Raw genomic sequence first — 248,514 nt, 5'->3', positions numbered from 1 at the left:
GTATGTGTACAATAGTATCTTCAATTTACTACAACCCCCTGAACATACTGATTGCAAATGAATCAATAATAAAGTAGTGGATAACCCCACTGGGAGATAATGATACAAACATCAGAACTTCGTTGAAATTGAACCGTCTCCATGAAGAGTTTCAATTTTGACAAGTCTGCAAATTTTGATGAAAAATGTTTCACTGTAATTTTTCCATCTCCCTCTTTAGTTATATAAAAGTAAAACTCCTTAGACAATCTCTCTCTTTCGGAACTGACACCAATAGCAGCAATACCAGAGTGGGAGAAAGCATCAGGAACCACCATCCCTAGCCAGTCTTATCTCACCCACCCTCAAGGAAATGTTTAGGTGAGCAGATTTGCCTTGCATGGAAGCCTGAATCATCTCAGTTAGACTCACAGAATCAGAAGGGGAATAAATTCCGGAGTTTAAGTTATTCTGGAATCTTATTGCAATGAAATCGGAGCAAGTTTTCAATGATTTGCAGTAAAGCCGGCATGCAGCATTTTTCTTGGTTCTCATATACATTAGATGTTATATGCAAGATTAGTGACATTGGTTACTTCCATTTTGGAACATCCAATTTGGACTCTTTAAAGGAACCTGGTATTCAGAAAGTACTGAGCACCAATCCTCTGGACCACTTCAGCGTCATCTTGGGCATCCACAAATTAAGATGCTCAAAATGTGACTAGCAATTGAGTCTTCTATGTCTTGGTGAAGTGTTTTCAAAAGTGACTAGTCATTTTACGTGCCCAAGATGAGACATCCCTAAAGGGGTCTGATTTTCAGCGGGCGAGTGCTCAGCACCGAGCACCAGGCCCGTTTGAGGAGTCCCGGAATTGAGATACCCCAAAATCACTAGTCACGTTTGAAATTTTAGCCAAAGCTTTTAGTTAAATGGACAGTAAGATTTCAATCTGACACCAATGATAAATGATACATGCTGCAAATACTATAGTTACTTAACTGAGAGGAGGTGTATAGAACTCTCACCTCTTGCTGCTGGGACAGCTGGGGGGAGCTGCCATTTTGTTTCAATTCAGATGCAGAATATTAGGGAGAGTTGCTATATTCTGTTTTTCTTATTGAAACTTTAAGAGAAAACAATACAGAACAGATAATCTCACACAGGAGTCACCTAAAAAATAGCATACATGTTTTGCTGCACAGATTTATCATGCCAGCCAAAAATTATAGAAGTCTGATATCTAAGCCAATTAACACCAATGCAGTCTTTTTCAATACCAGTTGGCATGCTTCTGTAAGCACTAAATGGCTGAATTAGACTCTTCCTCTACAATACTTGAGAAAAATTACAACTCTTTACTGAGGCAGGAAGCTTCAAACAAGTGTACAAACAACTGATGTACCATAGGTATATCTCAAATTATTTACTTTGTTATATATCTCATAGAACTGGAAGGGACCTTGAAAGGTCATTGAGTCCAGCCCCCTGCCTTTACTAGCAGGACCAAATACTGATTTTGCCCCAGATCCCTAGGTGGCCCCTTCAAGGACTGAACTCACAACCCTGGGTTTAGCAGGCCAATGCTCAAACCACTGAGCTATCCCACCCCCTACAAATCTTTAAGATCATGCAAGGATGTTTTTAGCTATGTTCACTGTCCTATATTATTAGTCTTATTTTGTTTAGTTATAAGCTGGATATTTCAGGCTAACTTCCTTTTTTCCACCCCTTAGGGAAAAATACTTTTAAAAAAAGTGTAAGCATTTGCACCACCGAGACATAGAACATTCTTTGGATTAGTTAAAGAAACATCACTATGATGGATGAACCCACACTGATTAAAAGGTATATTATAGGCATGACTCTACAATCTTTCCCAGGAGAAACACTTAACCTATTTCCATTAGTTATTTTGAAATACCATTGAGAAATTTATTCCTATTGACTTATAAATGCAGGTGAAACATTAACATTATCAGCTTAAAAATCAGCGCTTGATTAGTTAGCAATTAGTACAATAACATTAATGCTGTTACTTGCTGCAGTATATAAGGGTCAAATTCTGAAGTCATGGGAGTTTTGCCTACATAAGGACTGTAGCAAAAAGCTAGATAAGGACAACAAGACTTAACCCTATGAATTCTCTTATGCCCTAATTCAATGCAGTGTTCAAGCATGTGTCTCACCTTAACCTGAATCCACAGAGACTTAAGCATGCTGTAAGCAGTTCCACACAAAGCTATAGCAGCCTCCAGTATCAGTTCCTGGCATTGCAAGGATATTCACCTTGAGTGCTCTTTGATCACTTTATGGCCTTGTGATGACCAATTTCTGTCATAACGTAGCCCTCCAGTTAAGCCACATCTGTCCAGACCTCTTCCAGGGAGACAAAAGTCCAACTAGAAACCTAAATGTCCTAACAAGAGATTGTTTCATTTCTCTTGGGTACTTCTCCATCCTTCCTCTGTGATCAGCACTCAACCCCATCACTGGCTCAATAGTCCTTGTGCTAGGGCTTTTACACCCCTTCCTTAAAGCTGGTAGCAGAACCCAGATCCACGCTCTGCTCTAGGTTGCAGCTTGGTCTGCTCCTTTAGATGCAGTGCTGTGTCCCCAGGACACTCCCTACCTCTTAGCCCCTGGTGCTGTTTCCCAGGAGCTTTGTGTTAATAAGCCTCTCCTCAAGTTCCCAAGCTTCTCTCTAAGTCCTTCTAGCTCCTTCCCTGGAACACCAACCCACAAGTATGGCTCTCTGGGTCTTACCCCATTTCCAGGGTCCACCACTGGAACTAAACAGGCTCTCCCCAGAGATAGAGAGAGCAAGCATGCACACTCACTCATTCCTGAGTCTCCTTTTTCTGACACTATTCTCCTATCTCTAGATAGAGAGTCCACCCTGATCCCTTCACAGTCTGTGACACATGCTTCGGTGCTTTGTGGAATTGTGGCCTTAACAATCACTCTTTTTAAAACAAATCCTTTTGGAGGATTCTCCCTATTCTTTTATAAAAGGGCCTCAAAATTAATGATTGTAATTTTCATTTATTAAAAGCACCTACTTTGTCACATAGCAGCTGTTCTTGTTTGTATCATTATCGCCCAGTGGGGTATTCCACTACTTTATTATTGATTCATTTGCAATCAGTATGTTCAGGGGGTTGTAGTAAATTGAAGATACTATTGTACACATACTGTCCCAGCAACTAGTTACACAAAAAGTCTGATTAGTCATAATGATTGCAGGAACTAGTACATAAAAGCTAGACTGATTAGCAATAATGATTTCCAGATGTGCACTAATGACTCACTAATGCAGTAGTCTCATGTCCTGCTTTATTAGAAAACTAGATATCCATCACCAACTGAGAGGGAAGATAGCAACAGCTACAGCAATGCCTTAATTTCTAGAAGTGCCAAACTCTCTGGCCAGCTGTTATAAACTAAAATGGGAAAACAGGCAGAGACTCCATGAAATCTACTAAGCACTTTGCTATTGCCAATCAATTTTATATGGAAGACACTCAGATACTATGAGGAATGGTGGCAGTATAAAATCTGAAAAGGGCACTCTTCAAAATAGTACTTGAGAGAAAAACAGGCAGTGACACACGTATGTGCAGTAAAATGGTTAAAGTATGCCCTGGAATTTATACATCAACCAACCTATATAACATTATGTAACAAAATACAGCCTGCGGCCTTATTTACAGCACACCTTTCAAACATTGCACTGAATACAAAATTACTAGTTTCTTAATGAGACAAGGTGGCTGAGGTAATATCTTTTATTGGACCAACTTCTGGTGGTGAGGAATTGTCCCTTGGCCTGGCAAGAAGGGATGCCAGGCACCCTTAGACTCTTCTGGCAGCTGCTTTCCCCTGTTTCTTTCCTCTCTAGGACTGGAGGGGTAACAGGCCACTGCACATTGAATGGACCCTTGAAATATGTGTTGACTACTTATGCTAAACAATATTGTATTTATCTGTGACACCCTGGGTAAAAGTTTCCCAGATCTGAAGAAGAGCTCTGTGTGTCTAGAAAACGTCTCTCTCCCCAACAGGAGTGGGTCCAGTAAAAGATAATACCGCACCCACTTGTCTCTCTAATATCCCGGGACTGACATGGCTACAACACTACATACAATAATAATTTCTTCCTGGGACTCCTAGGCATTTCTATGGGTTTTGCACCATAGGGTCCAAGCTCTTTAAAAACCACTAATGAATTTATATTCACAATACCTCTGTGAGAACAGGTGTATAATTCCAGATGAGGAATTGTGGCAGTTTATGTGTGCAGGCATTGACACTGTGGTCAGGCTGTCAGCCATAGAGTTGGCCTCCAAAATGTATGGGACGGTTGTCTTCTTCCTGGCATTGGAGACTGGCACCCAGGAGCGAAAGACATCTCAGTGGGGAGGGCTTCTTTGTTTCCCTTGAACCCGTGGAGGACCTGGGCATAGGGGAGGTTCTCACTTCCATCTCATCCTTCCTATCCAACATTATCCTGTTTCTCCTATTCAACTGGGGGAAGCTGGTCTCCAACCCTCTCCTGCTGGGGTGAAAGGACTCCAACCTCTGCCAAGTCACCGTTCAACTGCCAGCAGTGGTGTGTGGCAGGAGGAGCTTGGAGGGGTCTTTTCTAGTGCCCTATCAGGGCTCCTTGTACCAGGTTTACTACTCTTCAGGGATGCTCGGTGCTGCTTCTGCCAGACTTCAAGGCACATGCTGAGAGACTTTGGCCTGGCAAGGTGGAATACCAGGCACCCCCGAGACCTAGGAGGGTGTTGGTCCTGCTACTGCCAGCGACCCTACCTGCCCAGTTCCCCCTCCTCCTCCACCAGCCAACAATCCTGTTTGGGTGCCAGGGGTAGCCCCCTGGTGTGGCCAGCTGAGTGGACGGGCCCTGCTGCTGAGAGCCATTGGGCGAGGTCTGTGGAGGAGGGGGTTGCTCTGCCATCCAGGAGCAGGTCTATATCGGGGGAGACCACCCCTCCTTCTATGCCCCATCCCTGCCTCCCCAAGCCACAGTCTCATTGCCCTTGCACACTGGAACTACCCCAGCTGGCTGGCCCTCCAGTGAGAGCCGTGGAAGTCTGGGTATTGGTTATCAGGAAGGACAAGGAGGAAGCGTAAGTTGTGGGCCTAGCACCTCCCCCTCCTTGAGCGGGGGATGCCTCCACAGGACATCTAGGGGGAGCCACCACTGAGCCTGATTCTGGGTCCCCAAGAAAGTCCAGTTGGTGGACCCCCTCCTGAATCAGGGCAATTGTTGCCAGAGCAGCTGGAGAGCCCCAAATCAATCAATGTTCAACAAGATATTGAGGCTGTGGGTGCACTGAGCCCATCCCGGTGCCTGAGCATGGTGTCCTATAAGGGGCACCTCACGCCTGCCCTCAGTGCAGCACCATCCACAATGTAGTTTCTGCCTCAGCCCCCGACACAGGTGTGAACAGCAGAGGGAGTACAGCAGCTGCCCGTGAAATGAGGTAGGGGAATAGAAATACCAGCTGCACAAATGCTCCTGCCTGAAGGCTGTGGGGCCACTGATAGAGCTTAGCTGGACGATGACCAGGAGTCTGTGGAATTGGCTGGGTCTACAGAGTTCTTATCCCCTACCGTGCTGCAGGATGATCTGCACCAGTTCCTGGTAGATGCCTTTGGCTCCAGGGGGAAGGTACAACTCACTCTCCTGTGATGGTGGTGGGGACTTTAATCTTGTTCTTCAGGCCTCAAGGGCCTTAATGGGGGAAGGAAAGGGGACCAGGAAACAGGACATCACAGATTAGCAGTGGACAAACAGTTTCCCTGATTCCCTGATCTACTTTGGGATGGACTATGGATTGCTGTGGGGGTGGGTGGCACTCTTGACTGTGAGAATTCTCGGCCTTCAAATGATACCAACTACCATCACCTCACTTAACACCAGAGGCTGTAGGGTGAGTCTTCACAGGTGCCAGGTGTCTCGCCTTCCTTCAGAAAGGGGGTGGGGAGAGGGAGAATACTCTGTGATCTTCCTGTAGGAGACTTTCACTGATCCAGCTGCTGAAGCCAGATGGCAGCTGGATTCGGGGAATTGGGTGTACTTCAGCCACTTCTTGGGTGGGGTAGCCACCTGTTGTCCCTGGACCTATGGACTAAGGTGCGAGGGGTTGCTGAGGTCATGCTGGGATGTCTACTGGACCTCTGGGTCTGTGTGGAGGGGATTCTCAAACTGGTTAACATCTCTGTCTTGATGCTGTGCCCAGAGTGGGTGTGCTTCTATTGCCAGGCATCTGCCTTCCTCACCACTTTGTACCCTCACCAGGGGCTGGTCCTGGGTGGGGCTTCTAACATCACCCTGTACATGTGGGACTTCCTTGCGACAGAGAAGTGCCAGGCCACCATGGACGTCCTCATGGAGATTGTTGATCATCAGTCCCTGGTGGATGTCTGGCCCAACCACCTCCCGGACACCACCACCTTCACTTAGGTCCATGTGGAAGACCCATGGCTGTGCCACTCCTGGATGGACTGCATCTATCTTTCTCGATTTCACATCTTGCATGCCCACTCCTCGAGCACCAGTCTTACCCCATTCTCAGACCACAATCCGGTGGCCATCACGGCCTTGCTGACACCTGAGCCACTAGGGCTGACCTACTCCAACAGGCTGTTACTGAAATGACCCCCCATTTCAGTAACAGCCTGTTGGAGTAAGTGGGTTTTGCAGTGTTCTTCCAAGAGTTCTGGAGGGCCTGGCAGAGGTGTGTGGGAAAGGCCCATGCCCATCTCTTCTGCCATGACTACACCCGGGGACCAGCCAGAGAAGGGACACAGCAATAAAGCAGCTGGAGTAGGATGTTTTGGAGCCAGAGAGGAGCCTGGCTGCTTGTATTGGGGATCTATCCCTCTGGAGAGGGCATCAGAAGAAGCTGGATGAGTGTATGCTGACAATGAGCTCCTCATGGCCCAGGACCTGGGAGATCTCGCACAGGTGGAGGCTTGCAAAGCCATTTATTAGTCAGCCTCCTCCAGCTGGGTCAATTGGGTCATGAACTCTTGCCTGATGGTCAGGGATGGGTGGCGGGTGGGCTACCTCTCACCTGTGCTCCATGCCATCCAGTGGGGCACAGGTCCACTGCTCTATCTGGCCATGTACCTTTCTGCCACCAATCCCTCCCCACTGGAGAATGGGATTGACCTAGAGGCCAGGGTGTCTCACTGGTTGTGGAGGTGAATGGGCCAGCTCCAGAGCCTTTCTCTTAAGGAGAGGGCACCGGTGATCAACCAATTAGTCCCATCCATGTTCTGGCATCACTTCAACACCCTAAGCCTGCCCCCAGGGACTCTGGCCAGCCTCCAGCAGAATATTCTGAAGTTTTTCTAGCTGGTCTCTGTGGGTGATCTGAGCCTCCTCCTGGGAGAGGGCGGACAGGGCCTGCTCGGTGTCTGTAGCCAGGTTCACGCCTTCTGCCTCTGCAGAGACTCCTTTACAGTGCAGGTAGTCCAATTTGGAGCATGCTGGCACACACTTTCCTCTGCTGCCTCTCAGTGCTCCAATATGTCTGGCAGCTCTTTTATCTCCACTTGCGGTGTCTCCCCCAATACCTCTCTGACTGCTGGTCTTTTACCAGGACCTCCTCAGGACCTGGAAGCTAGTTTCAACAACCAGGTCCATAGCAGCCATCAAGGGGGAGAATCTCTTCATAGAACTCCGACTACATAACCCCCACTTCCATGTGCAGGTGGTAGAGTTCCCCCATGATGTACCAGAGGTTGGTCTTGGCTGGCACCACCAGAATCGGAGACTTCCTGGACTATGATCAAAGGAACTGGGTGGACCTTATGGCACTTGGCCAGCTCATGGGGCTGCCCACCCTGCATGTCCCTTCATTTGCTCCAGGAGGTGAAGGCAACCTTGCCTCCCACATCTTTCGCTTTTCTTGAGTGGGTCACATGGGAGGGTCCTTCCTGTGGATACCTCATCTCTGGCCCTCTGGAATTTATCATTAGGTCCCTGCCCTGCAAGCCCCCTCAGCTTCCTCTGACAAGCAACCTAAGTCAACTGAAGAACATCCAGCCAGTTTACCTCCAAACTGCATCCCGAGAACATTCTTGTGCTTCATACCACCTACTTCCTTGTCCTCATGTCTCACCATAATACAAAGTGGTGGGACCTGCTGCTACCTGAGGAGGGTGAGGAATCCCAGTGAGTGACCCTGCACTCCATTCTGGCTCCATGGCTGACCAGGGATATCAGTTGATGGTTGATGTGGTTCACTTATCCTTTCTGTGGAGAGAGGGAGACCCTTGCATGTATCTACATAGGATGCGTCAGACTGTGGATTTTAGGGTCCGTTCAAAAGCGTCTGATGGTTTGGATTGGACCAGTGGTCTGCCTATTGACTACCCTGGTCTAGGTTCATTTGGTCCTGCTACGGTACAAGGGACTGGACTTAGTGACCTCTCAAGGTCCTTTCCAGCCCTATATTTCTAGGAGTCTATGATTCTATGTGCAAACTGAGATTTTTTTTCAATGGCTCGTAACTTGGCCAAAAGTTGAATGTTGTTTGTTTGTCATGCGAGAAGAAAAAGCACATCCCTGACACCAGGGTAACCCCCTTCAAACCTCAAATCCCAGCTCCTAAGCATGGAGGCACTAGAGCGTCTGAAAAAATTCTTAACACTTAAAATGGGTAAAAAATTAATTTTTCCCTAATCTCATTCTCTGAAATGGCTGAACCGTTTTTACTGAAACTTAAAAAAACCCCAAAACACAAAACAAAACACAACAAAACAAAAAACATCCAGCCAGGGGCAAAAGAGGAGCATGGAAAATTTCTTATAGTGGGAAACATTGAGCGACCCTAACTATAGTCACCATTACCAACTACCTATAATAAAAGTCATCTGAACTGACCACTGGCATGGGATTAGCTGTTCATTCTCATTTAATGTATAGTGAGGTTTCAACAAGATGTGTTTTGCCAAAGGGCATGTTAAAGAATGATAAAAATAGTTTGACATAGAAGCAGAAGACGTTCTTAAGTACAACCACTGTAATGACTTTAAAAATCACTTTTAGTTTTAATAATCTAGGTATTATTAAGTAAATGATTAAATAATTTTTAATGCTGTGTATAATATTTGTAGCCAAACCAAGCAACCGACTCCATCAGCACTGGTTTGATTTCAACAGCTTTCTTGGTACGGGCATTGTGACAGGGTGGGACTCACCATTGCGGTGCCTCCTGCTGGCTGTTCTGGGAATTAGCTCTACGCCCTCTTCTGGTGGTGTCTCAACTGCCGTCACCTCTGTTCCTGGACCTGTGGTGCTCCAAGATCACAGCCCTCTGGCTGTGCTGCACTCTATGTTCCCCCCTCAGGGGGAAATGTACTGCAGTCCAATGTTCTAGCCACTTCCTCACTGCAAGTGGGGTGAGGGCAGGGACCCGGGCCCACCCACCAATGTTCCCTCTAATTTTTTATATCTATGTGCAGAATGAACTTTATTATGTGCATCAATATGGAGGTGATGTCTGGTGGGGCTGGGGCTGAGGAGTTCAGCGTGTGGGAGGGGGCTCAGGGCTGGGGCAGAGCATTGGGGTGCAGGGGAGTGATGGCTCCAGCTGGGGTTGCAGGCTGTGATGTGGGGCTGCAGATGAGGATTTGGGGGTGCAGGCTGCCCCAGGGCTGAGGCCAGAGGACTCCCCCAGCCCTCTCCCCCTGTCGACAGCAGTGAGCTCTGGGGGAGGGGCCCCTCTTCCCCCACTGGCAGCAGCTAGCTCCAGGGCCGGGGGAGAGGCCTGTGGCAGCCCTGCACGCCCCAACTCGCTCCCCTCGCCAGTCCCCACCCACCATCTACCTCTCTCCACTCCAGGCCCCTGTGGCTGCGCGGCCCTTTATAGCCTGCTGCATGGTCATGCAGCTTATAGGGAACTTAGTCACTCACTATTCTGGGTCCCAGCCAGTCCTATAGATGGCAGCCACATGCTGCGTCTCCTCAAACCTCTCAGTCTACTTCTCTGGGCCACTTCCCCACAGCCCCAGCACCATCTCTGCCCTTATCTCAGGGCCTCAGCGTGCAAGCAGTCAGCTGGGAGCTTGCTCTCTTTCCCCTGATCCCGGTTGGCACTATGCTGTCCAAGGTGCTAGCTTTCTTCCTCCTGCAAGGCAGGCAGGCTTCCTTCCTCAAGCTCCAGGGAGCAACTGCCTCTGCTCTGCCCTACAGTTCTTCTTATATTGGCCTGCCCAGCCCTGATGGGCTGCTCCTTTCAGCCTCTCTCCTATTGACTGCTTTTCTCACAGCCTCCCTAGGGCTCCATTAACCCTTTATAGGCCAAGAATATTGTTAGGATGGAATCCGAACAAATTACGAAGTGTGTTTACCATGGACTATCACTACAGGGTTGGTCAGTGCTGCAATAAGATAACCAGTGACAGAGATAGACTGAACATCCAGACTGTTTTAAGGACCCACTTACAGCTTGCTCTTGACGGTGCTCCATCTGTAAGGAGGCTACGTTCCTTTGGGATTATCCTCAATGATGACATATATGATATTGAACCTGACAGTGCCCTCTTTAAAATGTTTTCACTATGCATGCTACTTAGTATTCTGTAATTTTAAATTACGGATACATTTGTAAATTGTTTATAACATTTATTATCCTTTTATAAGCATGTTATGGACATGAGCATTATGTTACAGATGGTTATATGCATATTTGCCTAAATTCATACAATTGGTCATTAGCCATGGTTACAGGGAAGCTATTAACCTGTTGGTTATTACAACTGATTAACCATTTATTAAAACATTTATTAGTTATTTACCTTTATAAACTATTGATAATGTACCCTTAACATAAAGCCTGACTAAATATTCTCCAGAGCTCTACTATATGCTCAAGAAAATTGAACAGCTTAATGCTGGCAGCAATTCCTTCCTCTTCCGCCCCCACAAGGTCTTGATTAAACATGGAGAGGTAACATCAGGAAAAGAGTGAATTCCAGATGTTCTTGCCATCAGTGACCAGTTCCACTAAAAAACATGACCATTTAAGTATTAATAAATTGCAGTCAGATACCCATGCCCCCCACCAGGTGCAGTCATAATACTGGCAAAGAAAGTATAACTAGCATTAGTTAATATGAATAGAAAATGAATTAATGATGAACTCCCATGAAAAATCACTGCCCCTTTCAAGATGCATGGATACATCTGCAAGAAGTTAAGACAGCAAGTGCTGCATGCAGCACTCCTGATAAAAGTCTGGTTTTGCGTATTTGTTACAAACTTTACAAATGTTATTAATTCTCTGCCTACTTCAATACTTAGTCTTATTTATCATAAATTACTGAAATGAAGGCAAGAAAAAAAACTACTGATTTATTAAGGATCCTGTGGTATAAAACTATATTATATTAGCATAATACTAACTAGATTAGTAGAGCATACTATGGAGATAATTCCTCCAACTGTTTAACATATTGTCTTTTCATAAAACTTGGCATCCTTCAGGAAAAAAAACATCTATTTTACATTTAACTTGTCATTGTAATTACTCATAAGAGCATTTTAAGTATGTTTCATTCAATTCCTGTTTCTTCACACATATGTGCTCAAAAAGTATTCATCAATTTTAGATCAATGGAAATGCAATGTGACACCTATCCATATGATCTAGGCCCCAGCTAGTGCAGCTGAACTGACCCAGCGGGAGAAGTAAGCTACACCAGGAAGAGGGCTGGCACTACCTATTCTCCCCATCCCTCCTCCAGCCCAATTAAGCAAGGAGAAAAACAGGGACAAAATTGTGACTGAGCCACTATTCAGAATCGACTCTGCTCACTCCCCATTATTCAGGGAAGATTGTAGTCTTAGGCCTGGTCTACACTAGGAGTTTATGTCGAATTTAGCAGCGTTAATTCGATTTAACCGTGCACCCGTCCACACCAGGAAGCTAAATAGTTCGACCTAGAGGGCTCTTTAGTTCGAATTCGGTACTCCACCCCGACGAGGGGAGTAGCGCTAAATTCGACATGGCTATGTCGAGTTAGCCTATGTGTGGACGGAAATCGACCATAGTAGCTCCGGGAGCTATCCCACACTGCACCACTGTGTTGACGCTCTGGACAGCAGTCCGAGCTCAGATGTTCTGATCAGTCATACAGGAAAAGCCCCGGGAAAATTTGAATTCCTTTTCCTGTCTGGCCATTTTGAATCTCAGTTCCTGGTTGGACATTGGGGCGAGCTCAGCAGCACCGGCAGCGATGCAGAGCTCTCCAGCAGAGGGGTCCATGCAATCTCAAAGTAGAAAGAGGGCCCCAGCATGGACTGACCGGGAAGTCTTGGATCTGATCGCTGTGTGGGGCGATGAGTCTGTGCTTTCGGAGCTGCGCTCCAAAAAACGGAATGCAAAGACCTACGAGAAGGTCTCCAAAGCCATGGCACTCAGAGGATACAGCCGGGATGCAAAGCAGTGCTGCGTGAAAATCAAGGACCTGAGACAAGGCTACCAAAAAATCAAAGTGGCAAACGGACGCTCCGGAGCCCAGCCCCAGACATGCCGCTTCTACGAGGCACTGCATGCCATTCTCGGTGGGTCTGCCACCACTGCCCCACCAGTGACCGTGGCCTCTGAGGATGGGATAGTGTCGACGGGCAGTTTCTCGGCGATGTTCGCGGATGGGGAAGATGAGGAAGGGTTTGTGGAGGACGAGGCAGGCGACAGCGCTTACAATACTGATTTCCCCGACAGCCAGGATCTCTTCATCACCCTCACAGAGATCCCCTACCAACCCTCCCCGGCCATTAACCCGGACTCTGAATCAGGGGAAGGATCAGTCGTAAGTGCTATAAACATATAAACATTTATTTTTTTTAAATCAGGAATAAAAACTATACGAAAAGAAGGTCAATACATATAGTGATCGAATAGAAATCCTCCTGGGACACTTCCACGAAGCTCTCGTACAGGTACTCGAAAAGCCTACGCAGGAGGTTCCTGGGGTGAGGTGCCTTATTAGGTGCTCCGTGGAAGCACACTCTTCCGCGCCAGGCCATCCTGAGGTATAGTGGGAGCATTGCCTCCACCAGCATGGCAGCATAGGGCCCTGGTCTGTGCAGGGATTCATGCAGCATGCGCTCTCTGTCTGTCCTAGTGACCCGCCTCAGGGTGATCTCGCTCGGTGACTGCTGCATCTAATTAGGGGAATTAATGTAATGTTACTATTGTGAATGCTTGACTTTTCCTTTGCATAACAATGACCGTCGTTTAACAGCCACGTGTTGGAGGCTGCAGAGGGAAAGCATACAGGGATCTTTCCCGGGGACAGCCGCGAGGGGCTGGAACAGGGTCAGACTTTATGCTTTCCAGATTGCCTGCAGCAGGAGGCCACTGCTATCCATTAACTGTTAAGCAGCCTAAAGTTTACGGCTTACCAGGCCTGGCTGCTACACGGATTCTGCTGTCCTGCCCCGCTTGTCCAATCTCCAGTGCAAGACCCCAGGCAATGAAAGCGAATGCCGAAAATTCGAACTTGTCCTGAGAGCACATGAGATAGGTGCCCTGTATGGTCTTGTTCACAGAAACTGAGTAGACTGTGTTCAGTGTTCGCAAACATGTATCTTTGCAAGGAAATCACTTCCTTTTTCCCATCACACAGCTGCGGCTGTTTCCCGAACTGCCCCGGCATCCCCCTCACAGAGGCTGGCGCAGATTAGGCGGTGAAAGAAAAAGACTCGGGACGAGATGTTCGCTGAACTGATGGCCTGCTCCAGAGTCGAGGCGGCCCAGCAGAGCCAGTGGAGGGAGACCCTCTCTCAGCAGCAGCGCTCACACAGCGAACGGGAGGACAGGTGGCGGCAGAAAGACCAGCAGGCGACTCAAACGCTGCTTGGACTAATGAGGGAGCAAACGGACACGCTCCGGCGCCTTGTGGATGTTCTGCAGGACTGCAGGCAGGAGCAGAGAGCCCCCCTGAACTGTATCTGCAACCGCCCTCCCCCGCCACAAAGTCCTGTCCCCCCCTCACCCAAAATCACAAGAAGGAGAGGCGCTAGGGGCCGTGAAAACTGTCACTCCACCCCAGCAGAGTGCTCATGTACCAAACAGCTCTCATTCCCTAAAGTATGAGAATTGCTTCCCTTCCTGGCTCACCCGATCCAAAATCCCAGTTTCATCCCCCAACTGTGTAGTTGAGTATTAAAAATAGTTTGCTGTTCATTACTGTTTCCGTCATGTTTCTTTGCAGAAGACTTTGTGTGATGGGGAGATAGGGGTTTGTTAATTGCATAGGACAGCCACCATTACCAGGGTACAGACATGGGGGCAGGATCAACAGCAGGTCACACACAGAGTGCAGTCACTAGGCACCCGGATCACTCTGGGAGGTGTCTGCTGCCCCAGGTCAGTCTGGGAGGTGTATGCTGCCCCAGGGTCCGAGCGCCTGGCATCCACAAATGGCAAGGCAGGCTGCCCTTACCATGCCCTTCCACCCTAGCCATGAACCTCTCCGATGCCCTGAGCCCCAGACAGAGCCATCATCCCCCTACACCTACTCACCCTTCCCACACACCCCTCACCCCTTCCTGCAAACCCACCCCTTCCTGCACACCCTCCGGTAACCGTCCTCCCCCCAGAGACCGCTGTAGGAGCAGGAGCCTGTCAGTCCTCGAGTGTAGAAGCGGTCTGTACATCACTGCACACCGTACCCACCACAGTCTGCGTCCCTGTTTGAACCCTTTAACGTGAATTCGTTAGTAAAGAAAACTTTGTTAATTAAAAATGTTCCAATAACTTTATTTTTAAACGTCTGTTGGAAGGGGGGAAACCTGGTGAACGGGGTATGTAACCGCTGAAAAAAGTCAATAGTAACTGAAACAGGGGCAGGTTCAGCTTCTCTGTAAAGAGACTGGACAGTCATAGGTTACCCTGCTCTCTGAGGAACCTAGCTTTCAAAGCCTCCCGAATGCACAGCGCTTCCCGCTGGGCTCTTCTAATCGCACGGCTGTCTGGCTGAGCGTAATCAGCAGCCAGGCGATTTGCCTCAACCTCCCATCCCGCCATAAAGGTCTCCCCCTTGCTCTCACAGAGATTGTGGAGCACACAGCAAGCTGCAATAACAATGGGGATATTGGTTTCGCTGAGATCCGAGCGAGTCAGTAAGCTCCTCCATCTCCCCTTGAGACGTCCGAAAGCACACTCCACCACCATTCTGCACTTGCTCAGCCGGTAGTTGAAGAGCTCCTTGTCACTGTCCAGGGCACCTGTATAGGGCTTCATGAGCCAGGGCATTAGCGGGTAGGCTGGGTCCCTGAGGATCACTGTAGGCATCTCCACATCCCCAACAGTTATTGTGTGTTCCGGGAAGAAACTACCTTCCTGCAGGCGTCTAAACAAACCAGAGTTCCTGAAAACAGTGTCATGAACCTTGCCCGGCCACCCGACGTAGATGTTGGTAAAACGTCCCCTATGGTCCACCAGTGCTTGCAGCACCATTGAAAAGTAGCCCTTTCGGTTAATATACTGGCTGGCCTGGTGGGCTGGTCCCAGGATAGGGATGTGAGTGCCATCTATAGCCCCACCGCAGTTTGGGAATCCCATCGCGGCGAAGCCATCTATGACGACCTGGACGTTTCCCAGGGTCACTACCTTTGAGAGCAGTAGGTCAACGATTGCGTGGGCTACTTGCATCACAGCAACCCCCACGGTAGATTTGCCCACGCCAAAGTGGTTCGCTACTGACCAGTAGCTGTCTGGCGTTGCAAGTTTCCAGAGGGCTATGGCCACTCGCTTCTGCACAGTCAGGGCTGCTCGCATCTGGGTGTCCTGGCGCTTCAGGGCAGGGGACAGCAAGTCACACAGTTCAAGGAAAGTGCCCTTACGCATCCTGAAGTTTCGCAGCCACTGTGATTCATCCCAGACCTGCAGCACTATGCGGTCCCACCAGTCCGTGCTTGTTTCCCGGGCCCAGAATCGCCGTCCCATAGCATGAACGTGACCCATTGCCACCATGATCTCCGCGGCGCGGGGTCCCGTGCTTTGTGAGAGGTCTGTGCCACTCTCACACTTCATGTCCTCACCGCGCTGCCGGAGCCTCCTCGCCCGATTTCTCAGCAGCTGACTGTGGAAGAGGTGGACGATAAGGTGCGAGGAGTTGACAACGGCCATAAGTGCAGCGATGATCGCAGCGGGCTCCATGCTCGCAGTGCTGTGACATCCGCGGTGTCACTGACCAGAAAACTGCGCAAACAGATTTCCCGCCGGCGCTTTCAGGGAGGGAGGGCGGGAGTGACGGTTGAATGACGACAGTTACCCAAAACCACCCTCGACACATTTTTCCCCCAGCAGGCATTGGGGGCTCTACCCAGCATTCCAATGGGAAGCAGGGACTGCGGGAACTGTGGGATAGCTGCCCAGAATGCATCGCTGCCAATGTCGACGCTTGCCCCGTTAGTGTGGACTCACAAAGTCGAATTAGTGTCCTTAGTGTGGATACACAAATTCGACTTCATAAGGTCGAATCCACAAATTTGACCTAAGTTAAATCGAACTACTCTTGTAGTGTAGACATACCCTTAGTGAGCTATGTCTTTGAATTTGCAGACTTTCCACTACTAAAACATACCTGATTAGATAACCTTCTGGTATTTGTGTGCAACACAGGCAAGAGACTGACCCACTCAGATACAGCAGTCCACCCACGCTGATCACAATGCAGGATGTGGGAGCCTAAGGGGCTTGTCTAAATGGGGAGTTAGTTTGCAGCAGGATAGGATGTAACATTTACAGCACACTAGCCTGCCTCACCTAAAAGGTCTCATCCTGCTACCGCATACTGGAAGTTCCATAGTGCCCTTTGATCTACTGCGGTTTGAACAGCAGTCGAGCAAAGCTCACTATGAAACTTTTAGTGCATGGCAGCATGGTCCACAAAAACATGTATGGGGTAGATTTACATCACCACTTACTGCTCACTAGCTCTCAATTTAGCCAAGCCCCAATTCTTGACACTGCTGTCATGCAGCATTCCACTATGATACTTCATTGTACCATAAAGTAGAGCAACTTTAAATGCTGAGGTTTCTTTTAATCAACATTATACAGTGTCTGGGCTCACGAGATCCTGCATTTCTTGAATATCCAGCATTTCTATTGGCTTTAGGGATACAATGCTACCACGTTGCTTATTTCCTAATTCAATTTAGGCCTAGAACTGACAAACACTTAAAACATTCTTAACTTTACACAAGAATAATCCACTGAACTCTTTGTAACTACTCATATGGCATGTATAATGTTAAACATATCTAAGTGTTTGCAGAATCTGGACCTTAATTATTACACTATTATTAATAAAAGTGATACAGTTTGCATTTAAAAACAAGTAAAATACGTATTGGATTTTTTTTAATAGTGGGAAAAGTGAGCACAAGAGAGGTTATAAATCATAAGGACACATTCAAGAATCACATCATTAAAAACTCTGTGTAACATGAGCCACAAGGGAAAATATGAGATAATATAATATTAAGTCAAACAGCAATACTTCATAATGACTACAACCCAAACTACCAGCAAAGTTCATCTATAATTTAATGACAAAGATAGCCCTATATTTCATTGGGCTAGATTAGCATATCTTAATAGATTTATGTACAGTGCCTTGAGCCAACACAGAAACATTTGGAAGATAAAACTGAAGAAAACAATCTCAACGTTTCCATGTGTACCTTTAGTAATTGCTACAAATATCTGTGTTAAGACATTAACCCCAAATAGTGTTCAGCAGCTGCTCAACTACCGACTGAGAATCTCCACAGGACCTGAGTGAATACTAGGAGAGAGAGAGCGCGCAAAATAACCAGCCAGTCCACAAATGGACTCAGTCTATTGCTTAGGGAAGGGGCGGGGAACCTTTTTTCTATCTTGGGCCCTTGACCCGCAATAAACATCAATTGTGGGCCACACACAAGTAAAAAGCAACTTAATTTAGGGTGGGTTGTTTGTTTTTTTTTATGAGAGAGAAATATAAAATGTTCCACTCACCTGCCTGGAGGTGCACGGAAGTTCGGGGCAAGCTGGCACTTGTGGCTCCAGCCCTGTGGGGTGGCACCGAGGCTTGGGGCTTCCCGCCCATGGTGAGGCAAGCCAGTGCTTGCGGCTCCAGCTTGGGGTGGGGGTGCCGAGACTTGCTGTGGGCCAGATGAAATGAAGCAATGGGATGGATCCAGCCTATGTGCCATAGGTTCCCCAGCCCTGGCTTAGGGAGACCACCCAGCCATCAACCCAGGTAGAACATGTGTTGCACTCAACAGCAAGCACTGCTCCAGGTGTATGCTGCTGTTGATTAATGCACCAGCAAAGAGAACTTGCGAATCTGTACTCCTGGCCTGCCTGGACGACTGCTTTCACCAGCATGTTTCTTACAGCAGAGGACACATCAGTGTTATCTCTGCTTTTCTGTGCCCCCATGGGAAGGATTTGCCCCCCAGTTTGTAGATACTGAAAACCATCCCCCATGGCAAGATACTGCTCCTTTGGTTCCTGCAGCCTATAGCCCAATCACACACAACTGATTCTTCTGTTTTAAACATATGAACTCACTAGCAATCCTGTGCAATTTACACATCTTGCCTTAAGTGTTACCCTCAGGTGGTCAGCATCACACTAAATCATCGGCACAATTCATGAAGCAAGAGCCTCTGGTTTGCCTATTTCAAATGGGGAAATACCTCAAGAAAATAATAAGAAAACAGAAATGATACCATCATCCAGACAGGCAGAGGAAAAATACATTGGACTTTGGCATCACTTGTATAGCTTGTCATAGCAATAAAGTGTTATTGAATGGCCCTGAAATTGTGATAGAGTCCTTCAGGGCTACTTACATCAACTGCAGCTGTTGGGAAGAGAGCCCTTTCATTTATACTGAGGCTGAGTTTAGCTTTGCCTGGGGGTTTGTATAGCTGTAGAGAGTCTGGGCTAGAGTTTGCTGCTAGGGACCCTGCTACTCTCTGTTTAATAAGTGGGTGGAAGAGCAGACCATGGAGGTTTCTGGTGAACCATAGCATGTCTGAAATTCCCTACTGCTGATATAGGCTGATTCAGGGTAGCTGCTTCTGATGAGCTTCTTATAAACAGGTCAGGATTATTGCTCTAGGCTTGTCCTCACCTGTGGGGAGGTTCCCCTGGGAGAAAAATATAGCTCCTACAGCAGCTGCACCATACCTGCAGCTGTGAGTTCACTAAGAGGGAGGAAGTTGCCTGCTCAGCCCTTATATGGGGCCTAAAATCACCCCTCAGAGCAATGAAGCTATAACTAAGGTCATTGGACATTGTAGGTGAGCAGGCGCAGTTACACTGATGCTGGAGAAGAATGAGCATCTAAGAGGAAGCAACGTTCCCAGCTACTGTCTCTAGCACTAGGATTATCACAGGCAACAATAGTAAATGTTTGTGCGAGTCTTTATTTATTGCTTTAATTCCTGTTCCTTTGTTCATACCAATAAATCACTCTGCACTGAAGAGGTTGAGTTTGAGTCTCTGCTCCTCCCCTACCATTTGGAACATCTCCATGGCCACAATTTCCATATTCAGAGCCCAGATGAAGGCTTGGCTGCTAAATCCCTGTTTCTAACCAGTGCTTCCTTAAACATCTGTTCCCAAAAAGTGTGCTCCTCAATGCTCCATTGCAACTGATAATTCCAGGTCCCAATTCCCCTGCTGTAACTACTATTTTTCCTTCCACTAGATATACATTTTGGGTAACATGTTGGACAGACCTGTGGCTGTGTCTTAACTGCAGGATCACCCTGGGTTCTTACCTGGGGTTCAGCCCATGCCCTCCTATTGTCCTCACCCAAAACCTTTATGCTTGGGTTTATATGTGGCTTTGACTCCGGGATTGCTTGCCTGGCTGGAGCTATAGGTTAGGTGACATAGGAGCCTAAATCCCATTTTCAGAAGCACTTAGGTACAATGTTACCTGCCAAAGGGAGCAAGGAGACCTGCACCAAAGATTAAATCAATGGTAAAGCTCCCACTGATTTCAGTGGGGTCAGGATTTCACCCACAGTCAAACACAGGATATGCCATGCTGGATAAGATCACTGGTATAGTAAGCCTGGCTTCCTGTTTCCAGCATTGGCCTATACCTCCACCCTCCGATGATGGCAAGGGAAGAAGGACTCCTGCTTATCTTGAATATAGTCTATGCAGGGTTGTTCATGAATGAAAGAAATTCCTTCCTGTTCCCCACAGCGATCAGTTTATGACCAGGAGCATGAGATTTAATTACGCTTACTACTGTAGCTTGCACTGCTACAAAAAGGTTTTGGTGGTCAAGAAATTTCCCATTGGTTTGTCAATCCTGACATAGCATCTAACTCAATGACCCCCCTGCAGCGTGAATTCCACAGACGCAGAACCCAAATGCCAGCCCTTGAAACTGACACGTACGTCCCCATATGTAAAACAGAAATGCACCAGTTACTCGCACAGGAGAATGGAAAAGCCAGTTTATCTAAATTATGTAAACCAAACGTTGAGAGAAGGTTTAAAGCCGCAGCAGTTATTTTTAACAAGTAAAATATAAACTGCAACACAGCTTTAAAATCTGCCTTTGAATTAGCTGCCTTTGTACGATAAGCAGTTGAGCTATTTTAAGAGCTGATCCTGAGAAGGAGCTGAGTGTCTGCTGCTCCCATTGAACGCAGCAGAGTTGTGGGTGCTCAGTTCCTCTCAGGCTTAGGCCCTGCAGGCCTCGGCCTCCTAATTCTCTGGTGTGCTCTTATTATTCTACATGAGAGAGACTTGAATCATTGTGGAAGATCTGAATGTGAAGTTAATTTGTATTTAACTTCTGCTCACTAAGAAGAGGGGGATGATTGCCTTTACTACAATTTTATCTCACTTATTTGCATTAGAGATGAGTTGGAACCTGAACACAGGAGCAATACCCACTGATCTTTGAGGACCTTTTACCTCTGTTTACAGCTGTTACTAAGGTATCCCTATAGCATTGGACAAGTCAGTAAAAAGGGAGATAAAGGTTCTATCCACTGGATCACATCTGTCTTAAGATTTAGAGACCTCGATTCTATTCCTAGCTCTGGCCCTAGCCTAAAAGATGGCCTTGAATAAGCCTTTTTGCCTCAATTTCCCCTCTGTAACACACAAGATGAATGACACCTCCTTTGTAAAATACTTTGGGATTGATAGAGGAAAATTACGTAAAAACTAGATATTGTTTACAGCCCAGGAAAGAAGGTGGCTGTAGCAGCCTTAACACTGTTTTATTGTTAGGCTAGAGAGGGCAGGCAAAAGCTAGTTCCCTCACTATTCCATGTTTCTAGAACTTGACAAGGCACAGATGAATGCTTGTGAACAGTGCTGAATGAAATGGGTGAAAAAACAAACATCCAGAAACTTTGGGTTACATTTCTTAGTTCATTTTTACAAGAATTTTTTCTTTTCTTTTAACCCCTGGAATGTTGACCTTTGCAAAATGTGGAGGGACTGGGTTATTCACAGCTGAGTGGGTGAAATCTCAAAAGCCCTTTTTTCATGTGTGCAAAAAATTTACCCTGGGCACAAAAGGAGGAGGATGACAACCATGGTATAGTCTTCCCGCCTACACCAAAGCCAGGTAATCTTCTAGTGGAGTAAGTACAGGGCTGGGAGATTGTGAGTTCAGCCCTACCACTGACTAACCTTAATGTCTTGCACCTTAGAAAAACAAACACTCTTAGCAGGTGTCATTATCTTCATTTAACAGTGGGGAAAAACAGACTAAGAGAAGGTAAGTGACTTACCAAATGTCACAAAGAAATTCAGTGGCTCAGCTTGTAAGGAAGGGCTGTATTCTGGATATTCTTAAATTGGACACAGCTAAAAATTAAGGGGCCAAATTCCTCCCTGGTTTAACTCCATCAGATCTACACCAAACAGGAATTTGGCCCAAGATATCTAATATGCAGCAAATCAAGTCATATGATTTAGCATAGAAGGACTACGGGCCAGATTTACAAACGCTTACTATCAGATGCTATACTTGCTACTGTGAGTAGTCCCATTAGGAATGATCTTGTAAACACTCATGACTAACTTTATTAACATGAGTTAGCCCCATTGTCCACCCTTTGATTACAAGGTCACATGTTTATTTTCAGGGACTACTCCTGGTAGTAAACACTGCTCCTAGTAGTAAGTAGTTGTAGGATCAGGTTCTATGAAAGTAAGCCCTTACTGCAACACGCCTTCTGTTTCTTGAATTGGATAGTTGTGGTCCCTAGCCAGATTGAAAGGAAAAACATGTAGACAGCACCACTGGATGCTAAACTGTTATTACATAGGGTCTGATTTTCAGAGGTATTGAGAACCCACAGCTGCCACTTAAGTCAATGGTCCTGTAAATCAGAACCTTGGTGTGCCCAAACTTGAACAGAGCTTGAAATTCCTTATCTAGCAACACATGGGGTGATTGTAACTTTTCTCCTTAAGGTCTGACTCCTGGTCCTACTGAAGGCAATGATCAAACTCCCATTTGACTTCAGTCGATGCAAGCTCAACCCAGAGAACTAAAGTTTACTGCTTTCCCCCTGGCATACATTTAAATTCATTAAAGTCTCTGGATTGAGTTTCTTTTAAGGCAGAAACCCTTTCTATAGTTTCCACTTCTGGCTGGCACAGACAGTCACGGCATTTCCTCCCTCGTGGTTCTCCCACTTGGGTTAGGCGTTTAGTCACAGTTCTCACTACCAGCCCCTGGCACATTTTCTTGCACACCACGGCTTGCTCCGCTCAAGCCAGCCTCTTGGTTTCATGTGATCGCGTAGGCCCAGTTCCGATGCTACACGTTGAGAAGGGGGAAGTCTCCATTTCACCTGCCCCTATGCTGTAGATGAAACGCCTCATGCTCACCACCTCTCACACACCCCTCCGCCTTCAATGCTGGTCCTGCTGCAGCCCGTTCCGCGCCCTAGCGCCCGAACACCTGCAGGGGGCGCCAGAGAGCTTCCTTGCGGCGGCGGTAGCCGGCAGGAGAAGGCGGCCGCGGGGAGCGGGTCCTGCCTGGGGCGGTGTGAAGTCTCCGCATTCTGCGGCAGAGGGACTAGGCGGGGGAGCAAGGAGACTACGGGCAACCCACCATGGCTGAGGTCGGCTCCCTTCTCTGATCACCCGGCTAGGTGAGCTGGCCGGCAGCAAAGACCAGGGCTGAATCCCCGTCCTCCCTCGCGCGGCTGCACTGGTGCGGAGAGGTGAGTTTGATGCATCTGGGCTAGCGCGCACATAGCCAGGGGCTGCTGCAGCAAGAGGGGGACCCTGGCAAAGCCAGCCGCTGTCTTCGCGCTTTGCCAAGAGCAACAAACAAGCTGCCTAATTGTTACCGGTTTATCTCTTCGGCGAGTCCCCACATCGGGCAGAGCTAGAAGAGGGTGGGCTTCCTGGGATCCTCTCCGGAATCTGCATGGGAAGGTATTAGGGGAGACACCTCCACTTCTGGGGTTCCCTCCTGGCTGCTAATTTTAACAAGAGTAGCGAGGTGGCGAGCACATTGCGAGCGTGTCTATCTGCCCGGCAGTGGGGGAGGATTCCTTCAGCCCTTTCATTAGGAAAGCAAAATATTACCTGTTGCACTGTATTATTTAATCAGTGACAGCAGTGGGCTTGGAGCAGCGATCTGTAATTATTTCAGGGACTGTCCTGATGTGCTCGTCACATATGGAAAGCCAAACATTTGCAAGCTGAAGGTCAGAAAACTAGAGAGAACAAAAGTATCCCTTAGATCACACTGTAGATCGATATGCTTCTCAGCTCTTTTGCTGTGATGACAGTGAGGCAGAGACCTACAGAAAATCGGAAGAGAAATTAATGTGTAGACTAGTATTTGTTTATTGAAGAGGGGATGGCAGTTGTGTGGTTGACTTAAACCAAATATACCTTTTTTATTTTAATGCATGAGCCTGATTGAGAAGGAAATCTTTGCTCATAGTTTTTTTAAGACATTCTTGGTGACAAACCAGCATTCATACTTTTTTCAATGACATTTGAGTATGAAAATGAATATTGGATTTCTTTTGGAGCTAGAGTACACCCAGTAGTATGTCAATCTTTACTTAAAGAGAGTTTGTTATATAGCAACACGTTGTCTTGTTTTCTTTCTTTTGCTCTGATATAGAAATATGAGGTTCAGAGTCTCAACTCAGTTGCTGTAGTGTAAATAAGGAACAAATCAAACTGTTGGAGTTACTCCAGATATAGACCAGATTGGCATCTAGCCCATGTGTTTTAGAGGAAGGTAGCATGTAAATATAGAAAAGGGACACTTGCAACCCTCTAATTTACAGTGTGCATTTATAGTCATCTAGAAATAAGCGTCCATCTCTTTAAACAGTAAGGGTCAGATTCTCAGTGTAAATTGACATAGCTCCATTGACTTCAGAACTACTCTAGTTCACACCAGGTGAGAATCTGGCCCAAGCTGCAAGGCGGTTTTTAGGGTTGTCAGCAGTTATGTGTATTAGAAACCCCAAGAGCCATTAAAACTAGGGATTATATAGTACAGATTGATTTTAAGTACTTTCTTCTGCCAGCATACTATAGCATTTTTCATTTCCTATCTAAAGCTGAAAGTGAGAGGAATGTATTGGCCGCATCACATTTATGTCTTTCTTCCATGAGCAGAACTAGAGTAAGAAAAACAAGTTTTGCTACAGATGATTTTACATGACTTGCTTTTGACAAAGCACACAACTGTGACTTTATTAGGTTAGAAATTGGAAGGCAAATATGTGCATTTTTTGGAGTTAAATTCCTGTCTCTCTGTTGGTAGATGAAACAATTCATAAAAGATGTTGCCTTTCTAAATGCTTGTACAGGATGAATATGATTTGCCGTTTACTCCTCTGCAAAATAAATCAGAAAAATGAGATTTCAAAAATATATTCAGATCCTTCTCTAAATAAAGTACATTGGACAAGATTTGTGCAACATATTGTATTCTGAGAAAATTTAATAAAACATTATTTTATTTCTCAAAGTTGCTTGAAACATGTTATTGCTTTAGTGTGGGTAATGCTAATGTAGCAATTAATATATGTGATATTTATGATTAAAATAATCTTACGTCTTTCTATAGAAATATTGGCAAACCTTTCTAACAAACAGAGATTGGTATTTTTTGTGAAACATGCTGTGTACAGAAGTAAAATTATACTAAGGTGTAATTGGTGAGATGAATTACCCACACTAAATGGTAGTATTGGTACAATACTAATCATCTATAGTGCCTTCATCCATAAATCTCAAAGCACTTTACAAAGGAAAGTAAATGTAGTTATCCTTAAATTCACAGATGGGAAAATTGAGGCACAGAGAGAGGTGACATTACACGCTGAAGATCATACAGGAGGGCAATAGAGGTAGTAGGAACATTCTTATATAAAGAGAAACATCAGTGTCCCTTTCTAGCCCTGTGCTTTTCTGAATATTTACATCTGAGCTGAGTCATCTTACACAAAGAACATCAAGGAATTTTGTGTAAAGATTTTGTTTACTGGAATGGGCAAGGTGCAAATATTTAGAACCGTTGAAGACTTTTAAGTAACTGCTGCTGAGTAATTGGGGTTTTGAAATAATTGAGGATTTGGGAAAGGGAAAGAGAGTTCAACTATCTGCAAATAGATTAATGAATACTTATGGTTTTTAAATGTATTCTGTAAAATAAAATTCATTAAAGTTAGTTTGGCCAAAAGCTATAATATAAGCTATCCCAGCTGGCTTTAAAAAAAAGTAATAGGGACCCTTATATGGCATTATGAGCTGAGTGCTGAAGATTATTGAATAAGAACCTTTGTTCAACAAAGTGTCACAGGGGCATGTCTCAACAGCTGAGCTAGAAAACTAAATGTTATATATATTCTACACGAATGGTGACAAACACCAAAGGTGTCAGTATTGTTACCTCTGTGTTTGAGGACATTAGCGTATGGTTTAAATAAAGAAATATTTAGGAAGAGTCTGATTTCTGCCTACTCACTATATTACACCACTTTAAGGTTCCGTGCAGAAGTCACAATGACGTGGTGAAGCTGAAGACGGGACCTGGGAACCTTCCGTCTGCTCAATTTGGGGTAATCCAGCGAATTCTCCAGCGTTCCATTTTCCCACCATGGCTAAAAGTGCAGAAGTGAAGCTGGCGATCTTTGGTCGAGCCGGTGTGGGGAAGTCAGGTATATTTGTTGTCTGTTTTTCTTCTGTCTTTGATCAGGTGGCTTTTTCCTCACTCTGTCCAGTGTTCTTTTGTGTATGCAAAAAACAGCTGGGACTTCCTCTGATTTTATGTATACCAGTGTGAATCATGCAGAGCATCAGAGAAGCCAGTGGGGTGATATGGGTGTAAAGCTGGTGTCAGAGAGATCAGCATCAGGCCCCTAATTTTTAATTTAGCTTTCCAAACTATTTTTCATGCTCTAGGCTCTGCAAATAAAAGGAATAGTATAACAATGGAAGTGGGATCAGGCTTACTGTTTGAAGTCAATGCCAAGACTCCTATTGATTTCTGTGGAGATAGAGATGGACTAGCATTGTTTAATTTGTCCCTACATAGCTTGCTCAGATTACGACATGTTGATTATTATTTTTTAATTCCCTATACAAAAGGAGGTCAGAGCCCAGGTAGAATAATGCACTTGTCCCGAGCAGTATTGAGTGCTGCAGTGCCTATTGATTCCAGTGGGGATTTCTGGTGCTCAGCAACTCACAGGATCAGACCCTAGGAAAGTGCACTGGAAGCGATGTGGAGCTAACAACCAGTTGTGTGATATCACAGCAGTTTTCACAGGATTCTAAAGAGAAGTGGAAGGACCAAACCAGATCAGGGTGACTTTTTGGATGACCCAGCTTTGCCCTGTTTTGAGGAGGATAAAGCAACAACTGACTTTATTCACAACATCCCTATTTTAGCCTCCTGCAGGGTGGAGAGGAAACAGCTGGCGTCTGTTTTACATGGAATATCCCTCCTTGTTGCTTCCACTTAAAATTAGATTTGAATGAGCAAGTTAAAAAAATGTAGGCTCAGAGGAATCACAGAACTCCCACCCACTTCAGCACCCAGGGAACAACTGAGCCCCTTAGCGAGCTGCTGGCCAAATTCACCTGCCAACTCCATTGGTGTGCCCAGTGGAACAAACCCCCATCAGCAAGTGACAATCTCAGTAGAAAATTAAAGTTTACACACACACACACACACACCCCTTTTCTACCGATCTATTCATTCCAGGCTCGATCATCTTAATATTGTCTGGGATTTTGACATCAGAAGGTTTGCATGAGATGCACCATTTGTACTTAGAGCAGTACAATGGTGCATTTATAGAAACAAGTACTGACTGGTAAGTGATATGAGGTGCACAAGTTACCTTGAATAGTGCTGTAGTCTTGCATTTACTTGACAACTTTAGGGCTACCTTAATATACACTTCAGACAATAGGACCAGAAGGCAAGGCATCTCTTAGCCTAATTTACCTCCTGTGACAGTTTGGGACCTTGCAAAATATAAGGCTGGTCTCCACAGGTACCATGTATTATAGCTGTTTGTTTGAAGTGTGAGCAACATGAAGTTACAGTGTGTGCTTTTAAGAACATAGGGCTAGATAATCAGCTGTTGAAAAATCAGTGCAGTTCCGTGGAGGTATATTTTAGTTTACAGCAACTGAGGATCAGGCCCATAAACATTATTATTGTTTAGTTAATTTGGACCCAAGTGTGTTTATTCAGAAAATACTGTACCAGGAAAATATCTGTGAAATAGCTCACTTCCATCAGCCTACAAAGGAAGATTGTACATGGGACAGAGGACATTATAGCGATCATATCACAAAGGCAACACAAATTTAATCGTATCTACTTACATAACGTATTTAAAAGGGGACTCTTAAGATTAAAAACAAAGATTTAAATTGCCTTATCTGTGTTATAATGCCACAGACTGTTAACTGGAAGTGCTGTAATAAATCTGCCTTTACTTTCTACCATTTATCCTATTTAAGTTTTGCAAGTCAGTTTGGACAGTGCAATAAGGCCAGTTAGTTTCACTTTTTGTTTGTAGTCAAACTCTGTTTATGGTTGTGGTTGCCTAGCACAATGCTTTGTCTGGATTCAGAATAATGAAGGAGAATCTCCCTCCCAAGTGTCCCCTCTCCCAAAATTAACGCCCCCCTCCACACACAATATATATTTCTCTTCATATGAGGTTTCGTAATTTTTATTTTAAAAAAGAGACTTTAAAAGTAATCAGCAGTGTCCTTCGTAAGAACATCTAGCATGTGAGCGGTACAGTTTTCACATTTGGTCTTCCCTTTATGGCCTTCACTACACTAAGGTTTTCTGGCAATTATTCCCCACTGTGCTAATATCAGGACAGCGTCACTGGTGGTAGCAATACTGAGACTGTTATTGTGGATCAACTATGAGCAGGATGAGAGACAAAATAGTCCCCAGAGAGCAAACTACAGTGGACAGAAAGGCCCAGTGTTAGGATGTAATAGATGCTGCCTTCTAAGTGGCTTTTTTGTGAAAGAGATGTAGATTCTTGAGCGTGTCCATATAATTTTCCATCAAGATATGTGTCCAATTTATGATATGTAGTGTGTGAAACCCTGGTTTCTCTGACTGTACAGTACTAGACTTGACTAAGCCAGACAGCTGGAAGTTAAGCCAAGTTCTAAAAGCCAGAACATGACTCAAGACACTGGAGTGGACTAGATGCATATGAAGAAGGAAATACATGTGGCAATAAATAGGACTGTTTTGATTACCAGAGAGTCATTCCAAAATAAGGTCACTGGCTTTCTCTCTTTTTTGGCTCATCCTCATTTAACGAGACAGGGCAAGACATTAGATTCTAGTCTGTCTTAAGCCTTTATTGGCTTCCCTCCCTAAAAGCAGAACATTTGTGAAGTTACAGAAGCATATTGTAATGTCCTGGAAAGATTCCCCTCCCAATTCTTGATCAGGGTTTGGGAATGATTGAAGCTGAGGTAGCCATAAAGAATTTTTTGCAGAAGAAACAAAGTGTGCTGGGACAGGATGCTTTGGGAATTTTAGGCTTCCATCCAGGGCCGGCTCCAGGCACCAGCGAAGGAAGCAGGTGCTTGGGGCGGCCAATGTAAAGGGGCGGCATGTCCAGGTCTTTGGCAGCAATTTGGCGGCGGGTCCCTTGGTCCCTCTCTTCCTCTTTGAGCTGCTGCCGAAGAGGAAGAGAGGGAGCTGAATTGCCGCCGAAGAATGAAGCGGCGCAATTGAGCTGCCGCCAAAAGTGCCACCGATCAGCTTAGTCTTTTTTTTTTCTTCTACTTGGGGTGGCAAAAAAGCTGGAGCTGGCCCTGCTTCCATCATGCAACAGTGAAGCCAATGGGAGTTTTACCACTGATGTTACTGGCAGTAAGATCAGGGCTTTACTCTGATCTACGTAGTAGTCCACTTAATAGGATGTGTTCAGTAAGACTTCCTATTCTTTCCTTCGGTATATTAATTCAAGGCTCTCAGAAAGGTGGGATGGAGCATGAGTGATGAAGTCTCAAAGAGCTAAAGCCAGACAAACTTCTACACTTGCTGCTAGTTGTCAGGTTTCCTTGCCCTTAGGTTTTCTAGGCTAGAGGTTTTTTTGTTTGTTTTTTGTTTTTGTTTTTTAAATGGTTACATAAAATCTGTTCTCAGACATAGCCACCATTTACTTATCATCCTAGCAGATTAAGGCCAGTAGATTTCATTGCTAATCTACCTCACCTATTTTATTTTCCTCTCTAGATGTAAACCCTTCAAAGATAGAGGACCAAATCTACTCGCACAGGTGTAAATCAAGAGTACTTCCACTGAAGCTAAGAAGGTTACTTCAGAATTACACTGAGCAATAAATGAGCATTCGGTACACAGCCTCTCTGTCTTGTGCAAGTTAAACCAGTGGAAGTGTTCCAATGCACGAACACACCGGGAGCTGCATTCTCCATTTTGCTAAGGCCAGTTTGCACTGCATAAACAATGCAAAGTGGCCTTAAACTGGCTGCGGATAATGGATAGAGAATTCCTTCTGAGCAGCAGAACTGTTTGCTGTCTCCTGTGTCAGCCACACACCACCCCTACTGAAGGGGAAGAAAGGCAGTGGCATTTCAAAGGCAGGGAAGGGGCATGGCAGAGCTCTACTCTACCCAGTCCTCCACTGGCATAAGTTAGGGTGCACTTGCCCTGGAGCCAGGCAGCCCTGAATGAGAATGGCCACCAGCTCTCTGTGTCCTCCCCTCTCCACAATGTCTTGGATGGAATGGAGAATTAAAGCTCACAGTAGTTTACATTAGGGCTGTCAAGTGATTAAAAAATTAATCATGATTAATCGTGCTGTTAAACAATAATACTATTTATATAAATATTGTTGGATGTTTTCCACATTTTCAAATATATTGGTTGGTTTCAATTACAACAAAAAATACAAAATGTACGGTGCTCACTTTATATTTATTTTTATTATAAATATTTGCACTGTAAAAATAAAAGAAATAATACTTTTTAATTCACTTTCTACAAGTACTGTAGTGCAATCTCTTTATCATGAAATTTGAATTTACAAGTGTAGAATTATGTACAAAAAATAGCAGCATTCAAAAATAAAACAATGTAAAACTTTAGACCCTACAAGTCCACTCAGTCCTACTTCTTGTTCAGCCAATTGCTAAGACAAACAAGTTTGGTTACAATTTGCAGGAGATAATTCTGCCTTCTTCTTGTTTACAATGTCACCTGAGAGTGAGAACAGGCATTCACATGGCAGTGTTGTAGCCGGCATTGCAAGATATTTACAAACCAAATCTGCTAAAGATTCATATGTCCCTTCATGTTTCAGCCACCATTCCAGAGAACATGCTGATGATGGGTTCTGCTCAATAATGATCCAAAGCAGTGCAGACTGAAGCATGTTCATTTTCATCATCTGAGTCAGATGCCACCAGCAGAAGGTTGATTTTCTTTTTTGGTGGTTCGGGTTCTGTAGTTTCTGCATCGGAGTGTTGCTCTTTTAAGACTTCTGAAAGCATGCTCCATACCCAATTGCTCTCAGATTTTAGAAGGCACTTCAGATTCTTACATCGAGTGCTGTAGCTATCTTTAGAAATCTCACATTGGTACCTTCTTTGTGTTTTGTCAAATCTGCTGTGAAAGTGTTCTTAAACCGAACAACATGTGCTGGGTCATCATCTGAGACTGATATGACATGAAATATATGGCAGAATGTGGGTAAAACAGAGCCGAAGACATACAGTTCTCTCCCAAGGAGTTCAGTAACAAATTTAATTAACACAATTTTTTTTTAACAAAGCATCATCAGCATGGAAGCATGTCCTCTGGAATGGTGGCCAAAGCATGATGGGGCATACGAATGTTTAGCAGATCTTGCAATGCTGGCTACAAAAGTGCCATGCGAACATATGTTCTCACTTTTTGGTGACATTGTAAATAAGAAGCAGGCAGCAGTATCTCCAATAAATGTAAACAAACTTGTTTGTCTTAGCAATTGGCTGAACAAGAAGTAGGACTGAGTGGACTTATAGGGTCTAAAGTTTTACATTATTTTGTTTTCGAGTGCAGTTATGTAACAAAAAAAATCTATATTTGTAAGTTGCACTTTCATGATAAAGAGATTACACTACAGTACTTCTATGAGGTGAATTGAAAAAAATACTATTTCTTTTATCATTTTTACAGTGCAAATATTTGTAATAAATAACAAAGTGAGCACTGTACACTTTATATTACGTGTTGTAATTGAAATCAATATATTTGAAAATGTAGAAAAACATCCAAAATATTTAATAAATTTCAATGGGTATTTTATTGTTTAACGGTATGATTAATTGCGATTAATTTTTTTGAGTTAATCACATGAGTTAACTGCAATTAATTGACAGCCCTAGTTTACACACTGCTGTTCTAATCACTGTTCAGTTTGATTTTACACCTTCATTCCTATTCCAAAGAGAGCTGGGATTTCATAATGCAAGTGGCTATTTTAAAACTGTGATATTAACAGCCATTAAAGAAAGTCACAAAGGTCTGATCCCCCAATGGTTGCAACGAAGGTCTGCAATACATGCATGGGTGGGAGGGGGAAAAGAAAGGCTGGAGAGGAATGACCTGTACGGAAGGGGAAGAGCATGAATGTGTGTGTGTGAGAGAGAAAAAAGAATGGATGGAAGCATTGAAATGGTTGAAGTCTTTTCCAGCTCCCAATTTAATTGGCCTTTAAATACAAAGTTCAAAATACAGTATCTATGCCTAGGAGACTTTTTTTATTTTGACCTTGGAATGATTAGTGTCCAGCTAAGGCAGGGGTTGGCAACCTACGGCACGCGTGCCAAAGGTGGCACACAAGCTGATTTTGATGGCATGTGGGGTGGACTGAGCCACTCAGCCCGCCGCCGCTCTGGGGTTCCCGCTGCTGGCCCCTTGCCAGCCGGGATCCCACTCAGCACCCGCTGCTGGCCTGGGGGAAGCAACTCCAGGCTGGCAGCGGGCTGAGACGCCAGCTGGCAAGAAACTGGTGGTGGAAACTCCAGAGCAGCAGTGGGCTGAACAGCTCAGTCCGCCACCGCTCTAGGGTTCCCGCTGCTGGCCCCTTGCCAGCTGGGGACCCCCCCACCACAGCCCCACTCAGCACCCGCTGCTGGCCTGGGGGAAGGAACCCCAGGCTGGCAGCGGGCTGAGACCCCAGCTGGCAAGGAGCCGGTGGTGGAAACCCCAGAGCGGCGGCGGGCTGAGCTGGTTCTGGCTGCTGGCCCCTTGCCAGCCGGGGTCCCCGCCACAGCCCCACTCACCTTGCTTCCAGTTGGAGTTCCAGCGCAGGCCCCCTGCCAGACAGGGTCCAGGCTTCTGGCCCTGCTCAGCCCTACCAGCCGCCAGCTCCACTCACCTCAGCTGCCGATCTGGGGTTCCAGCTGCTGACCTCCTGCCAGCCGGTTAACAACTTATAACTCAGAAGCCTGTGTGCAGCTTAAACTATCTAAATAGGTGCCACCAGACATTGGAAAACTCAGCAAGGAAAAGCAAGGGCAAGGATCACACTAAACTAATAAGATCTGCATTTTAATTTAATTTTAAATAAAGGTTCTGAAACATTTTGAAAAACCTTATTTACTTTACATATAACAGTAGTTTGGTTATATAGAGACTTATAAAGAGACCTTCTAAAAACGTTCAAATGTATTACTGCCACGCGAAGCCTTAAATTAGAGTGTATAGATGAAGACTCGGCACACCGCTGCTGAAAGGTTGCCGACCCCTGAGCTAAGGTATGTGCTAGCTTAGCTTTCAAAAGTCTGTATAGCTTTTACTTTGTATGGCCCCATCTCAGTGCGGCAGATTGCAGGGTTTTGCACTGGAAAACAGAGCACTTCTAGGTCACTAGGATGAAGAGTTATTTCAGCTGCCTCATGCTGGCAAGTGACTCCCATCAGTTTCAAGCCAGGATGGAAGAACCTGCCTGAGAGAAAGGTAGTTAGGGATACAGAAGCCCTGCAGAGAAAATGCTAGGAATAGCCATGCTCAGGCGAAAAGCCTAGACAAAGGTTTTGGTATTTTGTTGTGGCTATTTAAGTGAACAGCAAAGGCAAACCCCTGGAAAGGCCATGATTCAGCAAAGGCTTATGCACATGGTTAGTTTTGCACACTGTGACTGGAAGGGCATAAAGTTAAGCACATGCATAAGTTTGGACCATATCCAGCATCTGCTTATGCTGTGTTTGGAGCAGTGTCAGAACTGCACTTGTGCATGGGGCCCTATGCTACATTGACCCTACTGACTGCAGCGTGCAGATCCAGGTCAGCATATGGCCCTTGTTCAGTGATCACTTTGTTGCAAGAGATCTGCTTTATTCTGGGTTCAGTTTCAATGGGCTGTATCTAACCGGAGCTTCACAGTGCCCCATTCAGACTAGGTTTGGGAAGGTCATCCCTTAAAGGCATAGTCCCCAATACTACAACCATCACTACCAAAGCAAAGCTGTGTGAAAAATGAAATGGATGAATCTGGGCTTTTTTCTGTGAGATGTGGCGGTGGTCTGAGGAGATCCTTTTGGGCTGTGTGATTTGTGCATGTTTTAAGTTTTATCAAAAGGGAGATACTTTTACATTTGCCAAAAAAACCTGAGTGAACAGAAATAATCTCTTCACTAGAGCCAGTCAAAAACAAGAGGGCAGGCAGGGAATCCACTAAAGTTGTTTATTTGTGTGTGGGGAGGGGGAAAGGAGGGTTATGAAATTTTACAAGGTGCTGAACACACACAGCATCTGGTGGAATCACACTCTAACATCAGAAATGTCTTAAACCAATTCCCTTTTTGTGCCCAGTATGTAATTAAGTACAGAATAGAGACGCAAAACAGTGCAGTACAATTTTTTTTGTTTTGTTTGCATAGTAGTTTTCATCCAAGTTTATAGGATAAAATGTTTGTTATATAATTGGTTGGGAAATGGTGGGGCACACACAAAATTTTCCCATTTATATTTTTGAAGTCTCAAATTTAAAAACATTTCAGCCAGCTCTGGTTTGTTATGCTACAAAGTTCAACCTTCAAAACTGGATGGCAACAAGTTACTGAACTCAATACTAGAGTAATTGGGTGAAGTTCTACATCCTGTGTTATACAGGATGTTGGACGACATGATCTAAACATCCCAGCTGGTCCAAACATTTTTGAACCTATGGATGAAATAATAGCAGGGGAGGAAACCAAGTGGTTGAGGCAGGAGACAAAAATATATGTTCAGAGAAGATTTTAAATCTACAGTAGGAAACTCTTGTAGATGATCCAGATAGAAGGAGTTTCAGAAGAGAGGGCTCTCAGACCAGTTGTGGCCAGATTCAGCAGAGAGAGGGGAAGTTGATGGTAGACATAGTTGCAACACCAGGGAAGGGTGTAGCCAGACAGTGTATGGAGGCAGGCTAGAATGAGTCCATAGAGAGTTGTAGACACAAGAAGGCAAGCTTTGAACTGAGTTCTACGCCCTCCCCACTCATTTTAGATTTTAACTCCACCTCCTTTTTTCCAAAGCTGCACACACAGTTATCAAAGCTGTCTCTTTAAAAGTGATTTTCAGCCTCACAATGCACATTCTTATGCGCCCAACCCCTTCTTTTACCATTTTTAGTTCAGTGTATTTACTAGGAAATGTTAAATTATTCTTCAACAGCAATTACTCCTCTAGTTATCAGTTCTGTCAGGGGAAAAATCCTCATCACACAACAGCTTTAAAGTCAGGTTTTATACAGTTGACACGGCCAGGGAAAGTTACCATAACAGGTTACTTCAGAAGTCCAAAAAATGGGGTGGAATTTCATGGTGGTACAGTGGGACAATTGCTTTCATTACTTATCTAAAGACACTCCTATTATAGTGCTTGTTACGGGATCAGCTGTATTCATTTTTCCTAACATGCACAGTATTTGTTTTTCCTAACGTGGTGCTGGTGAAATGTTATTATTTTTCCATATTAAACAACTCCTGCTTCTTCTGTCCTCTGGTTTGATGCCATGGATGAGAGGATGTGCTTATTGGAGGGTCTTGTGTACACATATTTAACTCTTGTGTATTACTAGGAATAGAATGTTACCCAGTGCAAGGAGAAGGGGATGGGAACAGGCCTCTGGCCATGCCCCCAGGCTACTCAAACATGTTCCTTTTTGATGTACGTAATGCTCTAACCTGTGATAGGACTCCTCTGCACCCTTCATCTGGGGTGCAATTGATCCCTTTGCACCAATTAAGCCCCTGAAGTAGATCAGTTTCACTCATGAAAAGCATGTACAGGGATTCTGGCCACTCTTTATCCCCTGCTCACACTTGCTCGCGAGCAGCCAGTATCAGACCACGGAGGAGACAAAGCTTGTTTGCTTGTGAGTCTGTTTGACATTACATCCTCCTCCCGGCTAACACAAATCAAGGAGTAACTAATGCAGGAATGTACTAGCCTAAAACCAAAGATTGTTCATATAGTCTTATCCCTCCTCTCAGCTTCATCTTCTTTACTGTTCACTGGCATCTACTCTACCTGCATCTTCTCAGAGCAGCTGGTGACAGTTGTCAGAATTAAGTCTTGTTCTGCCATTTTTGGTGTCTGTTTAGGTTGTGCTAAATATAACCGGCTGCTTGACCACTGGGGAAAGGATGCCAGACTCCAAGGTTTGTATATACTGCGCTGCTGTCTTAACATACACAAACAAACCACAGTGCTTGGCTTGGTGAGATGGGGACCTTGATTGTTTTTGGCCTCCAGGAATTACTGCAAAAGATAAGCAAAGCCTCCTCGTGGGGTGGTCAGAGGACTCACTTGCCCGGTTACCATAAAATAGTATACAGTATTTTACCACTAACTGCGCAGTAACTACCTGAATGTATCATTCAATGCAGTGATGGCTGACAGAGGTATAACCCCAGTATTTCTTTTGGGTAATTACAAATGCTGGCTTGAGGATTTGGGTATCCCCCAGCGAGGTTAATCTCATTCCCTAATCCCACCCTGAGTGCTTGCAGTTCCTACCTTCCCCTTGTTTCCCCATGCCTATTCACATATGTGTCTCTCTGCCCCAGTTTTCCACCACTTCCCCCAACTGATCAGCTCCCATTTCTGGTCTTCCGCCTTCACCCACTAGCTCTGTAAGGCTCCACAGCCATCTGCTGAACCTCTGCCTTCATTCACAGCTGCCTCTCTAGCCTCCCCATTCAGATAAGAGAGCTGGCAGCTGGTGGTGTGGAATGGCACATAGCAGCTCATCACAAGACACTCATGCTGTCCTAGCAACTATGATCCAGATTTGGATTTGTGGGTGCTCAGAACCTCTCAAAAAATCAGGCCCATTGGTTACCTGGAGACAGTTTCTTGCTGGGTGGGGTTAAAAAGGGCAGCAACACATCTGTTTACATTGTGCAATGTTTTTAGCTCAGGCAGCCCAACCTGGGGAGTGAATATAGGGGCTCACTCCTCAGCTGTAAGCTGCATGCCATTAAGTCAGCATTCTTGCATATCATTAATAGACTCCTGCAAAGCATTCCACGGCTGTGGTGATGAGGCTAGTGTAAGAATGTGATTAGACTGTAAGTGAGCATCAGCTGACGTAATTTATCACCTGATTTGCAGAGTTGCTGAGTTTGCAGAGTCAGTGGGAGCTGGTGGGCACCCAACACTAGTGCACATCAAGTCAGTAGAGTACCTGCTTTCGATACAAAGGATAGGATTATAATGAGAAAAAAACAACCTTGTCATTCCCTATATTTCCACACCCACTTCACTCCTGTTGGTCACTTTTTCTGCTACATCTTCCCCTTTTGTTCTCATTGGGGCCTGATACAAAGCCCAGGAGAAAGACTCCTGTTGACTTCAATGCTCTTTGGATCAAGCCTTCAGTGCCAGTGACTTTCACACCAGCGTGTAGCTTATACGGTTTATGTCACCTCTGAATTGCTCTGTTGTTTGATCTAGTATTTCCTGCCATTTGCCCAAGATTATACCAACTATTGCTTTAACTGAGTCACTCCTTTTTTTGAAATAGAGAGGAATGCAAAGAAAAAAGGAGAGATCATTCTCCTTTTCATAATTCTGTATGCACACAAACACACACAGACACATGTATGTATTTCGAACGGGTGAAGTACTGTTATGATTCTTATGTTCCCCAGTATATACACACCAGTCCCTTTGCTTGGAGTTACTGTCTGGCAGTTTTTATTATTGTTTCAAATGCATTTACCATGTACATTTTGTGAAATGCTTCATATTATGGTGGTAACTACATAAATTAAAGAACTCGTGATCATTAGCATTGTATACTCTATATCTGCAGGCCAAAAGATAATGGTGAGAGGTATGAAGCCCAGGAAAAAGATGCAATGGATATATTAAACATATGTGCAGCTTTAAAGTTGAAAGTAGGGGGAAAAAAGCCATACAAATTGGCCTGAGTGGCAGATCAGATTTCCAGAAATGTTAGATGTAGTTGGAGTGCAGCAAAATGAGAGTATGATGAAATCACCACCTTGGTTTCAAGAGACCATGAAATCCTTGATGCTCAGAGGTCAGAAAGCTGCTTCCATGCAGGAGTTTGCAGAAAGGAAGTTGTGGATATGTAACAGAAACAGCTTGTGTCAGAGGTGCATTAAATAGCTGGAAATGTTTATATAATGGTGCATGAAAACCTTTCAAGTTGGAAGGAAGCAACTGGTCTGGAGAGTGCAGGATTTGCTACACTAAAAAATGATGAACATATTTAGTGTTTATACTGTGGGTTACATTTCCAAAGTGCAGTGGTAACATTAATCCGCCACTAAGGCACTCCTGTGAGGTAGGTCAATTAGTGGGATTATCCCCACTTTACAGAGGTGGAAACTGAAGCAATGGGAGAGGGTGCCCAGCTTGCTCAAGGCCACACAGTGAGTCAGTGGGACTATCAGGACTCTGTTCAGGAGTTCCTGATGCCCAGTTCCATGCTTATTCCTCTTGGCAAAATCCTTCTCCTCAGAATACCTGAAGCCAGTTGTAAAGGGTTCTGTGCGATGGTGAATCCTGTGTGGTGATGTACACTTGAGGAGGTTTAGAAGCTTTCCAAGGGAACTTCAATAATAGCTATTCTGTGCTGTAACATGTGGGAAAAAGCAAAAGCAAAGTGAGCTATTTATTTGTTCACTGGAAGAACACTGCAGCCTATCGACAGGAATACATTTGGGAGTCATCCCAGAAGAATGCATAGTCTGTCACTCATGGATAGATTAAAAAAATCCCCACAAAATGGGGCCCCACATTGCAGTGCCAAGGAAAATACTGTGTTAGAGTTCTGCAATAACACACCTGACTCCCAAAACTATTGCTTAACCCCTGATTGTACGTTAGTGGTTGCTGCATTCTGGCATTGGCCAGATGCCAGGCTCAATTCCTACATTAAACCATTTTGACCTTATGAGCATCAGAATGAATTTGTCCCATGAGTCCACGTCTGACATATCCGTTTCTAGGCAAACAAATTTCCTGAAATTTTATTTTAAATTAAGAAAAGCTTGATCTACATCTACTAGAACCATTGTAATTCACAAGAGATGGAAGGGAAGTGGGGAAAACAGAGTCACTTCGGTGAAACTATGTACACCAGCTGAGGTTCTGGCCTAGGAAACTCTCGACAAAGCTGGGAATAGACGCCAGATCTCGTGCCTCCAAGTACTGTGCTTTAGGCACACCACAATTTTTCCCCATGCTATTGTGGGTACTGAAGAAGAGCATTCCTTGACTTCAGAGGGCAATTAACTTATTCCCTAAGGCACAAGGAATGACAGCACTTGTAACTTGTAGTAAGTGTAACTGCAGGTTCTGGTCTTATTTATAGCTAATCCTTTGATTATTTAAGTCTACTACTCTATTTTGTCTTACTCTTTGGACAGATATGTAACTCTGGAAGCAGCCCTGATGCCAGAAAGGAGTTGCTGGAAAAGTGGAGGGAAAGGCAGCAAGATGTGATTGAATCCAAAATAGTCAACTTGCTATATTTTAAACCTTATATTGGTTTTTTTAAAAAAAACAAATTCACGCTCTACTGAGGATATTTTGGCCACAGGACTGTAGCAGACATGGGGCTCTGACTGTACATTAGCCAGGGTAGATTTGCCATGGAGGAAGATGGTGGAAATTGAGTAGAAAAACACCAGTTCTTGAACCTATAAAGGTGAAAAATATGGATAGATGTTCTCCTGGGCTTAAGGAGAGAGGATTCATTTTCAAACTGAAGTGGAAAGGCTTGAAAAGCACTGATCTTCAACGGTGATCCAGGCTCATTTTTCAAACTGAGAGGAACAGAGCAGCCAATAATGTGGAAGGGAGAAGGAGAAGTGGTTGGGGACCACTGGTGTGGGCAAAATCTTCCTCTGTTCATCTCTAGGCAATGCTCCAATTGAAATGAATGCAAGTGTTACCCAAGTAAGGTGGTCAAGATTTGGTCCTTCCCAATTCCCTATCTACCATAACATAAATTCTTTGTAGAACAGGTACATAGACAGAAATAAGAGGCCATGGGGGGAGCCCCTTAATTCCAGGTGAATGTTCCTGAGAGCTTCTTTTTCAACAATGTAACTAGGAGGCTCACAATCTGGTTCAGACCATATGCCCCCTGGCATCTCCATATAATCCAGTGTCACTTCTGTAGTATTTCTGGGACATTCTTTTCCCATTCCTATGGAGCCTGCCCCCTAGTGTAGACATACAACCTAGATTGCAAATTCTCTGGGGAAGGGTATGTTTTCTCTGTTACTGATCTGTACAGTGCTTAACACAATGGCACCCTGATCTTTTATCAGGATTTCTAAGCACTACCACAATATATAGTAACAGGGTTTTACACAGAGTCCAGTGCATGTTGGGGGAGGCCTTTGGGAGTTGAGTCAGTACTTTGGGAATACTTGTGCAGTATGAACATCATTAACAAGCCTTGTATAGTTATCACCTCACTATAGAATCTCAGTGCTATGATGTAAGGAATCACCAATTACTTCTATTTCCCTTCTGTTTGGGAAAACAAGCATGCGTTATAGATTCATAGATTTTTAAGGTAAGAAGGGACCATGATGATTGTCTAGTCCAGGGGTTCTCACAACAAATTTTTTGGTGGCCTCAGAGTGCCGCCACTAACACTTGCTAGTGGCCGCACTGACACTTTTCCCTAAAATTATTTATTTTCCTAAATTAATAAAGTAATATATACATCCAAATCATTGTAATTTATGTATGTAATGTTTTGGGCTTTTTTTTTTTGGCAGACTCAATAATAAAAATCACGCACAGTTATCTCTACAGGACCTAACAGAATAGAAACACAAATCAGGTGCTTTGCATGTTCTTGTCTTTTTTTTTAATTATTGTTTCTTTTGCTTTTTTAGTAAAAGCGGTTTTATAATTCTGAAGTAAATTTAAAAATGCTTTGACATAATAGAAGTCCAAATAATAATGAAAAACATCTGGGTGACTTGGGTCTGGGGAGAGGAGGAGAGGTACCGCTGTGGCTGCAGCTGACCCAGGGCTCCTCCAGGCAGGTGGCGGGGCTCTGGCCAGCCCTGAGCTCCTCTGGCTGGGGGCGGGGGACAGGCACTTGGGGCTTTAGCCAGTCCAGGGCTCCTCTGGGCAGGGGTGTGTGTGTATGTGTGTGCGCGAGTGCGGGGGAGGGGGGAGAAGGGGAGGACACTCAGGGCTTCAGCCAGCCAGGGGGTGGTGGGAGGGTGCTTGGGGCTTGTGGCTTCAGCTGCAGGGAGGGCAGGGGGTCTTGGGGCTCTGGCTGCCAGGGTTAGGGGTGGGCAGAGAGGGTGGAGTCAGGGGCTACCCTCCCCAAAGGGGAGCTCCACCTGCTGCCCATGTGCCCGCTGCCTCCTGAACCCCCTGCCCGCCCTCAGCTCACCTCCTGCATCCCTCCTCAGTCCCCCACCTGCTGCCCGCCTCCGCTTACCTCTTCACTCCCTTGCCCCAGACATCCCCGTGCCCACAGCAAGAACCCCTACTTGCTGGTGGCTCACCTCCTTACTCTCCCACCAGGCTCCCCCACTGCTCGCCTCCCCCCACTGCACCTTACTCCTTAAGCATTGTGTCCCCCATCTGTCTATCCAGAGAGGCGGCGCATGCAGCATTTACAGTGTTCCCTCTTATTTTTCCAAGCCATGTGCACCAATATGGAGGTAATGGGTGGTGGTGGTGGCACCGAGGAGTTCGAAGTGTGGGAGGGGGCTCAGAGTTGGGGCGGAGTGTTGGAGTGCAGGGGTGTGAGGGCTCCGGCTGGGGGTGCAGGCTCTAGGGTGGGGCCAGGGATGAGGGGTTTGGGGTGCAGGAGGGTGCCCCAGGTCTATGGCAGGGAAGACTCCCCCCAGCTCTCTCCCCACAGCAGCATCTGGGCTGGAGGGGAGAGGCACCTGTCCCCGTCGTGGCAGCTCTTTTTGCCCCAGCAGGGCCGGGGCTGGGTTCCGGGAGGGGTGCCTGGGCAGATTCGCTGAGCACCTGTGCGATGCTAAAAAGGTTGCTATGCAGCCACACAGAGTTACAGGCAACTTGGAGGGGCTGATGCTTCCTCCCCCCACCCAGGAAACTGGAGTGGCTGTAGGGAAACCCCCTAGTGGATGCATGTGCCCACAGTGGCTGCATTTGAGAAACGGTGGTCTATCTGGCCTCCTGCATAACACAGGCCACAGAATTATAGGGGAAGGGAGTCTTTTACTGTGCATGTTTTGATGCGAAAAGCTCAATAAAAATGAATTTAGAAGAAGAATACCACCCACAAGGTACAGTAGGCTATAAAATTGTGGAGGGAACAGCTTCTTAGGGAGTTAGCAGATTTACTGTGCATCAAAACAATCGTCAGTACCCAATGTATGTGGAGTACTGTATCTCCCTCATTAACTGAGATGATGCAATATGAGTGCATTGCAGTTACCACATTCCTGCTATTTATCAATGTCTGGAATGAGTTTAAAAGGAGTTTATGCTCCCCACAAGCCTGTTCTTTTCCACCAGAAGGTTACGTTGTGATCCTGTATAGTAGATGTTCAAGAGTTTCATTACAGCATGTTTGAGTCACGTAATTTTCAGCAGTGGAAGCAGAAACAGTCTAAGTATTATTTGTGGTACCTTAACGTCACTCTCTTACTGCTACAGTGGGGGAAATGACTTGCTGCATAGAGGACAAAGGGCTACACGGGAGTGCATGATTTTCAAGGCTACGTTAAAATAGTCTGTTAACACTCTGATGCTACTTTTAGGCTTTGCGCAAAGAGACTTCTGACATTTGTGCCATACAAAAGGTTGGAAAAATAGTGACGGCTGTTGGGTTCTCAGAACAAGGCTTTAGCAAATACATTCATGATTAAAGCATCTTGAAGCTGGATTTTGTTGTGGCATCTATTCATACCATAGGCTGCTGCTACATGATAAGAATCTTTTGTCCTGTGGGGGTGGGAGGCAGAGAGGATTAAGAAGGGGTCTTTATGGTATCCAGTGTGGGCAGGTTGACTTCATGTGTTAAGAGCAATGAACTAGCTGTGTAATTGCTAGACAGCTGTGCTTACTTTGTTATTTTTGGTACTTTAGGTGTATAGACGATTAGATGCAATTGTTCTTGGTTGTATAGCATCTTGATTTTTTAAAAATATATTTCTTATGGGGGTATAAATCATTTTGCAACAGTCATTCTGAAGTGCTTGTATCAAAGGCATCTCAGATCCCAGGTGACAGACCAGGGCAGCAACCTCCCTCTGATTAATACCCAAAAGGGCATGGGATTTACTAGTATGAACCTTCCACCCCTGTTCTGGTGGAACACTACTGCATAACCTAGTGTAGGTCTGGAACATAGGTTTACATTTCATAACCCCTGATTAGAAGTTCCCGGGGGGCAGGATAATCTGGTTAAGGCACTGGACTGCAACCCAGGAGATCTGGGTTTGATTCCTTCCTCACTCAAGGAAGCAATGCCTCTCAATCTCTATACTTCTGTTCCCCAGTTGTAAAATGGGGCAAGTTCCCTGATTCACAGGGGTGTCGTGAGGATATTTATATCAATATTTGGAGCTTCTCAGACATTACTGTGATGGAGACCATGTAAGTAGGGTAAGACCTGCAACTTGTCTTTCACCTACCATACAGTTGGTGCTTAACAAATAATGACCACTATGGAGCTATTTGTGTCCTTGTTTCTCCAAAATTGGATGAGTACTGCTGGGATAAGCCATGTGTGCTAAAAGCATCTTGGAGGGAGGGAGAAGGAGAGGGATATGAAACTCCGAAGTGTTGATGGAGGCATTATGCCTCAAGAAGAGTTCAGTGAGCGTGGACAGAGCTGGTCTTTGCTACTCCTTTACAAGGATGTCACCAATGCTCCCCTTAAAACACAGTCATCTTGGCAGTCTGCCCAGATGAAGTAGGACTATGGCTACGTGCCCAGCTCAAGGCCAGCGATAGTTCAGCCTCAGATGATCATAGAGGAAGTGAGGAATGGAAGTGGTATGATGCCATTTAATCCATCCCTAGGGAATCAATGCAGGACTGTATAGCAGTACTCACCCATATTTTGGCCATCCATTTTTAAGTTACTCATAGAATTTCTATTCCCCTTGGGATTCTATTCCCTAGCTAATAATTCTCTCCCCTACAGGAATTCTATGGCCTGTATTATGCAGGAGGATAGCAGACAGGATGATCAAAGATTTTTAAAGTCACAAGGGCCACTATTAATCTAATAGACCTCAGTTTGAGTAAGTGTTTCGTGATCTCACTTTTCCCTTTGCTTAATTTCAGTTCTTTACTCACAATCACATCCCCTTGGATCCCACTCCGAACAATCCCTTTCCCTTTGTGGAGTTTACGCCCTTCAGATACACAGAGATTGTTATAATTTTGGGGACAAAGGTTTTTTTCATAATGTCATAACATCTTTTAAATGTAATATTCTCTAAATACCAAAATATTAAAGATGATTCCTGTAAAATGAATGTGAAAGAAATGCATTCAACTTTATAGCATGAACGTATATGCATTAGTTCCATCACATTTTTGATTCCGCTGCAGCTACATTTAATAAAACTATCATACAAACCCTGATTCTCATGAGTAGTTCCATTGAAATCAATGGAATGCCTTGTGTGCCTAAGGCCTGTTTTCAGGAGTAGTAATTGACAAAACTGGGCTCTGAAATCATTTCAGTGAAATGGGAGACAGGTGCAAGTTCTTCTCTAGAATCACCCTAAGCTCAGCTGCTGAAACCCTTTGGAAAGATGTAGTACTTTCTGCAGACTCATGCTAGCAAGTGGATCTTGTTAGTTTTAATCAGGATATGCGATGGAATTGTCCTGGAGCAAAGGGAACTAAGGCCTGGTCTACACTAGGACTTTAATTCGAATTTATCAGCGTTAATTCGAACTAACCGCTCAACCGTCCACACCAGGAAGCCATTTAATTCGAACTAGAGGGCTCTTTAGTTCGAATTTGGTACTCCACCTCGACAGGTGGAGTAGCGCTAAATTCGACATGGCTAGCTCGAATTAGGCTAGGTGTGGACGCTAATCGAACTTAGTAGCTCCGGGAGCTATCCCACAGTGCACCACTCTGTTGACGCTCTGGACAGCAGTCTGAGCTTGGATTCTCTGACCAGCCACACAGGAAATGACCCGGGAAAATTTGAATTCCTTTTCCTGTCTGGGCACTTTGAATCTGACGTCCTGGCTGGACATCGGGGCGAGCTCCACAGCACCTGCAACGATGCAGAGCTCTCCAGCAGAGGAGTCCGGCCAATCCAAGAATAGAAAGAGGTCCCCAGCATGGACAGACCGGGAAGTCCTGGATCTGATCGCTGTGTGGGGCGAGGAGTCTGTGCTCTCGGAGCTGCGCTCCAACAAGCGGAATGCAAAGACCTTCGAGAAGGTCTCTAAAGCAATGATAGAGAAAGGATACAGCCGGGATGCGATGCAGTGCCGCGTGAAAGTCAAGGACCTGAGACAAGGTTACCAAAAAGTCAGAGCGGCAAACAGACGCTCCGGAGCACAGCCCCAGACATGCCGCTTCTACGAGGCACTGCATGCCATTCTCGGTGGGTCTGCCACCACTGCCCCACCAGTGACCGTGGACTCTGAGGATGGCATAGTGTACCTGGACAGTTCCTCGGCGATGTTCGCCGATGGGGAAGATGAGGAAGGGTTTGTGGAGGACGGTGCAGGCGACAGCGAACACAATACCGCTTGCCCTGACAGCCAGGATCTCTTCATCACCCTCACAGAGATCCCCTACCAACCCTCCCCGCCCGTTAACCCGGACTCAGAATCAGGGGAAGGATCAGGCGGTAAGTGCTATAAACATGGAAACTTTTATTTTTTAAAAAACGGGTATAGAAAAAATAGAAATACTATATACAAAATTTTACATGTCAAACTATATAAATAGTAGGTCCACACATATAGGGATTGAACAATAATCCTCTTGGGACAGTTCAACAAAGCTCTCAGAGAGCAGCTCGAAAAGCCTCCGCAGGAGGTTCCTGGGGAGAGGTGCCTTATTCGGTGCTCCATGGAAGCACACTCTTCCGCGCCAGGAGATCCTAATGTAGAGAGGAATCATCGCCTCCACCAGCATTGCTGTATATGGTCCTGGTCTGTGCAGGGCTTCCAGTAGCATCCGCTCTCTCTGACTGCGAGTGACCCGCCTCAGGGTGATGTCGGTCTGGACAGGCTGCATCTAAGTCAGGCAATTAGTGTATTGTTACTATTGTTAACGGTTTACAATTAGGTTGCATAACAACGACCCTCGCTTAACAGCCACGTGCTGGAGGCCACAGAGAACAAGCAGACATTGATCTTTCCCGTGCACTGGCAGGAGGGGCTGGAAAAGGCTCAGCCTTTCTGCTTTCCAGATTGCCTTTAGCAGGAGAGCACAGCTATCCACTAACTGATAAGCATGATCTACTTTAAGGCTTACCAGGACTGTCTGCAAGACGGATTATGCTGTATCTCCCCGCTTGTCCACTCTCCTGTGCAATGGCGCCGCCAATGAGAGCGTATTCCGAAATCTCGAACTTTTCCTGAGATCTCGTGAGACTTGGTGCCCTGTATGGTCTTGTTCAGAGAAACTGACTAGACTGTGTTCACTGTTCGCAAACATGTATCTGTTCAAGGAAATCATTTACTGTTTCCCATCACACAGCTTCTGCTCTTTCCCGGACTGCCCCGGCATCCCCCTCGCAGAGGCTGGCTCAGATTAGGCGGCGAAAGAAAAAGACTCGGGAAGAGATGTTCGCGGAACTGATGTCCTGCTCCAGAGCCGAGGCGGCAGAGCAGAGACAGTGGAGGGAGAGCCTATGTCAACAGCATCGCACACACATCGAACGGGAGGATAGGTGGCGGCAGGAAGACCATCAGGCGACTCAAACGCTGCTTGGGCTAATGAGGGAGCAAACGGACACGCTCCGGCGCCTTGTTGATGTGCTGCAGGACCGCAGGCAGGAGGAGAGAGCCCCCCTGCACTGTATCTGCAACCACCCTCCAACGCCAAGAAGTCCTGTCCCCCCCTCACCGAAAATTACAAGACGGAGGGGCGGTAGTGGCTGTGAGAACTGTCACTGCACCACAGCTGAGCGCTAATGTTCCACACACCTCTGACGCTATAACTGTTTAGAAGTGCTTCCCTTACAGGATCACCCAGTCCCAAATCCAAGTTTCATCACCCCACTATGTAGTAGATTAATAAAAGCTGTTTGCTGTTGTTCACTCTTTCCGTCACGTCTTTCGTGTCAGAAGACTGTGTATGTGGGGGGGGGCAGGGGATTTATAATTGCACGGGATAGCCTACATTAGCAGGGTACAGACTATCGGGGGCAGGATCAACTGCAGGTCACACACAGACTGCATTCAGTAGTCACCAGGGTCCCTCTGTGTGGTGTATGCTGCCCCGGGTCATTCTGTGATGTGTACGCTTGTCCACGGTCCTAGCGCCTGCCACCCCCTAATGTTAAGGCATGCTGCCCTTACCATGCACTTCCACCGTAGGCGCGATCCTCTCCGCTGCCCTGAGCCCCAACAAGAGCCCTCATCCACGGACAGATACTCACCCTTCCCCCACACCCCTCACCCCTTCCTACGCCCAAACCCACAGCCCAGAGCCTGCATCCAAATCCCTATGCAAAGACGGCACCACTCGCCCCTTCCTGCAAACCCACCCCTACATGCACAACCACTTGAAACCGTCCCCCACCCCAGAGACCTATGTAGGAGCAGGAGGCTGTCCGTCCTGTATTGTACAAGCGGTCTGTACATCAGTGCACACCGTACCCAGCACAGTATGCGTCCATGTTTCAAACCCTGAACAGAAATGCAAAGTAAAGGAAAGATTTATTAAAAATAACTGTTCCATTTAATTTGTTTAAAAACGTGTTTTGGAAGTGGGGGAAACTTGGAGAACGGGGTATGTAACTGCAGATCTCACTCAACACATAGAGACACAGGCCCAGGATCAGCTTCTCTTAAAATCAAGTGTAGAGTCATCGGTTACCCTGCTCTCCGAGGAAACTTGCTTTCAAAGCCTCCCGGATACACAGCGCTTCCCGCTGGGATAGTTTTTCGGCACGGGTGTCTGGCTGAGCGTAAACAGCAGCCAGGCGTTTTGCCTCAACCTCCCATCCGGCCAAAAAGGTCTCGCCCTTGCTCTCACAGACATTGTGGAGCACACAGCAAGCAGCAATAACTACGGGGATATTCTTTTCGCTGATGTCCGAGCGAGTCAGTAAGCTCCGCCACCTCCCTTGAGACGTCCGAAAGCACACTCCACCACCATTCTGCACTTGCTCAGCCGGTAGTTGAAGAGTTCCTTCTCACTGTCCAAGGCGCCTGTATAGGGCTTCATGAGCCAGGGCATTAGCGGGTAGGCTGGGTCCCCGAGGATCACTGTAGGCATCTGCACATCCCCAACCGTTATTTTGTGGTCCAGGAAGAAAGTTCCTGCCTGGAGGCGTCTAAACAGACCAGAGTTCCTGAACACACGCGCGTCATGAACCTTGCCCGCCCACCCGACGAAGATGTTGGTAAAACGTCCCCTATGGTCCACCAGTGCTTGCAGCACCATTGAAAAGTAGCCCTTTCGGTTAATGTACTCGCTGGCCTGGTGGGCTGGTGCCAGGATAGGGATGTGAGTCCCATCTATAGCCCCACCGCAGTTTGGGAATCCCATCGCGGCGAAGCCATCTATGATGTCCTGGACATTTCCGAGAGTCACTACCTTTGAGAGCAGTTGCTCAACGTGGCTACTTGCATCACAGCAACCCCCACGGTAGATTTGCCCACGCCAAAGTGGTTCGCTACTGACCGGTAGCTGTCTGGCGTTGCAAGTTTCCAGAGGGCTATGGCCACTCGCTTCTGCACACTCAGGGCTGCTCGCATCCGTGTGTCCTGGCGCTTCAGGGCAGGGGCCAGCAAGTCACAGAGTTCAAGGAAAGTGCCCTTACGCATCCTGAAGTTTCGCAGCCACTGTGATTCATCCCAGACCTGCAGCACTATGTGGTCCCACCAGTCCGTGCTGGTTTCCCGGGCCTAGAATCGCCGTTCCACACCATGAACTTGACCCATTGCCACCATGATCTCCACGGCGCGGCGTAACCTGCTTTGTGAGAGTTCTGCGCCACTCTGTGAATTCCTGTCCTCACCGCGCTGCCGGAGCCTCCTAGCACGATTTCTCAGCAGCTGACTGTGGAAGAGTTGGACGATAAGGTGCGAGGAGTTGACAACGGCCATAAGTGCAGCGATGATCGCAGCGGGCTCCATGCTCGCAGTGCTGTGGCGTACGCGCTGTAACTGACAAGAGAAGGGCGCGAACAGATTTCCCGCCGGCGCTTTCAGGGAGAGAGGGAGTGACGGTTCAATAATGACAGTTACCCAAAACCACCCTCGGCACATTTTTTCCCCCAGCAGGCATTGGGGGCTCTACCCAGCATTCCAATGGGCAGCGGGGAGTGCGGGAACTGTGGGATAGCTTCCCACAGTGCACCGCTTCCAAAGTCGACGCTGGCCCCGTGAATGTGGACTCAGAAATTCGAATTAGTGTATTTAGTATGGATACACAAATTCGACTTCATAAGGTCGAATCCACAAATTCGAACTAAGTTGATTCGAAATAGTCTTGTAGTGTAGACAAGGCCTAAGGGTTCAGATAGAAGAGGCCTTAGGGGAAAGTCCAGGAACAGCCAAGCTTGGGGAGAAAGTCTGAAGATTTGTTATTATTTCATTTGCCAATAAAGCTAAATCCCAGAAAAGTGACAAGTCTGTATAAGTCTTTGGAGCTAGAGGGGAACTTCACCTGTTTATTTATAAAGCTGAAGGCATTAGTTATGGGAAAGTACAGCACTGATGGGTAGAGTCATGGGTGAAATTAAACAACAGCTACATCAAATATTGCATCTTGCATTGTTTCCTGAAATTGAGTAGACACAAACTGTAGTGAGCAAGAAGGAGGCTTTTTCAATGATAGAATCATTCAAATGGACAGGAATCAATGCTGGTCATTGCAACTACTTCTGTGCTGCCATATTCCTTTGTAGAACTAATGATCCATTAGAAAGTTCTTGGCTCCATGGAGCTGTTCCTTGGTCAGGTACAGCACTGGAGGGTTTGACAAGATGTGGCTTAAAAAATTCATTCTGCCAAAAGGTGAAGTTCAAGTCATTTCTTATTTGATTATGAACAAGTTTGCTTAGCCCTATTTCTTTAGGGCAAGCAATAAGAAGTTTTTTCTTGTTCATTTTCTGTGACAGATCTGTGATTTACAAGGAGATTCTTTCCACCAGACAGATACTATTTTCAGCTTCTTCTCTGCATTGCCAGTGTTACATTTTCCCAGCAATATTTCCACAATTGAAAGGGATTGATAAACATCTGGGGCCTGACCCAAAGCCCACTGAAGTCAAGGGAAAGACTCTTTGGGTTTGGGGGCAGATCCATGGAAAGAAAAGAAATCTCACTTGTTCTTTGGGCTCAATCCCACCATTTCTCTGTGGGAGTTCTGCCGCTCATTACTGGAAGCTGAACTGAATTCTGGTGACAGGAGTTCCATGCACAGAGTGTTAGCAGGGTCAGTCCCATAGAAAGTAACTTATGATAAAAAGTTAGATAGTAATAAGTTCAAGATAACATCATTTTAAAACAAACCTTCTAATGGGATTGCAGTAGACTGTTGAAGCAAAGGATCTGTTCTCTGTCTTACTCTGTGCTGTAACATGTATTGTATTAGAGTTCAAACTATGTGGGGGGCATTCTACAACCCCCCCAAACACACACACAGATTTGTCACCTGAAAAGCTAAATGTCTGACTTCCTATCTGTTCCCCACCCCCAGCCCACATCAGTAATAGAACCTGAGCATGTTAATTTATCCTACCAAATATCCTTGTGAGGTGGGGAGTACTATCATCCCATTTTACAGAAGGGAAATTCAGGCACTAGGTGACTGACCCCATATCACAAACGTTTATAGAGCTGAAAATGCAGATCTCCTGATTCACAGTCCCATTCTTCCTCAGTAAGCAATTTGATTCAGGTAGTCACTTGTAATTAGGTTCTAGGGGGAGATTTTTCAAAGACTTAAGTACTATAGGGAGACTTATCATGCACCTAATAGCCTCACCTCTTAGAAGCAAAGACCTGTTAAGACACAACCAGTTATCACAGAAACAGAAAACACATACCGCCGGTGTCACTCCTGTATGTGGATTCTCATTTGGAATGTTGACAGGCAGCAGTGATGTGGTGTTTCTGGTCCTGTTTCACAAATGCTGCTATATGATCAAGGAAGAGGTGATTTGTTTAGAGGTTTGTACCATTCATATAATGAGCTGATAGTGTTCGTTATCACAACACAGGGCACCAGGGTCAACTTTGAACTAGGAGAAATTAACAGCAGCCACAAAATGTGCTATTTACACTTTGGATAAATAAAGTCTACTTGGCTCCCATATTTCATTTTCTAATAGGGATGAATGTCTATCTGTCACACTAACCCTCAGTCTTCAGCACTATTGGTGGAGCTGGTACCACCACCTTTAATTAAGGTTGCCTAATTAAAGCTGTGCAAACAGCAATTTTTTCAGTTTGCTGGCCATACCAAAGGGGGAAAAATGTTTCTGGTCAAAGTAAAAGGAAATTGTTTTGGTGAAATGAAAAGTCGAAGTATTTATTTTCAGTTCAATTGAAGCACATTGTTTGAGTTTAAAAGGTTTATTATTTAAAATAAAATTGAAATAACTTGTGAAGCAAAGTAATTTTGAATTTAAAGAAATCAAAATGCTTCATTTAAAAAAATGAAACAACAAAACATTTCAAGTTTTGGGGATTTTTTTTGTTTGTTTTTTTTCCCTGACCAAGACAATTCAGTGAATTCAAACACAAATTCATGAAATGTTTCAATTGACCCAAAGCTGTAGTTCACTGCATGGACATTGCTTTGGTCGATGGAACCTGCATTGCTCAAGGGGGGTGACTTTTTCACAACCCCAGCGACTAAGTTACATTGACTTAAGCGATAGTGTAGACAAGCCCTAAATGCCTAAGTCACTTCTGAAAATGAGACTTAGCTAAATGACTTAGGCTTCCTGCTTTTGAAAATTTTACCCCATGACTGACTACACCTGGGCTGGATGGAGGCTAAACCAGCCTCCAGCACACCTGAGGTGCTCCTCTCTAGGACTGGATTGAAAGATGATGGCAGAGGAAGCTTCCAATGCTGTTTGGATAAACAGAGGCCTTCAGTCTGCAAGGCTCTCAAGCCAGCCAGCACTTTTCACCAGCACTAAAACTAAACTAAACACTAAGATGAGGTTTCTCTCTTTTCAGTCAAAAAATGTTAGCTCACAAATCCAAATAGAACTTGCTTTTTTGTCCGCCGTGAAGGTGACTTCATACTCGCTGCATTTGGCGTGGGCCCAGAAGAGACTGCGGTACGGGGTCCAGCTTTTTGAACAACGTGAGGGTTATATAGACTATGTGAATTTGAGAATGTGGAATGCTGGTAAGAAAGTAAAGCCTTTCTAATAAGACTTCTTCTTATACCCAGGCCTCTTAGGGGATATCAGTGTTTCATATGTTTTTCCATTCAGTCCAGTGGCCTACACAGAAACCTTTCCAGAACGGTTATATTCCCCAGCCTTAGCACTCCCTCTTTTTTTTTTTGAGGAGGGGGGCGGGGGAGGGGAGAGAGAGAGATCAGTTTTCTTGTGGCCTCTGAATGATCTTTTTTCTTTCTTCCTTCCTTCTTTTTTTTTTTTTTTTTTTTTGCAAAGGCTGGAATGCAGTGCTCAAGGGAAGCCAGTGAGTAGCTTTGGAGGCAAGATTTCACACACTGAATACAGTATATACACAATGTAGCTGCAGACCTAGCTGCCTTTATTGGTGCATTAAATTATCATTAGGGGTGTACCCTCACAGGACTCCCAAAACAATCCAAATTCTTTGCACATGATTTCAGTGCTTGTCACTTTTCAGCTTCTGGCTAACATTGCAGATGCAACAGAAAATGAAGGTGGTTTTGTTTTTAAAGGCTCAGTTAGCCATTTCATGGACCCAATTAATCATTGTGTAGCCATTTATACCAGTGCAAAGGGTGTGCAAGACATGTTACCATTTTGATTTGAAAGCATGGGTTAGATAAAACACAAAGGGGGTGGGTGAAACAGACCGTGTGGAGAGTGAAAATTTTGCAGTTCAGGCTCATTTGTAACTGAAACAGGAGAAGGGCAAACTGAGTCATTTAAAAACAACAGTCCCGCATCTTGTGCTCTTCCAATGAGCCAAACTCCCAATTCAAACTTCAAGGTTTGAAAGTGTTCGTTGAGCTCACCCCACCATTTATAGTCCCCTCTTTGCTTCGGGCTGGAAGCAAGAGTGCTGCACTACTGAGAGGGATTGTTCTAATGGCATTTCTTACCTGACCAAAAATGAGAATGACCAGCAAGCCTACTGCCCAGTGAGTTTTCCAGTCCAATATTGCAGGCCCAGAAGGTTCAGATAAATAAGAACGTGTGCCTCTGGGAGTTTATCCAGACTCAAGCTTTTGTTTGTCCATTGCTAAGTGAAACCCAGAAAAAAAAAAGAGAGGCATGGGTTGGTATGTACCCCCTAGATCGCATGTGCTGCAATATCTTAATTAAACTGCACCTTTGTTTACTCAAGCCCTTAAGCATGTGAAACTGAAAACTTAGTAGAATTCTGTTTATATGACAGTGTCGCTGTTCTATACAGCCACATAGTTAATCATTTTTTTCTGTTGCCTAGTGTAGCTGGTAGGTGGGGCAAATTCCCCACCAATGTAGGTCAGTGTACACAGCAGTCATGGGTCTGATTCCTTACTGGCTTGCATCTTGGATAGTCATTTACACCTAGCAGCATTTTACACACACTTGACTTGACACAGAGACGAATGACTGCATAGGTTAGAAGCTAGTAGATAATCAGGACCATTGGGTTGCCTACTGAAATACTGCAGAGCTCAAAGATCTACTACAAAATATAGAGCTGGTGATTTAGAGCCCAGGTGATGGTTCGTATACCTGTGAGCCAGTGTCTGATGTCACTATTGCAAATAATGCCAGATCAAGGTGCCATATTAGCATAACTGGATTGAGGCAATGGTGCTACCCAATCCCCAGTCAACAAGGGGTTAACTCAGCACTTAGTTTCCCATGGGACAGGCACTCAGAGGAAGGTCTAACAACAAAACCTAGTTCTCATATAACACATATCATCCCTAGATCTCAAAGAACTTCGCAAGGGAGGTCAGTCTAATTATCCTCATTTTACAGATAGGGAAACTGAGGCACAAAACAGGGAAGTGACTTGCCCAAAGTCATGATCTGGGGAGATCCCCTGGTGGGAATCACCTCTCTCTCTACCACTCGTCTTTTATGACGGGAGAGGATGTTGGGACTTCTACTAAGGACCCTAATAAGGTCAGCTTAGAAGAGCTTGCCTTTGGAGAAGCTGGGCTTCACACCCAGTGATGAAAGGCCTGGTTAAATCCCAGGCACCACCCTCTAGAGGAAAAGGACAGATACTTCCCATGTATGAATCAGACAGCATGCTTTCCTTGAAGTCAGTTGAGTTATGCTGGTTTCAACTATTCCATCATCTCACATTGGCGTGCATGATTCAAGGGCATGTGGTGGTTGTTGAATATATGTATTGGGTTGGTTATGAGGGAGGGGTGTTATGCTCAGAGCACTAGAGGACTAAGCCTACCTCCAATTAGTAGATACAAAAAATGAGGGTGGGGCAATCCCCCGGTTAAAGTCACCTTCCTCCCAGCACTCATCTGTTGTGATGGGAGAGGATGCTGAGACTTCTGTCCTGGACAGCAATATCAAAGTGACATGACTTTTGACAGTTTCACTAAGGCTTAAGGGTGCCAATACCTCAGCCATATTAACCAGTGACTCATTACTTTCACTCTGCCTGGCCAAGTTCTGAGCAGCAGCAGCAGAGGCACTAGAGCTGTATGTCTGCAGATTCAGAGTCAATACAGCATCAATTACACTGCATCTGTGTTTGGAAGGTCATTTGCACCAACATAAGGACAAGAGACATTTTCCCCCTCTTTAAAATGAAAACTTAAGTTCTCAGTAATCAATGTTTAACCACCACCACAAAAGACCAAGCTTCCCATACCTCCAGGTGAGTGGATTTTCTAAGCCCTGGTTATGGCCTTTTAAAGATAAATCCATAAAATGGTGTTACAAAAAAGCCACTGGGAAAAAAAGTCTGTTCTGCAGCTTTGTCATCATGTTTTCAAACACTGTATAATGAAGAGGAAGAGAATTTTCCAAGTGTAGTTGAGAAGTGCTCCAAAAGTGGCTTATTAAACAATAAGCTTAAAAAGAAAGTGACAAAATATATTGTTTCCCCTTTCGTTATTTTGTTCGTTTCAAGGACATTAAATGTGATGAAACAGACAAAACAGATGTGGGCATAATACAAATAATGTCCTTGGAGATACAAAGAGGCTGGAAGAGTTAGGATCTGACCTGCAATAGATGAGAGTTGTATAGGCTTAAGTGCTAGTATGTGGCTGTTTGCGGTAATATGCCAATCTACCCTAGCGGTACATTTGAAACGTGGTGTTTTTCTGTAGCGTAGATGTGCATATGAAGTGTCTGTACACACAGTGATGAACAATCATTAAAAGCCTATATCTTATCCACTTGTACAAACAGTCTTCACAGATTTTTTTAACAGTTTGATATTTAACCTTAAAACAATAGAGTTGGATTAAAGTCCTGAAACAAGGTTATATTAAACAACATCCATAAACTCGAAGTGTTGGAATGAGCCAAAATGATCTAGTGCTGACAGCACTACAAACTGGAACCCAGGATTTCTAGGCTGTATTCTTAGCTCTGCAACAGATTTATGTGGTCTTGAGAAAAGCAACACCATTCTGGGTTTCTAAGCTCATCTACAAAATAAGCATTCTTAAACATCACACCACAGTGAAGTACAGAGAGGAGGCTTAATTAATCGCTCTTAAGTCCTCAATATCCTTGAATGAAAAAAGCTATATAAATACAAAATATGAATGATTCAGATAGATTTCCCGTGAATAAAATCTTGGGACTCAGTCCTGTAAATTTATTCACATGACTAGTCCCGCTAAAGTCAATGGTACTACTCGTGTGTAAAATTATGCAGGTGTTCAAGCCTTTGCAAGATCAAGACTTTAGTGCTAATTAAGTTACACTGGATACCATGCATCCCAGTAGAGATGCAGCTCTGTGCACCGATTTCCTTCTTATGTGAACTACTTTCAGTAGAACAGCCTCAGGCTTTCAGATCTCATAAGTCAGGATTCCCTCTCCCCATCCCATGAGATTGGCTTAAAGACAATTATATTTTTAATATACACACTACCTTGAGGGAGGGAGAGAATCTTTTTATTTACCTTCTGGTTTCTGAGCCTTTAGGACACACTTACTTCATGTTTTCAAGCTCCACAACCATGAAGGATAAAACTCTTTTCTTAAATAAAAGCTGAGTTTCTCATGCAGCTTCTTGATACTATCTGATGGAGCTGTGATAAACTACTGATAGCATAAGACTTGCAATAAAATGAGGAGACACTGCACTTCAGTTTTGCTTAGTCACAAAAGTGGAGCAGGCTGTGAGCAATCTAGAAGTTTTTATATGTATTCGAGTTCCACAAATCAAGGAGATGTCTGGCTTCAATCCAGTTGCAAGTGTCCACATCAAACAAAAAGAAAATCTAACCCACTGTCACCTGAAGTCTCAGTACAAAGGTCAAAGGATAAATAAGTAATGAGCTAAATATCCATTTTACCCCGAGTGGCCCCTTCTTATCGGGATCAGGGCACATGGCCATAGCAGTGTGGGGAACTTTCCAGAGATGTACTTGTGCTGGGGCTTAAACAGAGGATTTTAGTCTCAAAGGCTGCCAGTTGGAAACCTTTCCAGAGTACCAGATAGTTGCATGGATGGACATCAGTGTACCAGAGAAAAGAATCTAATCCATTGCTTTTCTACTTTCCATGATTCCTAAGTGCTTCTTATGTTTGATTGTCCTTCCATATGGTATTTGCTTTGCAGAATCCCTTTATTCCATAAAGTGTAGTTCTTTAGGTTATGTGCCAAATGATGGCTAACCATATTCCCTCTCTTTTCCCATGACTGCTTCAGAAATAAAAGACAGCAGCCATCAGAACAGATGTGAATAAGTGTTTGCATCTTTGTCAAAGACCAATAAGATTTCAATCTAACATTTAAAAAAAATGTTTAAAGTAACCCCACCCTCCAGAAGTAATTACCAAACCATAAGAAATACCACTTGGGAAGTAACAAAAGGCAGGAAAAGTCAAAATTATCTTATTGTAAACAAATGTCTACTGTATTCCTGTGTTATGAGCTATTCCAGTCTCTTTAGAAGTTAGTACTGAGCTAAAGTACCCCTGCACCCTACTAAGACATGATGCCTTTGTCCTCTAACTCTCTGGATTAGAACAACTATATCTTCCATATTGAAATTCAGGTGTTTAGTTCTTAACCCAAGAGGGTGAAACCTGCTTCCACCCAGGGCATGTTACATGGTGGCTTTCCCAATTGAAAATCCCAACCAGAAGAGATTCTTTGCCAGAATCGCTTGTTGTCATGATGAGGACAGATAGCCAAGAAGACATTTCAGGGTAATTGGAGTCTTAACATGCATAGCATGAATGTTTCAGAAGTGGATTGCAGCTGCCTATAGTGCTTCCTGTAACAGCTGCATGACAGCTACAACTCCCTGGCCTACTTCCTCATGGCCTCCACCAAACACCTTCTTTATCCTCACCACAGGCCCTTCCTCCTGGTGTCTGATAACACTTATACTCCTTAGTTCTCCAGCAGCACACCCTCTCACTCTCAGCTCCTTGCACCTCTTGCTCCTTTTTAAACCCAGGTGACCTGATTAGCCTGCCTTGATTGGCTGCAGGTGTTCTAATCAGCCTGTCTGCCTTAATTGGTTCTAGCAGGTTCCTGATTACTCTAGTGCAGCCCCTGCTCTGGTCACTCAGCGAACAGAAAACTACTCAGCCAGTGACCAGTATATTTGCCCTCTACCAGACTCCTGTACCCCACTGGTTTGAGTCTGTCACACTAGCTATGCCACTGACTCACTGTGTAAACTTGGGCAAGTCATTTAACTGTCCTGTGCCTCAGTTTCCTCAAACTGTAGGGTACATAATGCTTTCCTATCCCACACTATTTGATTGCAGTAGCAATCCCAGGCACCAGTCAAAATCGGGGGACCCATTACTGTATGTGCTATACAAATAATGATGATTTGTAGCTTAATCAAAGAGCATTTGTAAACTGCTTTGGGAGTCTTGACTGGAATGAACCATATAGATGCAAAGTACTGTCTGGCATTTTCTGAGAGCTAGAGGAGGGCTGTACAGCTAAACCTCAACTGTTTAAGAAAACTTCCATTCTATTTCTGTGAGCCTCTTCTCCCTTCCACCCCCACTTTCCTAACATATGGAAAGTAAGGCAGGTTATGGATCAGGGAAATGTTTACTTGTGAAATGAAAAACTCTCGCTGGAACGCACTTTTTGCAAGTGGGTAGCTTTTTGCTTCTTTCATGGAAGGTTTGTGTAGCATATGTACATTAAATCTTGTATTTCTGTAAAATGCCATTTGATTTGTCTGCACCAATGTTATTAGACTTTTTATTTTTATGTTTGCCTTCTTAACTGGTTGCAAAATAAAGACCTAGATTTAGTTTTCCAACCAACCAAAGTGTTTTCCCCTTTTGTGTTTGTTGACAACTTTGCATTTGTGAGGTCAGTTGTACTATATAATACTCAGTAAATTAGAGGTAGGGCTGAGAGGCAGGATTGTCCAGTGATTAGGGCACTAGTCACAGACTTTGGAGATGTGGGTTCAAGTCCTTTCTCTGCCATGACTTCTTGTGTGACCTTGGCTAAGTCACTCAGGAAACTGAGGCACAGAGGCTACCTGTACTGGGGTGAGGGGAAGATTAACAGCACTTTCCTACCTCACAGGGGTGTTCTGAGGGTGATGCATTCTCAGAGTTATGCAGGATATACTTTACCATGAAGAGAGAAAGCCTGTCATAATTATAAAGATGCACTCAGATTTCCCCTACCACTTCCCATTTGTTTATCTCACCATCTTGTTTTAAGCCTGTTGGGGCGGGGACCTTCGTTTCAGGTATTTGTACTGTGAAGCCGTGACCTGGTTCAGATGCTACTGACACATCAGTGAATGAGAAGTAACTGGTTAGGGGCTGCCATCTTTCGGAGAAGTCAGAATGCAAAGGATGTGACTATTTATGGGGTCTTTAATTAAAGTTTTCCAAAGTACCTATCTGACTAAGGAGCCTAAGTCTCATTGAAAGTCAACAAGACTTATGCTTCTTATGCTCTTGAAAATGAGACATCCTAGTTACTTCAGTGTTTTTGAAATTTTTCCCCTCTGGTGTTTTTTTTTTTAAATTAATTAATTAAATAGAAGTGGAAGTGTCAACTGTAGTGTCCTGGCCATATACTTCCTAACCAGGTTCCCCCTGCAACTTTGATTGGATGTGGTATTCTTCTCTTCTTGTGTTGTGTTTTGTTGGACTTTGCTAGTAGACAGTGGTCCCATTCTACTTCAGAGGTGGCTGCATGTCAGTGATCCCTGTATATATGGCTTGAATGTATAAACACCTTACACATCTATGGCACAGTATAAATAATTCTCTCTCTTAAATTGGTTAAGTTTGGGGTTTACCAAGACAAAAAGGCAAAAGTGTGAGTTGCTATTATTGCTCCTCCTTTTTGCTGGAGGCAGAGTTAATGGTGTTGTAGAAGTAAATTTGAACCCCTGATCCTCCAAGATGGTGCAGGCCTTGTGAAAAGTGCTAAGTACTCTCCACTCTCATTGACTTCAAATGGGAACCCTTCTCAGGTTATGGGTCATGATTAGTTCATGCACCCTTTGAAAAGCCTGGAAGATAGATCGTGCCTCTTAAAGAGGCTTAAGAATCTGCGGCTATCCTGGTAAGCTGTTAAAGAAAAAAAAAATCACTCTACTCCCCTTGATCCTTTTTTAAACTTTCCCTGTATTCCTTCCATAGGCACTGAAAGCACTCAGAACCCTGTCTCATCTGTGATACGGCTAAAATTTTATTTCACTGTTTCATTCAGGGCCAGCTCTAGACCCCAGCGCGCCAAGCGTGCGCTTGGGGCAGCATTTTGCCAGGAGGGCGACAACTTTGCTGTCACACTTGAGAAGCACACCAGATATGTCTAAGAGTTAATGAATGTGATTGTGGGGTGACTTGTGTAGCGTGAGACTCTTGTCTCACAAGTGGCATGAATGAAACCAGGGGCAGCTCTAGGAATTTGGCCGCCCCAAGCACGCCGGTCCCGCGCTCCGGCGGACCTTCCGCAGTCATGCCTGCAGAGGGTCTGCTGGTCCCGCGGCTCCAGTGGACCTTCCACAGTCATGCCTGCGGATGCTCCACCGGAGATGCGGGACCAGCGGACCATCCGCAGGCACGTCTGCAAGAGGTCCCCCGGAGCGCGGGACCGGCGTGCTTGGGGCGGCCAAATTCCTAGAGCTGCCCCTGGTTTCATTCATGCCACTTGTGAGACAAGAGTCTCACGCTACACAAGTCACCCCACAATCACATTCATTAACTCTTAGACATATCTGGTGTACTTCTCAAGTGTGACAGCAAAGTTGTGTAGAGAGTTAACAGCTCCTTATAGTATTGCAGCTTTTTATTGACATCAGTGAATTAAGAATTTCTAAACTTCAGAAACAAATGTTCTAAATAGAAAACCAATAAGAAGTCACTCCAAAACAAGTATTTAGAGACTAACACTTCTCCAGTGTGTTACAAGAATAGACAGCCATAAAATGACTACTAATTTAGGGCATGTCTATATAGGGAAGTCATTCTGGATTAAGGTAGGGAGTGAATTTAGAGCACAGTAGCTAGTCTGAAATAGTTCCCACGTGAACATTCTTATTCTGAAGTAATAGTATCCACATGGGGAGCTATTCCAGAATTGCTATTCCAATTAATTTCCCCCATGTAGACAAACTGTACAAAGTCAAGCTGTTACTCTTCATCTTCTAACATCAAGGACCCAGGAGTGAACTACAGGCTTGTAATACTCCCTGTGTGGAAATGACTCAAATATACCATACCATTCTCCCTACAGATTCTGTATTAAGGACTACAAAAAGTGTTTGGAACAATGAGACCGTAGCTTGTTTAGTTACAGGGATAAGGACAAGAGAATGATGTATTGTCACTTCAGATAGCGTTGCTTATCTAGCCAACACTGTCGAGATCATGCATTTTAGCAGAGAAGATCGAATATGGTTACTGAACCAGATTCTCAGCTGCACCCCAGAAGTGCTGCCCACAGCTGAAGGGGTGCAAAGGAACCACTTAAAGCACCTCTATCCTAGGGCTGATTCTATGCAAGCCCATCTCCTAGGTAGCAGAGATCAGTCTCAACCTTGTGCCAGCTACCTCCAGCCCTCAGGGGCTAAGAAATCTGGCCATAGGAGTTTAAGGGAGCTCCTTGAACGGAAGTGGATAGGGCTGATTGATGTAGCCTTCTTAACTGCAGAGGTGCCGCTACCAGCAGTGACATAATACTGTGGCTTCCATTAATCGCTTAGATCAACTGGCACCCATTCAGGCCCTGTACTGTGTTTCACTATTCCTCTTTTCCAGCGCAGATCTGATTACACCTAGTTACCACCATAATGAGTGCTTTGCAGTGATAAGCATTTGAGATAAATGGGTGACTCTTATGCCATTATGATTTGCCACCACTGGAATCAAGCCAAAAAGTTGATGATTTCTAGTGAACACATGCAGGTTATGTGCATGGGTTTATGGTGGCTCCTCTGTTAAGATATGGGATCCTAAGAAGCTGCTAATACAAGTGGCATAGGGATCCCCTAGCATGCAAGAGAAAGTGGGGAATATTCAATCCTGGAAAAGCTGGCTTTCTCGTTGTTGTGTATCCCATAGAAACGGAATAACATTTTCATTGGATAAATGCCATCGACAAAGGATTCCAGCCAAAAGTCTACAAAAAACAAACAAAAAAACCCACACTGACTAGTGTAAGCTCAAGTGCCAAGTCTTCAGGACGGAACATTTTCTACCTAGGTTGGTTGCTCAGTGCACTTCCCGCTAACTGAAACAAGGCACCACCTCAATTTCAGTTGTCATGGAACAAAATCCTGGGCATCCTTTTTACCACGTGCACAAAGTGGTGTCCCAGGCTTTTCTCTGTTTGAGTCAGACAGACAATAGAAGGGGTTTCAGTTGTTGGGCAAGTGTCTGTCCTCCTTCTCTGGGATTCCCTCACACTCGTTCCCTTCTCTCAAACTCTTGAATCCTTTGTGTTGCTCCATCCTTCCTATTATGATAGCTTTGGTTGTGGTTGTGCCTAAGGACCCAGATGACAGCCACATTGTGCTAAGCTCAAATAAGTAACACAAATACAGGTCTTGCCTCTCAATGTGCCCTCCTCCAGGATCTGCATGCTCTCCTTCCTGTTTCACTTTTTCCTCAGCCACCCTTTCCTCCCCTCCACTCGCCTTTCTCCTTACACCATGGACACACTTCTCAGAAGCTCCTAGTCTGCAGGGTTTGTCCCTTCCCCTCCAGTCACCACTTTGCTGTGCATCCTGCTATGCCTGTATCACACAGAGAGCCAGGCAGCAGTCCTAGTAATGGGGGACAAGGAAGCATTGCACTGGTCCCTAGAATAGAACAGCAGAAGCAGCTGATATCTTATTATATTGCAGAGACATGGAACAAAGTAGAAGACTATCTAGGATAGAAGAGAGAGCAGAAATTAAGAGCTGTTGAGAATAGCATTGCAATACACCAGCTAAACACACTAAATATTTGATATATTGAAGAAAGCCAAATATATGTCATCCTTAGGTGTATTTGGCTTCAACTTGTGCAGGGCATCTGTCCATCTCTCACTAGTGCCGGTATACATGGTGTGGCTAAAACCCCGTGCACCCAGTGGAAAATCATCTTAGCTAAGTTAGATGACAAAATTGGCCCTTCCTACTTACCTAGTGGGACTGTGCCTTTGAAGCAGAATTCTTAGATCAGTCCCAGAAGTGTGGGAAGGAAAACAGTGCTGAGTGAACATGTTGGTGATCCGCTTTCTCTAGCAGCGAGGTCTCACCAGTCACCGAAGCACAAGGACCTTGTCACACTTTAGTGCTAGTGGGCTTCCCTTCCTAGGTGATGGGAGAAGATCCAGAAAGTCTGGTGGCTCCAGCCTCTCATTCAGTCTGAATCCAGCCCTGACCCTGCACTGCACACAAGAACATTAAGTACCTTGTTTATATTTCTAGTATGAAGTGGCATTTCTATATGAATAACCATCTGCATCTTGATAAAACAGTTTTATGTTAATTTGACTAGAAATCAAGTTCATTGCCCTAATTATGCTGAATCCAAGTGAACAAAGGAAACACATCCAACCCAGAAGGAGTTCATCACAAACATCTAAATGAACAAAAAGCACGTTAGTCTTCAAAGATGTTTCATGTTCAATGCAGGGTCCTGTCCTCAATGACAAGCAAATCTCCCTTGACATTTATTGCAGTGTTTAAAAATCAAAACCCTACACTTAAAAGAAAAAAAGCAGCAGCTGCATTACATGGATGCTAAATGTCATTGAATTTGCTTTGCCTTATCCTTGAGCAGAAGCTGATGATTAAAAAGAATAAAATGGATGGAGAGCTAGTTTTATGACATCTCAGAATGACAGATTGTCTGATAAATGCTCGTTCAGCATGCACAACTGCTCATGTAACATATTCGGAGGCATGCAGGCCACAGTTTAGGATTTGTTATAAAAAGCCATCACCACAATATGCAGGACTGAAATTTAAGGAATAAGTATTAGTTTTGGAAGAGAGAGTGATAATCTAGGTTTTTAGAGGAGTCTTTCCTTGCATAGGGTTATCTTCTCCCAGAACTTGTGCATCATGGATTGATGAAAGGCATTAGTTACTTACAAATGCAGCCTCAAAATCTGAACTGTGATTCAAAGCAGTCTTATAAGCCCACCAGTTTACAATGGTGGCATGCTATCTCCCTGGCACAGGAAGGAACTAGTCCATTTCAGGGCACTTTTTATTAAATACACGCTCAAAAGTAGAGCTGGTCTAAACATGGATTTTCCATTTAGCGGGAAATTCTCACATTTAGAAGTGTATTTTCATTCTGAAGTTGAACATTTCTAAATTTCCCATTGATATTTGTGAAAAATGTTGGTTTGGGTCAGTTGAAATGGATTGTTTTCATTTTGAAATATTTTTATTTTATTTATTTTTCTTACACATTATAATACAATTTCAGAACAAAACCTTATCAAAATGCTTGGATTTCAATTTTTTTCTTCTTCAGAACTAGAGATTTTATCAAAATTAACACCTTCCCATGGAACATTTAGATTTGGATGAATCAGCAGTTGAAAATTCTCTACAGTTCTACTCATGAGTAACACAAAACAAAGTGATTTTCCTGACCAGCCTGGGCTGCAATCCCCAGAGCCTTTTGCCTTGCCTCTCTCAGCTTCTGGAAAGAGGACACATCCTTCCCTTAAATCCCCTACTGGGTCACGTCACAGCTCATAACTCTTCACTGGCAGTTTTACACTGCCTCAGCCACATCAAAGAAAATTGGTACCAAGCAGAAGATCACCACAAGTCAGCAGGCACCGCAAATGGGAGTGTGATTGGTGGAAATATGGGAGAAGACAGAAAAAAAACCCATTACCATGTATCAAATCCTGTAGACAAATCAATTTTGCTACAGAAAAGGCACAGCAAGACAAATTACTGCTGCAGTGACAACAACGTGCATCTTAATACATTGTAAAAACAATGGATTTTCAAAAACAGTGAGTGGGGAGGCATAGGGCAGGGCACTGGAAAGTATTGTAGATATGGGTGCTTCATCTCAGATAGCAAGACACTTGAATAGTTTCTGGGCACTTATGCCTATTTTGACCATCTCCTACTATTGTACACATAATATGGAAGCTCCTAAGATTCTCATGAATACTTTCCATAGGTTCAACTCTTTAGTTTTCTTAGTCATACACCCCCAATGTAGACTTTTGCTATTTATCATGTACTGTACTGGGTTCTTACCTTTCCAGTGTCATCATCTCCAATTCCCTTCTGGTCTCCCTCAGTGATAGATAGGTTTGGTGCTTTTTGGTTTCCAGACAAAACAACAGTTCACCTCTTCTGGAGCAAACCAAGCCCCTGACAAAACAAAGAACCCCCCCCCCCCGGCCCCACACGGGCTCATTAATCTTCTACCCAATTGACACAATGCTCTTTACACTCCCCAGGCTAAATATTCTCTTTACTGTTGATGCAGGGCTAAACAGTTCTTTCCTTGGCCTTCCACAGGCCATTAGCTTCATCCCATGTGAGGCAGAGGAGTGAAGAGGGGGCTTCTTCTAACCTTCTCTGGAAGCCCCAGTCTGGAGCCTCTAAATAATCCAAGATGTCAACATCAGGCCTCTAGTCCACAGAACTACTGCATAGTCCTAGGCCTTTTACTTCACTAGCTCTCTCTCTCTTTCCTTGGATTTCTTTCTTTTCACCAGCCTCATTCTAGGTTTCTTCCCCCAAGCTCTATACGTGCCCTTTTCCTGTGCTGTTTCACTCATCTCACTTGGTGGAGAAATACACTCCAGGTCTGATCTTTCCCAAAGAGAGCAGTGCTTGCAATATATAGTCCACCCATCACCTGATCTTTGTCACATGACCCATTGCCTACACTTCCCATCAGCCTCTTCAGACTACATCTCCTGGAATGCTCTTATTTGGAACTTCATGGGAATCAGGACTATGCCTGGCCTATAGGATCCTTTAGAGAGCACATTTACACCCTGTTACAGATGCCTATCAATTTGGTATCTAAGTGCAATGAAATAGATGGGAGGCAAAATAACATCATATACAAATATATATATATATATATATATATATATATATATGCAATCAGCTTTGGCTTCTGAAAAAGGGGAACATACAGTTCTTACAATTAAAGTTGATATTAACATATTGAGTTGGTCCACAAAACTTGAGCCTTTCAACTCAGAGTATATGAAGTTATGGAGGCAATATATCAGTTCCTCAATTAAGACTGTGCTGAGATTTGCATTTAAAACAGAAATTCAACCTATTTTTTTAAAAATGAAGAATAAAGTGTATCTGCCCAAAATTATAGCACGTACTCTGTGAGTGAAGACAGAATTTTCTGAGGATTTATAAGTAAATGTATTATTTAGCTTATTAATAAATTTCTGCTATAGTCTTGCATGCTGCCCAGTTTTCAGTTTTGCCCAGTAAAGTCAATCAGTTTGTACTGGATGTACCTCAACATGGAATTTGGTCAAATGTGTGCAAAGACAGATCTGCCTTGAGAGATTTTGAGCACTCACCCCTTGATCCATACTCCACTTGAGCCATGGTGAAACAATTTCTAAACAATGGTCAACCATTCACTGCTGTGGTTAAATATGTTGCCTCATGGTCTTCCCATCACTGGGCAAAGTCTCTTTGGCCTCATTTACTGAGGTCTGTTATTCTGAGATGCTGTCTCAGAGTGACATTCATCTTGGTTTAAAGGCCCATGCACCATTTCAGCCCTCAATGTAGAACCGAAGTGGTGATTTGGGGGAGGGATAGCTCAGTGGTTTGAGCATTGGCCTGCTAAACCCAGGGTTGTGAATTCAATCCTTGAGGAGGCCATTTAGGGATCTGGGGCAAAAAAATTGGTCCTGCTAGTGAAGGCAGGGGGCTGGACTCAATGACCTTTCAAGGTCCCTTCCACTTCTAGGAGATTGGTATATCTCCAATTATTACCTTTACTACACCAGAGCAAATTTCACCCATCAAGAATTGATAGCTGGGGCTGTGGAAGAGGGAGAGGCCTCAAAGTCAATGACAAGGAAAAAAATCCCTGCACATTGGTTTAGCAAACAAACAAGAAATCAAAATGCAAAAAAAAAATGAATGTTCTGCATCTAATTTTGTTATGAAATTCTCATCTTCCTACCAGGAGAGATTTTACTAGTAATACATGAACCTCCAGAGGGCTGATTCAAATAAACAGCCAAAAGTTCAGATGTTTATCTGAAGTAGTTGGACATCTCTTTGGGCTGTGAAATTGGGTTGGAAATCACACAAGAATACCCTTCCAGTGTGGTTTCTGGTGCTTCCTGCCTATGGTTGAACTGGAACATGGAAGCACAGAAGTTCATAACAAAAAATGATAAACAAAAATAACCAGACATTTTTTGAGCCTGAAAAAGGTTTGGCTTGAGTTCTGAATGTAGGTTTGGGTCATTTCGTATTTTCTCCATGCTGTCTCACTCATCCCTGAAGAAGCCTATATCTATTTGAACTTCTAAGAGAATGTAAGTTGGCAGAATGGAAGGTACCTGATGGAATTTGGCCAGGATTGACACCTCTATTCTCTCTCCCGCTAAAGTGGCCATCTGTTAAATTCTCCCCTTCCAGCTTTAGAATTCTGGTGTGATCTTTGGCAACCTCCTTGTTTCAGTTTCCTATTTGTAAAATGGGAATTGTAGTCATTCCCTGTCTCACAGGAATTTTATGAGGTTCTAAGATGGATAATGCTCTAGAGGTATAAAATATAATTGTTACTGTAACTTGGAAAATAATCAGGATCAGTTTAAACAGTAAGAAGCAACCTAGTAGAACCAAGATCTAGCTAAATGCATTCACTTCCAGCTAGACATCACATTGATTCAGTACCTCAGAATACGAGGTAAAGCCTCCTTCTTCACATCAGCTCTAGATCCCACTGTCACTTGTCACACTAGCAAGTGTTAGGTAACACTCCAGACTGGACTTTATATTTCAGTGTTTCTAGCACCGTTAAGTGGATAAACAGGAAGGTGTGATTGTTCCAGCTACACAAACAGGAAACAGCATCCAGCTGCACAAATCCACATTCTGTAGCAATGTAAAGGCCAGGTGTATGGGGCCCGAAAGACTTTGAATTGTAGGGTGTCTGTAAGTACATTGGGAGGACGTGCTGCCTAACAGTTAGAGTCCAGGACTGGGGTTTCTTTCAAAATCTGCCTGCGACATTGGACAAGTCATTTGATTCCTGCCTCAGTTTCCCAACTGTAAAATGAGGATAATTATACCTTGCCATCTTTGCAAAGTGCTTTGATATCTATACAGGTAAGGTCTTATAAGTGCACAATATTACTTAAACATCCAATAGTTTCTAGCATACCTCTACATTACTCTACAGGAGTAAAGGGCCATCGGGGGCTGGGGAAAACCAGAAATAACAGTCCCATGCCCCTACTCCTATCCCAGTTTAACTATTGTTCCTATTTCAGAACACTTTGCAGTGTTCTAGCCAGTTATGAACTTGGCCATGTTCCTTCTCTGCCATTTTCTGTGAATTATTGCTTTCAGGACAGTCCTTAAGCACATGCCTAATTTTAAATTTGTGCCTAACTTTAGGCACATGGCTAGTCTCACTGACTTTTTGAGGGCACTGACTTCAATGGAACTACTCGTGCTTAAAGTTCAGCCTGTCCGTAAGTGACTTGCTGAATCGGGACCTAAGTGATCACATTTAACTCTGAACTCTCTCTGAAGCAAGGAGATCTGTATGTCGTTTCTCACACCCTAGGTATTTTACAAACTAATCACTGCCCTTTACTATGGCCAATACATCTGGCCTTGAGTAATTAAAAGGATTAAGTTCACCATAGCTGTCTAATCTAGATAGTTGTACTTTTCGTTTTGTTCTTTCCTTTGGGGTTATTTTTGGAAGAGGAGTGGGTTACTCTACTCCGACTTTTGCTGCTTGAAATTCAATGTGGAAAGCTTGCTTGTGTTTTTTAAAAGCCCTCTCTTTAAGCCTTGCTTTCTGAAGCCATGCAGCACCTTATAAATGTTTCATCAGAAAGGAGTTCCTCTGCAGAACCTCTTGCACTTTCCGATCTGCACATTAACAAGGCCAGACTGTAGGTTTTTAAAAATGGAAAATACCTTGTGGAGGAAAGAACTGGATTAGGAATTATTTATGCAAAAGGAATGCAGAGCTAATGGGAGAGGATGACGTTCTCTCAATCCAGGCTTTCACTAGCATTAGGATTCTGAGCCCAATCTGAGACACCTTGAGCCTGATTTCAGAAGTGACAAGCACCCGTGACTCCCATTGGTGTCAGCTGAAGTTATAAGTACACAGCACTTCTGCAAATCTGGCCCTTGGTGTCTCAAATTGGGCTCTTAAAAACAGAGGCACCCAATATCTGCAGCTGCTTTTGAAAAAAGCTGGGCCGTATTCATTCTGTTTGGGGCTGAAATGCCAGTGCTTTCAACATTTTTGTGTGTGTATGTTTTTTGGCCAAAGCAGGGTTGTGGGATAATCAAACTTTTAAGAATGAGTTTGGCTTCTGGCTGCCAAGTGGTAGCCAGCCACACTTAACTAGTTAGAGTCCCTCATTTTCAGTAAACACCTAGCCTCATTGAAGTCAATGACAGATTTGCCATTGACATCAGTAGGACTAGGGTTTCACTCTTGGGAGCTGGTCTTGCTCCTCAGTGGAATTCCACGAAGAATGAATTTGTTCCACCATGTGTATGTAGCATATGTCATTGTAGTGGGGGACACAAACTGTCTGGGAGTCTCATGGTCAATAAAGGGCTGCTATCAGGCATGTTTTTCCTAGGACTGGCTTGACCATAGGCCCCAGGCAGGAGAACCACTGATAATTAGTGAGGTTTCTTTCCTCCCCTCACCCAGCACTTCAACTGTCCTGGCTGGTGGTATTATACATATATTTACGTCTTGTCCTGTGTTGTGTAAGTTGTGGCTACAGCCCTATGACCACATACAACAGATCTAACAGAGGAGCTAAAACAAATAAGAACCCAAGTGCTTCACAGGCTGCACGTTTGCTACCACTCACCTCACACACACTGGAATGTAGCTGTCTCTGGGGTTGAACACAGACACCATATGAGCCAACACCACTCCAGGTAAGATTTTAAGGAAGGAAGATGAGAAAAATGGATGATTTTGGGGTGAAGGCAATAAACTGGGAATCAGAAATTCTAGGTTGTGTTCATGTCCCTGCCGGCTCACGTACTTAAAGTTAAGCATGTGCTTAAGTGCTCTGCTGCATCAGGGCCTTAACCTGTCTCTCAGTTTGCCTCTGCAGAAATGGAATGATCCCTACCACATATGTCCAGAATATTAAAAGACCTCATCACCCACAATCAGTGCTAGATTTTTCCAAAGAACTCAGCTCCCATTTAGCCAACAAAATAAGTGGACAGATTTACAAAAGAGTTTAGCACACTGGATACTGAGCTCCTTTGAAAATCTGGCCGTAAGTGTCACAATGGGAGATTCCGAGTGTTGGGAACCTTTGAGAATCTGATCCTTATTTATGTGCCTCAGTGAAGGATGAGCTCTTGTGAAATATTGACCCCCAACTGTGGGTTTGGAGCAGTCAAAAATCTGGCCTTCAGCTCTTGAAAATCTGGCCCATAATACAGGAGGATTGTGAGGATAAATAATTAATGCAAATGAGGTGCTGGGATAACATAGAAAAACCTGTAAATAAGCAAGGAATAGCTTCTTGAGTTGAAACTTGAGAGGGAATGTCAAACAGGCAGAATGTAATTACCCATTAGAATTATGCCACAACACATCCAGGACATGAGGTATTGCAAGTTTCAGGCAGCCATTTCATTGGCATGCCATTTAAAAAGCTTTAAAATATTAAAAGGCAGGCTTTTAATAAAGAGGAGAAGCACATTGTGAATCTGTAATGCTGGCTTTATGATGAGAAAGCATAAAGGGTATTTAAAACCTGCTCCTGCAAACTTCACCTGAATATCCATGTGTTGTCAGCTGGTTTTACATTTGCCAGATGATGTTGAAAAATGAAAGGAGATGGAAATGAAATCTATGAAAGCCAAAAGCACGTTGCTAGCATGTTGCTAGCTCTCAGTTGTTCCTTCCCATAAGAGTTCTTGAGGGATTTTCATGACTTCTAAGTTGCTGGGAAACAGAATCTGTAAAAGAGTAATGAAAATACGGTGATCTCAAGCAATCATTTAGTTCTGTTTTTATTATATATTCCCTAGAAGGCAAAGAGATGAGACACCGAGGCCCTTCTATACCTCAGTGAAGTTACACCTGATTTAGACCAGTGCGTGAGAGAGGATAATCAGGCTGTGTCAGTTCTATGCTTTATTCCTCACTCAGGCAGGTATTTCTTAGGTTCCCTTTTCTTACCTATTTCTCAGGCATTTGGGACATTTTCTTTCATTTTCTCAACAGTTTCTCAAATGTGCCGCAAGATTTTGGCCTGATCCTGCAAGTCTTCTTCATCTTGTGGAACTCCCACGTCTTCGCTGGGAGTTCCGTGTGCTGTAGCAGAGGGCCTGCAGGATCTGGCCCTCTCTGAGATGTAGTGATTGTAGCTTCATGGTCCATGGATGGTGTCTTTCACTTTGTTTTTGCAATGTTTATCACATGATATTCGAGCTTAACAAATAATGGGCCAGATACTCAGCTGAGGTAGCTCTGATGAAGTTAATGAAGCTACCCCAATTTACATCGATGGAGGATCTGGTCCATTAAATAATCCTCTTCCAAGTACTCCAATTGCGCACTCTCTTAGCACAGCACTGCAAACCTATGGAAATCATGATAATTCTAGGGCTGTCAAGTGATTAAAAAATTAATCACGATTAATCATGCAATTAAAAATTAATTGCAATTAATTGCACTGTTAAATATTTTTGGATGTTTTCTAGATTTTCAAATATATAGATTTCAGTTACAAAATAGACTACAAAGGGTACAGTGCTCATGCTGTCATATAAGTCTTGGAACTGAGACTTCAAGACAAGCACAAAAAATAAAATTATAAGAATTGGAAACACAAACTTCTTAGGCTGGAAGTCGGGTTCTTTCTTGAGATTTTTGAGGGTTCTTTGTCCTGGTTTCATCCAAGTGAGAAATTCCAAAAAAAGTAGCTATTCTCATGGTATTTTCACATTTCTGCTTCCAGCTTGAATTGCTGAGTGTAATAGCATGTGGTATTCTTATTTACATTAATCGTACTAAGGTTGTTTATGCTAGTCATTCCTGAATCACTCTCTACTGGAGGGTGTGGCTTCCTCTTTGTTGGCCAGACTTAAATTTGTGGTCAGAGAGAGCAAACGGAAATAAAAATATATTCCCAACAAGGGTATGCTTGTGTGCTTACATAAGACTGAAAACATTACAGGCCAAGGTGCCCAGGAGAATACAGAAGTTATTTGAACTTTAAACCTCAACGCACAATTGTGTTCATTTTAATTTGAGGCTTTGATGAAAGGTCCAATCATTTTCTGTTTCATCCTAACTCTGGATGATGGCTGGAAACTGTCTGGTTTCAGTGTTATATGCCTGTGCTATGCAGTGGGATAAGGGAGTATTTACTAGGGTTGGGACACTTGTCTTAATAAGTCCATAACCAACCACCCCACTCAGTAGGGCTGGGAACTAGTAGAGGAAGTTGAGCCATGTGGAGGTTGAGGTCTAGGAGGGAACAAGCTGGGGAGCTGGTACAGGGAGATGGATGAATAGAGGAGGACAGAGACAATAACAGGGAGCAGGCGAGACAATTTGTAACAGTTTCTGGGAGGAGATGCATGGAGAGTGATCAGGGAGAGGGTCAAGTCTCTAGATGGCTCTAAGGAGGAATCCACAGACATAACGAGGGTTGGGACAATTTGTGGTCAAATTCAGTGCTGACATAAGCAAGTGTAATTCCTCGTCTTCTACAGCGTTGCATCTACTGATGTCCTCAATAAGAGACATCCTTTTTGGGAAAGAGGCAGAGCCGAGGCAAATTTATTCTTCATCAGTTCCTTAGTTCTAGGGCATAAATACAGACTTAAAAATATACCCTACCTTTTATTACTCACTGATTATGACTCACCTTTCACTGGTGCCAGCAGCCATTTTAATGCCTGGAAACAGCATGCAGCAGAAGCAGTACAAAAGAGAGCCAAGTAACAAGATGAGATTACTGATTCATGCTGTGGATATGTCATCACTTCAGAGCTGCTTGCCCTCGCTTGGTGCTATCTAAAGAATGACACAGTCCATTGTCCCTAGCTTGTTCAATGTGTTTCAAGGAGAAGATGAATAATAAATTTTGGGTTGTAAATAACAGACCTAATACATTGCACTCAAAGAGGCACTAGTCAGTCTCCTTCCTGCCCTGCTTCTCCACCTCCTCATCTCTTCCAATATTATTCAGAAATAAGAGTACATTGTGTCATGTGCATACGGTAACGAGAACAAACCATATTCCAAAGCAAAACGCTCCACTGCACATATTTCTCTCCCTGGGGAGAGGATGTGAGAACAAACACGGTGACAGATGTTAGTCATGTTGCTCAGAGAACCACTGGAAGGTGCTCAGATACTACGGTGATGAATGCAGCATAGGAACCGATGTAGAATAGAATAGACTATGTGACCCAAAACTAGTAGTATTTTCTAAAATCTTCAAACTAGACACTTACATATCTTAAAAGAGAGAGGAAAAGTAGTCTTATTTTTACATTAAAACAAAGCTCATCCTTAAACTGTCCATTCATGACGTCTCTCATAAGAGTCCCACATGCTGGATTCGAACCTTCTGTATAATAATATTACTACTACTCATTTTCAGTAATATGGTTGTGTGTAGTATCTTTCATCAGAGAAGCTCAAAAAGCTTTACCGACACTGATTCATTCTCATAGCCCTCTGAGAGAGAGATGTTATTGTACCCACTTTGATGATGGGGAAACTGAGGAACAAAAATTGCAGCGATGTACCCAAGATCACCTAGTAAGTCAATGGAAGACCTGGGATAAGAAGACAGCAGTCTTGTCTCCTAGAATCCTACTCTATACATTAGACATGTTAGGTAAAGCTGGTCAGAGAAACTTTGAGGGAACCATATTCCATCAGAACGTGCAGTTCTGTCAAAATTGAAATGCTTCATGAAATCAGGTTGATTTTGCTGGAATTCTCTTTTGGGAGAAGACGGGGGAGGGAGGGGAACAGTTCTGACAACATCAAAACATCCCATTCTGACATTTTTGGAATGAAACATTTCCATTTTTCATTTTCAAATGACTTTTCATTTCCATTTTTTTAGTTTGTATTATAATACAAAATAAAACATTTTTGAAATCAAAACAAAATGCTAGGAGAGAATCTAGCTTATGGTTGGGCTTTAATATACAAAAATAACCTTGCTAAATGTGGGAAGTTTAAATGTTTTCATATCTCCCTGATTCTTTCCTGGAACCAACTGTGGGAGCTAGAACGGCTGCCTAGACCCAGAGTCCCAACACACTGCAGTGCTCTGCTCAGCAGAGCTTGTTCCAACTTGGCTGCTTATCACCTCTTATACAAGGGAGAAAATTGTCTAAAAAAGATATGAGGCAGCCAATATGTAGGACACAGAAATAAAGATGAGTCAAATATAGATGTTGTTCAGTTATTGATGGATTTATAGCACACAACCCTCCCAAAACTTTTAACTTGCCATTTTCTTTCTGAGAGCATCTGAAAGTTCTGTTTAATAAGTGTGTGTGTGAGCATGTTAGTGAGTGTTACACATACTTCTGCACTTAGGGAAAAAGATGCTATAGCATTCTCCACTATAGTGAGAACTTTACTACGTCAATTTGTACAAATAAGGTTTGAAAAAAGCTGTTTTTTCTCCAATTGCCTGAAACTTGCCCATCTCTTAACACAAGTTCAGAGCAATGTGGACAGGGTTTAGAAAAGGAAATAGATAGCCCATCAAACTGGAAAGCCTAGAGAATGAGAAAGAGGAATGGGGTGAAAAAGGTGGATTTAGGGTGGGTAGAAAGTACAGAAAGAAATAACACACATAGGTGTGATGGTGCCAGTAGCAGTAATGTGTCTTTTCTCCTCATGCATTGCCTTCCCATTATTTCATTCTTCAAGACTTCTTGTAAGATTAGTCTGCTCATTCACCAAACAGAGCCACAGACTGGGCGAGCGAAAGGCAAAGGCGGATGCAGTAAAGTATCCAGTGAGGCCCCGGGATCAAACTGCCTGAGCTCATGTATTTAGGACACTATTCAGAACTCAGGAGGGGAACTTTGGCCACATCATTCATCAGGGAGTGACATCAAAGGAGATAAAGGCAAAAAAAAAATTAAAAAAGCTAAGTGTTAGGAATTTGATCCTGCCATGTGCCCACCACTTTAGTTCAGTCTATCATAGAATCATAGAATCTCAGGGTTGGAAGGGACCTCAGGAGGTCATCTAGTCTAACCCCCTGCTCAAAGCAGGACCACACCCAACTAAATCATCCCAGCCAGGGCTTTGTCAAGCCTGACCTTAAAAACCTCCAAGGAAGGAGATTCCACTACCTCCCTAGGTAACCCATTCCAGTTCTTCACCACCCTACTAGTGAAAAAGTTTTTCCTAATATCCAACCTAAACCTCCCTGTAAACGGGTCGGACTCATCCCTGCAGCGCCTCCTGCTGGTTGCTCTCCCAATTTGCTCTGTTCAGCCCTGGAGCACCCTCTGCAGGCTGGTGATCCCCCTGTTCGTAGGCCCCCGTGTCCCTCCTCGGACCCGGTGCCCCTTTCTCTGGGGTGCTGCCCCCTGGCAATAACCCCTTTCTTACTCTGTCTGGGTTTTCCCCTTCCTTGGGAACCCCCCACCCTACTATCCCCACTTCGCCTCAGTAGTGGCTACTGCCCAGTCTCTATTTAGCCCCCCTTCACTGGGGCAGACTGCAGGATCCAGTACTCATCATTGGCAAAGGGGGTTTGGACCTGCTGCCTTGGCCTAACCTTAAGTTGCCCTCTGCAACCTCCCAGTACCTTCTGCCCTCTGCTAGGCCGCAGCCTGGGGCTTTCCAGGCCAGAGCTCTCCAGCTCCTCAGCCTGTCCCCAGCCCTGCTTCACCCTAGGTACCTTGTCTCGTCTACCAAGCAGCTAGGCCCATCTCTCTCTATCACCAGCGAGAGACTGTCTGGGCTCCTGGATTCCCTGCCTTTTATAAGGCCCTGCTCCTCAGTTTGGGGCATGGCCCCAGCTGCAGCCACTTCCCTAATCAGCTCAGCCCTGTCAGGCCACTTTTTAAACCCCTTAAAACCCCGGAGCAGGGGTCCACCCTGCTACACTCCCCCTCTGCAACTTGAGACCATTACTCCTTGTTCTGTCATCTTCTACCACTGAGAACAGTCTAGATCCATCCTCTTTGGAACCCCCTTTCAGGTAGTTGAAAGCAGCTATGAAATCCCCCCTCATTCTTCTCTTCTGCAGACTAAACAATCCCAGTTCCCTCAGCCTCTCCTCATAAGTCATGTGCTCCAGCCCCCTAATCATTTTTGTTGCCCTCCGCTGGACTCTCTCCAATTTATCCACATCCTTCTTGTAGTGTGGGGCCCAAAACTGGACACAGTACTCCAAATGAGGCCTCACCAGTGCTGAGTAGAGGGGAATGATCACATCCCTTGATCTGCTGGAAATGCCCCTACTTATACAACCCAAAATGCCATTAGCCGTCTTGGCAACAAGGGCACACTGTTCACTCATATTCAGCTTTTCGTCCACCGTAATCCCTAGGTCCTTTTCTGCAGAACTGCTGCCCAGCCATTCGGTCCCTAGTCTGTAGCAGTGCATGGGATTCTTCCGTCCTAAGTGCAGGACTCTGCACTTGTCCTTGTTGAACCTCATCATATTTCTTTTGGCCCAATCCTCTAATTTGTCTAGGTCCCTCTGTATCCTAGCCCTACCCTCCAGCGTATCAACCACTCCTCCCAGTTTAGTGTCATCTGCAAACTTGCTAAGGGTGCAGTCCACACCATCCTCCAGATCGTTAATGAAGATATTGAATAAAACCGGCCCCAGCACCGACCCTTGGGGCACTCCACTTGATACCGGCTGCCAACTAGACATGGAACCATTGATCACTACCCGTTGAGCCCGACCATCTAGCCAGTTTTCTATCCACCTTACCGTCCATTCATCCAGCCCATACTTCTTTAACTTGCTGGCAAGAATACTGTGGGAGACTGTATCAAAAGCTTTGCTAAAGTCCAGAAATAGTACATCCACTGCTTTCCCCTCATCCACAGAGCCGGTTATCTCGTCATAGAAGGCAATTAGGTTAGTCAGGCATGACTTGCCCTTGGTGAATCCATGCTGACTGTTCCTGATCACTTTCCCCTCCTTTAAGTGGTTCAGGATTGATTCCTTGAGGACCTGTTCCATGATTTTTCCAGGGACTGAGGTGAGACTGACTGGCCTGTAGTTCCCTGGCTCTTCCTTCTTCCCTTTTTTAAAGATGGGCACTACATTAGTTTTTTTCCAGTCATCCGGGACCTCCCCCGATCGCCATGATTTTTCAAAGATAATGGCCAATGGCTCTGCAATCTCATCGGCCAACTCCTTTAGCACCCTCGGATGCAGCGCATCTGGCCCCATGGACTTGTGCTCGTCCAGCTTTCCTAAATAGCCCCGAACTACTTCTTTCTCCACAGAACGCTGGTCACCTTCTCCCCATACTGTGCTGCCCAGTGCAGCAGTCAGGGAGCTGACCTTGTCTGTGAAGACAGAGGCAAAAAAAGCATTGAGTACTCTAGCTTTCTCCACATCCTCTGTCACTAGGTTCCCTCCCTCATTCAGCAAGGGGCCCACACTTTTCTTGACTTTCATCCTGTTGCTAACATACCTAAAGAAACCCTTCTTGTTACTCCTAACATCTCCGGCTAGCTGCAACTCCAAGTGTGATTTGGCCTTCCTGATTTCACACCTGCATGCCTGAACAATACTTTTATACTCCTCCCTGGTTATTTGTCCAATCTTCCACTTCTTGTAAGCTGTTCTTTTGTGTTTAAGACGAGCAAGGATTTCACTGTTAAGCCAAGCTGGTCGCCTGCCATATTTACTTTTCTTCCTACACATCGGGATGGTTTGTTCCTGCAACCTCAATAAGGTTTCTTTGAAATACAGCCAGCTTTCCTCGACTCCTTTCCCCGTCATGTTATTCTCCCAGGGGACCTTGCCCATCAGTTCCCTGAGGGAGTCGAAGTCTGCTTTTCTGAAGTCCAGGGTCTCTGTTCTACTGCTTTCCCTTTTTCCTTGTGTCAGGATCCTGAACTCGACCATCTCATGGTCACTGCCTCCCAGGTTCCCATCCACTATTGCTTCCTCTACTATTTCTTCCTTATTTACTTCCATCAAAGTACTTAAGCATGAGTGGTCCCACAGAAGTCGCTTCGATACAAATAATAATAAAAGCTGAATAGCAACCAGTCAGCCTAAGGCCATGTCTACACTAGAAGCACTATACTGGCATAGGAATACCTGTATACTATACTGGCAAAGCACTCCTACTATGGGCAGAGCTATACCAGCAAAGCTGTGCTTTGTACAAGTACAGCTAGATGACCCCACCCTGAACAAAACAAACTATACACCTCTACCCCGATATAACGCGACCCGATATAACACGAATTCGAATATAACGCGGTAAAGCAGTGCTCTTGGGGGGGGGGGCAGAGCTGCGCACTCCGGTGGATCAAAGCAAGTTCGATATAATGCGGTTTCACCTGTAACTCAGTAAGATCTTTTGGCTCCCGAGGACAGCGTTATATCGGGGTAGAGGTGTGCCAGTAAAAGCACAGCTTTTCCAGTACAGCTGTAATACCTACACTAGGGACTTCTTGCCAGCACAGCTGTGTCAGACAGGGATCACACCTAGGGTGAGCAGATAGCAAGTGTGAAAAATTGGGACGGGGTGGGTGGGGGGTAATAGGGGCCTATAACAAGACAAAGCCCCAAATATTGAGACTGTTCCTATAAAATCGAGACATCTGGTCACCATAATCACACCTCTTAACACTACTGACTGACAGCTATGCCGACAAAAATCTGCAGTGTAGACATGGGCTTAGTCACAGATCTCAAATATGTTTACATTTAATTTAAATAGGCAGTTCGTATATGAAAATATACCACTTAAACCAGAACATCTGAGACAATCATGTAGAGTTTGTAGCTGATTATTTCTAAACACATTATTAAAGTACATTAACAGTCTAACTAAATCTAAATTAAATGTATATTTGGGAATCTTACTTGAAGGGATTACCCAAAATGTTTGGATGAATCATCATTAATTACAATCTCCTTTATTTCATCCAAACAGCTGCACTATCACATGTGCAGGATTTATACAGTGTATTGTTATAGATTTTGATTCAGCAAGGTATTAGAACACACGTGTTTAACTTTGAGTAGTCTCATTGGCTTCTATAGGATGTTACTCACATTTAGTTAGACTCTTATTGTACCTTAATAAAATTATAATAAATTGTTAAAGACTTATTTATGGAAGTTTAATTATAGTATTAGGTGTTTAAAAATAATCTATTACAAACTCTACTTGATTATCCCAGATTATCCCTGGTATTCTAGTTTCCTATAAGAGCTGTCTATTAAAATTAAATACCTTGCTGAATCCAGGCCATAGTTCTGAGTAAATGTCAAGAATGTTCAGATGTCATCAACAGTACCAGCTTTGGTGTGTACTTTAATAAACAAAGCATAAGCAAATTCTCAATTATATATGCAGTTAGTGGCAGTGACAGCTGCTGAACTGATAGCCCTGGAGAGTGAGGTCTTCATACACAACATACGTACTGTATGAGAAATGCCAGAGCAAGCTGCCCCTTGTGGCAACTGCTACTATCCTTGGAGGGATCCTCTGAATGGGTGAGAGGCGAGTTCCGTCTTCATACCAGTGGAAGCCTTGGACTCTCTGCTGAAACTGCCAACTCGTGCTCGTCGTAGTTGCTTTTTTGTTCCGTAGTTTGGATTGCTCTCTTCTAGAGAGGGGACTAAACTGAAACCCTGGGTCAGAGTTGGTGTCTCAAACCAGTCTTTACAAGGGGCTTAATCAAAATACCATGAACTTCAGGAAGGGTCAGATTTAGAGCTGGACTTCAAACTCCCAAGGTGACGGCCAGTAGATTCTTAGCCAGCTCAGGGTCACACCAGTCTCCTGGAGCAGATTAGAACGGCCTGACCTGTGCCAGCTGGGAACGGTCCCCAAGGATCATTAGAGCAGCCAAGGATCTCTGGGGCATAGATATGCTTTGCTCATGTCCCTTTTCTCATAAACTAGGGGCCCTATGCTGTGGGAACCCCTTCTGGCTAATTACACCAGCTTTGAGCAACTTTGGCTCAAGAGACTTTCGCAAAGCTGCCCTAAATGGACAGGAACATTTGGCCTATGAAGTTCAGATCTGAGGTTGTGGCTCCCGCCTATCCTAATATCTATTTGGAGCTTGACTGAGCTTCAGCATCTCACTTTATGTAAACCATCAAACAACCATCAGACAGTGGTGACTCGTTGAGTGAGAAAGAACTGGCCTTGTGGCGAAAGACTCCATATCCTGTTACCAATCCCCCTGCATTTTTGCTATCTCCAATGCCAGAAGGAAGAATTGGGTCTAGAAAACACATTCACAACTCACATAAAACTTTAAACCTGAAATCTTAATTTAACTTCGCTTTTCCTTTAGGTCTTACCGATTAAGAACTTTATTGAGTAATTTATGCCCTATTATTTCACTGTATTGGGTAACATGCTAACATTTATTTTAATAGAGGAAAATACATGTAAAGTGTCTCCTAATATATTTCCCTTGAAATACACGAAGATTACAGCTGCTGCAATAAACTCCTAATCTCTGAATGCTGGACTGGAAATATTTGACATTAACTGGCTGCTTTTACAAATGAAATATCTGCAGCAAGGATATCGAGAAATTAAGAACTTTGTACTAGAATTTGAACTATATTGACCCCAAAGTGGGTGGTGGGTGTTTTGTGGGGGTTTTTTTGGTGACATTCAGAAAAGTTCAGCGAACTTTTTAAAAGTTTTGCACATGCCTCTATACTTCTTAGTTTCAGCCAGAAACAGAAGCAGCAAAATACCACAAGAGGGACTGCTCTCATGATTATTCATAGCTGACTGAATCCAAGTATGGGAAATCTTTTGAGAAACTCTGATCTCTTGTATTTTCCTGCCTGTAAAACTGCCATGAAAATCCCAGCTTCTGGAGACTGCATTCATAGAGAGACTTACATCCAGACTGGAGCATAGACTGCAAGAATATGAAGTGGTGTGAACTTTGAGAATATTTGGGCTTGAAATAACATTGAGTTCCTAACACTGTGTGGTTAATTTATCACTAATAGGCAGGCGTTTTAAGATTAAGGGCCCAAACTCTCAGTCCCTTTGTCTCATGAATTATCTCCTTGCTTTTAGGACTATAGGAGCGGGTCCTCCATGTTACTGTGAAGTGACAGACAAAGCAGAGATTGAGGAGGATCAAATTTTCTGTTACAACAGTTTTACACCTGTGGGATTTTACTGACTTTGCTGGCCATAAAACTGGTGTAACAGAGTGTAGAATTAAGCCCAGAGTTGGGTTATTAGACACAGCTGAAATTAGAGAATATGGTAGATTTGTACTTTATACCTGCTATGAGATTAATGAGATTCATCCCTTTTAAATAAAATGGGGCCCAATCCTGCACTCCTTGCTCACCTGAAACACCCATTGAAGCGAGTGTGAGTTTTGTGTACATTGGGAATGCAAGATTTTCTTTTCTTCTCTTACATATTGTTCTGCTTCCGCTAATCATGCCCCAGGAGAACACGGCAGTAGAACACAACTTAACCAAATGTTCGCTCATTACCCTGGTGACTCATTATTTTGTTTCATAGTTGTAACCCTTTAGTACTGTTACACTGAACTTATTTCTCATTTTTTGAAAGGCCATAACTAATTATCAAATTCAAGCAACATTGCCTACTGTGAATTCCTCTTTCCAAGGGACTAGATCCTTTGTCATGATGAATGGTAGTTATTAAAACTCCTCTCTTGAAAAGTGTATTCAACGATGGTCTAAAAAATTAGAAGAAAAAGCATACCACCTCCAGCCCCCTTGAGTTGTGAAGCATATAATAAGGACCATTCATCTTCTGAAAGTCTTTTGTTTGCACTGTAGAGTGCAGCTTAGTTACAAGAAGTGGCTGTGTCAGAAGTGAAAAACGATACCCCCTACTTGCCCCATCATACTTTATCAGCTGATGGAAATTCAGATCTAACTAGCAGCAGAATTTTAAGAAGTGAAAACATTTTTTTTTGTTTTCAAAGAATCGCTTACAAATAAGAGTATCCATTTTGCCATGGAAGGCAAAATACATTAATACATACTGTATTACATTTGCTTTCCATAGGGGAGAAGGAGCTTGTTTAGAGTTTAATTTAGGTGTATGTTTCACTTTCCCGATACATATAGCAAAATGTAAACAACCCACTTACTTATAATAGTCCAATGAGGTCAGTTGAAAACCATCTAGTCCTTAATCCTGATGAATTAATACATTTATGACAATGTGCCAAAGTCTATTGTCAATTCTACCAGTATAAATCCAGGGTAATTTCAAAGGAGTCAATAGAATTAATCTCCAATTACTTGTGTAACTGAGAGCAAAATTGGGTCCTTTTCCACTGGCCAACTGGGCAAGTCACTGTCGCTTTCTGTACCTCAGTTTCCTCATCTATAAAATAGGGATAATGATCCTGACCTCCTTTGTAAACTACTTTGAGATCTACTGAGGAAAAGCACTATTGTCATAAACCAGACAGTTAAGGGTTAATTCCTCTTTTACCTGTAAAGGGTTAAGAAGTTCACCTAGCCTAGCTGACACCTGACCAGAGGAACAAATGGGGAGACAAGATGTTTTCAGCTACTAGATCTAAGCTGGTAAATAAGCTTAGGGGTTATCTCATGCAGGTCCTCACATCTGTACCCTAAAGTTCAGAGTGGGGGTGACACAGGGCTGCCCAGAGGGGGGGCAAGTGGGGCAATTTGCCCCAGGCCCCGGGCTCAGCAGGGGCCCCCAAGAGAATGGCTGAGACTCCTGCCCCAGCCCGACCCAACCCCATCTCCGCCCCTCTTCCGGAGCCTCAGCGCGTCCAGGGCTGCCCCTAAACAGCTGCAGCCTGACTCTGGCAGGGCCTGAGCTCAGCCCCGCTCAGAACCGCGTGGTAAAGGGGAGGGGCTGCGAGCTCTGGGCTGAGCGGTGGAAGCTCACAGCCTTACCCACTTTCCCCCGGGTCTCTGAGTGGGACGGAGCTCAGGCCCCGCCGGAGCCACGCTGCACCACTGTTCAGGGACGGCCCTGGATGGGATGCGCTGAGGCTCCGGCTGAGGGGTGAGCCGAGGGTAAGGGGCCGGGGGGGGGGGGGGTTGCTAAGGGGCAGGGAGTCTCAGGGACAGTCAGAGCACAGGGAGGGGGCAGAGGTTGGGGGGGCGGTCAGGGGACAGGGAACGGGGAGGTTGGATTGTGGGTGTTCTGGGGGGTCTGTCAAGACTCAGTGGGTGGGGAAGTGGATAGAGGTTGGGACAGTCAGGGGACAGGGAGGACGGGTGGGGTCCCGGGGTGGTGGTGGTGTCTCTGGGGGATGGTGAGAGGACAAGGAGCAGGATAGGTCGGGGATTCTGAGGGGGGCAGTCGGGGGGCAGGAAGTGGGTGGGGGTCAGATGGGGGCAGGGCCAGGCTGTTTGGGAGGCACAGCCTTCCCTACCCTGAAGCTCATTCAGCAGTTTGAGGCTTGCAGAAGAGCCAAGCTGTTAGCATTTCCATTAGGGCTACCATCCCTTTCACTTCTCAAATGCCAAATTATAGTCTATATTTAATGTCAGTGCCATAGGGAGATTCATGTCAGGGGAGGGTAGCTTCATTTAAAATTAGCCACTGGGGGAGGGATCACATGAGAAGAGCAATATCCTTCCCAACCCTACGAAGGGAGACCCCCCTCCCCTGCATTCCCTGAGGCTCCAGAGGGGTTAATTCAGTGGTTCTCAAACTTTCGTCCTGGTGACCTCTTTCACATAGCAAACCTCTGAGTGCGATCCCCCCTTATAAATTGAAAGCACTTTTTTATATATTTAACACTATTATAAATGCTGGAGGCAAAGCGGGGTTTGAGGTGGAGGCTGACAGCTTGCCACCCCCAGTAATAACCTCATGACCCCCTGAGGGGTCCTGACCCCCAGTTTGAGAACCCCTGGGTTAATTTAATTTTAGCACCCTGTGTCCATTCACATGCATGTGCTATTTTGAGCATTTCAGTTTTGACAACATAGGCTCATCCCAGATTCTGGACCAAGCTCAAATGCTCAGTTCATGGAGTATGTACATAAGCTATACTAAAGACAAACCCACAGTAACAGTCTCCAGTTTGTGAAGGACCCCATGGAGCCAGTCTCTAGGAAACAGATAAATGCATGGAGGTTAAGTCCATTAATGGCTATTAGCCAGGATGGGTAAGGAATGGTGTCCCTAGCCTCTGTTTGTCAGAGGGTGGAGATGGATGGCAGGAGAGAGATCACTTGACCATTACCTGTTAGGTTCACTCCCTCTGGGGCACTTGGCATTGGCCGTTGTTGGTAGACAGCATACTGGGCTGGATGGACCTTTGGTTTGACCTAGTATGGCTGTTCTTATGTTCTAACCTAAATGAACCCAAAGTTATGGAGAAGATATGAGTTAAGGAAGCCAGCAGAGTATCAGAAACCTGGAAAAATCTCTGACTGGATGGGCTCAGGCGTTTGGTCACAAGCTGAGGTGGTTCAAAAGTTTTGGATTTTTTTTAAGCAGAATTTTTTATTGTTTCTTTAAATAATCAAACACAGCAAGCAGCAAATATTTGGCCACACACTTCTGAAACCCCAAACCATATTCAGGTTTTGGCAGACTAATTTCAGCTTTTCAATTAAAAAAAACCACAACAAATTTTGAAGGAAAGCAGACATTGTCTGTGATTTTTTTCTGCTTTTTAAAAACCCCTAGTTTTCGATCCAAAAAAAACTTTTGATGGAAAATATTTGTCCAACCCTTTTAATGAGCTTTAGTGCTTTTTAGCACTAGCTGATGCAGAGAACCAGTGATACGTTGTAAAGGAATTTTCTCAAAACTAGGTTTGTGCTGAGATGTGGAAGGTTTATTTTTCCCAGGGCTGCCCGTGAGGGGGAGCAAGTGGGGCAATTGGCCTGGGGCCCCGCAGGGCCCCCCACGAGAATATAGCATTGCAATTTTTTTTATGGAAGGGGCCCCTGAAATTGCTTTGCCCCAGGCCCCCTGAATCCTCTGGGCGGCCCTGGGGTGACACCTTCACATGAGATAACCCCTAAACAGTTTTCCTTGAAATTGTTCACAATTTCCTGAAAACATTACTATTTCCTCTTGCACTTTTAGGGGGATGATTTGAAAGACATGGTGCTCTTCCAGTAATGGGGGGAATTACGTTTCTGTACTCATAAACCTAAAAAAAGCACAGAGCAAAGCACCTATTCACACAATTTACATAGCAAATTGTAGAAGCTTAATAATGCAGCCTGATAATACAGCTCACAATGATAATCAGGTCAACAGAGCTTCTGCATTCATAACAGACACCAAAAGGCTTTGTACACTATTATTAATTATCATTATTATTATGTTTAATACATGAAAATGCAGATAAGGATGTCCTTTGATTATATTCATAAGTATATGATACTGAAGAGTGCTAGACCTGAAAACACATCAGATTAGGTGGAATAGACATCAAAATTAAATAATAATAAAATACTTCAGCACTTTTTCAGATCCTGATTGCAGTGGGAATGGGAGGGATACCATTCAGTACCTTTCAGGCGAAACTCAGTATCTCGCACAACCAAATTACTATTTTACTGTATCATCATCTTTAGTTCTGTTCAGTATTTGCCAATTCCTAATGTTCAAAAATCAAACCAGGCTCCAAAAAAATCATGAGTGTGTCTTCAAAATCATGAGATGATTAAAGAATATGGATGTTGGGTGGGGGTTATTTGCCTTCCTGTTTCTGAGCCTTTAGGGTACACTGAGAATAACATGTTCAAGCTTTTATCTGCAGCCATGAAAGCTAGAAACTTACTTAAAAAAACAGATTCTCACATAAACATATATCTCTAGGTGCTGGTGGATTGTAAAATATGAGATATCATGAGAGTCATGATAAAATCACTGCTTTTGTGAGTTACATTTTAAAGACCTGATATGCTGTTCCTAATAGAGCTCACAGATTTCCCCCAAAGAAAATTTTGACTTTTAATTAAAAAATCAAACACTGAATTTTTTGTCCAAAAACCATTATTGAACATTTTGATTCTGAAATGCTGCCATGGTGCCTCATGCCCACATTCTTCTCTATGAGCCAGGGTTCCCGGCCAGACTACATCATGCATGATGCACTTTGGTCTCCCCTCCTGCTAACCCACTGCATTTTTTTCATGGGAAATGTAGTCCATCTGGGGAACCCAGCTCACAGAGGCAAGTTTTCCACAGAAAGCACACACATAATGAAAAATGTTGTTCCTTCAAAACCCCAATTTTCAGTTGAAAAACAGTTGTGATGGAAAATTTTCAAGCAGCCCTAGTTCATAACTATACAAAACTGTCCAACTTCTGCAACAAATGATTCAAGTCTCCTACAGCCAACAGTCTCACTTGATACAAAGCCCTCTCGGTCACCATCCAGCCTGTGTATTGACTGAGGATGGGGTCTTGAAGGGGGAAATTAAAACTACACGGGCATATAACTAAAGACGATCATAACACGTACATATAAGCAATCCGAATTACGTTTCCACAAGCAACCTTAATTCTGGCATTTCCAAATGTTTGAGTGCTTGACTTTGCAACTTGAACAACAGTCTTTAAAGTAGATTTTTTTGTACTGAAATACATTAGGGCTGGTAAAAAAACCTGTAAATGTTCCACAAAAAAATATGTGTGGGGGATCTTTTTATCAAAATGTGAATTTATATTCTATATGAATAAAGTTTGTGTGTATCACACTCTCTCTCTCTCTCTCTCTCTCACACACACACACTTCTTTAGTGTTTCTTAAACAAACTAAAGAACCTGGACAAAGATTGTACATGCATCTCACCCATATAAAAAAAATTAAAAGACAATATTGTGGCATTAGTACTAGAAAGTGCAGATGTGTACAGCAAACATTATGATGGCCCCTGGTGGGATGATTGTAAAGGGATGAGGAAGCATGTGCAGCATCAGGAAGTGTTAAAGGTACTTAGGTTTCTCCTTTGTTCACATTGTAACAGGAGGCAAAGCTTTCCCTCATGCACATCAGTCTCCTACTGCTTATCTTTGAGCTTTTAAGGTGTAATACTATTGATTACAATTTTTTTTTAAGACTACCATGATAGTGTCCTTGGAAAGCAGCTATTCTCAGTCAAGAACATTGCATTAAACTCTGCCTTTGCCCTCTAGTGTACATAGTGTCTTTGTGTCAAACTTGAGATCTTTACTTGGTTAAATTCCTATAGATTTTAATGGAATTTTTGCCTGGGTAAGGATTGAGGAAAGACTGAGTGAGGAGCTCATGATTTTGCCCATTATGCATATGTCAAATATCCACTAAATCAAGTTAACATAACACATTTATCTTCATGAGTGTGGAGAGGTCATCAGCCTAACAGGCTATGACATTCATCTGTAATTGAAAGATTAAAATGCCCACTCTAGCCTCTATTTGCTGTAATTGATTGGCTTTTCTATTTATAACTCACACCAATGGCTCTGCGTTCAGAAATGACATTTAATAACTGGGGGACTGTTGCCCAGGAACCTAATTTTCAGGTGCTTGTCAGAGCTTGCTCTTATTACTGACCTGTCTGCCAGAGCCCCAGGCCTGCTGTTTCAGGATGGTATTGGAGGACTGCAATAGCTGCTGAAGAGGGAAACTGACAATTCTGGTCATGGACTACCACTTTGTTGTGTAGCTTTTGCAGCTGCACAGTAAGTGTCTGTGATGCACAGCATTAGATTTCTAACTGAAAACTGTGTTAATTATTCAAACACCATACTGTATGTTAGACACCTTAATGCACCCAGGCCTGCTTCATGTACAGCATCAGCTCTGTACACAGCATTAGTCCATGTATGTTGTGTGTACAGCATTGGCTTGTCTGCACACCATTAACTCAGGTCTTTGATCCACTATGATTCTTGCAGCATAATCTAGCTCTCAAATTCATCCCCTGATGTCAGGTGGGGTCATTCTCCTGTTTGAATGTTTTATACAAGCTTGCCATCTTTAGACTAGGTATATAGCAAGATTCCAGGTTGTGGTTGGATTTTTGTTTTTCTGTCTCTTACTTGCTCCCTCTTTAGAGTTTCCTGCTAAGCATGCTAAATTCAAGTAGATGACATATTTATTTATTTATTTATTTATTTATTTATTTATTTATTTATTTTGAAATTTAAGAGCTGGGATCCCAGTGAGTAAGGCGTTGCTAGAAGTTAAAGACATACAGTACTGAACAAAGTGTTTTAGATAATTTGATAATATGAATAAACTGTTCCTGTTCTTGTACAACTGTAACACTAGATAGTGGGAGTTATCTGGTTCATTTCGTGCAAGTAATGCTATAAATTTAAAACTGAGATGCAATAAGGTGATGATGGAAATGAAATGTCATACCCAGGTGCTTGCTGTCTGCTCAGAACTTACTGCTACGTGATATTTAGCCAGCATGATAAACACTCAGGACTCCACTGTGCCATTTGGGGGTTGAGGTATACTAGCCCAGTGAGAGCACCTGAGGTACTTTGCCTCACAGAAACTGAATGCCTCCAGGAGAGCCCCAGTGCACAGGAGGGAGTGTGTGCACTGCTACACTCCTTTAAGGGATGCAGTGTACTCTCTCTCTCTCCCTCTGACATGAGAGTGGTCAACTCCATGGTTGTGCATAGTGGGTGGAGCCATGACTTTGCCTACTCTATGCCCCTCCCTTGAAGTGCCTCATATAGCTCTGCAACTAACTGGTTTTTGGGTTCGCTGACCATGCTGAAAAGTTAAAAAAAAAAATGTTCCATTTTGATTGAATGAACATTTTGTTTGACGTGAAATTAAACATTTCCTGTCATGTTCAAGCTTCATTAAATGTTTTTTTTATAAACAAAACTTAGATGGAGAAGGAAAGGCAAATCCCCAAATCCCTGTAGTTGTATAAAGACTCCTCCTCCTTTGGGATAAGACCTTACAATCAGATTTTGGTTTGTACATAGAGTAGATTTTACCGTATCTGTCTTCATCAAGTGTCAGATGCTGATCTGAATTGCTTCAAAACAGCATGTTTGGAATTCTAAAAGTTTAGAAGACTGTAACAGGACAAGACACAGGGGATGTGTAAATTATATCATTACATATAACCAGAGGTCAGCTAAAGTTCATACTGGAATGTCTGTGGAAATTTAATCTCTATAGAGATTTTTAAAATATGTAGATATGTGGCGCATATGAGTTTTCTAAAAATCAAAGTATGTTTTATATACATATTAAGAAGACTATCCTATATTTTGACAAAACTGTGAAAAAACTCTTATGGAGCCAGTAGTGAAGACCACAGAAGTTGATCCTGCAAAAATCATCTCCTGAACTTCTATCGAAGTTCTATCAAAACTGGTTTGAGTCAGATTATGCTTTGAAGGCACTGTTTTTTGTTGGGAGCTGTGCAGGACTCTGCCAGACAGGAGTGCATGCCTGCGTGGGGGAGCTATTGACCAAGAAGAATGGGATGTTCCTGTAACCCATTCCTGGGTCATTGGGAGGGGCGGGGCAAATGGTAGAGAAGAGAAAGAAAAGGAGCCCAGGTTAGAATTTACAGTAGAATCCATATCCAAGCATCTGTGTTTCTTCTTGCCCAGAGGGAAATACTCTGCTGTCATTATCCTGAATTTTATGGTGGTAGGGTGATACTGTGAATACGTTAGTGACTAATACAATGAATACAAGAAGTCTGCATTTGGGGAACAGTGTTAAATTCAATGTGCTCTTAAAATCAATGTGCCTATTGAGAGTTAAATCCTTGGGGTCAAATTTTACCTGTAATGCCCAGAAAAAACATCAGTGGGGTTGCTTGGGTTTATCTGAGAGAAGAATGTGGTCCACTGTAATTATGCTCAAAAATATCAAAGCACTTTAGAGGAAATTACTTATCACTGGAACTATGGTACTTACCACAAGACCAAGTTTCTGCCTTGATACTGGTCAGCTTTGGCGGCCTAAGATATACATGTTGTAGCTGGATTTTCTACCTCTTTGTGTGGTATTTTGATGGCAAATAGCCTATCATTTATGTAGACTCATAGACTTAAAGGCCAGAAGGGACCATCAGGATCATCCAGTGTGACCACCTGCACGTTGCAGGCCAGAGAACGTCACCCACTCACTCCTGTAATAGACTGCTAACCTCTGGCTAAGTTACTGAGGTCCACAAATCATGATTTAAAAGCTTCAAGTTACAGATAAATCACCATTTACACTAGTTTAAACCTGCAAGTGACCGGGCCCCATGCTGCAGAGGAAGGCGAAAACCCCCAAGGTCTCTGCTAATCTGATCCAGGGAAAATTCCTTGCCAACCCCAAATATGGCGATCAGTTAGACCCTGAGCATGTGTGCAAGACCCACCAGCCAGACACCCAGGAATTCTCTGTAGTGACTCAGAGCCCTCCCCATCTAGTGTCCCATCACCAGCAGTTGGAGATATTTGCTGCTAGCAGTCACAGAATGGCTACATGCCATTGTAGGCAGCCTCATCATACCATCACCTCCATAAACTTATCAAGCTTAATCGTGAAGCCAGTTAGGTTTTTTGCCCCCACTGCTCTCTTTGGAAGGCAGTTCCAGACAAGCCGCCATACTGGGTCAGACCAATGGTCCATTTAGCCCAGAATCCAGTCTTCCGAGAGGGGCCAATATCAGGTGCTTCAGAGGGAATGAACAGAACAGGTAACCATCAAGTGATCCATACCCTGTTGCCCATTCCCAGCTTCTGGCAAACAGAACCGAGGGACATATCAGAGCATTATTTTGCATCCCTGCCCATCCTGGCTAATAGACACTGATGGACCTATCCTCCATGAATTTATCTAGTTCTTTTTTGAAACCTGTTTTAGTCTTGGCCTTTACAACATTGTCTGGCAAAGAGTTCCACAGGTTGACTATAAGTTATGCAAAGAAATACTTCCTTTTGTTTATTTTAAACCTGCTGCCTATTAATTTCATTTGGTGGCCCCTAGTTCTTGTGTTAGGAGTAAATAACACTTCCTTATATATTTTCTCCAAACCAGTCACGATTCTATAGACCTCTATCATATTCCCCCTTAGTTGTCTCTTTCCCAAGCTGAAAAGTCCCAGTCTTATTAATCTCTCCTCATATGGAAGCTGTTCCATACTCCTAATAATTTTTGTTGCCCTTTTCTGTATCTTTTCCAATTCCAATATATAGTTTTTTGAGATGGGGCAACCAGATCTACATGCAGTATTCAAGATGTGGGTGTAACATGGTTTTATATAGAGGCAGTATGATATTTTCTGTCTTATCATCTCTCCCTTTCCTAATGATTCCCAACATTGTTCACTTTTTTGACTGCTGCTGCACATTGAAGGGATGTTTTCAGAGAACTATCCACAATGACTCCAAGATCTCTTTCTTGAGTGGTAACAGCTAATTTAGATCCCATCATTTTATATGTACAGTTAGGATTATGTTTTCCAATGTGCATTACTTTGCATTTATCAACACTGAATTTCATCTGCCATTTTGTTGTTCAGTCACCCAGTTTTGTGAGATCCCTTTGTAATGCTTCGCAATCTGCTTTGGACTTAACTATCTTGAGAAGTTTTGTATCATCTGCAAATTTTTCCACCTCACTGTTTACCCCTTTTTTCAGATCATTTATGAATATGTTGAACAGTACTGGTCCCAGTACAAACCCCTTTTATCTCCCTCCATTCTGAAAACTGACCATTTATTCCCATTTTTTCTTTCCTATCTTTTAACCAGTTACTGATCCATGAGAGGGCCTTTCCTCTTATCTCATGACAGCTTCACTCCTGTGATGGTTAGAAACCTTCATCTAATTTTCAAGCCTAAACTTTGTTGATGGCCAGTTGATATCAATTTGTTCTTGTGTCCACTTTGGCACTTAACTTAAATAACTTCTCTCCCTCCCTGGTATTTATCCCTCTGATGTATTTATAGTGAGCAATCAGATGTCCCCCACAACCTTCATGTTGTTAGGCTAAACAAGCCACGCTCCTTAAGGCTCCTCTTAGAAAGTAGGTTCTCCACTCCTCTCAACATCCTAGTAGCTCTTCTCTGCATCTTGGTAAATAAAAAGGTGTACTTTCTATTGCTGTTTCATTTAATTCCTTCTGTTTCAAAGGTTCTATGTGACTTTCAAACCCATTATCATTCTTACATGAAAGGCCTGAAATAATATACGGTATTAAAATATAGAGAGGAAAACCAAGCTTGTAGGTTTGAGTGCTTAATTGCTTCAAAAGTGGCTATGACCATCTTGCCTGGGCTTGGATAATGTCTCATAAGAAACAAGGTCAGGCAAGACAGATGAGTCATTGACTAAGTATCTCTCCTGCATACAATGCATTCAACAGAGACAGAAAAAACACTTAGTGGGGTAGCTAGGAAGCCTAATTAAGGCCAAATTCTGATCCCAGATGCAGTTGTGCAGTACTTAATGATTTCTGTGGGAGTCTTTAATGCTCCCAGAAGAGCAGAACGTTGCCTTAGGCATCTCAGTACTAAATAATAAAAATACCAACATTTTATATAGCATATTTCATCAGAAGATCTCAAAGCACTTTATAAAGGTGGTAAGTATCATTATCCCCATTTTACAGATGGGAAAGCTGAGGCACATGGATGGCAGTGACTTGCCGAAGGTCACCCCAAAAGCCAGTGGCAGAGCTGAGGTGTGTATATGTGTGTGAGGGATCTTTGTGGTGGGCAGTTGTGTTTTGCCATCTCTGTGAAAATCTGCCCAAATTTTACCAAATGATAAGCCTTGGAAAATCAGTTTGCAAGTGTTCAGTAGAGACTTCAATTCTAGCAGCTAAAATCTCCAAAGATTCTGTCCTCACCGAGCAGGCACAAGCCTCTCTCAGCTCCTAGTGCTGACCAGGCTGTGCATGCACCATCCCCATCAAGCAGATGAGCATGCTTCAGCCCAGAAAGCCAAAGCAAAGACAGACTTTCACTAGAACAGCTGTTGTGGGGCAGGGTTGAGGAGGGTACAGGAACAGAGAAGCGGGAGCCAGTTTTTCCTGTGCTCTCATTGATCCCCCTGCTGGCATCCAGGCAACATGGAGGAGGTAGGTGGCTAATCTGAATGCACTGGGATCAAAAGTCTGATGAGTGGGGAGGGAAAGGAGTTGGGACAAGGTGTCAGGTGAGATTGGGACTGGAGAGGGGACTGGGGCTGATTGGGACAGGAGACTAGGTAACCATCTCCATGTGGGGACGAGGCTGGGAATGGTTGCGCAAGGACACTGGGAGCTGGCGGGGGAGGGGGACTGGGAGCCAGTGAGGGAAACAGGGGGAATGATGTGGAGTCAGTTGACTGTGAGGACTTGGGGAAACTGAAATTAGACAAAGTGGGTATTCACCCACGAAAGCTCATGCTCCAAAACGTCTGTTAGTCTATAAGGCGCCACAGGACTCTTTGCTGCTTTTACAGATCCAGACTAACACGGCTACCCCTCTGATACTTGAAATTAGACAAGGAATTGCGAAGAGAAGGATTGTCTGGACAAGGAGACCCACAGCCTAGGAGCTGGAGTCGGAGAGGGGAGACTGAGACTGCTTGGGCAAGGAGCTTGAGATTGGAAGACAGCAAGTCTAGAGGAGGAAATTAGGACTGGGTAGGAAAGGAGAATGGGACTGGAACCAGGAGCCAAGAATAGGGAAGGGACAAATACATTGAATGAGACAGGGGCCCTGCAGAAAAAAAGAGTATGTAGTCATGTAACTAAAAGCTGTCATAATGCCTATGTACAAGGGGGCTGAATGAAGGTTGCACCAGAACTGTCAGTGCTGGCATTTCCTACCTTCTGAGGGCTTGACTTTGCAACCTCAACAATGTTCTTTTAATGTAGTTTTATAAATGGTAAACGTATGAATATAAGAATTTCTTCAAAATGGCATCGATTTTGGACAGGTGTTTTGGTATAGGCAATACTTGTACACAGTGGAAACATCTTGTGACAGTTACCCTTGTGAAGAGGATCCACACAAGGTCTATGTACTACCCTGAGGGTTTCAACAGGATGTAAGTTGTGCTGATTCCTTTGGTTGCCTCTCTGCCCAAAGATTAATTCCCCCCATCCCACAAAAACAATCTCACTATGGTGAAAGTTCACCATACCTTGACCTACAGTTTTCACGTGGTAATGTCCTGAAACAGTTCAAGACCTTCATTCCACTAAGCTATACATTGTTTTGTTCAGGGGCGGCTCTAGGAATTGCGCCGCCCCAAGCAGGGCGGCACTCCGCGGGGGGCACTCTGGCGGTCGCCGGTCCCGCGGCTCTGGTGGACCTCCTGCAGACGTGCCTGCGGAGGGTCCGCTGGTCCCGCGGCTCCGCGGGAGGACCACCGGAGCTGCCTGCCGCCCTCCCGCAGCACGCCGCCCCAAGCACGCGCTTGGCGCGCTGAGGTCTTGAGGCGGCCCTGGTTTTGTTATAGCCAAGTCTAGGCTAGGCCAAATCCCTCAGTCCTTACTCAAGCAAAACTCTCATTAATGTCAATGCCAGTTTTGCCTGAGTCAGACCCGGCTTTCTAAGCAGATCCCAGTGAATATTAGAGATACAGCATACTGGAACTATTTATGTTATATCCTCTTTCTAAAGTTCCACAATATACCATCTCTCCCCTTTTACCTTCATTTCTTTTGTATTGACCCAAAACCTAATAAAATAGTATTTTTAAAAAGAGAGATCTATTCCCATTATATTTGGTATGCCTATAAAAGACACTACTTCATTGCATGCCACAGTTAAGATAGATGGAAATAACATTTTAAGTTCCATTTATCTTTTGAATAGATCATTAATTATCCAAATATGATGGATGGTTAGTGTGGCAGTAAAACAATCTTGATTTTTTTTCCCCTTCTTTCCCTCAGATATAAATTATGTAACAATCTGAGATGGAATATAGTTTTCAAAATGAATTGAGCTAGTAGAAATGAGATACAAATTATGATGGATGTTTTAAGAATGTAAGTGTAAAAACACTGTAGGCCAGATGCTCTCCTCATTCCATGTGCAGAATTCCCATTAATATCAATGGAAGATCTGCAGGCAGAGCGAAGGTGGTATATAGCCTGTGGGCCTAATTATCTTCTCTGTTGCAGTGGTGTAAATCAGAAGCAGCTCCACTTAAGCAAATGAAGTTACATAAAACCAGCATGGGGGGGAGAATTAGTGGTTACAGTGGGGTTACACTGGTGTAAAACTGTGGCGTAAAATATCCCACATTGTTTTTCATAGAACTATATCTCCACAATATGTTTTATTGTGGAATTTTCAATATCACTTATGCCCCTGGGAGCCGCTTCTGTATGTCTTCTACACAGAACAGCATTACATAGCTGTTTGGAATATTTTGCTACTGGCTCAGAAGTTTACAGTATGTTCTTTCCAATATCATCAGGGGAGCTGCTAAATACAAGGGTGTTGATAGATGTATCCCACGGGGCACAAGTACTATTTCCCTGGGGGAAAGAGTTTCTGATGGCAACAGACATGGCTTATTTTATTTTTTTCCCATGTCTGGCTTTCTATCAAAGGTGAACTGAAAAGGTTTTGCTACAGGCTAACCAGGGGAGGTGGTCTGGCTCACTGGGTGATTAGTAGTGGCATTATGGAGCCTTTCATTATTAAACCATTGGTTCAAATCTAGTCCAAACAATTTTTGATCAAAAGTCATTTTTGATTTGCTTGACAACTTTTGTAAATGAGCTGATGATTTCAGTCCTGCTCCTAAGAGACACATGTCTGTACCACAGAAGAACCACCATAACTGGCTTGCACTGGAATCTTTGCACACTGTTTTAACCCAGACTAAGGAGAGGGTCTGGGTTACTCTGAGGGCTTGTCTTCGCTGCATCACTTAGCTTGCATTAATGTAGTTGAGTTACCCCACTTGAGCTCGCCTAGCTCCAGTGAGGAAGGCAACATTGTGAAACAACACTTGAGTCACCCCATGAATTTGATTAGCAGCACAGTGTTTGGATTAGCATCTGATGAGTTGCACTAACTCATGCTGCAGCCCGTAGCTGCATCCCCACTAGCTCAAGCACCACCAGCACTCGAGCTTCAACTCATAACCCCTGAGGGGCCAGTTAGCTCGAGTTTAAAATAAAGCCCCACTTAACGCAAGCTAGAGATGTGTGTATGTGCATGGGCATCGGGTTAGGGGCAACACTAAAGTTATACCTCAAGCTAAAATCGTAGCAAAAGGCAAGCCCTTAGCAGTGACTCCCCCCACCCCTCGCCCCAGTTCAGTATAGATACACACTAGTGGAGAAAAGTGTAGGGAGCCATTGTACACATAGTGCCTATTCTGTGGATAAATAGAGAGCTTCATGTTCCAGCACTGCCTACACAGCACCTTTCAGCAGCAGTAAATTCACTCTCTGGTTTGTGAGAGCCCCAAATAGGATAAAGTACATGGTTGTAAAAATGCTTGCCTCCATTGTACCAGGACAACCCTTGAGGCTGTAATTGCTTCCTTGATGCAATACTAACCTCCCTAACAACATGAGAAGTTTAATATACACATTTCCTGGCCGTGGCCAGAGTGAATGAATTCACAAGTATCATAAACAGAGGACGACTGAAAGCACCCTCTGTTCTAATGAACTCCAATTTTCAGTCCTTCATAACTTAAAAATTCAAACACCACAAAAACTTTGAGACTGAAATTCTCACTCCTACTTTCAACCAAAAGGTGAACTCCTTTAGAAAGCTTTGAGAAATTAGAAAGTTGAGCCATTTTTAGGTCAGGTGTGTGCCTTTTGAATTATCTGAAGGTGAAAAATGTCTCTTTGAAAAAAAGCAACACACACACACACACACACACACAATGTGCTAGGTCTTCAGGGGGTATAAACCACCAGAGCTCCACTGACTTCCATGGAGACGTGCCAATTTACACTAGCTGGCCCAAAGCTTTTTTTGGCAGTCAGATAATTCAGAAGAAGGCTAAGCTTGCTCTGTCCTTAGTTCCTAAATGAAAATGGATGCTTGTGGTGACACGGTTATGGAAATTTGGTTCACAAATTAAAGGCTACAAGAGATTGAAAAAGCTACAAATGAAATACTGTGCATGGCCAGTGCATCATTTCCAATCTCCTTTAATTGTTTTTGTGAACCACATTTTCCACCCATTCTAAATGGGATTTTTTTCTCATCGAGTAGAAAGACTGGAGAGCTATTGGTGATTCCTTTATAGGACTAACGACATGGGCTTGAGAGCCAGAAGAGAAGGAGCAGTCTATTTCAGCTGAAAGAGATTAGGGTACCAATTGGAAGAGATAGAGTTAGGCCATGGGGTTGCTGCTGCAGGGTAAGGAGTGAACAGAAGACCCAAATAAGTCTGGAGGAGGATCCAAAACAAGGATGCTTATCCAAACAAGAGGCCAAATATACCAGTGGTGTTAGTCTGAGTAACTCCACGAAAGTCAATAGAATTGCACCCACTTATGCCAGCAGTGAATTTGGCCACCCAGCATTTCAAGGTTTGTCCAGCACTAATTTCCAACCATTGCGTATAGACTGTAACTGTGGGATGTACTCAAGAGTATTTGCAAAGCATTAGTAGGAAGGAGTTTGGCATAACCCAGATCTCAGTGGCCTCCTTAGAAAAGAAGCTTGAAGGTTCTGACTCAAGATTCTAAGAAGCAGAGAAAAAAAATGAAGATATAGGTGCCATGACACTACTAGAAGTGAAGTTACCAAAGTTATCACTTCTTGAGCAATCATTAACAAGACATGGAAAACAAGCTCAGTCTGAGACTTAAGTGAGAGGAAAGTGCGGTTTATGATGGTGCGGAGAATGGATAATTTTGGCTCTTCTTAGTTTTTTACATAAGTGCTGGAGTGTTTGATTGGGCACCCTTGTTGTTGGACATCCAGTCTTTGCTTTCAAGAATGTAGGAGAGAGGCATAACAGGGAGAAGAGGTAGTAAGCATGTGAAGGGAAGTGGAGCAGACAGAATGAGTGTATCCAGAAACATGGAGTACTGTGTGACTGTGTACCATACTTGTCATGTGCATTGGCACAGCTCTACTTTCTGATCTCATATCAGAGACAAGATCTGCTGGGTTACTGTCACTGCTTGTTTTGGGTTTTAAACGTCCTGCCTCCAGTTCAGGGCCCATAATCCCAGCACTTGCTTCCTCCAGCACTTTGCCATATACTCCAATTTGCAGTGTGATACCTATTTGTTTGACCAGGCTTTTGACTAACTTTTCCAATAATAGGAAACTGGAGGGGGGGGTCTGTATTAACAAGCGAGGTTTTATTGAAATTATAAAGCAACAGAACATACCAGAAATACCGTAGCTTTAAAAGTTGGTGATGGAGGTTGCTGATATAAAGAGCCTATATGCCTTGGTGCTTAGCACCAGATATACATTTCTAAAGTCTAGATTGTGGCATTAGGCAGAACCATAATCAAATGTTAGTGCATAAGAAGTATCACTTCAGGAATAGCTTAAAAGGCAAACCTGAGTCGTTTTTCCACTTCTACTATTTTCTTGATCTGCTGGGGGTTAGTGATTTAGTGCTGGTCAATGCCTATAGCAAATTACTAACCCTATCACCACTCTGCCCTGACTCTGCTACTCAACCTTGTGGGACTAGACCCACAGCTCCACCCATCCCCCACCCTTCCCACCCACCTGTGCCTCAGCGAAAGAGATGAAGCAGTTGAGTAGCTTCCCTTACTTTTACCTGCTCTCTAGGGAGCCTACGTAGGGGTGTAGCTGGAGCTCTTATACCCTTGCACAAGAACATAATCTAAGTCACAGTCTAGCTTTAAATCGATGAATACATGTGATGCTTTTACATTTGTATGCGTTTCCCCTTTCCCCAAACAGATGTTGCCAGACAAGAAGTAATGTATAATATGATAGCTGAACAGTAGTAGAAATAACCTTGCAGTATGTTCAGTTACTCTTGTTCCCTGTCTGACCTACTCCTCCTTTGCTCAGGGTTTATTTTAAGGAACAGGAATATACTACGATTAATGCAGTGTCACAGATGCTGATGTTGAGCACTTGCAGTGAAGGTTTCTGTTTGATCTCACTGGTACAAGAACACGTATGTTCTTTTTATCAGGAGCTTTCCATTCAGTTGATTCATTAGCCTTGCTAGTGCAAACCAACGGAGTTGTAACAGTGGGCAAGGATGGTGTTGTGCAAAATACAGTTGTAGCAGTTGCTTTATTTCCTTGCAAACAGAAGCTGGTTGAAATTTCTCGCTCATTTTAGGAAAGATTCATATTTTCCATCAGTGGATCATAGTAGGGAAAAAGCAGGGGAATACAAAGCCTGCCTTGTCTATATCCAGATTTGTTATCTAGAGTAATTTTATAGATTTGCCATTTCAACTACCCCCTGCCTACTTTTCTACCAATTCCTGGTCTTGTTAACTTTGTTTCCAGGTGGCTCTTCCTTTCTATACTTTGTGACCCTGACAAAAGAATTTCCATATTTCACACTCTGTCCTGTTTTCTTAGTCTGTTTTATAAACAACCAACCAACCAAACAGCCATTTGCCCTGGATCCCTGAAAAAAAGTTATCAGCTGAGCTAGAGACACTGACAGCAAGTGGGCCAAGTGCATGTACACCTCATGGACCAATTCCTTCAAGGCCAATCGGATGTTCCAGCCCTGTTCCACCTCTCCCAATACACACCTCTGACTTTGTGCCAGCCCTTCTCCCCACACAATCAAATCTATACAGAGCAAAAGATACTCTGTGCCTGGACAGCGTGGTGAGTGGTGAATGGTGAACCTAAGCAGATTGGCTGTATTGCCACCACCAGCAAGTTCTATTGTCCCAGCTAGGGCTTAACTGTCCTCGCACGTACGCTGATGCAAATGAGGAGTATCCTCATTGAAATAAATGGAGTGAATCCAGTGTGAAGCAGGTGTCAGTGGGAGGAGAATCAGATTCTTGGTGCCCCAGTTCAACCACCTGGAAAAAAAATTACATCACATCACATGCCTCACAGGGGCCAGGGCCGGCTCCAGGCACCAGCTAAAGAAGCAGGTGCTTGGGTTGGCCATTACAAAGAGGCGGCACTCCAGCCGCTATTGGGGCAGCACATCCAGGTCTTCGGCAGCAATTGGAGTGAAGGACCTGCCACTGAATTGCCGCCAAAAAGTGGAGTGGCGCGATCGCACTGCTGCGGCTTTTTTGTTTATTTTGCCGCTTTGGGCGGCAGAAAACCTGGAGCCAGCCCTGACAGGGGCAGCAAAATTAAAGCTTGACACTTAATTAAAATGCCATGTTTACTCCCAGGTTATTCTGCCTTTGTGGATGTAAACCTGAGTGCAGGGTCTTCAGGGAAGAAAACCTGCCAGAGAGAGCGGTTGAGAGAGAGCAAAGTGCCCTTAACCGCCCATGTACAAGGGGTAGAGGGACAAGTGGAAGGGCTTCTACAGCCCCCAAAGTGGATGGCACTGGCTGTGGAGGTGGTTTGGCCAACATTACCAGGAAAAACACTGATTCAGCACATCCTCTTGGCAAATGCACTCAGAAGGGCTCCCTGGGAGTCACTGGCAGAAACTAAAGATGCCCCCAGCTGGAAATTCCAAGAGATCTGTGCCTGACCTGCCTACAGGAGAACACTGCCCCGTATCCAGGCCCTTGCTGCCAGGCAGAATGAGTTAGGCCCAACATTTGAAAAATTATTTGAGATGCTGGGATGACGGAGAGATAATTAGTGAAGTCATGTGTGTGCCTCAATTCATTCCCTGGTTCCTTTGGCTTTCTCAGAAATTCTTTGTAATGTCATCAGTGAGGTTGTATTTGCGGCTTACTTTAGTATTAAACACATTTTTTTTACATTACTCAGAAGGGTTTGTGTCATGATTACTCTGGTACTTCATGGAATACAAGTGCTTCAGAACCTAGAAGCACATTGTTTGCTATGCTAGGCTCCTCGTATATCATCTCCTTCGTAAATATGTGACTCATTCATCCCACATCAGTATACAACCATAAACAGCAGAGGTTTAATCACTTGAGAGAAGGCCATGTTGATGTGTGAGTGATGAATGCATGTCTCTAGATATTAAATCATTAAGCTGAAAAACAACCCAAACTTCATAACCAAGTAAAAATGCGTCATTGTTTTAGGGAATTTAATTTTAGCAAGAGGGGCCTTGCAATTTTAAGCTAAAAAGGAATAGTCCCTGCTGAGATTTTTGATTTCTTCTTTTAAAAACAAACACATATAATGATAACTATTAAACAATACTTTTTGTTCCTGTCTTAATATCCTTTTAACAGCCAAAAATACATTCATTGTGATGCAGGCTGCTTCCAGTCAAAATGTGCCTGACAGATCATAATTAATACATAGAAAGAGACAGTTTTAGTGCAATTTCCCACAGACACTTCTATAGGAATTGTGTTTCTAGGGAGCAATAAAACCACAGGGAGGTTTTGCAGTATAATAAAGCTTGGCTGTTTAACTGAGCTTGCAGTTATTTGGTCACTGCATGTTCTTACTCAGTGGTTGGGGACTGAATTAAAAAATAACTAGCCTTTCACCTTTGGGGACCTTGAGCTAAATCGAGTTAGAATATTTTCAGTGAAACCAATATGGTGGTCTGAGCTTTGGTAGAGTTATATAGAATCTAGGGTCACATGTTGCCCCCATGCACTCCTGTAGTTCCCACTGACGCCACCGTAGCTCTGCAGCAAGTTAGATGCAGTACTGGTGACTCCATAGTTACAATTACATTGAGATTTGCACTGAATGCAGGATTAAAATCTCTCTATGTTCCCACTGGAATGACAGAAGTTAGATTCCAGATTTAGTTTCCACAAGAGCTTTCCAGAGGACAACTAAACTTTCTATGGATGAAATACTTATGATCTCTTCCAAAGGAAATAGTTTTAAATGACCTTTGTTGTTTTAATTTGGCTTTAACAATGCCACTTGTTTGGCCTCCCATCAGCTATAGCAGTCACCTAAAACTGTACATTTCATATATGTACACATTGTCATAAAATCCAGATGTGGCACTTTTCAAATTTTTAAACACAGACAGTAAACATTATTCCTTTTTATTCATCAAACTAATAGAAAACTAAGAGAGTTTTCTGAGAAGCTGAGCTTGCAGCGCCACTTATGTAGGCAGCTTCTCTATCTGATGACCCTCCTGAGCTCTAGGTACACCAGTGTTGGCCTCCCTGAGCTGCAGTTTATCTTGTCTGGTAGGTGGGTGGTGACACTAATGGGGGAACAGGGAGACCCAAGATACACAAGGGCTACAGAGCAGTGCTGAGGACAAATGAGTAGCAATGCCACAATATCAACAGGGAGCCCCTCACACTGAAGATGGGAGTTCTCCTTAGAGCTGGATAATATTTTTCACTGAACTCAGCCATAGCCAGTGATGATGCAATCATTTTCCTGAGCAATACAAGGCCCCAATTCTGCAGTTGGTGAGTATCTATGCAGTCATAATGGTCTGCAAACAGGCATTTGATTGCAAGACTGGGGCCTAATTAATTAGTTAACTTGTGCCTCAGACCTCAGGAGCATTTACCTGGATAGAGGTAACAACAGATGTCTACTAACTCATCACACAATTGTTGTCAGCCATTCATGAGCCTGTGTTTTCTTATTACAGTGTTTGTAACAAAAGCTAATGCTGACTTCATGCCTGCACTTTCTAAGCAAAATATGTTTTAATGAAAATTGTGGGCTACGGTAGGTTAAACCACAAAATCTCTCTAAAGAAGGACTGCAATTTCATCTTCTTCAAGCTTTGCTATAATTGTAGGAAAATTATTACTGGTGTCTAAGTATTATAGGTTCCAGAAAACCTCCATTGCTTGGGTACAGTAGACAAGGGTTAGGAAAATAACCAACTATTATAATGAAATTATACTGAACAATGGCTCGTCTTCATTATTATCTATTTGCCAAATGCTGAACTGCACCCTGTTTGAGTGGTTTCATTTTAAATAACATATAATTGAGTTTTAAAAGGTTCAGAGCAGAGCAGTAAAAAATGTTGGCTGTACAGCAGAATTTGCATTGCAAAGGTTAGAGATAATTAAGGGATGGGGATCTGAAAAGGATGTGAAATTATAAAAGGCAAAGTGAAATTCAGTCAGTTCTTCCTTTTTGGCCAGTACTATAATGTGAGAACAAAGTCTCATTAGATAAGATTAATAACTGGTACGTATAATTTTAAAGCAATATAAAAGAAAATGTTACTTACCTGGGGGTTGCATATCCACAGCGAGTCAGAACATCAAATTCTCTAATTTTTTAAAAGAGCTAGGAGATTTTACAACCTGCAATAACATTTGTAATTGTATATGCTAGGACAAGGGGCATTTTTATAAGAAAAGATCTGTATTACACTGTGAGCTGAACACTGTCAGAACTGGGCTGTCTGGTTTCTGTTGGCAGGGATTTCTACAGCTGGGATCCCCCCACCAAGAATGCTCTGTTCCCAGTGCTTGATAGTCAGAATCTTGGTCTATCCAGCTACAACATTCCTCTCTGGAACATTTTTATCTTCAGGGGGACTATGGAAGGTAAAGCAAGAGCAAGCCCATTTCTTAATAACAGGGATTCTCCAAAAGCTCAGAGATTGAGGTTGGGATAGGCACCTAAAATGTGGATGATCATCAGAATATATTTAAGCTAGAAATCAAACTGAAAAGCTCACGCTTTCTTAAGAGATGATTGTCACTTTTTCTTCTGGGTTGAGTCAAAGATACACAAGAACATTCTCTTTCATGGTATCTCCTGGTTACTGCTTCCAGGCCCAGTTGAACACGGGAAAATACAGAGGTGCACAAAATTGGGAAAGATAAAAGTTGTTCACCCTCTCCAACTTTACTAACTTTTTTCAAATCCCCCAAAAGTTTTGGTCTGAGTTCAGGTTTGTGTGAAGAAGGTAGGGGGTTAGTTCTTAATATTTCTGAATTGGACAACTCATTCTTCTTCCAGTAAAAATTATCCAGTGTTATTGGGCCAGATCCTCAGCTGGTATAAATCATCACATCTCTGTTGACTTCAGTGGGAACCCAAACTCTTGACTTCAGTGGAGCTATGTGGGTTTACACCAGCTAAGGGCATGGACCATTACTTCAGATAGTTAAATGCTGATCGTGCTTCACCTATTTCCCTGCACTCAGGCAGAGCCATTTGAGCTCCTATCCTACTCTTCTTTGGCTTCCCATAATCCAGTAGGGAAGCAGGCAACAGAACAACCAGAGTCTCTCTCATCCTCACCTCTCCATGGAACTACTGAGCAACTGCAACAGGGAATAAAGAGCAGCTCACAAGAGCATTCCCAACTCAGACCAGAGCTGCTCCTAGAGCTGAAGGAGAACAACAGGGAGGCAGCTGGGGAGAAAACACTCCCAAACCACCTTCCTGTAGTATCTGACCTGACTCAAACAGCTCTGTTTGCAGGGTGTAACTGTTACACCATTCACCAGGTGGGTCATTAAAAATGGGGATTGAACCTGGAACTTCTGGATTGTAAAAGCACGAGTCTCTACAGCCTGAGCAAAAAGATCCTTCTCTGTTAGCCAAGGCTATAGCAGGGTCAACCACCTCCCTATATGGCCCAGCCACCACTATGGGGGGACAGAAGACCACATTGGAAAGGTGTGGGTTACACAAGTGAGAGAACATGCTTCCTATCCATAACCAAATAGATATTTTATTTTTAGCATAATGGCTCTGATAGGTTACAGCTTAGAGTCTCAAGGGACGCCACTGATCTAATTTATCTAATCTTCGATGGCCCCAATCACCATACTATGTGAGTACTCAAATCTCTGAACAGCTTGGGGGACTCAAATTCAGATAATCAGAATGGCCAAAGTAAAGACAGTCAAGAGACAGGGAGACATACTTTTAGTTTGTTAGATAGGGCAGTTCAGATACTGGGGATATGTAAAATTAGGAACCTACTGTATTTTTTTCACACCTTGTACTACAGCCTTGTTTTATATAACTTCAGGTGTTCACTGCTTTAACTGAATGTTAATGGTACAAGAGAGTCAATTCTAAGCACTGTGATTGAAGTTATTGACCAAGCATCCTTGATGTTTTTGAGCAAACTATGCAAAAACATGAAGAAACTCTAAATGAGATAGATCATAATTTGTATTTGTTCATACAATTTCCTGTTTTGTACAGACAAAATGTGTATTTTCACATATAATTGTAAGCTTTCCATTTCTGATTGTGCAGACATTTACTCAATTCGCATATACAATTGCACATTGTATGTAGTCAACTCTTGGAAAACTAGTTGTGGAAAAAAGACTGAAAAAGAATGAGAAAAATAAGACCTTAAAATAGAGACAGGAAGAAGAGAAAAAGGATGAAGGAAAGGAAAAACTAAAATTCAAAGCAGAGTAATTGTCAAAATGTTTTGCCACATTTTTTCCAACTTTGAAAAACATTGTTTTCAAACCTGAAAAACAGTGTTAAAATCTGTTAACCACAATGGAGTGGGAGTGGGCAGGGGAACTCTACACCACTCACCTTCTATAAAATCAGATATAGAAAGGCAAATAGAATATTTTTGGGGGGTTGTCTGCTAAGGGAAGGAGTAGAGCTGGCCTCTGGATTGGTGGTAAGCACAGCTCTGGTTCCTCTGCTAAAAGCAGGATTGCTCCCCCTCCTTAGATTCTCCTTAGCTTGAGGGAACTCAGTTTCCTCTCCTTTCCTCTACAACTGAAGTGAATCCTAGAATCATAGAAATGTAGGGTGGGAAGGGACCTGGAGAGGTCATAAAGTCCAGCCCCCTGCACTGAGGCAGGACCAAGTAAAATTAGACTGTCCCTGACAGGTGTTTGTTCAATTTGTTTTAAAAAGCTTCCAGTGATGGGGACTCCATGACCTCCCTTGGAAGCCTATTTCAGAACTTATCTGCCTTTATAGTTAGAAAGTGTTTTCCTACTATCTAACCTAAATCTACCTTTCTGCAGAATAAGTCCATTACTTCTTGTCCTACCTTCAAGGGACATGGAGATCAATTGATCACACTCCTCTTTATAACAGCCCTTAACATATATGAAGATTGTTATCAGGTCCCCACTCAGTCTTTTTTTCTCCATACCCAGTTTTTTTAACCTGTCCTCATAGGTCAGGTTTTCTAAATCTTCCATCATTTTTGTTGCTCTTTGCTGGACTCTCTCCAGTTTGTCCTCATGTTTCCTAACATGTGGTGAGGAGAATTGGACACAGTGCGCCAGCTGAGGCCTCACCAGTGCCAAACAGAATACAACCCAGGATGATATTAGTTTAATTTATTGTTTTACTAGGACGGGGAATCTGAAATGGAAGTACGTGGAGGTCCATGAATGAGAATTTCTCTTAGCCTTCTGCCAGCATGTTTCCACGTGGGAGAGCAGCAATAAAACATGAGAAGCAAAGACAGGTTGTCTCAGCTGGGAATCCCTTATTCAACCTGTTCTCCCTAAAGGGGAATCTGCCCGCAGCCCCTATTCCATATCCTGCAGGGGGAGAGAAGACAGGAACAACCCCCAGCTGCCTCTTTGCAAAGAGAGGGAAGGAAGGTCAGGTTACACTTCCCTACAAGGGAAAGGAGATACCAACCTCCCCTCTTCCCGCACACATACCCTCTCTCATCTGGATGGTTAAATTAAACCGGAGACGTAAATTCTTCATAACATCTGTCTTTTGAAATATCACTGTTCTGAAATGGAAGAAATGTCATAGGGCATTCCAAAGTTTTCTGGGGACAAGCCCCCAGAACCTCAAACTTTTTCTTTTACAGTCATACAGATTTCACACCTTGGTATTAACTGGGGTGGAGAAGCACCGGAGACCTTCACATCCTAGCACGCAGATGCACACCTTGGCTAGATACCTGCATGAGGACACACTGTTTGGATACAATCCTTCTCTTGTCCCCTTTCTCATGCCCTTGTTACGTCCCACCTCCACAAGCTGATCCAACCCTGAATTACCGCATAATGTCGAGACCTATGATGAAGGGCACTTTACACTTGTGAGCGCCCTTCCTCCCTTGATCTACTTTAACCGTTGCTCTGGCAGGCAGGCAGATTTGGCACTCCTGCCACAGGTAAGAGTGGGGCTGCAAAGTTGCAGGAAGCACTAGTTTCTCCTGCAGCTCAATATACAGTGTTGTGTGGGTGTAACTAAGGGCAAAATCTGGTTTCTTTCTGGTTATTTGTCCTCTGTTCCATGCCAAGTTCTGTGCAGAAGCCCCTCTGACTGATATTAGATACAGTAAGATGCTGATCTTTAAAAAGCAAGTGCAATTAACCAATCCAGCCACCCACACATCAGTCACTAATTCTAGGCTAGGAGAGGCAGGAACTAGACAGATATATTCTAACAAATATTATTAACGAGGAAAGGGAATTAGCCCCAGCTGCATAGTGCTTAGTCCATCTGCTAATCCTGCTTATAAGTCTATTATGATTAACATCAAAGACTAAAATCTGTTGAAGTCAGGCTAGAGCCCTGGGGCCAGATCTGAAGATGCAGCGCAGCCACTTTGTGATGTATTGCCGCAGAATATGGTCATACAGCTGGCAAAAAAAAAGCCCAGAGGAATCACTCAGTGTAAGAGAGATTTTCTGATGGCATAAAGCCAGAACAGATGCCAGCTCTTTTCCCTACTATCAGCAGGGCTGGAGCAAAGGAATCTTGGCCAGGATACTGCATTGATCACTACTATGGTTGGCCATTTGGGTTTGTCCTAATTTATGCCTGGGAAATGGCCCTGTACAGCAGAGGTCTCAAACATGCGGCCCACAGGGCTCTTGCGTGTGGCCCGCCAAGCTCCCCACCCCTCTGCCTATCCTTGGGATTGCCCCCTGTGGCGCTGCAAGCCCCGCGCCGCTCTCTGAAGCAGCTGGCAGCACACCCCTTCGGTCCAGGGGGGCGGGAGGGGGAAGGAGGCAGAGGGTTCTTGCATTGCCTCCTTCCAGGCACCGCCCCCCACAGCTCCCATTGGCTGGGAACAGGGAACCGCGGCCAATGGGAGCTTTGTAGGAAGTACCGGGAGGAGCGGCAAGAGCAGCAGAGACACAGAACTCTGAACCCCTCCCCCTCTCCCAGGGGCAGCAGGGACACGGTTCCAGCTGCTTCCTGGAATGGAGTGGCGCGGGGCCAAAGGCCAGGGCAGGCAGGCAGGGAGCCTGCCCTGGCCCCGGTGCGTGCCGCTGCCATCCCGGAGCCACTCTAGGTAAGCGGCACCGGGCTGGCACTCGCACCCTGAACCCCTCCTGCACCCCAACTTCCTACCCTGAGCCCCCTTCCACATCCCTCCTGCACTCCCTGCCCTGAGCCCCCTGCCACATACCGCACTCCTCCTGCACTCCCTGCCCTGAGCCACCTGCTGCACCCTGACCCTGTGCCACACCCCTCACCCTCTTGCACCCCACACACCAACTCCCTGCCCTGAGCCCCCTGCTGCACCCTGCAACCCTCCTGCACTCCCTGCCCTGAGCCACCTGCTGTACCCTGCACCCTGACCCCGTGCTGCACCCCTCACCCTCTTGCACGTCAACTCCCTGCCCTGAGCCCCCTGCCGCACCAACTTCCTGCCCTTAGCCCCCTGCCGCACCCTGCACACCTCCTGCACCTCAACTCCCTGCCCTGAGCCCCCTGCCGCACCAACTTCCTGCCCTTAGCCCCCTGCCGCACCCTGCACACCTCCTGCACCTCAACTCCCTGCCCTGAGCCCTCTGCCGCACCCTGCACCCTTTCAGCGTTGGGGTGGGGACTTCGGTGAAGAGGTTGGAGTGGAGCAGGGAAGGGGTGGGAAGAGGCAGAGCCTAATGGTATGGGTGGAGTAAGGGCAGGTCAGAGGCAGCAAGGGGTGTGTGTCAATGATGCGGCCCTCGGGTCAATGCACTAGTCCTCATGTGGCCCTTGCGGTCATTTGAGTTTGAGACCCATGCTGTACAGAGTGCCCCAGGATTAGGAAAGTACATGGGTAATCTTTGTTCCATCTATAGACACATAGCTCAACTTGTACTATATACTTCTCAGCTGTAGCTGAAGACATAGCCCTTAGACTCTTGTCAGCATAGGTTGGTATTAGGCTACAAGGTCAATTCTCTCTATTCCCTGCACATCCTAATTAGAGATGGGCTCAAGTTGCAAAATGTGGATCCAAACTTCTCTGCTGTTTAGATACAGGTTTTCGGCTTTCCCTTTTGAAGAGAGAGGAAACATTAGTGAAATTGATCCATAGATTAATCACCTTTTAAACACTTTCTTTTACTCAACCCCTATATCAATACTTTTTAAAAATCTGTGCCTCTTCCTCCCCACTGACATCAATGGAAGCTTATTACCATTGACTTCAACAGGACTTGATCCTGTACCCAAGTGTTTACATGGGAGCTAAGCTCCTGAAAACTTGGCCTCACAAGACTGATTGTTCCTCCTTCACAGGCCTTTGAAGGATTCCCAATCTAATCTATTGGATTGTTCAAGTGTCCAATCAATTTTCTTCTTTTTAAAGTTCAATTTCACATCATTTCTGTATGAAATGTCACCAGCAGTATGAAATGAAATTAAAGATATCGTTTATAATAGAATTCAACTGTTAGATTTATGGTCTATTGAGATTCTGAATGAGTTTACACTTATGCCATCTAAAGAGTTATTGTTTCACAAACTAAAAATAGGGAGGAAGAAAATACATGGAAAAGTACTTGCAGTGAAAAGAAAAACAGTACTTAGTATGCAAATATTTTCCCACAGTCAGGGGCGGCTCCAGGCACCAGCATGGCAAGCGCGTGCCTGGGGCGGCAAGCCACAGGGGGCGCTCTGCCGGTCGCCGCGAGGGCGGCAGGCAGGTTGCCTTCAGCGGCATGCCTGCGGAGGGTCCGCTGGTCCTGCAGCTTTGGCGGACCTCCCACAGGCGTGCCGCCGAATCCGCAGGACCGGGGACCTCCCGCAGGCAAGCCGCCGAGGGCAGCCTGCCTGCAGTGCTTGGGGCGGCAAAATACCTAGAGCCGCCGCTGGCCACAGTTTACATATTTCATGATATTTAATAAGAGTAATCCATCATGAAATTGATATTGATCTCATAGGTCCATCGAGTAAACATTATATACCAAAATAAATATCATCCCTGACAAGTTTGTAGAAAAACAGCTTCCTAAATCCATTTCAACTCAATTCCATATAATCATCAATACTGTAGTTGCAGTTCCCATCCAAAAGTGATGTAGGAATAATAAGAGCAATCAAATACCTTTGTCTAAAATCTGTGATGGAGCAGCTACTGAAATTGTCATTTTCTTTCCTTGATATACAGTTTCCTTATACATTATTCACCTTGGCATATGACAGTTTCCTAAATTTACCCCAATGTGCCTGAAAATTCCTTGTCTTAAACTTACATCATCACTGTCCCAAGTGGAGGAAAACTTTTTTTTTTAAATACAAAAATTACAATTATTTTGATCTTCAGGACGTCATTAAAGCCAAAAGAGTCTATAGGAGCCAGCCCAAAATGAAAAGGCCACACACTGTGTCATACGATAAAAGATGGCCCACTGTGTTCTCAGATGATTGCAGTGTGTATGTGTGTGTGCGCGTGCGTGGAGAGAGAGAGAGGAAGATATGGGTCCTAAAGGTGAAATTTACCCATCTGCAGGGAGTCATCACAAGGCCTTTTCACCACTTAAACCCTCAAAATAGAGCTTAAGTGGGACATTAGTTGTGCATAGATCTTCTGCTGGCTCTCGGCATGGTTGGATTTGAGCCTGCTTACAGTGTCACGGTTATGAAAGATTCGCACAATCTAATGGGAAGTGAGGAACATTGGGAAATGGGGTGCTGCTTATTTGATTGATACAACCACTCTATTTTCTATCTACTTTTAACATCTATATGATTGAAGGGAAACAATCTACAGTGATACTACTAATTAAAGCTGGACAAAAATATTAAGTATGTTTCTCAACAAAATTCAGAAAAGTTTTTGGTTAAAAAAAAATGAACTCCCCCCCCTTAAAAAAAAAAAGCATAAAACCCCAATTTTTTCCAAACCATTTTTTTTCTTCAGTTTTTGGTTTTTCCAGGGGAGAAGAAATGTAGAGAAAAGAGAGGAATAGCAATAACTGAAAACCCAATTTTTTTCTGTTTTTCAGGCTTTCGATTTTTGTAGAAAAATTGGAAATGTTCATTAAAAAAATCAATTTTTTATCAATAGAAAAATGTCAACCAGTTCTACTATTAATGATAATGTACAATAGTTGCTATTAGATGGCTTTAGTTTTTTTTTACCATATGCATGATTCTAGCTACCTTCTCTTTATTCCTGCTCTCATTTCGGCCTATAAAAGAGAGCCCTGCACCGGACTATTTGTGAATCCCACATCCACCTGCTCCCTGGATTATGGCAGTGGGTCCTGCAGGACCGATGGGATCCCAAGTCCCACTGCAAGGCTCTACAAGGGTCTTGCATAGGGCTCTATTATACAATAGCTGTAATTTTACCTTGACCTCTTTGGCAAGCAACCCAGCAATGCAGACTACCTTTTGGGATTCATTAGTCATCTGCAGATTACAATGTGTCCATCTGCCATTAATTAGGCAGTCTCTTAGCTGCTATAGAGAAACCAGCAATCAGCTTGATGAAATAAGTAAGTATCAGGGCAACAACAGTGTCTGTAATGTAAGACTGCTCTATGGGCTAAGTATCATTAACTTTGTGTTTCTGCGTAGGCGATGCTGTTTTTGTTTAGCTACACATTATCTTTAGCAATTAGTATAGTTTGAACAAAAGATTTGCTGGAATAAATTGATGATGCCTGGTAATTGAGTTAATGAGAATGGAAGGTAAACAGCATGAGTGACATATTTCACCAAAATAGGCCAAACATAAAATACAGTTGCAGAGGATCAGGTGAGAGCAGGGACCAATCACATCAATATTACACAGTAGTTGCCAAAACATAGCACTTTAGTCCTGCCACTCTGGCACTCTACCTCTGGCAACAGTCAGTAACTTTTGCCTTCTCTCTGTTATGTATCTAATCAGTTGTGTAATGTCAGACATAGGTGAGCAGATGGGGTTGGGGATTCCTTTCTGATCTCAAGACATCTTAGACTTGCATGGCATTTGAACGGTTGCTTTTGAACCCCACTGAGAGCACCGAAATCGGGAATCCATATTGCAATTTAATGGTCTGATGATGCTCCCATTGAAATCAAAGGCATGGTCTATCCATTTCCATGGGAGTAGGAGCAAGGCCTATGTCCTGAGGTTGTAAGGATTTGTTGACACAGGCACATTAACCAGAACAACTATTCTTCATTAGCTATTCCAGAATAGCCATTATACTTTAAATTCACACTCTACATTCACACCCTTTCAAGCTTAGACAAGCCCTAAGAGCCTTGAATGGTAAAGCCAGGTCAGTCTTAAAATCAGTATCTGGTGAGGGTGTAAGTACTCACTTGGGGGTGGGGTTCACAGGGGAGATCAGAATTTTTTTAAAAAAACCTTTCACTCTACAATGCAGGAATTTAATACTCATTCTGCAAGCACCAGCTTCTTAGTCTCACTTTCTCTTTCTTCATGTGTGGGTGGGGGAGGGAAGACCACTGCACACTCCTGACCACTTACACACAGTCCCAACAAAGGCCTGATCCAGGGTTCACTGAAGTCAAAGGACTTCAGTGGGTTTGGGATTAGGCTACAACAGAGGAGGATGGATTCAGTACAAAAATCAGCCTATAAATTCATGGCCAAGAGCAAGCAATGACAGGATACTTCCCAGCTGTTGAACAGCTTAAGAGCCTAACATAAAACTGCCACTTGCTGTAAGATCCTCTAAGAACAATCTCTGTGGCACTTGAAATCCTCTGTTCCTGATTGCTGGAGTTTTCTTTCCAAGGATTTCTGTCCTGTTTTCTAGCCGTTAACAACATTTTCACTCACCGTGGCTTTATCTAGTGGAATGGGTAATAGGCTATACTGAACGCCTTCTGATCTCTCTATTCCTCTACCCACATTATATTTCCTAAAATGGGAATGTTCCAGGATTTTTAAAAAAGTCTATTTTATGTAGCCAATGATGAGAGTGTAATGTATGCCTGTGCCACACACACCCCTCCCCCCCCACACTTACCCATTTAGACTAGTGGATTTTCCATGACTTCTTGCCATTCCTGGTGCTTGCTCTGGGCTAGGTTCTCACAGCCCTTATTTGGCTGCATGAGCTCGGGATGGCTAAGGGGCAATAAAACCCCTCTTTACTGCCCTGCTCAGACTTTGATTCTGGTTGCAGTGGACAGAGAAGGAACAACTCATCTGATTCTCCCTGCTTTGAGAAAGTGGGCAGGAAGTGGGACGAATCCTGGCTATGCCCCTGCACATTCACAAGCGCATGAGACAGAATAGCCGGATTGGCATCAAAACTGCTCCAAATAAAGGTGTGAAATAGCTTAAACTTAACGGAGGATTCCTCTACATGCCCCCCACCCAACTCCCTCATCCCCCCTTAGTGGTCACAGTGTTGCCAATGTAGTCATTTTCCTGTATATTCAAACACCCCCTCTAATTTCAGTTCCTGGGGAAAACACTGATTAACTCAGCAGGTAGAGCGCAGGTGTAGAACTGTGACTCTCTGGATCACAGTGTGTCCTCTAGGCTGCTCCTAGGGCTGTGAGACCATGTACTGCCCCCCCTAGGTGCTGGAATTAGGGGTATTGCCTCACCTCCTGGCTTGGAGTGGTTTCCATTATATACAGGGTTTACAGTTTGGCTCCCAGCACCCCCACTATACAAACTGTTCAAAAGCCACTGGTTGCCCCTTGTGCAGGGCAGATTGTAACATTATAATCTAGCCCTCTGAAATATTCTATAGTCTGAACCGGCAGGCCAGCCCTGTGGGGGCAATGCCCATCAACAGAGTTAAAGGGGCACATCTTTTTTAAATAACGGCAGGTAGATAATGAGAAGATGACACTGCTTTAAATAATAATAAATAAATAATAATAAACTGATCCAGGGAAGCATTGAGGAAAGCCCTCAACTCCCCATGAAGCTCTCAACACCCATCTGGTGGCGGGGCGGGGGGTACTCTGCACTTTGCAGGTGATCCATTTGTAAGATCTAGCCCATAGTCATTGCCTTCTGTGGAGGAAGTTTCAGGATGTACCAGTAAAAAGGAAGAAGCCAACATAGAGCCTGTGTTTAGGACAGAGGTTTTCAACCTTTTTTTCATTTACAGACCCCTAAAAAATTTCAAATGCAAGTGCGCATCCCTTTAGAAATCAAAGACATATTCTGCAGACCCCCAGGAGTCCTTGGACCACAGGTTGAAAACCACTGTTCTGTGCTAACGACAACCTCTCGTGAACCCCTTAGATAGTCTGCAGACCCCCAGGAGTCCATGGACCACAGGTTGAAAACCTCTGGTTTAAAAAATATTAGAAAAGAGGTGGCTGTAGAAGGCTCTCACTGTCTATAAATATCTGATTAAAATGCAACAAGTTCTGACAAAATGCAAGTCATTTAAGGAAACTGAAATCCTTTTTAAAATATACGCGAAAAACAAAATTATTTTAGCTTCCAACTCAATAAAAGAATACACCCATTATGTTAGGTAGTTAGACGGCCCTATTACCATAGTATCTCACCATCTTGAATGTCTTTATCCTCACAACACAATGTGAGGTGGGGAAATTCTATTATCCCCATTTTACCAGATTTTCAAAGGTATTTAAGTGCCTAAAGTTGCAACTAGGCACCTTTTAAAAAACATCTACTCATGATAGGCACCATGGGAATCTTTAATCCGATGATACAGTGTCTTGCATCCGACGAAGTGGGTATTCACCCACGAAAGCTCATGCTGCAAAACGTCTGTTAGTCTATAAGGTGCCACAGGATTCTTTGCTGCTTTTACAGATCCAGACTAACACGGCTACCCCTCTGATACATGGGAATCTTTAATGTCTATTCAGCAAAGACAGAAACTTGGTTTTGAAAGGTCTCAACCAAAAGGAATGATGAAATCCCATTGTTTGGATGAGGTAAAACTAAACTGGACACACCACTAAATGAGAAGAACAATACTGCCTGTGTGGACTAAATAGCTTGGACATCTATAATTTCCATGGGCTTGATTCAGCTGTCCTTCCTCAAGCTGATTAGAATCTTCCTATGCAAGTAGTCCCACTGAGGACTGCCCATGAAGTAAGGTACTGTTCAGCATGAGTACAGGTAACAGAATTTGACCCTGAGGTGTGAACTACAACATCAACACAGCTGGAAAGCACTCCCTAAAGTCTAATACATTCGGCTTTGTTTGTAGCGCCGCAATTTGCACCGCTGCAGCGGGTGTGTTTGCACACCCTGCTGCAGCGCTGCAAATTTGTAAGTGTAGCCAAGCCCTGCAGAGCCAGGTCTCCTGGCAGCTGTGATGAACATTATGAGCCAGTGATTTTACAACATTCATTGTGCACTACTGTGGATTTTATTTTGTTAGAAGATTTATGATCTTTATTAACTAAATACCCTTCACTGTTGAAAATGAAAGCAGGCTTTAACATCCTAGAACTTTACAATTTAAATTTAGATCATGTTTTTCCCCCCACCCCATTTAAAAGTTTACTCTGCAAACTGTTCCCAGGCTAGTGAGTCCAGATCCCAAACATGATGCTAATAATAGCACTCGCTTTGCTAAATAAGTGCTATACAAAGTACAAAATAAGTGCTATAAAGTGGTGCTTGCAGACTGAGATCTGAGATTATCGCTGTTTAGTTTACTGGGAAAATTAAGAGAATTTAGCACTGTTACCAGAATAAGGTGCCAGGCTCCTAGCCCTGGAGCCTTAAGTCCTCCATTAATTCACAGCATAGATGGTGTAAATTTCACTACATCACTCCCCACCAGTGTGCCTCAGCTCTGATCTGAAGGAGACTCCTCCACGTGGGAAGGGGTAGTTCAGACTTCATGCCAGTTTGGGGTTTTTTGTGAGATGAACACCTGCCCATTAGAGACCTGATTAAGACCACAAATCTCATTCAGCATAGCTCACCAACCAGACATTAGGTTGTAACAAAAACATTCAGTCCCTATTCACCTATTGTTAGATACTCTATCTTCCCCCATCCAGCTGCTTCCAACCGCTCCACAAAATAGTAGTCCCAGTTTTTGAGAGGGCATTATCAGGTGCTAGTAATTTCTCATTTTACTTCCCTGCCCTCATTGCACTAATCACTCCTGTTTCACTCTGCAGTGGAAGTCTTGTGGATTGTGCACACGTTGCCTTCTGGAGGTCAGGATTTGTATAGCATCTTACAGCACAGACACTTTTATCCTGTGCAGAGTATTTTGCGCCAGTCTTTTATAAACCTTACAACTGTGGCACTCAAGACAAAGAGACATATGGCCCGTGATATTTAAAAGCAATTTTGCTTTTATTGTTGATCACATCCTTTCTGTATTTCTCTTCTCTTGTCCTTTTTGTTACCAGGGACCTTTGCATGGAAATGAGATCTGTTTCTTAAGAGATCGTCTGCCCCTGCCGCTGAGTCCCCTAATCCTCTGTGTGTGACATTAAAGTTATTTCCTGTGTAAATTGTTACATTACAGAGGACTTTTGGATACCAGGTGGTAAACAAGCAGCAGGAGCAGATGTCTTAATAATAAACAGAACAGAAAAAAATAAAGCTATAAAAGATCAGGTATGTGAGCAACATGCAGAGCGGTTATCATAGTTTTCCAGAGGGTGTAACAAGTTGTTTTAAGAATATATATTGGCAATAAATACTGACAGACATCTGAAGATCACTGTGGCCTACATCACGCTCTCTCCTCTTTTTGCTCTTTTGCCTCTCTCCATTCATTACTTTTGGACTCCCTTCCTCCCCTTGCAAGTTTCATATAGAGGGCTGCTAGCCCCTCAGGTCAAAGAGGTCACACAAAGCAAATATTTATATAATCTGCCTCCAAATTTCCAGTTAGACAAGGAACTGTGATATGAAATGAACCAACTGCATAATCAGAAATGATTGATTCCCAAAACTCTCCTACACACATACTCGGCGCAAGGTAAGAAATGGTGCTGTAGTGTTTGTGAAGAATCTCCTTTAGGGGCAGGCTTATAAAAGGGGAAGGGGAATCAGGAAAAATCCATAATGTCAGTTTTCAATACTTTCATTGTTAGCCTAAAAACGTCCCCTGCCCCATCACATGTCCTCCGGAGTTCACTCTGTGAACACTATAGAGATGTGTGGGATTGTGAGCAGTAGTTCTAGAATCTTTAACATTCTGATGTTTATCTGAACCTCCTTGGCCTTTTATAGTGCTGGAAAACTTGGAAGACAGATGCTTTTTCAGGACTTTCCAGCACTTCCTGCTTACAGTTGGGCTCTAACTGCAACAAGGAAAGGCTGTCTCTTAATAATTTGTTACTTCCCTGTCTAATTCCAGCCAAAACCAGGAAGCAATGGGGCATGTGAAAAACTAAACACAAAAATTAACCATTTCCAAACCTTAGAAAAGGTTTGGATGTAGATCAGTTCTCATTTGCTTCAAACTTGCAAAGGATGCTAGTGGATGTAAGGAATATGAAATACTAAAATGGTCAAGGTCAGATTAGTGATGAGAAGTTGTGGTGTTCTACTCAGGCTCTGGTCACAGTCCAAAACAGCTGGCTGTTTCTACTAAAATAAACAGTAGTGAATTATGTAGCAAAGTTGACCTTAAAATTGTTATTAGGTTTCAGCGTCAACACCTCAGTACAATGAATGGGAGCAGTCACAGTTCATGCGACTCTCAGTTAATGTATTTTGGTCCATCTGTCTGCAGACTCAATAAGACCCTACTGCATCAAGAACCATTCAGAAGGTTCCCTTTGCAATCATGGAAAAATAAAAATGTAACATGTGATACCGCCTTCAATTCCAGTTGATTTTAATGGGACATAAGAACTCTCCATCCCTTGAAGGATAGACCCTCAAGGAGCCTAAATTCTGCAGATGTGGCTAGAACCAGCAGAGGAGCGCTGGTATTGCATGCTGCCACCTACCAACTTAATTCAGAAAGAATGGTACAAATCAAAAGCCCCATTTCTGATCTACAGTTACACTGAGACTTTAACACAGCACTGAGCAAGAGGAGATACGTAAGCTGCACCACTCCAGAAGTAGGCCTGGGAGACTTTGTATCAAAAAATCATAGAACCATAGGGCTAGAGGGAGCCACAAGGGTCATCTAGTCTAACCGCCTGCCAAGATGCAGAATTTGTTGTCTCTAAACCATCCAAGGCAGATGGTTCTCCAACCTTTTTTGAAAACATCCAGTGAAGGAGGTTCCATGGCTTCCCTAGGCAGTTTGTTCCATTTTCCTACTGTTCTTTCAGTTAGGAAGTTTTTCCTGATATTTAATCTAAATCTGCTATGCTGTAGTTTGAACCCATTGCCTCTTATCCTGCCCTCTGTGACAAGAGAGAGCAATTTTTCTTCATCTTCTTTATGGCAGCCCTTCAAGTATTTGAAGACCATTATCATGTTCTCCTCCCGATCTCCTCTTTTTTTAAACTAAACATGCACAGTTCCTTCAGCTCATATGGCTTCCATTCCATCCCTTTGATCATCTTTGTCACTCACCTCTGGATCCTTTTCAGTTTCTCTACATCTTTTCTATACATTGGTGACAAAAATTGGACACAGTACTCCAGCTAAGACCTAACCAGAGCTGAGCAGAGCAGTATTATCATCTCCCATGCTATGCCTCTGTTAATGCAACCCAAACTTGAATATTTTTTTTTGGCAACAGCATTGCACCATTGACTCATGTTGTGGTTGTGATCCACTACAATTCCCAGATTCTTCTCAGAGTGCTGCTGCCAGGTCAGTTATCCCTCATTCTGTATTTGTGCATTTGTAAGGTGTAGCACCTTACATTTGTCTTGGTTGAATTTTATTTTGTTGTCTACAGTCCAGTTATCCAATTTATCAAGATCCCTCTGAATTTTAGTTCTAACCTCCGAAGTGTTTACAACCCCCACTAGCTTTGTGTCATCTGCAAATTTGATCAGTATGTTCTTTATTTCTACATCCAGGTAATTAATAAAGATGTTAAACAACACCAGGAGATCCCTCTGGAACCCCACTAGAGACCTCCTTCCAATCTGATGTCATTCCATTAATGGTTACTCTGTGTTTGCGGTTATTTAACCAATTATATATCCACTTAATGGTAGTTCAGCCGAGGCAGTATTTCTCCAGCTCACTTCTGAGAATGCCATGTGAGACTGTGTCAAAAGCCTTGCTAAAGCCCAGGTATATTATGTCCACTGCATTCCCCCATCCACCAAACCAGTTACCTGGCCAAAGAACGAAGTCAGGCTGGTTTGCATGATTTGTTCTTAGTAAATCCATGCTGGCTGCTAGTGATCACTGCTTCATCCTCCAGGTATTTGCAAATTAAATGTTTTATAGATTGCTCTAGTAGTTTTCCAGGTATGGGTCAGGCTGACTGGTCTATAGTTCCCTGGCTCCTCCTTTTCCCCCTTTTTAAAGATGGGCACTATGTTACCCCTTCTGCTGTCTTCTGGGACTTCTCCTGTCATCCGTAAGTTTGCAAATGTTATTGCCAGTGGCTCCAAGATTTCTTCAGCTAATTCCTTCAGCATCCTGGGATGAATAGCATCAGACCCTGCTGACTCGAATTCATTCAAATTAGTCCAGGGCTGCCCAGAGGATTCCGGCGGCGGGGGGTCCTTCCGTTCCGGGACCCGCCACCAAAGTGCCCCAAAGACCCACGGCGGGGACCCCCCTCTGCCGAATTACTGCTGAAGCGGGACCCGCCACCGAAGTGCAGCCCCCACCGCGGGTCTTCGGGGCACTTTGGCGGTGGGTCCCGGAACGGAAGGACCCCCCCCCCCGCCGCCGAATTACCGCCGAAGACTTGGCTGCACTCCGGCGGTGGGTCCTGCTTCGGCGGTAATTCGGAGGCGGGGGGGTCCTTCTGTCCCGGAGAGGAAGGACCCCCCGCCAGTGAAGACCGGGAGCGAAGAAGCTCCGGGGGCCCGGGCCCCGCGAGAGCTTTCCGGAGCCCCCGGAGCGAGTGAAGGACCCCGCTCCAGGGGCCCCGAAAAACTCTCGTGGGGGCCCCTGCGGGGCCTGGGGTAAATTGCCCCATTTGCCCCCCCCCTCTCTGGGCGGCCCTGAATTAGTCAGAAGATCTCTGACATGTTCTTTACTTATCTCGATCTGCATCCCTTCCCTTTTATTATCTATAACTTCATTAGTCATCTGATCACATTATTTTTTGTGAGAAGTCTGAAGCAAAGCAGTTACTGAGCAGTTCCGCCTTCTTATCATCTTCCGTTACCAGTTCGTCTTCTTCATTGAGCAGCAGACCCAAACCATCCCTGAACTTTCTTTTTTGTCTGACAGTTATAGAACCCCTTCTTGTTGTCTCTAATATTTCTTGCCAATTGTAACTCATTCCTTGCCTTGGCTTTCCTGACTTTGTCCCTACATACTCGTGCTATTTCGATGTATACATCCATAGTGACATGCACGTCCTTCCATTTCCTGTATGTATCCCTTTTGGTTTTTAGATAGCTAAAAACTCCTTGTGCAGCCACATTGGCCTCCTGTGGCTCTTCTTATCTTTCTTCTGCATCAGAATAGATTGATGTTGAGTCTCTAGTATCACATATTTTAGGAACTGCCAGCCCCCTTCAGCTCCTTTTCTTCCTAATTGGTCTCTCCATAGTACCTTGCCTACTATTTCCCAGAGTTGGTTGAAGTCTGCCTTTTTGAAATCCAGTGTCCTTGTTTTGCTATTCTCTTATTCTCCTTTCCTTAGGATCTTGAATTCTATCAGATCATGATTAAGGCTATGTTTACATCATAGAAGTCACATGACATTCTACGCTTCAGCCCAGGGGCTGCGAGACTCTGGAGCTGGCAGCCAGTGGGGCCCTGGCAGGGTTCTAGTGACAGGCCACAGGGGGCCCCCTAAAAGGTTCCAGCAACAGGTGACAGACTCCTGAGGGGGCCCTCCTCAAGGTTCCAGCGATGGGCGACAACCTTGCGCAGGGAGAGAGGGAAAGGCATTTTCCCCTTCTCTATACAACACAAGCAGATCTTTAAAAGTACATGTGGATTTCTGGATACTGGAGCAAAGGAAGGGATCAGTCAGAACTAGTTGGAATATGTCCCATTTTCTTTTGGGGAAATATGGTCACCCTACAGCTTCCAGCCACCACGGGGTGGGGGAAACTATGCAGCCACAGCAGCAAAAGTCACAGGCAAGTCCTGGCTTCTGTGAATTTTTGTTTATTGCCTGTAACCTGTCCATGATTTTTATTAAAATAACCATGACAAAATCTTAGCCTTAATCATGATTAGGTGTCAGACTGCCAACCCAGTGAGGGGACAGTTTGACTGAAAAGAAGCCACTGAAAGCATAGCCAGCAGGTGGTTGAAGAAATGGCTAAAACAAAACAAATAAATTGGCCTATTGTTCCACGGGTGTCCCTCAATCCATTCCACAGTGGCAGTGTGGAGTTTGATTGATGAGAGGCTGCTAAGAATCTAAGGGCCCAGAAAAATGACAGCCTTCTCAGTGTGTACCTACAACTCCAGGACACTGACAAGGGATGACTTGATCAACCATCTAATGGAGGATAAGGCAAGGACATCCTGTGACATCCTTAATTTCTGCAAAACACAATGAAGAAAGGAGATGGAAGCGAAGTGAAGAGATGGAAGCACCATTGGAGGAAATTGGTTTTATCATCAACAAGGAATGGTCTTAAAAAATCATCTCCTGCAAGTCCAAGTCATCACACATCGGAGTCTTAAAACTCCAACTGAACAAGAACTGCACCCTCAAGATTATCAGATCTACACTCCCACAAGCACAAGTGAAGATGATGATGTGGAAGAATTCTATCAGGAGTTCGAGAAAACCCTCGCTCAAAAATCCACATATACAATTGCAATGGGAGATTTCAGTGCCAAGGTTAGAAGAGGGAAAGAAGGCAAAACGTTCATTGGAAGGTATGGCATTGGTGAACTGAATCCACGAGGAGAGCGACTGGCAACTCAGGACTGGAGACAAAAGAAATGTTCATTGGTAACACCTGGTTTAAGGCGGCGGCCAAGAGGAGGTGGACATGGATTGTGCCCAATATGAAGAAAAAGAATGAGATTGACTATATTCTGATCAATAAGTGGCACATTGTACAAGACATCTTAGTAGTGCCATTATTCAACACTGGTAGTGACCATCTCTTGCTCAGAGTGAGGCTCAACTTCAATGAAAAGGTGGAGAAGAAAGTGCTACAGATGGCAATCCTGAAAGTGACATTTCCAAGAAAGACTAGCCTCATAGATAACTGTGACGAGGGCTAAAAAAACTTTGCTGATAAACTGACACAGTGTATGAAATTAGCCAAGAAAGAAAGATGGAAAAGAGTGATGGGAAGAATCTTGGAGGAAACGAGGAACTTGCTAGAGAAGAGGAGGAATAAGAAGTGAAATGATAGCAACAAATTTGAGTACTCGCTCCTCTGCAAGCTGATAAGAAGAAGACTAAAGAAGGACTTTGAGAGTACTGAAATGAAAGGCTCTCAAAGATGGCTGAAGATCGCAGAAGCCTCAAAAAATGCTAATGGGAATTGATGCTGTACAGGTTGATAATAACGGCGCTGAAGAACAAGGATGGAAAAGCAGTAATTGACAGAACAGAGATGGAAGCTGCCTGCAAAGATTTCTACACAGAACTGTTCGCATCTCAAATAAATGTCTCATTACCAACATTTCAACAGACCAACGAGCACATACTTCCGGTCCAATAATTTCACCCAGCATTAAAATGCAGCCATCTCTAGGATGAAATCCAACCATCATTTAGCATTGTACAACACTGCTCACCACTTTAGTACAGAAAGCAAAAGAATAATATCATACCAGATTGAACATACAGGGAAACTTTCAAATAAACAGAATATAATACCCAGTTTGGAGTTTGGCAGGGCACTAGGATGAACACTCAGACCTTGTGAAAAGTGCTCTAGTCTTATTTATAAACACATCGCTTTACATTGCATCTGTAAGAGCCCTGTGTCTCCTAACACCCTGCTGGAACATTGCTTCCCTTTTGACTCCGTGCGAGAGCTACCTGCTGAACTGCTGACATTCTACTATTCTCCAAGCACTCCCATGTCCAACTTTGTTTAGCCTAAAGATGGACCCAAGATACAAACTTAAGATCTGTACTTCAAATATCTTAAAACCTGGAGGTTCTTGGATGTGGGATATTAGCTTGGGCCCTTATAGAATTGTGGAACAACTGTGGAATTCAGCTTGAGGTCTGAGGTTGGAATTTCAATCCCTCTATACCACTTTCACAATTCAGGGGTGGTTGAATCATTGTGTTGTCTGGTTTTGAGCTCATCTCTAGATTAGTTTGAGATCTAATAGAATCATAGCCTAAGCTGATATGGTTGGACAAATTTCTTGGATAACAGCGATAGGGTGAAACAGCCAGGATACGATTAAGGGCTGCTTGTCACACAATTCAGCAGGGATTTAAAGGAAGGGTATGTCCTCTTTCCAGGTTGGACAGAGATGCAGGGGGAAAGCCTCTGGGCCCGTTCAGCTGGCTGTGGGTCAGGGTTAAAAAAAACCACCTGAGTATTATATTCAAATAATAAACTGTGCCCTGAGATAAGAGCCTGAAAGAGGCACCAGTGTGGCATTGCTTCTTTCCTGGTCTGGGAAGGGAGTTCACCAGCTTACCCTAAACAATACACTCTCCTGAGAAAAAAGAGCAGCCCAGCAGCTCTCGGCACATAGCAAGCTAGTCCCAATCTGTCTGCATTTACTATTCTTATTATTTATGTCACGTATATTATCATAGCCTCAATAAGAACTGAGGGCCTTGTTGTGCTGTCATTGCAAAAACATAGAAGTAAGCAGTCTCTGGTCCTAAAGCGTTCACAATTTAAGACAATGAGAACATAACATAAGAACATAAGAAAGGCCGTACCGGGTCAGACCAAAGGTCCATCTAGCCCAGTATCTGTCTACCGATAGTGGCCAATGCCAGGTGCCCCTGAGGGAGTGAACCTAACAGGCAATGATCAAGTGATCTCTCTCCTGCCATCCATCTCCATCCTCTGACGAACAGAGGGTAGGGACACCATTCTTTTACAATGAGTAAAATGTATTAGTTAGGGGAACAATGAGACAACGTAATATGTTCAATTTTGAGGTTGATAATGTTTTCTTTTCATTTTTCCCCTCTGATCTCACTCCATAAACCTCTTAAATTCCCCTTTTTATTTATTACAGCCTGCTAAACCTCAACAATGGGATTAACCACAGTGCATGTCCTGAAAGAGATTGAAATGCAGAGAAAAATGTTCCCTTAGTGTTTGCAGCACCACCACTGATCTCTATGTCTAGCTTTGAGTTAGCTGAAAGAATGTCAGACAAAGACACTCCAGAGCCACGAATGCTGGGCAGATGTATTTACTCTATACTGGTATAACTGAGATCAGAATATGGCCCTCTGTACTTGACATTCATGCAGATATTTCTCCTGAGGGATCTGCACTTTTAGAAGCAAAGAAAATGCTTCTGCATATTGGTTTAAAACCATCCATCCTCTTTTTGGATTGAATGCAGTGCCCTTTTCTGACCACATTGCATTCCACAATACTGTACAGCTGCCATCTTACAGGGCTTGTCACGTGCTATGAGTCAGGGGAGATTTAGATACACAGGAGGCCACTAAAAGGAAAAAATAAGAAATGGACTCAAAGAAAAATATTTTTTAAAAATGAGTAGATTAGTTTACATAAGTGCCCTTTGATCATTATAGAAACTAGTTTTACCATGTCAGCTTCTCTTACCAAATATAGTTTAAAGATGATATACCATCATAACAACAACAACAGACTTGCTGATGTTTTAAATAATGTGATTACTTTTAGGCCATCTTTATGGCTTCAAACACTCACTGTATAAAAGAATCATCATTCATCAATTATTTCACTAGAGAGAAATGTAATTTTTCTTAGTGTAACTCTAAGCTCTATAGCCTTTATTTAAAAAACAAAACAAAAATCCTAAATCCATTTTCTCTGTCCACTAAAAGCCCAGCTTGTATTAGTTGGCAAGATAATAAATTCATGAAGTCATGTATTCAGGCAGATTGTAAATTTAGCAGAAGCCAAAGCATTTGTATGTCACTAAATCCAAACAGAGATCTAAGTACAACTGAATGATTTAATATAATGGGTTGAGATTTTTAAAGCTGAGTAGGGGACTCAGTCACACAACTCCCAGTGAAATTAATTAGTTGTGTGGCTAAATCCCTGAGCTGGTTTTGCAATTCTCAGCCCAAGTGCCAAATTAATTCATGGTGTAACTTCCTTGCCTTCAGTGGAGTTACACTGCGGATGACAGATGCTCATGTTTCTTTTCCAAGAATAACTTGGCAGGAGACTTGAAAGTGAGTGAATGACAGTGATGGGACAGATTCTATCCTCACTTAAACCCTGCACAACACAAATGACTTCAAATCAGTTGAATGTGGTGACACTGATTCTTTTTTGTGGGTGTTGTGTCTATGAAAGGAAAACCAAATTCTAATCTGTCTGGCTTTTCCTTCCTGACAAGTCTGAAAGATGAAGCACTTCACAAGCAGTAAAATGTTTTGAGGAAGCGGCCCGAATGTTCTTTGTGGTGGACCCCGATCTGTGGAACTCGCTGCTATTAGAGACCAGGCTGAGCCCGAGTCCTACAACCAGAGGCAGATTAGGGGTTTATGGAGCCATTGACCACAGGAAGTGGGGTCCCTTCCCCACCCTTTCCACCTGCAGTCCCGCCTCCAGCACTCCAGATGGAGAGCTGTGTCAGGGCACGGAGGCTTGCCCTGCTCTGCCTGCCTGGCGCTCCTGCTGGGGAGCAGGGTTGGAGTGCAGGGGCTTGCCCCGCTCTCTGTCAGGAGTATCGGGTGGGCTTGAAGGGGAGTGTGGGAAGCCTCCACACCCCACTCCTCGTCAGGAGTTCTGAGTGGGATGCAGGGATGCCCATTTTTCCAGTCCTCCCTCTCCCTAATTGTCCAGGGCCCCTGGGCATGGCCCCACTGCCCCAGTGGCTAATCACCACTACCTGCAACTTTTAAGATGCATTACAGGGAGCATCTCTTTTTGCAGGCCTTTGGAACTGACCCCATAACATTATTGCTGGAAGTAATCACCTAGATTTAATTTCTCATACGTGGCTTCAATCTGAAGAAAATGGGAGCAGACATTGGTCCCTTTTTTAGAAGGAACTGATGTTCTTCTAAATATATTCAGTAGGGCCCAGTTAGATCCTACAGTGATAGATGCCTTAGAAATGCTGGTACCAGTAAAATGTATCTGATGGTTGTCAAGTATCAGAGGGGTAGCTGTGTTAGTCTGGATCTGTAAAAGCAGCAAAGAATCCTGTGGCACCTTATAGACTAACAGACGTTTTGAAGCATGAGCTTTCGTGGGTGAATACCCACTTCGTCGGATGCAAGTCTGATGGTTGGTTATCATATCTAAATAAACCTCATGGTTCAAGGCAAAGGGTGACTCCTATCTCTTTTATTATCACCATCAATGGATAAGTGGGTGAGTCACTGTCCTGTCCTTCCTGCCAAGAGTGCAGGTGTCTTAAGACATGGATAGGGGAAACTAAGACAACAGGAAGGAAGTCAGTCAGTCATCACAGTGTGAAGAGAGGCATCTTGGGGGGAAGTGATGGGAGACTGGGAAAGGGAGGTGGGAAATAGCCACTCAGATCCATTCACCTGGCTTTACATCTGCCAGCTCTCTCCCCACCTTCCCTCCTTGCATTCTGTTCCCTCCTGCATGTATTACTATCTGTTATGTCTACAGAATCAGAGGACTCTATGGAGACAAATACAAGACAACTTACCCCACTTTCTGTCTCATCCCCAGAACTCACACGGATCTTTTATTTATCAGCTCCCTTGTGCTTACCAAAACCTGTCTCTTTCCTTTCTCTGCAGCTAATGTTGCCATCTCCTCTCACTCTCTAGGTTTAAGGCCATAGTGGTGGCATCCAATTCTTCTCTCCTTTTCTTGCGACTTTTGGCCTCTTTGACTGCACACCTTGGTTATCTTTGAAGTCCACTCCAGACAGCTGCTCTCTATCTTTTCCTTCAGAGTAGCTATTTCCCACCTCTCTTTCCCAGCCCTCACCCCACTGCTCACCCCCAAGCCTCCCCTTCTCAGACTCTGATGCTTGACTGACTGACTTCCTTCCTGTCACCTTAATTTCCCATACCTTCATCTTAAGATACTTCAGTTTACATGGTAAGTGTGAAAATGAAATTTGTTTAAAAGGGAAAACAAGTGCATAGATTCCCAAGACCCTCATCCTTCCTCTTTGTGAGCAAGCCCAACTCAAGACATGGGCTCTCTCACAAGTTGTGACAACATGGCAGCACATCGCCGCCTTGGTTGGTAATAGCGGATCCACTTCAGTGCAGAGATTTTGTAACAGTGAGCCAGGTATTAAACTCTAAACATTCTTTTTAGTGTAGGATTGCAAAAGTCAGACAGGTAAGAAAAGTTTCCACCTCAACATAAATCACACATTGGGCTTTCAACTCTTCTCGAAGGTTTAATGTACAGCAATAATTATAAGTGACCTCAGCAAGAACTCCTATTCTCAGCTGAATAAACAGACGGGGCAGCAGTGCTTAGTGTTGTTACCCTGCGCTTCTCTCATTGCACAGTATTACACAGATCATGTCTTTGTGCCTCTTCTGAGGCTATACAAATAAGTGATGAAATGCTGCTGCTAGCCGTCTATGATTATGCATCCCAGGACCACTTGCCCAGCATGTGTGCTAGTGCCCTCATAATTAAGGTTGCATCTAGATTTTCTCTTTGACGGAATAGGTGTATAGTGCTCTATTTAAAAAAAAAAGGGAGTAACTATTGAGAAGGTCTTTAATAGAGCTGTTTGGAATATTACTTGTGAAATTAAGAGAGGTATTGAAATTTGCCCCCTTTAAGGTTCACTGAGTTACGGTAAAATTATTTGGCCTGTTGCATGAAATTTCCTATATTAGCAAAACTTTCATTGGCATATGGAATATATACCAATTTCTGAATAGATGTGGAATCTTCATGGCAACTTTTCACATTATATATTGAATTTCAGGCTGGATTGGTTGTGATGGATCACATACTATTAGTTCTGGATTCATGACTGAGTGAGAGTCTACTCTCTTAGAAGGCTACAAGGTTAACATAAACCATTTGAAAGCTTTTTGCCGAAGAAGAGATTGTAGTTAGGATGCTTTCTGGATGATTGTCAGGAAAACTCTGTCCATTTATTATTTACCCAGTCCAATATAAACTTTCTAAAAAAACCAAAACCAAACAATTCAAAGTCAAGGCTAAGGTCTTGCCTACAATTAAGAGTTTTTCCTCTTTAACTATGCCATAATTAAGTGGCCAAAACCCCATGGTGCAGCTGCAGTTATACTGGTACAAAAGTGCTTATAATATGAGTATAGTTTATTCTAGTTCAGCAAAGTGAAATAAGTGATACCATTATAAAACATCTTATACTGATGTAACTGCATCTGCATTAGGGCTTTTATTGGCATAATTATGCATGTAAAAAAATCACACCTTTACTGACATAGTTATACTAGTAAAACTTGTTAAGTTTAAACCAGGCCTAAGAAATGAAGCAGTCAAATATCAGGTATTTTGAGAAGTTAAGATTGAGCCTTAAACTTTAACTTCAGCCCTTGTGCCCACATTTTCTAGAATTAAATTTGCAGCTTGCTTTCATCATAAAACCCTATTTAACTCTGAAAACTTTTGGCCTGGAAAATTAGTTTGGCCTGAAAATTGCCATATCCACTCTAATCAACTTTGTCTTTAATTTTCTTTATACTTCTCAGAAATATTCTAACAGCTGCTTTAAAAAAAATTATCCAAAAATTACCCCAATTTGAAACTGACTTTTGTGCAATGTTGTCATCTCCCTGAGGAATGTCTTATTAATATTACCTCTCCAAACTTTTATGTTTAGTTAAGTGTTCTTGAAAACTCATGGTCTGGCATATTTGAAGAAAATAGGTTGTAATTAAGCAAAGTTATTAACTATATTTTTTCGATCAAGAACTTTTTGAGTAGGAACAGAAATTGGGTATGTGTTGCCCTATATTGATTGGTTGCATCTTAGAAAGAACATAAAAATTATAGCTTTGGCTAGCAGCCAGCAGAGCTTTTCCTCTAGTTCAAATGGAAGAAGCCTGTGTTTTTCAGAGCTAAAGCAACAGGGTTTCTGTCCCCGCTCTCAAAATGTGTATTTCATTATGGAGAAAGGATTTTAATTGTCTGTTGTTGGTGAATGGCCTAGAATTGTCACTTCTAGAACTATGGATTCAAACCATTCTTTTGTTTCAAGTTAGATTGCTTGAATTTCATCTATACTAGACTCAAACCATCTTAGATTTTTAAAAAAAGAAATAGACAAAATCAGGCATGATCATATAGTATATAAGCATTAAGATTTTGCTCCTAAAATTGAAACTTACTGTGATTCATCTGATGCTCTAATGTATTTATTGCAGGATGCATGTATAGAATTACAATTTCATTAATTGAATTTGTTAAACAAGTATTTGGGAAATGCTATAGCTGGATACACAAGATGGCAAGTAGACAAGACAAAGAGGGTAAATTGTTTCAGGAGAATGGTGGTGAGAAATGCTCACACCCCAAGCGAAAAACCAAACTATTTATCAGATTTATAGATTTGCTTTATGATATTTAAAAGACCTAAGGCAAGGGACTGGTTACTTTGAGTGCCTCAGGTTTTTCTGGACACTGAACTTGAAATGCCTTAAAGGGGCCTGATTTTCAGAAGGTAGGTGTTTGGAATACTCTAAGGCATTTCAAGTTGGGAACCCAAAACAGCTAATCCCTTTTAAAAATCTTGGGTCTCCTGGTCACTACACTGCCAATATTCAGCAGCCAGGCCCTTCACTGGTGTGTGTTTCTGAGAATTTTTAAGCTACTTGGGAAAGATAAATTTAAATGAAGGAGTGCCATCTCAACCTTATCAGTAGCATTTTCACTGCAATATTATATGATGGAGTAAACACAAGCAGTTAAATTCTGTATATTTTTTGCAGAATTTTGAGGGATTAAGTGGGACTTAGGTGGTTCACAGGCCTAATGTTTTCCCTATATGTAGAGATTAATTCTACTCACAAATAATTCTACTCACTTAGTGATAAATACAGGCAAGTAGTCTGCATTTAACTGAATATCTGAACCTGCAATGAGACATAACTCAAGAATTGACACGGCGGGATAAATGTATTTGTACAAAGGTAATTACCAAAGATACCCAGGGACATAGCACAGTATTCAAAGTTCATCCGCTTAAGTGAGCATTTTCCCCATCTAAAACATCTATGCTGCCATGGCAGTAGATAATTAAGAAAACAATTAAAACTACTCACTGCTAATTCACCACTCTGAAGGAAATTACCTACAGAGGTGCAAGTGAAGCTTTGTTCCTAGTCATGCCACATCCATCCAAACTCAGAAGAATAGTACATCAGCTGCTGGAATTTAGAATTCAATCCTATGTACAGTGGATGAAATTCATCCTTGTGCGGATGGCCAGGACACAGAGTATGTACCACTTAAAGCCAAGAGAGGGATTTGATACTTTTCCTCTGTAGAGGGGTGAATTTCACCCAAAGCAAGTTTTGCCTGGATAACTCCTACAGGATCAAGTCTTTTATAAATTGCTTGTGACCTTGTCACTTGTGTTTCTTCTAATATAATACAGGTTATCTAAAATGAATAATTTCCCATTATGAAATGAAAACTAAACATACTTTACTCCCCAAATATATTCAACTGCATGAATAGGGATGGGGGAGGGAAATAAAGATACCAAAAGCTCCATTGGCTATTACTCAAGAAATAGTTTGAAAACAAAATTCCAGCACATAATTTTTACTGTACTACCGAACAAGGATTGTAACATACTGTAGCTTAAAAATGGAGGAAACGAATGGTTAAAGAGATGCAGAGCCTGTTGATCTATTTATGGATACACAGGTTCCAGTATTGACACCCATCACAGCAGTATCCCAGTGCCCCCAAGAATAAAACGCCAACAAAGTGCCCAATTTACCATCTTCCTGCATTTGTGCAAAAAGAGTTTAAAATGCTATTGAATCAGAATGGTAGTTCTTTTTACAACTGCTTTTCACTGGCTACCTCAGGAGCAGGGCAAAGGAGGAGCAAGCCTGATATCTTTCTCTTTTCCTTCTTTGCTGGGAAGAGCCAGGCTTATGTTTAAAGCCAGGATTGGGATTGAAAGTTACCATCTGATGGTTCTTCAGTAGCTTATGTGTAGTTTATGAATCTCAGTCCTGTTGTCAATTGGTACTTTTGTTGGCAATCTCAGCAAAAAAGCTGGGCACTAAAATAAGCTCTTGCTCTTATGGCTGGTCCCAGAAGGATTGAGCCCATAGGCATGAGGGGAGCTTGCTTTGCCACTGCCTTTGCTTTAGATGTTCTGTAAATAAACCAAGAAATTCAGTTTCCAGGGCTGTCAATCAGGCATCTTTCAAAATCAGTAAATTCCTCTTAAAATAAACCCCAAAAGAGCATGTACTATTGACACTAAAATTTATGGTGTTGCTCACCTTAACTGCCATAGAGCTGGGCTCAAAATAACATTCAAATCAAGATCTGGATTTTGAACAAAGACATTTAGGGAAAAGTCAGATTCAGGCTTGTCCTGTTATAAAGATAGAGGTGCTGTTTGTACAATTCCGATCCAGATCTGCATTTGGATTTAAGCCTTCCATTGCCAAAGCTTGCAGGTGTTTGGATTGTATGTGTTGGTTCAAGTCTATTCTACGAAACCTCTGCACTGTCTCCCCAGGGCTCACCATTTCTATATGAGCCTACAGTCAAAAGACCCTCCCCTCTGAAGTGAATGAGTCAGAGGTTTTAAAATTTCATGTGAGATATTTTTGTCCCCCCAGCTCTCGTCGTGCGCTTCCTGACCAAACGGTTCATCTGGGAGTATGACCCCACTCTAGGTAGGTTACATTTTATTCTAAATACTTACGGAATGCTGCAGGTGTTGGCTTTGTAGAAGCAATGGAAAGGCACGGTGTAAAAATTCCAAAACCTCATTTATCCCTTAAATATGATGTTAAAGCTTCTCTGAGGTAAATCCCTAGCTTGAATGAACAGCCAACTGATGTGGCACAATCAACAGATACAAATACATTCAAACAAAGGCTGTAGGTGGGGTTAAAACCTACCCCTATTGAAGTTAATGGGAGTTTTGCCATTGATTTCTGTGGGGCTAGAATTTGACCCATGGAAATAAAGATGTTAGTTTTCTGCTTGGGAGTAACCGCCCACTGTTTGTGGAAGGTAGAAGGGCTAGGGAAGAGTGCTCAAAGGGGTAAGGGAGGAATAATCCTGTGGACAGTCATTTCCTGTGTAAGATGGTGCAAATCACTTGGGACCACTGCAATGCACAGAACGCCTGCTGAAACGCTGGAGGTACCTAAACTCACTCAATGCCTACATTTTGGCAGTAAGTCTACATTTCTGCCTCTGAGGGCGCACTCATCTCCCACCTAAGCCCCTCAGCGATTTACACACCAGGAGAAGACAGATGTTCAGCTTGAAGGACTCTATCCGATAGGTATGAGCAGAGGCTGCCCACTGGATCAGGCCCTCATAGGCAATCTTACACAAACCAGTTGGGGGCAGGGGAGGGAGAGGAAGACCTCCCTCATCACTTCTTGCCCAGTGGTGAGTGTACTCACCTGGGAAGTGTGAGACCCCCCAGTTCCAGTCCCCCTGCCTAAGAGGGAGAAGAGATTTGAACAGGGATCTGCCACTTCTCAAGTGCCCTAACCCTTGGCCTATGGGATATTCTGATGTGGAGATCCCTTCATCTCTCCTGTTGCACTGTGGATAAATAACAAAAGTCACTGGAGCAGAGGGGTTTCCCACATCCTGGGTGAGTGCTCTAACCACCGGGCAACGGAGTCGTTCTCATGCTTGCGTGCGCTCTCTCTCTCTCTGTGTCCCAAACAACCACTCCGCCCTCTGGCTTCTTGCTAAAATGGCAGAGGCACCCTAACTCCGTGGCTGAGAATTGCAAGCAGAAATAGACACCTCCCTGCAGCCTGGAATTGGGTGCTTATCTCTGGAGAGAGAGGGGCAGAGCTTGGCATACACCAGCTCTGGTCAGCATCTCCCATTGGCTAGCAGTAGGCCGCTCCCCACCTCGCTCCCTGCTGGCTTTTGTGGATCACATTTCAAGGTGCCTAACTCACTGAGTGTCACACCACCTAAATCCTTTTGAACATTCAGTCCTTAGCCCCCAGTTTTAAAAGGGGGCCTCTCATTTTGGGGGCCTCTACCTTTGGGTGACCACCTTGAAACACCCAGGTCCTTATTATAGCTCTTGAGCACCTACAGCTCCCATTGACTTCAATCTCAGCTGTGCTGGTGTTTGGCACTTCTCAGAATAGGGCCCAAAGTGTCTCAGATTGGCCCCCAAATAGCAAAGTACCCTAAATTACCCCTGGGACCTGATTTTTAAGAAGTGCTAAGTAATTACATCGTTGAATGCGCAGCACCAGTGAAAATCAGGTCCTAGATGTCTGAAGCTGGGCACCCACAAAAGTAGAATCTATCTTCAGACCTGTACAACTAAGTGACTTGTATTGGGTTACACAGGAAGTAAGTGGCCACAAGATCACCTGCTTTCCCATGATCCTTTGATGTCTCCTTCCTTCCACAAAAGGTACTCAGCATCCAGGGCTGCTACTCCTTTGATTGATTAAATTCTACATATTCATCTAATTTTGGAGATAACTATCCAATACAGCTGTTGTGAAGCTAAGCACTTTGAGATGTTCAGATGGAAGAGATTACAAATGCAAAAATTAACAAATGTCATCAATTGGACATTAATCAATGCTAGGAGCCTCTGGTGGAAGCAGTTAGATTGAGGAAATGAGCACACACATGCATTCTCTAAAGAGAATACTATATCTATCCTTATCATAATGGTCTTCCTTTGGTGGCTTATAGCATATAGGCATCTCTTTAGATACTACATAGCTGGGTTTACTATGGCTTTTTACGGAGAGAGGTTTGTTTTGTTTGGTTTTGTTCTGTTCTTCTGAAGAATCATATCAATCTGTTTCTTTGTTTAAAGCAACATAAACTGTGTCAGTGTGACATATTTACCCTACATTGAGAATAAGCATGTTTGTCAAGTGACTTTTCAAATATAGAACTAAAACAGATGCATACCACACGGCTACTAAGCAACAAGAGATTTTGCCAGAAACATTGAGGCTGCAAGCGACAAAAAAAAGTAATGTTTACAGCTAATTTTCTATATCAGATCCAATGGGATCCATTAATTCTCCCATGCTAGAAGCTGGTTTTCCCTTGGCAATTCCCATTTCTACCAGGACTTACATCAAAACTTCCAAGGCACAGGAAATTCACTAGGGTTCTATTTAGAGTGAATAAAACAACATAAAATTCCTTGTCCTCCTGTAATTCCTGAAAGGGATAATACATTTTAGATTAAAAGGAATTTATGGGATTCAGTACCACTTTAAGCTTCAAGACAAAAACTAGAGACTTCATGTTACCTCTCAAGTATCAGAGGGGTAGCCGTGTTAGTCTGGATCTGTAAAAAGCGACAAAGAGTCCTGTGGCACCTTACAGACTAACAGACATATTGTAACATAAACTTTCATGGGTGAATACCCACTTCGTCAGATGCAAGACACTGCGTCTGACGAAGTGGGTATTCACCCACAAAAGCTTATGCTCCAATACGTCTGTTAGTCTATAAGGTGCCACAGGACTCTGTCGCATGTTACCTCTGTGTGCAGCGTATTATTATGTCTCCAGGACCCAAGTTATAATGTTCAGCTGCCACACACATGAAGAGGGAGCATGAATGAGTAGCATGGCTTTGCTGAGGACCGTTGGTGCATGGAACTCCCATTTAAAGTGAGGGTCTTGCAGCACTAGGGTTGCTACACAGGGTATTATTTCTATACATGTGCCCTGTGTGACAGCTTGGGCAATTTCCTGGACAAACCATATTGAATTAAGCTAACCCTTATTGAATTAAGTATATGTATCATTGTGGGCCAGGGATTGTGTGTAATTTCATAAGGGAGGGGGACCACAACCCACTAAGAACAGTTGGGAGTGGTTTGGCAAATTCATTCAGGTTGTAACACCTCCAGAGAGCTGCTACCACCATCTGGAGAGAGGCTCACATACACTGGTTCATACTGGAGTTTCCAGGCACAAACAAAGAAAGGACGTTTAGTTAAATAGCCTGAGTTAAAATTTACTCGTGACCTTTTTTCTGAACCGACAAATTGACAGGACATTCTGTGCAAGGGGAGGTGGGTGTAATCTTTCCTGGGAAGGGTTGGATGGATTTAGCTCAATCTGTGTTATTGTTCTGAGAAAAGGAGTTATGAACTCGTAATCATGGGATAACCCCTGGGTGGGATTTGAAGGATGGTCACCAGCCAGAGTGAACCCTTAAAGTGAGGGGTTGATTTCTGGTAAGCTTATTAGCATGCGTGTAGGTTCTTTTATTGTTTTTAATATATTTTCTCTTTAAGGCTTTTACCTTAAGAATAAATGTGCTTGCTTAGAAAGAGCTGTGTGGTAACAGCTTTTGCAATTACACTGTGCACTGTCTCTAGGAGAAAAGTAATGCAGGCCTGCTTAGGAAACTGGACTTCACTGAGGAATTCTTATTGTAGGCAAGGAGCTGTCAGCCTTGAAATATCCCAGTCAAGAGGGAGAGAGACATGTGTCTCCATCTAAGAGTGGAGGCAGCTGGGAGCCAGAAGCCTAGTGGGTGCCCTTGCTGGACCATAGAGGAGGAATAGACATGTAGCTGCCTTGAACTATGACCCTGTACAACTGTATCACACTTAATATTTTAATTTTCCATTCTCAACTTACTAGGAATGACAGTATCAGCAGAGCTCATTACCCAGAAAGTATTAACTATCAGCCAACTCTTGGCTGCCTTACATCTTGTTCATTATTGCTTAGTTAAGCACATTCCTCTATCATTTTCTTGGTAGGTGTTTGCTACCTTTAAAAAAAAAAAAAAGGTACCAAGCCATTGAAGCTAATTGCTAAAACCCTATGCAGATACAAAATTTGTATCCACATCAGATCCTCAAACATGGTCTGCGGATATCTGTGGATATCGGCACATTTGCAGGGCTCTACTAATTCCTTACCTGCCTGGGTATATGAGGCATATCAATCTCTGTTTATAACAAATCAAAACATTGTGCTATATATGCACACCGAGGATACAGAAGGTGCATAGAAAAAGAGAGAGAGACCAAAGTTGCAAACTTCAAGAGCTAGATCCAGATCCACAGTTTTTCCAAGTTTGGGGTGTCTGAATTGGGTGTTTCAACTAGATTTTTTCTAGTTAGGATACAAGCTGGTGGGAAGGGGAGGTTTGAGCACCAGGAGGCTTTTAACATACATCTGTATCTATAACAAGCTCACAATTTTCACTAAACAAGAAAATGTGTTACGGTTTAAAAAAGTCTAAAGACACTTGGCACATCTAGGACACATTTTAACTAGCAGTCTAAAAGTGCTTCACAAACATTAATTATCAACAACACTCCTCTGTGGTGGGTGTTGATGTAGAACTGGAAATATTTGCTCTCCATTTTATTTTTGCTCTATTTACAGATTTAAAAATATCCATCAAACCAAACATAACAGGGTGAAATTCACCTCTGTGGAGAGGACCAGCCCAAGTCCTAAGTACCACTAAATCTGATGCTTTCTGGTTGCTAGGCAATGGTAGCATGAGCATTTGTTTGCCACCTCGCTGGCCTAGCATAGGTATAGCACTGTGGCTTACAACAGGCAGGCAGAAGTGTTCACAAGGGCACAGCTGCAGGATGACCCTTTGGGGCAGCACTGCCACTGCCTGTTGCCATGACAGCAGAAGGACAAGCACATCATGCCTGCCAGACAATATCTTCTCAGGAGCAGAATTAGTCACACGTATGCCGAAGCCCCGTGTCCCATGCAAGCCCTGCAGGTGCGCACAGGCCTTGTGTTGGCCCTCTGTAATAGGGATCTATTTCACCCCAAAGACCATATTATGACCTCTCAGTGATATTGGTGAGCAGTTATTCACATGGGTAGCCTCAGTGAGTGAAACTCCATTTCAAGTCAATTTGAGTTTTGCCAGGATTTTGCTCATTGGCTTTACAAGGATTATTTGTGTGAGTTTCTGTTCACAAGTGTTGATAAGGAGGGATCACAGTCTGAAATCTATGACTCTTCCTCAGAGTATGCTGTGACCTGACAGTTGTGATAAAGGCCTAAATTGATGGGAGCTGCAAATATTAGTAATGAAAGAAAAACAACATACAAGAAGATTAGTAGTATGAGAAAATAAAATGAGATTCACCCAGGGAAAGTGCATCCCAGGGGATGGAGGGGAATCCAAAACAAAAAGGGAGGGCATAGGGTTGCCAATTTTGGTTGGATGGATTCCTGGAGGTTTCATCAGATGGCATAATATTTAATTAAAGATTAATCTTTAATTCCTGGGGACTCCAGGACAATCCTGGAGGGTTGACAACCCTAGGAGGGAGAAATTAGGGATATTGCAGTGTCAAACAAGACCTGCTGTGATAGTGGCAACAAATGAGTTTGCAATGTGACAGAATAACAAAGGCCAATGCAATTTTGGGCTGCATATTTACAGGATATATTTTGGTCCAGAACATCTATATGTGAAAAATCCATGCCCTGGGGACACAAAGATTACCGACCTAACCTCCAGATTAGATAGTGTTAGGTCGACAGACTGATTCTTCTGCTGACCTAGCTACCATCTCTCAGGGTGGTGGATTACCTATGCTGATAGGAGAACCCCTCCCGTCAGCATAGGTAGTGTGTACACTGAAGCACTACAGTCTAAGAATAGACATACACTAAAATTTCCAAAGTAATCTATATATTATACGTAAACTGATATCAGAGAGCTAATAATCTCAAACAATAGTATCACTAATTCTAGTAGTCTGTTGTATCAAGAAACCTTAAATGGTAACATAATTAAAATGTAAGGGTATGTCTACACTGTTAAATTAGGTCGATTTAATAGAAGTCAATTTTTTAGAAATTGATTGGATACAATCAATTGTGTGTATCCCCACTAAGCACATTAAGTCAGAGGTGTGCATCCACAGTACCGAGGCTAGCGTCGACTTTCAGAGCGTTGCACTGTGGTAGCTATCCCACAGTTCCTGCAGTCTCTGCCACCCATTGGAATTCTGGGATGAGCTCCCAGTGCCTGATGGGGCAAAAACATTGTCGTGGATGGTTCTGGGTACATGTCGTCAGGCCCCCGTCCCTCCCATCCTCCCTCCCTCCATGAAAGCAATGGCAAAAAATCGTTTCTTGCCTTTTTTCCTGGGTTAGACATGCAGACGACATACCATGGCAAGCATGGAGCCCGCTCAGCTCACTGTCACCGTATGTCTCCTCGGTGCTGCTGGCAGACGCGGTACTGCAGTGCTACACAGCAGCATTCTCTTGCCTTGCCTTGCCTTGCCGACGGCAGATGGTACAATATGACTGCTAGCCATCATTGTTGTCCCATGGGTGCTCCTGGCCGACCTCGGTTAGGTTGGTCGGGGACGCCTGGGCAGACATGGATGCTCCTGGCTGGCCTCGGTGAAGTCGATCGGGGGCATCTGGACAAAAATGGGAATGACTCCAGGTCATTCTCTTCTTTAAGTTTCATCTAATGGAGATTCAGTCCTGCCTGGAATATCATGCCAGCTGGAGGCTTTTCCCTCAGGTTGCTTTCCCAGTCAGCAGCACCACGCAGTCGCATCTACCCCAGCCTACCCCTTGCTCCCATGGCTCATGAAGCTTGGACAGTAGTAAGGAGCAGTTCAACTATAGGCTGAGCAAGTGCATAATGGTGGTAGAATGTGCCTTTGGATGTTTAAAAGCTCGCTGGCGCAGTTTACTGACTCGGTTAGACCTCAGCGAAACCAATATTCCCATTATTATTACTGCATGCTGTGTGCTCCACAATATCTGTGAGAGTAAGGGGGAGATGTTTATGGCGGGGTGGGAGGTTGAGGCAAATCACCTGGCCACTGATTACGCGCAGCCAGACACCAGGGTGGTTAGAAGAGCACTGCAGGGCATGCTGTGCATCAGAGAAGCTTTGAAAACCAGTTTCATGACTGGCCAGGCTACAGTGTGAAAGTTCTGTTTGTTTCTTCTTGATGAAAACCAGCCCCCTTGGTTCACTCTACTTCCCTGTATGCCAACCGCCCTCCCCTCGATCTCTGCTTGCAGAGGTAATAAAGTCATTGTTGCTTCAAACTCATGCATTCTTTATTAATTCATCACACAAATGGGGGGATAACTGTGAAGGTAGCCCAGGAGGGGTGGGGGAGGAGGGAAGCACAGGGGTGGGGTAGTTGCAGGGGCATCCCCTAGAATGGCATGCAGCTCATCATAGAAGCGGCATGTCTGGGGCTCTGACCTGGAGCGGCCATTTGCCTCTCTGGTTCTTTGGTAGGCTTCATGCGGCACTGCTGCAGGTCCCTGTTATAACCTCTGTCCTTCATGCCCTTGGAGATTTTTTCAAATATTCCGGCATTTCGTCTTTTGGAACAGAGTTCAGATAGGACGGATTCGTCTCTCCATACAGCGATCAGATGCAGTACCTCCCGTTCGGTCCATGCTGGAGCTCTTTTGCAATTCTGGGACTCCATGGTCACCTGTGCTGATAAGCTCTGCATGGTTACCTGTGCGGATCAGCTCACTATGCTGGCCAAACAGAAAATGAAATTCAAAAGTTTGCGGGGCTTTTCCTGTCTACCTGGCCAGTGCATCTGAGTTGAGAGTGCTGTCCAGAGCGGTTACAATGGAGCACTCTGGGATAGCTCCCGGAGGCTAATACCGTTGAATTGCGTCCACACTACCCCAAATTCATCCCAGAAAGGTTGATTTAAGCGCTAATCCCCTCGTCAGGGAGGAGTACAGAAATCAATTTTAAGAGCCCGTTAAGTCAACAAAAATGGCTTCATTATGTGGATGGGTGCAGGGTTAAATTGATCTAAGGCTGCTAAATTCAACCTAAACACATAGGGGTAAGACTCAAGATTCTTTACCAGCGTCTCCTGTCCTTCACATCCTCCATGAACATGATTTTTTTTCTTATCACAGTCAAATAATACAGTGAAGGTAGAGAAATGCTACAGACAACGGAGTTTGTATTATTTACAAGCAAAATATCACTCCATGTTTTTTTAAATATTACATTGGTAGATTCTTGCCCAAAATACAGCCTTTGGATAAATACTTTACATTTCTATGCACTTTTCAAACATGGAACTTAAACAACTTTACAAACATTAATTCATTAAAACTTGACCACACTTCTTTGAGGTGGAGGATTTTACTAGTGAGGAACTGAAGCAGAGAGAGAGAGAGAGGCTATGCAATTTGTCAAAAGCCACACAGCAAGTCAGTGGCACAGCTAAGAGAAGTATCCAGGAACCTTGCCCTGCTGCTCTTACTAAACAAGCCACAAACACTATTGCCTTCTGTCAGAATAATGAGTGCGCACATTCACCCTCCCATCAAGGTGCTGTACATAAAGTCATATTAAATTATGTTGCTTTATAGAGTATGATACCAAAAAACCCAGTTCAGCCATACCCTGGTTAACTGAAACTCACGATCAATTCAAGTGCAGTCATGGTGCCTAAAAGATCAATACGTTCATTGCATTTCACCACCGATCATTCCAAAGTCTGTCTTTTGTGAACATTTTCATAGATTCCAAGGCCAGAAGGGACCATTGTGATCATCTCATCTGATCTCCTGCATAACACGGACCAATGGACTTCCCCAAAATAATTCCTAGATCAGCTCTTTTAGAACATCATCCTACTTGGTTTAAAAATTGTCAGTGATGGAGAATCCACTATGACCCTTGGTAAATTGTTCCAATAGTTAATTAGTCTCATTGCTACAACTTTACTCCTTATTTCCAGTCTGAATTTATCTAGGTTCAACTTCGAGCCATTGGATCATGCTCTATCTTTCTCTGCTAAACTGAAGATCAGGGGTGGCTCCAGGCACCAGCACGCCAAGCACGTGCTTGGGGCAGCAAGCCGCGGGGGGCGCTCTGCCAGTTGCCGAATTCACGGGACTGGGGACCTCCCGCAAGCAAGCCGCCGAAGGCAGCCTACCTGCTGTGCTTGGGGTGGCAAAATGCCTGCTGAAGATCCCATTATTAAATATTTGTTCTCCATGTAGGTACTTATCGACTGTAACTGGTCATCCCATAACCTTGAGTCTATCACTGTAAGGCAGGTTTTCTAATCCTTAAATCTTCTGTGAACCCTCTCCAATTTGTCAACCTCTTTCTTAAATGGTGGATGCCAGAACTAGACACAGTATTCTAGCAGCAGTTGCATCAGTGCCAAATAGAGGTAAAATAACCTCTCCATTCCTATTCAAGATTCCCCTGTTTATGCATCCAAGGATTGCATTAGCCCTTTTTGGCTACAGTATCACACTGGAGTTCATGGTCAGCTGATTATACACCCCTCTCCAAATCTATTTCAGAGTTACTGCTTCCCAGGATAGAGTCCCTCATCATATAAGTATGGCCTACATTCTTTGTTCCTACATGTATACATTTATATATAGCTATAATAAAACACAGTGTTTGCTTGCACCCAGCTTATCAAGCTCTCCACATCACTCTGAATCAGTGACTTGTCCTCTTCATTATTTACCACTCCCTCAATTAGGGTGTCATCTGCAAACTTTATTAACGATGATTTTATGTTTTCTTCTGGGCCAATGATACAAATGTTAAATAGCCAAAAAACAAACCCTGTGGACCCCATTAGAAACACATCCACTCGATGATGATTCCCCATTTACATTACATTTTTAGACCTGTTAGCCAGCTTTTAACCCATTTAAACTGTGCCATGTATATTTTATGTCTAGCTTTTTAAATCAAAGTTTCAGGCAGTACCAAATCAAATGCCTTACAGAAGTCTAAATGTATTACATCAACACTGTTACCTTTATCGACCAAACATGCAATCTTATTAAAAAAAAGATATCAAGTTAGTTTGACAAGATCTATTTTCCATAAACCCATATTGATTGGCATTATTTATATTACTCTCCTTTAATTCTTTATGGAGCAAGTCCTGTATCAGCTGCTCCATTATCTTTCCTGGGATCAAAGTCAGATTGACAGTCATATAATTAACTGGGTCATCCCATTTACCATTTTTAAATATTGGCACAACATTAGCTTTCTTCCAGTCCTCTGGAACTTCCCCAATGTTCCAAAACTTACGAAAAATCAACATTAATGGTCTAAGTGAGTGCCTCAACCAGTTCTTTTAAAATTCTTAGATGCAAGTTATCCAGAATTGCTGATTTAAAAGTGTCTAACTTTAGTAGCTACTGGATGAGAAAGTGCACCATATCAGCTGAGTACCTGAGGTGTTCTGACTGTGCATTCCAGTATAGAAACTGTGAAAATCTTTAGAGAGAGCAGCATTTGCATCCCTATAGACCAATACCCTCTCCTTACCCCAGTGCCAATTTGGGAGGAATCTAGCAGTGACACTAGACTTCCCTAGTCCTTGCACTCAGGAATTATAAGCAATAGGATTCTGGTTGGCTCCTAAGCAAGGATGTAAGGGGAACAACCTTCTCCACTTTGGCTTGTGCTTAATGCTGTGCTGGAATGGGTCCTTATGGTAGGCTAGCTGCAATCTGCTTCCTTGGTGTCATCTGTGAATTTTATTAATGATGCTACTCACTCCTTCTGGATCAAGAATGTTAAATAGGATGGGACCCTACACCATTCCCTTTGGTACCATGGTAGACACCTCTCCTAGACTTAATTTTCCCATTTTCAAAGAAAAATTAACTTGACCTCATACAAATTTAAAATATCTTCTGTTGCCTCCCACTGTGCTCCTCCGTAGTGGGAATTTATATAAAATGTATTATGGAAATGAGCTGTGGAAACATTCCTGGTTTCTCTGAAGTAGCCATAAGGAAGCAGATGGGCATGGCCTAGAACTTTTTTAATCCATGACACTGGCCTTTAAAGAGCATGGCAGACTCAAAAGCGAGAGGCCACAATGAAGAACAGCAGAGGGAAAAGCTTGGAACAATGTGGGAATCATTTATTGAATATATGTTTTATGTTTTTTTTAATATCAGTCTCAAGATGTAGCATTCTTGATGGCAGTGATAAAATACAGCCTGTTTTATAGCAGCTTTTACATATATACAGTATCCCAAAGCACTTTACAGCAGGACAGCAGGAAGTATTATACTGGGCACTAGCTATGCCCATGGTAGTTATGATTGCAAAATACTTTCCCTATTTATACTTGCTCATTTTCTGAAACATTCGCTGGCCGGACTGAAATTTCCCCAGGCTTGCTCTATGCCTCAAAGTGATGAAAAAATAATAAATTGTGAGCAAAATCTCTTTGGCTAGTTTCCATTTATGGGGGAAAAGTACACACCTGCTCTCTAACGACACTTTTAAAAAAGGTAAAACTACAGCAAGAATGGCTTATTTAACTTGAAGCTTGTCGTGGACATAACTCGCACTGAGGACTAGTGCCTCTGCTTGGATTGAGGCAGGGGAGAATTAAAAAGGAAAAGATAAAAATTTGAAAATTTCTGAGGCTGGTCAGTACTGACACAGCTAAATCATTTAACGTAGCCTAGCGAATCCCACACTCTTTCTGATATCATTGTGTATCTCCCTGACTGGCCTTAGCAAGGTGTTGGTTGGGGCAGAGGCTTCTTCTCAGACAGTTGGCATGAAGGGGGTTGTAAAATTCAGCCTTAACTCCCATATTTTCTAGACCCACATTTCTGTTTTTTGTGTGGCTTAATATTGCTGTGGGTGTTGTAAACTTTTCACTGAGAGACAAGCATATGGAACATAGAACATGACCTGTTGAAGCCTTAAGTTTTGTATTTCCTGACTTTTTGGGGGTAAAAATTTTAAGTGATTTAAGAACTTAAATCACATTTTCAAAAATAACTTAGGAGCCTAAGAGCCTAAATAATGAAGACCCAGGTTTTTAAAGCTATTTAGGCATTGCAACAGTAAGAACCACAATGCTTAACTGATTTAGGAGCCTAAATCTAATTTCCAAAAGGGATTTAGGCATTTAGGAGTCTAAATTCTATTGACAGTCAATGGGATTTAGACTCCTTAGTGACAATACCTTTTGAAAATGAAATTTAGGCTCCTAAACCAGTTAGGCATTGTGACACTGAGCATAGCAATGCCGAAATAGCTTTAAATACCTGGGCCTAAGGGCCTGTCTATAAAAACACTGAGTTCACAACAAGTTGGGGTGTAATCTACCACACACTAGCCTGCCATGCACTAAGCATCCATGTGGACCCTGTTGCTCCCCACTAAAATTCCCCAGTGTCCTTTAACCTACTCCCATTTCAACGTGGGGTAGATCAAAGCGCTCTAGGGAACTTCTAGCATGCAGCTGCTAAGGTCCACACTGACACTTGGTTCGCAACAAGATGAGGTGTAAATCTACCCCACACCAGCCTGCAGTGCCCTAAGTGTTTATAGAAACAAGCTGTTAGGTGCTTTTGGAAATTTTACCCTTTGCGATTTTTAGCGTGTAACTTTAACATAGCATGAATGGAAAGCCCCATGCATATTTATGGTTCTGCATATATGACAACAATAAAAAGAGGGGAAGAAATGCATTCAACATAAAAAAACCAACCTGTTTTATAAGCATGTAGGGCCAGATCCTCCACTAGTGTGAACAAACATTAGCTCCACTGATTCCAGTAAAAGAAAAAGCATGTCATAAGAGCAATAAGAGATGGAGTAGGCAATTACGAGTCACAGGCAAGGAAGAAAAATATTTTTAGATGAGGTTTGACAAAAGATGGGTGGAGGGGGAAGAGTCAGAGAGAGAGACACACACACACACACACAAAGTCATGCTCTAGATGGTAAGTGCTAAAGAGAAGATGTCCCTGGTCCCAGTAGTGGTAAGATTGAAAAGGGCTGAGAGGAAGCAAGTGAGTAGATGCAGAGAGCAGCGAAGAGAGACAAAATTTACTCATGCAGCTGGAGCAAATCCATGGAAAACAATATGAGACAATACTAGGTTTTTGTGGAATGGAGGTAGATTGGGTGTGCCATGATTCACGGTTCTCAAATCAGATGGGGACGAATTCTGCAGGCATATACACCATGCAATGCCTGTGACCTCCATGGAGTTTCATGGGGGTAACATGAGTTTTTGGCTCATTACTTTATGACAAGTAATTATGGCAAGCCCTAGTTTCCTATGCATATTTCTTCATCCAAGGGAAGATAAAGTTTTTAAATGATGGTTTGAAAGTTCAGTGCAATTAAGCAAGCAGAAGTTAAGATGGTTGCATCTCATTTCATCTTATCTGCATCTCATTGGTCTACAGACTGGTCTGAAAATTTCACAGAACAGGATCTCTCGCTAGGTCTCCAGTGCTTCCAGGTTGCATGGGGTGGAAGACACCATGAGCATAAGCTTTTTCACACTATTTCTATATGTCTCCTTCCAGTGAGGCTGTCTTTTTTGAACATTGAAACTAGAGAAGAACATGAGCCAAAACTCTGGATAAGAAAAAATTTGGGCCCATCTGTACTCAAAACAGACCTGGCTACCATTCAAAGTTTGGGCATAAAGTTGTGGAGGTATTTATTTCATCCAAATTGGTTTGCCTATTCCTACGATAAACATGTTCCTAAAAGCATAAAGCGAAAATCTCCTTTCAGAGCTGTAAGACAACGCTTTACCCCTATTTTCTGCTCTCCCCATATCCATGGAATTTGTACTGAGCAAGACATTGGAGTCAAGAGACCAGATCAGCTGGTGTAAGTTGGTGTAGTTCCAGTAAAGACAATTTATGCCAACTGAGGATGTGGTCCAAGAGCTACAAAGTGGATCTCAGAGGAAAAATTGAATTGAAATATGCTCTTCTGGAACAAATGTGTTGACCAATTCAGTTTTATTCAGGACAAGAAAATGTGTTCATTCTTCATGTAAATACAACCCAAATCTCCCTTGAATGTATTATAACCACAGCACAGAGATGCTATCAGATTTATGAAAACCTCAGGCTTTGTAGGACATTCAGATTTGCATTCTGTGGATCATATACTTCAATATTTTCTCTATATAATTTTAATAGTATTTTTTTTCATAATGACTTTTAATCCATTGTTCAGAAAAATACAGTGATTATATAATACACTTATTAACAAGATAGCACAAATAAGCCCAGGGGAAGCTTTCAATCTGTTTTTTGCTTCTTCTTGTAAAGGACTCTCCGCATCTGGGAATTTAGAAGTTCATTAGTTAATGGGGACTGAATAATTGTGCTAATATACTGTAGGCTAAAAAAAATAAACTGACTAACGTTGCTTCAGAAATCCTTTTGGGGCCCCTTGGTATGGTCTAAATATTTAAAGGATGAGCTTTAATTTTTCAAATGATGAATCTTGAAAGAGTTACGTGTGTATTATTGAAGAAAAGTGCTGCAAAATGAACTATTATACAAAGTGAAACCATCAGAGAAATAAAAACAACAAGGAGTATTCCTGGCACCTTAGAGACTAACAAATTTATTTAGGCATAATTTTTGTGGGCTAAAGCCCACTTCATCAGATGCATGGAGTGGAAAATACAGTAGGCAGAATATATGTTTTAGCCCATGAAAGCTTATGTCCAAATAAACTTGTTAGTCTCTAAGGTACCACAAGGACTCCTCATTGTTTTTGCTGATACAGACTAACATGGCTACTACCACTCTGAAACCCATCAGAGTAATGAGATCAACTGTAGGACCAAAGCAATATGGTCAGCAACCCTTTTTCTTTAAATTACCAAAAACATTATATGACGTGCAACACCCCAATAGTTAACAAGGACTTTCAAAGTTTATGTAACCCTTCTGCCGGGCCGAAACGATAGCAGCAAGGGCCGGGTTCAATACATAGGGGTCCCTTCCCCACAACATAATGCAAAACCAGCTCGCGCCCCCACCCAGTGACCTGGGAAAATCTTACACACACCCCTGGGCGCCTCGAAGAGGCAATACTTCCCCTCTCGCAAGCACAGAGTCTTGGTGTAGCAGAAGAGATTTAATTACATGACAAACAACAAGCATTAAATTGGGAAAATACCTCAGCTAGAGTTCATAGGTCAAACCTTGAGCAAAGACCCACTCCAGCAAATTGGGCCATGTCCTTCTCTCGGGGCCCTTGAGTCCAGCAACCCCCAAATCACCCACAGTCCCAAAAGTCCCACAATCCAAAAGTCTCTGTCCCGGGTCAGTGCAGCCCCAGAGCTCAAGAGTCTCTCTGCAGAGGTCCCCCTCCCCAGCCTGGGTAGAAAGGGGCACCTTACGTGGTTTCGGGGCCAACTGCTCTGCCTCTTCATGGGGTTCTGCTTCCACTAGTCATCTCCACAAACAGCTCAGCTCGCTTGCTCTGTGGGCTGCTCCGCTCTGCCAGCTGCTCTGGTCCACCAGCTGTCCTGTGAGCCACTCCAGCCGTCCTCACGAGCTGCTTGGCTCCACTCACCCAGTGGCTGCACAAACTGCTCCACTCCGCTCTGCCAGCTGCTCTGCTCCACAGTATGGCTTCAGGCTCCCCCACTCATTAGCACAGTACTCAGTGCTCTCAGCTCAGCAAATCCAGCTCTTCAGTGATTTCAGCTCTTAGTGATTCCAACTCATAGTAGGGGAGCCCAGTGCCCATGAGTTCAGCTCAGTAACCGGTATCTCGATTCTTAAGGGAATCAAAAAATTAACTCTGACATTCCACAGTGGAGAGAGGCATAGGTGGAACTGGTGCTTCTGGCTCACACAAGGAGCCTGCACCACCAAGTACAGACATCTGTCCCCAGCCTCTCTCTTTTCAATGGGTTTTGGAACCCATGTGCCCCATCTAGCAAGCGCTATCCAGCTGACAATGAAACCTCCCATCACAAGACAATTTTGTAGTTCCCCATTTACTCAATCAGGGTGACAACATTTCATTCCTCCTGCCCCAATAACAAAGAAATTGGGGGTCCCACAGCAGTGAAAATAGCCATCCGAGGCTGCTGTGCGCTATGCTAATGGGAGTGGGAGTGCCAATGCAAATAATTGAAATACCAGTGCGAATACATGAAACTTCTTTCTGCACTCCCCATAATTTACCACCAGATGTCAGGGTAGAGCTCATCCTGACTCTGCTTACATTTATAACAAATTGGAGTCAAGTGGTAAGTTTTACAGCTCCATTTCAGCGTTTCTGATGTTGATTGGCTTACCACAACTCTGACCACAGTAGCTGACTGGCTCCTTAGAGGTCAGCAAAATCCTTCTTTGATTCAAGCATTTATGGACAGAGAAACACAACTATAAAATTTTCCTTCCACTTAGTTGGTGGTAGCTATATAATTACAGTATGGAATTATTACCAGGTCATATTGTGCGTGGTACAGGCAGAAAATCCAAGGCTCAGGAAATTGCCCATGGTCACCTGAAAAGTCCATATCATAACCATGATTAGAAGACCACTCTCTTCTGTTAGACCTATGCCTCCGCAACTAGATCATGCCAACTCCAGTCAAAGCACTTTAACATCTCTGTCGCAGTTTCTCTATATGTAATGATATTGAACTACTGTAAAGCAAGGTACTGTACTGTGTGAAGTACTACAGAAATGCAAAGTCAAGACCATTTAGTTTCAGAAAGGTAATACAACTCAAGATGCCATGATTGGCAGCCCTGTGCTTTAATCAACTGGGCTTTTAGGAGGCTCCACCCCCTTAGTCGAAATTCATACTTGTCAATTTGAGACTAATAATGGCTATTTGCTTTTTCACAAACATCCAGACAGTGCTAAATGACATTAAAATTGCCCCAAATCCACAAACCTTACTCAAGCTCAAAACCAGATACATCTTTATCCAAAACAACTACCAACATTTCACACCTCTCTTACCCCTATCAATGCTACACATCCAAGATAAAACTCACCTTGGGCAGGCGGCCAGAACAAGATATATGCCCTGCATAAATCCCACTTAAGTCTTATTTTGAAGGCTAACCAGGTAACTGAACTTCTGGAGTGGACCCGGATGCAGAAGAGATGGAGATGACACCCTCCTCTCTGCCACCTCTTCACTTATGGCCTACTTTTCTGTATTTGTTGCTCTTTTTCCTATTCTCCCATCCCCAATATTAGCCTGATATTACCCAGAAAACTGTGAAGTTAATTTTTGCACCAACTTTTGCCCATTTTGACAGTTTTGTAACAAACACCAGTAAGTTCCTGGGAAATTTTAAACAAAATAAAAACTGAAAACAATGGGACTTGCCATTTGGCTTCCACCTGCCTGACTGATGGAGGGACTTGCCCATTTGTCCATATTGGTGACAGCTGCACCACTTAAAGCAATTTGAGTGATGAGGGCAAGTTACTTTTTGGTGGGGGAGAGGGTGTTGGGTGGGAGAGAATAATGTGAGAGTTTAAACACATTATTCAGGAGAGGTGGCATCCCTCAGTAGGGAAGAGAGACATTCATAGAACATAAAACCTTTCAGAAGTTCTGGTTCAATAAATAAGTTTCCTTGAGCACATCCTCCCATTCCCATTGAAGAGATTTGCATCAAATAAAATGTAAATCTCTGACAAGTGATCAGAATTGCTGAGTACAGTTTTACATCATGTGCATTTGACTTTTGATATAGACCATCTGTGAGTTGGCAACAGTAATAAATCTGAATGTTAGCAAGAATCATTTTCCAAGTTGTAGGTCAAATGCTATCACACTTAAGTATCATCTACTCATTAAGATAAAACAAGCGTCCTTGTGTCATTAATTATTTGATTAGTTGCCTATTACCAGAACTTCAGAGGCAGCAAATGCACCCTTATTTTCCTATAACATGGATAGTGTGTATATTTAACTCTCCTTGGCAAGTCTTATAAATCATACACATTGCTTTGAGCCTTTGCTAGAAAAGTGATGATTTCAGCATGTTTCAAAGAAACATGCCGAAAATAAATCCCGTTGTTCTGTAATTTTATCACAGTGTAAGGGCTATGCTTAGTGAGTAGCTTGCGTAGATCCCTGGTCTGCAGCCACACCACTTTCAGCTCTGAGCTGGTCAGATTTCAAGCTAAGCAGTGACAGGCATGGTCAGTTTTTTTATTGGAGACCTCCAAAGTAGCAGCATTGGTGTTTCAGGAGGTGGCACTCTTCCCTCCAAATCAGTAGAGAAAGTATCATCACAGCATGGGGTTAAAAGGCTCCCTGTTGCTGGAGTTGCGGTGCATTCAGTGAGGCACAAATCCAAGATCCTGACCACTTAAAAATCATCCATACCAATGGACTCCAACCCCCATATGTAATACTAGCAAGTAAGATAATATCTGTTGGAACAAGCGGGAATGTGAAGGGTACATCAAGTATTCTAGGAAGAGTTTATAAACAGGCTAAATATGGTTCTGAGAGATATCCCGAGTGATCCCAGGATTCTACTTTTAATTACAAGATCTTACACCAAATTCATGTCTGCTGTAAATCCATCTTATGCCATGTGTGTGCATTTAGCTTTTTAATCTAGCAGTAACAATAATATGTATTGCAGAAACTATTTTAACTGAGAACTTTTTTTTAATCAGTCTAATATATTGAAATATGGAAGCCTGCATCTGATTTCAGTATTATTGGCTAGTTTGATATTATAGAAAAATCTTTTGAAAAGAACTTATGCTGATTGTTTGAAAGATATTTTAATATGATTTAGCCCTTTTCCCTCTTAAAAAAATAAACTGAAGGGGAAAAAATCCATTAAAAAAAAAGAATAAGTGTGCCATGTTCCAGTCTGAATAAACAAATTGGATCAAATTCAGCCCTGATGTAAATAGAGCTATAGTCATTGCAACCAGTTTCATTTTTGAAAGTTATGATTTTTTAAACATTCCATCACAGAAATGTCTTGGGTTACATGCTCCAGATATTGTTTATATTATTGTCCAATAGGAAGACCCAGGCCTGTGAATATTACTGGATAGCTGGTTAACTTTTTTAATTTTTCAGTCCTTTTGTGGTAATTGCAGAGGTCCCATGTATATAGTACAAAGGCTGTGTCTATGGACAGTCATAGTTCTAAGATGTGGTATAAAAGAAGGTTATGGGGTGGCACATGGGGAGAGATGGGTAGGTCTTAGCCGTGAGAAGAGGAGCAAGGATGTTCTGTGCATGAAAAAGCTCCACTTCATGGATGCTGGGGAAGCTTTACATCACATCACAATACACAGGGGCGGCTCTAGACATTTCACTGCCCCAAGCACGGTCCCGCGGCTCCGGTGGACCTCCCGCAGGCAGCGGCAGCTCCAGGCCCCAGCACGCCAAGCGTGTACTTGGGGCGGCATGCCACGGGGGGCGCTCTGCCGGTCGCCGGGAGGGTGGCAGGCAGGCTGCCTTTGGCAGCATGCCTGCGGAGGGTCCGCTGGTCCCGTGGCTTCGGTGGAGCCGCGGGACCAGCGGACCCTCCGCAGGCACGCCTGTGGGAAGTCCACCGGAGCCGCGGGACTGGCGACCGGCAGAGCGCCCCCCGCCGCGTGCCGCCGTGCTTGGGGCGGCGAAATGTCTAGAGCCGCCCCTGCCCACAGGCGTGCCTGCGGATGGTCCGCTGGTCCCGTGGCTCCACCAAAGTCTGCCTGCCGCCCTCCCGGCGACAGGCAGAGCGCCCCTGTTGCATGCCGCCCCAAGGACACGCTTGGCGTGCTGGGGCCTGGAGCCGTCCCTGACAATACATGATAGAACAGTAGCAAGGAACATATAGAAGATTCTGCTCTAACAATCTGCATTTAGATTTTAAACTCTTTTCAAACTGTTTTTATTATTTTTAAGAGTCTACCTATCGTCATCAGGCAACTATTGATGATGAAGTTGTTTCCATGGAGATACTAGACACAGCTGGTCAGGTGAGTGAGAACAGCCGAGACGATCTGATTCTTATACATAAATTAACAGGAGAAAAGGGGTGAGAGTAAGGCAGCTGCATGACACTTCTGGTGACTAAATTCAAGTAGAGCCCATGCCACTCTGAGCAGCGGCTGCCAGACCCGGGTGCTGCACACAGATCGATGTTTAGAGTTTTGTAATGTGGAAGAGTGGGTGGAGATCGTGTGAGACCATGTGGAGAACTCTTTATTTTACATGCCTTAACTGTAACAAAGGCTGCATAAGGAACTTCAGCTGGTGCCCCAAGGTACTCCACTTCATCATCTGGAAGCAACTGTCTCTGTGCACAAGGAGCCTCCCACATAAATCTGCAAGATGAAGGCTCTACATGAAATCAGTGCAATGTAATCTATGGTAACAGTGACCTGCCTGGCTCAGATCACATTTCCAGATTTCCCTAATGGGTTATCGCTCTTGCCCGGTGCCATTATCCAGAGGAGATACAGACAGTCTAGCAGTATTCCTCTAAGTGACCTATGTGGACACACAAGTGCACCCCATGAAGCTAACCCCTTAGAAAGGAATCACAATACCTGGATATAGGTGGCAAACAGACACGTCCTACAGCCAGCTGATCATACACTATGGTCAGCCATGCACAGCCAGAACACAAGTATAACTTGTAAGCTACATCCACCAAAACAAACACTAGATTCTGCCTCACCATGGCCACCATTCACTCTTACCAAACGCTGGCAGGTGCTCACACTGAAAACCACCAGAAACCCATCCAAACCTATCAGACTTTTCCTCAAAATCTACTACAGGGGCACACAACAACATTATTCTGCTCACAGCTGTAGATCCTTAGGATCTGAGTCTCCACTGCCTTGCACCCTGTGCAGTCAATCTCCGCCTTTGCAGAATGGATGTAAAATCTGAAAAGTTGTAGTTTTACATCCACTTTGCCCAGGTGTAAATGGCTTGCACCCTGCTCAGTCATTGAGAGGCGAGCATATGGGACGGATGTCTGCCTGAAGGGCTCGTATTAGTTTCCCACTGTATTCAGCCAGTGTATGATCTTCTCCTTAAACTGTTATCCTTCTTTCCAAACAGGAGGACACTATTCAGAAGGAAGGACACGTACGATGGGGTGAAGGCTTTGTGCTAGTCTACGACATCACCGACAGGGGCAGCTTTGAGGAAGTGCTGCCACTTAAGAACTTGCTGGATGAAGTTAAAAAACCCAAGAATGTTACTCTGATCCTAGTGGGGAACAAAGCAGACCTGGACCACTCCAGGCAGGTCAGCACAGAGGAAGGAGAAAAGCTGGCCACGGAACTGGCATGTGCGTTTTATGAGTGCTCCGCTTGCACAGGTGAAGGCAACATCATGGAGGCCTTCTATGAGCTCTGCCGTGAGGTACGGCGTCGTAAGATGGTCCAGGGCAAGACTCGGAGACGGAGCTCCACCACCCATGTCAAGCAAGCGATTAACAAGATGCTCACCAAAATCAGCAGCTAAAAGATTTGTAACTAAGTAGAGAACCGGTGTAGAGAAGATTAGGTTGGGGTGGGGAGGAGGCAGCCAGGACATATTAAAATAAAAGATGGTCAAAGCTTTACTTAAAAAAAAAATCACATCATCCCTTTTTGAGTACATGGAGCAGATTCCTTTCTACTTTATTTAAATGGTTTTTGAGTGGTAGCATCCACTCCACACCATTTCTGTCCAACATCATAGAGACATTCTAAAGGACTGGATGACTCAAGGGACTGGTAATGAGACAGCTAGGTTGCTGGCTCCAATCCAGCCCAGATTGGTAATGACTGAAAATCATTATCTTCTGATGGCTGCTCAGTGGCCTATGAGTAATGAGTCTCAGTCCAGCGAGGCATCCTTACCAGAAAGGCCAAGGACTGAATCACCTGGGAGACTGCTTTATTGTACTCTCCAAAATTGTTATTCTGGCACATTTCACTAACACTAACTTTACACACAATTTCTTTTATTATAACCCCTCTTTTATTGCATTATTTTTCCAGCCCAATACTAGTGCCTACATTCTTAGGTATGTATTTAAAATAGGAAAAATATTGCATGACAGTAGAGATTTCAACCGGTGATGGGTGAATTTCAATAGGTCTGAAGGACATAAATGTGGCTGGTTTTCCAGGTCTCTCAGACCTACAAAAGTGGGCAGGGAATATTGCATAAACAGCTTTTCCGAAGGCAATTTCAGCATTCCACCTCAAAGAACAGAAGTTTGCGGGGGAGGGAGGGCGGGAATCAGACAAAGATAACAAATCTACTAGTGAAGTTCCAGAGATTTGGTTATGGTTAGTTATGAGTTTTTGATGAAAGTTCCACTTTGCTGCTTTATCCAAAATCATGCATCCACTTTTACGTTAAACTAAAGATAGGCCCAGCCCAAGCCTCAAATTCTCGGAAGGTTGAGAATTCAAAATCCAAACTCATATGCAGATATAATTTAAATGGCCCCTTTCTTTACAAAAACCCCCAAACTTTCAGGTGTTTAGAACACAGATCTACATTTTATGGCTTGAGCCAATGGTTAGTTTAAACCAGCGGAGAAGAAATTTTTAGGCTTTCTTGAGTTTTTAATAGTATTGATCTGATTTTTTAATTTTTTCCTTTCCTCCATCCCTATGGCTTCAGCCAGCTCTTAGCTTTCCCTCTACTTCACTCACCTATTGGCTGCATTTCTGGGGCCTTCTTGAGGGGGAAGAGGGAGGAGAGAGAGAGAGAGAGACAGACAGACAGACAGACACACATATATACAGGAGCTAGAATTAGGAGGTAGTTAAGAATTTTCAGATTATGCTTCTTTCTTAGCAGTTACATCACACCCTTTTAGGCAGTTAGCAATGGAACCAAGACTAACATCATGCAGAGTCATAGGCAACTGGGTGGACCCACTAATAGGAGTCTGAGCAGCTCTTTCCTTTGATTAACATCCCCCTTCTATGCAAATACCCAGAGCTTTATTCTCCACTGCTTGGCATCTTGTGTGGTCATTTACGCCTGTGCAAGGAGAATGAAAAATGGACAGAGGATGCTATCATAGGGGTAGGCAAGTGGTGATATTCGATTTGTTAGCACTTTGCACAGGTGTAATTGACCACATAAAGGGCAACATAGTGGACTAAGCCCTCTGCTTCCAGGCGAGCAAGAAACAGGAGTCCTAAATCAGTTTTTAAACCAGGAATAACTTAAAGAGACTCTGTCAAGTTCATTTTCTTTTAAACAATGTCACTAACACTCTCTCTGATGACTGTCATTGAAGGAATTCATACTCAAATGTACTTTAAAGACCTATATGCTCTTCATTTACTTTCTGAACTTCATCGCATTTGGGACAGTAAAATTAGACTGTTGAATGTGGAGTAAGATTCTTCTTTTTGGTTCTCATACGCTCAAATGTTATGATGTTTCAGTTGCAAACACTACAATAGAATCTTCAAAGCATGGCTCTGGTCAGAAGAGCAACAAATTGTTACCTTTTCATTCAACAGATCTTCCCAAAATGTGTCAGTCATATTGCTAACTTTAGTGACAACAATCAGTTTTTGCCTTTTTTTACTCCTGTTAGCAATGCAGAGCCAACATAGCTATGGGAGAGTGAGCCAGATTCTGTTCTGGCTCATGCATCAACACTTGTTAACTATGGCACTGATCTTGCAAACATGCATGTGATTAACTTAATATGTATGAGAAAGTGTTGTCAGGTTCAGGACCTAAGTTTTTCCTGTAATCTTTAATAATGTGATGTCACAGGAGCCCAAAAGAACAGACTTTACCTTTACATCCCAGGGCAAGATTGCTGACTTGGCAATGGGTGTGTGTGGAGTGACATTATTTTACTTGTACACTAAGGAAATTTGATTTGAAGATCAGCGAGAGAGAACATGGGATGTCATGATGCTCTTTGCATAGACTACATTTTCAGTTTAAAACTGCAGATGAAAATACACCCACAAAAATGACTTTTTAAAAGGCGATGACCATGTTTGTAGTAGGAAGTTGTGTCAGCTAAAGAAATAGTATATTATCATCTTACTTCTTGACAATGTCCCTTGAAAATGTGTCTTTCCTTTTAACATTAGTAATGAAATTCCTTTTGAAAGAACACATCATGCTGAGCAAACGTGTTTTACTTGTTAAGGAGAGACCCTCTAATAAAAGTAGCAATGTTTATTTGTGAAGATTGAGGTTGGAGACTACTGCAAATGACAGACAACTGGACAAAAAAAATGGGGGCTATTTTGTGATTTGGATATTGTTTCTATTTGGTTTTAATTAAGAGTGCTGTTGTTTTTCCTCTGTTTAATGGGCTGATTGTCAAGCCAATTGTAACACAGTATGACTACAGTCTAATTTACTGCTTCTCAAGCTGTTGTAATTTATTATTGGCTGTTCTGTAGAAGTTTCCTATTTCTACAATTTCTCAAATGAGCCAGAAAATGCCCAAGTGTTGAAAGGCCCAAATGCAAAGTGAACCCATATCCACTGATCTTTCAAGCAGGAAACAGGGTAATTAAAAGCCTTCACTTGTATTCTTACTGCCAATTTTTCTTTTTTAATGGTATTTCCCCTTCCCCTTTTTTGCACTTTCCCCCTGAAGAAGTTTCCTCATTAGTTCAACATCATTGATCGTGATTCATTGAAGTCACAAATAAAGAGTTAGAGATGCCCATACTGCAAGATTTGGATCAGGAGCCAAACTTTCTCCAAGTTGGGATGTTCATATCTAGCGGATTGGTGCAATCATTACAGAAAAGCGCGGGGGGGCGGGGGGAGCGGGAAGACCATGATGGTTGGATTCATATCAAGATAAACTTTCCCAAAATTTGGGGATGTTTGTATGTGGGGTTTGGGTACATATATACTCGGCACATATTTTGTACCAAATTATATATAACTGTATGTATTTTGACATACAAGAATATGAAGGACCACATCTATAGATAATATATAAAAACAATATAAAAATAAAGAAAATCAGTGCTCTGTGTACTGAACTCTTACATGTTCATTTTCTTCCAGATACCTCTGATACTCTGTCTTTCAATTAACAAGGGTCCGAATCCTCAAGTCCTCACTCAGTTTTTATTTAGACAGATTTTTAAAGATATTTAGGTGCCTACCTCTGGGAGTGCAGCACCTAAATACCTTTTAAAATATGGCCCTTTGTTCTTACCTTAGGTAAACTCAAAGTGAATTTTGCCTGAATAATCTGTTCAGGATTTGGCCCAGAGCGAACAGATCAGTTTAACTGGCGTGAATCACAGATATTTCACCAAAACACCTAGGCATCCAATAGATCCAACAGCATTTATAAGGGAATATGGAGCCTTATCCCATTAGCAATTATAGCAATTCAAAGCTGATCAAAAGTGTTATAGCAATCTGGCTATTTGGTTGCCTGCATGAAATTGGCTAACAAAGGTCTGTGCAATCATTATCTTGCCACGTAAGTGATAACTGGGTCAAAGCCATAGAGTTCAGGGTGGTTGCCATTGACTTCATTGGAGACAGGATTTCCCCCAGATATGGCTGTTCCTAAATATCAGGGGTAATTGGAATTCAGCCTCCAGGGCTGTCACTCTGGCAACACCTATTGTTAGCACTAAATTTGGTAAGGAGGAGGCAGAGGGATGCCAACTACGCTGTTCTAGGGCCCTAATCAGTTTCTGTTACATGTAAGGTAAATTGTCTTACCCCTATGAGAAGAAATGGGATTTTCCTGAAACAGTGACTGGCATTTCCCTAGGAAACGTTGTGGAGATTTTATTCAAATATGGTCAGGCTAAATCCTAAGTTGTAGCTGAGATAGGCTCAGTAAAGTTGAAGGTTAGGCACGGGGGACAGGAAATGGCGCTCAACTCCTTAGTGTTTCTCCCAGTCCTTGGTCCATTCAGGCTATTTCCCATGGCAACTAAGGATCACCAGGGCATAGGGATGCCTAAGCCATGCCCCCTTCTCCTGGGAGCACCCCCTTTCATAGGGGCGGTGTAGAGCTTCTATGCTTGCCCTGTGCCATAAGGGGAATCCTCCAAGGGCCAGGTAAGCCAGCTTTCCAGTTTTGATGTGCCACTAGGGCAGCGCAAAACAGCTGGAGTAGAGTCAAGAATCAGGCTCTTAAACTCTAACTGCCCCATCAACTAGACTCAAAAAGTTTCCTGCAAAATAAATTACTGCAATTCTTAGCTTTCCAGGGGGAAAGATCCTAAAGGTTACGTATGCATAGACTTTCTAGTTCTTCTCTCTTTCTCTAACGGCTCAAACTATTTACATAACTTTCAAGAGGGAAAAAAAAGCATTTGTAAAGATATAGAGGCTTTAATTCAACAATACTCCTTGACAGCTTGGTGTAGCTGATTTATTTTCTTTGAAAAAATAAATCTATAATAAAAACAGTGTCATTTTAGAAGCTCTGGTGTTATGTGCTTTATTTCCATTATATATGCCAGGCAGGAGCTATACGGCCATTAAGATGCAAAGGGCTTGAAATTCAACCCCTTACTTAGTGATGTTACTAACTGCCTGGGATGGTGGCCTATGGGAATTGAGTTCAGTCTTGATTCTAGTGGGCATAGGTCCAGATCACAGAAGCAATTTAAATGATTTACACCAGTAAGCTTCACCTTGGACTAAATTCATCTCTGATGTAACTCTACTGACTTCAGTGGGGTGACACTAAGGATTAATCAAGCCCTTTGCTGGCAGTCCTAGTAGCATCAATGACTGAGTGGACAGGGAGATAGCTACCCTATTCCCTGTATCCTATAGGCAACCCTTTTCCACCTTGGATTTGAGGCAGATTGGTGGGGTATTATGGAAAAATCATCAGTAGTGCAAGCTTACCATTGAATGGCTGTGGTTAAAATGGGACTTCAGTCTCCAGGATTGTCAGGCTAGCCCCTTTCACCAGCACTAGACTCACAAAAGTAGCATTTATTGTTGTTTCAAAAAAATGTTGGCCTATCACCATGCTTTGATGCGCAAGTGATTCTGTACCTGTAAAGAGGCTATGGCTACATAGCAGAAGTATTCCATCATGAGAGTACACTAGGTAGACATTGCGTTGCAGTCAGATTTTGAAAGTTTAAACATTAACACGTTATTAGTCCACAGGCTTTGATATGAATATTCATTATGAAAGAATGGTCTTCTGGTTCAAGTAAAGGACCTTTGTCAAGAGAACTGGATTCTGTCCCAGACTTTCTGTGCGATCTTCGGTGAGCCACATAGCTACTCTCCACCTCAGTTCCTTAGCTATAAATGAGGAATAACATTTCCTCAAACTCCTGGGAGGTCTGATGCTTAATTCATTGATATTGGTAACACTTTCTGCACCCACAATAACAACTTCTATTCATAGATCTCCAAGCTTCAGTGCTAGAATTATAGCTTTGCAAGTGGGTCAGTTTTATTGGAAGTAGCATTTATTTGCTCAGGAACAAGAAGTTATGGTCACATCTTCACTTCCAAGGATTTGTCTACATGGTGCTTTGTTGTGCACAAGCTGAACTAGAAATTCTAGCACACACCTGCAGGCCACGCACTAACTGCCCATGGGGACGGTGCTGGCACGCACTAAAAGTTCTCTAGTATGGGTTGACTTACTGCAGTTCGAAATGGGCAGTGCTTGGGTCCTGCCAGAACACCATTCCTGGACTCTTTGGGGGACCTAGAACATCATTCTGGTACTTCTGCTAATTGTAGCCACCTCCCAGCCTCCATGCAAGGGGTGAGCAGGGCCCTGGTGCCAGTGCCTAATGTGGGGAGCCAGTGCCAGGAAAGGAGCCCCTTTCCCTCCTTAGCTGCAGAGTGTCCTCTGAGCCGGTAGGTGCTGGTACTAAGCCTTGTTAGGGGGCGCTCAGTAGGGGGCAGTGCAGAGGGAGTGGGGGACCAGACTGGGTAGGCAGCTGAGGGACTGGAGTTGCCAGGAAGCTTGGAGCTGGACCTGGGAAGCAGGGCTTCCCGGACAGCGGAGCCCCCCTGCCAGGCACAGATAGAGGGGACACAGGAATGGGATGGGCTCTGTGAGGAGTCCACTCCCCTGCTCCCCATGGCCTGCCCCACTGCTGCTATCTTCCTCCCAATTCCCACCACTACTCCCCACCTCCCCATTGCTTCCTCCCAGGGCCTCTGTATCTCTGGCCTCCCCCCTCCCATCTTAATATTTAGAACAAGCTTCTGCCTCCTGCAGCCCTTTTTTTTTTTTTTGGAGGGGGGTACTCCAGCACTAGAAATGGGACTATGTCATCATGCGCTAGGGAACTTTTAGCATGGACCAGCAGACATTTAATGCAGGACGTGCTGATACGCGCTAGAGTTTACACCCAAGCTGGTGTGCAATAACATACCCTCCCTGTAGACAAGTCCCAAGTAAGGCAACCCCCGAGTTAAATCTATCCATTGCTAGCTATGTACTTTCAGTTAGTGGCTGATTAAAAGCTCTGTCTAATAGGCTTGGTCAGTATTGTTGTATTTTATCTATAGCTTCAACCTACCTCTTCTGCCCTAGTTAAGTTATCATGGTAAAGATCACTGTCAAATATATTCAGATGGAATAGCTAAGAGTATAATCAAATAAAAACAAACAAGGGATATTAACCTGTACACAGGTTAAACTCCCACTCATTTCAATGGGAATTTTGCCCGAATAAGGAGTTTAGGATTTTCCACATAAGCATTATCATTTATTAACAGCACATTGGTATGCTGATGATCCACCCAGAAATATAATTAGAAAGATAAAATGCATGACAGTTTTCTTTGTAAAAATATTTTTACAAATCTAATCCAAAAGAAATGCAAATATTATTATTAATGCCAGTTGAAATTTGAAATTAATGTCAGGCTTATGGTGTCCAAGTTTTAATTCCAGTGTGGAAATACAGCTTCTGGATCATTCAGTATTTTAGAATTAGTTTATGTTGAACTATGAGAAATGGCTATCCCTAAATCATTTAAAATAATTTCCTAACAACTCTATTACTTGGCTCCATGCTCTATCTACATGACAAGCTACAAATGTATAGTGGTTATTAAAAGAACAGGATGGCACATATTTTGTCTTTAAATCTTTAGAAATTAGACAAGATAAATACAATTACCCAAGATATCTTTTGGAGTGAAAAGGTCCCATATTCACCTCTACATTCTGAAATTTATTATATTCTGATGCTAATACACCACCACCTACCAAGCCTTTCAGTGAAGATATAGAACTCTGGACCTTTAGAACCAAAAGCATGGGCCTCTATCACATGAACTAAGAGTAACTCTGTTATCTGGTACTAGTAAATGGCTTTTTTCACATGTCTGGTCCAGCCACTTATAGGGTGACATGACCAAACATACTTAGCCAGTGTGTTACATAATAACTTCAGCCTGATTTTCAAAGGCACTAAGGATCCATGTGGATGTCACTTAGTTTCGGTTGCTCAGTATTACTACTAATGTGTCCCTTAGAATTCAGGGTCTGGGTCAGATAAAACCTCAGAGTGTTTACTCTGAGCTTCTATAGTATCATCCATTCAAGAATTCCAAAGCACTTTAGGTAGATGAATGAATGAGGCGTCATAACATTCCTGTGAAATAGGGAAGTATCATTATTACCTATATATTGATAGGGAAACAGGGGCACAGAGAGGTTAAGTGACTTGCCCTGGCAGAGCCAGGAATACAACAAGCCTTGTGACTCTCATCTTTGTACTTTACCAAAAGCCTGTATTCTTCTCTCAGATTATCAAAAGTTTATCTACAAAATTGTGTTGAAAAACCTCATAAGAGCAGGTTCCATTTCTAGTTGCCACCCCATTCCTGACATGTGCATTCATGCTTGCACGCAGGTTATTGTCCAAACTTATTCCCTTCCTGAGGAATCCCCTTTATTCTTAAATCACGTAGCAAAGCTCTAAGGCTAGGACTGTGCTTACAAGCACAAATGTTAGCCCTCAAGGTTCTTCCCTGAGGGAGGAAGGGAGGGGTGTGTGTGTGTGTCTGTCTGTCTGTCTGTCTGCCCTCTATATTGCTCCGGAAAAGACAATCAGCATTTAGACTTCTGAGCTGGAGGTAGCGAGATCCCACATGGTCTGGCTGCCAGAGTGAGTCAGCAGCACAGCTCTGCGATTACACACCTGATCATTTGTTATAATATCTGAATACTTCCACATAGGGTCTGAAAGAGCTGGAACCAAGAAGTGCCAATATATATGGAAAAGAAAAGTTAACCACACTTAAATAAAGGTTTAACTTGCATTAAGTTCAAGGGTTTAGGGCAGAAGTTTATATAATCTTTTATCCAATCTATTTCATTCATCCTGAGTGGACTCTGGGGTGTGCCTAACATTTGTAGAGTAGAGTTCAAGGGCACATGTGAAATCACCAGATGTTATTAGAAATATTAGAAGAGCATATTTTTACCATGCCGCTAATATGCTTAATACTAGCCCAGGAGTAAAGAGGAGAGATGCCTGCATGAACTGAAAAGAGCAAAACAGGGGTGAACATGCTCTTTAAGAAAAAAATTGCCCTAGGCTGCCTTTTATTTCCTCTCACTTATTTTCCCAATATTGCAGTAGATGTGAAGCGTACAACCTCCATCAGACACTTTCATTTAAAGACAATAGTTCTCTAGAGGTACAGTTAGGACATGCACATTTTAAAAGTTAAGCACAATAGGGAAGATATCAGAGGAGATGCCAATGGTACAAAAAATAGTTATAGACAGGGACAAAAAAGAGACAGATCTCTACATGACATTTTTCAGAAAAGAAACCACTTAAAGACCCTTATGAATTCTGACATTTATACACAAAGATATGGTGGGCTAGGTGTACCCAGGATCCCCTGAAAATAATTAGCATTCTCCTGGGATGGGAGAAGTAGGGATAGAAGAATAGAGAGATTTAGTATGAGAATACCAAATCTTCACCATTAGGATCAAATCTAGCCTAGATTGCTACTAAGTGAGGTGACCATCATGAAGAGAGTTAGTTATCAGTTCCGAAGGAACTAATATCCACATCACAAAATATCACCATGACTGGTACTAATTGGCACCTGTAATTGGCAGGTTCAAATTAAAAGTGAGGATCAAATGGTCACACTGATTGATTTATTCTCTCAACCCTAGAAGTGGCTCATCACCCTTACCATACCCATAGGGCTTTCATTCTAAACACTTCTCACCAGCAGGACACTTCATTGAAAATGGAAAGAAGAGAAGTAGAATGGCTATTATCAGAGAGTTATTAAAAATACTTGCAAATCATGGGCCAAATTTATTTTCCACTGAAGTTAGTACTGAATTTGGTTCATTGTGAATAGTCAGACCCAATCCACAAACACCAATAACTGGCTTCATGGTAGGCAGGTAGTAAGTAAGTAAGTAAGTAAATAAATAAATAAATAAATAAAAGAATTACACATTTTTAAAGATCTAAATAAAGCTTAAAATAGTCAATCACTTTGTGTTAAAATTTTCAAAAAGCTGCATCTTGTTAGGCAGACATTGAACATACGGAATAGGGTCTTTTTTCTTGGCTCTGTATCTGTGGCCTTTTGAGGAACACAAACATCACATTCTACATTCCCAGCCAGGCCCCTCTCTCTATCCCTGATGCCAACACACACAACCTCTGCCTCATTCCCTGCTGTGAGTGTCTATTTCTCTCCTCCAGGACTTTTCTTAATTTCCAGCTGGGCATCTCCTATTGCTCCCTCTTTACCTAGTCTCTTGTTCAGCCTTTCCCTCTCCTCCCCGAGGCCTTCTGAAGTTAACTCCTGAACTTGCCTGTGCATCCTCCCACCCTCAAACCAAGACTTCATCTTTATTACTCACAAAAACTTACTAAGGCCCTCATCCAAAGCCCACTGAAGTCAATGGGTATCTTTGGATTTGGCCTCTCTTTTTATGAGCCCCGACATATGCACACTACATAGGGAAACAGTGGCTCAAAGTGTCACTAGCTTTCTAACTCTCTCTTTCCCCTCAACAGGACTTTGGCAGGTGGTTGGGAATGACAATTATTGTGGCGTTTGAGGGCCAGTTCCCTCACTGCGAAAAGCTGGTGTAGCTCTCTTGACTATGCTGACTTTCACGAGCTGAGGATCTGGCCCAAAAAGTTTTACAAAACCTAACAATAATACTGTTCTCTCTATGAAATGTCATCTGATTCCCCCTGAAATTTTGTTTTGATTTCAACGATTTTACATTAAAAATATATTTTTTAAGACACTTCAAAATGTCAGGTAATTCTGAAACATATACCTCAAAACTTTGGTTCTGGCAACTTTGAAAGATGACTTTTTTTTTTAATATCCCCACAATTTGGGGTTTTTTAAAACTAAACGTCATCCAAATCAATAAGATTTCATGAAAAAAATGTCAGTTTTGTCAAAATAACGTTTGTTCAGTGGAAAACTCCTAAGATGAAAATTTTCTGACCAGCTGTAGCCTGGTTTACATTATGCAGAGTATTGCCGTCTTGGGGGACTGGAGTCTGAGCACATGCACACCTTGATTTTATGGTTTTCATTCCTTTCTCCTGTTATTGCAGGTAGTAGCCTTGCTGTGTAGCTGCTAACTAACTACCTTTTTAGAGCTCAGGAGTGCAGGAGATGCTGCTTAGCTAATGTCCAGACAGTTGTGGCAAGCTCACAAAGTAAGTACATGTGGCATGGAGTCTCTGTGTTTGTTTGTGTGCATGTGCACAAAGGGTATGTGTCAGTGCCTCGGTTAACTACCCATCAGCTTTGTCCTTAAGTTTATCAGGAGACTCCTCAAGGACCAAGAACAGAAAAAAATGTTAATTGTTAAGAAGGTGATAATGTTTCAAAGGTAAAATGCTGCTAAAGTCATCTGTTTATTATGTTTTTGATAAGCAGGGTGGGAGCTGAGGGACTGGGATGCGGTGACCAGAGTGGGAGTTGGGAGCTAGGCAGAGTCAAGAAGAAGAATGCAGTCTCAGATGGTTTTGGGTTTTCCTAGAATAGGGTGGTCTGGGGCTTGGGCGCACCAGAGAGAAGACATTCAAATATTGGCTTAGGTTCTCTCAGGCTCACCCAGAACTCAGGCCTGGAGAAGGTATGTAGAGCCAAGAGTATCCAAGGCCTGCATGCCGCCATCTTGACAGGTGACAATGTAATATTACTAACAGAGAATATTAATAAGGATTTCTCAATTAACACCAGCACATTAGAATGCAAAATATGTACAGGAGGTTTTCTGTAGGTTAAAGCAGGACGTTATGGGCCCGATCCTGCTTCCATGGAAGTCAATGGCAAAATTCCTATTAGGAATTCAGCCCTAACTGTATAGGAGGCCAAGACTTTCTAGGACAACTAGAGATTTGGAGGGGCCAACTTTAAACAGAAAGAGTTGTGCACCTGTCCTTTGAAACCCTGGACTCCAGCTGGGCACCCCAAATCACTAGTTACTTTGGAAAAATCTTGGCCATAGTGTATAACGGTCCAAGTGCTTCAACCTGGTGAAAGGCACTTTGAAAAGTCAGTAGTTAATATCAGTGTCTCACTCCAGAGCTAAGCCAGTAAGGGACACGGGCCTTTGAAAACAGACTCACAGCCTCAATGAACTTTTCAAGCCTCTGATCCTTAACACCACAGAACTTGCATGTGGATTGAATAGACTTGTTCTTGGCCATCCCTCCCCACCAACCCACAGAAAGGAGCCTCCAGCTGTAGCTGATACCTTTTAAGCTAGCATCTGGATTTTATTTACAGCCACTGCACTGGTTTCAGTTGGGGGAGGAGGGTGCTATGGGTTGCACTTTTCACACGTCTTCATGAACTTGATCCACTTGGTTCACTGATTCACTTGAAGCATGAAGCACAAAACAGCAATGTTTTAAATAGGCGAGGGCTCCAGCTGTGCATTTCCAAGAATGAAATAAGGTGTTTTAAATTACCTTGATTAAATGCGTACGGATTGCTCCACTTGCAAATTTCTCTCATATTCAAGGAAATGCTTCCAAAATCCCTAAGGGTCTGGGCTTACAATACCACTGCAGCTAATGAAACCCTGATTCAACAATTGGCTGCAGTGTAAGGCATGTTCAAATGTTTTGCAGAAATAAGTCTTTCCCCCTCCTAAATTCAGCAAAAACGTTGGGGACGCTGGGTAGCTATGGGGAAACGAAACAGAAGGATGGTTTTGTGGTTGAGACACTGGACTGGGACTAAGTAGATCTGAGATCAGCTCTCAGATGGCCACAGAATTCCTCTTTGGCCCCAGACAAATCATCTAGGGCCTAATCCAAAGCCACCGAAGTTAATGGAAAGACTCATATGCTTCAGTAGACTTTGGATCAGGATCTTTCTCTCTGTGCTTTAGTTTCCTTATCTACATACTAGGAACACCACCACTTCCTTTATCCCTGCTCTTCATCTGTCTTGTCCATTTAGTCATTTGGGGAAGAGTCATAGTAAATGTTTGCACAGCACCTTGCACAGTAGGGCCCCAGACTCAGTTGGAGCCTCTGAGAATGTGTCTACTCAGCCCGCAGCAGCAAGCCTCCCAGCCTGGGTCAACAGACTTGGGTGAGCAGGGCTCTCACTAGTGCTCTGCAAAAAAGTTTCTGAGGCCAAACTCCAAGCCCAAGCCACAATTTTCAAGTAGTGTCTACACAGATATTTCTAGAGTCCCAGCCCGAGCTCCATTAGCCTAGGTCTGTTGACCCAGGCTGGTAGGCACACTGCAAGCTGCGTAAAATACCCTAAGTGCTACTCTCGTACAAATAGTAAGACTAAATTAAAAAAAAAAGAAGCATTTATCTTTAAGTCACAAATTCCAATCCACCCCAGGTCAAGAGTGACCAAACTTATTTAATGCCTTAAGGGTCTGAAAAGAGTTGCTGATCTTATTCTCATTGCTAGTGTAGAGATGTTCTCTGTACAAAAGCTGCCGCAGTCCCTTTGTATTGCCAGCTGTTTTATTGTGAGTCTAAGAAAAACACTGAATGTCATAAAAGTCCCAGCTCCTGGGGCTAAGAAATTGCCTGAGAATTTTACGTTTCATTAAAAATATGTGGTTCTAGCTTGTGGTTGTAGGGAAATGCTTGAAAATATGACTCAAGTTCAGTCTAATGGCTCAGAAGCCAGAAGGTAAATAACTTTTAAAAATTATTTTTCAAAAAAACATTCACGATTTTAAGCCACTTATTTAATTCTCCTTTTTTCCTCTGCCATGTCTAACACACTTATCTTGGCATCTTGTCACTAAATCTTCTTGCTTCTTCTAAACTTCCGTCTCAGTCCTGATGGCTAAAACACTTACCAGGCCCTTGCTATCTCCTTTCTTGATTACTATGCCCTTCTTTGTTCTGACGCCTACTTTGCTGCCTTCCAAAATATGGCAGTAAAAGTGGCTGTCCTCATCCATCAATCAGTCCAACTGCACCCCGTGCGAACCCTTACATTGTCTCTCCCTTAAGGATAGCACTGGATTTCTCATCCTTTCCTTCAAAGGATCTTAACTTTTCCCATGCCATTTGTCTCCCCAACCTCACCTACATCTTGGGCCTATTCTGTCATGCACTCGCCTATGCTGTCACTTTTGAGGGTGGTCCATTTCCTTCTCCAGCCCTTGCCTCCTGTAGTTTTCCCACACTGCCCTCTATTCATGAAACACCGTCACTAACCCAACTTACCAATCCTCCATGCTTTCTGCATTCTAGTCCTTCCTAAACACCTGCTCTTCCCATCACCACCACAGGTAATGAATTCTTTGCACATGATTAATCAAATCTTTTTTATTGTCAACTCTTGAAGGGCAGAAACATACTTTTATTTGCATGTGTTCTACGCAGTGCTGAGTACGTTGAGAACACCAGACAGGAAAATTGGAATAGTTAACATGACCCAAGCCTGCAGCCTTCACACAGGCAAAACTCCCGCTGAAGCTAAGCCTCCCAGACTCATCCCCTTTCACTCCACCTGTGGCAGTAGCTGGGGTGCGGCATAGAAACTACTATGATCATTCTCAGTTAGAGGATTCCCTTGCTGCTACTGAAGCCAATGAGAGTTTTACCTGAGAAAGGACTGCAGGAACAGACTTATAATATATGCCCTTCTTTGCACTCTTAGCAGGGAGGCAATGGGGAGAGCAGACATGGAAATCTAGCTACCTTCTCACCCCTAAACTTGGTTCCTCCAGACTGTGGCAGAGGGAAGATTTTACTGTTTCTGCTCTTTGGGTAATAGAGGCCAGTTCCCCCAGCACTCAGAGCCGCCTCTAAGAGATCACCTTAAAAAACAAACAGATGATTTCACATGCAAAGTACAAAATCCTAAGGCTGATTTTTTAATGTATTAGAATGACTGGTGTTTGGGTTGGAAAGCAAGCCAAAGGAATGTTTAAATATTGCAGACTCAAACCAAGGTTTTAGCTATTGAACAGGGTCACAGTTTTTCCTTTTTTTTTTTTATTCCTTATGGATGACTGCCCTAAGAAAAATCCTCTGTCTGATGTGGGCACTGCACGTGCAGAATAGAAAATTCACCCACAAGCTGCTTGTTTCTCCCAGCTGGCAGTACTGGAAGTCACATTGCAGTGGATCACAAGTTTGTTAGCTTCTAAAGCCACAAGAATAGTTACCTTTCTTAAGGAATGGCTAATGCTGCTTTTTCATCTTGGGTGCATAAAATGATTTAGTAGGTGAACTATACCAGCTGTAGGTTGGGAAGACATTTTCTCAGGAGATAAGATTTTTTTTCTACTATGCTTAGCTCTACTCATGAAGGCTAGGAAACTAATCTAGGAAGTCCTGCCTCTGGGGAGGATACTTACCCTCCTTTTTAAAGTGATTTGAAATCTCCAGTTGAAAAGTGCTGTAGAAGAGCTCGGCATTCATTAGAATGGCCCCACCAAGACAGTTGTTGAAGAGTGGGAAACAGAAATACAGAGAGTTATAACTGGAAGTTATACAATCAGTAGGTCAAAACTGGGCAATTCCCAAAAAGTTCTCTAAGAATTTTTTTTCTCCTGGTTTTCCAGACTGATTTCTAAGCTATATTAAGTCAGATAAGCTTCAGAGAAAACAATCTGAATTTTGTAGATACTTATTTAATTGGAAAGCTTCTGAACCTTTTTAGCTTTGCTCATCACTAACTTTACTACGGTTGCATCTTTTTGAAATGGTATGATAATATGGCAAATGCTTTCTTGTAGGATGAAAGACAAGATGTCTTGTATATTCTCTTAATATTCTTGTAATAGAGGAGCAAGAAGAAATATGGTGAGAGAAAGGCTGACACAATCAGTTCTCCCACACTTTGGAATTTGAGAATAAAGCTGAACCAATTATGTAAACCTTAAGAGCCAACTTAATCCCAGATATAACTCCAGTGAAGCCCATGGTGCTAAATTGTACCTATTTTAGCTGGAAGCATGCTCTTGGATGATGCAAGTTTTAGTTGATTGCACAAGTTTCAGCTTTTAATTAGCATGAGGATGGTACTACATGGCTATCTAGTGGAAAGGTCAATAAAGAAGTAGTTGAATAAAGATGTCTGATTAACTAGTTTTGCCTCCTGTTTCCCTTCTGAACTTCAGAAGTATTATTAGGGATGGGTTCAAACTATGGAAAAGTTTGGAACCAGATTCTTTTCCAAATTTCACAGCTGAAACATGTCTTTAGGACAGGCTGAACCAAAAACCAAATAGCTGAACACCCCTAAAATTTAGATCCTTTTCGGATCTGAATTTTGTTGCTAAGGCCCAGATCTAGTTTTATTGATATCTAGATTCATATGCCACCAATTATGTTAATTAAACAGAGTTCAAACTCCAGTACAGAATTTTCCCATACTCCTTACTTAACTAGTCATTTTAGTCCGTTGGCTGATTAAGCAGCCTTAAGGCTATTTTTGCACTGCTGAAGTGATACAAAATAGCCTTAACAGACCAGACAACTGTGCCTGGGGAATGCAAATCTTCATAATGGAAATTAGGCCTGATGAAGGCACCATGGCTAATATCCCTATCCTTGACAAAGCTTTAGAAAGTGAACGGGGAGGAGGTACCTGACCAGCACTGGCAAATCCATCAAGAGGAGGCATCTCACTGCTGGACTGTGGGAGCAGGCCAGGAATGGTTGTCCCTTTGGGATTTCTGCTGCAGTTGAAGAAAGACATCCATGTAGCTAGAGTGGAAAGGACTCTGCTAGTAGCTTGAGGCTAGGCAAGTCTGCAGCCTTCTTCTGGGAAACGCATGCATGCATGCGTACGCACACTCTGAAACCAGAGGAGATAGTGGGCCACCAGAAGCAGTGGGGCAAATGCAGCCTGCTAGCAATCTCCCCATAAGGGTCCCGATGCAGCTGAGCTTGTTAGCATTTGTTTTGAAAGCAGGATACTAGAGCAGCTTTTTCTGAAAAATGTGTCTCTCTATATATTCTAATAGTGATAAGAAATAATGGAATACTGCACCGGAGACTGACTGACTGACAACAGTGTGTACACTAGAGAATGTGGAACAGTGCCTGGAAACATAAAAGGAGGAGACTTATTTGTTGACAAACAATGTTAGATTTGCAGATGCTCTTGCTTTTTTGCCAAAATATATTTATTAAATAAGATTAAGATGTCTTTACAGTCTTCAAGAAAAGACACACACACACACACAGCTTGTTGATTGCTTTCAGAGTTGGCTTTCAGCATGGAACATGTTAGACCAAGTCTGCTCCTGGTGTAAGCCCAATGAAGGCAAGAGAGTGACAAAATATGGATGATTTTGACCATTTTATTTCATCTGAATCAAATGCACACACCAGTCACTCACAGAAAATGGAATAAGAGGAAAGATCTTCCTCCATTGTCTTTCCAGACAGTTCTTTTACACAGTTTGAATAAATATTTTAATAGTTTCCAATGTAGCTTCTGGTGTATTAATAATTTAGGAACATTCACAAACTGTACATTATTTACATTGTAATGCTCTTTACTTATGAAAAAAATGTAAGAGACATTTCCCCACCTCCTGCTGGGTACTTATATACATTGAGATCCATAATATTACTTCTATACTGTGTGTAAAAATAGCCACTTCCTCATAAGGCTTAAATAAAGACCTTATCTTAAGCAAGCCCAGTCAAATGGACAAATGTGCTATACGAAAATGTGAGTATTTAAGGAACAAATGGTGATTCTATAAAAGGCAGAGAGCAAAATGGATTCTGGCGCACAGCTAATGTACACATTCGCTGACATTTTCAGTGAGTTTTACATGGACACCTTCCCACAACTCAGTGGGGGGGGGGGAAGATTGATTATATCAGCTGAATTTGTAAATGATTTTCCCTGCTCCTGATGAAGTTTTCACTGTGTAGTTAAAATACTTATAGTTAAAATACTTATACATCTCTGAAATTGCCATGCTTTCCTCTGCTATGTAGAATTATATTTGTTATAAGCATGATGTGGGGTTGCGCTGCATTGCCACCTAGTGGCAAGGTGTGTAAGAGAATTTTGCCTAAAAGACGTCTGGCCTATCAGAAGCCTATTGGCCAAATACTCAGGGCCCGCTCCAGGCACCAGCTAAAGAAGCAGGTGCTTGGGGTGGCCACTATGAAGAGGCAGCACTCCGGCCACTATTGGGGTGGCACGTCCGGGTCTTCGGCGGCAATTCAGAGTGAAGGACCTGCCGCCGAATTGCCGACAAAGAGCGGAGCGGCGCGATCGCGCTGCCATGGCTGTTTGTTTGTTTTGCTGCTTGTGGCAGCAGAAAACCTGGAGCCAGCCCTGCAAATACTACCCTTATTCTGTGCATAAAATTCCCATTGATGTAAAGCAGTGGTTCCCAAACTTTAACAACCTGTGAACCCCTTTCACTAAAATGTCAAGTCTCGCGAACCTCTCCTAAAAATGAATATTTCCAGGGATTTTCTCCTTTACCTGAGTATAAATTATAAAAGCAGTGATCTTGGAAATATAAAATTTGTTTTTATGACATGCTTATTACACACTATTATTAATTATATATCATTACAGTATTTTTATTATGAAAATGCAATACTCTTCCAAGATCTCACTTTTGTAGCTTGTATCACTTTGAATAAGCCTATTATAAGACAAGGCTCCTATGTTTCATCAGGGAGTATTAGATGTGAAACAGCATGAAGGTATTTAAGAAGCCAACTCAAAGAGTTCCTCCTACACAAGCATTCAGGTCTTGAGCAGTCCAGGCAAACACCACACGTTACAACAAAGCTTAAACCTGTTCTTTATAATAATTTTTAAAACAACACTAGCTGCCTATTTAATTTTAAAAACAGCAAAAAACATCCACCTCCCTTTCCAATTCTTATGAGGAGTCTTGAAGTTTAAATCCCCTCAGCATGATAGATATGCTTGCTTTGATCTGCTTAGCTCTGGGAAGTCCAGGGGCTCCAGGCTGCTGGCCCCGTGCTGCCCGGGGTTCCATAGGGACAGCTCTGTCCGCCATTAGGGAATTTTTTCCTGAGAACCCCCTGTAACATTTCACAAACCCCAGTTTGGGAACCACTCATGTAAAAGATTCATGTGTTCAAGTTACAAATACGGGACCTGATCCAAAGACCAATTAAGTCATTGGAGCCCGCTGATTTCACTGGACTTTGGATCAGGCCCAGAGGGCTAGAACTGGTATCGAGTATTGCACCAGATTGACATATTTCCCTTCATGATGAAGGAAGATGCTTCTTTAAAGAAGAAAATGAAGGTGATACATACAGTAGCAACCAAGGGCAACACAAGACATCTGAGTGGGGACTGACAATACTGATGGGAAGGAAAACTCAGATTTTGTTTGTTTCTTTGGGTACTGGAGAACACTAAGCCACCATTCATTACGAGATCCAAAACACTGGAAAAAGCAGAGACCAACATTTGGTAGAAAAGAATAGGACAGAAGTGAAAGTTGCACTTAAAAAAATTACAGGAGGAGATCAGAGAGAGGTTCATTCCAAGATAGAGAAATCCTTTATCAGATATCCTCTGACTAACAATAGATCACATGGTCAATAATAAAAACTATATATGTCTATATAGCAACATACACAGCTTAAAACAAAAATAGCAGAACTAGCCTGTTTGGCAATGGAAGGGGACATTGGTCAAATAGTCATTTCTGAAAATGTTGCAACAAACAAAATTCATTATCAATGGGATACAGTGGCTTCACTTAAGAGGTTTCTTCTGATTTGAAAGATTATAGTAACCTATTCTTATATTTTTACCACCTGTGTAAGGCCTATGTTAAGAAGCATCAGAGTGGAACAAGCTCTCTACTTCCTCTATTGAAAAGTGCAGTCATGACACAGAGGACAGCAGAAGAGTGGAGTGGATTCTGGTGAGGTCCTTCCTACCCAGTACCTCAATAAAGCTGAATCACAGGACTGGATTAGGTGGTAGCCCGTCCAGGGTTATAGCAGCTCCCTTGGAACTGGAGACAGACCTGCCAAGTGATACTTGGAGGACTGTCACTTGCAGATTCAAACCATGGGTGGGGTTTGGTGGATGGCTGAGGCAGTGCGTCCAAGGGACTATCACCTCACTGGCAGATGGGAAGGGAATTAGACAGATTACTATCAAAATTACAGGAGGATGGGAGCGGGCAGGGGAAAGAAGAGATGGAGTATCCTACTCTTTATTTGCATATATATTCTGTTGCTGTGTTTGCCTAAGCTTATGACTGTGTTCCCTTTCTCATAATCAAGATACCTTTGTTTGGGGACTGTCTTGAAATGCTTGCCAGTGGAGGAGAAGTTCTGCCTGTTAAGGGTACCGAGGGAGGATGTTTTTCATGATGCCAGGTTTCTGGGTGGGGGCTCAAGGTAATTTAGTTATTTGCCAAGAGGGACCCTAGATTGAACTCAGCCCTTTTTGCTGTCATTAATCACCTGACACAATGGTTACATCTGTATTACAGCAGCCCTATTGTGTTTGGCACTGTACAAGCAGACGAGAAGAATCATTCACTGTCCCCAGGAGCTCACCGTCTATGCAGGTAAGACAGATGAAGGGTGGAAGAAAATAATGTTGTTATCTCCATTGTAGATGGGGAACTGAGGCACAGGCAGATTAAAGTAACTTCCTCTGGGTCACACGGGACATGTGCTGCAGTGCTGGGAACGGAACACAGTTATCCCGAGTGGCAATTCAGTATCACTGCCACAAGACCAGCCTTCCTTGAACTATACAGATGAGATGAAGTATAAGTAATGGCAGCAGAAATGATAACCAGTGACAATCCTGACTTGTGATTAGACCTAGCGTATACATTTTGTCCACAGGCATAACCTTATCCCATCCGTCTCTTATTATGTCAAAAGGTGATGGTACAAAACAGAAGATAAAGCCAATCAAACTAGGCTGTGAAACACATTTGTGCACAATCCAAACAAATTAGTTTCCCCCACATTTAAATCTGAGCTGGATACTATAAGACAACAAGCTATCAGACATCAAATCATTTGTTGCAGAGGTACACAGACCCTGGGAGAAGGCAATGGAGAAAGCAAATGGAAATCATACGTTAAAAGTATCACCATAGGAACCGGTTCGGAAAGCATGTGGGCGAAGGGAAGCACTAGTGACAGAGTCACTGTGAGCTGTAATCTCATCAGCTTCCAGACACTCACTGGGCCAGGCCTGCTCAGTAGGTGGATGGGGAATATCTTGGTGAAACCAAGGTGTTGTATGGAGTGGTCTCAGGGCCGGTGCAAGGATGTTTTGTGCCCTAGGCGAAACTTCCACCTTGCGCCCCAATCTCCGCGCCCCCAACCTGAGGCGCCCCCCCACGGCAGCTCCCCTCCTCCGCCCCCCTTGTGGCATCTCCCCACCCCCACCCTCCGTCCTGAGGCACCACCCCCCGCCCCAGCTCACCCCTGCTCCACGCATGAGCACCTTGAGCACACCGTCGCTGCTTCACTTCTCCCGCCTCCCAGGCTTGTGGCATCTAAGCTGATTGGCGCCACAAGCCTGGGAGGCGGGAGAAGTGAAGCAGCTCACCCCTGCCCCGCCTCCTCCCCAAGCACGCCGTGGCTGCTTCACTTCTCCCGCCTCCCAGGCTTGCAGTGCCAATCAGCTTAGTCGCCGCAAGCCTGGGAGGCAGGAGAAGTGAAGCTGCCATGGCGTGCTCGGGGATGAGGCAGGGGAGGGGTGAGCTGGGGCAGGGAGTTCCCCTACATGCCACCCCCCACACTTGCTGCAAGCGGCCCTCCCCATGCTCCCCTGCCCCAGCTACCTCCACCTAAATGCCGGTAGCGACTGGGGCGGCCGAAGATCCGTCCGCCACGGTTGCTGCCGAAGAAAATGGTGCCCCCCAAATCCCAGTGCCCTAGGCGACCGCCTAGGTCGCCTAAATGGTTGCACCAGCCCTGAGTGGTCTTGGCAATTCGGCAGGTGGCACTCTTCCCTCTGAGGTACCACTGCGGGACACTGCACTTTTGGAGATGATGTCTTCTGGATGAGATGTGGGACAGAGTCTCTGACTGCTTGATGATCATTAACACTCCTGGTCATGTTCTGGAGGAGTGGGGGTGTGAACTCTAGATAGGCTCTAGTCCAGCCAGGACACTGAATGTCTCTCGACAGCTTCCATAAGGATAACTGACTCACCAGCCTTGTCCTTTTCCCCTCCACCCTGAACCTCAACTTGCAGTCAATCTACTAAGTTATCCTCCTCTAACTGGCACCTTTTATTCATCGTTTGCAGCACACGGAGAGCAAAACATGTAGTTCTGACAGGAAGCAGTAGGTCAGATTAGAAATTCAGTAGGTGCAAGCCATGAGGCAGTTCTCTAGGATTCTGGGAGGTAGCCAGAAGCCCAGTCAAAGTTTGTATATTTCCAGCTGCACCACAAAAGTATCCGTCTATTGCTATTCAAATACACACTCCAATGAATGAATCACTTTTGCTGTTTTTGTGAAGTTGTTTCAGCAGAGCATAGCAACACTAAACAATAGTTTAAGACAAATGAAGAATATGGTGTCAAATTAAAACTGCACATACATAGCACAGATGTAATTCATCCACAAAGGCACTGTAGATAAGTGCTGCTCCAGAGCACCCCCTTGTGGCCTGGAATTACCTCTAGTTCCAGGTTTCCACAGCCCTCCTTCTGGAAACTGTCTGCACAGATTCCTCATCCCCACTGCCATCCACCCCCGAAGCAAGCTTCCTCAGAAACTCTCTCTTGACTGGGCATGGAGCCTCCTTTTGAGTCACTCACCCAAGCAACTAATCAGTCTCTTAATTCTACCCAGGTGGGTTTAATAACCCCAAATACACATATGTACTTGCTCAGAGAGAGGGGAGAATAGCCGCACCCACTCTCCAAGGCTTCTGGTCTCAGGCCTTTAAAGCAGCGTTTCTCAAACTTCATTGCACCGCGACCTCCTTCTGACAAGGAAAAATTACTGCACAACTCCAGTGCCCTGTGTTACTCAGAATAGCTAGGATTTTGAATAAAATATGCATTACAAGGCTGTATCAATGAAAAGTAGACACTAAATATTTTCATTCACAATACAGTCCCAAGACAATCTTTATATCCAATAGTAAAATAAATAAATAAATAAATATACACACATGAGCTTGCATTGATGAACACAAACCCTTGAAGTGGTGCTCTGTGTGGCTGAGGTAAAAGACAGAGATCATCTTCTACAGCGAGATGGGACCTGTGTTTGTTTTTCAGTGCTTCAGACCCCAGCCGTCGCAGCCCCTGGCTGACTGGGGCTTCATCCACCAGCTGCTGCAGCCACCCACAGAAAGGTGGGCTAGCTAGAGATTCAGCCTCCCTTCGTCTGTGAACCTCGGGGGCTGGGGCTTTCTGCCCTGGCGACCCCATCAAAATGGGGTCACAACCCACACTTTGAGAACCCCTGCTTTAAAGGAACAATAGTCTGGGGTTGGCTTATATATTTCCTCTCCTAGACAGTAAGTGCTCCCTGGGACCATCAGCCTTTCACCAAATGACTATTTTAGTTATTTTTCTGGCCTTCATCTGTTTTGCTGGACTCGTGGAATGGGACAATTGACCTTCCAAACTACCCGCTCTGGCCTTAAAAGCCAGTACTCCATTACAGACACAATGGAATCATCTCATTGGAATTTGGCCCAAGGACTAACATCCCTTCTCTTGGCCTTCCAAAAATTGCAACAGGCTACTGGTAATTCTTGAGAGGTCAGTGTGGTAACTATAGTTATATAACTGTGTGTTCTACATCCCGCAGCTGTACATTTTGAAAGGGTCTGAATGCAGTGCCATTTTGCAGACAACATGCATGCAGCATGTTACGGAAGAGACGTACACGGTGCCGTCCCTCATGGAGACTTAATTTTTGTTCTTTCTTGTTTCTGGCTTGCCTTAACCTAAAATAAAAAAATTGTTCCGATTGGAAGCACATGGTAACTCTTGGAGTCAGAAATAGAGCTGGGTGAATAATGGATTTTTCAGCTCATTGGCAGTTTTGAAAAGCCAAAAGACAAATACATTTCAGGGTTGGAACAAAACCAATTCTTATAAAAAAAATTGGCAATTCAAAAAGGTCAAAAATAATTCATTTTGTACCACATAAAATGTTTTGTTTAAACACTTTAAAACACTTGATTTTTTTTAAAGGGAACTTTGAAACAAAAAGTCATTTCAAATTGAAAAAACAAAAATGTTTTATTTCAATGTTTTGTAAATAAATAAATATTTCATTTATTTATTTTGGAATATTTTTAAATCAAAATAAGCAGTTCAGCAGAAGAGATACAAGTCTATTTGGAATCACACAATCTGTGTTTTTTTAACATCCACCCAAAAAAATTGACTACAGAAAAATTGTGTCTAGCTCTAGTCAGGAAACCTCAGTGAGATATGTTTTCTAAGAATAACAGCATCTCCAATAGCACCTCACTGCTCTACACAAAGCTGAAGCATTGAGTCAATACTGACTGAGGGAAAAGTGACACATACTAAATCAGCAGCATTACTTCCTCCAGAATCTGAGTGCTCCTTGGAGGTTTTTCTATAAAGCTTCTGAACGGACCCAACCCAGTTTAAGCTTGACAGATCTGCTGAATTCACAGTCCAACATGGTCTGGCTGCAGGCCAGTAATTCTCTGCAATACTACCATTTAATTGTGCTACTACTGTGTTTGGGAACTAAATCACTAGTATGTTAAGGAATAACTATATATAAGCCATCTGAGTGAATCTCTGTGTTCTGATTTGGAATGTGTGCTTTGTGATGCACATACTTTGGTAAGCCAGATGAATGACTATGACACACAGGAAGAACATTGAGTAGCAAGACAGTATTTTAAGTACTGCATGTGGATTTTCAATTTATTGGTGCTGTGACCGGTTATTTAAAAAGGAAGCAAAAAGGAAAAACAAAGACCCCTCTATTTCACATGCAGAGGGGAAAACGCAGTTCAATTAAAATGTTTTTCATGGAGTTAAAGGCATTGCTGAATTTGCAGAGTCTATAAGCAGTCTTGAAGACAACATATAAAGACAACTAGAGAAAACAGGAGATTACTAGTCAGGCAGCTGTGTTCTGTTCTGTAGTAGCAGTAGCATTTTGTATGGACAATGCCATATGCCTAAATACATCAAAGAAGGATTTCACAACTGATTAACAAAATAAGTTGTTTGTAACACGTGCCTGTTACAAAAGGACTCAGGGTGTATGTAGCATTAACACACACACAAACAACACGTGCAGCAGAAGTCATAATGCCCAATATTGCTAGCTAAACACCAGCTACCCCATGGAGAGTAGGCAGAACACACACTGAATAAAGATATGAACCTAACACCATGCCCTGATGGTCAGACTATCAGTGCAAGAGAAATCAGGAACTGATGGTCCTCCAACTGCATTGCACCTGTGCAAAAAGAAGGTAAAAATACATATTTTAAAATCACTTTCCTGCCCTTCTGTGCAGTAACAATAGCATAAGAAATAGACTTAAACAAACAGTACAAGCCATACAATTTTTCTCCCCCTTAAACACACAAACTAAAGAAATCCTATTGGCCATCTCAGACATATCTTTCCTTCTCTCACTTTCATGGCCAGACACCAATTTCCTGGTCCCACAGACCAGACACAAGTTTGTTCCATCATCATTAAATCACTCAAGTAATGGGGATTTCCACAACTTCAATCTGGAATTTATTCTAACATTCAGTCTCGATTTTTCCTTTGCTCTGTTTCAACAAAATTATACCTTTCAGGCCACCTTAGCCAACTTCCCTCCACCCATAGTGCTTTCAGCTATTTTTGTTCCACTTAGTCACCACCCATGTCTGCCCTCCTGCTGGGTGGTACAAAGGCACAGTACAGAGCAAAGAGAACTCCCCCTACCCCACCGGTATAGCTAAGTCAGTTTTCCATTTCTAACACTATTCAGCTATATTTCAGCCAACTAACAAATGTTGGATATGAGCAAGCTTTTGTTCCGTGCTCCTAAAACGGAGTATTCCCCAGAAAGAAAGGGGAAAAAAAACCAATATTTACTGCGCCACGTCAACATTTAATCACATGTAGTCCAGAATGGCCTTCAGCATCTTCACAGTATCATTTTGTCCCAAAGTGGGATACATAACATTCTAATGTACCATACTGCTCAAGGTGCCTGATCCAAAGCTTACTGAAGTCAAATGAAAAACCAATGGACTTCAGTGGGCTTCAATTCAAGCCCCTATATACACCTCTACCTCGATATAATGCTGTCCTTGGGAGCGAAAAATCTTACCACATTATAGGTGAAACCATGTTATATTGAACTTGCTTTGATCCACCAGAGTGTGCAGCCCCACCCCCCCCGGAGCACTGCTTTACCACGTTATATCCAAATTCGTGTTACATCAGGTGGCGTTTTATCGAGGTAGCGGTGTATATGGTACTTGTATGGCCCCCATTACCATAATATTTGATCATCTCATGAAGTTTATCCTTACAACATGCCTTTGAGCAGGGCCAGATTTACACCTTATGCGCCCCTAGGCACAGCATCTTCAGCACCACCCCCTCCTGCCTCGGCACATGGCCCTGCCTGGAGCCCCCGTCCCGTGTCTCTGTGTAGCCCTGCATGGAGCACTCCCCCATGTGGTCCTGCCTGGAACCCCCTCCCACATCCTCATGTGGCCCAGCCTGGAGCCCCCCTCCCGCGTCCCCAAGCCTACTGTGCCTAACCAGAAATACAGCCCTGCCTGTGAGGTAGGGAAGTACTGATATCCCTATTTTACAGATAGGAAACTAAAGGCCAGAGAAGCTCCGTGATTGGCCCAAGGTCACACAGGAAGTCTGTGGCAAAGCAGGTCCGACTTGGACCCAAGTCTCCCAAATTCTAAGCTAGTGCCCAAACCACTGCATCAGTCTTCCTCTATTCGACATTGGTGAGGCCTCATCTGGAGTAGTGTGTCCAGTTTTGGGCCCCACACTACAAGGAGGATGTGGAAAAATTGGAAAGAGTCCAGCAGAGGGCAACAAAAATGATTAGGGGGCTGGAGCACATGACTTATGAGGAGAGGCTGAGGGAACTGGGATTGTTTAGTCTGCAGAAGAGAAGAATGAGGGGGGATTTGATAGCTGCTTTCAACTACCTGAAAGGAGGTTCCAAAGAGGATGGATCTAGACTGTTCTCAGTGGTGCCAGATGACAGAACAAGGAGTAATGGTCTCAAGTTGCAGTGGAGGAGGTTTAGGTTGGATATTAGGAAAAACTTTTTCATTAGGAGGGTGGTGAAGCACTGGAATGGGTTACTTAGGGAGGTGGTGGAATCTCCTTCCTTAAAGGTTTTTAAGGTCAGGCTTGACAAAGCCCTGGCTGGGATGATTTAGTTGGGGATTGGTCCTGCTTTGAGCAGGGGGTTGGACTAGATGACCTCCTGAGGTCCCTTCCAACCCTGATATTCTGTGATTCTATGATTCTATTCATTTCAGTCAATCACAAGTAAAAACTGGGTTGGCATTACTTCCTATTGCCAACATCTCTCCCCAGAATAATCTTCGGCACAAATAGGAAAGAGGCAGAGGACTGGAATAAACATAGGGCATTTAGGATCAAGACCGGAGTGGGCAAACTACGGCCCGTGGGATTGCCCTCTGTGGTGCCGTGGTCCCCACGCTGCTCTGAGCAGTGGCCGGCCCAATGTCCCTGTGGCTCCCAGGCCCTTGCCTCCAGGCACCGCCCCCTGCAGATCCCATTGGCCAGGAACGGGAAACTGCGGCCAATGGGAGCTTCAGGAGAGGTACCTGGAGGTGCAGCAAGGGCAGCACACGTGGAGCCCTCTGCCCTCGCCCCCCATCCCCTAGAGGCTGCAGTGCTTCCTGAGGTGGTGCGGGGCTGGGGACTGGACAGGCATGCAGGGAGCCTGCCCTGGCCCCGGTGCATGCCACTGCCATCCCGGAGCCTGAACCTCTCCTGCACCCCACCCCCCAACTCCCTGCCTGCACTGTGCACCCCTCCTGCACCCCAACCCCCTGCCCTGAGCCCCCTGATGCACCCTGCACCCCTGTGCACCCCAACCCCCTGCCCTGAGTCCCCTCCCGTAGTCTGCACCCCTCCTGCACCTCTGCCCTCAGCCTCCTCGTACACCCTGCACCCCTCCTCTGCCCCAATCCCAATCCCTGCACACCGCACCCCCTCTAACACCCCACACTCCCTCCTGTGCCCCAACCCCCTGCCCCAGCCATGCATACAATTTCCCCACCCAGATGTGGCCCTAGGCCCAAAAAGTTTGCCCACCCCGATCAAGACTGATGTGTATTTGTAAAACTCAGTGGGGGCCACAAGAGTGGGGAAAATACTCAGGGCTACTGTAAGCAATGTGTGAAATGCACTGAAAGATCCGTGTGAAGTCCCAAGACTGCAAAGGGTTTTACAGCTCAGGACTGACATGTATTGGCAGAGCGTGTTTGAGAACCCCAAAGTGGAATTATAGTGAATGCTACAGATCAGGGTTGAGTTGCATTGGCAAAACTACACAGGGAAGCTTATATAATATATATCCACTATGCCAGGCTGAACTATGTCTGGCTCTAGCTATTACTTCTAGTCCTTTGCTTTCATTGGCACTGCATTTATCTGAAAAACAAAACAAAAAAGCAACCAAACACCATGCTGGTTTAGGAAGGAGAGCAAATATTGCACTGGACTTGATTCTCAGACAGAAGAGAAGACAGAGGATGTTCATGCTGGTAAATGGGTTATTCCAAGGACAATCAAAAATTAGAATTAAGGTTAAGTCTGAACCAAGTGACAATTAAAAAGCAAAAGAGAATATCTTCTTTTCTCCTCACCCGCACCTGTATTCTGGTATGCCTACATCAATGCCACACACTCACTCTTATAAAGTTATTTTGGAGAAAAAAATATATTCTAAAAATAACCTGCAGTTTCTTAAAAGATCAAATGTCCAGCTTAAGTTTCTCTCTCAAGTGAAGGCACCAGTACTGAATGCAGTAAATCAATGACAAATCTGACGTTAATAGCTAGGTTCCTTAAAATACGCGTGCATGCGTGTCTGTCTGTCTAGCTAGTTTTTCCTAAGTTTCATCTGCTCTTAAATGAATACAAAGAAAAAGTATGTTGCTTCTGAGCAAGGTGAATGGAAGGAGCATCTAGGGAACGTTTCTATTGAACTGGCAATGGAGATCAGGGACCAGACGCTGGCAAAAAGGATAAGGGGAAAGAAAGTATTTGAGGGGTCAGCATTCACCACGTAGTCAGTTGCTATACCATGAAGGCTTACTTTCTCTATCCAGCTGAAGAAGGTGCTTAACTTCTCATTGTCAGACAAGGCCACTTCTGGCTATACTTTTACTTCCTTGTCAGCTGATTGATTTAGCCAAAGGGATAAAGGAATTACTCTTACTCCATTCCTTCCATGGTAAATAAAGGCTCAAACAAAAACAATTTCCCTGGTCATTTCTCCCTGGGGATCACACCAGCAGCTGCTCCCTTCTCCTGCTCTCTCCTCTTCATGATGGAGAAGAAACTACATTCTGTTTCCCTCTTGCCAGCAGGCCTTTCTCCCAGTGTATAGTTCCCATCAGTCCTTCTGGAACTCTAATTCCCAGAATGTCTTGGTCTTGAACTGAAACAGAATTTCAAGACCTGGCTCTTGTTCTTAAGGAGCCAACATAGCCTATTACAACAGTGTCTGTCTCCCCTGGGGTAAAGCCATGTGGAGTGCCTCTTGAGTCGCTCTTCCTTGTCCCTGTCTCCAAGCAAGAAACTTTGAAGTGACTCCCATCCATCCCTCCTCACCCAGAGAAGATCATTGTGATACAGGATCTTGGAAAGGAGAATTTGTTTTCACTGGGGAGAAGAGGATGAAGAAAAACAGATGGAAGGAGGCTCTAGTGCAGGTTCAAATTAAAGAGGATGTGAAGAAAAACACTATCCCTTGTAGAATAAATCAATCCTTTTATAAACATAACTGAAGAGAATTCTGAAAGGAAGAAGTCAATAAACTTTACAAGCATAACTACAAGCCCCGACAGTAACCCACATATGTCTTTCACAGCTAGCCTGAGGCAGCATGACTTGAGGATAGGGGCAGCATGAGGAAGTCAAGAGCTTGTTTCATGCCTGGTTTGTATCAGAGAGGAACTTGAACAAATCAGCTCTGAAAATTGTGGATCGAGCCTCTCCATAGCGTTTATTATGGAGAGAAGGAAATTTCCTTGGATCAACTGCTCACTGTAAAAACACACAGTATAAGTTGTGAACCCCGCAGTGCCAATTCAAATATTTCTTGGGAGGGGGCAAATTCCAGTCTTCACCTCTCCCATGGAGCGACCCTGTTTCGTTCGTCCTCCTCCTTCTAGAGAGATCCTGGCTGTCCCTGGGCTGAGGAGCCTCCCCTGTCTTTTACCCACACAGTGCATGAGCTGGGACTGCCAGGACTCAAGTTCTTGGCTATCTCCCCTGCACTATGCCATACAGGAACAGACTCCAGATGTGCCAAGTCACAGGTTTGGCCCAGCAGCACCTCCATCTGGATGTCTGGGCAGCCAGGTCAAATTTCAGTAGCATTACGACTACACAGTTGGCGCAATGCCCTGGACAGGCACGGCAACTGCTGTACTGACTTCAAATGGGATCACTGCTTAAAAGTGGTCTGGCTATGCCAGAGGTGGGCAAACTACGGCCTGCGGGACCCTCCTGCCCCCCCCCCCCACACACACACCACTGTCAAACAACACTCCAAGTCTGAGAAGCCTTGAAAACTGGATGTGCATTTTGCAGTTTGGAACCATCTGTAATGTCCTTTGATATTGTACTGAATTAGTACAAAATGCTTGTTTCTTTTCCAAGCCAGTCCTTTCAACATGGTTCAGCACTGAAGGAATCAAAATTAATAGACATGACTGTACAATGCTGCTGAGTCCAAATAATCAGTGAGGACATGATCCAAAGTTCATTGAAGTCAATGGGAAGAAGCATACGGACATCAGTAAGCATTGAATAGGGCCAAATTGTGAATGTCTGAGAACCTTTCGTTGTACTTCACAATTTCAACTCTTCCCAAACTGGCCAATATCAAGCATCCATGTAAGACATATAATTAAAGCACAGCACAAATGTTATTCCTCAAAACACCCTACAATCAAGTATCAGGCCCCATTATTGTCACAATGGGGTTCATCTAGGATGCAAAATGCTTCAGTCACAGGTAACAGGCTTTTTGCTCTGTGGCTATATATTAATTATGAGATTGGTAAAAATGAGAGACATGAAGATTTTATTTAATACTTAGATACAAGAAATTATAGAAAAGCAAGATAAGTATTGTCACAGTTCAGAGCAACTATACCTATATTTCCTCTCAGTAGTTTAGCAAGAGCCCTCATTCTCAGGCTTCCAAGCTGTTGCTCTCTTGGGTGCAGACCTAAGTTCCCTGTAAGCTGCGCGGCTGAGCAGCTGCCTATTAAATGCCACACAGGCGTTCAGGGTTGTGGCAGGGAGAGATGTCTCTCCCCAAGCCCCGGACCTGCCGTGGCTTCCCTCCCCGGCCCCGACTCAGCCCAGCCCCAGACCTGCTGTGGCCAGGGGACAAGCTCCCCTCCCCCAGCCCAGCTCTGTCCCAAACCTGCCGCAGCCAGGGACAGGCGCCCCACCCTCAGCCATGCTGCAGCCTTTCCCCCTCATCCCAGGTGCTGCTGCAGGGAGAGAGAGCTTGGGGGGGGGAATACTCTTCCCCCACCGTAGCCCCAGGGAGCCCCACAGAACCCCAAGCCCCTCATCCCCTGTCCCACCCCAGAGCCCTCCCCCACACCAACCCTCTGCCCCAGCCCTGACCCCCTGCCCACACTCCGAACCCCTCACCCCACCCCACCACATGAATTTTGTTATGTATCACACATCACCTTCATATTGGTGCACATAACAAAATTCATTCTGCACATGGGTGGGAAAAATTAGAGGGAACACCGGAGACTCGTGTAACAATCCACACCCATATTCACCATAGTATGGTATGATGATGATAAAATTACATTGCATCTTGATTTTGTGGCATCTTGTACATCATGTGATGTGTCTACAGAAAAGGTATGATTTGCTGAATATGGTTGTCCTATTTGTATGCATGGATCATTTTTGTATCTGAAGTTATGAATATTGACTATGTCTCTGTATTTCAAACGTGCTTCCTCTGGGTAACCCCAGCAACTAGCCTTTCACGTACAACAATGAAGAAGCTAATGGCCCATCAGCAAAAACAATGGACCGTGGAAAAGTTTTGTCCTCTCCTGGGGAAGCTTCAGACAGCCTATGGATAATCACTGCCATGACTCATCAAGCATGCAGGGGCATGTGACTGGACCACATGATACAGGTACCAAAATAGAGTTCAGTATTTTTCCACAAACTGGTGGGAACTTGGCTCGGAACAAAGGGGTTCCCACCCTATGAAAGAAACTATAAAAGGGGGAAGTGACATCACCAAGGGGCTTACTCCACTACAAGACAACACCTGGAAACACCGGAGGAACAAAGACTGAACTGGGGCAGAGGATCCCAGGCTGGAAAAGAGGATTCCTGCCTGTGTATAAAACATCTACAGAATGCTTTTACTATTACAGGGTGAGACACTGTTTGATTCAACTCCCATGTAGTGGATAAGACCTAGATTGCATTTTGTTTATTTATTAAGTAATCTTTCTTCTTTGATCTGTTTGCTATCACTTATATCTGTAATTAAAATACATTGGCACTACTTCCTGGATGGCAGCAAAAGCAACTTATTTAAACTCCCTTAGGCTACGTCTACACTAGAAACTTCAAAGTGCTGCTGAAGTGTGTGTGTGGTCACGTGCGAGTAATCCACCTCCACAAGAGGAATAGCTCCGAGTGCTGGGAGCACGGCTCCAAGCATTCAGAGTCTGTCCACACTAGTGCTATAAAGCGTTCAAACTTGCTGCGCTGCGGGGGGTGATTTTTCACTCCCCTGAGCCAGCACGTTAGAGTGCTATAAAAATTAAGTGTAGACAAGCCCTTAAAATCTGTAGTTAATAAACCTATTTTATGTTTTATCCTAATCAGTGTGTTTTTGAGTAAACTGTTAGGGAATATTAGCTCTGTTACAAAAGCTGGTGCATCTCTTCCCCACACTGAGGGGGAAGCGGATCATTGTCCAGTGCAAGACAGTATAATTATACCCCAGTAGCACAAGGCTCAGGAACTGGGAAATTGGCCGGTGTCTCCATTTTTGGTCCATGAGTGTCTTAGGTAAAGCACTCAGGTAACTCAGTTGGGGGTGTGGCATCACTTATTGTCATGTTGGGTGGTAACAGGGTTAGAGGGGCTGGCTGTATGTCATCAGCAGAGCAGTGAGAGAGGCCATTCTAGCTGAATAGTTAGGGGGCACAGCGGTTCCAACAACTTTCAGGCTTCACCCCAGAGGTACATCCTGTCACCACCTGCATCTCACTCCCTTCTGACAGGATCATAGAATATCAGGGTTGGAAGGGACCTCAGGAGGTCATCTAGTCCAACCCCCTGCTCAACGCAGGACCAATTCCCAACTAAATCATCCCAGCCAGGGCTTTGTCAAGCCTGACCTTAAAAACCTCTAAGGAAGGAGATCCCACCACCTCCCTAGGTAACCCATTCCAGTGCTTCACCACCCTCCTAGTGAAAAAGTTTTTCCTAATATCCAACCTAAACCTACCCCACTGCAACCTGAGACCGTTACTCCTTGTTCTATCATCTGCTACCACTGAGAACAGTCTAGATCCATCCTCTTTGGAACCCCCTTTCAGGTAGTTGAAAGCAGCTATGAAATCCCCCCTCATTCTTCTCTTCTGCAGACTAAACAATCCCAGTTCCCTCAGCCTCTCCTCTCTCTCCAGCCCCCTAATTATTTTTGGTGCCCTCCGCTGGACTCTTTCCAATTTTTCCACACCCTTGTAAAGTGGGGCCCAAACCTGGACTCAGTACTCCAGATGAGGTCTCACCAATGTCGAATAGAGAGCAATGATCACGTCCCTCGATCTGCTGGCAATGCGCCTACTTATACAGCCCAAAATGCCATTAGCCTTCTTGGCAACAAGGGCACACTGTTGACTCATATGATATGTCCAAGCTGCACAGTGCTGGTAAATACACAGTGAAGGTAGAGAAAAGAGAATCTGCCTAAACAGACTGCTTGCTTTCTCTTCACAGAATGATAGCAGAGCTATTGCTGCAGATATAAAAGTTACCACAAGCTCCTTCTAAGCAAACCTTCTTTATTCTTAAGACAAAAGGTATTACAGAGAAAACATATTAAAAACAACAAAAGAACCTGCACACAAGCTAACTCGCTTACCAGAGTGCACCCTAACATGGATTCTGGTAGTGTCCTTCCAACCCTATCCTAAGGATTGTGGCCTCCATTAACCAGGGGTACTGTCCAATTTCTGGATCACAAAGAAGGCCCCGAGTTAGCTAAACTCAGGCTTTTTATTTAAAAGTCTTTCCTTTGCCTGTTGGTCTCTGGAGAATCCAGTTTAAACTAGTATATGTGCATCTCTCTGGGAGGGTGGGAGGTGGGGGGGGCTTCAAACACTGATAATGGAGGAAGATCATTCTCCCAACTCCCTATTAGAGAAGGTACATATAGTGCCTCAACACCACATACACAATATACCCCAAAAGGTGCTAACCTTAATTCAATAAGGTTTAACTTAACTCAGGAAAATTTATCTTAATTCCATAAGGTTTGTTCTGAATATGATCTGCCAATCACATACAGGAACATATAGGTATAGTAAAGCACCCCTTCCACCCCAGCAATGCATTGTGCATACTTGCAGCTTTAAGATGGTACAAGATAAAAGCAAACTCAACATACTTTCAACCTGATGGAAGCCAGTGGGAGTGAAGGTGGAACAAAGTAAGTGGAGAATCTCATAAGAGGTGACGACATTCCAGGTTTCCACCTTCTTATCACCTCAACTTCCCAACTAGAGATGAGTTTAACAATCTTTTATACACCTTTGAATTCCACCCACAAACATCCAAGGCCATATCTGATCAAGTCTCAGCCTCCTATTCATATTTGGTATTCCAGCAGACCAATTTTAGGGTTCCAGTTGTCCATATGTGGTATTCTGATTGGCCATAATTACATTTCTGACAGTTAATCCAATCATTCACATCAGTCCTTTCCCCATTAGTTTTGATACATCAGTGACCTTCAGCCAAGCTTATTTTTAATACATATGTTTTGGTTTTTCTACCGGCTGTTACTGCTTCAATAACTTTCATTATTATTTTACCCCAAACTACAGATCCTCCAAGATCAGACCAGAGGTCAATGGTCAACAGTATATAAAAACGTGATAATTTTTTCATATGGCTAGCACTTGCATTGCCCAAGCCTAGAAGATTTTACAATTTGTTTTACCTGCATGTTGAAGCTATATTTTGAAGGTTAGTGGAACATCTACTGCCTGTTGTAAACACTAATTGATACAATTCACCTACTGTTGTCTTAATTCCAAGGGCATTTTCAAGGAATTTGCTACAAAGCAGCAATTCTAATTATCTATACTTTATGCATGCTCTCTGAAAGGAGTTTGTGAGGGGAAAAATGGAATTAAAAGAGCAAAATAATGAAAGGAAAGGGGGTGGGGAAAGAGAGCATGAGTCATTCCTCAGAATTATTTGTAAAAATATTGTTACATTTATCCTTTGAGTGCAGCAGGTGTTATATAGGAGCAGAAATTTATTTCTTTTTAGATACAGCTGTACATCTGCCCAGTGACTTTGCAGAATTGTACTGTGCAGGATCCCCATGTTTTTCACCTTACAATACAGTAGGTCTTATGATTCTGCATTGGCATTGAAATTATTTCTTTGAATACTTTGACTTCAGTGGGATTACGTCAAATGTGCTTGAAGTTAGGCACATGCTTAAGTACCTTGTTGAACTGGGACCAAAGCCTGCTCCAAAGTCCATTGAAGGCAATACGATTCTTTCCATTGACTTCAGATCAGGCCTTTACAGAAGAAAACACACTTCAATTTATGACACAAAAATTATTGCTGGCCCTTATGAGATCTCTGGGGAACATTCTCTAAAGTGGTATGGTTGCTGACAGCACTGTATGCAATGTGAACAAAACAATCCAAAACTCAGCTGGTTCACATAAGACCCAAGTGACTGTTGTTGAACTACATCAACAACTATCATTAGTATATAATAGTTGCTCATATGCTAATCTAAAAATGAAGTTGTGTTTTACCACAACACAATGTGAAAGCCTATAGTTTGACTATAATATCACTATGGTAATTAGAGGATGTTTTATTTCTCTATCCTGTAGTTTTAACTTAATAATCCAGTCAAATTTAATTTTAGATTCAGTGTACTAAATATGTCAATAGCTTATAATAATAGTAATTAAGTTCTAAAACATATGTTTTATTCTGTGGGATTTTTCTCCTGCTGTTGGAGTGGTGCTTGGTTTACTGTAGCTGCTGCCATGCCCTCAGCCTAAACCCTGGAGACCAAGACTATCATCTCTGAAACTGGCTTGCTTTCCACCCACTTTAAAAAAAAAAAACAAGAAAAGAAAAGTTTAATTTTCTGACACAGATTTTCCCTCACACTTGTCAATTTCTCTGTTCTAGAAATGAAACAGCCTGAAAATACATGCTACCCAAAATGGATGTCTGTTGCTATCAATCTACCAATGGTGTCGTTTCTGAAATAAATCCACAGGTATCTAGACAGGTAGAATAAATCTAACACACAAGGAAAGAACAGGTCCAATAACTGGATTTTTCTAGCTTCAGCTTCCAAACAGGAAATAAGGAGCAAAGGTTTAACAGTGCAGTTGATTAGCCATTGGAACAGACTAGCAGGGGATGTAGTAGATTTTCCATCCCTTGGAGACAGTAAATTACTGGGATGTCTTTCTAAAATGTATGCTGTAGCTTAACCACAAGTTGTTGAGCTCGATACAGACGCTACTGGGTGAAATTTGATGGAGTGTGTTGTGTCTTAATAGATCATCTAATCTGACCTCCTGCCTAAATCCAGATCCAGGTACTTTAAGATGTTATAATGTCAGATGGCTGGCATTCTCTACACAATGCAGAACATTACTTTTGTATATGAATCTCACATATGAACCTTTATATAACACTTATCTCCACTCCCTATTAATCCATGCTTTCAAAATGCTTAACAAACATCACACTGCATCCCTGTGAGGCAGGACGCATCATCCTCATTATACGAGGGAAAGTGAGAGGTTAGATGGCTTGCCCAACATCACAGAGTCAGTGGTAGTTGTAAATATTTTAAGAATTACTGTAAATTGTGAGTTAAATGTTATTAGAAGGCATGAAAAGCTTCATTGCAAAAAAAAAAGTCCTTATGACCCATGACTTTGTATAAACAGCAAATTCATTACATTCCCTCTCCCCCCCCAAACAACAAAAGCTATGTCTTTTTGTATAATTTGCTCAGCTATACCAAACCACTAACGCTGTGCATAATCCATTTCATGGTCTCTGCTCTTCATACTCTCTCTCTTTTGGCTGCGTCAAAGAAAGCCAACATGCTTTCTGCTCGCTTGTCACTTAAGAATTTCTGAAACATTTGCAAGAGAAGGATGATAATGGTGGCGTTCTGGTCAAATTTCAATATGGGGATGTTCAGTCTCTTCACCCCTGCCCCTAGTTTCCATAAGATTGTTATGTACAATATTTTAAGCCAACATTTAAGAGTTAAGTTTCAATCATGCTCCAATTGAAGTTGATGGCAAAGGTCCCATTGACTCACTGGGACAGGATTAGGCCCTTAGTGCATTCCTATAAAGTTGTGTGTTGCATTTCATGCTGGTGTTGTGTTCCTCTGAGTGAGGATCATTTGGGCACTCAAAGAACTGTTGTAATTGTGTTGGGGCTCAACAATTACCTGAGTCTAAGGCTAAGAACAACTGAGTGTATCTACTGGAGAACTGCCAAGCACGTTGCTAGCTTGAAAATGGATTCTCTGAGCTGGAGATTGGACTAGTGTAATATGTCAATTTACACACGCCAAAGTGCTGGTATTCTGTGTTGGTCTCAGTCTTCTGAAATTCCTCTGAATTTAAATGACAGATAAAAGAAGATCAAAGCTTGTTAAGAAAATCCAAGTAGGTGAATACACAAGAAGCTGGCATCAGTATTCTTCCTCACTTCCTAGTGAGGCCAGCTCTTGTGATATTGGTGTTTTCCTTCAAGTCACAGAAGAATGTATGAAAATCTCAGTTTTTTTTTTAAATTAATGTTTCATAGGTTCTGAGGCCAGAAGGGACCAGGCATTCATGGTTGTGTAGAGACACTTGAAAACCATGTCCCAGGTGGATCACCCAAAGGATCAGAACCTAGAAGGCAAATAAACACTTCCTTCCCCCACCCCACCTCCATTTGCCATTTTAAAAATAATGATTGTAAAAGTGAATCTCATACTTTTTGGGAGCCTGACTCGTGATTTTTGTGCACCTGGGGTTGGCAATACTGTTTGTGTTTTGCCTCTTGTGACAAAGTTCCTCCTCTACCTTGGTGGGTCCTGTGCTTATTGGCAGATTTGCTCACCTCACAGAATCACCCTGTTGGTTAGGAAACAGCCCAGAGACCTTCCCCTCTGGTAAAAGCCACAGTCCAGGTCAATTCCTCCTGTGTTTGATCAGGAGTTGGGAGGTTTGGGGAGAACCTGGGCCCGCCCTCTACTCCGGGTTCCAGCCCAGGGCCCTGTGGACTGCAGCTGTCTAGAGTGGCTCCTGGTACAGTACAGGTGTTCTCATTAGCCTGGAGCAGCCTCTGCTCTGGTGACTCAGGGAACAGAAAACTTCTTATCCAGTGGCCAGTATATCTCCCTTCTACTACTCTGCTGTTCCCAACTGGCCTGGGTCTATCACAGCCTATACAGCTGATCACGTTGCTGTTGCTCTTCACCCCAGAAGCAGCTGTATTTCATTGGTTCAGTGATGAGGAAGTGATTGGGGGTGAAGGAGTTTGCATCATTCTACTGTAATTATAAAGTCCATTTATTCATGTCTGAGTATTCATGACATAGCAAAAAAAAATTTAGACCTTCTCTATCCATTGCTAGCTTTGAACACTTAGCAGCTGACCTGTCAGTGGTCTGGCACACACCATCTATCCATCTCCTTGCTGGTCTTCCCATGCTATGATGACACACAACCATTCCTTCCATGATAACTTTTGAGGTTGTTTCAGTCTTTATGCCTGATGTGACCAAAGTACAGAAGTTCACATCTGTTGATCTCCAACAACAGAGTCCACTTCTCTCCAATAATATTTCTAACATAAGCGTTCATCTTCTTTTCCATCCAGGAGATACCCAAGAGTCTTTGCCACCACCACATCCAAAAGTCTTCAATTTTCCTCCTCTCAGCAACATTAGTTTCCCAGGATTCACATCCATATGTTGCTATGGCAAACAGTTAAGCTTTTTCACCAATCAAACTTTCACACATTTTGTGATGTCACAGTTTTTCCACACTTTCATAGGGAGGTCATGGTGGAGTAAGCCATCTCTAATCATCATCTGATTCCTTTGGAGCAGCATCTTAAGTTGAATATGTATGATCCAGGTAAATAAATTCATTTGCTGCCTCTACAGCTTGACTGATAATCATGATGCCTACTTGCATCCTCTTCATCTATGTCAATGTACATGCATTTTGTTTTTGCCATGTTCAGGTACAGTCCATGTTCCTCACTAACTGGTTTTATAGACTCCAACAATTTTTGCATTGAACCAGTGGTTGCAGTGAAGTGCATCATTTCACCAGCATATCTGAGGTAATTTAAAGGTGTCCACCAATGGAAATCTCAGCTCCTTCTATGTTATCAATTTTTTCCAGGGCTAATCTCATAATAAATTCTGTGTACATGCTGAAGAGACTTGGGTACAGAATGAACCTTTGTTTCACAACCTGCCCAGTGGAAAAGCCATTTGCTGTCATCCACTGCTGTTCACAACATGGTCTGTTGTTGACAGTAGAAACTTGTGCTGAGTTCAATGAGATACTTTGGAATCCCAATGTCTGCCAGTATCATTGAAAGAGGGTCATGTCAGATGATATGAAATGATTTGGAGTAGTCAGTGAAATACATAATCAACTGGGGATTATACTCCCTGAATTTTTCAGTGATATTACGGATATTCTCAATTTGATCATGACTGCCTCATTCCTCTTTGAAACCAGCTTGTTGTGCTGGTAATTGTTTTATCATTTGCTTCATGTGATCCTCAGTTATGTAGCGCAGCAATTTACTCACATGTGATATTATGCACTCCGTTAAATCTTCTTTGCCTTATTGGCAGTTAGAAAAAATTGTCTAATTATAAATGGAGCAAGCTAGAAAGAGAAACCATTGAGAGACAATGAATATGCAATTCCACAATGCAGGGTTTGGGCTTGTTTTTAAAGAGTTATTTTTCTGCCTATAACTGTACTTTACAACCTACTAGATATTTAGAGAAAAGCAGGATCATGTAGTCTATGCCCCCTACCCCCATAATCAGCTAATACCTCCCTTCATATGCTCTGTATGTTATTGTCCATCTTCAGCTTTGCAACTGTTTCCCAAAATAGCCACATAGTTGTATCTGGCGATCTTTCTATAAGATAGCTCAAACAGAACTTATGGGTTTGAGGCAGGAAATGCAGGGCTAGGTTCCGTGCAGGAGGTCAGACTAGGTCAGAGGTTCTCAAACTTTTGTACTGGTGACCCCTTTCACATAGCAAGCCTCTGAGTGTGACCCCCCTTCTAAATTAAAAACACTTTAAATATTTAACACCATTATAAATGCTAAAGGCCAAGCAGGGTTTGAGATGGAGGCTGACAGCTCCCAATCCCCCATGTAATAACCTTGCGACCCCCTGAGGGGTCCCAATCCCCAGTTTGAGAACCCCTGGACTAGGTGATCATAGTGGTCCCTTCGGTCCTTAAAAATCTATGAATAGTTGTTCCTGCAGGCAGAAATCTGACAGTAGCTGCTGTGGGTCCATCATTTCATTTGTTTCATCTCCATAATGATGGTGTAACATTTCTGGCGAGCAAATATCTTGGCTTAGGAATTAAGCTCCCAAAACTTTCCTCTTAACTTGAACACTTGCCTCTGTGCAGCAGTGCGTGGCACTAAGGACAGAGCCTGTGCAGAGCACAATAGGTGTTCAAATGGATTACATGCTATCCCTCAGGCTCCAGGCCTTGCAGTATGGAGGAAACAAGGAAGCGTATTTAGAATAATTTATGGACTGCTGTCATCATTTTGCTACCACTGAAATAACTGTATATTAAAGGATAGATCCTGTAGAGTACTGAGTACTTGTAGATTCCAAGGCCAGAAGGATCCATTGTGATCATCTAGTCTGGCCTCCTGTGTAACACAGGTCATAGAACTTCCCCAAAATAATTCCTTGTGCTAATGCCAGTGCTAGCCCATTGGGGGGCACTAAGGAGGAATATTTTTGGGACCTCCTCACACAAACACCACACATTAATAGTTAATATGGGGTCTCCTTGAGCTGTTTTGGTCCATAAGCAATTGTCCAGTCTGCTTCCGCCTAGTGCTGACTCTGCCTGGAGCATATCTTGATTTAAAAATACTCAGTTATGGAGAATCCACCATGACCCTTGGTAAATGGTTCCAATGGTAAATGGTTATTTACTCTCACTGTTAAAAATGTACATCTTATTTCCAGTCTGAATTTGTCTAACCTCAATTTCTAACCATTGGACCGTATCACAGCTTTCTCTGCTAAACCGAAGAGTCCATTATTCATAGAATCATAGGACTGAAGGAACCTTGAGAGGTCATCTAGTCCAGTCCCCTCACAGGTGTTTGTCTAACCTGCTCTTAAAAATCTCCAAAGATGGAGATTCCACAACCTCACTAGGCAATTTATTCCAGTGCTTAACCACCCTGACAGTTAGGAAGTTTTTCCTAATGTCCAACTTAAACCTCTCTTCCTGCAATTTAAGCCCACTGCTTCTTGTCCTATCCTCAAAGGTTAAGAAGAACAATTTTTCTCCCCCCTCATTGTAACAACCTTTTATGTATTTGAAAACTGTTGTCTTGTCCCCTCTCAGTCTTCTCTTTTCCAGACTAAACAAACCCAATTTTTTATATCTTCCCTCATAAGCCAGGTTTTCTAGACCCTAAATCATTTTTGTAGAAGCAGCAAAGAATCCTGTGGCACCTTATAGACTAACAGACGTTTTGCAGCATGAGCTTTCGTGGGTGAATACCCACTTCTTCGGATGCAAGTAGTGGAAATTTCCTTCTCTGGACTCTCTCCAATTTGTCCACATCTTTCCTGAAATGTGGCACCCAGAATTGGACTCAATACTCCAGTTGAGGCCTAATTAGCGCTGAGTAGAGCAGAATTACTTCTCATATCTTACTTACAACACTCCTGCTAATACATCCCAGAATGATGTTCGCTTTTTTTGCATCAGTGTTACACTGTTGACTCATATTTAGCTTATGGTCCACTATGACTCCCCGATCCCTTTCCGCAGTATTTCTTCCTAGGCAGTCATTTCCCATTTTGTATGTATGCAACTGGTTATTCCTCCCTAAATCGAGTACTTTGCATTTGTCCTTATTAAATTTCATGCTATTTACTTCAGACCATTTCTCCAGTTTGTCCAGATAATTTTGAATATTAATCCTGTCCTCCAAAGCACTTGCAACCCCTCCCAGCTTGGTATCTTCCGCAAACTGTATAAGTGTACTCTCTATACCATGATCTAAATAATTGATGAAGATATTGAACAGAACCGGACCCAGAACTTGATCCCTGTGGGACCCCATTTATTATGCCCTTCCAGCATTACTGTGAACCACTGATAACTACTCTCTGGAAATGGTTTTCCAACCAGTTTTGCACCCACCTTTTAGTAGCTCCATCTCGGTTGCATTTCGCTAATTTGTTTATGAGACGGTCATGTGAGACAGTATCAAAAGCTTTACTAAAATCAAAATATACCACATCAACCGCTTTCCCCCCCATCCACAAGGCTTGTTATCCTGTCAAAGAAAGCTATCAGGTTGGTTTGACATGATTTGATCTTGACAAATCCATGCTGACTCTTACGTATCACCTTGCTATCTTCTAGATTTTTTCAAATGGATTGTTTAATTATTTGCTCCATTATCTTTCCAGGTATAGAAATTAAGCTGGTTTGTAATCCCCCGAGTTGTCCTTATTTCACTTTTTATACAGTGGCACTACATTTGCCCTTTTCCAATCTTCCATGACTTATCAAAGATAATCGCTAATGGCTCAGATAGCTCCTCAGTCAGCTCCTAGAATATTCTAGGATACATTTCATCAGGCCCTGGTGACATGAAGACATCTAACTTGTCTAAGTAAATCTTAACTTGTTCTTTTCCTATTTTAGCCTATTAAATATTTGTTTTAGATAATAATTAAGTCACCCCCTTCATTTTTTTAAAGCTACATTGATTGAGCTTCTTGAGTCTATCACTAAGGCATGATTTCTAATTCTTTAATCATTCTCATAGCTCTTCTCTGAGCCGTCTTCATTTTATCAACATGCCTCCCAAACTGTGGGACATGCCTCCCAGAACTAGGCACAGGATTCCAGTGGTGGTCGCACCAATGCCAAATACAGAGGTAAAATAACCTCTCTATTCCTATTCAAGATTCCCCTATTTATGCATCCCAGGATCACATTTGCTCTTTTGGCCACAGAGTCACACTGGGATCTCAGGTTCAGCTGATAATCCCCCATGAATTCCAAATATTTTTCACCATTACTGCTTCCCAGGAGAGAGTCATCCATCATGTAAATATGGCCTATATTCTTTGTTTCTAGATGTATACATTTAGCCATATTAAATTGCATATTGTTTGCTTGCACCAAGTTTACTACGCAATTCATATTGCTCTGAATCAGTGACCTGTCTTCTCCATTATTTACCTCTCGCCCAATTTGTGTGTCATCTGCAAATTTTATCAGTGATGGCCTTGTGTTTTCTTCTGGGTCAATAATACAAATGTTAAATAGTGTAGGCTAAGAACTGATCCCTATGGGACCACTGGAAACACAATCTATGTGGAGCATGTGTGCCAAAGAAAGCTGGTGTTTGGGGGGCTGGTTTCACACCTTAGGAGGTGATGAACCAGAGGGAAAAAGTCTGAATGTCTGGTAGTTAAAAACTCAAGGTAGACAGATTTGGGGAAACTCAGGACTGAAAGAGCTGTTGGTGTCACCCTGTCAGGAGTAACTAGGTTGGAGGGAGCCCAGGTGAGATGTTTTGCTTGTGGGCAGGCAAATGGTGTTGGAGTCTGAACCAAAGCTGTGCAGCATAAAAGCATCCACGGTTACAGGGCAGGCAGTGACAGAACCCCTTACTTGTTTGAATTATCCCCAAAACATCACCAGGAGACACCAACTAATACTACATCTTGTGCTTGGTCTTTTAGAACATTGATCTGTAAGCAGTCTAGATTATTTTCTTCCGTGTTATCCCTGTCTCAGAAAGAGGTAATGCCACTTTTGACAAAGTGCCACTTCCCTTCCCCTTTTGCCTACTTCCAAAATAGGTTATAACCATTGATTTTATCATTCCAATCATGTGACTTGTCCCACTAGGTTTCAGTAATACCAGCTAGATTGAGTTTATGCTCATAAGGAATTGGAATTGTTCATTTGTGTTTCCCAGGCTCCTGCCATTAACGTATGGGCAATTTAAGAATATCTTCTCTTCATGTCCTTCCGTTTCTTGATTAATTTTGTTCTCAACATCTGGATTTTGTGCTGAATGCTCATTTTCTTCCCTTTTTACACCCTGCTTTTTTGCTATTAATTTATGAGGCGGGGGGGAGACTCCCACTGGCTTCATTAGGAATGAAGAAGCTAAGCAATTCCCGGTTCAAGCTCCAATTGCCGTAGGTTGATATTAAATCTCTGCCATCAATAGGTGGCTTCACTTCTCAGAGCTTCTGCAGCTACTGAGACACAGCAAGTCAATTTGGGATACTCTGGCTGGGATTTTGAAGGGCAACGTAAATGAGAGTTGGACATCTAAATCACATAAGCCCCTTTGAAAATTGCAGCCAAAACTTAGCATTATATCTGGCAGGTTCACCCTATTTCCTCCCCATTTCTTCTTGGTTTATTATCCCGTTGGTAAATTAATTCAATTTTCCACAGCTCCACTCTGCTCAACTTTGGTTAGGCCCCACTTTTGCAGGACTGCATTTATAGTCGAGACCCCCAAAAAATCCAAAATAGATGCATTTTGGAGATTTCAGGAGACTAGAAATAAAAAAAAATGATTTTGGTGTATGAACACCGAGTGAGCAATAATTTAGCCCTGGTGTAAGCGGATGTGATTTCTGGGCTCCAACGGCTACATTCCAAGTGGTATAAGTCAACATAACTGCATTCTCTGTCCCCAAGATTTTTTCAGGCAAAAACCTGGCAAAATACCTCTTTGAAGTGCAAAGTCTTGAGAAAGGACTATAAAATTCAGACCACTGTTTGTAAAACAAACGTTATCTGTTGTGCCTACCTCCTGCAGATGTTTCAGGTAAACAAATCAATCTCAGTTTCATTTCAAGATAGCACAGTCAGTGGCCCCAATTAATCTTTGTGACCTCAGCCATAGCAGGTTCCCTTTACTTATTTTGGGCGTCCGTGTTGTTGCTGCTAGTCATGAGATGAATAATGCTACGGTGTAAAGCACATAACACAGTGAACAATTCAACTTGCATGGCAAAACAGATGCAAAATAAGATGACTCAAGAATAAATGCCCCTAATTGTTCTGTTTCCCTAAATCTTGTTTCTGATTGTGTTTTAATTTGTCTTTGTTAAAATCTCAGTCAGGTCCATACGAGACAGCAGGAAAAGCAAGTCTACCACTGGAGAACAGGTTTTGTCTCTCTGATACTGGAAGGGATTCTAAGCAAGGTGGAAGAACTTACTTGTAACCTTTTTGGGGCCAAACAGTATCATTTTTAGTATAAAAATTAATTCTCTTTAACCTATTCTTATAGCATTGGTGGCTTTCTAAAGCTCCTTTTAGTTGGTAAAGTAGATCTACTTACTAGCACCTTGGAAAGGAAGAACTCTACATGTTATCCTCTTTAGCACTTTACGTCATCCATATGCTATCAGCTGTACTTTGTGCCCAAGTCAAGCCAAGCTTGTGATAAACCAAGAATTTGAGCAGGCTTTCTAAATGGTAATGGTTCTGCTGGACTGGTACACTGGAAACAAGGAGGAGGTACACTGGAAACACAGGGAGGGAGGAAGGATTTAGGTTTTTAGAGACTAAGGAACCTTTGGGGAAAGGAGGACCCTATGCAGGAAGGATGAGCTGCACCTAAACCAAAATGGAACTAGATCTCTGGCATGCTGGAGGAGCTAGTGAACAGAAGCAGCAAACCATGGGAGTTTTGCAAGGGAGCTCCCCAGGTGAAGAAGGGTGACTAGGTAACCCTTATGGTGAGTTTGTTGTCTGTTTGGTGCCTGCTTGATTGAATTTTAGTGTGGTCTGTTTCAGGAGCTGTGTGCTGAGCCAAGTGCCCTTACATGAATCAAACCTTACCATAGAATCTCTATGGATAGAAACTCCATGCTTAAATAATAAGCGTATAGCAGTAGGAATATATTACCAGACACCTGACCAGGATGGTGATGGTGACTGCGAAATGCTCAGGGAGAATAGAGACGCTACCAAAAAAACAAACAAACAAAAAAAAATAATAATGGGGGATTTCAAATGTTCCCATATTAAGTGGGTACATGGTATCTCAGGGTGCGATGCAGAGATATTATTTCTAGACACCATAAATGACTGCTTCTAAACCCAGCAAGTCCTGGAACCCACAAGAGTAGAGGCAATTCTTGATTTATTCTTAAGTGAAGCACAGGATCCGATCCAAGAGGTGAATAAGCTAAACCACTTGGTAATAACGACCATAATGTAATTAAACTTAACATCCTTGGGATGGTTGAGGGGGGGATACCAAAGAAACCCACCACAATAGCATTTAAGTTAAGAAAGGGGAACTACACAAAAATGAGAAAGCTAGTTAAACGGAAATTAAAAGGAACAGTTACAAGAGTGAAATGCCTGTAAGCTGAATGGAAACTATTTTAAAACACCATAAGAGAGACTCGGATTAAATATAAACCCCAAATAAAAGAGTAAGAGGTCCAAAAAAAAAAAAAGGCCATCGTGGCTAGCAGAGTAAAAGAGGCACCCTTTAAACAGTAGAAGTTAAATCCTACTGAGGAACATAGAAAGGAGCATAAAATCTGGCAAGTCAAGTGTAAAAATATAATTAGACAAGCCAAAAATAATTGGAAAAGCAACTAGCAAAAGACAAAAACAGAATTTTTTTTAAGTACAACAGAAACAAGAAGCCTGCCAAGCAATCAATGGGACCACAAGATACTAAAGGTGCCCTCAAAGATGACAAGGCCATTGTGGAGAAGCTAAATGAATTCCTTGCATTTGGTCTTCATTGCAGAGGATGAGAGAATGGTTCCTACATCTGAGCTATTTTTTAGGTGGCAAAATGACAGACTTCAGAATGGGCCTTGGTGATCATCTAGTGTGACCTCCTGCACATTGCAGGACACAGAACCTCACCTACCCACTCCTCTAATAGACCCATAACCTCTGGCTGAGTTACTGAAGTGCTCAGATCATGACTGAAAGACTTCAAGTTGCAGAGAATCCATCATTTACCCTAGTTTAAATTAGTAAGTGACCTTTGCCCCATGCTGCAGAGGAAGGTGAATCCCCCAAAATCTCTGCCAATTTGAATGAGAGAAAATTCCCTCCCAACCACAGATACGGTGATCAGTTCGACCCTGAGCATGTGGGCAAGACCCACCAGCCAAACACCCAGGAAAGAATTCTCTGTAGTAACTCAGAATCCTCCCTATTTAGTGTGTCATCTCTGGCCATTGTGGATATATGCTACTAGCAGTGACAGATGGGCCACACACCACTGTAGACAATCTCATCATACCATCTCCTCCATAAACTTATCAGGCTCAGTCTTGAAGTCAGTTAGGTTTTTTTGCCCCCACTGCTCCCATTGGAATGTTGTATCAGAACTTCACTTTTCTGATGGTTAGAAACTTTCAGGTAATTTCAAGCCTAAACTTGTTGGCAGCCAGTTTCTATCCATTTTTTCTTTTGTCAACATTGGCACTTAAATAACTCCTCTTCCTCCCTGGACTGTATAGAGAGCAATCATATCTCCCTTTAACCTTTGTTTGGTTAGGCTAAAAAAGCCAAGATCCTTGAGCCTCCTCTCGTAAGGTAGGCTTGTCCATTCCTCTGATTACCCTAGTAGCTCTTCTCCACACCTATTCCAGTCTGAATTTTTAAATGGGAGACCAGAATTGCACACAGTATTTCAAATGAGGTCTCACCAGTACCTTGTACATTGTATCTCACCTGGAAATACCTCCCCTGATGCATCCTAGGATTGCATTAGCCTTTTTTTACAGCTCAGTCATCATGTGATCAACCAATACACCCAGGCCTTTCTCCTCCTCTATCATAATCTAGTTTATAGTCCTTCGTATATTGTAGCAATACAGGCCTGCCAACTGATGCCAGCAGAGAATTTGTCCCATAATATTCAGTTCTGAGACACACATTAGTGCTTTGCATTTGTATAACACTTTCACCTGAGGATCCCAAGGTTATTTGCAACAGATAGAGAGCACATTCATTTATTGTGGATGGGCTGTTGGATGGCCTCTGTGAAATAAGTTGATTGATTTGGTCCTGATGCTCAAGCACCACAATACACACACACACACACCCTCCTCACTCATTGCCACGTTCAGCACTAATTTGCAATCTCAGCAAATAGACCAATGGGTATGTTGCCCTGGAGACAAAGAGTGACGATTGCTAGCCCCTGGCAAGGTGCAGTGGGGTCACTTGAACTCTCTAGATCAGACGTGGGACCATCCTGCCCGACCCCTGAGCTACCAGCCCCTCCCACACTGTTCCCCTGCAGCCACACTGCCGCACGGGCCGCACTCTGGCCCATTGCTCCCACTGGGCAGCTTGGGGAGCTCAGCTGGCTCTGGCCGGCTGTCGCAGCTGCGAGCTCCTGCTCCTGGTAAGGGGGTAGGGGGGTTGGGTAAGGGAGCGGGGGGTCCTGAGGGACAGTCAGGAAGGAGGGGGCGGTTGGATGGGGCAGAGGTTCTGGGGGGGAAATCAGGGGATGGGGAACAGGGAGGGTTGGGAGTGGGAATCCCGGGGGGCCTGTCGGGGGCAGGGATGTGGATGGAGTTGGGAGGGCAGTCAGGGGACAGGGAGCTGGGGGGCTAGATAAGGGGGTGGGATCCCAAGGGGCAGTTAGGGGGGGATCCTAGGGGTGGGGAGCTCAGGGGACAAGGAGCAGAAGGCAGTTGGATAGGGGCTGGGAGTCCTGGGGGGACTGTTGGGGGTGGGGGGATGGATAGGGGTTGGAGCAGTCAGGGGACAGGGAGCAGGGGGGTTGGATGGGGGCGAGAGTCCCAGGAGGGGGTGGTCGGGGCCAAGGAGCAGGGGGGTTTGGAATTTTTGAGGGCTCTGAGGGGGGCAGTCGGGGGCAGGAAGTGAGAGGGGGCGGATAGGAGGCAGGGGACAGGCTGTTTGGGGAGGCACAGCCTTCCCTATCCAGCCCTCCATACAGTTGCACAACCCCGATGTGGCCTTCGGGCCAAAACGTTTGCCCACCCCTAATCTAGATCATTTACAACCTGCCCAGATTTCTACCAAATGGCATTTGTATAGGCAGACTGCCCTTCTCTCAAGTGTCTGTTCATAATCTACACTACGCTTAAGAATACAGCTGAACAATATGACTGGCAAGAGAAACCATCTGCTGCCAGAAAAAGCACATACCCTGATGTATATCAAGGTTGCTGAGAAGAGATGTGCATATCCCTGCAGCATTCAGCTTGATGTTAGCATGGCGCTAGGGAAGGCTGAACTGCAACAGCTAAACTAAGAATTGAGCAAACCTTTTCTCACCGTTGAAGCCCTAGACAAAGTATTTTGAGGTTTAGTAAAATAATTGATTACCACGATCATCAGGCCTCTCGCCTTTTTAACGAGCCTGGGCATGTGGTAATGGCAGCCGTGCCTCAGTTTCCCATGGTCAGTTTAGAAGCATGACCTGAAGGATTCAGCTTCTCTCTGCGGCTCCAGCCCTGTAACTGGGTCAATTGAGGTCCTCCCCTTTCACTGTAGGAAGGGGTCTCACCCCAGTGTCCTAAGAATCCTGTGATGGGCTTCCAGCTGATAGTCCTGGGCCCCGGATATCTCCCTCTCCCTTCTTCACCAGGGGGAAAACCAAGGAAATTAAAAGAGAAACAAAAATGAAATCCAATAGTCTTATGTTAGTACTGCCACCCTGACCCTGGGACTCCAGTAGTCTCTACCCCATTCCCTGTGGGACACAGGCTTGCCATCTCCTCTGGGTTCCAACCTAGGGATTCTGTGTTGGGAAGTCAAAGAATGTTTGACTAAGTCTCCTGCTGCCTCCTACCTCTGGCTCTTGGAGTCATCTTCTGTATGATAAACCTTCCCTGGATCCTTTTGCCAGGAAACTTGTCTCTCTGAACAGCTTTCCCCTCATCCAGTGCTATAGAGCTCCCACATAGTAGCTATCATCCAATCCAGTAGCCATCCTGCTCTCTCTGGGTTTCAGGTTCTTATCCCAGCTGTTGCTAACCAACAATTTAGCTGCAGCTGGGGGAAGAGAGTGCTCTTTTCATTAACTTTTCAGCGTCCACAGCTGTGTGGAGTCAGTTATACCTCATCTCATTTTCACGTGCTTCTACATTTCCTGGCTTTGGCTAGGACCAGCAGCAGGATGCTCTCATATTTCCAGCTGACTAGTAAAGGGAAATACCAGAAATCTCATGAAAGGGTCAGTTCTCTTGAGATTTCCAGCCCAATTTTTCAAGTCCAGATACAGTTCAGATAAGCAACAAAACTTCTGGGTGCGTATTTGACCCAAGACACTCAGGATTTATGAAGCATTAATACAGATATTTATGGATAAAAGTTGTAGGAGAGAATTACTGAAATTCTGCCACAAAGCCTATGATTTGGGCCCAAATCTGTGAGGTGCTAGTACCAAGTGCACTTAACTCCTATTGATATCAGTCGGAGCTAAGACCCCTCATTATCTTATAGGATCTGACCCATTAACAGCAGCATTAGGTTTATTTGGCTTTAAAAAAATAAACACCCACAACAACAGAAAGTCATCACTCTTGGAATTTTCAATGCAAGAGAAAGTACGGTAGCAGAAGCCCACCCTATGACACTCATCTAGTGCTCTCCTATGGCTTGCCACCTCCCTACCCCATTTGTCAGTCTTGTCGAGTGCACAGGGCACAGGATTGCAAACCAAGACTCCTCTGTTCTATTCCCTGCTCTGCAACCGGCTTATTGCGTAACCTTTGGCACATCACTCAACGTCTCTGGCCCTCTGTAGAATAAGGCCTGGTCTACACTAGGATCTTAAATCGAATTTAGCAGCGTTAATTCGAACTAATCGCTCAACCATCCACACCAGGAAGCCATTTAATTTGAACTAGGGGGCTCCTTAGTTCGAATTTGGTACTCCACCCCGACAGGTGGAGTAACGCTAAATTCGCACTTGCTAGCTCGAATTAGGCTAGGTGTGGATGCAAATCGAACTTAGTAGCTCCGGGAGCTATCCCACAGTGCACCACTCTGTTGACGCTCTGGACAGCAGTCCGAGCTTGGATGTTCTGAGCAGCCACACAGGAAATGACCCGGGAAAATTTGAAATCCTTTTCCTGTCTGGACAGTTAGAATCTCATTTCTTGCTTTGACATCGGGGCGAGCTCCGCGGCACCTGCAACGATGCAGAGCTCTCCAGCAGAGGAGTCAGCCCAATGCAAGAATAGAAAGAGATCCCCAGCATGGACAGACCGGGAAGTCCAGGATCTGATCGCTGTGTGGGGCGAGGAGTCTGTGCTGTCGGAGCTGCGCTCCAACAAGCGTAATGCAAAGACCTTCGAGAAGGTCTCCCAAGCCATGACACAGAAAGGATACAGCCGGGATGCGATGCAGTGCCGCGTGAAAGTCAAGGACCTGAGGCAAGGCTATCAAAAAGTCAGAGCGGCAAACGGACGCTCCGGAGCACAGCCCCAGACATGCCGCTTCTACGAGGCACTGCATGCCATTCTCGGTGGGTCTGCCACCACTGTCCCACCAGTGACCGTGGACTCAGTGGATGGCATAGTGAGCCAGGACAGTTCCTACTCGATGTTCGCCGATGGGCAAGACGACGAAGGGTCCGTGGAGGAAGGCGCAGGCGACAGCGAACACAATGCCGCTTTCCCTGACAGCCAGGATCTGTTCCTCACCCTCACAGAGATCCCCTACCAACCCTCACCGGCCGTGAACCCGGACTCAGAGTCAGGGGACGGATCAGGCGGTAAGTCGTATAAACAAGAAAATATTTATTTGCTCGAAAACATGTATACCAAAAATATAAATTCTATCTATAAATACTATATCTAAAAGTTTTTAAAGGGAAACTAAACGAACAGTAGGTCTACACAGATTGGGATGGAACAATAGTCCTCCATGGACAATTCCACAAATGCTTCAAACAGTTCCTCAAATACCCTCCGCAGGAGGTTTCGAGGAAGAGGTGCCTTATTTGGTCCTCCAGTGAAGCTCACTCTTCCACGCCACGACATCCTCAGATACAGGGGAACCATCGCCTCTACCAGCATGGCCGCGTAGGGTCCCGGTCGGTGAAGTGCTTCCCTTAACATCCTTTCTTTCTGCACTCGAGAGACACGCCTCAGGGTAATCTCGTTACTGAAGTGCTGCATCTAATTAGGGCAATTAGCGAATAGTTACTGTTCTTAATGGTTTACTTATAGTTTGCATAACAAAGCCCCGCGCTTAGCAGCCACATGCTGTAGGCCACACAGGAAAAGCATACATTGATCTTTCCCCTGCAGTGTCGGGAGTGGCTGCAAAAGGGTCATAGTATCTGATTTCCAGATTGCCTTTAGCACGACGGCACAGCTATCCGTTAACTGATAAGCATAATGTACTGTAAGGCTTACCAGGACTCTCTGCTAGAGGGATTCTGCTATCTCTCCCGACTTCTCCGCTCTCCTGTGCAATGGCGCAGCCAATCAGAGCGTAGGCCAAAATGTTGTGCTTCTCTGGAGACCACGTGACACTTGTTGTCCGGTACGGTCTTCTTCATAGAAATTGACTAGACGGTGTTCACTGTTCGCCAAAATGTATCTGTACAAGGAAATCACTAACTTTCCCCATCACACAGCTTCGGCTCCTTCCCGGACTGCCCCGGCATCCCCCTCGCAGAGACTGGCAATGATTAGACGGCGAAAGAAGAAGACTAGGGACGACATGTTCGCTGAACTGATGGCCTGCTCCCGAGCAGAGGCTGCAGAGCAGAAACACTGGAGGGAGACCCTATGTGAGCAGCATCGCACACTCATGGAACGTGAGGATAGGTGGCGGCAGGAAGACCAGCAGACCACCCAAACGCTGCTTGGTCTCATGAAGGAACAAACGGACACGCTTCGTCGCCTTGTTGATGTCCTGCAGGACCGCAGGCTGGAGGACAGGGCCCCCCTGCAGTGTCTCTGCAATCGCCCTCCCCAGCCAAGAAGTCCTGGCCCCCCCTCACCCAAAAGTACAAGACGGAGGGGTGGTAGAGGCCGTGAGAACTGTCACTGAACCAGAGCAGAGCGGCCGTGTACCCCGCACTTCTCACGTTAGAAATTTGTAGAAGTGCTTCCCTTATAGGCTCAGCCAGTCCCAAATCCAAGGTTCATCCCCCCACTGTTTATTAGATTAATAAAAGATGTTTGCTGTTAATCACTGTTTCCGTCATGTCTTTCCTGTCAGAGGATTTTTCGGTGTATGGGGTGGACAGGGGTTTCATACTTGCACGGTATAGCCTACAGTACCAGGGTACAGACTTGGGGAAAGGATCAACTGCGGGGCACACACACACTGCAGTCAGTAGGCACCAGGGTCATTCTGTGTTGTGTATGCTGCCCCTGATCATTTCGTAATGTGTATGCTTGTCCAGGGTCCTAGCGCCTGCCACGCCATTACTGTGAAGGCAGGCTGCCCTTACGATGCACTTGCAACGGATCCACGAGCCTATCCGCTGCCCTGAGCCCCAACAAGAGCCCTCATCCACGGACAGATAGTCACCCTTCTCCCACACCCATCACCCCTTCCCACGCAGAAACCCGCAGCCCACTGCCGTCATCCAAACCCCTATGCAAAGAAGGCACCACTCGCCCCTTCCTGCAAACCCTCCCCTTCATGCAGAACCACTGTCATCCGTCCCCCACCCAGAGACCTATGTAGGAGCAGGAGGATGTCAGTCCTCTATGGAGGAAGCGGTCTGTACGTCAGTGCACACCGTGCCCAGCACAGTATGCGTCCATGTCTCAACACCAGAACAGAAATGCAAAGTAAAAGAAAGATTTATTAATAATGAGTGTAACAATTAATTTGCTTAAAAACGTGCTTTGGAAGTGGGGGAAACTTGGAGAACGCGGCATGTAGCCGCAGATCCAAATCGACACAAACTGACACAGGCCCAGGGTCAGTTTCTCTTGAAAGCAAGTGGAGAGTCATAGGTTACCCTGCTCTCCGAGGAAACTTGCTTTCAAAGCCTCCCGGATACAGAGCGCTTCCCGCTGGGATATTCTCTCGGCACGGGTGTCTGGCTGAGCGTAAACTGCAGCCAGGCGATTTGCCTCAACCTCCCATCCGGACAAAAAGGCCTCGCCCTTGCTCTCACACAGATTGTGCAGCACACAGCATGCAGCAATAACTACGGGGATATTCTTTTCGCTGATGTCCGAGCGAGTGAGTAAGCTCCGCCATCTCCCCTTGAGACGTCCGAAAGCACACTCCACCACCATTCTGCACTTGCTCAGCCGGTAGTTGAAGAGTTCCTTCTCTCTGTCCAGGGCGCCTGTATAGGGCTTCATGAGCCAGGGCATTAGCGGGTAGGCTGGGTCCCCGAGGATCACTGTAGGCATCTGCACATCCCCAACCGTTATTTTGTGGTCCGGGAAGAAAGTACCTGCCTGGAGGAGTCTAAAGAGACCAGAGCTCCTGAACACACGCGCGTCATGAACCTTGCCCGCCCACCCGATGTTGATGTTGGTAAAACGTCCCCTATGGTCCACCAGTCCTTGCAGCACCATGGAAAGTAGCCCTTTCGGTTAATGTAATCGCTGGCCTGGTGGGCCGGTGCCAGGATAGGGATGTGAGTCCCATCTATAGCCCCACCGCAGTTTGGGAATCCCATCGCGGCGAAGCCGTCTATGACAACCTGGACGTTTCCCAGGGTCACCACCTTTGAGAGCAGTTGCTCAACGATTGCGTGGGCTACTTGCATCACAGCAACCCCCACGGTAGATTTGCCCACGCCAAAGTGGTTCGCTACTGACCGGTAGCTGTCTGGCGTGGCAAGTTTCCAGAGGGCTATGGCCACTCGCTTCTGCACACTCAGGGCTGCTCGCATCCGGGTGTCCTGGCGCTTCAGGGCAGGGGACAGCAAGTCACACAGTTCAAGGAAAGTGCCCTTACGCATCCTGAAGTTTCGCAGCCACTCTGTGTCATCCCAGACCTGCAGCACTATGCGGTCCCACCAGTCCGTGCTTGTTTCCCGGGCCCAGAATCTCCATTCCACAGCATGAACTTGACCCATTGCCACCATGATCTCCACTGCCCGGCGTACCCTGCTTTCTGAGAGGTCTGCGCCACTCTCCTCACCGCGCTGCCAGAGCCTCCTCGCCCGATTTCTCAGCAGCTGACTGTTGCAGAGGTGGACGATAAGGTGCGAGGAGTTGACAACGGCCATAAGTGCAGCGATGATCGCAGCGGGCTCCATGCTCGCAGTGCTGTGGCGTCCGCGCTGTCACTGACCAGAAAAGTGCGCGAACAGATTTCCCGCCGGCGCTTTCAGGGAGGGAGGGTGTTTGTGAGTGACGGTTGAATGATGACAGTTACCCAAAACCACCCTCGACACATTTTTCCCCCAGCAGGCATTGGGGGCTCTACCCAGCATTCCAATGGGCAGTGGGGACTGCGGGAACTGTGGGATAGGTTCCCACAGTGCACCGCTTCCAAAGTCGACGCTGGCCCCATGAATGTGGACTCAGAAATTCGAATTAGTGTATTTAGTATGGATACACAAATTCGACTTCATAAGGTCGAATCCACAAATTCGAACTAAGTTGATTCGAAATAGTCTTGTAGTGTAGACAAGGCCTAAGAGAGCCTTCCCCACCTACCATAAGTGAAGAGTGTTGAGATGGAAACACTAAATAGCATTACTGTCTCCTTGACCAACTCTCAGCTCCATAGAGCCCTTGTGCCTGGAATAGCCTCCCCAGTAACATGCCAATCTCCTTCCATCTCCACCTTCAAGAAACAGTTGGTAATCCACTTCTTCCATTGATGCATATGCGCTCTAATGGCTCTGCCACACTCCGCTCTGTCTGAATGGATGGTTTCTGAGTCATTCTAGCTGCAAATAATTCAGAGTAGCTGGGAACAAAAAAACAAGACACAGCTTCTTCTACCGCAGTGACTGAGTGTTCCCTAGCAGGTTCACAGGAGAGACAAGGATCTGGCCATGTCCTCCAGCTGCCTGGTCTATCTTTCTTGGGGCTGGGAATCACTGCTTGGATATGTTGACCAGGACTTTGGCTAGCAATCAGCAGAGCAGAGTGCTAGACTACCATCCTGTCTGGCTCCTGCTCATACACCCATACAACAGGGCAGAATTAGACATTAGCGACAGTTACACAACATTTTGCAGACATCAGTCCTCTCAGGAAAATAGTGCAATAGGTTAGTACTATTAGTCCAGTCTTACAGATGGAAAAACTGAGGCACAGTGGTAATTGGATGTGCCCAAAAGCGCAGAGGGAATAAGTAGTACTGGTGGGTTTAGAATTCAGGAATACACAACCTCCAGTCAAAATCAAGTTCTAGACTATGCTTACTGAGAATATTTAGGCTATGTCAAGGGTGGGCAAACATCAGGCCCATGGGACCGTCCTGCCTGGACCCCGAGCTCCTGGCCTGGGAGGCTCGCCCCCATCCCCTCCCCTGCTGTCCCCCCTCCCCTGCAGCCTCAGCTTGCTCGCTCTGCCACCGGCACAATGCTCTGGGCGGCGATGCTGTGAGCTCCTGGTGCAGCGCAGCTGCAGAGCCCGGCCTGACCCAGTGTCTGTGCTGTGTGGTGGCGGTGGTCGCAGCGTGGCCCGGCTCCAGCCAGGTGGCGAGGCTGTAGTGCCACCAGACACTGGTGCTCCAAGCAGCGCGGTAAGGGGGCAGGGAGCAGAGGGTGTTGGATAGAGGGCAGGGGAGTTCGGGGTGGTGGTCAGGAGGCAGGGGTGTGGATAGGGAGTGGGGCGGTTGGAGGGGAACAGGGGGTTGAATGGGAACAGGGGTCCCGGGGGGCAGTCAGGAAGGAGGGGGGGGTGGCAGGGGGCAGTCAGGGGCAGAGGTTCCGGGGGCAGTCAGGGGATAGGGAGAAGGGATGGTTGGATGGGGCAGGGGTCCCAGGGGGGCCATCAGTAATGAGAGGAGGGGTTTGATGGGGTGGTAGGGGTCCAGGGGCAGTCAGGGGACAGGGAGTGGGGGTGTGTGGATGGGGCAGGGGTCCCAGAGGGGCCATCAGGGAACGGGGGGGGGGGTTGGATGGGGCAGGAGTCCCAGGGGGGCAGGCAGGAGGTGGGGGCTGGGCCATGACCCCCTCCCCTAACCAGCCCTCCATACAATTTACGAAACTCAATGCGGCCCTCAGGCCAAAAAGTTTGCCCGCCCCTGGGATATGTCTACACTAGAGAGTGTACAGTGGCGACACAGTACTGATGCAGCAGTGTGAAAAAACACCCCCCTGAGCAAAATTAGTTTTTCCAGCATAAGCGCTCACGTGCACAGCGCTAGGGCAGCAAGAGAGCTTCTCCCGCCAACATAGCTGCAGCCACTCGTTGACGGGAGAGCGCTCTCCCATCAGCACAATGCAATTAGACGAGTGCTCTTACAGCAGCTGTACTTCTGTAAGCTTGTAAGTGTGGACATGGCCTAAGATCTCTCATGTAGCTGCTGTATGCAGACGGGAGAGGGCTCTCCTGTAGATGTAATTAATCCACCCCCAACAAGCGGTGGTAGCTATGTCAGCAGGACACACTCTCCTGCCAACCTAGCGCTGTACACATGAGCACTTATGCTGGCAAAATTTATGGCGCTCAGAAGGGTGGAATATAAACATGCCTGAGCAACTTAAGTTTTGCCGACATAACTAGTGTAGACATAGCCCTAATGTATGTCCTAACCTATGGGCTAAATAGTCTCATGCATGGTATTTTTAAAGAATATATGGCTGTATTTTAAATAATCCTTATTGAGGTTGCAGGGAAAAAACATCCCGATGTGTAGAAAGAATAGTAAATATGGCAGGCAACCAGCTTGGCTTAACAGTGAAATCCTTCCTGATCTTAAATGCAAAAAAAGAAGCTTACAAGAAGTGGAAGCTTGGACAAATGACCAGGGAGGAGTATAAAAATATTGCTCAGGCATGCAGGACTGAAATCAGGAAGGCCAAATCACACTTGGAGTTGCAGCTAGCAAAAGATGTTAAGAGTAATAAGAAGGGTTTCTTCAGGTATGTTAGCAACAAAAAGAAAGTCAAGAAAAGTGTGGGCCCCTTACTGAATGAGGGAGGCAACCTAGTGACAGAGGATGTGGAAAAAGCTAATGTACTCAATGATTTTTTTGCCTGTGTCTTCACAAACAAGGTCAGCTCCCTGACTGCTGCACTGGGCAGCACAGTATGGGGAGAAGGTGACCAGCGTTCTGTGGAGAAAGAAGTGGTTCGTAACTATTTAGAAAAACTGGACGAGCACAAGTCCATGGGGCTGGATACGCTGCATCTGAGGGTGCTAAAGGAGTTGGTGGATGTGATTGCAGAATCATTGGCCATTATCTCTGAAAACTCATGGCGATCAGGGGAGGCCCCGGATGACTGGAAAAAGTCTAATATAGTGCCCATCTTTAAAAAAGGGAAGAAGGAGGATCCGGGGAACTACTGGCCAGTCAGCCTCATCTCAGTCCCTGGAAAAACCATGGAGCAGGTCCTCAAGGAATCAATTCTGAAGCACTTAGAGGAGAGGAAAGTGATCAGGGACAGTCAGCATGGATTCACCAAGGGCAAGTCATGCCTGACTAACCTAATTGCCTTCTATGAGGAGATAACTGGCTCTGTGGATGAGGGGAAAGCAGTGGATGTGTTATTCCTTGACTTTAGCAAAGCTTTTGATACAATCTCCCACAGTATTCTTGCCAGCAAGTTAAAGAAGTATGGTCTGGATGAATGGACTATAAGGTGGATAGAAAGCTGTCTAGATCGTTGGGCTCAACGGGTAGTGATCAACAGCTCCATGTCTAGTTGGCAGCCGGTTTCAAACGGAGTGCTCCAAGGGTCGGTCCTGGGGCCGGTTTTGTTCAATACCTTTATTAATGATCTGGAGGATGACGTGGACTGCACTCTCAGCAAGTTTGCAGATAACACTAAACTGGGAGGAGTGGTAGATACGCTGGATGATAGGGATAGGATACAGAGGGACCTAGACAAATTAGAGGATTGGGCCAAAAGAACCCTGATGAGGTTCAACAAGGACAAGTGCAGAGTCCTGCACTTAGGACAGAAGAATCCCATTCACTGTTACAGACTAGGGACCAAATGGCTAGGAAGCAGTTCTGCAGAAAAGGACCTAAGGGTTACAGTGGACGAGAAGCTGGATGAGTCAATAGTGTGCCCTTGTTGCCAAGAAGGCTAACGGCATTTTGGGCTGTATAAGTAGGGGCATTGCCAGCAGATCGAGGGATGTGATCATTCCCCTCTATTCGACATTGGTGAGGCCTCATCTGGAGTACTGTGTCCAGTTTTGGGCCCCACACTACAAGAAGAATGTGGAAAAATTGGAAAGAGTCCAGCGGAGGGCAACAAAAATGATTAGGAGGCTGGAGCACATGACTTATGAGGAGAGGCTGAGGGAACTGGGATTGTTTAATCTGCAGAAGAGAAGAATGAGGAGGGATTTGATAGCTGCTTTCAACTACCTGAAAGGGGGTTCCAAAGAGGATGGATCTAGACTGTTCTCAGTGGTACCTGATGACAGAACAAGGAGTAATGGTCTCAAGTTGCAGTGGGAGAGGTTTAGGTTGGATATTAGGAAAAAACTTTTTCACTAGGAGGGTGGTGAAGCACTGGAATGGGTTACCTAGGGAGGTGGTGGAATCTCCTTCCTTAGAGGTTTTTAAGGTCAGGCTTGACAAAGCCCTGGCTGGGATGATTTAGTTGGGAATTGGTCCTGCTTTGAGCAGGGGGCTGGACTAGATGACCTCCTGAGGTCCCTTCCAACCCTGATATTCTATGATTTACCTTAGGTAACAACGGGCTAAATAAATTCATCCCAGAAGTCAACTGAATTTTCACCAAGGATGAAATTTTCCCTCTTAACTTTAAAATTCCCCTCTCTGATTCAAACAGCTAATCTCTGCTGCATATTCCACAGTTGCTCCACTCCGAGAGCTTCCATCAATATCTGAATGTGTCCTGAACAGAGTGCCAACTGGAGAGGAGAATTTTGCCCTAATCTGGTGAGAAAAATTGTGATGCACATTGAACTGAATAGTTTAGCTGCCTGGGTCTATATCAAACAGCGATTTACCATGCTTAATTTAACACTCCTTCAGCAAGTTTATTTTGTTAGTGCTGAGCAATGCTTTTGTCCTTTGACGTAGGATCCAGTATGGAAAGGAGCTTTAAGCAGCATGTGTGAATATAAAGCTTTGTGAGCTGTTCACCTGGTGATTATAGTCTGTCTGTGATGACTTAAATAGATTCCTTAATGTACCTTGCTTGTATTTTATTTTGTTAACTACTGAAGCTATATTCTGTAGGCAGCTATTGATTCTCCTTTCTCTCAGTTTCTTCTCACTTTAATTCAGTACATAAACAACCAATCACCCCCACCTATTCCTACAAGATTCAGGATTTAGCTTCTGGTCAGATGCACATTTAGTTTGTTAATTAAAAGTCAATATCCATCCAAAAATGCAGCCCTCTAACCCTTGTAAGCGTGGCAGATGAGCTCATAACAAGGATGACAAGTGGCAATGACAGTTCCAGATGACAGGCAAAAATTCTACCCTTGCTTTTCCATGCCGCGCATGGAGTGAGGGTGGGGAAATGGAGCACTTCCTACTATGCAGTAGAGGTCAGGGCCATCCTGCCAATTCAGACCCTGATGGAGGGGAAGCTAGAAGTGGCCTTAGTTCAGTTTCTAAAATGATAACGTACACAGCCTTCGCCCATGTTCGATGCGGCCAATTGGTGCTGCAAGCTGAAGCACATGTGAAGGGGAGTTAAGAGCCTGAACACATGGCTAAGTTGACAGAACTTGCCACCATGAAGCAATGGAAAGTTTGCATTTGCATAAGCCAGGACTGTCACTTAGGGCATGATCCAGTGGCCTTCAATGATTTTAATCTCAATGGGCTTTGACTTAGTGCTCATCCATCTTGCTGTTCTCAGAGTATGTTGAGTGGGGTGGAAAGGAGGGAAGAAGAGATTCCCTGCACTTTTCCATTCCCTTTGCTCCCCCAGCACAACACAGGGTGGAGTTTTCCCTAAAACATCTGTAACCCTTTACACCGGGATACACCAGGCTTGCACAAATAAAAACTCCTCATCCGATACACATCCGGCTCCAGCAATTCCAGTTTGTCCGTTTCTGAAAGGGATCGGCTCTCCATTTCATAAAGCCAAAGTCAGTGACAACACAGTTTTTTTTAAATTTCCTCTCTTCCCTTTGTACCTCTCAATCTCGGCCTGCACTGGATCCTCCAGTTCCAGAATCCTTCCATTTTGTTTTTGGCACCAAATCATGGATGGTTTATTGACCCCAGAGGTGCTGGAACAATTTGTATAGTGGAGATTCTGAGAGCCATTGAACCAAACTGTAAACCCTGTATATAATGGAAACCACTTCAAGCCAAGGGGTGCAGCAGCATCCCCAGCACCTCTGATTGACCCTGCCTGCAGATAAAAAGAGGCACTCAGTTGCTGGTTCCCATTGCAAATACATTCACCTTTCTATCTAGACACTAATATGGCCCCCTTCACCATAGTATCCAAGTGACCATTTGGACAATCAGTTCTTTCTAATCTTCTTGCTGAGTATCTGCTGTGTTTCCAACCTTCAACTGACCTATAACATACTCTCTAATTGTTTAATACATAAATTACATAAAGTTTTTGAGATCAACATAAAAGAAATCAAGCCATTTAACAAGGACAGAGCACTGGGCTGGGACTCAGTAGATCAGAGTTCTACTCCCAGCTCTGCCACTGGCCTACTTGGTGACCTTGGGCAAGTCACTTCACCTCCGTGCAACAGTTTCCCCATCTGTAAAATGGGGATAATGATACTGGCCTCCTTTGCTTCAAGATTTACAGATAAACACTATACAAGAGCTGAGTATTATTACCACAGCATATATTTTCAATGTGTCTGCTTTACCAGTAGGCCTAAATTTTCAAGAATAACTAGTGATTTCTTGAAGAGGACCCACCCTCTGAAAATCAAGCCTCTTTAAGGTGTCTCAAGTTTCGAACCCCAAAAATCAAGGCACCCAGAATCACTAGCCATTTTTGGAAAATTCTGGCCTTAAAGTGTTACTGAAGGTTATATTTTATTTTCACTAGGCCAGAGGAAAACTACTCTGCAGTGCCATCTTGTGATACTGAGAGGTGCAACACTGAGAGTCAAGCTTTACCTTCACAGTAACCCTATTATAATGATAATTGGTAAAGGCAATAGGTATAGACTTAGGCAGGTGCTTAAAGCTAAACCTGTTTATGAGCTTTGCTGAGTCAGGTCCTAAATCATTACAACCCCCATCTCTTTCTACCAATGTAAAATAATAAAGAATGGTCTAGTGGTTAGAGCAGAAGACCATCAGCCTGAGTCTGACCCTGTAGGCCAGAGTTTCTCAAACAGGGGTCGCCGCTTGTGTAGGGAAAGCCCCTGGCGGCTGGGCCAGTTTGTTTATCTGCCCCGTCCGCAGGTCCGGCCAATCACGGCTCCCACTGGCTGCGGATCGCTGCTCCGGGCCAATGGGAGCTGCTGGAAGCGGCGCGGGCCAAGGGACGTACTAGCCGCTGCTTCCAGCAGCTCCCATTGGCCCGGAGCAGCAATCGGTGGCCAGTGGGAGCCGCGATTGGCCAGACCTGCAGACTGGGCAGGTAAACAAACCGTCCTAGCCCGCCAGGGGCTTTCGCTACACAAGCGGCGACCCCTGTTTGAGAAACCCTGCTGTAGGCCCTATTTCTGCCTTTGCTATTAACTTGCTGTGTGAGCTTGGGCAAGCCATTTAGTCCCTCATTTATAAAATAGGGCTAATAATACTTGCCCACCTCACACGGATGTAATGCAAGTCAATGTTTGCACTATAGGTAATAATGCTTTGAGTCCCTCTGATGGAAGATGCTGTTTAAATGCACGTGCTATTATTATTGAATGTTTAAAGTCAGAGTTACGCACTACTAGGAATGCTCTTTGGAAGAAAGCTCACGAGATAAACCTTTTACTTTGCACTTGAAAGTAAGCTGAATGAAAATAATTATGGATTTGCTCCTTATAGATTCTCATTTGCCAAGTCAATCTACAAGAGTGAGGTAAATATTAATGCGCACACTGGGAGAGCAAGGAATAAAACATTCATCTCTTTGTTACCATATTCTTTGTTTGTTACAGTAAATAAAACCATTATTGATTAAAATAATCCAGTAGCTTCAGTTCCCAGAAAGAAAGATCATCTGTCTCCTCCTCTCCGGCAATTAGTTGCATAAATGTAACCAACCATCTGTGGTTTTTTAATGTGGGAGAATGTTCAAAGACTGAATGCAACACACTCAAAATACAATTGCAGGAAAAGTGCTGTAGCATGTCAAGGAGACAGTTCTGCTGTGGGTATAACAGCACAGCAAGGACACCCACTGAGACTTAATCAACATGAACTACATTTCTGATTTATTTAGACAAACAAGTATCAAATTATCAGAGGGGTAGCCGTGTTAGTCTGGATCTGTAAAAGCAGCAAAGAATCCTGTGGCACCTTATAGACTAACAGACGTTTTGGAGCATGAGCTTTCATAGGTGAATACCCACTTCGCCGGATGCAAGTGGCTATTCACCCACGAAAGCTCATGCTCCAAAACGTCTGTTAGTCTATAAGGTGCCACAGGATTCTTTGCTGCTTTTAAATATAAAATTATCTACTGGGGCTCAAGCATAGCAAGAATCAAAACGAATAGTTCCTGCAGAAGGACAGACTTTGATTTGGGAAGTGGGGTTTTCATGGTACTGCGCTCAATATTGCCTCCCTAGTCAGCTCTCCAACTCTACATAATTGGTGAAGAGAGAGTTCAAAATGCTAATGTATTATTCACCCTGCTTACCAAGGCCATGCAATCCCTCTGTCCTAGTTATCCTCTGATGTGTGTAGCTCCTGACAGAGATTACAAAGGCAGATGCAGTTTGGTAACATTACCTGAACCTCTCTGAAAAAATATCTTCCTTGATTCCATAAACTGTGGAGGAACCAAAGAACGAACATTACCGGTGGTACAGGCGTTTGGTTGCTAGGTAAGAGAAACTTCCCAACAACAATTCATCTAAATAGTTCAGTTTGTGCCTGCATTAGTATTTAGGTTGAAGCAGATAGAAGGGTAAGCCTCACAGGGGCTGGGATGCCAATGATATATTTAGTATCAGAGGGGTAGCCGTGTTAGTCTGGTTCTGTAGAAGCAACAAAGAATCCTGTGGCACCTTATAGACTAACAGACGTTTTGCAGCATGAGCTTTCGTGGGTGAATACCCACTTCTTCGGATGCAAATGATATATTTAGTTATTTTGAATATAAAATTATATTATGCTGACCTCAGATTTACGACTGTCTGTGCAGGACCTGGCATTTCTGGCATCTTAAACCAAAGATTGTGTGAATTTGGTAGTCACATCACAGAATGGCTGTATACAGTGATGTGCAATGCTGTCATTCCCGTGTTCCAGTAAAACAGGACTACTCAAGGGAGCGCAGTGCATCCTGCTGAGCTCCAAACTATGGCTTCTGATTGCTCTTTCCTTATCATTTCAGTGGCAAGGCAAAGCTAATGAAAATGTATTTACATGAATTTTTACTACTGTACAACGAAAGAGCAGCTATCGCACACGCTGGCAAAGTTTCACAATCTTAAAACTACACATCCAATAAACAGACCCACAAATTACTCCAAGTTCAAATCAAATAATAAGAAAACTGAGTAAGCTCCTGTGACAGGGTCCCTGGGGCACAACCTGGACTGTGGGACCACTGAGTCCTCTGTCCCACCAACGTGGGCTGGCCCTCCCACTGCGATGCTGATGTCAAGCTACAAATCTCTGACAGGCACTGCACGTACACAGACATCCACATGCAGGGGCACACCCAACTGAGTTACATGGATGATCTCCTAGTCATTCAGGAACTATAGAGAGGCTCCAGCCAATTCCCCCAGCTCCTGCCTTACACCCCAGAACTGTACCATCTTAGGGTACGTCTACAGTACGAAATTAATTCAAACTTATTTTATTCACATTTTCGGAAGCGATTTTATACATTCGGTGTTCTGTGTCCCCACTGAAGCGCGTGATTTCGGCGGAGTACATCCACAGTACTGAGGCTAGCATCGAATATCGGAGTGGTGCACTTTGGGAAGCTATCCCACAGTTCCTGCAGTCTCTGCTGCCCATTGGAATTGTGGGTTAAGCTCCCAGTGCATGATGGGGCAAAAACATTCTTGCAGGTGTTTCTGGGTGTGTGCCATCACTCGCTCCTCCCTCCATGAAAGCTATGACAGATGCCATACTACCAGCAGACGGTGCAGCACAGTGCACCGCCTGTCTCCTGGTACTATGAATCCACCTTGCATATCCTCTCGTCTTTCGATCTACTCTTTCATCTAACCATTTCCCACCTTTTTTCAGCTACCATGAACAGAGCCACACAGCTTCCGCCGCTTTTTTCCATGTTGTCTGTCCTGGGCGCCCGTGGAAGCTACAGAAGGCAACAATTCCCCTCCGTTTTTCGGCCATCGTGAACAGAGCCACACAGCTTCCGCCGCAAACTCTGCTTTCCCACTCTTGCAGCTCTAACGAGCTTCCTGACTCCGTGAAAGCTACAGAAGACAACCATTTACCGCCTTTTATCAGCCATCTTGAACTGAACAGCTCATTTTGCACCCTTTTTCCAGGATTACCCGTGCAGATGCCATAGCGCAGGAAGCATTGAGCCCGCTCAGATCTCCATTGCAGTTTTGACCATTGTAAATACCTCACGCATTATCCAGCAGTATGCGCAGTACCCACAAAACCGGGCAAGGAAGCGACGACAACGCAATTAGTACAATGATGAGGACATGGACACAGACATTCCTAGAAGCACGGCATGTAGCGATTGAGAGATCATGGTGGCATTGGGCCTGGTTCATGCCGTGGAATGCCAATTCTGGGCCCAGGAAACAAGCACACACTGGTGGGACCGCACAGTGTTGCAGGTCTGGGATGATTCCCAGTGGCTGCGAAACTTTCGTATGCGGAGGGCCACTTTCATGGAACTTTGTGACTTGCTGTCCCCTGCCCGGAAGTGCAAAAACACCAAAATGAGAGCAGCCCTCACAGTTGAGAAGTGAGTGGCCATAGCACTGTGGAAGCTTGCAACGCCCGACAGCTACTGGTCAGTTGGGAATCAGTTTGGAGTGGGCAAATCTACTGTAGGGGCTGCAGTGCTGCAAGTAGCCAACGCAATCATTGACCAGCTGGTATCAAGGGTAGTGACTTTGGGAAATGTGCAGACCATTGTGGATGGCTTTAATGCAATGGGGTTCCCTAACTGTGGTGGGGCGATAGACGGAACGCATATCCCTATCTTGGCCCCGGCACACCAGGGTGGCCAGTACACAAACAGCAAGGGGTACTTTTCCATGGTGCTGCAAGCACTGGTGGAACAAAAGGGACATTTCACCAACATCAACATGGGATGGCCGAGAAATGTGCATGACGCTCGCATCGTCAGGAACTCTGGTCTGTTTGATGGGGGGTGATGCCACTGCTACCATCAGCTGCAGGAAGGGACAGCTGCAGGAAGGGACTTACTTCCCAGACCAGAAAATTATTGTTTGGGATGTTGAAATGCCTATAGTTATTCTTGGGAACCCAGCCTACCCCTTAATGCCATGGCTCATGAAGCCGTACACAGGCACCCTGGACAGTAGTAAGGAGCAGTTCAACTATCAGCTGAGCAAGTGCAGAATAGTGGTAGAATGCGCTTTTGGACATTTGAAAGCGCGCTGGCGCAGTTTACTGACTCTGTTAGATCTCAGCACAACCAATATTCCAATTGTAATTGCTGCTTGTTGTGTGCTCCACAATCTCTGTGAGAGTAAGGGGGAGATGTTTATGGCAGCATGGGAGGTTGAGGCAACTCGCCTGGCTGCCAATTTCACACAGCCAGACAACAGGGCAATTAGAAGAGCACAGCAGGGTGTGCTGCGCATCAGAGAAGCTTTGAAAGCCAGTTTCATGACTGGCCAGGGTACAGTGTGACAGTTATGTTTGTTTCTCTTGAAGTTACCTGCCCCCTATATGAAAGGAAATAAAGTCTAAATTGTTTAAAAACTGTTCTTTATTATTTGTTGCACAACACATGGAGAGAAATCAGAAGGCAGACTGGGGAAGAGGGGGGTTGGGTTAGGGGGGTGAAGGAGGAGGGAAGGACAAGTCGAGAAACCAAATCAAAAGTTCGCATATCCCAGCTTTTTGCTGCTTGGGCGATCCTCTGGGGTTGAGTGTGTGGGTCCCCATAGCCTCCCCCCTCGTGTTCTTGGGCGTCTGGGTGAGGAGGCTATGGAACTTGGGGAGGAGGGAGGGCAGTTATACAGGGGCTGCAGCGACAGTCTGTGGTCTTGCTGCCTTTCCCACATTAGATCCACCATACAGTGGATCATATCAGTTTGCTCCCCCATGAGCTTGACCATAGCGTCCTGCCTGCTCTCATCGCGCGCCTCCTTCCTCTCTTCTTGTTCCTGTAATGCTTTACGGGACTCTGCAATTGTTTGCCTCCATGCATTCAGCTGGGCCCTATCAGTGCGGGGGGACTGCAGGAGCTTGGTGAACATGTCTTCCCGAGTTCGTTTTTTCCACCTTCTAACCTGGATCAGCCTCTGGGATGGAGTAGATAGGGGCTGTGTTGAAACATTTGCACCTGTGGGAGGAGAAAAAGGGAGGGTAGTATTTTAAAATATACATTTCAGAGAACAAAGGGGTCACTTTGGTATGAGTAAACCATCACACATGGCCGGGCAACAGAATTCAGCTTGCAGGCAGCCTAGGGGCACGTGCGGTTCTGCTTCTTCTACATTCATTTCAATGTTTTCAAACTGCTGGGACCCCTTTCCCATAGCAAGCAATGCCTGGTGGGTTTGCCATAAAGAAGGGCCTGCGGGCTCTCTGGGATGATCACTTCACCCAACAACCAACAAACACCCCCCTCCGCACTCACCACGTGGCTCCGATGAGGCTCTGAGCAGGGATGAGCCCTTTAAATTATACGCAAACAGCCCAACGCGGCTGGGTTTCCCCCCGGTCCCCCACCGCATCAGGCTCTCACTCACCAGAAGTACCTTCTCCAGAGTCATGGTCTGGGAGCCCGCATTGGGAGTTGGGGGAGGCTATTGGCTCCAGCATTAAGCATAGTTCCTGGCTAGGGGGGGAAACGGATTCCCCACTTGCCGCCTGTGCATTGTCCTCCTCCGCCTCCTCCTCCTCTTTGTCCTCCAATGACTCTTCTTCCTCGCTCCGTGCAACTCCCCCCTTGCAGGTGTCCACGGACAGTGGTGGGGTAGCAGTGGCATCACCCCCCATAATTGCACGGAGCTCACGGTAGAAGTGGAATGGCCCAGAGCGCCCGTTTGCCTCCCTGGCTTTTTGGTATGCTTGCCTGAGCGCCTTGATTTTTGTACGACACTGTTCTGTGTCCCTGGAGTAGCCTCTTTCAGTCATGGCCCTGCAGACTTTAGTGTACGTATTTGCGTTCGTTTTTTTGGAATGTAGTTCTTCCATAACAGACTCGTTTCCCCAACATGCGATGAGATCCAGTACTTCCCATTTGGACCATGCTGGGGCTCGTCTGCGAATCTGGGACTGCGTGGTCTCTTGTGATGGTGGACTCTGCATGGTCGCCTGTGATCGTGGACTGTGCTGACGGGCACCTGTGCTGATGGTGACCAAACAGGAAATGAAATTCAAAAGTTCCCGGGGCTTTTCCTGCCCACCTGGCTAGTGTATCAGAGTTGAGAGTGTTGTCCAGAGTGGTCACAAGGGAGCATTCTGGGATAGCTCCCGGAGGCCAATAACGTAAAATTGCATCCACAATACCTTTAACCCAGGATTGCGATCGCGATTTAAGCGCTACTCCACTTGCTGAGGTGGAGTACAGAAATTGATTTAAAGAGCCCTTTAAATCGAAAAAGTCGGTTTGGTCATATGAACGGAATCATTTTTTTTTTCAAATTAACTTGGCTAATTCCAAAATAACAGACTAGTGTAGACCAAGCCTTACACTGTTCAAGGCTCCCTTGTGCAGTGCAAATTCATTCCATTAGTATTTGTAAACTAGCCTTTGTAAACTGAGCTGAGATTTCCCAAGCACTTCAACCAAAATGCACTGTTTTGGGTAAAATATAAAACAGATGTATTAACCATAGAAATATAGACTGCAAGTGATTATAAGTAGCAAACAGAGATCAAAGTTGGTTACTTAGGAAAGAAAATAAATTTGCAGCCTAAGTTCTACAAACTAAGCAGGATTTGACTCAAGCAGTGCCTCACCTTGACAAATGGTATAAGCAGGTTTCAGTTCCTCAATACACAGGCTGGGACCCACCTTCCAGCTTGAGACCACCCTTCCCTAGTTCAAAGTCTTTGTCCTCCAGACAGTCCTCCAGGTGTTGAGTCAGAGGCGGGGGGTGGGGGAGGCGGGAGAAGAGGTCAAGTGATGTCACTTCTCTTCTTTTATATTTTCTTCTAGTTTACTGAAAAGATCTTTGCTGTGATATGGGGATCAGGCAGACTGCATTGGTCGAGCAGTCTTCAATGCATACATGATCTCTCTGAGAAGTCTGTAGGATGGCCGTTGGGAGAGTGGATTCCTTTTAATGAGCCATCAGCGCATGTCTGGCTGGTCCTTTGTTGCAATTGGAAAATTGGCTTCCAACCTCACAACATATTTCAGTAACACATATAGCAATGCTTCAGAACTCACATGATATGATAGCACATAGAATCCACCAGTATATTAATGTTCAACAGACCAAGACTTTTAAAATGACACCTCACAAGGCATACTTTGTACAAAACAGATCATAATTATAGAACAGTGGTGAATATGGGCGTTCCAGGGTGCTATTTTGAGGTACCCTGTCACAGCTCCCCGCACAATTCCCACCAGAGACCCAGACCACCACTGCCAAGCTCTACCCATTGTCCATCTCCTTACAGGTGAGGGAGAAAGGATGAATCCTGAAGACTAACAAATCTGGACTCTTGAGAACCAATGAAGAAGTGAGTTTCCAAGGCTCACAAGCCCTGATGAAGGATGACTGTCTTTTATACTAATGGAGCTCCAGCCCCAGGCCCCTTCTTGAACACAGCCATGGCAGCACGTCATCATCGCATAAATAGGCAGGTGCAGGTTTTTATGGCAGGGCCACTCAAAACATTACTAGGCAGCTAGTAATTTCTCAAACATCCCCTGTTGCTCTACAATGCATCAGGCTATTTCAAGCTGGAAAAATTAATCAAGACCCAGTATATTTTGCACAGTATCTTTTGTAGGTGGCTCAGAAGTACACTAAAGTCATTTTTTGTAACCTCTTGACTATCTAAAGAAAGTGGGGAAAATCTGGAAGGAATTTGGGATTCTTGTGTGCCAAAGCCTTCCTCTGTCCCTGGCAAATCCTTATTGCTTTGACTGGGTTTGGCAGTGTGGTTTTCATCAGTGGAAGCCAGTGGGTTTGGCTTCTGCTTACAGCTTCCTCTCTCTTTCATATTGATTTTATGGTCAGATGTTTTCTTTTCCAGCAGCCTGTATTGTATTTTCAGCTTTGATTTATTTGCAGCACTTAATATTATTCCATCAGAAAAGGGTCTGTTTTATTACAGGGTCTGTGTTCATCTGCTGCTTATGTTGGGATTTGTTATGATCAGGACTGTCCTCAAGGCTCCAAAGGAGCAAGTACAGATACAAATGTAGAGAATGGGCCAAGTTCTGGTGCCATTATTTCAGAGAAAAATATTTCTGGATTTACACTAGAATCACTCTGGTGTGAATCCAGATTTTAAAATGTTATTAAAGTAAATGTTTGAAATGAAATATACACAGGTTGAGAGGGAAGGTACTGTACATCTGGGGTCAGGCTTGGGTTATGGGGGGTTACAGATATCATTTGCAAGCATGAAAAGATACATACATATCGCATAACCAGCATAGACCCAGTAACTACATTCATTTCTGGATTTGCACCAGAATGGGTATATAATACCATAATTCTGAAGAAAGAGCATATATCTGAATATTAAGCCAGTCTGCTTATCAAGAACAGCTTGTGCAAAGGTTCCCTGCAGCTCTCTCCATCTCAGAACTTTATTTAGGCTACTTTGTATGGTTCTGACTCATTCCCCCATTGAAATAAGTTGAAAGCCTTCCATTGACTTGAGAGCCCAACCCACAGTCCGCTATCACAGATGAGCCTGTGATACCCCAGCATTTCAGGAAAGTTGAAATATGGAACTGATCTTTGCTGCTCATAAGAAGTGAGCAACTGTATGTCCTTATCCTTCTTTGTGTCCCATAAAGTCCTCTTCCAAAAGTCACAAGGAAGACAAGTTATTTGTCTGTCAGTCCTCCCCGCATACTCATGGCTATTTGCCTCTCTCTCTGCTGAAGAGAAAACCTCCAATTCTAGCACACTACACACCTTTTATTCCAGAGTTACTGAGAGGAAATCATGGCAAATTTTTTACTGGAAAATAACTAGCCCTTTCTGTTAATATTTCCCATGTTCTTATTTGAGAAGCTTTCCTTCACATGCCTCTAAACTGGCTTGATTTTTTTGAAACTAGTTTACGTGTAATCACAGATCCCAAGCTTCCCCTCTTGCCTCATTCTAATCAATATTGATTTGTCTAAAAGTGAAGCTCAATGAAGATTAAAATACTAGTTTGTCAAATCTACTGTACCTACAAAATACATGTGCATTCATACCCATTGTGTTGTGCTGCTCTTTCCAGGTTCATGCCATATTTACCATCCTATACAATTTTAAATTTCACGGGCAGCAATATTTCTCATGGTAACTGCCAAGCTTTTGGGGGACGGGAGGGCTGAAGGAGGGTGTTGAAATGGGACTACATTAATGAACACGAGGCAACTTTTAACGTGAAATGAAAAAGTAGTTGGTTTTGTTTTGAAATTTCTCATGAGAATCAAAAGTTCCCCACCTAAAAATTTTAATAAGAACAATTTCCCTAAAAATATATATTCCACGGGAAAAATACCATTTTGGACCAGTTCCAAGTACATCCAATCTGCTAGACAGCCTTGTGTAAAACCTGCAATGGATATTTATTTTGATACATTACCAACTCCTCCTTTGCATATTAGCTTCATACAAGGTTTTTGTTTGCTTCTGATTGTTAAAAATGCAGATACCTTTTTTTAGGCATTTCTGTGATATCTTTGAGTATTCTCTCACATTTCACTGCCTTATGGTTAAGGAACTATACTTGGAGATCTGGGTTCAGTTCTTGTTTCTGCCATGATCTTCCTGTGTTACCTTGGGGAAGTTGCTTATCCTCCCAGCCTCACTCCCCCATGTGTAAAATGATACTACTACTACTTTGCTACCTCACAGGAGGCATGCAAGGATAAAATTAATGTATGTTTGTGAAGTGCTTAATGTGTGTGGTGAGGAGGGCCATATACATTTCTATATAAACAGATTATCAATCCGAGTCTCATCCTGTGTGCCCCTACAGGGTTAGCGCTGGGCTGCAGCTCTCCCTGAGGCAGTCAGGGAGTCTCAATCCCAGGAAGTGATTGTAGATTTGCATCAATACTGAATGTTTAGCATGAAGCTGGAGGACTTGGTAATATAAGAGTGGGCATGGTTTTCCATACTGCCACCACAACGTTGCCAAGAACCAAGCTCAACATTGTGCCTCCCCTGCACGAGTTGATAACCTCACACAAGTGAAGCAGGCAGTTTACATTGCTTCATTCATTGATGATGCAGGGTCTGATCTGGAGGCCCCTGAAAACACTCAATGGAAGTTCTTCCATTTCTTTCAATGGGCTTTGAAACAGGCCCATAATGAATTGTAGCAAGGGAATCACAGACCCCTTAATATAGGTCTTGTAAGCGAAAGGGGGAAAACACAACATGGAACTCATGTGGTGAGGAAAGGACAATCTTGAGGTTAAAGTTCAGGACAAGAAGTCCGGAGATCTGTGTTCTTTTGGGAGCTCTGCGAGAGACTACTTCACGATGTTACTACCTTATGGGTGGTGGTTGCTGATTAGTTGATGTTTGTTTTTCAGACCTTCTTAAAAGCCTTGGATGGGAAATTTTACCAATATCCACAGTATTAGGGAATTTTCAAATAAGATATGTATTTAAATCATACTGCTGTTATATCATGAAGAAATATTCCATTAATAATATAACAAGATCCCACCCACCTTAAATCTCTTCTGAAAGAGAAACTTATATAACGCCAATCACTAGTTCTATTTTAAGATAGGCCATTCTAAGTTATGGCAATCCTCTATGCCTCTCAATGAGTTCTTTACCTTGGCCCTGATCTTGCAAACATCTATGCATGAGTAATTTTATGCACTTGAATGATCCCATCGACCCATAGGACTGCTCACATACATGTTTTCAGGATCAGGGCCATAACTGCAAGTTCAGCAGAGCAGGTACCATGTCTTGTATAGTGTGGAGGACAGTATTAGCACTTTAATAAGTTACAAAAAATTGTTTAAATTCCTAAAATATTCATGTAAAACATCTGGCAACTAGCCTCTAAATAAACACGTCGAAAATATTTGCAATGTTCACAAAGTCACCATCAGAAACAGATGTACATCAGAGATGTTTATGCTGCAAGATATTCTCTCATTACTTAAAACCTGATGATAAGCATGTAGATCAGGGGGTCTCAAACTCAATTTACCTTAGGGCCAGTGCCCAGTCCTCAAATCCTCCTAGCAGGCCAGCAATGTCGCTGAAGATGGTGTTCAGAAAAGAAAACATTTATATTGTATTTTTTATTTCAAATTTCTTAGAAATAATAAAACTGTCATACAACTTTATACAATTCTTCACCTGCCAGAGAGTTTTTAGTGTTTGCCAGACACCTGGCAACACTTCAGTTCTATCAGTTTGTTGATGGTTGGCCTCAGTGACTGAGCAGTTGAAACCTTCAGGATTGCAGCAAGGTGTGCATCAGATAATTGTGTTCAGTATTTTGACTTGTTTATATTCATTGTGGAAAAAAAGTGACGCTGCCTCCATGTCTGACTCTGCCCGGCAACTAATGATACTGTCTACACAGCTGACTCTGCCCGGCGACTAGTGATGGTATCTCTGTCCCTCTCCCCCAGCCAACGGGAGCTGCGGGGGGATGCAGCAGACATTGACGGCAGAGTGTCTGCATGCGTCTCTCCTCTGCGGGTTGCAGGTTCTCGGGACCAGGGCCGGCTCCAGAGCCCAGCGGGGCAAGCATGCACGTGGGGCGGCCCTTTCCCGGGGGGGCGGCAGGCTGGGCCGGCGGACCTGCCGCAGTCATGCCTGTGGGAGGTCCACCGGAGCCCCGGGAGCAGCGGACCTGCCGCAGGCATGACTGCGGAGGGGGCGCTCGTCCTGCGGCTCCAGTGGACCTGCCGCAGGCATGACTGCGGACGGTTCGCTGGTCCCGCGGCTCGGCTGGACCTCCCGCAGGCACGCCTGCGGCAGCTCAACCGGAGCCGCCGGACCTGCGAACCGCCCGCAGCCGCGGGAGGTCCAGCCGAGCCACGCGGGACCAGCGGTCCCTCTGCAGTCATGCCCGCAGGAGGTCCGCTGCTCCCGCGGCTCGGGGGCGCCTCCCGGGCATGACTGCTTGGGGCGGCCAAAAACGTAGAGCCGCCCCTGCTCGGGACGCAGATGACCCGCAAGCCGGGACTTTGAGACCCCTGGTGTAGATCTACATTGCAACATTTTTTAGTTACATCAACTTCATGCAGCAATCTGGAAGTGACATTTCTTGCATTCATATGCATTGCTATTAGTAACCACTCAAGCTTTTTACTCCATAAACTAGAATCTATTGCCAGACCATTCCACATTTTCTCAATCTATTACTGGATGTTCACACGCAGTGAACTGACTTCAGTTTCACAGTTGGCATGTGATGCCTACTAAATTGATATTTGGGATGGGGGATAGGGGAGAGTATTCAAACCATTTTCCAGTTAAAACAACCTGACAGAGTTGACCTTGTAGGTGGTGGTATTGGTGAAACAAATGTTCATCAATATCCTCCCTCTAGTGTCACACATTTGATGGTGGAAGTTCAACAAAGCGAAGTTATTCCTGAACAAGGAAGCAAGAACTGAAATGTGGTATGAAAGAAGAAATATTTACTCAAGGTAGAAACAAGCCAAAATTTTCAAGTGTGGATGCCAAAAGTTTAGGTGCCTAAATATGGAGTTAGGAGCCTGTTGTGAAGGGATTTGATTTTCAAAGGTCCAGAGCATTTGCAACTCCCACCAAATTCAATGGGACTTATAAGTGCTTAGCAGTTCTGAAGATCAAGTCACTTACATTTAGATGCCCAAATATGGATTTAGGAGCATAACTTTAGGCTTGTGGTTCTGAAAAAATTTTGGCCACTAAGAAGATGGGGAGGCTGAGATTCACCAATGTCCAGCCTCTCCAGTTGGAATTCTACAAATTATCCCCTACTCTTATTCTCTTGTAATCATCCTGACTCAACACCTCTTCCAACAACCCCAGGAGAATATTCTTCACTTTCTTAACCCCTCACTATCTGTTTACTCATGTGCATATGTCACAGCAATTGAGCATTTAATACCATTTTGATATGGGGTCACTGATGTCTAAGCAACTCTCCATATCTGTAGCAGAAGATACATCTTTATGAACACTGGGTGGGACATCTAGTGCTCACACCCCATTGAAAAAAATGGAATGTGTACCTATCATATAGCCATATTTGAGTCTAATTGCACGTCAGTGTGAAGCTTGTTACAACATAGCATTTGGCTCCCACTGAACTCAGTAGGAAAGCGGCACTTTTAATTTTTATACAAAAAAGCAACATGAAGAAATCACATAGGCACAGCTGGGTCCCAAATAATCATGTTTACTAATTACAGACCAGCTTGCCAGGCCTGGGCTATATAACGTACTGCTTTTCTGATTAATCTCTAGAGGCTTCTAAAACACAAAACACAGTGAATGCTACTAGACGGCTCACAAACAATTTAAATGGATACTAGCTGATTCCTCTACAATACAGAAAGTTACATAGCTACACTGAATTGTATCTTATTCCTCAAGTAGCCCCCATGATTTCAGTGGGCTTACATGTAGTGTAAGGTGCTACACACAGTGAGTAAATGTATCAGAATCTGGCCCTAAGTGATTGACAGCTTATTCCCAATTTATCTTTACTCTGTCCACTGGTGGCAGGAGGTCATTTTGAAAATGAGAAAGGGAAAACATTACACTGCTAAACCATCTGACATGACAATTACCCCGCGTGCATGTATCCTAACAGGGCATAAATGGGGGTACTTTGTGGACTACATGCTGTTGTTCTCAGTAGTCACACTGTGATGTGAGTACAGGGGGTGTGGTTTTGAAATGACATCTTAGCATATGGTGATAGTTCGTGGTTCTGTCCTGTTAAAGTACAGATGCTTTGTGGACAATCATAGTATAGTTAGTAGCAGTTTGTTATTTCAAAAAGGTGCCAATTAAAATAAAAATCTTTGGCACACCAAGGCAGAATCTCTCTCTCTCTCTCTCTAACATAGTGGCTATTCAGTTGCCCTCATATCTCACCAAATGTGAACAATTCAAACATTGGTCTTCAGAAAGGACAGATAAATTAAGAAAAGATGGAAAAGTCAAGAGATCTCTCTCCCACAAGGAACAATATATACTTATTCAAAGGAGCATTATTGTCTTCTGTAGTTTTTGACATAGGAAATTCTATTTAAAGAGTTTAAAGTAACATAAGCCTTTGTGTACAGTCACCAATGGGTCAAAGACACAGTCAAAATCTATACCTGAAATGGGAGATATTGCAAAAGAGAACCATAAAACTCATGAATCCTTTAGGATACACTTAGGCTATGATGGCCAAAAAGAATTAATATGAAACAATGTGTGAATAGGTATTCAGAGCAAGTCAGAGATTCATGTCTCAGATCCTCAGCAGATGAAAATTGACATAGCTCCACTGAAGATAATGGAAATATGTTGATTAACAAACTGAGGATCTGTCCCAATAGTGCTTGAGGGATTCTATAGACCGCTATTTATGCCAGAGATGAATGCGGAGTCCCAACATTCAGATACAGATTTCAGCACAAACAAGTTTTGCATCTAGGGGGGTTGGGTTTGGTTCATGACAAAAAACAGAAGACAACAGCAAAGGCCACGTCAGAATCTTGCTGGTGCACACCTCTATAATTCAATTTCAGACAGGACTGTGTTGAGACAAACCAGGTACCTTTTAGCTTGAACAAGCAGGGTCTGCACAAAGAAGTTACAATGTAACACTTCAGCATGAGGTAGTTTACACTCCATAGTCCACACTGTGGGGCCATTGAGACAAGCCCCAAGCTTTCATTAGTGGATTAGTGGAAGCCTCATTATTTGGATAATTAAAAATGGATTAGATCTAAATAAGGGTCAAATTTAGTCCTGGTGTAAGCAACTCCACTAGGCAGGTGCAACTCCCTTATAGCAATGGAGTTCAGTTGTTTATACTATAAAAATTGGCCCTTTCCAATGTCTATAATTACATGAAGATTCTCCTTCTCTAACAAACAAACAAACAAACAAACAATAATCCTGGTGAACTCTGCAGCAAAGTTCCCACTTAACACAATGTTGATCGAATAATAAACCTGGAAGGGATCTTGCCATGATATTTGTTATACAATCTTGTCTCTTCCTAAAATGAGTTTTGTAGGGGCCATGGCTTACAACATCCCTCTGATCAAGCAGTAGGATATGTATTTATTTATAAAGATGCTCAAATGCCAATCACAAGTCACTGCAACAACATCAAAAGAAGTACATGACGTTACTGGTGAGGCAGAGTACACTCTGTGAACATGTTCTAGTTTTATTTATTTTTTTCTTGAATGTGAAAGCCCCTTGTTTTAGTGCAGCATATCATCTAGCTTCTGGCTAGAACCCCACCAACTTCAAATACTGCTGGCACTTTTGCTACAGCCTTTACTCATGTTGTTTCCTTTTACTTAAGATCTCACTTTAAGGAAACTCAACAGTCTCTTGATTATTTCTGGCTCTACCTATGCTATGAACATTTATATAACTCCCCTCATCTTTACCAGAGTGAATAGCCCCATCATAGCAAATGGCTTATTGGTTTAATTTTGAAAGTCATTCATTAAGAGACTGTTTTACTTTTAAGACTCTCTTATTTTGCACATTTTATCCTAACGGGTTTTTAAAGATCTACATATGTTGAGAAAATTCCTGCTCTGATTTAAACTCCATGCAAAAGTTGTGCGCATATCACTTTGGAACACAAAGGGAAGCTTTTTGGGCCAAGACCCTCAGCTTTTCTAAATCAGTGACTCTTTCCTAACTTCAGTGGAATTATGCAGATTTAAACCAGCTGAGGATGTCACCCATTGCATCCAGTAGGAACTGCCAAGGAAATTTTAGGTAGACAGTATATAACTTCCAAATTTAATTGGAAAGCTCAGCTGAAAGGCAATCCTTCCAGTAACACAGTGCTCCCTAGTAGAATGCTAGGCCATTGGTTCAGAACAAATGGTAGAAGAAAAGAAGGAATCAAAATCATAGTCAAACAAAGATCAGCTGTTTCTGTAAGTCTGGCAAAAATTATATTTACCATAGTTTTGCCAGCTGTGAAAATCATTGCCCATGACTCTACATAAAGAGCCCTTCACAGAGAGTTTTATTTTCCTTTAATTTGGGGCCAGATCTCTTGGTAATGTCCTTTTAAGCGTGTGAAGGTCTTGTTTTGAGAATTTTGAACTCAGTCAGCGATTTGAGGTTATGTCCTATTTCATGCTGTGCTTTTAAACATTCCTAGGTTTGGCGACAGGGTTTGAAAATTTGCAAGTATGAATACCAGAGAGATGAGAAGAGAAATAGTGGATTAGTTGTAGTGACAACACTGGGTGCTTTAGTATTGGCGCAACCTAGCAACAGTGGCATCAAAAATAGCACAGAAGGAGATGACCCCAATCGGAAAACAGAGATACCAGGAAATGAGGAGAAAAAGACATTGGTGGTGCTTTGAAAAAAGAAAGAGCCTCCTAACTAGAGCTAATCAAGAACACAAGTGTGTTTCATGAAGGGTTTTGAGATTTGATTTCATTCTGACTCAGAGTGAAAACTAAAAATTTTGAAATACTTCACAAAGCAATTTTTTAATAAGTGTTTTGTTTATGTATCTGTTTTTAGATCATGTCCTCTTCTACCTCCTCCTGTTGGTTCCCTCCAGGTTTGAGTCCACTGGTGTTTGGTTGCACCAATACTACAGCCTAACACAACAGGCCTAATCAGTAGCATATTCAAAGAGGGCAGAATGATTCAACATCTTGGGCCTGATTCCCTCCTCACACTGGAATAAGTTAGGAATAATTCTACACAAGTCAATGGAGTTACAACAGTGTAAGGGAGATCAGAGTCAGACCCCTTGTTTTTCCATTGCAATTGTCTTACATCCACATTCATAGATATTAAGGCCAGAAGGGACTGTGATGATCACCTAGTCTAACTTCCTGTATAACACAGACCAAAGAATTTCATCCACTCAATTTGCATTGAGCCCAGAGCTTCTCAATGAGGTAAAGCATATCTCCACCTCCTGGAGCTGAAGAAAGAACTCTAGAACACCATTTTTCAAGAGTACCACTCACTGGGAATTACAAGACAAGTAGTGTCTAGAAGTTTTAATCAGGATGGGGACCCACACTGCACTAGGTGCAGTACATGCATAAGAATGGCCATACTAGGTCAGATCAAAGGTCCGTCTAGCCCAGTATCTTGTCTTCTGACAGTGGCCAATGCCAGGTGCTTCAGAGAGAATGAACAGAACAGGAAAAGTATCAAGTGATCCATCCCCTGTCAAAATGTATGTACAGAAAATATGTATATATACTAAAAAAACATGTCTGTGATCTAAGGCAGGTCACCAAAAGGTGATGGCAGGTGTACGGGGAGACTTTGGCAAACCAGTAAAGTGTTTGAAACCACTATGGCTTATTGTTAAAGACTGCCTAGTCAGCAAGCCGTTAAAAGCAAGTCTCAGCTTGACCAAGGCAGGAGGGGAGGGGGGTTTAGGATGCCACCGAAAGGGCAGCTTGACCCCGCGTCCTTCCTGATAAGAATTGTGTTAAAATTGCTGATACATGCATTTGAAAAGAGTAGGATGTACCCTTAGGAATGTCTATTGGGGTCTCAAGGCTGCAGGCTCTGGAAAGACACACACCTTGTTAATCAATAATCAGAAAGAACCTCTTGCTTGAAACTGCTTACTTAACAAGGTTTCTTTAATTACTAATGTATAAATAAGGGGAAAAGCTTGAGACAGGTGGGACTCGTTTCGGGACTGACCTGTCCCTCTGGATGCATCTTGTGTTCCCCAGCGGCAGATGGGCTGCCGCTGTATCACTCGAAAGCCACACTCAGCTTTGGTAATTATCAAGGGTTGGGGGTGTTTTACTAACTTGTTGCGGACATGTGTAAGTGCTTGAGACTAGTAAAGTTTAGCTTTAAGTGAAAGCACTCTTGTGTTGTCCTGTTTGTGCCAGCCATCTATCGGTCGGACGGCCGTGTCTCCCCTGATTTATTTCCTGACACCTCCTCGCACAGAGTAAAGTTACCAAGAGCTTTGGGTTGAAAGAACCCTGGGTAACAGCAGGCAGGGGAGAAGAGATGCTTCTCTCTCTCTCTCGCTGGTCATGTGCAAATTGAGTATTGTATAGTTCACAATGGATGCCCCTTTACAGTGTGAGCAAAATGCGTATCAATGGATTGTGGATGCTACAGATAAAAACTAAAAGCAGCAGGGGTTATCCTGTTTAGAAGTAAAGATAATGAATTTCTGGAACTATAACTGGGATGCCAATAGATCCTTCCCCAAGGAAGTAAACTGACAAATGGGCTTGATCATAAAAGAAAACACTGGACATAGCTTTAGGTGAGAAACTCTTCAGACAGGAGAAAGTCTTGTTAGTTAAATGTAGGCTCTAGAAAGCATGCCATGATTTTGTTTCATACATAACCCTTTGTTTCCAATATTTCTGTTTGCTATCATGTGAAGCTGTGTTCTAAGGTAAGCTGTGGTATACTGTTCCTTTGGGAACAGTGGGCCTGGTAACTCTGTGACTGGCCAGTGGATAAGGGGACAGACACTGCAGTGGGATGCTCAGAAGATTCAGGGGTTAGAGTGTGCCGAAAGCTAGTCTGGGAGAGTCAAGGAGCTGACCCCTGGCAGGCACAGATGAAGCTACTTCACACTAAGGGCAGGTGGTAGCGAGGAGCATTACAACCCTGGATCCCCCCAGGAAGCGTCACAGGATTGTACTCGACTGCCTGTTAGGATTAGGCTATGAATAAGTACACAGAAATCAGTACCAAGTACACAGAAATGTAACCAACAGTCACTAGAGGTGAGACGAGAACTCATGATTTCTTGGCTTGTGGCTCACCATACCACTTCTTAAGACAAAGGAGCTTGGATGAGAAGGCTCTGTCACTTTCTCTTGTGTTTGTAGAACACTGCTTGTCTTGACAGTGCAGCAGAACAGGTAGCCTGATTCAGCTCAAATGTGCAACATTATATGGAACTAGATATGCTTGGGAGCTCTGAGGTGGTCGTCTTGTCAGCTTCGAAGAGCTCATCTGCCTTGGGACAGGCCATGATAGCAGCCAGAAGATCCACATTTATATTGCTTCAGTGACCCAAAACATTTGCTTAAGGCACGCATAGATCCAGCTGCCACAGAAAGGCTGTGTTAAAGCCCCCTTGGCTTCACTGGGATCAGGACAGCACCTCCCCAGATAAAAAGAGAATAGAATCCAGATGTCCTCACTCCCAGTCTTGTACCATAAGTTCATCCTTCCTCTCCCTAAGCCAATCCCTGATGACGACTGAATATTTTACTCACTATTATATAGAATTAATAAACTGCACCAGGGCTTAACATAGCATTAGAAATATTCCTGGTTGCCATAATGGTCAGGGTTGCCTCTGAGGCACCTGGCATTGGCCACTGCTGGAAGACAGGATACTGGGCTAGGTGGACCATTGGTCTCACCCAGTATGGCCGTTCTTCCATTCACAAGGCTGCAGGACACTTCCTCAAAAATTAATCCTTAAGCTTGCCGCAATGAAACCTAATGTTTTCTAAAGCCCATTTCCAATAGGCATCCCCCTGTCTAAAGCAGCCGCCTAAAAGTATACTTAGGGTTTCCAGTACAATTTTGCTTTCTACTAGGTGCTATCCATAACTGACTTGGTAGAGTGGTAAGTGTCAATGGGAACATAGGTTTTTCCCCTCTCCCATGCCAGCGTAGGAGGAGCAGGTGCATCTTGCTTCCCTAAGATACTTTAGGATCTGGGGGAGCTGTTGGTAAGACTTGGCAGCCTCCTGCCCCAAAGACCCTGCTTAACAGAGGGAAGACTCTGTGGAGCAGGGCACCCAAACCCCAGCACACTGTAGGAAGGAGCTGCACAATGAGATTCACTTTGCAGACATTTAAGCTAAGGGAGGACGTTTCAGTACCAGAGAGTAATGTGGGAGCTGTACCTGTGTGGAGGAAAACAGGAGGAACGTTAGGCTGTGTGAAGTCTAAGTCCAACAAACTCTAGTCTTGGTTGGGTCTTCCCCCCACCCTTTCCACAGAGGAGTTAATGACAGATTTATTAGCCTAGTCTCCTAACTTTTGTCTTCCCCAAAAGCACCCTACCGTCAGCAACAACCTTCCAACAACTCTCCAAATAACCTTTTCCCCATGGCCCTGGGGACCTCCCATCTTACTTAAGATATCTTCAAGGAAGATACCTCTGCCTCAAAATGGCCTTCTGCTCTGCCCCCATCTGGCCTCCATATGCATTCACTGTTACAGAAAGACACACGGGGGTGCAGAGTCATCCCACACCACTTCTATTTGTCCCTCTCCCCCTCAGTTCAACTGAAACATGGCAGTTCCACTTCCACGTTGTAATCTTCATGATGTACAGAGATAAATTAGATTTTAAAAAAAAATTCTCTTGTTGGAACATTAAAACATAACATACTTTATTTCTTAGAATTCAGAACAATAACACACAAGAGCCCAGAATCGCAAAGGAAGAAAACAGACTGCTCCCTAAGACAAAGACACTTCACACTCTGGCTTTAAGCTGGCTCTTTTCAAATGGACAGATAGTTTGCACACTTTTCTATAGAGCCCCCTAGCCTGCAAGCAGGACTAGAAAACCACCTTGTTCTTAAAGTGATAGCTTGCAATTCCAACAGAGTCCTCAATATACCAAATGAGTCAGTGGGAGCAAGAAAAGCATGTAGTCTTTCATCCACTTTGCAACATGTCTTGAAGACTGGAGGGAGGGGAAAATAAATAAGTGTCAGGAAATTTCACAGGACTTGGGAAAGTCAGAGGAAAAGTTGTCACAGAAGAGAGGTGCTGATATACAGACTAGTGGGCTGAAATAAACCCACCAAGTTGTTGCATCCTTAAAAAGTAAAATTTTCCAAATTACAGGCCAATTTAAGTAAATCATGGCATTCGGGTCATGAAATCTATTTTAATGATTGAATAATTCTGCCAAAGGGTGACATGGCCAATAGCAAGGTCTGATATGTTCTTTGGATGCAAAATTTCAAAACCACTACCAGACGGCCAACCAAAACACTTGCCTCCCAGGTTAAATTTAATGACATTAATTTTCTTGTAATGGAAAAAATAAAAATCAGAGGTTCAGGACATCCAGAACTAAGTCTAAAATACTCAAGATGTTGGTAGAATTTGTCTGAATACTGCACAGTCCCCAGGTAGCCGATTCATCAAATGTAGAGAAATACAACAATCTTGTCAGGCTTTTTAATAGATTTATCTGCCTAATACAGAAAAGTATTCTACTTTGGGAACGTCCATATCTCCACCAACCCACACTATTCCAAATTCTCTCTCTCTCTCTCTCTCCATAAAGCTACCATCAAAAGCCAATTGAAATCAATGAGAAGATGATCCTAATTGCTCAACTCTCAGGCAATGGATTTTGACTAATGTAATTGTTATAAGTACCTTTGCAGGCAAGTCAAAAATTGGCTCCAAAGTGGGCCATTTTTAACAGGCTTCTGAAATGAATAGGAATCGTTGGCTGTTTTGTTTTGGTTTTTGTTTGAGGATATCAGCAGCACTCTGAGTCCTGGATTCTGAACAGCTGGGACTTGAGCAGCTGTGACACTCTGTACCTCAAAGCAGCACCCTGGAACCCCCATATTCACCACTGTGATATTATGATAGGTTTTGTACAAAGTATGCCTTGTGAGGTATCATTTGTAAGTCTTCATCTGCTGAACAATAATATCCTGTTGGATTGTATGTACTATAACTGTATGTGAAGTTATAAAGTATTACTATATGTGTTACTGAAATTTGTGCGGTTGGGAACATCCACAAATACCCTTTCAGTTAAAGAAAAGGAGTAGCCATGAAAAGCCAGATGGTGTTACTGGCTCATCAACACACAATCCACTATCCTAGAGACTTCTTAGAGGAGGCATATACTCCATGGAGGTGAACTAACCCACATCACAGCAAAGATATTTCCAGGAGGCTGGAAGAAAATATAAAAGAGGGGAAGTGACAACACTTGGCCTCTTCTTCCCCCCACCCCCAACTCAACCCTAACCCTACCCCAACCCTAACCCAACCCCAACTCAGCACCCAGACGAATGTCTGGAAGATAAAGACTCTGAACTGGGGAAAGGTGGTCTCAGGCTCAAAAGCAGTCCCAGCCTGTGTACTGAGGAACTGTTACCTGCTTGTACCATCTATCAGGGTGAGACATTGTTTGGTTCAACCCTGGTATAGAGTAAAAGTTTAGGATTTAGAATGCATGTTACCTTAAGAAAATGGAAAGTAAACTCACTCTGACCTTTATACCTACCACTTATAATCACTTAAACATTTTCTGTAGTTAATACATCTGTTTTATGTGTTACCTAAAACAGTGCGCTCTGGTTGAAGTGCTTGGGAAATCTCAGCTCAGTTTACAACGGCTAGCGTGTGTTCATTCCCCTCTGAGGGAGTAGTGAATTAATTAATGAACTTGCACTGCCCCAGAGAGCCTTGAGCAATGTAAGAGGGTACAGTTCTGGGGTGTAGGACTGGAGCTGGGGGGAACTGACTGGAGCCTCTATTTTGATGGTTCATGAGTGACTGGGAGATCATCCATGTAACTCAGTTGGGTGTGTCCCTGCCTGTGGATGTCTGGATGTGCAGGGCCTGTCAGAGGTTTGTAGCTTTACATCAGCATCACAGTGAAAGAGGCGGCCCAGGTTGGTGGATTCCAGGGGGCTCAGCAGTCCCACAGTCCAGGCTACAGTCCAAGGACCCCATCACAGTAGGCCATAGAGAAAGTGAAAGTCTGGATGAGGATTTCTGCAGAGATGGCGTTGAGGCAATGGCATATATGGACAATGCCAATTATTTTTTAACAAGGTAATTCATCCTAACCATCTATTTTTGCTGACACATACAGTGATCTCAATAGGAGTTGCACCCTTGTAGATGAGGGCAGGATTGGGCCCTTTGCTCATAAGACAGGGATTTGGATGGATCCTGTGTCTCTCTTCCCTTCCCTATGACCATGTAGCAATGGGCGGCTTCCCTCTTTTTCTCACACAACCTTAGCCCTGTTTGTATAAGAGATTTCATTCTGCAGCTCCTGCTGTCTGGAACAGCCTTCCTGCATCTTTCTACTGCATTAACTTCCCACCCTTTTTAAATCTTAACAGGAAAATTTTCTTTTGTCTGTTTCCTGTATCTCTGCATTTCTCTCTCCTCCTACTTTTCTTTGTCTCTGTAATTCTAATGTTCAACCCTGTAAAGCATTATGAGGGAAAGAAAAAATATAAGTTATTTAGAAGCCAAAACACGATTTTAAAATGTGCCCTTATAATTCATTTTCTGCATGAATGGAGACTTTTCTTAATATTATGGTACCAGTTCAATGGTTATTGATTTTCTCGTAGAATTGCCCTATTCAGTGAGTTGGGCACATAAATCTTAAAGCGTGGTTATAGTCAAAAAAATAACCTTGTAAAAATATTGTCTTTTCTCAATATATTTGCTCTGTGCTGGGACTCTGACCCAGAGCTGCTTATTTTACCTTACACATTTATTTTTGTTTGCACTGAAGGGCTGTAACTGCTGGCTGGTCTTACGAATCATCAGTAAGACTGTGAGCTAAATTCTGACTCTGAGATCTTCATTTCTGATGAGTGATATAAGAAGCAGAAAGAACACTTCTGGCATTGTAAACCCCAGGTGTGTAGGGCTGGCAGTTAAATGACGAACAATGTAGTCTTTTAACTTATAAACTGAGCCTATTTGATATTGAAGCTCTTGAAAGAGGATGACACAGTGGGGAATTCCACAATGTCATTTTCACTACAGAGTTACTTTTCTACTATAATTGCACTTGGGTGTTTAAATTGACAGAAGCTTTTATTGCCACCTATTCACGGGGGTTTTCATTTTTAACTTTATGCACAATGTGCAGCAGTTTGTCTCCATCAGGTGATGCACACTTATGTGAAGAAATCTGAGTCGCTGATCTTTATCACAAACTTCGCATCATGCCCCCATGCCGTGGAAAGTAGGGAGCTCAATAAACATCTCACATTTAACAAGAGGGATGAAGAAATGGCAATAATGACAGCAGATGTCCATATACATTTTGAAAAAAAAAACAAAACCGTAAGTCTCATCCCTCATTTTGCAGTTTAAACAGGAAATCATGTTGTTTCTCAGAATGGGCAGATCCTGCGCCTACTGAAGTCAACGTGAGTTTTGCCATTTACTTCAAAAGGAGCACGATCAGGTTCTACATAGCCTCCATTCATACAAAATGTGACCTTGTGGTTAGAGCAGAGGATTGGAAGCCAGGAATTCTGGATGTGAATTCTGCCACTGACTCACTGTGACACATAACCTCTCAATGCCTCTCACCTTTTCCATCAGTGAAATGGAGATACTATGTGGTTTTTCTATCTCAAAAGGAATAATGGATGTTTAGGTGAAAGACACTAAATAATTAAAGTAGTAGGATAAGAAGAGTTGATCAAGAAATTTCTGATGGAACAGGTTTTCACCCAGAAAGGTTTATCAGGTCCAGGATGAAATGTCTGGTCAGAGAAAGACACCACAATAGCCAGTAGTCCCCTGGTTGGGGCACTCAGTTGGAATGTTGGAGGCCTGGTTACAAGTCCCTTCTTTGCCTGATTCAATCCAGGGATTTACACCTGCGTTTCCTGCACCTCAGGAGAGTGCCATAATCACCAGACTATTGGCTACTCTGGGATAGATTCTTGTTGAATGACTACTACAAGGTCTCAGTTTTTTTCCACTGTGGGAAATTTCAAAATCCCAACGTTTTTCATGGGACAGTAAAACCATTTCCCACGCAACTGTAATTATTATAGAAACTCTTGCTTAGTGTTTCTTGTGATATTAAACAGAAGCTGTGCTTCAGCCCAGATTCTACCATTGAAACAAAGAAGTAAGAACAATCCATGTTTAATCTGTACATCAATTTAATTATTTTTAAAAGTAGTTTTAATTAAAGATTGGCTTGAACTGAAACCCCATAGCAAACCCATATAGCCAAAACAGAGAACGTTCCAATCCAGATCTGAATATAGGCATAGGTGCTGGAACTAAGGGTGCGGTGGGTGCTGACTTGAAGGGGTTTCCACAGTTTGGTTCAATGGCTCTCAGCACCCCCACTATACAAATTGTTCCAGCACCCCTGAATATAGGCCTGAGCCACAGTGTCTATAATAAGCCTGAATTAGGACACCCTCAAACTTTGGGAAAGTTCAGATGTGAATCTGAATATAGTGATTCTAGTACAGACTGGAACTAGAATTCTGAAAACCTCCACCCTGGAATTTCAGGAAAATGTGGATTCAGACTGGATTTGAAGCTTGTGGCTGATCCCTATTCCTAACTAGTGCCAACCTGAAACTCCAAAGCCAAACAGCCATAAACTATGAGATCCTATGGATTTGAATCTGAATTTTGACTTGTGCCCTTTTGTAATTTTCATTAAGATGTTTATTATTAGCAAAACAAGTCACCAAGCAACATACAGATTAATAAACATTAGAATTGCCTCTTTCCTCCCTACTTTTTCTTTCCCATGGCAACTGATATACAGTACCACATGTGCTACTCAGCCGTATTGCCAGTCGTGTTTATTATTAGGCCTTTTTTCATATTCTACATTGTAACTCAGGGCTTGCTTGTCTATGATTGATCCTGTGTTCTGGTAGGACTGAAAAAAATAAAACAGTTTGAGAAAGCACGTACAACACAAATGAGGTGAAAAATGTAAGTAGTCAAGAGGCTAGATAGTCAAGGTCAATTTTAAAGAAGTTTGCATTAAAGTAACTCCTTGACTGAGGTTATATGAGTTCTACATTTAATAGTGCATTTTCTTTTTGTTGCCATTAAGAGGCTTATCCAGTGGGAGTCTTTCCACTGACTTCAATGAGCTTTGCATAAGGCCAAAAGCTTGAGAAGTGCTATGGAATCCTTTTGGAAGATAACTTGCATATAGAACCTATTATTATTTCCCAAACACAAATGTTATGGATTTTGTACTGTGAAGAGCTCTTAGAGAAGCACTGAAGCCGTTCAAGAATCCGATGAAATATGTAAGGGTTGTTACGTGCATTCATATTTTTCCTAAACAATTGTCAGGAAATATAATCACTATTTTATGAAAGCATCATAGCTCAAAACAGGGAATTACAGCCACATATGGGGAAAAAAATATTAGTTTGAAAAAAAATAGTCACTGTCAGCTAGATTTCTGGTGCCTCAGACAAGTAAAGTTCTTGGGCCCAGTTCTGCCATGAATATCCAAATACAACACCCATTGACTTCAAGGACAGGACTGCGCCACATATTTAAGGACATTCTCAGTTATTGTTATGTGCATCCATTTCACTGGGAATTGAGACCTCTCAGGATTGGGTCCAGTTGCTAGGGAAACTCCCTAAGAAAGTAGGACAATAACCAGGTGAATAAGTCCATGTTAAACCAATACAAGCTACTGTATTTAACCTTGAACCAGTATCCATTCCCTGAGTTAAGTGGAATCAGACGGCTAGAAGTCCCACTTCTGGAAGCTCATCACAAGATTCCTACCTTCACATTGTTATTTGGCAACAGAATTTGCTTTTATCTCTTTGATTTTAAACTAGGCACACCAACACATCTTTTCCAGCAGCAAGCTTCAAGGCGTGCTACAATGCTTCAGGCAACAGGATATGAGTCAGCAGTGTGCCCTTGTTGCCAAGAGGGCCAACAGCATATTGGGCTATATTAATAGGAGCATTGCCAGCAGATCAAGGGAAGTGATTATTTCTCTCTATTCAGCACTGGTGAGGCCACACCTGGAGTACTGCATCCAGTTTTGGTCCCCTCACTACAGAAGGAATGTTGACAAATTGGAGAGAGTCCAGCAGAGGGCAACAAAAATGATTAGGGAGCTGGGGCACATGACATACAAGGAGAGAGAGTGAGGGAACTGGGGTTATTTAGTTTGAAGAAGAGAAGAGTGAGGGGGGATTTGATAGCAGTCTTCAACTACCTGAAGTGGGGGGTTCCAAAGAGGATGGAGCTAGGCTCTTCTCAGTGGGTTTGACATACTGTACCCCATGTTACCTCTTGTACTCACATATTCACCACTGCTATATTATATGTTTTGTACAAAATATGTCTTGTGAGGTATCATTTGAAGAGTCTTGATTTGGTGAACCTCATTATCTTGTTGAAATGTGTGTATGGCCTGGTCTACACTAGGACCTTAAATCGAATTTAGCAGCGTTAATTCGAACTAATCGCTCAACCGTCCACACCAGGAAGCCATTTAATTCGAACTAGAGGGCTCCTTAGTTCGAATTTGGTACTCCACCCCGACAGGTGGAGTAACGCTAAATTCGAACTTGCTAGTTCGAATTAGGCTAGGTGTGGATGCAAATCGAACTTAGTAGCTCCGGGAGCTATCCCACACTGCACCACTCTGTTGACGCTCTGGACAGCAGTCCGAGCTTGGATTCTCTGAGCAGCCACACAGGAAATGACCCGGGAAAATTTGAATTCCTTTTCCTTTCTGGACAGTTAGAATCTCATTTCTTGCTTTGACATCGGGGCGAGCTCCGCGGCACCTGCAACGATGCAGAGCTCTCAAGCAGAGGAGTCAGCCCAATCGAAGAATAGAAAGAGATCCCCAGCATGGACAGACCGGGAAGTCATGGATCTGATCGCTGTGTGGGGCGAGGAGTCTGTGCTGTCGGAGCTGCGCTCCAACAAGCGTAATGCAAAGACCTTCGAGAAGGTCTCCCAAGCCATGACACAGAAAGGATACAGCCGGGATGCAATGCGGTGCCGCGTGAAAGTCAAGGACCTGAGGCAAGGCTATCAAAAAGTCAGAGCGGCAAACGGACGCTCCGGAGCACAGCCCCAGACATGCCGCTTCTACGAGGCACTGCATGCCATTCTCGGTGGGTCTGCCACCACTGTCCCACCAGTGACCGTGGACTCAGTGGATGGCATAGTGAACCAGGACAGTTCCTCCTCGATGTTCGCCGATGGGGAAGACGAGGAAGGGTCCGTGGAGGAAGGCGCAGGCGACAGCGAACACAATGCCGCTTTCCCTGACAGCCAGGATCTCTTCCTCACCCTCACAGAGATCACCTACCAACCCTCCCCGGCCGTTAACCCGGACTCTGAGTCAGGGGAAGGATCAGGTGGTAAGTCGTATAAACAAGAAAACATTTATTGGTAAGAAAACATGTATACAAAAAATAGAAACTCTATATCTAAATACTATATCTAAAAGTTTTTAACGGGAACCTAGACGAACAGTAGGTCCACACAGATAGGTATGGAACAATAGTCCTCCAGGGACAATTCGACAAAGGTGTCATAAAGTTCCTCGAAAAGCCTCCGCAGGAGGTTCCTAGGAAGAGGTGCCTTATTTGGTCCTCCGCTGAAGCACACTCTTCCACGCCACGACATCCGGATGTAAAGTGGAATCATCGCCTCCACCAGCATGGCCGCGTAGGGTCCCGGTCGGTGAAGTGCTTCCCTTAGCATCCTGTCTTTTTGATTCTGAGAGACCCGCCTCAGGGTAATCTCGGTCATGAAGTGCTGCATCTAATTAGGGCAATTAGCGAATAGTTACTGTTGTGAATGGTTTACTTATACTTTGCATAACAAAGCCCCTCGCTTAGCAGCCACGTGTTGTAGGCCACAGAGGAAAAGCATACATTGATCTTTCCCGTGCACTGTCGGGAGTGGCTGGAAAAGGGTCATAGTATCTGATTTCCAGATTTCCTTTAGCAGGAGGGCACAGCTATCCGTTAACTGATAAGCATAATCAACTGTAAGGCTTACCAGGACTGTCTGCTAGACGGATTCTGCTGTCTCTCCCGACTTGTCCGCTCTCCTGTGCAATGCCGCAGCCAATCAGAGCGTAGCCCAAAATGTCGTTCTTGTCTTGAGACCACGTGAGACTTGTTGCCCAGTACGGTCTTGTTCATAGAAATTGACTAGACGGTGTTCAGTGTTCGCAAAAATGTATCTGGTCAAGGAAATCACTAACTTTCCCCATCACACAGCTTCGGCTCTTTCCCGGACTGCCCCGGCATCCCCCTCGCAGAGACTGGCAATGATTAGACAGCGAAAGAAGAAGACTAGGGACGAGATGTTCACTGAACTGATGGCCTGCTCCAGAGCAGAGGCTGCAGAGCAGAAACACTGGAGGGAGACCCTATGTGAGCTGCATCGCACACTCATGGAACGTGAGGATAGGTGGCGGCAGGAAGACCAGCAGACCACTCAAACGCTGCTTGGGCTAATGAGGGAGCAAACGGACACACTCCGTCGCCTTGTTGATGTCCTGCAGGACCGCAGGCTGGAGGACAGAGCCCCCCTGCAGTGTATCTGCAATCGCCCTCCCCCGCCAAGAAGTCCTGCCCCCCCCTCACCCAAAGTTTCAAGACGGAGGGGCGGTAGGGGCCGTGAGAACTGTCACTGAACCACAACATAGCGATCATGTACCCCGCACTTCTCACGGTAGAAATTTGTAGAAGTGCTTCCCTTATAGGCTCAGCCAGTCCCAAATCCAAGTTTCATCCCCCCACTGTGTATTAGATTAATAAAAGATGTTTGCTGTTAATCACTGTTTCGGTCATGTCTTTCCTGTCATAGGATTTTTCGGTGTATGGGGTGGACAGGGGTTTTATACTTGCACGGTATAGCCTACATTGCCAGGGTACAGACTTGGGGAAAGGATCAACTGCAGGGCACACACACACTGCAGTCAGTAGGCACCAAGGTCATTCTGTGTTGTGTATGCTGCCCCGGGTCATTCCGTAATGTGTATGCTTGTCCAGGGTCCTAGCGCCTGCCACGCCATTAAGGTAAAGGCCGGCTGCCCTTTCCATGCACTTCCAACGGATCAACGAGCCTATCCGCTGCCCTGAGCCCCAACAAGAGCCCTCATCCACAGACAGATACTCACCCTTCTCCCACACCCATCACCCCTTCCTACGCAGAAACCCGCAGCCCACTGTCGTCATCCAAAACCCTATCTAAAGAAGGGACCACTCACCCTTTCCTGCAAACACTCCCCTTCATGCACAACCACTTGCAACCGTCCCCCACTCCAGAGATCCAAGTAGGAGCAGGAGGATGTCTGTCCTCTATGGAGGAAGCTGTCTGTATATCAGTGCACACCGTGCCCGGCACACTATGCGTCCATGTTTCAACACCAGAACAGAAAGGCATAGTAAAACAAAGATTTATTAATAGTGAGTGTTACAATTAATTTGCTTTAAAACATGCTTTGGAAGTGGGGGAAACTTGGAGAAGGCGGTATGTAGCCGCATATCGAAATGTACAGAAACAGACACAGTACCAGGGTCATTTTCTCTTGAAAGCAAGTGGAGAGTCATAGGTTAGCCTGCTCTCCGAGGAAACTTGCTTTCAAAGCCTCCCTGATGCACAGCGCTTCCCGCTGGGATATTCTCTCGGTACGGGTGTCTGGCTGAGCGTAAACTGCAGCAAGGCGATTTGCCTCCACCTCCCATCCGGCCAAAAAGGTCTCGCCCTTGCTCTCACAGAGATTGTGGAGCACACAGCAAGCAGCAATAACTACGGGGATATTCTTTTCGCTGATGTCCGAGCAAGTCAGTAAGCTCCGCCATCTCCCCTTGAGACGTCCGAAAGCACACTCCACCACCATTCTGCACTTGCTCAGCCGGTAGTTGAAGAGTTCCTTCTCTCTGTCCAAGGCGCCTGTATAGGGCTTCATGAGCCAGGGCATTAGCGGGTAGGCTGGGTCCCCGAGGATCACTGTAGGCATCTGCACATCCCCAACCGCTATTTTGTGGTCCGGGAAGAAAGTACCTGCCTGGAGGAGTTTAAACAGACCAGAGTTCCTGAACACACGCGCG

At 43.9% G+C, this 248,514-nt stretch overlaps 1 protein-coding gene and 3 long non-coding RNA genes across 6 annotated transcripts; 1 reads left to right on the top strand and 3 right to left on the bottom strand.

Annotated features, from left to right (window-relative positions):
• Nucleotides 1-10,811: 10,811 nt before the first annotated feature.
• On the bottom strand, nt 10,812-19,193 carry LOC123371438. Its single transcript, XR_006579797.1, has 3 exons — nt 18,864-19,193; nt 18,022-18,167; nt 10,812-11,009 (listed from the first exon to the last, which is right to left on the bottom strand). It is a non-coding gene; the product is annotated as an uncharacterized LOC123371438 (long non-coding RNA).
• A 3,717-nt stretch (nt 19,194-22,910) lies between these two features.
• On the top strand, nt 22,911-154,192 carry RERG (RAS like estrogen regulated growth inhibitor). 3 transcript variants are annotated; one of them, XM_044982628.1, is made up of 6 exons: nt 22,911-23,234; nt 25,331-25,397; nt 26,034-26,207; nt 132,516-132,572; nt 152,583-152,656; nt 153,753-154,192. In XM_044982628.1, the coding sequence occupies exons 3-6, from the start codon at nt 26,147-26,149 to the stop codon at nt 154,158-154,160; spliced, it is 600 nt and encodes a 199-aa protein (XP_044838563.1). In that variant the 5' UTR covers nt 22,911-23,234; nt 25,331-25,397; nt 26,034-26,146; the 3' UTR covers nt 154,161-154,192. The 3 variants fall into 3 exon arrangements, 2 of the variants coding, with proteins under 2 accessions (XP_044838563.1, XP_044838555.1); XM_044982620.1 differs by lacking the exon at nt 25,331-25,397; XR_006572828.1 differs by lacking the exons at nt 25,331-25,397; nt 132,516-132,572; nt 152,583-152,656; nt 153,753-154,192 and adding an exon at nt 29,786-29,897.
• On the bottom strand, nt 37,832-53,615 carry LOC123345645. The gene is made up of 3 exons (XR_006572829.1): nt 53,480-53,615; nt 51,246-51,335; nt 37,832-38,648 (listed from the first exon to the last, which is right to left on the bottom strand). It is a non-coding gene; the product is annotated as an uncharacterized LOC123345645 (long non-coding RNA).
• Nucleotides 154,193-178,483: 24,291 nt separating the features above from the next.
• On the bottom strand, nt 178,484-204,872 carry LOC123362246. The gene is made up of 3 exons (XR_006576381.1): nt 204,754-204,872; nt 199,750-199,907; nt 178,484-179,556 (listed from the first exon to the last, which is right to left on the bottom strand). It is a non-coding gene; the product is annotated as an uncharacterized LOC123362246 (long non-coding RNA).
• Nucleotides 204,873-248,514: the final 43,642 nt, after the last annotated feature.

The sequence above is a fragment of the Mauremys mutica genome, chromosome 1, assembly GCF_020497125.1.
Source record: "Mauremys mutica isolate MM-2020 ecotype Southern chromosome 1, ASM2049712v1, whole genome shotgun sequence".
NCBI lineage: Eukaryota > Metazoa > Chordata > Testudines > Geoemydidae > Mauremys > Mauremys mutica.
The sequence above is the reverse complement of the archived record's forward strand: the minus strand, read 5'-3'. Positions and strand labels throughout refer to the sequence as shown.

Excerpts from the sequence above, each read along its gene's own strand:
- RERG (XM_044982620.1), top strand. The coding sequence starts at position 26,147 with ATGGCTAAAAGTGCAGAAGTGAAGCTGGCGATCTTTGGTCGAGCCGGT. Across the intron at positions 26,208-132,515 it reads AGCCGGTGTGGGGAAGTCAG|CTCTCGTCGTGCGCTTCCTG; the intron begins GTATATTTGTTG and ends TTGTCCCCCCAG. Across the intron at positions 152,657-153,752 it reads TACTAGACACAGCTGGTCAG|GAGGACACTATTCAGAAGGA; the intron begins GTGAGTGAGAAC and ends CTTTCCAAACAG.